Source organism: Toxotes jaculatrix, chromosome 21 (assembly GCF_017976425.1).
Source record: "Toxotes jaculatrix isolate fToxJac2 chromosome 21, fToxJac2.pri, whole genome shotgun sequence".
Classification (NCBI taxonomy): Eukaryota; Metazoa; Chordata; class Actinopteri; family Toxotidae; genus Toxotes; species Toxotes jaculatrix.
In genome coordinates, this window is record NC_054414.1 from 17,444,629 (window position 1) to 17,728,963 (window position 284,335).

The following is a 284,335-nucleotide window of genomic DNA, read 5'->3' on the forward strand; positions in this document are numbered from 1 at the left end:
GAGGACAGTTTCGCCGGACTGTGGATCGTCTGTACTGTTTTTGTATTTGCTATCATTGGCACTTATTTTGCACTTTTGAGCACTGAGCAGTGGAAGCAGCTGCCTTCTCAGTGGTGGATCTTGAGGAGGTGAAACAGAGGAGTATGTCCCGTCTCTGTCCTTCCCCAGACTGGACCTTTGCATCTGGACAGTGTGGATAGCTGCTGAGGAAGATTTGGAACAAAAGAAAGAGGGAAGTCTTGAAAACAAGGAGAGGAAAATCCTTCCTAGACAGTCTCCCACTCACATACCTGTGAGGGCTCCCTCTCTGACAAAAGCACAGCCGAGGAGAGGAGGAACAAAAAAGATAATTAGGAGCTAAGACAAAAAAAGGCTAAAGGGAAGACTTTGGGTCCACGCTCCATACCTCCATTCATCCCTCCATCCCTCCTTCTCCTTTCCCACCTGTGAGGATTAAGTGCACTGGAGCAGCATGGCGCATGCCGCCTCTCAGCTGAAGAAAAAGGCGGATGAGAACCTCAACGCTGCGGAGGAAGAGAAGGAGAAGAAGAAGGCGAGGAAACGTTCCCGTGAAGTGAAGAAAAAGGTAGAGAAAGTGGGGGAGGAGGAGGGAAGGGTGAGGAGTTAGGAAGGCAGCTGGAAGAGAAAAAGTGGGAAAGTAATGGAGGAATGAGAGCATAGAGCTGACACTGGAGAGAGAACGGGTTGAGACGCGTCGGTCTAGAGGAGTCTAGGAGGTTCTCTTTTGTCATGATGCAGCCTCCTCACACACACACACACACACACACACACACACACACACACACACACACACACACACACTTATACATGCACATACACACCCAGCGGGATAAGAGGGGTGGTCCCATTGGGAATACTGAGGGGGGTCGGGTGGGTGAAAAAGACAGAGAAAGATGGATGAGTGGAGAGCACGGATAGGGGACGGTAACAGATAACAGGAATCTTCTATAGAGGCCAGATTAGTGTTTGAGGCAGCTGTGTTGCTGTTAGTGTGCGTGTGTGTGAAAGACAGAGATGTTCACTTGTACTGCTGAACTTAAAAAATGTAGCTTGATCAAGAAAAATTCTCTCACACACTTGTACACAGAAGCTTTTAGTTTGTTTTGTAATAAAACTACATTATTTTTTATAAATGTATATGTGATGCTGGATTATGTGTGTTTGTGTGTCCTCAGTCACCCTGCTACATTTCCCTGTCAACTTTATTTCAAGAAAACATTTTAAACATTTTTTTTCATTATGGCCTCCGTCATGTCATCACACCGTACATCCCGTCTCCACCGTTCCTCCTCCCTCTGCTGGGAATAATGTGCGCGTGCTGTGATGCAACATGGATATTTTGATGTGAAAGGTGTGTGAATTTAGGGGAGCAATGGAGCCAAGCGCGTCAGCAGTCACACCCTGCAGTTAGCTGCGTGTGTGTGTGTGTTTGTACATCAGTGTGCAAGGACAAAGTTAAGACTTGATCACGGGGACACACAATCATCCATAAGGTGATCAATAGGTCTGACTTCAGATCAATAACCGTCCTCACTGCAGTGGCAGCTTAATTTAGCAAAATGTAAACATTTCAGCTGACACTGATGTACGCCTCAGTGTTTGAATAACTTTGTTGACCTGTGTGTGTGTGTGTATAGCTGTCTCACTGTAATTTTGCTTGTGTGTGTGTGTGTTGACCAGCTTGAGGCCATCATTAACCCAGGGTTAGCCACCTGTGACAAAGAGTCAATACCACTGACCTCATTTGCATCAAGGTCAAAACTGATAGAGAGGTGACTTCCTGTGGTTTGGTAGAATAAAACCAAAACACTGTTGTTGTTTTGCTTTTTTTATTTTGATCTGAAAAGTGAAATTTCTCTGTACTGAGTTGTTAGCATTTACACCCAAAGGTGATTTCCCCTCTAAACTTCTCACATGGCTTAATTTAAATAACCGTGCGAAGCCCAAAGAGGTAAAATTATTCTATATCTAAACGCAAAGAATACAAATTTCTATGGTAGAACTCCAAGTGCTTTTCCTCCAAAAAATCCACAAACTTAAACTTCGCAAAAGAACTAATGTCCATCAGTCCATCAGCCATAAAACCCGTGTTCCATCCTGATTTTTGTCGGCCACAAACTACAGCTAATACAAATCAGAATGGTCATCTGTGTTTGTAGAACAGCCCACAGCGTGTGCAAATGCAGCAGTTCATGATCTGTAATAAATCTTCTGCATAATGACGTCCTTTCATCCAACACTGAATTCAAGGCAGATCGCTTTTAAATTTTGACAAGGAGGAGTCTGAATAGCGTGATTGTGGCTAGAAATGGAGGCGGGAGGCTTGACCTTGACAGCACACGCTGAAATTTGAGCCTGTGTGATCACAGATTTATTGTGTTCCTATGGAGGCAACAGGTGAGGGAAACGTGTTGCTGTAGAAATGTGTGTGCAGGGTGACGTCAGCAGTTTCCCGGTGTTTGTAGCGTAACATTGTAGAGGGGATATCAGCTATCCTGGGCTCATTCAAGGTAAATCTATAACACTGTCTGCTCTGGGCCAATTCTTGGCACCGGGGAGCACAAAAAAAAAAAAAAAATCCTCTCCCTCCTCGGATCACGTCACCTCAATTACCTTTCTTTTCTTTTCCTCCCCTCACTTTACCTCACCCCTCTTCTCTCTCTCTGTCTGTCCCTCTGGTTTGGCTTCTTCTTCTCTCCCTCTCAGACAATGTAGATTGAACAGATACTATGCCACACTGGATGTTAGTGTCAGTGCCAAAGTCTCTCACTTTCTCTTTTCTGCGCTCTCATTCTCTTACTCACTCTCTGTTAAAGGAATATCTCGTAATATTTGCTTTCTTTCTGGGAGTTACCAATGGTATTAGAGTCTCATTAGCTTAGCTTAATAAAAGCAATAAAATCTAAAATCACAGTGTTTCAATTCAAAAAATAAACATACAGGTCTATCAACTATATCATGTCATATGTTACATAAGCCAAATGCTATATTTAAGTAGAACTAGAAAATATATTCAGGTTCCAGGTCCCCACAGGTACTCCATCTCTGGGTAAAGGAATTGTTAAACATTTTACCACATATACTTATTCATTTTCTAGCCGAGGGTTAGATCGATACCACTCTGATATCTGAGCATTAGGTCTGGAGCTGGAGCCGAGAGGCACTTAGCTTAGCATGAAGACTGGAGGAAGGAAGAAACAGTGAGACTGGCTCTGTGGTATTAGGACAAGCTTTGTGCTCCCACTGTTTCTTGATTCCTTCACTTGGTCGATGATAATGTCTCTTGCTCTGTCATGCACACTCACTCCTACTGCATTACTTTTTAAAAATGACGCTGCATAAAATATCATTCCTTTCACATGTGCTGTACGTTTTGGATTGATTCAGTAATGGGTCCAGCAGCCGGTGCTGTGTACAGTACATGTGTTCACGGTTCTTACGGGAAGCTGAAAAACGAAAGCCGTGCATTACGAGCACCACTTAGACCAGTACTCAGAGCAGCTGCCTTTAAAGCTTTTAGCTACATCCTCCAAATAAACCTGCTATTGAACGTGCTATGTCGTGCTTTTAAGCCGCTCTGACAAGTCGAACAAGTTGTCTCTTTTGTAGCGCTGCAGTCGGTCATGCTTTGGGTTGGCTGGCTGGTAAACTAACAGACCTGGTACACCAATGTTAGGCTGACTGACTTATTCATTAAGAGGCTGTCTGTCTGATTGTGTGGGTGACTGGCTGGTTGGCTGATTAATTGCTCTGCTAAATTTTTGTCCAGCTGCCCACTTGAAAGGCTGATGATAATCTGACCGGCTAACTGGCACAGTCTTTTATATTCAGTGTATACTGGGGGGGAAATGATCTATATTTGAAGCATCATTCAATTTGAAAACCTGAATATTGATATTTGTGCAAAAAGCCATCTGTGGGGCCGACCTTCCAAGGCAAAGGAGGAGGGTGATGTTGCTTTCAACAGGGACTGAAACTGGCAAATGGGCTTCGAGGCAGAGAAGTGTAATGAAAACACTACTCAGGCAGAATTGTTGGCATCATTTCTCTTCTCCCAATTATTTCCTTTATCATTTTGGACCTCATGCTTTTAGTGATGGTGTGACTCCAGACGGTGGCAGCTTCACCTGACCTCTAGTCTGTCCTCTGCAGTAACAAAAGCACTTTCTTAGGTAAAGATTTGACTTGAGCAAGATATAATGTGTTTATTGACATTTAACCAATACCACAATCTTTCCCTAAGCTTAACTAAAGCCTTACTTAACTGAAGGGCTGAATAATCATGCAGGCTTCCCTCTGAACTGTATCTTGTATCTCGTACAAGAAGGTACAAAGGTTGTATGCAAGGCTGCCTGAGATGTCTATTATTCCAAAGTGAGAGGAGAATTAGCGAGGGGGGATGGAAACGCTGCTTCTTCTGAGGTTTATTTTTGGGAAGGACTCAATTCTGGCATCGTTTCATCTGCAGCCTCCTCTCATCTCCTCTCCTCTCCTCCTGTCTGCTCCCCCCTCCACCCTATCTCTCTTTATCTTTGTCTCCCCCTCCCTTCACATGCCTCCCTCCCTGTGTCTCTGTCAGCTGGCAGAAGGCTGTATTGTTCTGCCACACTTCTGCTTCTGGGACTGGGGGGAGGAAGTTCACACACACACACACACACACACACACACACACACACACACACACACACACACACACACACACACACACACACAGAGGTCCCTTGTGACCAGGCATTGTACCACATTAATCCCCTGACACTTATTTAAGCCAAGATTCATATTTGCAGCCTACCCGTTCTTTCTGCTCTACAGCCAGAGTGTCTTTGTCCTCTGCTCCACCAGACCTGCTGCTAAAATATTCAATTCTTATATTTCTTTTCTTTTCAATGGATCTTCTGAATCAGCAGACTTTACATCTGTATAACATTTAATAAGAGTAATATTGTCATTAAATTAATCCAAAAACTGCCTCAAATCTCAAATATGCAATTTTACAATACACTTAAGATTCTATGTCCTCATTGTACTACAGTTTTTACATTTACTGTATTTACTGGAGAGCTGAAATGATGTGGTGATAACAGTCAAGCAAACAAGACGTCAGATTAGCTTCAGAGAAATTGAAAATGTGAGAACTGAGTCATGGACCCGCGGACATGAAACTTAGCTTCCTTCCTGTACTCTTCAGTCTCTTTCACTCTGTCCGTTGTTGCAGGTTTTTGTCGAGTTGAAATTGTAACATGGTTTGTTTTTCTTACTCATCATACGGTGACAATATTTTACGAAAACTGAGCTTATTTCTGTCACCATCAGAAGAATGCAGAGTCATTGGTAAGATAATGTTGAGTTTTGAAAAGGAAGGAAAAAGCCCAACACAGTGTGAGCAGCCACAAGCTGCAGCACCAGATGCCAACACTGGCAAACCTGACTGCACTCAGCAAAGATGACTAAGTCGGAAACGAGTAAACTAACTGAGGAGAGAGCATTATGAATTATACAATGACTCCATTACAGAGGAGAGGAGAAACGACAGCTGGAGTTTAGAGGAGACAGAGTAAATAGCCAAGATGAGATCTGAGAGGAAAGCAAAGGGATGAAGGAGGGTTTAGAGGAGGAGAGGAGACTGTGGAGACCGAGAGGAGGCGTTGGATAGGCACACTATAGGAAAAGTAACATGTTTTGTGCCACCCTCGCAGCAGCAGGCCACAGTGTTCACTGTAAAAAGGCTGTAGAGGGGGTTGCTGGGCCGGAGTATTGGTGCAGAGCCTGTCAGGCATCGTGATTGGTGGATGGGGAAGACAAGGAGGGGTCGGAGGGGGATGTGGGGGAGAGGTAACACATCTACAACATACTGCAAAAAAGAGATAGGAAAAAACAAATGATATCAAATTAAAATGAAGGGGAATTAGAGGAGGCACACGGAAGGAGGTGGACTTAGATCCAGGAGAGAGATTGATGAAGTGCGAGAGCTGACTACTGGCAGAAAACGAGGAGGAAATTGGAAAGTGAGCAGAAAGAGGGAGAGAACGACAGGGAAGATGAGGATGTTGTTAGTTAGGCTTTTTATCCCCCGCTTCCCCGCAGCTCTCTTCTCTCCTCTGCAGTGGAAGATCGACACGAAAGAACTGGGACAGTCCATTCATTTACACATACGCATTTCATCAGATTTAGCCCATCATTCCTTCTTGTTTCACTGAACACACCACTGCTTTTGTTTTTCAGTTTCTACAGGCAGATTAGTGTCTAGCACAGCAACATCACAATATATTCCTTGTTTGTATATACACTTTTGTTTGCGGCTTTTATGGGCAGAGTTGCTGTCGTTCATTGAAGCTTCACCAGGCTCTTACAATACAGCTCAACCACTCAAGGTTGGGTGGGAGATACAGGTGTGTTGTGCTAGTAGCGACTAGTGTGGCTTCGACCCACTAACCTGTCCAGAGTTTACGCTGCCTTGAGGAGTGTGCAGAGTGTGTTGGTATAGCTCCCGCCCTTCATGACCCTGCACAGGATATGTGAGTTTTGATAGAGGTATAAGTGAATTTGGAAAATGGATGGATGAAGGGATACGTCCGGACTTGTTGATCACTGTTTGTTGGAGGAATATTTGAACATTATGTGTAAAATAAAAGAAACTGAGTGTCGGGGAAACTATCGGGGAAACATTGTCATATCATATTAAAAAGGAGAAAACCGGGGGGCAGGATTATTTGATGTTTCAACCCATGCATACTCTCTGTGGGTGAGGTGTTGATCTGTGGCGCAGGTCCAGCACAGAGTCACGACACAGGCAGGATGTGAGTCTGTGTGTGTTTGTGTAAGAGAGGAAAACGAGAGTTTTCTCCGCTGCCCTCTGCTGTACTCTCAGGGTGAAGCGGACATGTTGAAAGTGAGCAGCAGGGAGGAGACCTGCCTGGATGAGACAGACAGAAATAGACAGACAGGTGGAGGCTTGGACACTCACACACAGTTCACTGGAATATCTTATACATTCATGTGTGTGTGAGAAGAGAGAGGGCAGGCCACTCTTGTCTTAGGCAGACACTTGATACAACCAGATGAAAGAGGGTTTCCGGCTCCTGTGCGGAGACGGCAAGGGCACTGAAAACTAATGGAACTATTAATGGGACCAGCTAAAATCTGCAGTGTTGACCACTCTCATTTCCTGTCCTAATAAAAAAAAAAAAACCACTGGGGAATAATGCTGGGGATTTCCCAGGCGATGATGGCAGCGATGGTGGATTTCATGTTCTCCTGCAGTGCATGAAACAATAAAGACCATTATAACAGCATCCTCCACTCATCTGCATCCGTCCAAGGCAAATGTGACGCTTAAAGCTGTGCAGTATATCATAAAATCCTGTGGGCGTTTCATAACAGCAGTAAGCTTTTCAAAATCCTTCTCACTAAGCTCATTTTTCATAGTGTTTAGTCCGTTTCTTGTCAGTAACTGTTCACTGAGACAATGGCAGGAGAGAAGACGTTCGCTCACTCAAGGCTGAGGTGGCAAGTTACTGCCTCTTCTTATTTAAAAGAATTTAAAAAACGGGACTGCAGCTTCGCCTCGTAACTCTGCGGCCACAGCAGTGACACAGGGGGCGATATGAGGTTGGCGCCCACATGTACCACGGCGTCATGGTCACATCTATTGTGAAGATAATTATTTTTTTGTAGGAGTCATATAAAGCTGCCAAAAAAAAGGCTTAAGTATGATACAATGAACACATACAATGGGGGTGTATGGATGGAATTATGCTTGTGTTGCCACAAGCACTGAAAATTCACATAAAAAAAACTGTCTTTTCAGAAACTGTACCGACAGACCAAGGGGTTGACATTTTAGCAAACTGGCACCATGAGATGTATGCCGAATCAGCTGTTAGCTGTTCCTGCTTGCAACAAACCCATTGATGTTCAGACAACCATCACTGAATTACTCAAACACTGAAGAAAACCTAAAAATGTGATGATTCTCAGGGAATTTCTGCAGAACTCTCAGAATAATTTATTACTGGTTTTCCAGATAGTGTTGTATGTCTGAATCAGTTGGCTGTACAGGATTGCACAGGGCTACTGTATGATTCTGGGGAACTAATGCAGCATTCTGGCTTCATGCTGAGAGGTTGTAAGGGCTGCTCAGTTTAGTCATGCCCCGGCCCACTAACGCTGCGCAGAGATGTGCAGCTACTGAGACCGCTCAGAGTATTTGGTGTGAGCCAAAAACACTGTCCTCATTTTCTCTCTCCCTCTTTCCCTGTGTTTCTTTCTTCTGCTCTCTACACTCCTTTGTCTTTGATTTGTAGCAGTCCATCCAACCCCTCATTAGGCTTTTCTGAGATTAAAGCAGCAATACAATTAAATTAGACTGTAACAACTGCCTTCCAAGTTTTCAAATGGAAATGAGAAAAGAGCTGTCAGCCTGTCCAAAAACTTCTCCAGCTTTCAGTCTGCTCTGTCCTGCTGTTTTTACAGACAGGTTTGAACCAACCACGACCCCTTCACTCTCCGAGCATTTAACCTACAGTGGTCTGGGGCAGTGATAGGCAAACAGTGGGCGTGGGCTAAATGTGGCGCTCTAAAAGTAGTATTTGTTCCCATTGAAAGCTCCAGTTTCTCCTTTCATAATTTCCATCAAAACTCTGAATAGAATAAACAATGGTATTTTAAATGACAGTCCTTATCTTATTAAATATGGAATAAACATGACATACTGTCGGACTTTTTGTCATTGGTGTGGTTACTAATGTCAGTAGTAGTGACCGTGAGGTCTGAGAGTCAGCAAGGAGGGGAAATAGCCATGCTGATGTAGTACATGCAACTAAAGTGCTCTATCGATTTACTGAGCAATTCCTTAATTGCCTTTCGTACTCTGTGAGCTGTAAAAGTAAAGGCAACTGTTCATACAGCGCTTCTCTGCTGCTCATGTTACCTCTGTTTGCTGTAGATTTCATTATTTCCTCATCTGGCCGATTGTTTAATGTGCGACTGGCCATCGAGTGAAAAGCAAATATTTAGTGAAGCAAACAGTAAGCAGAGCTGCAGTATCAGAGTTATTAGAACAACATTAACCACTGAAATGTGCTGTTTCATCAACTCATATTCATTAGATTCTTCCATAGTTTATGGAAATGACTTTGATGGTTAGCTGATGATCAAAATAGTTGTTGATTTATTATCTATCTGTTGATAAACTGCCTTATCATTTCAGCTGAAGTGTTTCTCTGTAGTTCAGGTATTTGTGTACAAATGTTTTTTGATGTTAGGCTGTGGTGTTAAAAAATTAATCTTGGCCTTTACAGCCTGATGGGATTTCTAGCCATGCCAGCGATGCAGCACTGTGTATGGCAGCGTCTGTATGTGGGCCTGTCAGTCCAACACTTTGGTACTGAAACATGAGACAACTTCCAACTATGAGATGGAATTTTCCTTGTTTATGTTTACATGTTTGTTTGTGTCCCTTCTGTTTATAATGAGGGAAAGTAGATGTTGTAAATGTTGTGGAGGAAAGACAGGGCGTTGTGTTGCCAAGTAGAGGCAGATCACACACTGGCTGCACATCCCTGTTGGTGCACCGTGCGGGGGCTTTTGGTCTAGGGCCGATGTTAATTTATTCATGACCAGTGCTATTCCCTGTCAGAAGAGATTAACTGAGCGGTGGTACAGTAGCTGATGCTTTCTGTCTGTCTTACACGTCTTCCTTCTTTTTGGACGTCCTTGTGTTTCTCTTTCATCTTTAGTTTTTGACTCCCTGATCTAAACACATGTACTTGAGACTGAGCCGTCAGGATCAATGTTTGTTTTTAGGTGTTTCTGTCTGATTCCCTGTTTCCTCTCTGGGCGGGCCGGTGCGCCTACCTGCTTATCAGTCACCATACACACACATATCGACGCGTACACAGCCTTACATCAGCACAGTGCCTGTAATCCAGCAGCAGCTGCAACGTCACCCACCGTCATCCAATGAGGAGAGGGTGGAGCAGGTCTGGTAGCCAATCGCAAGGAGATGCAATGAGGGACAGAGCTCGCAGCTGACAATGAAAAAATAGTTGAAGGGAGGGCTTCCTGACGCACACTGCGTGTGTCTGAAGTCTGGAGTTTGAATGTTGGAAAAAGAGACAAAAACGACGTATTATGAAACGTAATAAAAGATCTGGAGTCTCTCACAATCAGCTGTGATGAAATGTGAAGTGAAGGTCAGGAAAACAAAGGAGGTGAAGAGTTTGTGCGTTGTGTTATTATCCTCCTCCATCTGTATCTCAAGTGCTGTGAGAATACTGAGACTGCAGTAGCCGGGCAGCCAATCAGATTGCAGCACTCAACAGCCAGTCGGAGGCAGGACAACACACACACACACACACACACCTTTGCCTTTATCTGCCCATTCTCGGTTGATTTCATAATATAAACAATAACAAATGATGCAGGACTTTCTGGAAGAGGGAGTGCCGCTGTTCTTAAGAAAGGATTCTTGATTCAATATTGTCGAACAGCATTGAAAATGAGTTTTGTGTACTTTTATCACGTTTGTCTATAATGAACTGGGACAGACAGTTTCTACTGTTTACATTTAAAGACAGTGACTACACTGAAAATGCTTTTCTCTCCTGCTGCAGTTGATGCAGTACTACTGAGGCACCACTAGGGACTGATATAGGACTTGGAAATTAATGACCTGGCTGGCAGCAAGTTTAGTGTGTGTGTGTTGTAACACATGTGGGCGTCAGCAAGCTGTCTGTGAGACTGTGGATACTCTAATGGTGTGGTAAAATGGTAATATACTTAAAACTTGCATTACTTGCCAACCAGTTTGTTTGTTTTGTTCATCAGATTGGACTATACTGGACAAAGTTAGAGAATAGTTGAACGTCCCAAATAATAAGACTGTTGGATTTTGGCGTAAGACTTTATTATTCCAGAGCTGAGCTGCTGTGATTATGAAATGTAGTCATTATTTTATTTTGACAAGCTTAGGAAGATTGGTTATCTGTTGAACAGTTTTGTTTATTTAATCTGTTTCCTGTATGATCCAAACCATGACTAACACTCTTCACTTCACCTTGATCATGGTCAAGGTGACGTAAGGAAAAATGAGATGCAATGAAAACAGCAGTTATTCAGAATATAGAGTGACGTCGTCTCTTGTGACCGACAGTCGAGAAAATCTGGTCATACACTCAGTGGCAGATTCCAGTACATGTCAGTGTTGTGCAATTGGTGCCGCGGACATATTTTAGGTGATACCAAAATCATATTGAGGTTTAATACCCAACACAACTGACTGAAATAGCTGCTCAGATTCTTCAGGAATCAGCCGGTTTGTCTCTGATGTCCCTTAGCATCCCCAGACGCAAATGTCATTGATTGTCGTTTCAACACCAGAAGCTTCCGTCCATCCCACAACACTCAGTGAACCAAGTGCATCGCTGCAGATTTAGGAGCTTCAGTTGCCATGGAAACCCACCCCCTCCCCAATTTTCCCCCTCCTCGTATCCTTTCTCGCTCCCTTCATATATGCCATAAAACAACGACGACGGATCATTAAACTGGTGTGTGTGTGTCTGCCTGTGTGTGGGGGAGTGATATGAGTGTGTGTGTTTCACGGTTTACTCTGATGCCATGGAGCGTTTGCCAGCCTCCCTCCGATCTGCAGTGACAAAAGAGACAAATTCCTCTGCCTCTCCTTTACAGCCGAAACAGTCCATCGGTTCGTCGATCAACAAATAAAAAAATCTGCAACCATTTCTGACGAGTCGATAAGTTGTTTTAGTCATTTATTGAGCAGAGCTTTCAAACAGTTTCTCTCAGTTGTGGTGATTTGCTGGTTTTCTCAGTTGTACTCCACTGAAAATATTTGGGCTCTGATCTGTTGGTCAGACAAAACAAGCAGTGTCTCTTTGGGCTCTGAGCTATTTTACACTTCTCATTTAAAAAATAATTGATCGATTATAGAGAAAATAATTGTTAATTGCAGCTAGGGATGACCCCTGAAACCCCTGCAACCAATTCTAAATTGTTAAGAACCCGGATGACTTTTAAGGTCGGTTTGTTTATTTGTTCATGAGAAAACAGAGACAACAGAGAAGCCAAGGAGGAGAAAGTGACACCTGGTTTACGTTAGCTAAGTCAGACTTAATCGAGCTGACGACATCTATGCTTGTTAGTGTGAGTGCAATAAAACCTTTGTGAGTAAAAAGATAATAAGAGCAATTTATTAACACACCTGCTCAACAAGTAATACATGTGCAGATGTCCCGCAGTCTCCAATCCATCACCGGGATGTTTTGGTAAAAAACACTGATACCAGTGGACACACACTAATGAAGCTCTGTGGTCACAGAGGAAAAAGATATATCAAACAATCCTTGGCAGTCGAATCATTTCATTGTTGGTTGTAAGAAAAATGTAGAATATCACCGTCCATATCCTTAAATAACTGTAATATATCTGATAAATACAAAAGAAAACTCTTCTTCGATTTTGCTCATTCTTCTGGTTGTGAAGCACCAGTTAAACAAAGCTGAGCGCGGTGACTCTTGACCCAGTTCCATTTTTATTCAGCAACTGGTCTGATCTTCATTATCATGGTTTTTAGGGAGTACTCGAGCCCTTTGAAACCGTTCCACTGTACACCAGCTGCACGGGGTGATGGTCCCCAGGTGTAGACCCCGTTGGGGTTAGCACCAAAGCAGGCTGCATACCAGAATCCTCCATAGCACAACCTGGCACAGTTTGAACCATGTGTATCTTGATCTCTGTCAGTGGTGGTGAATTTCTGCCCATTGTGAGAACTTAGAGAATCTCCTAAATGAAAAATTCCAGAAAATACTGATCAACACACACTACACAAATGCTAAAAATCTATCTTAAAAGCACTGTTACAAAAGGAACCGTTTACTCAGGTCAAGATTAAAGTACCCGTCCTAACATTTCAAATGTGCTTATTAAAGAGACAGGAAAAGTGTCCCACCTGCTGCTCCCTTCACGAAACTTCCCAGATTTAGCCTGTATCCCTCTGACTCTGGCCCAACAGAGAAGGAAGAGTACTGGGCATAGACCTTCTGGCCCTCGAAGTCTTCCATGTCGACCCTCAGCTCGTAGTTCTTGGCCTGGGTCAGCAGATGCATATTCTCCAAGCCTGAAAGTAAAAGCCATGAGTGATCGTCTGAAATAAACTGGTTCAAACCATGTAAGCAGATGCTGTGGGTTAATGTTAGTGCCTGACAGCCCATTATCTTTTCAGAGGCTCATAACCACTTTTTCAAAGATGTATTATTTTACTCTGTCAGCAAAGAGTTTCTTTCGTACCCAGCCAGTACTCTCCAGCAGCGCTGCCAAATCCAGTTTTGTAGTGATCCCACTTCATGAAGAAGTTCACCGTTCCATCTTGTCTTTTCTGAATGACCTGGTTTTCAGATAGGAGTTCAACAAACAAGGATAAGTGAACTGTGAAGGAAAGACAAATGAAAGCTTCACTTTTTCATATTTTTACATTAACAGTTAGAATTCTGGCCAAATGTCCTTATTAATGCTAACATTTGGTATCTGTTTTGTGGCTGATGTTTTGATAAAGAGGGAAAAGCTAGGTCCTCACCGTCCACTTTTCTGCAGAATTGTCTATGCTGTCTTTGCCCATGTCACAGTAAACCTGCACAGGTGAGGTGGGGCCGGCGGGATAGATGGTGTACACTCCGTCCAGGCCTGAACCGGCTCTGTAGATGTCACTACAGTCTGTGGGCAGAGGGGACTGATAAGCTGCCACTGGCAGCAGCACTGCGAGCACAACTCTGAGCTGTAGCAAAGAGAAAAACAAAACATTTCTGTCTCAGATAAGGTTTGTAAATGCTTTTTACAACACCTCGCACCATTTCACAGTCACCTTTAGCTTAATCCTGCCTCATAGCCAGGTAGCCGTGTGCTGAAATCTCATTTGTTCTTAATGTGGATATCACAGTTGTGAAAGTAGGTTTTTCTGCAGCTGTATTTTGTGAATGTTACACAAAAATCACGGAAAGCAGTAGTGAGTGTGTCTTTGTGTAGCGGCGTGTTTGATAGACACTGTGTGATTAGATGGAGACTCAGCGTCAAGCTCAAGGAAACTTTTAACAGGACAAGTGGCTGTTGCCGGGATTGACCCTGTAATCCAGTGCAGTCATGAGTCAGGCTCTGGCATCACTGTGTTTGATAGTCCACTGTTCATACCTGACTAACAGGTGACGATGAATAGATCTGTCCTTTGTCTATTTTTAGACTTTTGGTAATGAGTGGCCACGTCCTGAGGTAGACTCAGATCTGCTCTCGTACTGGGCTGATATTACTTTACCAATTGGTCCTCTCTCATTTCAAAGATGAGAGTGGCTGAGATGCAGTTTGATGCAATCTGAGTCTTTATCATCTCCATTCTGAGACTGTCTGAGAGCCTTTTTAAATGGTACAATACAGATTTTGCATTTTAATTAAATTTCATTAGGGATTAGAGGCCACAGACTGGTGTGGAAGGAAGAGGAGGGCTAGTTCCTCAGTGAGAAGCTCCTGTTCACGCAGATATTTCAAACATATTCAGACTGTGAAATGGTCCCATCAGAGTGGTTTCTGTGTTATAACTTTACATACCATCATCCTTTAATGAGCTTGATTGTTGTGTGATTTCCCGAGACAAGCCAGTGTGGCTCTCCTGTGAAGAAAGCAAAGACATTTTTAACATTTAACAGTTTCTACAAAGATCGTTAAAATAACAGCAGCATTATAAAGTTTGATGAACCTACCACAAAGGAAAGTGTTCACACCGAGATGTTTTGTAAGTGGTTCCTTTTATATCAGTGCAAATCTGCCTGTTGCAACACAGAGTATTTTCCCCGTGTTTTCCCTCAGTCAATAGGTAACGTAATGTTTATTTTCTCCATGTTTTTTCTGCCTCTCTCTGCTGTTCTCTCTCTCTGTCTCTGAGCAGTCAGTGTTAGTACATCAGATATACAATGAACATTATGGTAGAGTTTCTAAACAGTCCTTCCTTTATTTTGTTATTGTGTCATTTTTAAACAACCTCTGTTCTCGGAAAATCCCACAGAGTTACAATATTGGTTTTTCATTCATTTCATAAGTTTTTCATTCATTTCATCTCTCAGTAATTTTTGTTACAAGTGACTAATCAACAGTTTTGTGTATAAACTGTGTGTTATACCTCCCTCTGCCAAAGGTGATGTCTTTTTTTTTTTTTTGTCCAACTATTGGTCCAGCACCCAAGGAAATTCAGTTTGAGAAGCTAGAAACTGCTCGAGACTGATTTTTATTATTGATTAAAAAGAATTATGTAGTTATGAAAATATCTGATTCATTTTCTGTTGACTGACTAATCAATTAATTGGCTAATTGTTGTTTCAGCTATAGACCCATGACTCATGTGGTTGTGAGTCTAGAGCCTGTGGTTCTGGCACAGTTAAATCTGCAATAATTGATTTTAGCTTAAAACTCTTTTTGATCAGCTTCTCACTGAGTTGGAGCTCTAATTGGTTAGGTACCGACTGGCTAGCACCCTAACAAGTTAACCAATACTGTCTGCCTCTTTAATACCTGAGGAATTGTCCAAATCCTGCTAATCTGTCTGCCAGGCTCTGGGCCCTGAAGCCTCTTTGTGTCTGTCTGAATAACTCTGGCCTGTTGCACCTGCTAGTTGTCTCTCATGTAGAGAGAAACTACAAGTGAACAGATTTTACGTCCATATATATATATATACGTCCATGTGCTGTGTTTACATCAGTGTGTTTAACTGCATTTAACTTTATAGTTTAACAAGTGGCAGTCGGTTGTACACTCACACACACTCAGACATTCAGAGCAGTGCATTGTCCTTTGGTCCCGTGTTGTTCCAGTGAAAGTTGGTTTGAGATTAACACCGGAACTCTTCTGCCTCCCCCCTCCTCCCCCATCCTCCTCCTTCCTCCCCCCTCCTCCATGCTCTGGACTTTCTCACTGCAAGCCAGGTATTTTTAGCTGTGACATAATGCCCCTATCTCTCTCTCTCACTCTCTCTCACTCATAGTCTTTCACTCTCTGTCTTTCCCTCACCCTCTCTCCCTCCCTCTCACACAGACTGTCCCTCCCCCTCTCTCCTCTCCCTCTCCTCTCTTGCCCCCATCCCTCTCTCCCTGGCTTCCAGGCTAGGGCTAGCTGCTACAGTAATTGAGTGCTCAGGTTTCACACTTTCAGCTGCAGGCTGAGAAACATGGCAGTGGAGGAGGCAGCAGACTATTTGGCAGAAGTAAGTCTTTACTGTACTTTACTATGAAGTCACCGGGCTCACGGACTGTGAACAGACTTAACCTCCTCTCTCCTGCTACACTGTATTAATGCTAACAAGATTGGGCAATTTATAGCCATTAGGGTTTAGAGATGTTGCGGCGGATACCGGTCCAGAGATGGGACATTGTCGGATGAGGTGGGAGGTTATAGGCTGGGGAGGGGGGTCGTTGATGGGACGGGTCGCAGTGGCAACTCTGCCGCACCACTCTGCTGCAGTGTGTGTGTGTGTGTGTGTCTGTATGGGTATATATGCCTGTGTGTGTTTACATTCCTAGCTGCTTCTCTGTGATGGTACATTTATAAATTGCAGCTGATTATGAGCATATGAGCCTGTACATACAGTGCTCTCTGGATACACTTTCATGTTGCAGCGATGTGAATGGAAGCACCTGACCTTGGACGGTGGCGCATGCTCTGTATGTTTGTTGAAAAGGGGAATAAAAGAGCGAAAAGAGAGCTTACGAATTAGGAAATAGAGGAAGCAGAGAGAGATTGATGTTAGAAATTGCTTTTTTTAATTAGGTAATTTTCTCAAATCCACTTAGTGAGGTCGAAACAAAGCCCCTCATGAGCCCTTGTAATAAGAAAAAGTCTGCCTTACCCTGGTCATATGTGAGATACCGTATGCAGTATGTGCTTTCGTAGCTCATCATTGGCTTACCATAGAGCCTAAGCAGCGGTTTAATGGTAGATAAAGAAGTATTATCTCAGATATGAGCTGGGAGTTTGCAACATTTGTCTGACCTGCAAAGAAAAGCAGTTAGGTGGAGGATCTAAATCCAATGTGCTGTGTTTGTGTGGGATATTACTTAGCTGGTGTTATGTTTGGCTAATGTTCTCTGGTCCACCCCAGTGGCGTTGCTGGTTGCAGGGGGGGGCAGCTCCCATGTTGGAATGTGTGTAACTGTATGAGTGTGAAGCAGCGTGTTGTGGAAAAAGAGCGACTGGGGCATTCTTTGCATATCTCTCATGGATAAATAAAGTCACACAGGCGTGACACTTGGCGAGCGTTAAGCAAGTCTCCACCATACTAATACTTTAAACTTAAATTACTCTTCAGTTTGAGGTTTCTGATTTCTCGATCATCTGAAAATAAGATCAGAACTTTGGCTCTGGAGTTTTTATAGTACCTGGGTTCATTTTGTCACCAACAAAATAATAAATAAGAAGCTGGAACCAGTGAATGTTTGAAAAATTCACTAGACCTGAAAGATTTATTGATTGTCATTCATCGTTGCTGATTAATTTTCTGTCCGTCGTCTACTTGATTGATTAATTGTTTCAGCTCTAATGTGGGCACAGAAATACTGACAACTGCAGAACTGCCTGCCTCACACCAACCAGTGTGGCACAGCACCAGAGCCTGGAGCTGCCTGAGAGGCAAGATAGTGAATTCAGTGGAAGCTGATGGCAGGAATTGCAGGCATGAGCATTCATTTGAATAGGAAGGCATTTTTATTGATTCTAATTTGGTAGTGGAATGGCCTTCATGGGATCTTATCGCTTACATTCCTGTGCGCACATGTACATACATGCACTGTACTATCTGACTCAACAGCTTCCCTGCTCTCATGCAGTAAGCCATTTGTTTTTCTCTCCTCTGCTGTCTTTATCTCATCATATCATGATTTATTTTTCCTTTCATAGAGGTTTTCTTTTCAGCTGTGGAACCAAACAGGCACTGAATCACCCACACAGGCTTGTGAATATAGTGGCACCACTGTAAAGTGAAGATCCTTTTCTACCTCTGGCTGTAGTTAAGTCCAGTACAAACATATAGGTTTGCAGTTCCCTTCATTTAATTGTTCCTTTCAATCATGGAACGCACTCTAGCTGTATAGTCTGTGTTATATGTCTGTGGAACTTCTTTTAGAACGTCACGCTGTGCATTTGTATTGTAAATGCAGTTAGAAACTTGGTTTAAAGAGGAAAACACCTTCCAAGACTTTTTGAATTATTTATGAACAGTTCAAATAACAAAGTTTTCAAAATATAAAGGCTGTGACACGGTGTGATCCGACATGACTTATTTTCATTGTCATGTCATGTGCGGCCATTAGTGTGAAGGTTACAAAACTGAGAAATACTCTGCGCACTTTGGCCAGAGTACTTTCTAAGAGGGTGATGCTTTGAACTGGAATTCTGATAACGCTCTAAGTTATGAGCAGTGAAGCCTGGTGCCACATCATTTGACTTAAAAGGCTTGGCATTGTGCCTTACAACCCTTCTCAGGGTTTAAAAAAGCCTCCCATCACCCTGCGTCTCAAGTGCTGCTTTATAAAACAGGGGCAGAAACAATTCTCACAAAATGTTTTATTTTGAAACAGGAACTTATTATAATATTTCCTTTTTTCCGCAGCCTGTGTTGCAGCAGACTGGAAAGTTTCTGAACAGCAGCCAAAGAAAATAGTCACTAAGGCTGGATTCATTATCATATGTGAACTGTGAATTTGAATTTGCATGTTGATATTGACGGCTCAAAGAGAGGAGCTAGTTGTGCAATATGTTGTTCACTGGAGGGCCAAAGTTTTACACCTGTGATGGAAAGTTAATGTTCATGTTAATGTTCTTAAAAACAACAGGAAGTCAGTTATTGTGTTTGGACCTTTTATAGGTGCACAGCTCAGGGATTCAGTAAAGGAACTTTAAGGACCTCTCTGTATAACTCCAGAACCAGAGAATCATCATGTTTTTAAGTTTGCTTCAGTATCAAAGTAATCCAGTGATAGTTGTTTGTGCATCCATGGGTACATTGCAAACAGGAAGTGTTAATGGCTGTTAATGGATGTTAAAAAGTTGTTGGCCACTGTTAACTCACTGACTTCTGGTTAGATGCTAAACTGCATTTCGTTACCCTGTCCCTGTACATGTGTAATGACATTAAAGTTGAATCTAATCTAATCTAATCTAATCATGGCAGCCCCCATAGTCTAGCTGCAAGCAGGCAAAAGGACATTTAAGCATAAATCCTTAAAGTACCTTAAAGTAAGGTGTTACCAGTAATAATAGTACTGGTAATGATAATCTGTGTTTGAGTTAAGTTTGTAAAACACTCGCAGTAGCAGTCATTTAATAAACCTCTACACGCCTCAAGTCATGGTACCAGCCTGATGTCCGGTATGCCCCCTAGTCTCTGCCCCACTGAGTGGATGCTGACTCCAAAAACACACCGTGTTGTGTGTGTGTGTGTGTGTGTGTGTGTGGGATGATGAACTCCGATAACATCCATTCACCGAGTGGGAAATGAGCTCAGCGGTCAGCTTTAGCCCACAATCAGTCTGCAATAACAAAGATCACGGTGCAGTGAGCACGATGAGACTGTCTGTAACACAAGACAGTCCTTTAGACAAATGGAAATATTCTGGAAATAGTGAAAAAATGCAAATCATTCTCTGGTTCCAGCTTCTCAAACATGACGATCTGATGCTTTCCTTTCAGTTTTGGACTGTTGTTCAAACAAAACAAGACATTTTGAGATGTTATCACAGGCTCTGGAAAGTTTTGATGGGTATTTTTAGACACTATATAAAGCTGACAATGAAATTCAATTTCAATCAAAAAAAGCTGTTGGTTTGGACACGTGGCTGCACAGCACCAGCATGTAACCCACCACCAACTTTTGCAACTTTTGAGAGAAGTAACTAATTCCTCCTGTTAAAAATTGAAGAAAAGTTGAAGAGCATACTGCCTCGGATATTACACCATCAGCCTGTTACTAACTCTAACTAATGACTTTGTGTGTGTGTGTGTGTGTGTGTGTGTGTGTGTGTGTGTGTGTGTGTGTGTGTGTGTGTGTGTGTGTGTGTGTGTGTGTGTGTGTGTGTGTGTGTGTGTGAGTGTGTGTAAGAGAGAATGCTTTCTAGAGAATATTGTAGGTTAATAGGGGCACTGGCACAGGGTAATTGGAGAGTGTTCATCCTGTGCACTGTGTGGGTTTCTGTTTGAATACATGGGTGTGGCAGACTGTAGCACTGCACTGCAATCATGAAATTGGAGACACACACCGACTATCTGCCTTCCTGCCTGTTTGTCTTTCTCCATGTTTTTCAAACCGTTGCCTCCTCTCCACAGTTCAGTCATTCTGCTGCAACATCCCACTCCTCCACTGATGCACGCTCTCTCTGTTTACACAAACCTCCTGCATTCACCCTCTCCCGTGCTCGACCACACCCCGAAATCCTCACACAGATCTATACATGTGCACGCGCAGCATATTTCTCTGCAGCTCAGCTTAATAACTACAGGTTAACTGCTCAGATGGCTCTGTTTCTGTGGCTGCTGTTCCCCTGAGAAAGACAGTTAGCACTCAGTCATGTAGGCTGGTGCATACAGGAGATGTTAAGACTGGAAGTGTTTGCCTCTCAGAAAAATACACTGCCTGCAAACACTCATTTTGAATGCTGAGGGCCCCCAGAAGTTGTCAGGAGTCAGTCCAGGATCCATTCAGCAGAACAGAGAAACAGTTTTGTATTTATCATTAGGGTAGACATGTTTTTTACCCTTTTCAAATCGTGTTTTTTGCCCCCCCCCCCATGTTTAATATTTCCAGTTGATTTTCTCACTAAAGTCTCATTAATTCTTGTCCTCTTACTCTTCAGTCACCATAGTCCAGATGAGAGAAGTGAGGACGTAATAGAAATCTTTATATTTGTATTACTGTAATGGTTTGATAATTAATCGATTAGAAAATTAATCTACAACAAACAATTGAATATACAGTTGAATCTCTACAAAGGAAACTAAACTTGATTTTAATAGGATTTTTTTAAGAAGGCAAAGGTTAACATAGCTTTTTTTTGTTTAGTATATTGATTTAAATTCAACTAATACAAATTGAAAAAACGCTTAATGCAGAGATCTCATTGTATCTACATTATATAAAAAACACATGTTGGCACCAAACAAACCTTATGAAACCGATATAGTAAATCCCTTGGTTGCAGGCTTGGATTTGGCAGGCTGTTTATTCTTGGCTCTGTGTTTTACTGTTAAACAAGCAGGCATGTGGAAGACAGTGTATTCTCACTTGCTTTTACCCTCAAACCACGTATTTCAGATATTTATTTTCATATTTTTTTACTTTGGCTCTCATCCAGCTTCTGTCAGCTCAAAGGGTTTACCATACAAACTTTACCCTGATTTTTTTTTTAATCTAATAACATAAAAACCTTTATTTATCCCCTTTAGGGATTTATTCAACTTATCTCTCGTTGCAGGGATTCATAAGGATGCTGTGACTCATAAATAATAGCTTCAGACTAATGCTACAATATTGTGTCGTGTCTTCAAAATAATAAACAGCCTGGAAACTCCAAGTTATTAAAGATGCGTAATTTCTGTTTTTAAATAATTCTCTACGCCTAAAGGAGTCCGAAATAGTTAAGCGAATATATTTTGTGTGGCTTTAATTACATTTGGAATTTTTGCTCATATATTCATTAATTTTACAAACTGCCAGCTTTTATTTTCCCTGGTTTTTGTGTACCTGCTTTGACCTTTCTCGTCAGCACGCTGTGTTGCTGAGGTTAAGATGACGAACCATCCTGTTCCTCTCTGTGTCTCCCTGCAGGCGGATGTAAATGCCTGTTATCTGCGAGCAGCTCGTACCGGGAACCTCGAGAAAGCTTTGGACTACCTGAAGAATGGAGTCGACATCAACATTTGCAATCAGGTAAGCTCAGTACATACACTTACATACAGAGTGTACTTCCAATCTGACGCCACCGCTTTTGTGATACTCTACCCAAAATCTACTTTACAAAGAATAATAAAAACACAATAATGCTAGCCTAATATTTAATAATAATAAATAGTAAATTGTTGAATTTGTATGTGAGTGTAAAAAATGTAGACAGGGTGAATAATTTTTTCACAATAGAGAACACACAGTAAGTAAGAAAGGGTACAGTATGCACAGTGTTTAATCGTTCCCCTTCTCATGATCTCTCTCTCTCTTCTCTCTCTGTCCAGAATGGTCTGAACGCTCTCCATCTGGCCTCGAAGGAGGGTCATGTGGAAGTGGTGGCTGAGCTCATCAAACAGGGCGCCCATGTGGACGCAGCTACCAAGGTGTGTGCCACCCAGGAGTCACACAAACACACACACATAATCACTCGCTTGCTGCATGCATGAATCACATACTGGAGTTTGCTGTGTCAGCTCCTTCTCAAAGTCACATTGCTTAAGCAACACTTAAGGAGATAAATGGCTGTGAGTTCACAGAGAGGCTGAGTGAACTGATTTGATGAAAGGAAATAACCTGTCCTGTTATGTGCAGGACTGTGTTTCAAAACATTAATGTGTCTTTACTGGGAAGTATATTTCATTTCAAATGTCAGTGCAAAAAAAAAAAAATGAACAGTAACTGAGGCCTTTGCTCTTGATGGCTTAAACTGGGACCTGAGTACTAATTTCGTGCCATAACATGTAAATGTACTGGTATGACAATAAAAGTTCCTTGATCCTTGAAAAGTTTGAGCACCTTACTAATAATAATAATTCTTATTCTCCTGCAAACCAAGTCTCAGGGCAAGCTCAAGTGAACTGAGTTGCAGCTGCAGTTGAGTATTAGAGGTGAAGCATGAGACGAAAAGGGGATACAGCCGCTCAGATTCAGGAATGAGGGGAGGTGTATATGTGGAGGTTCCAGTGGCAGGAAGGAATGACAACATGGCAACAGCTGCTACTCGCTATAGCTGATGCAAATGCAACAGGTGCATCCACGACAGGCTCCATAAATGTGACTCGCTCTCATACAAACTTCCACCTCACGTTTTCAATGTCCTACATTATCCTTTTCTTTCTCATTAGCCATCGTTTTCTTTCCATACGTCCCCAGAGGTAGATTCAGGTTCCTATAGATTAGACGTCTCCTTGATAAACAATAAAAACTAATGAAAAAAAAAACTAAAGTTAAATTTGAGTCAGGTTAATTCTTTTTTGAACTTTAACTTTCAGACTATTTTATTGACGCTGAGCCGTAAACAGTTTTAAATGTTGTTCATGTTTTTCAAAACAGAAAGGAAACACAGCGCTCCACATCGCGTCCCTTGCCGGACAGGGGGAGGTGGTGAAGGAGCTCGTCACCCAGGGAGCCAACGTCAATGCACAGTCTCAGGTAACACACACACACACACACACACACACGCAAAGCTCTCCAATTGTGAAATTATCTAAGTAGGAAATCCATGTTTGAGTGTGTGCGTTCATGCAGATGAATGCGTATGCAACTATTATACACACACTGTTTATCTGTGCTCATCTGTGTGTGTGTGTGTGCTGTGTCAGCAGCTCTGCAGTGCTGCCTGGCCCACATTCAGTAGTCAATACACACACACACACACACACACACTGGTCTGGTCACCACAGCAACCATAAAAATGTCAATGTCAAAGCCTTGGCCGGAGCCGTGAGAGGAAGAAAATGAAGTTGGTATTGATGAGCTATAACCTTCAGTGCTGAACTGAAACTCACTGAATCTTTTTTTTTTCAGTCATGTACGATCTCAGTTTCATTTTTATTTTTTTAAAGCATAACTCAGAGGAGTACAGTGTGTCCTGTAGCAAAGCAGGTCATTGTTAGTTTATCTTTATGCAGTTTATAATGTTCGGTTTTTGTTGGCGTTGTTGGAAATGAGTAAATTCAGTTATGTGTTTATTACTAGTTAATAGTTAAAGGTAGTTTTGTAGTGGAGTACATTATATTGAGATGTTTCTCTGAAGTTGTTATCCTCCCTGTTTACATAAATGAGGTAGACAGAATATCACAGACTCCTCTGAATATGATGCACTTCAGTAAAACACCACCACTAACCACAGTACTGAAACGTATAATTGAATTAACACCACTAAGACCGTGACTTGCTCTGTGTCCTTGGTGTGTGAACTTTAAATGAAATGTATTGTGAGAGAACGAACCATGAGAGAAAAGCTGCTAGTGCAGTGACACGGGAATGAATACAAAGAAAAGACGAGGAGGAGGAGGATTAGATTTTTTTTGCATGCTGAAGTGATTTTTTTGGATCCCTGTGTTGCTATGGAGATGAGTTTTCTTTGCCACACACATACATAGTCCTCTTCAGTTCCAGCTCCAGATTGGCCTTTATCTATGCTGTTATCAGGTGTGGGGTATGTACTTAGCTGACAGTATGTACTCCATGATGGGTCCGCTGGAATATTACATCCATGGGCAAAAAGCCCTGATTGGATGTCTGTTTTTAGCTGACCCAGTGAATTCAATTCCTGACAAATCAAGACACTTTATCACATTAATGCAAAAATCCTGTAAATCCGATATTGCCATAAAGCAGTCCTGCTTATTGATTTTCATCGCTGCCCACAATGACCTCATGCAAGCAGAGATATTACTGGTATAGATCATCATATCACTCAGCCCTACTCTGAAGTCAGTAGTTTTGTTGTTTCCAACAACATACAATACACACAGGCTCGTAGTTTTTGGAAAGACTTTACGGTACATGTCCCATATTTTTCTTTTTTCCTAATAATCTCCTCTCGTGGTTAAGCCTCCTGCACAGGTTTAACAGCACCTGAATGAACAGAGCAATTTTGAGCAGGTCACATGGTGGTTTCTGCCTGAGCAATCCCAAGGACCTTAGATGCCTGCACAGTCTAGTTGTAGTAATTGTCGTGTTTCTCGTGTTGTTACTCTTAGTGTCTGGAAAAAAAAAACAATGATGGGCAGGATATTTCATCTTTATGTTCATTAATGATTTGAGATAATGTTTTAATACCAAGAGTAAAAATGTGAGCGTGTGATGGTTTGTTTCTGTGAAAACACAGACATGATGATGATGATGATGATGATGATGATGATGATTACAGATCTGATCCAGTGTTTTCTTTTCCAGAATGGCTTCACTCCGCTGTACATGGCAGCACAGGAGAACCACTTGGATGTGGTGCAGTTTTTATTGGACAACGGCTCCAGTCAGAGCATCGCCACTGAGGTAAATAAGCTCACACACACACACACACACACACACACACAGATAATATACTGTACATATACAGTTAATGCCTGTTTGCACACACTCATGACCCCCACACAGCTTCTAATAGCTACCCTTCATCCCAGCCCTCATTTAGCCTCTCTGTAATTACTCTGCAGCATTATGACCATCAGAAATGGTAAATAGGTGCCTGCCACCAGTGGCTCATTCAGGGGACAAAAGCTGAACAGCCCACAGTATGAAGTCATTGTTTACTAAAATAATCAAAGGTTGCTGTTTTTATATGGATAAATCTGTTGAGTAAAGGGTAAAAAGACTGAAGAGACAGAGTGATGAGAGCGAGGGAGGTAGAGAGTCGGCAGCGGCAGCAGTGTGTCGATGTGCTCATTCAGAGTGACCTTGGCTGCCTTCAGCTGCCTACTCAGGGAGGAACCGGTGACGTTACGGGAGCCTGACATCTGTGGTGTGAGCGAGTGCTACGCTGTGAGTGTGTCAGGACGATCCATCATCTGCAGGAGTACCGGCAGACGGCCAACTGCCACCCCTGCAAGACTAAAGACTGACAAACACATCCTCGTTCTGGTCAAACCAGCCTGTCTAAAGCACATTTATGAGCCCAGTGATTGTAAGTTAAAACTCTGTCTGCCTGTCAAAACAACAGTTTAAAAAAATACCACACCATAGTGATACTATTTGTGATAACTTGCCCCCCTTTTTTCATTTAACAAAAGAAGCCAAGCTTCTTAAATACTAAATGTTTAAACACAAGCAGCTGCACATGAATGAGCATTAGTTCATTGTTGGTTTTGGTTGTTTCATGGGATTTGTTGACAGTAAGAAAATTACAGGCTATCACCACACTTATCCTTTTGATTGTATTTAGGGACGCCTCTTTCATCATCTCAGTCTCTTTCAGTCTGTCTCAGCTGCGTGAACATGGAAGAACCTGCCTGTGTTTTCTGAATATACGACTGAAGCTGCATCCATTTCAGGTTTTACAGCAGTGTGGTTTTTACAGACCTCTCTCCTTGTCACTTCACAAACAGCTCTGTGGCAGTGCTTCTGACTTCCCCCTGATTTCACCACCTCGTCTCTTCTCCCCGCTCATCTTTCCTCTCATCTCTCTTTTTCTCCCCCTCTCTCCTTCTCCCCCTCTGTCACTCCTCCTTTTGTCTGCCTTCTCCTCTCACCGTTCTCCTCCTTTCCTCCTCCTCACAGTCTCCTCCAGTGGGAGACACAATGAATTATTCATGTGGGGAAATATATATCCATGTTTGAAGCAACTCCCTGTGTTTAATAATTCATATCTAACCATTTCAGCAGAACATTAGGCAGAACAGATTAGAAAGACCTTTGTTTTCTGTAATCTTACGTCTGCTTTCGGTCTTTTTGGTATTGCATGTATAACTACAGTGGCAGAAACTGAAAGCCATGCTGCAGTAATAACCAGTGTTTGAAACTCTGCATGTTATGGCATCTTAATCGCTGTGTTACAGTGAAGATAACATGTGGTATCATGCAGTTTCATTTGTGCTATTGTTTTGATTAATTTTTAACAGCCCCCTTGTTATTGATGTTTTTAGGTTCTAATTTAGTTTCTGTGAGGAAACATTATGCTGTGTCATTGCACGTCTTCAGGCTCGTAGAATGAGATCAAAAACCCTCTTTCGGTGTCTTTTTGTTTGCTGCTGCTGCTGCTGTTGTCTGTCGAGGTAATTTTAGGACATTAAGCTGACTTTGTGTCTTCTCCCGAATCCCTAATGAAGCAGATGAAACAGGAGGGTAGAGCAGCTTTGGGATGACTTACGACTTTAGAAATTCTTAAAAAGGCTAAATTTATGCATATTAATATGTTTGTGTGTCTGTGGGTGCAGGCATGTGTGTGTGTGTGTGTGTGTGTGTGTGTGTGTGTTAGCATGGGTGTGCTTGTTTGTTTGTTTGTTTGTGTAGATGTTCTCGCTGTTACAGTTCTGTGTGTGAGCTATGCAGGCTCTCCATGGGGAGGCTCTGCTTTGATATGTGGGTGTACCGATGCTGAGTTGGTTTTATCCAGACAGTCGGCGTCCTGTGTAAACACACACACACACACACACACACACACACACACACACAATCTCTGTGTGGTTTTACTTGTAAGAAATCTCTTCTTTTCTTTGATGATTCATAGATTCTGCTGCTAGTAGCCTCTGCTTTGTTTCTCATTTGTCTCTAGATCAGTACTTGTCTTTATTTACGTTGTCCTTAGATGTTCAGTTTTCTCACACGTCCGACACAGAAAAGCATCAAATTCTCACGTTTGAGAAGCTGATGTTCGGAATTTTTGTTCAGAAAATAATATTTGATTATCACAGTATTTGCAGATCAGTTTCCTGCGGACGACTAATCATTTAATAGACTAATTGTTGCAGTCTAATTTAGTCACTCTCATCTATCTGCTTCTTGGTTTGTGCCCATTAGCAGCTATATTTCCTTTCATTTTGTCCTTGAGCGAAACACTTAACTCCTGAAGTATCTTTAGAACATCAGCCAAACTTCCAAATGGCTATTAGATTGGCCTGTGGTTGTTAGTGTGACACTGGAAGCTGATGTCTTTTACTTAAAATCACATCTCTGTGTTGGTGAATGACGCTGGAGAGACGGGTGTGTGTCTGCCTTGGGTATTTACGTGAGTGAGCGGGGCTGTGTGCAAAATACATTGCAGTACTTGTGATGAGAAAGGAATACTAACATTGCTCTGGAGATGCAGCACCGGTGCTGACCCTCCTCTGCTTAATAGGCAGACAGCAAAGGCAGCTGTCTGATTTATCTAATGTAACATTACACAGGGAGTCATATCATAATATGGATCACTATGAAATTTAGCACAAACATTCATGTCCACCTCAGGGTGAACTGTAATCAGGTTAGTGATCCCCTGACTTTTCTTATAGCGCTATCATGAGGTCAGAAATCGTAATTTGTCCATTTTATTTCCAAATACCTGCAAAACCAGTGGTTTTCCCATCAGCCTGACCCGTTTGTACTGTGGCATATCCGTCTACTCCAGTCATACCAGGACAGTCACAGATGTTTGTTACTGTTTCTGCTGGTCCACAGGATGGTTTCACTCCTCTGGCGGTGGCGTTGCAGCAGGGCCATGACCAGGTGGTTTCCCTCCTCCTGGAAAATGACACCAAGGGGAAGGTCCGCCTCCCGGCGCTGCACATCGCGGCACGGAAAGATGACACCAAGGCCGCCGCCCTCCTCCTCCAGAACGACCACAACGCTGACGTGGAGTCCAAGGTACATTCTCCATTCGATGGCCATTTCCCATCATGACCTGCTGGTTAAGATTCCGCCCTCCTTATTTCTAGCCCCATGATACCCTGCATGAATTATGAGCTTGACTTTCAGTTATTCCTTTCACTGAACCAGCATTTGCCACAACATGTTAATTTGAGAGCTTTAGAGGTGCTGGTAGGTGAATGCTGTTACCTTTGAGCAGAGCCGGGGTTTGCTGTTCTTGTAAAATCCTGTCCTCTTGACTTTTATAATTTCACTTAGATTTAGTCACTTAAATCTCTTAAATAAACAGGATCTTATTAAACCCCATTCAGACGGGATTAGCATCACGGGAGGAGGTGGGGGATGAAATATTCCCTCTGGTCCCTGGTAATTTAACTTGTCGTTCCTGATGGGATTTTAAACTTTGCGAAGTTACAGGATGTGGTCTGTGAGAGACCTGTACATTGCTCAGGAAAACTGTGTGACCCTTCATGCTTAGGACTTTTAGTAATGGAGTTTAGCTATTAATGTGTTTCTTAATTACAGCTAACTGATAAAAACTGATAAAAATGATACCCTCATCTGAGTCTCCTTCAGTTATTACAGTACATTCAGAGCAAAGAGCTTAAGCACTGTGGTGAGTAACTTGAATATGCAATTTTGCCCTGGGTTTTGCCTGCAGGCTATATACAATTGAAGTGTTTTGAAAAAAGCATTTAATCTGTTTTTTAATCAGATTTTTCACACTTAAAAATCTCCTAATATATACAAGAACTTAAACATCAGTGGGACAAATATTAGATATGGCAGGAAATTACATTTTACTGAATGAGTAAGGTCTCTAACAACACCAAAACTAGATGTGTTTTTAAGTAAGGATATTGTTATATTAATAACACAGCAAATTATACAGACACCATTATAGATTACCATTAGTTTGGAAGAACATTTGTCTCTTTATGTCGCCCCACACAGAGAAGGTAAAGCACCCGTAGCACACCTGTAACTCTCACAGACGCCGGTTCAGAGAAAGGAAAAACAGAAAGTCATGCTCGTAATTCACAAAAGATATCATATATCACGGGGGAGAAATAACATGAATAGACATTTTCCACCATTCTGTTTTTGTTTGTCTTTGTCTGAAAATAATAATAATGCAGAACAAATAACGGACTGTAAGGGAGAATCTCAGTCCGTCATCCAGTTGTGTGCACCCCTCTGTGGTTGCCTTTTAATTCTTTTCATTATCTCCGGCCACATTCTCACATGCCCATCCTACAGCTTGGTGCAACCATGGTGTTGGTGTTTTTGTTGTTGTTGTGGTGCACTAACCACCCCATTCTCTCCTCCTCCTCCTCTTCCTCCTCCTCCTCTTCCCGCTATTTGTTTCTTTTTCTTACCCTACTGCTGCCCCCCTTTTCCCTTTTCCCTTCTAGATGATGGTGAATAGAACAACAGAGGTACATCTTCTCTTCTCTTCTCTTCTCTTCTCTTCTCTTCTCTTCTCTTCTCTTCTCTTCTCTTCTCTTCTCTTCTCTTCTCCTCTCCTCTCCTCTCCTCTCCTCTCCTCTCCTCTCCTCTCCTCTCCTCTCATTGTTCACTCATGGTCATCATTACAAAGCCAAAGCCTTCTGTCTGCTGGCATGAATGCTAAATGCTGGCATGAATGCTTTTGCTGCTGACAGCGCCTCACCTGTGTGCCTGTTTTTAAGCCTGCATCGCATTTCAGCTTTGCTTTGTGTGTATGCAGTGGCTTGCTGCTTTGGGACAGTAACATAATAACTAGCAGTAGAATTTCAGTTACCTGCAGTATACGTAGAGCTTTTGAAACCATTTGATTTTTAGGCTGACCTAGTTTTGTTTTTGTTTTTTTGTTTTGTTTTTTTGCTTTTTCCAGTAATGTACTGTAAATTCTGATATAAAAGCAGGGGGCCATGGCAACAAACATCGAGGGGGGTGAAACTACATTTCCACAGCACTAAGTCCATCAGAGCAACAACAGGTCTCATGTTACATTCACCACTTTGTAGTTATGGTTTCAGTTTTTAACAGAAATATCTCTTTCATCCACCTATTAATTTAAAAGTAACATCTTCTTAGAGAAGCTCAGCCTCCTAAAAGGAACAGTTCAGTGGGGCAAAATGTAAATGGATCGTGTAGCTCTGTCAAAACCAGTAACAAACTCCGTCAAACGGCACCTCTAAATCTCACTTATTAGCATGTTATATCTTGTTTGTTTAAGCTGTACAAAAACTTCTTATTTAGCGTATAGACATGAGAGTGCCATCAATCTTCTCATCTAATTTTCTGCAAGAAAACAAAGTAGAAGAACGACCATATTGTAAAAATGGATTTTAAATGATAAAAAGTGAGAAGTGTATGTATTTCTCCTGAGTGCCAGATCCTTCAACCATCACCCTCTAGGTTTTTGTCCTCATTTAGTGGAAATGGTTCAGCACATTTATGCATTTCTCTGCATCATGTGTCATTGACCATTGCTGTATTGCCAGTTAACATGTAAAACAGCAAACATGATGCAAGCTGTGCCGGGTTGCAGTAGTATCTCATTCGAAATAAGATTTCATCTGGTAGCTGTCATGTCTTTGGCAGTTGTATCAATGTCTGTAAAAATAAACTGCAAATTTTGACCTCTCTCTCCCTGACTTTCCTTTCTCCACCCACAGTAGCACCACTTTGTAATGTGATCCTCCTCAAGTTATAATAATATTTGTGACATCTCTCAGCAAGAAAAAGTGCTTTTTTGTGATTGTTTGTGGTGTATACAATTGAATTTTGAATTGAATTTGACTTAATGCTAATTACTGTTACTGTGCTCACAAAGCAGTTTCATCAACTCTCGATAGAACAACTGCTTCATTTTATTTTTGATTTCATGATCAGTGGAATGATTTATGATTCTCACACACACACTTTTTCAGAAGATTGTCAGATTCAGGTCGTTTACAGAGCATCATGTGTTTTTAGGTCGGGTCTCTGAACGGACGGCTTCTTCAAAGCAGCCCATTAAATCTGGATTGACTTTAACTGATGCAAATGCATGCTCACCTGCATGTCTGGTTAATAAACGTGTTTCCTGTCAGCTGAAAGCAAATCACCAAGGAGTGAAAAAACGTAACTGGACACCCAGTAACTGAATTTCCCAGATTCATTAACGGTGCATGGTTTTCATTTGACAGGAGCTTTTTTTTTTTATTACCGTGATTTTATCCAATCCAAACCTGAACAGTGTTTTGTTGTGCTGCACTTTCCCCAAGTATTACACAAGAAAAGTGGAGATGTATACTCAGTGGTCACTTTATTTGGTAGACCTGTAAAATCTAATGCAAACCAGTACAACAGCTCAGCCAGTGACTCTGCCCTTACAAAGAAAATAATCTTAGAAAAGTAAATACGAAATATAATGTAGTCGGGTACAACACCACTGGCAACTGTAACACACAGTTAATCTTACACCTCTCTGAACGTTTTAGCTTAAAGTGAATGAAATAAGCTTTGTAAAGGTTGAATATGTGGCAGAGCTGTTGTACTGGGCTGCATCAGATTGTACAGGTGTACTTAATAAAGTGGCCAAGTGGTGCACCTTTATTGTAAAAGTAAAATCCAGCACTCGATTTATTTTGTAAATTTTTCAAAGCATGCTTATCCTATTCTCAGCCCTGGACTGCTGTGCTCTGTTTAGCCTGCTTTTTGCCATCTGCTGCTGTATGTAATGTCCCATCATGCTTTGCTCATGGCTCATTATGAGACCTTCTTTGCCGCTTTTCCTCTCTCTCTCTAACTGACTCTGTTTTTCTTTCTGTCTACCTGTTTGTCTCTCGTCCCCCTCAGAGTGGGTTCACTCCTCTTCACATTGCAGCTCACTACGGCAACATCAACGTAGCAACGCTCCTGCTGAACAGAGGGGCAGCTGTGGACTTCAAGGCGAGGGTAGGTGCTTCTCTTCAAAGACGACAAACACACACACACACACAGACCTTTTGAAGTGAGTGCCCGTGGGATGATATGTAGGAATCTGTGCTTGTGTGTGTGTGAACGTGCAGGAATCCAATACTGACATATGTAATTCTACAGCTGTGCTTGTCACTCTGGTGGAGGAAACATATGTATGTTGTCTATCAGTGACTTGGCAGTGCCTAACAAACAGATAGTGTGAGGATATCCTGTGTTAAATATATTACTGCTCTCAGTGGGTGGTATGTCTCTGAATCTTCTCTGTGGCTGATGCTTTTCTTTCTCCACAGAACGACATAACACCGCTGCACGTAGCATCCAAACGTGGGAACAGCAACATGGTGCGACTGCTGCTGGAGAGAGGAGCCAAGATAGATGCACGGACCAAGGTTTACATGCATACCCCCACAAATTATTTTGACCCCAAATATGCATTTTTGACTGTTGTAGATATTAAAAGAGGTACTGAATTGATTAAGTGCTGAATTTTCATAAAGCTGGGCTCTTCAAAAGACAGACCATGAAGGGTCGTCTGTAGTGAGGGCTTCAGTGTCGGTGACAGTACTGACACATACTGTTTGTCTTCACAGGACGGTCTGACTCCTCTCCACTGTGGAGCCAGGAGTGGACATGAGCAGGTGGTGGAGATGCTGCTGGACAGAGGAGCTCCAATACTGTCAAAAACCAAGGTGCGCTTTCAACCTGTTTCTCACATCCTGTTCTCACGCCTTCATTTTTTTCAGACAGTGTCTGACAAATGACTTTGACCTCTCAGCTGTAGCAGCCATGTTAACTTGTCACCTTAGATTTACAACAACAATTTCCTCTGTTTTCCCTCCAGAACGGTTTGTCTCCCCTCCACATGGCGACGCAAGGCGACCATCTGAACTGCGTCCAGCTGCTGCTGCACCACGAGGTGCCTGTGGACGACGTGACCAACGACTACCTGACGGCGCTGCACGTGGCTGCCCACTGTGGACACTACAAGGTGGCAAAGGTCATTGTGGACAAGAAGGCCAACCCCAACGCCAAGGCACTGGTGAGGATGGGGAGGATGTATGGGCTTAAAGTAGGGTCAGTAAGATGTTTGTAGATGTAAATCAACTTTTGTAAATTTGAAAATAAATCTGCTAGAGACTGTGAATAAAAAAAGAAGCTTTTGTGGACATCTGTGTACAGATACAAATAAAAAAAAATTATGTAAAACTCAACACTCGAACTTAACTGAAAAGTAACTTTATTTAAACATGAAAACAGCATATAAAACATGAGGTGCATGTTCAAAAGCGACTTTAAATGGGCAAAGTATTGCTGAAGTATAAAACAGCTGAATTTCTGCAGAGGCTGGAATTGAAGCTGCAGTGTTGCTCAAAGTTGTGCCTTGGAATGTTTAAGTGGTGCAATCAGGTCTTGATGATTTCATCTCCCAACTAACCAAGCAGCAATTTCTTCCTTCCTTTCAAGTCTCTCATTTCCTCTCTCCCTCCTTTCTTTTGTTGTCCTCCTTACTTCCCTCAGTATCCCTACTTTTTGTTTGTTTACAACAAAAAGAGAAATTATGGACTTTAACGGAGAAGAAAAGGCGCAGCACAGGAGAGAGAACATGAAAGAAACTGATGAAGGAAGCAGACTAGGAGACAAAAAGAGACATTACAACCGCGGCCACCGTCTTTGGCATTAAGACAGCCATCTCTGTTCTGTAATGGGAGAAGTCTGGGTGTGGTTAGAGCACTGGGACTTTATAGCCAGAGAGAATGAGAAGGAAAAAAAAGGACATGGAGAGGAAAATGAAGTCATAGGATTGAGCCAGAAACCTCAAAGTCAGGAGGGAGGGAGGGGACTGAGTGTACGAGTTGGCGAGAGAAGAGTGAGTCGTAAAGAAAAGTATCTATTTCAGTGCAGCATACTTTTTTATTTTTTTTTATTTTATTTTTTTTTTTACAGCTTACAGTCGAGTCAATTATTTCCACACATGCTTGTCTGGTTTGCATGCAGAGGGGTTGAGAGAAAGAGTGAAAAGGGGGAAGAGGAGGGGGGGGAAGAAAAAAAAAAGGTGCCCCTTTGTACTGTATTTTCCATGTGGAGATCCAGAATTTTCTTCCGCCAGTTCCGCGAGACCCACAAACACACACACCGTTGCACAGGACTGTTTTTATACTTTCGAATGTATTTTATTTTTATGTTTTGTGTGTTTTAGAATGGTTTCACTCCCCTGCACATTGCCTGTAAGAAGAACAGAGTCAAGGTGATGGAGCTACTTCTGAAGCATGGAGCATCCATACAGGCAGTCACTGAGGTATGTGTGCAGAGTGTGTGTGCTCTTCAGTTTTTTACAGTGAACTTGTTATTGTACTCTATGAACTTCTGGGAGCATCACAAGTTTTCTGCCTGTCTGGGTTAAGTTTGTTCTCACAGTGGTGGAAACAGGAGCTGTACTTAAGTATTGTTTAATTTTCTGCTATTTTATGCTAAAACCCGACTACATTTCAGAGGGAAATGTTTGATTCCCCTACATCTATTTGACAGTTTGAGTTACTTTGAAGATCCACATTTCAAACGCTGCACAGAGAAAAACTTACCAAGTAATTTTTGTATATCAGTCTTAAAAGTCGTATTTTCTTAAAACAAGTTTTTAAAAATAAAAAGAACCTGCCATTGTGGTGAGGAAGTGGCTCTATTCAATATTAATGTATCGAGTGACAGGGTTTTCTCGTGGTGATGAAGCTGCAGAGATTTATCACCTGGACCTGCTGCTCTCCTTGGTCATGTGCAGTGAGATGATTTCAGCCTTTTTAAATTGAAGTCACCTGGTTTCATGAATTTTCTAGAACAAGGTGACATTTTTATTTTACTCTAGAGGGAAAATCCCATACACAGTCAGTTTGAATGCAGGACTTTTACATGTAATTATATATTTTCTCATTTTTCTTTTCATAAACACACTTGTATGTGAGCAGAGGATCTAATTCTTTCACTCCTGTTCTCACATACAGTTAAAAATAGCCACAGGTCACGAAGACTGTGGACATTCATACTTACACAGTATTCTTGTGGTTCTGATTCTCCAGTCTGGTCTGACTCCGATCCACGTTGCAGCGTTTATGGGACATGAAAACATCGTCCACCAGCTGATCAACCACGGGGCTTCACCAAACACAAGCAATGTGGTGAGTTCAGGAAGTTTCTGATTTCTCTTTCTGTCTTTGTCTTTTTCTTCTTGTTTTATAAAATGAAAAATGGCAGTACTACATTATACACAGGGAGACGTTCTTTAAAAGATATGTAGGTATGCAGAGAAATTTTGTTTCTGATCAGTACAAGTGGAATAGTCCATCCTCTGTACCTGAGAGACAACATGAGACAGCATTTTCACAGTTTCTCTTCAATAATGTGCAGTTGAAAGCAGCAAAGTGAATGGACCTTGACTTGTCATGGAGCATTTTTACATTCTTGTATTAGTACTCTTACAGTCTCATTACTTTGTGACTTATTGCTGCCCTGCATTATGTTGTACAAAACCCGAGAAGCTCCTTCACAAACTATATGTATCTGTATGTCTATCAACCCTCTTGTACAGGAGCTACACACTCTACGTGTGGCCCTGTTAACTCTTAAATCACATTAAAGGTGTAAGAGAAAATAAAGAGGGAGAAAGAGATAGAAGGGAAGAAGAGCTGAAAGAGAGTAAGCAAACAGAGAGGGGGCAGAGTACTGCACAGTCAACTCTTCAACCCCAAGTATTTGGTCGCCCACGCCGTGTCTGTGGCCAGGTTACCGTAGAAACGGAGCATTATGGGACGTCATTATGGTGAGTTGGGCGTGGAGAGTAAGGGGGTCCCCCTCACTCTCTCTCTCTCTCTCTCTGTACATCTTAACAGAAGATTTTCATGAGGAAGGAGGGCAGAGAAAGGGATTTGGAGAAAGACTAAAAACTTTGGAATAGCTATTAATCCCACCCTTTCTTTTGTGTGTCGGTGTGTGTGTGCGTTGCAGAGAGGGGAGACAGCACTCCACATGGCAGCGAGGGCAGGACAGTCAAATGTGGTCCGTTATCTGGTCCAGAATGGAGCTCGGGTCGATGCCAAGGCCAAGGTAGACCACGTGAGACATTTGACTTCAGACAAAACTCAGTCATACTTCTGATCAGAAAATATACTGAACCCATTCAGTGTGTGTATGTGTGTGTGTGTGTGTGTGTTCATGCATGTTTTCTTGAGACGCTACAGTTTAGTTACTAAATGTGAGCCTGGGTGTGTGTGTTTGGATGTGAGAGTGTGGTTTTGTCTTTGCACATGTCTAATTACTGAGTGATTACAGTGCAGAGTCATTCCTCTTGTTTTCAGTTTGGGGGTTTTGTCTTCTTGTTCTCTTTAGTAAGAAAAAAAAAGGTTTTGGTGGGGATGTTGCCACGACATGTGTTGTTTAGATAGACTGCTATTTTCATCCATTTTAATGCAACCACCATCTGCATTTTTCTTTGTTTTTGAATTGACCTGTTCTGTAAAAAAAAAAAAAAAAAAAAAAAAAAGTGTGAAAACAACGTCCATGTGAAAGAGTCTGCAGCTACCTTCAGGTTCTTGAGTGAATATTGGACTTAGATTCATCAGGCGAACACAAACACCACTCCAAATGAATAACACTGTTGCCACATATGTAAATAAACAACTGTTTGCTAACAACTTCAAGATCTCAACTCAGAAGGTGATGATACTGTATGTCAACGTGTGTTCGCAACCGTTGCCCCCTGGTGGCCAAAAAATAAACGGATACTATAATTGTTGTTTATGTTTGTTTGGTTATTGACATCAGGACGACCAGACTCCGCTACACATCTCAAGCCGTCTTGGCAAACAAGACATTGTCCACCAGCTGCTGGCCAATGGAGCGTACCCAGATGCCACAACCAACTCTGGATACACACCCTTACACTTGGCTGCCAGGGAGGGACACCGAGATGTGGCTTCAGCTCTGCTGGACCAGGGAGCTAGTCTGGGCATTACTACTAAGGTAAATATTAAACTCACACACTCAAGAAAATATATGTTTGTGTTACGTACAAACATAGAGTAGGCAAGCCAGGGGATTACTACTATTGCTCTGGAGTGGTGGTAAAGTAGTAAAAAGCACAATATTAACACATTTAATATGTACATACGTACTGTGTACATCTTAATGTATGAATGCTGAATACGTGTTGTAATATTTTGAATATTTGGAACTACTGAAGTCAAAGGCATTGGGAAACACCAGTTACAGTTGACTGTATGCCACTGGAAGAGTTGTGTCATAACAACGTTTTGGCCAAAATAAAGAGTCAAGAGTCTGAAAACGCTGTTACTAGATGAGTTTTTTGTCCAGGTTTGGCTCCGCTTTTTTTTCTGCATTACTCATTTCAAGACATCAGTGAAAACTGCAGTGGAGCGTTTTATGGCCACAGATTTCCTCAGCACTTGGAGGAAAATCCCCAAACCCTAAATACAGCGTTCAGGGTCATTTTTGCATGACTGGATGGCAAAACAAAGGAGGGAAGAGATTCCGGTTTTCTTTGGCCTTTACATTAAATCACTTGAGGTTCTTTTTAGGGTGCTACCAGCCAGGAGCAAAATTAAATCTTTCTCTGCTAGCAGGTATTCTAGCTTGACTGGATGATGTGTTGATCAGAACATGTGTGTAGAATCATTGTAGTGTTTTGTGAACGATTCAGGGTCCTTGAACTAAGAAGGTAGTCTGGATTCTGTCAAGTCCCACAACAACAACATTAGTCTCTTCTCCGTTTGTGTGCATACACAGATGCACACATACAACACATGCATGTGCAAACACACACAGATCCGTGACCATGTCTGCACAGAGCTCATGTTCAGCCATGGTCACGGATCTGTGTTGCCTCATAGCTGAAGAATCTGATGTAACACACACACACATCCACACCCTGGGCCCATGTTGTGTCTCATCATTTTGGAGTAATCAGTTCTCCATGTTGTCATGACGTAACACTGCAGATTATTCACTTTGAAATGATCAAACACACATGGTTCTGTGGAGCTGCCATGTGTAGAAAAGAAGCCATGGGAGAAGTGTAACTAACTATTAATCATCGAGCGACTCAGATAAGATTTCGTGTTAAATTTGGTTTAATGTTCTTCTCTGTTGTTGTGTGTCTCTCCAGAAGGGCTTCACTCCTTTGCATGTTGCGGCAAAGTACGGCAAGATGGAGGTGGCCAGCCTGCTGCTGCAGAAAAACGCTCAGCCCGATGCTGCTGGGAAGGTAATGCATGTTTAAGCAACGGCGTGTGCCTGGGAGAGAAAGGCTGTTTAAGACAGAGAGAGAGAGAGAGAGTGTGTGTGAGCTCCCACATAAATACACAGAGAAATTGTTTATACATTTGTTTTATACGGCCAAAGCTTTCACAGTACTCTCTTTATCACCCCTGCTCATACTGCACTCTACTGTATGTGTATCACCATCTAACAATGCTCGTGTGTGTCTGTGTGTGTGTTCAGAGTGGACTAACTCCACTGCATGTGGCAGCACACTATGATAACCAGAAGGTGGCGCTGCTCCTGCTGAACCAGGGGGCCTCGCCGCTTGCTGCTGCAAAGGTAAGAGTCAGTCTGTGTGTGTGTGTGTGTGTGTGTGTGTGTGTGTGTGTGTGTGTGTGTGTGTGTGTGTGTGTGTGTGTGTGTGTGTGTGTGTGTGTGTGTGTGTGTGTTGAAGGAAGTGAAATTGAATGTTCCTTAATGCACTGATGCACCAAAGTCTCTCTGTTTGGCTCGGGGTGAAAGCAGGCTGACCTAGTTTCAGTCACCCTTATGAAATTACTCTGTGTTCTATAGTGAAGTGATGCATTGTGATCAGCCGGTCCAACAGCATCTATCCTGAAACCAGCAAGGCTCCATTAACTTTTTCTTAATATTTAATTTAATATTTTCAATATTTAATAACCAAGTTCTTTTTTTCCACAGAACAATTTGGGTGTCTTTTTAATCAATTATCTGGACATGAACTGTAAAACCATGAATCTCTTAAGTGCTTAAAATGTTCTACACCCCTTAATGATCCACATTTTAAGAAGACAAAGACAAGCTGAATGAATTGGAGAACAAGTTTCATTTTGTTTAAATTTAAAGTAATTGAAAATTTGATTCAGAACACATCTTCTCTGTTTCTGTGAACCCAGAACGGTTACACGCCGCTCCACATTGCAGCTAAGAAGAATCAGATGGAGATAACCACCACGTTACTGGAGTACGGAGCCTCCACCAACACGGTAACACGCCAGGGAATCACTCCTCTGCACCTCGCAGCACAGGAGGGCAACGTGGACATAGTGACGCTGCTGCTGGCTCGAGACGCTCCTGTTAACATGGGCAACAAGGTACAAGATCCTTGTGTGGAAACTGCCACCTGCAGATGTTTGTCTCTGACGTGGTACTTAGCATGAAAATAATATTTGCTGTGTGTTTGTGTGTGTAATATTTAGAGGGCAGGGCCTTCATTTAACTTTAAACATTTAAATTACAGTGTTTTATTTATCCAAGACCCTGTTATTTTGTCTGTTATTTCTTTTGGCATTCAGTTTTTAATGTTTTCTGTCTCTTGTGATGCGTCACCATAATGCACAAACCTGTCATCTTGCTCTAAACAATCTGCCTTTCTTTCCCTCTCGATTATATTGTCTTCTGTTAAGCACCTTTTTATACCTTTGTCTATTTTTGTATTTGACTGTCTCTCCGTCTTCGTCTGTGTCCTTAGTCTGGTCTGACTCCGCTCCACCTGGCTGCCCAGGAGGATAAAGTCAACGTTGCTGAGGTCTTAGTCAACCATGGAGCTACCGTAGACCCTGAGACCAAGGTAACGATATCAGCATCTTTTTTAGAGCTGAAGCGGTTCATTTAAATCGTTTATCAGGCACAAATCCCAAATATTCATTGGATCCAACTTCTCAAATGTGAGGATTTGCCCCTTTCTCTGTTTTATATTGTTGTAAATGTAGTATCTTTGGGTTTTGTACTGTCGGTCGAACAAACAAGCAATCTGAAGACGCCACCCGGGCGTTGGGTCAGTCCCAATACCCGCGTCGTGAAGTGCCTATTTGTGTGGTGTATTTCTGGTAACTGTCACAGTCCCCAAGTGGGAACATTTATCAGAGCTCACAGCAACACACTTGATCACTCACACAAATACAAATACTGTGCACAGCACAATCCAGCTCAGATGATTTGTTTGAACAAATGAGTCGGATCAAGCACACACAGCTGAGAGGAGTAATGCAATTAATAAAGCAATTAAATCAAGTTATCTAACAGCACATATTGTAGATTTACATGGATGGATGGATCATATTTCTCAGAATCTCTGATAAAAGGATGTGATTTTTAAATATTTAGCTTGACAATGTCAGATATGTGACATTATTCCAGCAAAAAGAGCCATTAATATTACGTGATAACCATCTGTGGAGCTTCTGTGTAGTGTTCTGACATGAATAATTATACCGTGCATTGACAACATAACACCATATCCATTAAATGTGGGTTTAATTACATCGAACATTTGTGTGTCATCAGCTGGGATACACTCCTCTTCATGTGGCCTGCCACTATGGCAACGTGAAGATGGTGAACTTCCTGCTGAAGAATCAGGCAAAGGTCAACGCTAAGACCAAGGTAACATTATAATAACGTGTGAGTGTGTGTGTATATATGTATATATTAATTCCCAGTTTGAGAAACTACATGTTTTCAGACAGTGTATATTCACTCTGTGTCACTGACTGTGAGTCAGCGAGTGTAGCATAAATGTGTATTTGTTGCTTGTTTTCTGTGTAATTGTGTTTTCAGACTCTAACCTTTGTCTCTCAACCTCCTCTGCAGAACGGTTACACCCCTCTCCATCAGGCTGCACAGCAGGGACACACACACATCATCAACTTGCTGCTACATCATGGAGCATCGCCCAACGAACTCACCGCTGTTAGTACACATACGCTGTACTCTGCTCTTTTATTGATTGTAATCTTTTCTCTTTCTCACCCTGAGAAGAAGAAAAGGTTTAATTTCCTGATAGTGTTTAAAAAAAAAAAGACTCACCTTCATTACCTTTTTTTCTTGTCCAGAATGGGAATAGTGCCCTGTCCATTGCCAGGAGGCTCGGCTACATCTCTGTAGTTGACACACTCAAAGTGGTCACAGAGGAAACTCTGACCACTCAGGTGCGTATTTCTTTCCTGAACCACGTCCTGTCCCCTAGTTTATTTACGTATGTGACAAGTCTTAAATACGCTGATACTGAACACATCAGTAAAAGGTTCACAGACCGTCTGTGAAATCTGGTTTTCCAGGTCAGCATCCACTTGTAGTGAGGACAGCATTATTCATCTTTTTTATGGTTTCGTTTGGGTGCTCACAGGACTTTGATAAGGTTGGAGAATGATTGTGGTCTGGTTTAATTCAGACAAAGTTCCCAGTGACATCTGACCCAATGTGTTTATTTACATTTAACCAAAACCACAATCTTTCCCTAACCTTATCAAAAGTGTTTTTACTGCCTGAACCTAACAACAGACTGGACTGTGGATGTGATCCATGGTCTCTGGTGTGACAGTCATGTGCTTTGTAATTCCTGCCATCCAGCCCAACCACCTCCTGGCGTCTGCGCCGCCATTGATAAATGTAGTGCTTCATTCATGAAAAAAAAACCCATTTCTTTACGTAACCAACCCACAGTTACATTTCCTCCAGCTGAATAAATAAATGGCCAAAAGTACCTTCCATAAATTCACATATTTTAAGTGTGAAGACTCTCAGTCAACCAGGTCATGGTCATCCAACAAAAGCTGAACCAAGGGCAGTTGGACTTTGCTGTAGACACCTGAAGACTCTCTTAGGTGAAATGTCTTCTACAACCAGGTCCAAGCAGCCAAGTTGCCCTCGATTCAACTTTTCTTGGTTTATATTTTATTATTACATTAATATATCCCCCCGTTCTCGTCTTAATTTGCCGTTGATGCTGTTTACTGCTAATGGAGCTCAGCACTTCCTCTTTTTCTCTGTAAATGGGTTATATACATGTTATTTGAGCCTCAGCGTCTGATTAACAGCTTGTCTCTGTTCAACAGACTGTGACAGAGAAGCACAAGATGAATGTTCCAGAGACCATGAACGAGGTGCTGGACATGTCCGATGACGAAGGTGAGGCTTCACTTTACAGCTTTATATTACAGGTTATTAATGTGTAAATCTGTATCACTTTATATCCATCAGAACAGATCTCCCTCATATGACCTGACCTCAGTCACAAAATCCTGGAGAAAGAGCCAAAATCAGTAAAATCTCAGGTTGAGTCACATTTGGCGTTTATGCTGATCCCAGTGCTCGACTCCCTGTTGCCAAATTTTCCCTTTGTTGTCAAGGAAACAGCTGTTTTGTTTTTGCTTCTGAGTAATTCAGGTAAAAAAGCCAAAATGTTTTTTTTTCCATCCTTATTTTATTTCATCATTTAATAATTTAGTTCCATCCTTTATTTCCAGAGCCACTGAAAGACTTCCAGTGTAGCAGTAATATAAAGACGTGGTTCTGAGTTAATCTCTTTGACGTTTTCAGTTCTTTCTTTGCCTATGATTTTGTTATAAATATGATTTTCCATCTTTTTTGGTTTCCTTTTTTCTCTGACTCTCTCCTCCATCCCAATCACACAGTCCATAAAGCCAATGTCCCCGAAATGATCACAGAGGACTATTTATCTGATGTGGAAGAAGGTATTTTTCATTTTCCCTTATTGTTTTATTCTTTAAGTCCTCACTCTCTCTGCATGTCGGTCGTTTGTTCTTAACGTTCTCAGTCTCTGGTTTCTCATTCACTTTTCAATTAACCTTATATTAGTGCTGTCACAAGTTATATGTACTTTATTTAACTGAAAGTAGTAAAGCACCATGGGAGCTTTTAAATTGTGGCCTTTTCTCTTCTTCTCTTTCTCTTCTGTATTTGTTCATGGTACATGTACTGTACTGCACATGTACTGTACTGCACATGTGCGACACACCATACTGATCTGCTTTCAGATGCTGCTTCCCCCTTCGACTCTCTCATGCTGTGTTGCTGTAAAGCCTCCAGTATTTTCATGCATCAAAATGCAGGGTATATGCCTTTCTGCTGGTTGCCATGCCAACTGTCTGCATATGGCGTTTGTGGAGTGTGTAACAGATTTCTTTTCACACCATGGAGAGTAGGCTGCACACACACACACACTTGATCCTTTGTCTTCGGAGGCCTGTTGGTGACGCTTCTATTGTAGTTTCACACATTTGGGCCAAAGCAAACATGGTGTCAGCTGCTGGTGTGTGTGTGTGTGTGTGTGTTTTCTCCTAGTCTGGCTGAAAAGTGGCTGAATTTGAACTTTTCACTGACTGTCCGTAATGAGATGCAGACTGTGGAAGGGGAAAACCTAGGAATTGATATATTGAGATTTCCAATCAATAGTTTGTTTCATTTTTACTCGGCTCATCCTGCCCTCCGGTGTTTTTGCTGAACAGTCTGCATTGATGGTAAAGAATGGCAGGCTTTCTTTTTTAGGTTGTCACATGCTTCCTGCTGTCTGCAGTTGCCAGTTTTTGTAGCTGCTAAAGGTCAGCAGCCTGCAGAAATCAGATGTGTGGACAGATATCATAAGATAACCAGGCGTGCCATAATTTCTAATGGTCAGAGCTGCAATTTATATTTAATACAGTATATATGCAATATAATGTAACACCAGTTTCTAAAGAGTAGGTTAGAGACAGGTCGATAATTATTAAAAGACCCTAGATGAAGTTTGGTTTTGTAAATAGCAGTTTAACCACAGCAGTTTTAAAGCTCAAGGGGACGATGCCAGATGTAACTGATAGATTAACATTATATAGGATTGTAGGTCCCACAACTGTCCAGAGTTCTTTGGAAATTTTAGTTGGAATAAGGGGGAAGAGGCAAGTTGAAGGTTTCGAAGCCAACTGCAACTTAGAGCATGATTCCAGAGATATAGTCTCAAAAACTGTTAAAGAGAAGAAAGCACTATCCCACAAGACACAATCAGATCAGACACTACAGTATGCAAACATCAAGCTGCATGATTTCAAAAATATCCCAAAGGGTGAATCCAGACTGCAAATATCATAAAACAGATGGTTGAAGGTGTTTTTCTGCTTTGTTTAAACAGAGATGGATGATGAAAATATCTGCATCATCTATTCGTGTAAGTGAAAAAAAGTGGTGATCTCACTACAACTAACTCAAGTAACTGGTGCTGAAGTGGTGCAGCTGAACTGATGGAACTAAACTCTGTGTGTGTGTGATTTTTTTATTGAAATATATGTATATTCATGTGTTTGTTTGCCCTCACTCTGAAGTTATGTTGTAGAGCTTTAGTAGAGTGTCCATCTTTAATTTCTGATCTAAAAATACTTCACTTGTAACTCTAGGCACACAAACACACACGGTCACACACAAGCTCACATACCAGCTGAGTAACAGCAATGATTAACGTCTCTAATAACACACACACACACACACAGTCCATGATCTAAATCTACACCAGCCACAAACCCTGTGAAGCCTTTTGTAATCTGCTGTGGTCATTCCAAAGAGTTTTTCCAGAGATGTAAAGTTAATTAATTTGTGGTCTGTATGGATATGAAATCTGAATCACGAGATAACTTCAGTATTTATAATGCAATAACATAGTTACTATATGTTGGCTTTCATTTGAGTAAAGTTTTCTGTTTGCTCCAATAATCGGTGTAGTGCTGAATCATCTGTTTCCAGTGTGGCTTTTAGGAGATGATCCAAAATCTGTCTTATGTTTACATCCTTGGCCCTTCATGCTGGTCTTTGGTTTCTGCGTTTCATATTCTAAATATAGAAAAACTGGAAGCAGCACCGTTAGTAAGAAGGCAGATGCCTCATTTGTCAAGCTGGTCAATACACGTTAACTACAATAATCTTACATTGATGGTTTTACGTTTGGACTTAAGTCGAAAATCCAGGAAAACTAAGAAATCGTTACAACAGCAGCTGTGTAAGAGAACACTTTTAATACAGCTTTGGACAGAATATGTTTACATGATGTGTTGTGTTAATCATCAGTATTCAGACCTGAAAAACTCAAATCAATGAATTTCAATTTCCTTACAAGAACTTTAGTCTTAGCTTGATTCTTGAGGCCCAGCTGCAGTTTTAAATAAGAACTCCACTGATTTTACACATTAAAGTCCGTTTACAGTCTTAGAGATCATTGCTGCATGTGTGAAAACGTTGTATAAAGCCTTTTGTGGCTCCAGGAGGAGCTGCACAAACTCTGATAAATGTCCTCGTGATGTCTCTTGAGCCAGTGTATAATGTCAAGATAAAATACTATGAATGCATAGTATATGCATATGTGGAAGACAATAGTGAAAGTTGTAATAGTGATAGTTGTAAGGAGGACGAAGTGATGGGTGTGCGTTTTGACGGCAAAGAATTTGTGCTATTTAGTAGATGAAGAGACAAATGAGCAGACAGACAGGTAGAGCAAGGAGAAGGTAGAAAGAAAAAAGGAAAAAGAAAAAGAGAGAAAATGTATAAACAGCCCAGTGTACAAACCACAAACTGTAAATTTGCAAGATCAAGAAATAAAAGTTAAGGAGAGCAGTGAGGACACATAGTATACTGTGTGTGTGTGTGCTCCTATAGACGCTGCATTGGTTGAGTTTAGATGTTAGACAACTTGCTCTGAGTCACACACCCACTTACTATTTCTGTCCTGCAGCGAGATCTAGGTGTCTGTTCAGAAACACACACACACACACACACACACACTAATCCGAGAGCAGGGTGGTAGGCGGGAGAAAGCTGATCTGTTTGTGTGAGCGCCGGGCTGTGAAAGAGAGATAGACAGTGTGTGCAGGAGAGAGCAACAGAGAGTTGAAGGGAGGTTACAAGTCAAAGAAAAGTTAGTTCAGGGTGAAATCCCTCAAACTGGACGGCCGGCTGGATGAAGTGCTTTAAAGCAGGAGGTGAGTTGTGGCTCGCTCAGGAGGGGGTTCGCTTTTTTTTTTTTTTTTTTTTTGCTGTGAGATGGGATCCCAGAGAATGGGCTGGAATGACGCCAGATGGGGTCGGTAACGCGCGCGTGTGTGTGTGTGAATATGTGTGTGTGAGAGAGAAAGTTTCGGGGGGGAGGGGTGCTGTAGCAGCAGGGGGTAGGGGGACAGGGAGGGTGGAGTGGTGTTAGGGTCTCCGGTGCTTTGTGGCTGCTGGAATGCCTTCCTTTTCTTTCCCTTCGTATCCCCGCCTGCGTGCACTTGCTCCCCTCTCCCTTTTTTTTTTTTTTTTTTTTTTTTAACTCCTCCCTTCTCTCTTTCAACTCTTCGGTCACCGGTTCATCAGTAGGCTAGGATCTACAGTACATCTGAGGGAGAATAACATGCTGCTAACTGTGTTCCTGCTAGGCCTTTGACGTATGTTTCTCTTTAACTCTTTAACTGCTTGTTTTGTGGCTTGAATGATGTGTTTGCTGAGATGACGCTGAGCTCCGCTGTGCTGAAGGTGTTTTTATCCATCTTAACTGGGAACATTGTCCTGTGGTCAGTGAAACCTGCTCAAAAGCTACATTAGCTTTACTGTATTTATATACAAAACTTTTAAACTGCTGTTATTGTGATTAATATAATATCACTAAATTAACCTGACATAGGAATTTATTGACAGCAGCACTGTTTGTTGTTTGCAAGCTTTACTGGATGCAGTTGGCATGTTTTGTCATCGGGGGACGAGGACAAAAAGGGACAGCAAGACTTTTGTTTGTGTGTGTTTGTTGGACCAAAGCTGAACTGGAAAACAGCCTCTGGGCAGTGGCTGCATTGATCTGTCCGTCTAAAAGAGCTGCTCTGTAATGGTCTGCATGGACAACACAAAGAAGAAACACTCACTGGAGTCATTCATAGAATTTACCACTTTTACACGAGGCCTTAAAGCCAGTTTGTCTCTGCTAAGTTTTGAGGATCTCAGGTGAAGCATGATAAGTGTTGCTGCTCAAGCAAATCCGCTCAGTAGTTATTCTCATTCACTCTCTGAACACATGGTTTCCTCAGCTGCAAGTTTTGGTGACAGACCCTGGACTGACAACTCGTACTTTTCTTTCTGTAACATTTCTGCATCCACGTGTGTTTCAAACCCCCAGGTGACGATGCAATGACGGGGGACACAGACAAATACTTGGCCCCCCAGGACCTGCGGGAGCTGGGGGACGACTCGCTCCCTCAGGAGGGCTACATGGGCTTCAGCGTCGGTGCACGGTCACAGAGGTAAGACACCCTATGACACACCACAGTCCATAATCAATGTTATGACTATTTAAAAGTTTGTTAATGTACATAAATTTCAAATTCACATAGTTTAGTGAAGTGTGACCTGCAGATTTGTGCTGCTGACCAAAAGCAAACTGTCATGCCAAAGCCAAAGAGTCTTAAAAAAAAAAAAGCTGTCGTAGCCGTGCTGTACCATCAACTTTTTAGGCCTCTCATTATTCTGTCTTCCAATCAAACACACACACACACACACTTTTCCCTCACCAGTGGTGGGTCATAGGTCTCCCTCTGTAGCTCTTGAACTTTTTGCTCACAAGAAAATATTTACAGTTGTGCAACACGTTGAAGAGGGGAGGGGTCATTGAATATCTGAGCGGTGACACACATGGACATTGAGCCACAGGAAATTAGAAACATGTTCGATTGCATGGCCTTGAGCACTGGGTTGGATCAACACACACTGTTTGAGTGAAATGGCATGTGTGTGTGTGTGGGGGGGGGGGGGGGGGGGGGGGGGGGGGTTTAACGAGTTTCTGGTCCTCTGCAGGAAGTGATTAATCTACAAAACATCACAAACTGACCATCTTTATCCATGTTTTTACTGATCAGTTAGCGAGAAAATAGTAAAGTTTGCTCTTTGTTTTCTCAGTGATTATTTAAAAAAAAAAAGATTCTTTGCATCAGCAATATCCCTGTTAACATTATGAAATACATAGGAGTTGTGTGGTGGGAGGAGCTGCAGGCTGTGGAAAAATGGCAGTTTATGGTTATAAATTGGGCGTACGCTCCAAGTTTCAGTCAGACAGCGAGCTGTGAGGATGTCAGGCAGGACAACAGTCAGTCGGTCAGTTGGTCAGTCGGTCAGTCGGCAGCATCTGCCATCACTCTACCAACCTGCATCTCTGCTTTGGCTTTTCTCCTCTCTGCATCTCTCTGTCCACTCCTGTTTGTTCATGATCTTTTATTCTCTCCTCATGTCCTTTCCTAATGTTAGTCCCAAGGTCAGGTAAGGCTGAAGGCATGAAGAGGCCTCCCTACACCTCCCTACCTACCACCGCCCCACCCCACCCATCTCGCACCCTTCCCTCCCCTTACACCACCTACACCCCCCAGACCCCAGTCGCTATCAATATCATGACTTTGTGGTCCAATGTAATACATATTTAGTGTGTATGTTTGACTACTAACTTTATGATTTTGAGCAGTTTTAATGTTTAACCCTGTTGTATGTTAACATCAGGCACTGTGTTGTGTACTGTGGTTCAGTTGTGTGATCGTTCTCCAGTTTCTTGCTTTCGGTTGAATAAAGCTCAGCTGGGTTCTTTGCTGTTGTGTTTGCTTTTGTGTTTGACTGTATCATTCATGCCTGGGTATTTCTGGGTCTGCCACAAAGGTGGAGCTTTGCATCATTTTGGTTTGTGTGTGGAGTATTTCTTCATCAAGCTTCCAGGGACCTGAACTGATATATCTGTAGGCAATACGGAAGCTATTGCCTTTATCAGTTTAGTGTCACATAGTTTATGACAAAGAATGGACAGAGACAAAGAATCTAGTTAAAAAAAAAGTTGGCCACTGTCCTTTTCAGAGCTTTCTAATCTCTTTTACAGTTCCAAGGTCGCTGTATATGGTGGCCCCTAAGCACAAAGCACATACAAGTGGAATTTTAATGTGTTTATATTGAAATGTGGTGGTATGTCTTTATATATTAGAACCCCAACATCCACTGAAGCTGTGCTGTTGTTAAACTGTCCAATAAAACATGCACTTATCATATATTCAGCTTCACCCTCAGACAAATTGGCAGCAACACAGACTATATTTCAACTCTGAGCAGTAAATAACCAAAGTGCTTGCTCAGAAAAGACTGTTTATCCTGGGGGAACAGATCACACTGACCAGTCAGTCATTTTGGGAGACGATAATTATCTTGAGATCATAAAAAAAAAATTCATGTAGCAACCGCAGCCGCTCTGAGCTTCCATAGATTTGTCATGTCGGAATTGAAGTGTGTTTTTGCCATGTTGCGTTACGCCACATTTCCTCTGAGCACAGACTAATTAGTTCACATCGCTTTACTTGTGTAGAGCAAATAGCACTGTTGTAATTGTGGATGATGTTGCAAGAAAACATTCATCACATGTCACTGCTGGAGAATGCTCTTTATTTGTCTCATAAAAGTCTTTCTGAAGAACCCATCACAAACAACATCACAGCGTACAGACACTGAAAAACACACTGGGACAGAAACAGCTTTTGAACAAATTTTCAGTTTAATATGGATTTTCTGTCAGAGGATGAGATAAAATTACATCAGCTAAGTTTCTGCAAATCATTTCATCATGACAGCCAATACAAGCTTCCTGTCCCAGCACTGTGTCCATTGTCCATCATACAGTAATCTGCTTAACTTTCATAAGCTACTCTGCCTCACTCAGGCTTTTAGGGCATTCAGATTGTGTGCTGGCTTGGTGTGAAAGCCCAGTTGGGAAGACAGGAAACGCTAAAAGAAAGTTGTAATTGTCAGAACAGGTGCAGACACTGTAGTGATTCTTTTGAGCCAGCACTGGTATACAGCTGCATTTGCATCTGGGTTTCTGGAGTTCATCTAGTTCATTGAAATGTTTTTGTTGCCTCAGACATATTAGTAGCCTTTACACACCTTCCATTTCTTTCTGTATTTGGAGTTTGTGTTGAATTCCCTCTTCATGAGGGTTCTTTCTTTTTTTTTCTTTTTTTTGCCTTGTGGTTGTTGTTGTCACTGGTGGCATACAGTCAGGTTCCTGGAAGCTGCATGCATTTAATGTGTTTATGTTTGTTTTTTCTGTTCACTTTCATTCCCCCTCACACCCAAACCCTCCCCACCCCCTTCCCAACTCCTCCTCACCTCCCCTCTCCATCATTGTGACTGTTGTCTTGGTAATCCGTGACTACTACGGCAACCACACCAAGCCTGCGTTCCTTCAGTTCTGATAGGTCCAACACGCTGAACCGGAGCTCGTTCACGCGGGACAGCATGATGATAGAGGAGATTCTGGCACCCAGTAAGGAGATGGTACGTACACTTACTGGAGCTATAGGTAGTTACAGGTGCATGTGCTTTGTCTCTTTTTTCCTCTCTGTGTCTCTGTTTCTCTCTCATTCAGTAATCTGTGGGTCATTAACTTCACAAGAGACACAGTCCAAATGTGCCAGGCTGTCTTGGTGCTGTGCCAAAAGCCAAGCTATTCACCAATCCTCTTACACCTGAGTTGGTGCTGACATAAAGACGACCAATCCCGTTACATTTTACTGAAAGAGGAAATGAGATTAGTGGTTAGTGCTGCTATCTAAAGAGGGATTACTGTGATGGCCCACTTACTTTAAGGATCCAGCAAAATGGCACTTAAGGTAAAGTAGGAAATCAGGTGAAACTTAAACTTGGGAAAATATCCCACAACTCAAAAGACAACATGACTCTTTTACCACTGAGTCTAACTGATCCTTTAATGATTCAACATGAAGGGCGGGACCATGTGGTCTGGTTTGTCCTCCAGACAGGTATAGAAATGTGCCCAGCATCAGAAACACAAGGCAAAATCAACTGTGCATTTAGACGGGGCCGTTGTTGTTTGGAAAATGTCAATATTGTTGCTAATACAGGTCGGGTACTTCAGCCTTTTAACATATCTGAAAAAAGCTTCAGGGTAACATGATTATTTGATTTGTGAATGTAGCAGCTGCTAAATAACGGCTTGTCTCTTGTCTTATGCTGCTCCAGATGCACTGTAAGGAAAAATCTTTCATTCTAGAGCAACACAATAAGGTAGATGTTTAAGTCATCATGCACACCTTCTGCCAGTGCATGTGACAATATGTCATTCAGATCTTATTGTTTCTTATACATAGTATAATATTCTTTTTCTGTTCAGTTGTGCCATCGGTTATGTTCAGTTGTTACCATGGACAGCTTATGTCAGAGCATGTGCTGTATATGTTCATCATTTTTCCTCATCTCTGTGTCCAAGTATGGAACACATTTAATCAATATTTCAATAAAACTTTACTTAAGTAGAGCATTTAAAAATACTTGAAAGTTTTTGGTTTTTAATCTTTTTGGTGTTTACCATTGTTTGATTTCTTGTTGACATATCATTTCTCCAACCTCTTCTTGTGTGCACGCGGGATTCCCCGGAAACACTCTTCCCGTAATCTCACTTGTTATGCTTTGCAGTGACTTTGTCGTCTCCTCCACAGCATTTGGCGGCAGCTAAGGACTTTGACAATGACTCTCTGAGGAGGTACAGCTGGACTGCAGATGCACTGGATAATGTCAACCTAGTCTCCTCACCAATACACTCTGGGTAAGCACGTTTGAAAGGATGAACAGATACAGAAAACTGTATCTATGTGAACCCTGTTTTCAGCTTTTAGAGAAAAGGAGGAGGGAGGAAGGATACGAGACAAGAGCTTGTCTCTGTTTCCTCCTACCTGTTGTGTGTTCACTCTGTCTTCCCTGCCGATTTCTCTCTTTCTCATTTTGTTTCCCCTCGAGAAAACGGCTCCTACCTGCAGCGGTTTCTCTTCCCCCTCTCTGACTGCCTGTGCTTTTCAAATTGTAAAGCTTATCTAGAAGAAGTTAGACGATTGATACCACTCTCATCTCTGTCCAGTAAATAAAATTAAGCTACAGCCACGAGCCGGTTAACTTAGCTTAGCACAAATACTGGAAACAAGGGGAAACTGCTAGCTCACTAATTACCACATTATATTTGTACAAAAACTTGTGTAAAAACAACAATTCCAGCTAACCAGCTGCTGGTTTATTGACAGTGGTATCAATACTCTCATGTAACTCTCTGCCAGAAAGGCAGTAAGCTTCTTTCAAATGGTTTCGTTAAAGGACTCCTTGGTAATCATCTTCTCAGTGGTGTTTTCAGTGACAAAGCTGTGTTGTTGACCTGTCGCTCCTGCGTTGCTTTGTTGTCCATCCTGCAGTTTTTCCTCTCCGCTCCCGCAGTACGACAGCAGGTGATTGACTGTGATTGGTTGCCCTCTTTATCACCACCACTACCTTGTTTCTGGTGACATCCCACCCTCCCCTCTCTGCTCACTCATAACATCAGTGTTTGCTCTCCTCACACATGAACTGTGTTACAGATTTGATAGAAAGTGGATTTATGGTCTTGTGTTTGTTTGAAAATCTTTGTGGGTCTCTAACTTAAAAACAGCCCGGTTCTAGATGAATATATCACAACAGGTCACAATGAGTGTCAGTTTGTGTGTTTTATAGTCTGTGAGTGAATATTTATCTTTGCTCTAGACTTCATCAAACCTTTCAAATGAACAATTTGGACACTACTTATTCAGCAACTACATACAAACTAACATGACCTCTCACTTACCGGATTGCATGGTGTGAATCTGTGTGTGTGAGTTATGTGATTTTCTTCTTTAAGTTAAAATGAGTTACACACAGATTTATATTACCTTCTAATATGAGTCAAATACGGGATACACAGGAGGCTCCTGTGTTGGCATCTTGGCTGTCTAATTTATAAGTTATCCACACAGAATAATAGAGCATTGAATCTAGTTTTCAAGTCATTTTCTGGTAATGGATGTGGCAAAATTGTGACATATACTTGACAATGTTTTTTTTTTCTTACTTACTTACTGGTGCCACCACAGTCATAGCCAACACAGAAAACTCCTTACATACCTGTTCTTCCTCCTGTCTTTCTCTGTCTTCCCTTTTGCTCACACTTACTTTGTGTGTGTTTTGAGGATCACAGCATGGGAGGGGATCACTTCAACTAAAGCTCCTCTCTCTCCATCAATACTGCTGTTAAACTAATAAAACTGTATATTTTACTTTTTATTCCATTCATTTTCTGTAATCTTTCCTCTCTCCCTCTCTGGTTTTCTCGTTTTCTCCCCACATGCTGCTCTTTCTTTCACTGTTTTATCTCCTGTCTTTGCGCCCTCTGCTTCACTGTTTCTCTTGTCTCCTATCGCTCTCTCCTCCTTTTTCTTCCTTTTCGCTCTCCGTCAGGTTCCTGGTCAGTTTCATGGTCGATGCTAGGGGCGGCTCCATGAGAGGAAGTCGTCACAACGGCATGCGCATCATCATCCCACCGAGAAAGTGCACAGCGCCCACCAGGATCACCTGTCGACTTGTCAAGAGGCACAAGCTAGCATCGCCTCCCCCGATGGTGGAAGGAGAAGGCCTGGCCAGCCGACTGGTTGAGGTTGGTCCAGCAGGAGCTCAGTTCCTTGGGTAAGATTTAATTCTTTTTTTTAAACCTCAGGAATGATGTTGTTCCTGTTTGCTTGATTGATTTTTGTGCATTCTAGTTTGGTGACTTGACATCTCCTTCCTTCTGCTTCTTGCCATCGCCATTTCCCACCATCTGCATTTTTATTTCAGAGTGTGAATGTGTGTGTGTGTGTGTGTGTGTGTGTGTGTGTGTGTGTGTGTGTGTGTGTGTGTGTGTGTGTGTGTGTGTGTGTGTGTGTGTGTGTGTGTGTGTTGAGGCATAATACCTGCAGTTTGGTTTGCAGTTTAAGTGTAGTTGCTACAGTGTGGTCACCCTCAAGCAAGTTTTCTAGCTGTGTTTCCCTTTGACAAAGTAAAGGCAACATCACCATCTGTATGGTGTAAACTGTGTACAAATGTAGACTGTGAAAAAGAAAAGGCAAAGTAAACTAGTTAATGATTCATGTGTTCACAGAGACACAAAATACCTGTTCAAGTAGAGTCTGTACGTTTATGATAATAACAGCAAACTAGCACCAGCATCAAAGGTGCTATACTGTGCAATTACTAAAAATATATCCACTCCTGCCAGCCAATCAGAATCAAGCATTTGCAGTTGTCATGGTATGAATATACCTATTTCTACCTCTGTATACCTGTGACTGAGTAGTTGCCATTACTGATGTCACTAAATGCACTGAAATCACTACGAGTCCTGGAAAGAAGTAGCAGGCATCGTCTGATTACTGAAACTAAACTAGAACTCAGTGGTGTGTGCTTTCACTGACCTTGCGAGTGTGTGTTTTGTGTATATGTGTGTTTCACTATCTTGCGGACACAGTAAACTACACCTTCCCAGAAAGCTGCCAGCCCTTAATGAAGGCGAGAGCCTGGTTAGTCCAGTGCTACAGCTGGGACCCAGAGGAACTAGATTTGTTGGGTAGGAACCAAACATAGCAACCCCCTCCCTCCCCGTCGCTCCTTTCCCTCCTGTACCTCCCACCTCCCCCAAGGAAACGACATGACTGAGGCTGATTCATGCTGATGGATATGATTATTTTACCCCATCTCTGTTGACTTTGATTTGTTAGGCTACAACATTGATATTAAATGGTTGCCATGTAGTTTTGGGAAGAAATCAATGACATGGTGATGACTGTAACAAGCTTTCTGATCATTTTGAAGGGAGGACAGTAAGTCAGGAATATGCTTACTTGTATTTAAAGTTAGCCGGAAGATGAGTTCACCACAGCCGAATGGATTTGTTTTAGCCTCAGTAACATTACAGGGAGAGACATGGAATACAGTCTTTGCATTTGTGATGGTGAAATTCTTCCTAAAACTACACGATATAGCTTTAAATCCATTGCAGTTACTTTCCAGCCACTTTCATTAAGAGACCATTGTGTTTTTGTTTCAGAGGCTTTCAGTGGGCTTCTGACATCACTGAAAGTAAAGGTTTTGATTGGCTGTTTGGACTGGACTGCGCTTGTTGGGCATGAGCCTTTTCCTCCTCAAGCCAAGCATCATCCTGCTTGCCATGACTGCTGTTACTTTACTTCACCTTTAAGATCAGTTTTGTGTCATCCCACGGTATTTTTTGTGTAATTAATTTCCAGAGTTTGGTCACATTATACTGATCCACATTACATTAACATGAGCAGAGTAGATCTTTGGGTTTTGATGCAGGTTGGAAAGATGTCCCATAAAATTTCATCAGACCTTTAGGCTTTTCCTCATAAAAATGTAAATTATGAGATTTTAGTTCAGATGTGATTTGTGAAAAGAATGCAGAAAACCAAAACTAAACTTATATTAAAATATTTGTCCGATTTTGTGAATGTTATTCAGTCTTAAAGTACTTGTCTGAAATTGCTCATTATGACACAGGCTTTAGAAAAATAACCTCCACAGTCCACTATATATGAAGTAGCTAATAAAGCCTGATGCTATTACTTACTAGCATATGATTTAATTAGTCAAACCCTGTGGAAAAAATGTGGCGTTTTGGCCAGGAAACATTAGAGAGTAGCATTTTTAGGGATGATCAATGAATATAGTTCCTCTGATACCTCCACAGTTTGTATTTTATTCTGTTCTATTCTACTCTGAGTGACCCTCAAAACAAATGGTCCTCAGGCTAGAGTATGTTCATCCTCCTCTCTTGTGTTGTTATCATGCCTTGTTTATGTAAGGGCTGTGCAGCTTTCTACTCCCACTCCTCAGTCCATTTCATGTGTCTTGTCACGTCATGCCAGGCCCTGACATGCACTCTGAATGTCCCATCAAACTGCCGCACCGCCACAGCTTTCATCATGGAGCCACACTGTCACCAGCAGAACCACAGTCCATTCTTACCTTGTACAAGATGTTTTTGAGACCTGTGTCCTTCAGTGTTCCTGATTCACATTTGTCTTTATTTGTTGAATTTAAGAGCAGAATCAGTGCATTAAGGACACATATATATGTGTTAATCTCCTGAATATGCTTAAAGACCTTCTATTTAATACTTCTGTTATCATTTGTATCTCATCATTTGAATTTCTATCTTAATTTTAATTAGTCTAGCTCTAGTGGGACTATTAATCTTCATTCCCACAATCATTGTTTTGAGGAAAAATCATACTGTCTGTTCTCTAACCTGCTCATTTGACTTTCTAAAGGCAAATGGTAAAGTAGAACTATTTTATTTTGGGTTTCTTGTTGCTAACCGCATCTCTTCAACATGTACCTCACCAGGCCTGTGATAGTGGAGATCCCTCATTTTGGCTCGATGCGGGGCCAGGAGAGAGAGCTGATCCTGCTGCGCAGCGAGAATGGGGAAACCTGGAAGGAGCATCTGTATGACTGTAAGACTGATGACCTCAATCAGCTCCTCAATGGGATGGATGAAGGTAAAAAAATTTCACATTGATAACTGGTGCAGTCTATGTACCGCACTGCCTTTAGCCCTTCATTCTCATTGTACCTGGGTGAGAGCACAGTGATTCAAAGAAGACTTTTCTGAATACTACAAACTGAGCTGTTTCTATAGGTTTAGAAGACCAGTTATTTATAATTTACATCTGTGTGATTTATGCTTTGTAATTTGAGTCAAAGGTATAAGCTTGTTTACATAAAAGTTTAAGGGGAGAAGTTAACTGCATCTCCCAAGGTGCATTTTGGCAAGAAAACATCCACTTACCACACAACAACATAAAATTTAATATATGGCTTAAAGAAAAATCTGTAATAAATGTATTTTCCTCCCCTGAAGAACTGGACAGCCCTGATGAGCTGGAGAGGAAGAGGATCTGCCGAATCATCACCAAGGATTTTCCACAGTACTTTGCGGTAGTGTCTCGGATCAGACAGGAGACCAATCAGATGGGACCCGAGGGCGGGACTCTCTGCAGCCGGAGCGTCCCATTGGTTCAGGCCTCCTTCCCTGAGGGGGCGTTAACCAAGAAGATCAAGGTTGGATTGCAGGTGAGTTGAGAGATATGAATGAATGAATAATTATCTGCTGTTTCAACTGATCTTTTTATCAGACACTAAGGAGTGCAAGCAGTAGTTTCAGTGCAGAAGCAGTAATTGTAATGAAGTGGTAAAGTATTAGCTGTAGTATCACAACTATTTTTAGTCAGTAGTAGCAATTAGCACAAACGCACATCACTCTGACTGATGCTGCTTCTTTACCAGGCCCAGCCGGTACCTGATGAGACTGTGAAGAAAATCCTTGGTAACCGAGCAACCTTCAGCCCCATCGTTACCGTGGAGCCCAGGAGACGGAAGTTCCACAAACCCATCACCATGACAATCCCAGTCCCGCCCCTCTCCGGCGAGGGGCTCACCAACGGCTACAAAGGAGACAGTACTCCCTGTCTCCGCCTTCTCTGTAGCATTACAGGTGTTGAAATTTTTCTTAAATATACCTGATTTCAATACGTGTCAGTCAATCACGTCAGGGGCAGAACAACCCACATTAGCTTTCCTGCAAGTGTCCTCCTTATCTAACGTAGAAACAGTGTTTCTCCTCAATGTTTTAGACGTAGAACAATTGATCATATTGAAAGAAAATCTTCAGGATGTTTAATATTTTCTGTGTGACTGTCTTCCAGGTGGTACGTCCCCAGCTCAGTGGGAAGACATCACAGGCACAACTCCTCTCACCTTTGTCAATGACTGCGTCTCCTTCACCACCAATGTTTCTGCCAGGTGAGACACACGACAAGCAAGTGTTGGTGACGAAGTCTGGTGTGTTTATCTGTGTGTCTGAAATGTTGATCATTTTATTTGTCACTTTTTGCCACAGGTTCTGGTTAGCAGACTGCCACCAGATCCCAGAGACGGTGGGCCTGGCCACGCAGCTGTACAGGGAGCTGATCTGTGTGCCCTACATGGCCAAGTTTGTGGTGTTTGCTAAAATGAATGACCCAGTGGAGTCCAGACTTAGGTGCTTCTGTATGACAGACGACAAGGTGGATAAGACCCTGGAGCAGCAGGAAAACTTTGAGGAGGTGGCCAGGAGCAAAGACATAGAGGTACATATTTATTTGTGGTTTATTATCTGTTCACTATCTATTCTGTTCGTGTCATTGCATTTTGTTGCCAGCTGTGAAAGTTGTTCTTACCCTGCTGATGTGCTCTCTCAGGTTCTGGAGGGCAGGCCCATTTATGTGGACTGCTATGGAAACTTGGCTCCTCTGACTAAAGCTGGTCAGCAGTTAGTTCTTAATTTCTACGCCTTCAAGGAGAACCGTTTGCCCTTCTGTGTCAAGGTACTCCTACATACAGTCTATCATCACCATCGCTTATAGCACCTCCTTCCCAGGCTGGAATGTGGAGTTGGATCTATAGGTCAACATGGGAAAAAAGTTTATCATAACAGAGTACAATCAGGGGACAAGACAAAAGTCTGGACAAAAGCAGCAGCAAGATTAATTTTATAGCTGATATAATGTTATGATTGTTTTATCTCTATTTCCCTTTGCAGCCTTACTCTAGCCAACCCACACTAGCTTTCAGCACAATGATGCCAGTCCACAGAGAATGCCCTAGTTCCCTTCGCCGCTGCTAAATAACCTCATGTCATTGATCGACCCATTAACTTTGTGGGATCCATAATCAATCCTCTTGCATCATTTGGTGCTCGGTTATTGTGAAAACTATTCTTGCTGTGTGTGAACTAGATGAGGCACCACATTATCACAACACAACTAATTAGGACTACAGTAGCAGGGCACCATGTGTTTAACATAACATTACTCATAAGGTTGTTTGATTACTTTTTATTCAGCAAATGCTCAATTAGTAAAATATTTCACTAGATAATATGTCAAAACAAAGTCATAGAAATTTAGTCGTAGCAGGGCCTCCTTACAAAGGAATGACGTACATAAAGAAGCAATGTTCTCTCTCCAGGTGAGAGACCCAAGCCAGGAGCCCTGCGGTCGTCTCACGTTCCTTAAAGAGTGTAAGATCACAAAAGGCCTTCCCCAAACGGCCGTGTGTAACCTGAACATCACACTTCCTGCCGTGAAAAAGGTAAGGTAGCGTAAGCTCACCATTCTCTGTTGTCACCTCCATAACCATACTCATGGTTAGGGTAGTTTCGGCCCCAATAACACTGATAGATGAAAGACAGAGAAAGACTTTGGCCAAACTGCCGCCACTGTGTCTTTTATCTGTTTAAAGCTTCTCTCTATGTATATCGGTTATCTCTGCAGTGGATTCTTGTCATTGGCTGTTTCATTATGTTCCTACCTATCTTTTGATTTGGATGACATGCTTTTGGCTGAGGGCTATTGTGCAAAAGGCTTTTTTTGATTATTAGGCTGGCTTTTTGTGGATTGAGTTCATTTGCTGTTTTTGCTATTGAGTGTTGGCGCTTTATACTTTCCTCTTTATTTTTTGGTGTTTGTTTGGTCTGGTTTTTTTTTTCCCATTTGCTGAATTTGCTAAAGTGGCTTCTCTTCTGAGTTGGAGCTTCTGTCACTCACTCCTTTTCACACCCTGATGTTTCTTTTCCCCCTGCTTTCCATGTTATGTTACTCCCCCCCCCCCTCCTCGTTTCTGCAATGCATCTTGGGAACCAGGAAATGGAGTCAGATGCCGAGGATGAGGTAAACCACACCCTCCCCACCATGTGCCGTCCTCTGCGCTAAATCTATAGCTGCCCTGCTCTGCTCATCATAGCCTTATTTTTTCCGCTTCTACAAGGACAATAAAAGCTTTGTTTTTTCAAAGCTACCTTTAGCTGCTCAGTTTTGCATGATATATTGTAGATATGAAAAGATATCTGTTTTATGTCCAGTCTTTATCCTTTGCGCTCTACAGTATGTGATATAAGTGGCTTTGAAGTTTTTATATACTTACCTTGTCATTCAGTCAAGATTTAACCTTTAACAGCATTACCTTAACATTGATGGTTTGTACTTTTAAGTCCTCATGATTTAGAGTTTCCAGCCTTACCATGACTAACTCAAGCTAATTTGACTAGCTTGGCAACACTTACTGTAAGCAGCACTATCAGTGCTTGTGAAAATTGAAGACTGAAGTGCAGTGAATAATCTTAAACGATAATTTGCTGCCATATTATGCAACTGTTGAAAATGGACTTTGTTCTTATGTTAATACCAACTAATGCGGGCTATTGGGTTTGCTATAATTTGAAAAAGTTCCAAATGTTGCTCATTTGGGAGCTTTATACAATGTAGGGTGACTTAGAACTGATAGGATTTTGTGTTGTTTGCTATTGTTGCAGACTGAAAAGCCAGAGCGACGTCATACCTTTGCATCCCTAGCCTTACGTAAGCGCTACAGCTATCTGGCCGAGCCTGCACTGAGTGAGTTTGACATTTTCACTAACAAACCCTTTGATGAATATAACAATGCCAGTTTACGTGGATAAGTTAGTTTACAGTATTAACAATTTTAATTAACCTGTAAATGCGTGATTAATAAGTAGATAGATGTGACTTAATGTAATCAATGCATATTTCTCATCCTGCATAACTTGCACTGTCCACGTGCTTGTTTACAACATGGTACATATTTTTGCATGGGTCAGTGAGTGGTTTTTAAGTTTTTGTGCTGTGCTTGCCCACGTTGTGAGTTGTACTTCTTCTGGGTTTGTTTCCACTGCTGAGTTTTTGAAGTCAAAATGCAGCAACATCAAAATTTTTCTTTGACTTACTAGCACAATGTGAATAGGCATTTTGGAAGGAGGTCAAAGTAAAATTTTGTGTGTTTTTCATTTGTCCCTTCTGAGTTTAAAGCTCTTTTTGGCTTTGTGATGATGTAGCAGGTTTTGTTTTTGTGGGACAAAATGCATGTTAGGAGGTCTTGAGTTTGGCTTTCTTACAGGTGTGTCTTTTCAGTTTTTCACACTTTCTGCTTGTCACCAATTCTTATCGACTGTGCATGACAAAATGGGCCAAAACTTCAGTCTTGGAAAACACATTTTGTCATATTTTGTTTATGTTAGAAACAGAAAATGGAAACTTCTGCAGCCCTTGGCTCTATTGTATCAGAGTCTCTAAATTGTGTTTGGGGAATCTGTCATTATGTAATTTTTGGACAAAACAGATAAAAGGCACTTCAAAAAGCGGATTGAAATCAGAGCCAGAATCCATACAGTGATTTTAGAACATCTGAAGTCCAAAGAGAGAAGTTGTTTTGTGTTACTCCCAGTGCATTTGTCTTACCATTTTTCTGTTGTCAGTTGTGAGTCTATGCCATTGTCTCTGGTATTTTACTTTGCTGCTGAATGTGCTTCGTTCCGTTTATTCATTATGTTGTTGTTACTGTTGTTGTTCGAGTCATCTTCCAATCCTGAATCACACGGGATCACAACTGTTTCTTTTTATCCATCGTCAGTCGATATTCAAATATCTTAACTCAGCACTTCATAAAACTGCTGTTTTTCCTTCCTTGATACCAGGACTGCGTCACTGACCAACTCTTCCTCCTCTGATCTCTTCTTTCACATTTTTTCTTCCTTTCCCTTCCCTGACATAATTTTCTGTTGTCTTTACTATTCCACATTCTTTTGATTATTTTTTTCCATCCCTTCTTCACCCTTATTTCTACAAATTCATCTGAAGAAACAGCAGCTGAGCGAAGCGCAACAGCAAGAACACTGCCTGCTGGTTACCCTCACAAACCTGTCTTTCCAACCAGACCTTACCCACCATGGTCGACTGCTCCTATTACCGTCCCTGGCCAAACAAGGCCCATCGGAGTGGGGGGTTCCCTCACCTCTACCGATTCACCGGCAGGCTCACCAGCTGCTTCTCCACTAAAATCTATCTGGCCCCTCTCCTCCCCATCACCTGCATGCCCTGCAACTATCAAAACCACCCTAGGAGCTCCACCACCACCAGCTACCCTGTCATCCCCAGTTAAATTAGTTAGTGATATTGTGTCCTCATCCCCCATCAGGTCTTACAGGACTATGCCTTCACCCATTAAAACCGTTGTCCAGCAGGGTCAATACCCTGTCCAGGGATCTGCCAGCCTTGTGTCCTCTGGAAGCCCAAGTAAGCCTGCCACAGATCCATCATCTATCAAGAACCTTGCTTCGGCATATACATCACGGACTTCCCCACTTCACTCAATACCCAATGGTTCTGTGCCAGAGAGGTCATCAGCTCCCATTACTGCTCCAGCATCGCCAAAGACATCTTACAACATGTACAATGCTAATCTGCCTTTTAAAACTGCCATTGGGACCACAGTTGTGACCGATGCAGGGGCACCTAACATCCCTTCTGTTAAAAGCATCTCTAGCCTGTCCTCTTTGAAAACCCCTGTAGATTCAACACTTTCATCCCGAGGAGGGAGATCATCCCTCTCATCTCTCTCCTCAACTGGGCAAACAACCATTGCTTCCTCAGAACTGTCCACGATGAATGGATCCGTTTCGCCTGTTAAATATCCTTCCTCCTCCTCCACGCCATCCTCCCCTTCCTCTCGCCTTCTCTCCGAAAGAAGTTGCAGCCTCCAGGAGAGGATCCAGGCCACCACTCAGGCAGCAACCACTGGTGTCAGTGCAGCCATAAATGAAGCTATAGACTCATACTCTGTCTCGGGATATGGCACTCTTAAATCACTGTCCTCCTCACGTAGATCTGCAACAGCAAGCTCTGCTTACGGTTCTCTGAGATCTGGAGCTGCTTCCTCCAACTCAGCAGTTTCATCTAATACAGTGACCGTACCTGTGTATTCATTAGTCAACGTCATCCCAGAGACCCCTGTCAAACCAGGGCCAGGGTCTCTCAAAATGGCACTGCCTGATTCCTCTCGTGCTTCATCCGCATCGTCTTCCTCTTTGTCTTCCTGTGTTACGGCATCAAAAATAAAGTCCCAATTGAAATCCCCCCCATTTATCACACCGCCTATCATCCACCCAACAGCAGCTTCCAACCAGGAGATACTAAAAGATGTAGCAGACATGAAAGAAGATCTGATCAGAATGTCAGCTATCCTACAGACAGACACACAGACAGCAGCCAAAACTGTTCAGACATCAAATACTGGCACTCCTAAAGAGACCAAGTTAGAGGATGAAGAGCCATTTACTCTAGTGGAGAAAGTGAAAGAAGATTTAGTGAAAGTCAGTGAGTTATTACAGAAAGATATGGGTGAAGGTAAGGCCATTGCAGGTAAAGAGAGAGCCTCAGAGGATGAATGGGAGGAATTTTCCAAAGATGAGATTGAGGAAGCACAAAGAAGTGCCCTCTCAGACTATTACCCTCCCTTTGATGAAAACACGCTCCTTCTCAAGCACCAATCCATGTCGAGCAAAGACTTAGAGTTGGCTAAAGTAGTAGATTTTCTAACAAATGACATAGGCGCTAACTCTCTGTCCAAAATGGCAGAACTGAAGTGTAGGTACGAGGAGGAGGCAAAAAGGGAAGGGGAAGAGAAACAGAAACGTGTTCTCAAACCATCTATGTCAATACAAGAGCACAAACTCAAAATGCCTCCACCGGTCTCAGGCATGCTCAGGTCTCCCTCAGAGAAAGACCTAAGCAAACTTGCTGAGACATATCAAGGGTCAGAGACTATTTTGGAATCACCCGAGGACCTGTCTCATGAGCAGGATAAGAGTCCCCTGTCAGACAGTGGGTTTGAGACCAGGAGTGAAAAGACGCCTTCTGCTCCTCAGAGTGCAGAGAGCACAGGACCTAAGCCTTTATTCACAGATTCACCCATCCCTCCTTGCGTAACTGAGACCAGGACTGAAGTGGTCCACATTACGAGCTATGAGCAGCCTGATGATCTTTGTGAGCCTCTACTTATGGAGGAGGCTTCATCTGCCCCTCCTTCTGTAGAGCCAGATGCAGCGTCAATAAGCTCCACCAAAGCTCTGCAGATGAAAATGCCAGAAGAGGACTCCATGATGAACAAAAGCATGTGTCTTAAGGAGGAAACTCATATTACTACCACCACTAGAATGGTCTATCACAAGCCCCAACTAACTGATGGTGCAGAAATGATAGAGGAAGCTATGTCAGTCAGAGATATCATGAAAGCTTTCCAGTCAGGTAGGGACCCATCTAAAGAACTGGTAGGCCTTTTTGAACATAAGGCTAGCCAGGATTCTGTCAAAGGTGATGAGCTGACTCCTAGATTTCTAGACAGAGACATTAAATCCAAACCCAAAGTTGAAAGGATAATCGAGGTTCATATCGAAAAGGGTCACAGCACAGCAGAGCCAACTGAGGTTATTATCAGGGAAACCAAAAAACACCCTGAGCTTTACGTCTACAAAGGGGACCGTGGAATTAAGGAACTGACTGATTACGATGAGGCCCAACAGGAAGAGGAGGAGCTTACTGCCGAAGAATCCCTGCCCTCCTTCCTGGAAACATCTCGTGTTAACACCCCTCTGTCACAGGAGGAGGACAGTCGCCCAAGCTCTGCTCAACTGATAGCAGACGATTCATATAAAGCCCTGAAACTACTGAGCCAACACTCCATAGAATACTGTGACGATGAGCTGTCAGAGATCCGAGGCGAATCATATAGGTTTGCTGAGAAAATGCTTCTGTCAGAGAAACTTGATGTGTCTCACTCTGACACAGAGGATTCAGCAATGGTGACTGACAAAAACCGCCGCCTAATTTCTGAAGAGAGTGGTAGCCGTAGCACCGAGAGCATGAGTCAGCAGCAAGGAAGTCCCAAAAGAGAGTTTGTTTCTAAGTCATCAAAAGATGGGTCCCCCAAATCTAGTAAATTCTTGCACAGGGATGACCCATCTCAGTTTGATAAAGTGACAGTGCTCCATTATTCCACAGAACAGGGCAGCCCCAAGCATGCTGTTTGGATGCGATTTACAGAGGATAAACATGACAGAAGCAGGGATAAGCTCCTTTATGAGGATAGGGTGGACCAAACTGTAAAGGAAGCTGAAGAAAAACTCAGTGAAGTATCACAGTTCTTCCGTGACAAAACAGAGAAGCTCAATGATGAGCTGCAGTCTCCTGAGAAAAAACCTCTGAGACGAGAGACAAAGGAAACCAGATCCTGGCCTAGCTCAGCTTGCAGTAGCCCTGAGAAAACACAGCAGAAACCTAAGGCCGGAGAAGATGGATTCATTAAAAGCAAACTCAGGGAGCCTACAGTTGGTAAAATGTTTGGGACCACCACAACAACTGAAAAGAAAAGCTCTAGTTTACCAAGCAGCCCCCAGAAAAGTGTGTACTCCCATAGTAGTGATGATAAAATTAAGCAACCAACTAAGACCAGTGAGTCTGAACCCTCTTCTCCCGCTCATGTAAAGTCAACATCCAAAGTCAGTGCTGTGAGGATGAAGTTTGAGTCTGAGGCTCAGAAACAAAGTCAGTCTAGTCCAACCAAAATTCCTCCTCCTGTGCAGCCAAAACCTTCAATAAAGAAATTACAAGAGAGCAAACTTCCCATTTATCAGTTTTTTGCAGGAGGAAAAGCGTCAAAAGTATCTGAAACATCAGAAGATGAAAGCTTGAAAGAAGATGTTGATAAGGCCAAATGTGCTGCCACAGACAGCAGTAAACCTGCTGTGATATCAACAACATCTAAAGCCCCAAAACATACAGGAGACAAACTGCCAAACAAAAACATCCCACAGGCCTCCTTGCAAAGGCAAATTAGTGACAATGAGACTGACGAAGCCACTACTAAAGGGAAAGATATCCATTCCAGTATTACTCAGGAAATTAAAGAAAGCAATAAAGTTCATGACACTGCTAGACTACAAGAGAAAGACAGCAATGGTAAAAAACACCAACAAATCACAAAAACCGAGTCTGTTTCCAAAGAAGTAATAGCTGAGTTGCCTAAAAAGGATGGTGAGGAACCACTAAACAAAAATCTCAGAAAAAAGACAGAATCTCAAATTCCTGTAAGAACAACATCCTCTACTTTAGATATTGACCTCACAAAGAAACCAACAATAACGAAACCCTCACAGATTCCTACACTATCTAAAAGCAAAGTACAGATGAGTCTGGAGACAACCCCAGCAAAAACAGATGGGAATCTAACCTTTGAAATATTAGATAATGCACCCAAAGATTCCAACTCCAATAATCTTTCCAGCCCTAGAGAAATACTGGAGAATGTCATAACCCCTCCAGCTGCTACAACAACCAAAGAGAACTTCAAAGGCATCACAACATTACCTGTTTATGTCAGTGTTCAGGTGGGCAGGCAGGCAGAGAGAGAGGCCAAAGGAGCACTGTACACAGTCAAACAGAAATCAAACTCAGCACTCAGCCCCATAAGCCCAGATGATGACACACTAGAACAGGTGTCTTTCATAGACAGCTCAGGGAAAAGCCCCCTTACACCAGAGACCCCCAGCTCTGAGGAGGTCAGCTACGACCTCACAACCAGGACCACTGATGGCTTTATGGGATTTATACCAGGGAAACCCAGCCCCATCATGGAGGTATCTGAGGAATCAGAGGACGATGACCAAGGAAAAGTTGTTTTCTCTTTTAAAGAATCCCTACCTGAAAGGAAAACTGGTATCCATGACGCCCAAGCAGACCTCGCTAATGCTAATGAGCAAGAAACAGAAATGAATGATAACCAGTGGGAATTAACAAATAGTTTAAACCAGCAAGAAAAAACAACCAATGGCAGGCACGATGATATAACAGGACAGGATCATCAAGAGGTCTCAAAAGACAAAGGCATTGCATATATTGAGTTCCCTCCCCCTCCTCCTCTGGACTCAGCTTCAGAAATTTCAGACCCAGAGAGGAAAGGTTCCTGTGCCTCTTCAGAGACTGAGACAGAAATGATGGAGGTGAACTTACAGGAAGAACATGACAAGCATCTGCTGACTGAGCCAATTATACGAATCCAGCCGCCTTCCCCGGTGCCTCCTGAGACAGATGACAGTCAGTCGAATGGTGAAGAAGCAGAAGAAGACGAGGATGAGTCAATCTTCCAACCAATTCCTTGTAAAAATTTTACTTTCAAAGTTCCTGAGGAGGAGGAGAACAAGAAGGAGAAGGAAAGGATATCTAAATCAAAAAAACATGACAAAAATGGAAACAACAAAGATCTTCAAAGTGGGACCAATGGCTCCAGTGGTTCCAATGGTTCTAAAGGTTCTAATGGCAAAGGAGAGGATGAATATGAACAAAATGGAAATGACCAGTCGATAACAGACTGTTCAATAGCCACAACAGCTGAATTTTCTCATGACACAGATGCAACAGAGATAGACTCCCTAGATGGATATGAGCTTCAGGATGAGGATGATGGCCTGTGCGAGCAGGCAGATTTACGGCTGTTTGGTCTTCCTGACAGCCGGAGAGACATCTGGGCAACAGACACGTTTAGGTCTTCTGACCGCTCTTTTCCTCAAACCAAACTGGAAGTTATTGAAGAGGAGAAAACCCCAGAAGAATGTCCAAAGGACACTTTGAAAAAAGATACCCCCTCAAATGGTGAAAAACCTGATGCTGTCAGTAAAGATGGGGTTAAAAGTCAGGAACAAAAACCCTCAGATAAAGAGGGATTTTCAGACACTTACTTTAGTTATAAATTAGAAGAGGAGTTTAACTCTCCTTTTAAGACTGTTGCCACTAAAGGGCTGGACTTTGACCCCTGGCCCAGTAAAGGTGCAGAAGAAGAAGTCGTTGATATGGGAGGGACACGGGGAAGCAATGGTGAGCCTAAGCCTTTTGGACTAGCGGTGGACGAACAGTCTCAGGTCACAACACCAGACACTACCCCAGCCCTAACACCAACGGACGATAGCACGCCGACGAGCGAGCCAAATCCATTCCCCTTCCATGAAGGGAAGATGTTTGAGATGACACGCAGTGGTGCGATTGACATGAGCAAGAGGGACATGGTGGAGGAGAGGCTCCAGTTTTTTCAGATTGGTGAGCATTACTACTCGGCGGGCAGGTACAGTGTCAGGGACTCAGAGGTAGACGCCTCCTCGCAACACAGGGATCAGTTTAGTACTCAAGATCCCACAGATACCTCAACAGTCCCTCAAGTCTCCATTCAGACCACTACTGTTCAGCTGGAAATATCAAATCCAGGTGGCAGTTACAGCACATGCAGAGACTCCACTTCCAACACCGAGCTTAAATTCTCCACTTTTAGAACAGGATTCAAATTGTCATCTGATAAAACCTCTGATGCGACAGATAGCAGTTCTAAATGTAGAACAAGTTGCACCTTTGATCAATCCAATGAAATAATCTCAGGATCAGCTGTAGATAGTTCTTATTCTGTAACTTCAAACTATATAGATTGTTCTAATTCAAATACACCGTGCATGACAGATTATTACTCAAATCACAGAATTCCTTCAGGTATGTCCAGACAGAGGGACCATTTGGATTGGACTTTAGAAAGTCAGAGCAATTATTACCAAAGCACAGATTATTCTTCTGCACCTTCACAACAGATAAGCAGTCCCCAAACATGGAGCAGCAATACCAGTAGCAGCATCCCTGTCTCCCATTATGTCCATTCAGATGTCATTCAGGCTGGCAATATTGTGTTCAACTTGTTGTCCTCTTCGGGACTTCAGGAGATCAGTAGGATAGAAGCGTCCTTCAACCAGCTAGAGGTGAACAGCAGGGAAGCCAGGGCTTATCCTAATGTAGCAATAACAAACTCAGGAGCCAAAGAGGTCAAAGCCCAGATATGCAAGTCCAGGTTACCAGTGAGGGTGCCCAGCCACCAACTATGCAGCCGAAGTCGTCCAATAGTGAAAGACAAGGCACAAGAAAATTTTGATAAATTCCAAGTCAGGAAACATGCAATGCATAAAGTCAGGGAAAGATTAGACCCTTTTGAGAATGTATTTCCTAAATCTAGAATCCCAGTAATGAAAGCCATTAAATACTCCTCTTGTTCTCGGGAGCAAAAGCAGGTTAGAACCAAATCTGCAGTTAGTCTTAGAAGCATTAAAACTACCAGGGGTAATAAACAGCAGAATAAAAGCAGATCCAGCACCAAACAAAAACACAGTTTAATGAGAACCCCAGGTAGAAATAGCACAAATGAGACAGGGATAAAAAACTGTGTAGTGAACTCAAAAAAAACTGTCAGTAACCAGGTAGTCAACCCTTTGGACCAAACCATTCCCAAGGAGGCTGAGACAAAGTTAGAAGGGAAAACACTGCCCACTGAGGATGAAGAGAGCTGCAGCCTCAGCACTACCAGGAACACTTCCTTGTCAGAAACATCTAGAGCTTCTAGAAGTTCCTGCCCTTCACGCACCTCTACCTCCACCTCCACCACCACATCAACACCATCTGCTAGAGATGTGAGAGCTGAGGTTGAGCAGGCCAGCAGTGAAAGGATGAGGAGGAGCAGAAGAAAGAGTAGGCGGACACTTGGAGGAAAGGAGCAAGAGCAGAAGGAGGAAGGGAGTCAGGTTGATCAACCAGTCACGGCTCCTGTCACGGAAAACGAGACTAGTTTGTAAACTCTTTCTAAGCACTTGTTATACTTTATCTTTCTCTATGAGATGCATGTAGCTGTTGTGGGTGCTTTGTGATGTGACGTTGTAAGTGTAGCTGTCACTTCTTCTTCCTGTCATTCTTGTTATCTGTGTCCTGTGCTGTCTGATTTAGACAAAGACGTGAAGGCTAAAACATGGAGAGTCGATGACTGAATTAGCAATACTCAAAATGTGTCTCTGGATCGAGCACAAGATATTATTTCCCCTTGATTTCCTATTGAAATGGCAGTCTATACATGTGCTACAACGCTGGATTAATTAATAATTATCTTGTAGAAATAATGACCAGCTAAGGCGAGTTTTACAATAGACTTTTGGGTACAGATGAGGGTAAAGGAACAACAACTTCAAAAAAAGTATCTGTGTCAGTTTGCGAGTAAGCACACTTGAGCGACTAAGTTAAGAGTGAGTATACCTTACTTTCTATTACTATGGGTCATCCTCAGTTTCATTTCACACTGCGATTAAGGTAGCCTTGCACCTCACCACATGACACCAAACCACTCACCCCCACTCTAGACATGATTAGGACAAAAATGTAAATGATTGTTTGGGTAAAATATGACCTTGTGTTTGTTTTGGTCTGCTTGCCTGGTTCGTAGCTATCATTTGGTGGTACTTTTGCTCTCTGAAATCACTGCAGAAACAATTCCTCGGCTGAACTTGACAATCGTGAATGTCGGCCGCGCAGGAGGGTGTCACTTGTAACTTGGTGGAACAACCTTGTGCAGCTGAATTACTTTTGATTTCAAGTTGAAGCCATGAATTGCTTTCTTCAGTGGGAGGGAATGTTGCCTGATGGTAGATTGTTTGTTTGTTAGTGATGTGATACAAAAATCTTTAATTCTGAACTCTTACTGTTATTACTAATACTACTTAACATCAAACATTAGTGTGAAAATGTGATTTTCTTTTCTTTTCTGGCCTCACAGATCCTCATGCTTGTGATTGTATTTTGTATCAGCAGCTGTCTCCCTGATGTTGTTGTTCTAGTGTTATCCCAAAAGTAGTTACTGCAACATCTAGACTGATGGTTCATGTTTACCTTTTGTTTATTTAGTTGTCCCTGCTGGCCAGAGTATGAAAGTTAGGCTATTGAAGATGGTATAGAAATCTCCACTGTGACAGTACTTCTTGTGTCCCATCCAGGCGGCATATCTACACTACAAAAAACAGAAAAAAGGTTTCTTTATGGATTCAAAAAAAAGTGATATAATATATTAATTAGTGAGCTTTCTGTGCTCATAGGTGGGATTTTTAGCTTTAAACAGTTTCCAGTTTTCAGTGTTTTCACTAAGCTCTAGTTTCATATTAAACAGACAGAGTGGTAGAGAGTGGTATCCATCTCCTCTTCTAACTCTCAGCAAGAAAACTTATAAGAGTATTTCCAAAATGTTGAATGAGTTTTCTAAAACAAGCATCCATTATCTATAGTGAATCATTGAGGAGAGTCTGGCCAGAAAAGCTTTTTTTTTTCTAAAGGTGAGACATGGGACAGTGAGCTAAAGTTGGTTTTTAATATAACATCAGAAAATGGCAAAAAAGAAAACAAAAAAGATCCAAAAACTGACTAAGAAGGTATTCATTAACTAGGTATTTAGTTGGTCTTTAAACCATATTAATGTCAGCAGTCTGTAACAGACTTCAGTTCACAATCCCAATCTCTTCCTTTCATTAAATGCCATTTCTCCCCTCTGCAGCCATTTTATGAGAACCTCATTTAATTTTGGGATTATTGTCACAATACCACACGTTAATTCTCCGTGTCCTGCCCCTCCCTGCTTCCTCGCACAGGCCCTCAGAGTCCCTGTGAGAGAACAGACCTCCGCATGGCAATAGTAGCTGACCACCTTGGACTCAGCTGGACTGGTGAGTCTGCACACATTAAAGCACAAAAGCCAGAAACAAGCATGAAGCAATGCTAGAATACTGTATTTATTGTCAATGTGACATGGAGAAACAGCTGCAATATTGGAAGTAAATCTGTTTAATCTTTTAATTGTCTAAGACTAAAACTCAGTTTCACTGAGTCCAGCTTTCAAACCACTAGTTTTACAGTGTTTGTTGCCATCTGGTGGACATGTAGTATAAAATATATTGACTTGGCAGCACTGCAGTGGCAGTTAAAGTGACACACATCATCATCAATGCACACACAATACAACATCTAAGCAGAAAAATTACAAAAACCCAAATTGTACTGTACCTTCTCAGTTCCATTAGTGAAATTTAAACATACTCACCTCATGTTGAGACATATCAGGAGTGAATGCTGAAAAATACATAGTGACAAGTGACACATGCATTATTAATTTTAATGGCAAAAAGCTTGTATAGCAATGTCTTCACATTCATCAGTGTCATTAAGCTTTGTGTTTGAGCGGTAGAGGAACAGTGCGATGATATTTTTGTTTATATTCTACTTGAGCAGAGATGAGGGTGTGGCCTCTGCAGTTTAGTCCGAGCCAGTCCACCTGCACTGCAGCACTGCCCCACGCCTGTGTGCATGTGTGTGAGTGGGTGCACTGTCATCCTCCGAAGTGTGTGTGAGTGTGAATAGTTGTACTTGTGTGCCTCTCTGCCCAGTGACTGAGTGAGTGCTCAGTAGAGGAAAGGAGTGTAATCCATATTTAATGTGCGTTCCTGTTGCAGCCCTGCAGTGAACAAGCAGATTTGCTGAACATTTTGTTCTCATGGCTTTAGATTTATAGGATTTTGCTCCTTCATTATCTTTACTGTGTTTGGCTATATATTTTTATATCTAATTATTCTTGATGTTTTCGTGCACTGCTGCACATTAGTATTTCCCCCGTGGCCTTAATTTGTCAGTCAACACCTCTTTATCTGATAAAGCCTCATTGTCATTGCAGACATTTTTAGCCTTGCAATGTTGGTTCCAATGCTTATTCAGTGAACAGCAAGAATGCATAATTCTGGTGAGACAAGGTGAAAAAAAAAAATGTTGTTTGTGGTGTTTGTTGCTGTTGCAGAGCTGGCCAGGGAGCTGGATTTCTCTGTGGAAGAGATCAACTTCATCAGAGTGGAGAACCCCAATTCCCTGACAGCACAGAGCTTCATGCTCCTAAAGAAATGGGTGCACAGGGACGGTAAAAATGCCACAAGTAAGCAGTGTGTGTGTGTCTGTGCTGTACGAATGTGTTTCAGAGAGAAATGCACAGTATACAGCCATCATCGTATTTAATCATATGTATTTCTTTCCCTTGTAGCGGATGCTTTAACTGCGGTGCTGACAAAGATCAATCGGTTGGATATTGTGACTTTGCTGGAAGGGCCCATATTTGACTACGGTAACATTTCAGGCACACGCTGCTTTGCCGATGATAACGCAGTATTCCCGGATCAGTCCGATGGTAAAGTGTAGCCCACCCTAGCTGAACTCTCAGTCTATCTCTCAGTCTATCCCTTCACCCTTCTTCACCTCCTCTCTCAGCCAGACAGTCAGACCTGACTGTGTAAACAAATACCAAACCAATCAGGCTTGACCAAACAGTGGAAGTTAATCAAAACGACTTAATGCTCCAGCACGTTCATTGAGTTCATAGTTAATGGACCATCAGGTAAAAACAGCATTAGATTCGTCTTTATTAAGCATCACCCCAGTCAGCTTGTTAGTTTTCCAACACTGGGCAGTGCAATTAATTTGTAGCACTCAGTCATTGGAACATGAATGGCAAGTGATAGAATTTTGGGTGATTAACAATATATTTGAAAACCTCTAAAATTCGTCCCCGCTTGTTTAAACATGATTGATTTTTATTAAGTGCAGGAAAATCTGTACCATTTTTGGGTGCATGACACTTTTTAGTATGTGTGACTGTTTTTGTAAAATGTCGAAAAGCATGATCCTGAAGCAAATGTAAGCTGCGAATGAACTGGTGTTTCTGCCCCATCTGATGAATGTGTTCATATTCTCTTTGGAAAGATAACGAACAAAGCACATTTTTCAGTTGGGTTAGGGCACCGGTTCGTAATTTGGGTTAACAGTAGTTATGTTGATGTGTATGTTACAAGTTTAAAATTTATTTCCTTTCATCAATTTGTGTCAAGTGCTGTTAAAATACGTGAAAACATAATTATAACCACCAATTTATAATAATGGCATGCTTGCTTTAAGCAGTATGACAAGGCTTTTCATCCCTCTTTCTATATCTCTCTCTTTCTTCTTAATTTAGAATTAAATGTGTCAGTCTCTAGTTTTCTCTAATTTTGATGCAATGAGGGCCTTTTCAGAACTCTTGATTAAAATGTGCCTTTTGTTACAGATAATAGATTATAAAATATACAGTTTATGAAGCTGTCTATACATCCAGGGTATACACTGTAAACAGACAATGCTAATAGCTAATTGGCACACCTTTGGTGGTTCCAGTTTGCCAAAATATAAACAAATATTGGTTGAAGACACTTCAAGACAAAATTCTGGCATGGGCCTCATCGCAGATCCGTTCAATTAGGTTTCCAAAAGTCATCTGAACACAAGGATCAGTGTTACTGTCGCTTTGACCAAAACTGTAGCAAAGATGATCTTTTTGTGAAGATGATTTAAACAACACAATGCATGGCTGTGGCTTTGTGTGAGGGGCTGCCTGTTCTGATCTTGCTGGCTTACAATAATACACTTTTAACACTCTTTAAATGGCTGGAGCCTTTTCAACACATCCACGAGTGTTTATGTGTGGCACACGCTGATCACGATGTGCTCTGGCTGAGATTACACTCCACATGGGTTGAAAATGATACACCTTTTTTCAAAGTGTGCAGTGTATAATTATGCTTTTGTGTCACTGCTGTTAGCTGTACTGTACCTGTCATCTTCATGGGTGCCTCCAAGCCTCCCAGCCTCTCCGCTCCACTGCAGCTTCTCCTGCTTTGAGACCAGCAGACTCCCCGCCGCCTCCTCCTCCTCCTCTTGCTTCTGAGTGACTAACTCCTAAAGCAAACTCCCTTGTCAGCGCTAAGCACCACTAACCAGCTAACCACCAGTGGCTAACTTGCGCTAACTACAACTACGTTTGGATCCAGTTGTAGAACCTGCTCTTACCCTCGCTGCTTAGCTCAGGCTGACTAGAGTAAGACTGGAAACACAACCACTCACTGTCAACACTAACATCTCTCTGCTCAAACTGGATGGCACAACAGCTATTTAGTGAGCTGCACCATTAGTATATCACCAGTTACAAGGGCTTTTACAGGCCCAAGGAGGAGTTTACATTCTACAGTTACACAAAATATGTTTTTTAAAGACTGATCCAGATTTTTTCTTAGAAAAAATTAGAATAAATTATAAAATGTGGTGACAGAACTCCAACTCTGCTTCCCTGAGTTTTTCTATAGGTCCCATCCAGGACTGTCCAGTGTATTGCTGACATACTGTATTATTGCATGTCAGTACAAAATAAATGATACTTAGTACATACTGTATACAGTTAGCATGTAGTATGAAACTGGGACACTTTTCCAAAACTTGGGGGAATTTGTTCTAATCACCCAACATTCCCAGTTCCCATCCTATGTCTTCTTACTTCCTCTATGAAAATGACTTTGCAGCTGAACAAACTTTAGACCGCCTAGATCCCAAAACTTGTCCTGATGCAAGACAAAGCCAGAATCAGAATTTTGCCCCCTTATTTTAACTCCCCTGTTCTTACGCTACTGCTCTTGACTGAGAAGCCTATTCTTGCTTATCAATCGTGATAAGCAATCCCATGACTCTGGTGTGCAGTATCTTCATTGTCTATGCATTAACCAGTTTGATTTTTACATGCTGTGTTTGTCTTTTCATCCAATTCTTGTCTAACAGTTGTTCTGTGTTTTTTCTTTCTGTGTGATAACTGAATTAGCTCCAAAACTCAGATTTCCTACGCCCCCCCTGTGTCCTCAAACACCCCAGCTTGTCACCCCTCTCCATGCTGCTCCTCCCTCCTTTACCTCTGTCTCCTCTTCCTCTCCTCGTTATGTTAGCCATGTCACCACCTTGTCTTTCCCCTCCCCTCCTGCTGTCCCTTCTCCCTCCTCTGTCTTTCAGTTTCCGTCTCCCCCCACAACACCTCCTGTTTACATCCTGCCTGTTGCTCCTGTCCTCCCTCACTTCTTCACTCTGCCTTATTCCCCACCTCTTCCATCCTCCCCTCAAAGTCCTCTTAGTGGCTCCTTGTTCTTCTCTGCCCCTCAGTTTCCTCCCTCTTCCCACTGTCTGCCCCTGTCTTCTCCCTCCTCCTCCATTTCTCCTCTTGTTCTTTGCCCTCCTCCACATTCCCCTTCACCTCCCCCTCTTCCCCCTTCTTGCACCTTCCTCTCCTTATCTGGTCCTTTCTCTCCCTCTTTTCCATCTCCTCTTTCTCTGTCACCTTCTCCTGTTTATGTTCCCCTTTCTCCCCCTTTTCCTTCCCCTCCCACTTCTACTCCCCCCTCCCCCTCTTTAATAAGTGCCTCCTCTCCTCCTCCACTTCCTTCCACTTCTATGCTTCCACTCTTTTCTTCCCAGTCATCCTCCAGTTCCTCTCTCTCTCCCCAAACTCATTATTCCCCTTCTCCTCTTTCACTTCCCACCTCCCCACCACCCTCTCCCCTACCTCCTGGCATCCCTCCTTACTTCAGGCGTGATCGCTCTGTTCCTGAGATCTACATTTAGATGCCCACTGGTTGCTCTTGTCCTGTCTGCCTTTTGTTTAAATCAACATGACTAACCTACCTGGATTCTGCTCAAGCTTTTGCTCATTACCTGCAACAATCACTGAGCCCAAAAGCTAAAATAGAGCTTGTTTTAAAGCGCTGTAATGAAGAACCCCCCTCCTCGCTAATTTCACAACATCAGTAGCTCTGGTTGTGACTGAAGTTAAGTGCACAAAAGTCTTGGCTGACTTAAGTGCCACTTTGAAACAAGACCGGGAACACCAACAGTTCCTGAGGAAGTCCTCAGATGACATTAGTGTGACTAAATGTTCATTTAAATTTTAAATACTGTATATGTGACATTTCCAGCTTACATTTTATATTCTGTCTTTGTTACTTTCATTTCTCTGTTTACATCTCCCTGTGATGTGGTCATGTGTCTACTCTGGTTCAACAGTCACACACAGGTTCCAGTGCGTTTGAGAAATATGTTAGTTGAAGAAGAAAAATCCTTGAAGCAGTACTAACTGATTTGTACTGGCCACCTGGGGGCAGCAGAATAAACTGTAAACAACTCTGACATTTCACTTTATGAAGCTGATATGGTTTACTGGTTAGCAAACGGTTGCCTATTTACACATCCATCAGAGATGAAGTAACATTGGCATTCATTTTATTTATTTGTTTTGTTTTTCCTGCGTTAAATGCATCGCTGTTTTCACCAGCTAGTTGGCTGTTGATGCTGGGAATGTAGCATGCAGAGAGTTTAACAGAGCTTTTTGTGTTGTGTTCACAGCTTGTCTCTGCTGCCCCCAAGTGGACAAAAAAAAAAACAGTTAATGCATCTTTTAAGTGTATGTGGGTTACACCTGTGTGGCTTTTGAACAAATGCTACCCATAGACTTTATAAGTGTTTCTCATTTCATCACCTCCACCAATCTACCCCTCCTTCCCTTCCTCCTTTCCTCCCCTCTTTTTTCTGTCCCTCCCTCTTCAATCCCCTGACCCTCTAATCCTTTACTCCTGCCATTCACCCAGGATACCACAATATAGATCTGGAGCTGCAAACCCCCACAGACCTGAACTACATGCCCCCCAGCCCACTGCGCTCAGATGACTTCTTTAGTGAGGGCGATGCTAGTGTAGATTCCCCTACCAAGACCACGCTTACTAGGCCTAGCGACCTCTCTCTCACTCAGACCACCAGTACCTCCAGCAGTGACCCCCTCACAGTCGTCCCTGGCCCCTGCGCCCTGCAACCACCCATTGTTGGGGCAGAAGATACAACCTTGACCACTGGAGAAAGAGTGGAAGAGAAGATGGAGCTGGTTTCTCATGAGAGTCTGGATAATGACAGAAGAGCAGTAGAGAAATCAGGACAGGGGACAGAAGAACTGAGGGCAGAGCCAGATGTTTCTTTGGAGAGAAACCGAAAAGAAGAAGCTGCCTCAGACATTGGTCAAGGCAACGGAAGGCAGGAAGAGGAGGAAGAAGAAGAGGAGATGACCCAGGAGAGGCTGCAGAGCCTGCTGGAGGATATAAAGCTGGAGGGAGGCTTGGAGGACGTGGAAATGACAGAGGAGAGGGTGAACGCCATCCTCGAACAAGTACGCCAAGCAGAAAAAGTCATGTGTTCAGTTCCAGGTTGGAGAAGCGAGACATCCAACGCGAGCGTAGAGTCATCAGCAGTGCCTGGCACTGAGGAGGGCAGGTAAGATTTGGTTTCTGCTATTTACAGATTTAAACACCAAGGTTTACAGTCAGACCTGCAGGTCAGTATACCTCCGCGCTTACACTTTACTCCCCCAGCCCTGAAAGTCTAGCTGATTCACTGGAGCAGCCCCCGACTCAGACCAACAAACAGAATGGAGGTCAAACTGACGTAGCCAGGGAAGGGAAAGAAAAGGAGGCCAAGAGAAAGGGATCTCAGGAGGACAGCAGCACAGCGGGACCAAGCAGAGGACGGGAGGAGGGAGTTGACAAGTCCCAGCACAAAGTCCAGGTGAGAGTCAGTCTTCCAGACGGAGTATGTTTTACTTTTTTATGTTTTTTTTGTTATATACAGACTTCCAAGGATTAAATATTTTAGTGAGGCTAAAATGTTTCAGGCTCTAAGCACAGCCCAGGAATGTGAACCTGCTCTTCTGTCAGTCTCTTTCAATAATATTAATTTCAGAGGCAAATTTCATCTAATATTTCACTTTAACTTTAACCATTCAGTGCAGCTCACAAAGCATTAAACTTTCACAAACACACTGGGGTCATTAATGTTACACTGCTACTGACCTGCCTTCGTCAGGGGAGAGTTAGAGCTGAAGAGTCCGGCTCTGATGAGGAAACCACTGTTACCACCAGGGTGTACCGCAGACGGGTCATACTCAAGGTGTGTGAGGCCTGGTGTGTGTAGAGCTGGAGGCAGTGTGCAGTGCACCAGCATACGCTCTGTGCAAGTGTGTAAAGAAGAATGAGAAACAGAGATTTACAGAAACACTGAACAAAAGTTACCTGATACGCAAGGGTGTGTTTGACAGCATTTGTGTGTGTTATCGAAGGTATGAGTGTGTGTTTGTGTGCAGCTACAGTGTTTTTAAGAGTAAGACAGTGTAAAAGAAAGAGAATGTATCATAGATTATGTTTACTTGCTTGCAAAGGGGAGTGTTTGTGTGTGAGAGGGAACACCGAGAGTATGTGGATGTTTAGCATTGCTGTAGCATGAAGTGCTAATCACTGCTCGTTGGGTTTGATTAAGTTTGCTGTTGAAAGCTTGAAGCTTTTTTTGTTGATGCAGTAGGTATATTTCCCTCTGGACAGATCCTATTGAAGGTGTTAGATTCAGCCTGGCTTGTGCTTTTTGTTTTGCAAAACCATATTAACCGTCTGTATAACGCACTAGTATCAGCTGGGTTTACCAAGGACCCCAGTGGAAAACCCTGCAGCTGTAGCAGGCAGGCTGACGTCTGCTCAGAAATGTTACTGTATTTCACCTCTCAAAAACTTCCTAACCTGTCCCTTTGCCCCTCCATCCTTCCCACCATCCCTCTATCCGTATTTAAACCCTCGCCCCAGGGAGAGGAGGCCAAAAACATTCCTGGAGAGTCTGTGACGGAGGAGCAGTTCACAGATGAAGACGGGAATCTGGTCACCAGAAAAGTAACCATCCTCATCCTCCACCATTACCTGTCTCCTCTTTAGTCCACATCTTACACACACACATCACTGCTTACCCACACCTATACACACACTCACATGTAACCTCCTCACCCTTCTTTCCATTTATTTCTCCTCACGAAAATGCTTTCCTGCTCCCTCCCTACTCCTCCTCCTCCCCCTGACATGCTTCTGCCCCCTACAGGTGATCAGAAAGGTGGTGCGCCGCGTGGTCAACTCAGAGGAAAGGAGGGAAAGTGAAGGCGAAACTGTTTCAGAAGAAGGAGCTGGTGGTGTTGGTGGTGGTGTAGCAAAAGGTGGAGCAGATGCTGCTTCTTCTGCAGGAGCAGCAGCTGGAGCCGCGGGAGGGAAGGGCAAGAAGAGAGGGAAGCGTTCCCGACAGAAGGCTGAGAAGTCTGGAGAGGAGGCCCAGAGAGGGAAAACTGAGGTTGGCGTTAAAACCAACCATCTAACTTAGTCAGCTGAGCCATCCTGGCTCACTTACATCTGCATGAAGCCATAACTGTTTGTAAATACTCAATCAGTTCACTCAGAGTGATGTGAAAGAATAAGTCATAGCCAAGCCCTCACAGGATTAACACCCAACTCTGCAGATCTGCACAGCCACACACTTGAAGCTCACTGCCTTGGTTTTCCAGCACAAATACTTTGTGCGCCGCTCTCATCGTAGTCCATCAGAGTGCACTCTACCTGCCTGGTATAAAACAGAAATGAAGCAGAGTAAATTAGAGGTTTAACCTGAGCTGTTTGTGGTTGTGCTGCTGTGAATAAATGGACTGCAGTTTGTGAAGTGCTGTGTAATGGAGTAGCAGGATCATTACAGAGGCCTAACTGTCTGATTAGGTGTGTTACGGTTTGCAGTGGTTGTATTGTGCTGTGTGTTTCCTCTGTACTGCAGTGCATCAGAAGTGCTTGGCGATACAACACCAACCAACAGGCTTTGTGCCTTTTTAGCTTGTTGACTGAGATTGAGAACTACTAACATTACAAGTGTTTCCACTAATATAGAAAAGATTAAATAGCTTTTTTCTCTATTTTAACATATGTTGATTCAAGCATGTGTGATTTTGTTTGCAAATGTATGACTGTAGTAATTTTAACATCCTCTTTCCTCTCTTTAAACTTGTTTCTCTTCCAGCATGTTGCCTGTGATCTCCATTTACAACAGTAGCTGAGCGGAACTGTGCTTCCTTAACACATGTTGGTCATATTCATCCCGAGCACAACACTACCAGTTCTTACTTCTTTCTGCTTCTTTGTTTTTCTGTCTCTCGGTGAACCTCGTTGCTTCCTTCAATCGCCACTCTCGCTCTCAAGCCTGGAGACAGCGCCAGCAAGAAACAAGGGAAGAGGAGTCAGTCGTAACAGTGGAGCTCTCGACTCAACCTGAACCAGGTCCACGGACGACGTCCACTTGCGACACCACACACACACCCTGGGAGGAAAAATGGACTGGAGCCCCTGAAAAGGAAGAGGCCTTGTCAATCAGCCAATACGTGTCTGAAGCTTTCACTTAACAACGCATGGTTTTCAGCAAGACGACGCAAAACAAGTTACTTTTCTTTGATTTCGCATGAGCATGTCACCAAACTCACTCACTGTCGGAAACAACCCTGAAGGACACGCATGGACGTGAGCTGGAATTTTCCTTTACCTTCAATGAATTAAAGGCGTCTGTGACCAAAGACGCAAACGGGGGGAAAAAGAGCAAACTGCTGACAGAAAAGGAAAACTTGTTATTCACACTCAGACACTCGCCTTATATGGTCTATTTTTCCCTCCTGGACCCACAGTATTGGGGTGTACCACGTGGTTCTTTTTTTTAAAAAAATAAGAAAAAAAGAAATATAATAGTAAATGGGTGATTTTGTTGTATATAAATGACACTGTATAAAAATCAGAAAAAAAAATCAGTAGCTTCACAGATTGTTTATGCACTGATTTGAGTTGATGAAGCTTTGCAGAGTCGGTGCATTTGTATTGAGAGGTCGGCACTGTTTGAGCAGCCTTGAGTGTGTGACCTGACATGCTCTTCCCAAATGAATATAAAAAGGAACAAAGCAGCTGTATGTCAATGAGAAACGAATGGAGAAAAAAAAAATGCTTGATTTTAAACAAAAGGACGTTTCTTTAAAGCCAACAGCTACTTCCGCTCTGTCTGTGGAACATTGTCTTCAGAGAAATATTTTGCTGCATGTGATGTCACTTTATTTTAAGGCTTTTCTTTTGTTTCTCCTAATTCAAAGCACTGTAATACACTAAGAGAGGGTTTGATGGTACTTCTGTCTGTGTGAGCTCATAATAACCCAACCATCTGTCATCTATTACTGTTTTTTTAATTTTTATTTTTATGAAACACACACTCCACACTGAAGTGGTGAGCAAACAAAGCTTCATTCTTACTCTTCAGGGCAGTACTGTGTCCCTGAATGTAACCGGCAGACTGGCACATTGCCTTATCGCCAACCTCCTAGCAACCCTGTGTGTGTGTGTGTGTGTAACATTTAAAAAAATAAAACCCTGTCTATCTGTGAGCCCATTATGCATACTAGAAGTGTAAGTTTAGGCTTTTAGGTCTGCTGTGGTTTTAAAAAGGGGGACTGATTTTATTTTGACGGTTTGATGATTTTTATCTTTATTTAATTGGCTGTTTTTACATTAGAACGGAGGGTCTCATTTTTAGCCCCATCACTAAAATGTGGTCCTTTTTACTAACAGATACTGAACACTAAAATAAATCACAGAACTGGTCTCACGTTAAAAAAAAAAAAAAAATCAGATTTTCTGTTCTTCATGTGAATCTGTTTTTTTTTTCCATTTGTCTTTTTCATACAAAACCACCTTAAACATCCATTGTTGAGAGATCTGGTACCAACATGTATGACAAACCAACATAGCCTACACTGGATGATCCAAGTAATTATTTAAGCAGAAAAATAAATTGTGTTTAAACTGAACGTGTGTGAGTCAGACTGGTTCCTCCCTGTTGGTTGTTTTGCGGCTTCATGGTTTCAACCAGGACAAATCTCATCTGTGGCAGTTCTAAAGCAGCTAAAGCTGAGAGGTGACTTTTCAAACAGGCACGCCAGGATCCGTATTTATCAAACTTCTATTAAAGACAACTAAAAAACAAAATCCTAAATCACATTTATCCAGAGACTCACACCAGCACAGCGTGAAAGGCGCTGACGACTATGCGCATGCGCAACTGGTTGTGCGTTTCTGTGAGATCTGCCGCAAATTGAGATTTTTATCCAGTTTAAAGCCACTTTTTTATGCTACAGTTTGAGACTCTGGGTGCTCTACCAATCTGTTTTAACAAGGCCAAAAGATTTTAGTCATCTGTTGCTCGGATTTTAAGTTATTAACTTGCTGGTTTACTGCCTGGTCGCAAGCAGACTCGCTGCTAGCATAACCCCTCAATGTTTTTAGCATGTGGGCTAGCTAGCAAACGCAGACTGCAGACTTCGTGGGATTACTCTGCTAACACCCCCAGACCTGTTGGGCCCGTGTCACTACAGAGCTAATCCAGACCGCGAAAACTAGTGAAACCCCGTCTCCTGCCGACCACTCCAGGTGCGACAGGTGAACCGTCGCCGAGCTGCATGGACCAGGGATCAGGGATGATGATCCGCGGTCACAGCAGGTCGAGCTGAGGAGGAGCTGGAGCTGGATTCCACAGTCCCGGCCGAGGACCGCTGGCTGCTCCAGGGAAGGTAAACCCGTCAGTCTCCACCTCCCTGTCAACTCCACCTGAGCAACAGCTACAACAACCTGTTGCTCGACAGTGACAAAGGGACAGATTTCCTGCACTTATTTATGATTTTAAACTTTACTCTGGCACCATTTTATATAAAGTACAATAAAAGCTGTGAAATGAGTAAAACTTGAACTCTGACATGATACAAAGCTGCTTTTTATATTTCGCTTTTATGATAAGAGGAAAAGATGAAAAACACTGCCTTCAAACATATCTGATTTTTTTTTTTACATGTATTTTTGTGTAACACTTCTCCTCAGACAACTGTTCCATAAATTATGTAAATAATCAAACTAAGACACATACATAGACATGACTGGTAATATTTTGATATATGATAAACAGTATATAGATCTTTAAATGCCACATCTAAGTTGAGAAAAAACAATCTGCATTAAAGCTGCAAGCAGCGATGACGGGCCCTCGCACCCCTTGCGACCCGCGGGAGTCGCAGCCGGCACAGCCATGAGTACCAGAGTCCTCCTATGTCCTCTCCTCTTCTCCCCAGTACACTTCATAGTACAAACAGGTTATTTCCTGTTACCAGCAGGGGGCGCCATGAGTAAGGCGGGAGTTTGACATATGGAGGCGTTCAGGGCAGAGCCCTCATCATGCTCATGAAGTTTGAAGATGTTTGGATAAAGTATGTGGATGTGAGAGCCATTCAAAATGTCATGGCAAATTCACCAAACGCCACCAAACTTTGGCGGGCCACAGAGGCCACACCCTGTAACTTAGAGAAAACTCTGTGATAACTTTTGATCATCATGGTCTTGAGGTGAGGTCCACCAGATATGAAGCTGATCGGGTGAAATCCCTAGCACGAGTTCATCCGCATACCAATGGTGGAAAGCACTCAAATTTGGCCGCCAAAAACAAAATGGCCGACTTCCTGCTGGGTTGAGGTCATGGTGGCAAGAGACTTTTTTGTGCGTCTGGAAGTGTTCTTTATGTGTACCGATTTTCATCTTCGTACTCCAAAAAAACCCATATGGAGAGGGGTATTTTAAATTTTCAAGGGGGCGCCGTTGAGCCATTTTGCCCCGCCCAATTATAAAAGCTCCATCAGAGTCTAGGACCAGCCCCCAAGAACGTGTGTATGAATTTTTATGATCATAGGAGGTGGTTAAGGTCATTACAAATCCAAACGTAATTTCACGGCGAGGGATCGTCAGTTGCCGCGCCGCCACACAGATGCCATTGCACCCAGCTTCACGGCCTTTATAATGTAGCTTCACCAAGTAGTTGGGAAGGTTGTAGAGCAGAAACCAAGCCGATGGTGTCAACTATTAAGGAGCAGTATACTTCAGAGTAAAAATAGGTCATTTCCTGTTACCAGCAGGGGACGCCACGAGTAAGGCGGGAGTTTGACATATGGAGGCGTTCAGGGCAGAGCCCTGATCATGCTCATAAAGTTTGAAGATGTTTGGATAAAGTATGTGGACGTGAGAGCCATTCAAAATGTCATGGCAAATTCACCAAACGCCACCAAACTTTGGCGGGCCACAGAGGCCACGCCCTTTAACTTAGAGAAAACTCTGTGATAACTTTTGATCATCATGGTCTTGAGGTGAGGTCCACCAAATATGAAGTGGATCGGGTGAAATCCCTAGCACGAGTTCGTCCGCATACCAATGGTGTAATTCGCCAAAATCGCCAACTTCCGACCACAATGGCGGACTTCCTGTTGGGTTGAGGTCATGGTGTCAAGAGACTTTTTGGTGTGTCTCGGTATGATCAACATGTGTACCAATTTTCATGCACCTATGACAAACTAAGCCCAATGGGAGGGGGGTTTTGAAAATTTCAAGGGGGCGCTGCGGAGCCATTTTGCCCCCCCCATTTACAACGACCACAAAATATCAAATTTTTCACCAGACCTGATGACTGTGCAAAATTTCAGGCGTTTTAGAGCATGGGAAGGGGTTGAAAAATGCAGTTGTTTGGGAGGAATAATAATAATAATAATAATAATTAAAGCTGCAAGCAGCGATGACGGGCCCTCGCACCCCTTGCGACCCGCGGGAGTCGCAGCCGGCACAGCCATGAGTACCAGAGTCCTCCTATGTCCTCTCCTCTTCTCCCCAGTACACTTCATAGTACAAACAGGTTATTTCCTGTTACCAGCAGGGGGCGCCACGAGTAAGGCGGGAGTTTGACATATGGAGGCGTTCAGGGCAGAGCCCTCATCATGCTCATGAAGTTTGAAGATGTTTGGATAAAGTATGTGGATGTGAGAGCCATTCAAAATGTCATGGCAAATTCACCAAACGCCACCAAACTTTGGCGGGCCACAGAGGCCACACCCTGTAACTTAGAGAAAACTCTGTGATAACTTTTGATCATCATGGTCTTGAGGTGAGGTCCACCAGATATGAAGCTGATCGGGTGAAATCCCTAGCACGAGTTCATCCGCATACCAATGGTGGAAAGCACTCAAATTTGGCCGCCAAAAACAAAATGGCTGACTTCCTGCTGGGTTGAGGTCATGGTGTCAAGAGACTTTTTTGTGCGTCCCGAAGTGTTCTTTATGTGTACTGATTTTCATCTTCGCATTCCAAAAAAACCCATATGGAGAGGGGTATTTTAAATCTTCAAGGGGGCGCCGTTGAGCCATTTTGCCCCGCCCAATTACAAAAACCCCATCAGAGTCTAGGGCCAGCCCCCAAGAACGTGTGTATGAATTTTTAGGATCATAGGAGGTGGTTAAGGTCATTACAAATCCAAACGTAATTTCACGGCGAGGGATCGTCAGTTGCCGCGCTGCCACACAGATGCCATTGCACCCAGCTTCACGGCCTTTATAATGTAGCTTCACCAAGTAGTTGGGAAGGTTGTAGAGCAGAAACCAAGCCGATGGTGTCAACTATTAAGGAGCAGTACACTTCAGAGTAAAAATAGGTCATTTCCTGTTACCAGCAGGGGACGCCACGAGTAAGGCGGGAGTTTGACATATGGAGGCGTTCAGGGCAGAGCCCTGATCATGCTCATAAAGTTTGAAGATGTTTGGATAAAGTATGTGGACGTGAGAGCCATTCAAAATGTCATGGCAAATTCACCAAACGCCACCAAACTTTGGCGGGCCACAGAGGCCACGCCCTTTAACTTAGAGAAAACTCTGTGATAACTTTTGATCATCATGGTCTTGAGGTGAGGTCCACCAAATATGAAGTGGATCGGGTGAAATCCCTAGCACGAGTTCGTCCGCATACCAATGGTGTAATTCGCCAAAATGGCCAACTTCCGACCACAATGGCGGACTTCCTGTTGGGTTGAGGTCATGGTGTCAAGAGACTTTTTGGTGTGTCTCGGTATGATCAACATGTGTACCAATTTTCATGCACCTATGACAAACTAAGCCCAATGGGAGGGGGGTTTTGAAAATTTCAAGGGGGCGCTGCAGAGCCATTTTGCCCCCCCCATTTACAACGACCACAAAATATCAAATTTTTCACCAGACCTGATGAGTGTGCAAAATTTCAGGCGTTTTAGAGCATGGGAAGGGGTTGAAAAATGCAGTTGTTTGGGAGGACAAATAATAATAATAATAATAATAATAATTAAAGCTGCAAGCAGCGATGACGGGCCCTCGCACCCCTTGCGACCCGCGGGAGTCGCAGCCGGCGCAGCCAAGAGTACCAGAGTCCTCCTATGCCCTCTCCTCTTCTCCCCAGTACACGTCATAGTACAAACAGGTTATTTCCTGTTACCAGCAGGGGGCGCCACGAGTAAGGCGGGAGTTTGACATATGGAGGCGTTCAGGGCAGAGCCCTCATCATGCTCATGAAGTTTGACGATGTTTGGATAAAGTATGTGGATGTGAGAGCCATTCAAAATGTCATGGCAAATTCACCAAACGCCATCGAACTTTGGCGAGCCACAGAGGCCACGCCCTTTAACTTAGAGAAAAGTCTCTTATAACTTTTGATCATCATGGTCTTGAGGTGAGGTCCACCAGATATGAAGTTGATCGGGTGAAATCCCTAGCACGAGTTCATCCACATACCAATGGTGGAAAGCACTCAAATTTGGCCGCCAAAAACAAAATGGCCGACTTCCTGCTGGGTTGAGGTCATGGTGGCAAGAGACTTTTTTGTGCGTCTGGAAGTGTTCTTTATGTGTACCGATTTTCATCTTCGTACTCCAAAAAAACCCATATGGAGAGGGGTATTTTAAATTTTCAAGGGGGCGCCGTTGAGCCATTTTGCCCCGCCCAATTATAAAAGCTCCATCAGAGTCTAGGACCAGCCCCCAAGAACGTGTGTATGAATTTTTATGATCATAGGAGGTGGTTAAGGTCATTACAAATCCAAACGTAATTTCACGGCGAGGGATCGTCAGTTGCCGCGCCGCCACACAGATGCCATTGCACCCAGCTTCACAGCCTTTATAATGTAGCTTCACCAAGTAGTTGGGAAGGTTGTAGAGCAGAAACCAAGCCGATGGTGTCAACTATTAAGGAGCAGTATACTTCAGAGTAAAAATAGGTCATTTCCTGTTACCAGCAGGGGACGCCACGAGTAAGGCGGGAGTTTGACATATGGAGGCGTTCAGGGCAGAGCCCTCATCACGCTCATAAAGTTTGAAGATGTTTGGATAAAGTATGTGGACGTGAGAGCCATTCAAAATGTCATGGAAAATTCACCAAACGCCATCAAACTTTGGCGGGCCACAGAGGCCACGCCCTTTAACTTAGAGAAAACTCTGTGATAACTTTTGATCATCATGGTCTTGAGGTGAGGTCCACCAAATATGAAGTGGATCAGGTGAAATCCCTAGCACGAGTTCGTCCGCATACCAATGGTGTAATTCGCCAAAATCGCCAACTTCCGACCACAATGGCGGACTTCCTGTTGGGTTGAGGTCATGGTGTCAAGAGACTTTTTGGTGTGTCTCGGTATGATCAACATGTGTACCAATTTTCATGCACCTATGACAAACTAAGCCCAATGGGAGGGGGGTTTTGAAAATTTCAAGGGGGCGCTGCGGAGCCATTTTGCCCCCCCCATTTACAAGGACCACAAAATATCAAATTTTTCACCAGACCTGATGAGTGTGCAAAATTTCAGGCGTTTTAGAGCATGGGAAGGGGTTGAAAAATGCAGTTGTTTGGGAGGAATAATAATAATAATAATAATAATAATAATAATAATAATAATAATAATAATAAACATTACAAAAACAATAGGGCCTTCGCACCACTCGGTGCTCGGGCCCTAATAATAATAATAATAATAAACATTAGAATTACAATAGGGCCTTCGCACCACTCGGTGCTCGGGCCCTAATAATAATAATTAAAGCTGCAAGCAGCGATGACGGGCCCTCGCACCCCTTGCGACCCGCGGGAGTCGCAGCCGGCGCAGCCAAGTACCAGAGTCCCCCTATGTCCTCTCCTCTTCTCCCCAGTACACGTCATAGTACAAACAGGTTATTTCCTGTTACCAGCAGGGGGCGCCACGAGTAAGGCGGGAGTTTGACATATGGAGCTGTTCAGGGCAGAGCCCTCATCATGCTCATAAAGTTTGAAGATGTTTGGATAAAGTATGTGGACGTGAGAGCCATTCAAAATGTCATGGCAAATTCACCAAACGCCACCGAAATTTGGCGAGCCACAGAGGCCACGCCCTTTAACTTAGAGAAAAGTCTGTTATAACTTTTGATCATCATGGTCTTGAGGTGAGGTCCACCAGATATGAAGTTGATCGGGTGAAATCCCTAGCACGAGTTCATCCGCATACCAATGGTGGAAAGCACTCAAATTTGGCCGCCAAAAACAAAATGGCTGACTTCCTGCTGGATTGAGGTCATGGTGTCAAGAGACTTTTTTGTGCGTCCCGAAGTGTTCTTTATGTGTACTGATTTTCATCTTTGTATTCCAAAAAAACCCATATGGAGAGGGGTATTTTAAATCTTCAAGGGGGCGCCGTTGAGCCATTTTGCCCCGCCCAATTACAAAAACCCCATCAGAGTCTAGGACCAGCCCCCAAGAACGTGTGTATGAATTTTTAGGATCATAGGAGGTGGTTAAGGTCATTACAAATCCAAACGTAATTTCACGGCGAGGGATCGTCAGTTGCCGCGCCGCCACACAGATGCCATTGCACCCAGCTTCACGGCCTTTATAATGTAGCTTCACCAAGTAGTTGGGAAGGTTGTAGAGCAGAAACCAAGCCGATGGTGTCAACTATTAAGGAGCAGTACACTTCAGAGTAAAAATAGGTCATTTCCTGTTACCAGCAGGGGACGCCACGAGTAAGGCGGGAGTTTGACATATGGAGGCGTTCAGGGCAGAGCCCTGATCATGCTCATAAAGTTTGAAGATGTTTGGATAAAGTATGTGGACGTGAGAGCCATTCAAAATGTCATGGAAAATTCACCAAACGCCACCAAACTTTGGCGGGCCACAGAGGCCACGCCCTTTAACTTAGAGAAAACTCTGTGATAACTTTTGATCATCATGGTCTTGAGGTGAGGTCCACCAAATATGAAGTGGATCGGGTGAAATCCCTAGCACGAGTTCGTCCGCATACCAATGGTGTAATTCGCCAAAATCGCCAACTTCCGACCACAATGGCGGACTTCCTGTTGGGTTGAGGTCATGGTGTCAAGAGACTTTTTGGTGTGTCTCGGTATGATCAACATGTGTACCAATTTTCATGCACCTATGACAAACTAAGCCCAATGGGAGGGGGGTTTTGAAAATTTCAAGGGGGCGCTGCGGAGCCATTTTGCCCCCCCCATTTACAACGACCACAAAATATCAAATTTTTCACCAGACCTGATGACTGTGCAAAATTTCAGGCGTTTTAGAGCATGGGAAGGGGTTGAAAAATGCAGTTGTTTGGGAGGAATAATAATAATAATAATAATAATAATAATAATAATAATAATAATTAAAGCTGCAAGCAGCGATGACGGGCCCTCGCACCCCTTGCGACCCGCGGGAGTCGCAGCCGGTGCAGCCAAGAGTACCAGAGTCCTCCTATGTCCTCTCCTCTTCTCCCCAGTACACGTCATAGTACAAACAGGTTATTTCCTGTTACCAGCAGGGGGCGCCACGAGTAAGGCGGGAGTTTGACATATGGAGGCGTTCAGGGCAGAGCCCTCATCATGCTCATGAAGTTTGACGATGTTTGGATAAAGTATGTGGATGTGAGAGCCATTCAAAATGTCATGGCAAATTCACCAAACGCCATCGAACTTTGGCGAGCCACAGAGGCCACGCCCTTTAACTTAGAGAAAAGTCTCTTATAACTTTTGATCATCATGGTCTTGAGGTGAGGTCCACCAGATATGAAGTTGATCGGGTGAAATCCCTAGCACGAGTTCATCCGCATACCAGTGGTGGAAAGCAGTGAAATTTGGCCGCCAAAAACAAAATGGTCGACTTCCTGCTGGGTTGAGGTCATGGTGTCAAGAGACTTTTTTGTGCGTCCTGAAGTGTTCTTTATGTGTACTGATTTTCATCTTCGTATTCCAAAAAAACCCATATGGAGAGGGGTATTTTAAATCTTCAAGGGGGCGCCGTTGAGCCATTTTGCCCCGCCCAATTACAAAAACCCCACCAGAGTCTAGGACCAGCCCCCAAGAACGTGTGTATGAATTTTTATGATCATAGGAGGTGGTTAAGGTCATTACAAATCCAAACGTAATTTCACGGCGAGGGATCGTCAGTTGCCGCACCGCCACACAGATGCCATTGCACCCAGCTTCACGGCCTTTATAATGTAGCTTCACCAAGTAGTTGGGAAGGTTGTAGAGCAGAAACCAAGCCGATGGTGTCAACTATTAAGGAGCAGTACACTTCAGAGTAAAAATAGGTCATTTCCTGTTACCAGCAGGGGACGCCACGAGTAAGGCGGGAGTTTGACATACGGAGGCGTTCAGGGCAGAGCCCTGATCATGCTCATAAAGTTTGAAGATGTTTGGATAAAGTATGTGGACGTGAGAGCCATTCAAAATGTCATGGCAAATTCACCAAACGCCACCAAACTTTGGCGAGCCACAGAGGCCACGCCCTTTAACTTAGAGAAAAGTCTGTTATAACTTTTGATCATCATGGTCTTGAGGTGAGGTCCACCAGATATGAAATCGATCGGGTGAAATCCCTAGCACGAGTTCATCCGCATACCAATGGTGGAAAGCACTCAAATTTGGCCGCCAAAAACAAAATGGCTGACTTCCTGCTGGGTTGAGGTCATGGTGTCAAGAGACTTTTTTGTGCGTCCCGAAGTGTTCTTTATGTGTACTGATTTTCATCTTTGTATTCCAAAAAAACCCATATGGAGAGGGGTATTTTAAATCTTCAAGGGGGCGCCGTTGAGCCATTTTGCCCCGCCCAATTACAAAAACCCCATCAGAGTCTAGGACCAGCCCCCAAGAACGTGTGTATGAATTTTTAGGATCATAGGAGGTGGTTAAGGTCATTACAAATCCAAACGTAATTTCACGGCGAGGGATCGTCAGTTGCCGCGCCGCCACACAGATGCCATTGCACCCAGCTTCACGGCCTTTATAATGTAGCTTCACCAAGTAGTTGGGAAGGTTGTAGAGCAGAAACCAAGCCGATGGTGTCAACTATTAAGGAGCAGTACACTTCAGAGTAAAAATAGGTCATTTCCTGTTACCAGCAGGGGACGCCACGAGCAAGGCGGGAGTTTGACATATGGAGGCGTTCAGGGCAGAGCCCTGATCATGCTCATAAAGTTTGAAGATGTTTGGATAAAGTATGTGGACGTGAGAGCCATTCAAAATGTCATGGCAAATTCACCAAACGCCACCAAACTTTGGCGGGCCACAGAGGCCACGCCCTTTAACTTAGAGAAAACTCTGTGATAACTTTTGATCATCATGGTCTTGAGGTGAGGTCCACCAAATATGAAGTGGATCGGGTGAAATCCCTAGCACGAGTTCGTCCGCATACCAATGGTGTAATTCGCCAAAATCGCCAACTTCCGACCACAATGGCGGACTTCCTGTTGGGTTGAGGTCATGGTGTCAAGAGACTTTTTGGTGTGTCTCGGTATGATCAACATGTGTACCAATTTTCATGCACCTATGACAAACTAAGCCCAATGGGAGGGGGGTTTTGAAAATTTCAAGGGGGCGCTGCGGAGCCATTTTGCCCCCCCCATTTACAACGACCACAAAATATCAAATTTTTCACCAGACCTGATGAGTGTGCAAAATTTCAGGCGTTTTAGAGCATGGGAAGGGGTTGAAAAATGCAGTTGTTTGGGAGGAAAAATAATAATAATAATAATAATAATAAACATTAGAATTACAATAGGGCCTTCGCACCACTCGGTGCTCGGGCCCTAATAATAATAATAATAAACATTACAAAAACAATAGGGCCTTCGCACCACTCGGTGCTCGGGCCCTAATAATAATAATAATAATAATAATAAACATTACAAAAACAATAGGGCCTTCGCACCACTCGGTGCTCGGGCCCTAATTATCTTCCTCTGTGATTAATTACTGGCTTTTTATTCAAGAACAGAATTTGAATACTATGAAAAATTTAAGTTTTTGGGTCTGTTTGCATATGGGTGTGACTGCTGTGAACAATAATTATCCATTTATTTATGATGAAATGTATTTACATCATGTGAAATATCAAAAATAATAGATTATCCATTCTCTTTGCAACTTTCTGTTTGCACCAAGTAAATTTAACCCTTACAAGGCCACGATTACAAGGTTTTAAACTGTAAACTGCAGAGGGCATCAAATACAGAATTTAACAAAGCATCTCACATGAGGACGCAGCTAATACCTGAACCAGTGTTCTGCAGAAAAGAGTATTAAAACTGACACCAGAGGCACTTAACAATTCTGACCCTCCAGAGTTCAGCAACTAAGCCAAAAACCTTCAGATGGCACAACGTACACAGACCTGTTCAGGCTGTGTGGTTTGTGTGAGTTAGTAAAAGTCTTTAGGCATGTTTATACTGAATATAGCAGGCCATGTGATTGTAATTTTTTTTTTTTTTTTAAAGAAATTATAGTGTTTCTAAACTTTTTACCAGAACACATCAGACCATGTGTATACAATCAGTACAAATACACATGAAACCAGCCCTGGTTTGAGGTGTAAAATTGTATCATCATCATTTAAAGGAATGGCTCAGCATTTAAGAAAATATATTTATTTGCTTTCTTTCCGACAGTTGTGCAAAAAAAAAAAAAAAAAAAAAAAAAACATGTCTTGAGGTTTAGTTTTGAGCCTTGGACAGATCAGTGCTAACCGTTTCCCCCTGTTTCTGTGAAGGATGGAATAGTGTCCATTTGAATGCAAGTGAGGTTCAGTCTTAAACCATGTCTCACATGTTTCTGTTCACGGCAGTTACATTATGTTGAAGCACAGTATTAACGTTTTCTTTATTTCTTTGGTTAAAATAATTTCCACGAGAGGTAAGAAGTAGTCGGAGGTCTCCAGCAGGGGGAGTGTAGAGCCGCAGAGCTCGGTGAGCGGGTGCATGGTTCCCTCTCTTCAACCACTACACCTGTGAGCAGAGGAAAGAGCGCGTGCCCTTCTTTTTCAGGTATGAATGCTTAATCATAATAATTCACTGATGAATGAATGTGTTCCGTTAATGTGTACCCTTGGCCTTGGCGGTGAAAGCGTTTCGGTGACTGAATGTTAGTGTTTGCCGTTGAGTGGAAGGTTAAAATGTGGTAAAGCGGCTAGCATCGCGGTTAGCATCGATGCTAACCGCGACGTAGCGCGAGGTTTTATGTTACCCAAGTAATTGTATTGCTGTGCTGTTCTGTGCGGAGTTGTGTTGTGTATGCATGGATTTTAACTATTACATTTGTGAGTAGAGGAAACGAGCGTGTTCTCTTAAATATAACCCCTTTTCAGGGCATTTACATTTTCCAGTCTTTATGCTAAGCTAAGCCAAAGATATCCTGACCCTAGCTGCATATTTATGGCTACAACAAACAATTATTTTCATTATCGAGTACCCTGCCAATTAATTTTCTGATGAACCAATTCACTGTTTTGTTTGTAAAATATAAGTATACATAATATTGCTACAAGTAAAGAAATAATTTTTATTTTAATAACCAACTGATGTGCCAGTCGTTTTCTCAACTCAATTGTAGTAAAGTCAACTGAGGCTGACTTTGATCATTAATCAATGATCACAAAAAAAGCAAGATTGACAGAATAACAGTAATAAATATAGCAATAAATACACCACAACTTATGTCAGAAAATAGTGGAAAAGTTGTTTTGTCAGATCAACAGCCAAAAACCCTCAAAATATCTATTTTCTTAAAAAAAAAAAAAAATCGCTGTAACTCCTCACAATGGTGAAGCTGGAGCTCAGTAAAGTTTGGTACTTTGGCTTGAAAAATTGTTTCACCTCTACATGAGACAGAATCCGTCTTTAACTTTCGGAAAGAAAGCAAATGTTGAGCTATTCCTTTGTGACAGGCAGCACCAATCTCAGCGTTAAAGACTTGTCAGTTGTGTGGACTCGTCCCTGTGAGTCTGAACGTGTCTTTTCAGATCCTCTTTTCTTAAGAATCCTTTGCCACAGACTCTGCAGCGGTGCGTCCTCTCCCCTTCGTGGACGCCCATGTGTTTGGTGAGTGAGCTGCTCGCGGTGAAGCTTTTCCCACAAACATTGCACAGATACGGCTTCTCGCCCGTGTGGGACCTCATGTGGATTTTCAGCGCTCCGCTCTTGTAGAACTTTTTGTCACAGATGCTGCATCGGTGCGTGGACTCTCCCGTGTGGATCATCATGTGTGTTTTCAGAGTCCCCCTCTGTCTGAACCCTTTTCCGCAGACGCTGCACAGAAAGGGTTTCTCTCCGGTGTGGATTCTCATGTGAGCCATCATATACTCTTTAAAGCTAAAGCTCTGACCGCACACGCTGCAGACATACGGCCTCTCCCCCGTGTGAACTCTCATGTGTCCCATCAGATTTCCGTTTTGAGCGAAGGCTTTGCCGCAGACGCTGCAGATGTACGGTTTCTCTCCCGTGTGGGTTCTCATGTGCATCTCCAGTTGTTTATGGCCGTCAAAGTGTTTGCCACAAACTTCGCAGTCGTTCGTTCTGATGTAAGTTTGCAGGTGAAGCCTCAAGCTCTCCTCCGTCACAAAACTTTTCCCACAGACGCCACAAAGATCTGTATCCCTCTCGTCTTCTTGAACGTGCTTCAGAAAGGAGGCTCTGTAACAGAAAGACCTGCCGCACACTTTACAGCAGTATTTCAGATTAGATAAATCCTTACATTCCTTGTTCTTTGGTCCCTTAGGTTTGTTTGATGCTTGAGTTTTTGTTTTTGTCTTTCGTAAACCGGGTCTTGTTTTGGTCTCATCTTTATTGCTGTCTCCATCATCACTGTCGGTCCCTTCACTCTCCTTCCAGTCCTCGTCACTGTCACCCACTTTACTGTCAGAGTCTGCCTCGGACTGTCTGTCATCTGTTTGATCCCTGCAGATGTTTTCCTCTGTGTGAGTTTGTAAATGAACCTTTAAGCTCTCGTCAGAGTGCAGGTGTTTTCCACAGACCCCACACAGATCTGCGCTGTGCTCGTGCTTGAGTACGTGTTTCAGAAAAGATCGTTTGTACCGGAAAAACTTCCCACACACTCTGCAACAGCTCTGACCTGTAGCCTGGCGCTTGTCGGTTGCAGCAATTTTGCTTGTATGCTCTTTCATTTTCTTCCCACCGGAACCTTTGTGCAAAGACTTTCCACACATTTTGCAACAACCTGCACCCCGACTTTGTCTCCGTCTCTGAAACAGTTTCTCATTTACGTCTTTTTCACTATCGTTATCTTCACTCCCAGATTCTGAATTTTTTGATGCCAGAACCTCGTGGTCATTAGGTAGAAGCCCACAGTGCTCTCCTCGAGTCTCTGTTTCCATCATGGTTAAGGTGCCCTTTTCTGCTCTTTGGGTTTGGTGAAGATGTGAGGGCTTATCGTGGATAAACTCAGAGTCTGTCTCTGTAGATGCGTCTTTGAACCGTGGTGGACCTGGTGCTTTCTGGACTTGGCTGGGGCTCCTGCTCTGCTCACGTTTCTGCTGCTCACAGGAAATATCTGACCCAGAGAGCTGCAGTCTGTCTGAAGGGAAGATGAAGGGAAAGTTCAGGATGGAAATAGAAACCAGCATCCAAGGCCATAAATTCTTCTAATGCATAACATTTCTCAGCAACCGAGAAATGAAATTATTTTATACATATATATATATAATACTTACTTATAAAAGTCTGAGACTTTTATTCAGTGGATAAACATGCAATAAATAATACAGTTTGAATAAATGAGTGATAAATATCACCTGTTCTTTGTACATTCGTCTCCGTTTTCAACGTGATGTCGAGCAGTTGCCTGTCGGTGTCCTCACGGTAACCTGAGACCTCTGCCTCGTATTCACCCATCATTATCTCCAGGATCTTAAAAATCTCGTCGGCAACAACCGACAGTCGCTTGTGTACAACATCTCTCTGCTGCTCGGGCGACATTTCTGGAGGAAGGAAGGAAAAATAAAAAATTTAAATTATTAACCCTCGTCCAATATTGTTTTGTATTTCTGCACTTATTATTTCTTCCTTTCTAAGGTCAGTTTAAAAAGCCAGTGTAATGGCAGATAAATTCTGAACACTGACATGACTGAATAATAGAAATAAACTTGCAGCCCCATTGAAAACCTTTGCAAAAAGAAATTTAAGACTTAAATTTCCAGACTTTCACACCTTCTGCGGCTCGTGTTTAAGGCCAATGAATTCGAGGCTTTTTAATACTTTTTTACACCTGCAGTTGTATAAAAAGACGTCGGAGGTACGAAGTTGTCTTATTACAACATTTCCCCTCTTTTTCAAAAGTATCTTGTGTTTACAAACCTGCTGTGTGCGGCGTCTTCCTCTCCACAACATTAACTATCTCCTCCGCAGCCGCTGTCAGTCTCTCGGCGACGAGCGCCCGGATCCCATGCGCTTTGGACATGATGCACCGGGGAGGTATCTCCTCCTCAGTCCGGGAGCATCTCACAGCTTCAGCCGCCTCCGCACTTTATTCATTTTAACGCGCACAACAAAACGAACAGCTCGGGCTAAGACGAGTCATTCTGCTTCCGCCGGCCCGTCGTCTTCTTCGCTCCCTGTAAATCTTCCGGTTGACGGTTCTTCAGCGCCACCGTCTGTTCTCAGCCCCGCGAGGCCTCCGACAAGAAACCCCCGTTAGAAAATTTCGTTTTGCAAATCTTATATATATTATATATGATGGTTTGCAGCACTGATTAATTTTTCTTTGGAGCATGAATGTCAGCTCCCAAAGTGTAAAAGTAATTCTCACATGCTACATTTGCATGTACACACAGCACAGAGACAGTCTGCTCCTATGTGATGTTTGGCAAATTTTTGTACATTATTGTCCATAAACTTCACTTTCATATTTTGCATAGTTCTTATTTTCACAAAACCAATAGCAGTTTTCCCTGTTTATCTATTTCCATGTGGCCCCATTTTGCAGACCTGCCTATCTGTCAAAAACTTCAACTATCAAAACTTTTCTGTGTGCAACGTTCCATGAACTGCATTGACACGGGAGGGCTCTGTTAGCGTCAAAGATCATGTTGCTTCACAAAAACATCAAACTTCATAAGCTAACGGCACTGACACACAAACAGTTTGCAAAGCTCAGCGTTCATCAGGGATGTCATGTGTGCATTCTGCAAACAGACAAATATTGAATGTTCAGCTTGCACCGCTGGCCTTATGTGCACTGGCTGACACACAGACAGTCGCATGACGTCAAGATCTATGTCATCGCTGCAAATCAGGCTAAAGGTCAGAGCTTTGATGCTGCATTAATGTTTTATATCTCACGACAGCTTTGCAAAAAATGTTTCGTTATCAGGTATGTGATTCATGTAGGGGTTTATGTGGGTGTATGTTTGTGTGTGTTTGTGTGTGTGCTAAATGAGGGAATAAATGTTGTCTTTCACTCACTGACTAGGACAAAATTCGTTCTTCAGTTTGGTCAAATATTAATGGTCACAGGCCCAGAACCCCACAGGGTTCATTGTCTGAGTCATAAATTCTGAACACACAGGCGTGATACAGATTTTTTGATTGAGCGTTACTCACACTTGATGTCATTACATGCAAATAAATGTCAATAAATGCACTTAGAAATCATAGAAAACAGACACTGCACATGACTTCAGAACTAATTCATCATATTTTTAATTGTAATTTTCAAAAATGTGAGCAAATACAGCTTTTGTTGTCTGATGAGTACTTTTCATACTTTAAGTACATTCTACTGATGATACAGCTGTTCTTTTACCTAAGTAAAATTCTGAGTGCAGGACTTGTAATGAAGTACAGTACTTTTACTTTGAGGATCCTCATCTCAGTGGTTCTTCTACCTTTAGGGAGGTAAATGCTGATTAATGAATGAATCATGTCACAGTCCAGTGTAGCTGTGTGGTGCAGTAAAATATGAGCCAAGACATTTGATACATTTTCAAGATTTTTATTAAAAAATATTCAAAAATACTTTCTATAACATTTAAAAATACATTACTATGACACTTGAAATAACATATCAAAGCTGTACTTGCTAGACTCTTGTGGTCATTGTTTGTCCATTCTCAGGACTCTGAGACAACTGTAATTATTCTATTTTTTAAAATTCAAACTGGGTCTTTGGAAGTGCCGCTGGGCATCCTGGATAGTGCTTTTACTTGGCGTCACACAGTGTTCACAGAGTTCAGTGTCCACATGGCACCAGTGACAGTTTCCCACTCATCCCTTCTGTTTCTCCTGAGGATCAGTTCGATGTATGAATGTAATCAGCACCAGAGGAAAGTTTTTATGATCTGGAAGAGTCTTCGCACTTCCAGTTCACTAGTCTTTACAATCTGAGTTCACGACTCACACTCCCTTTTTGCTCTGCAGGGTCAGAGCTCCGTTCACGCAGTACGGGATGATGCTGACGGTGACCAGAGGCACGGTGGCGCTCTTACAGAAGGACAGCAGGTAGAACAGGGCTGCGGTGTGCGTGGGAGGCTTGAAGGAGTCAAACAGGTGCAGCAGGAGGAGAGAGCTGATGATGCACCCTGCTTTGGCCAACGTGCTGCTGCTCTTCTTGGTCTCGGTGTAGAGAGGTGAGTGCAGGCCCAGACCCAGACCAAACAGGGTGCCCATGTTGCGCAGGAGGCTGGCGAAGGGCGTGGTGTCCAGGTGGACCCACTCAGGCCTGATGCACCACTTCTGGGCTTTCTCCAGGGTCCACAGCAGGTCCACACCCAGAGCTTTGAGCAGGAGGTAGAAGCCGACAGCGAAGGAGGTCAGGAAGAGGGTGGTGTAGAAGTACTTCTTCATGCTGGCGCTGTAGATCCACTGAGTTCTGTTGAAGGCCTCAGCGACGATCATACCTAAGAGCAAAGCACAGTGAAAAACCCAGGTCAATATTATGTCTTATATATTCAGCCAAGGGTGTAATTCCTGGGGATGGTGGGGATATGTGTCTATATTGACGAGAGTGATGCCACAGAATGTTTTTCAACCTCTTCTTTGTCTCTCAGGCTTCCTATAGGCTATTATTCTTTGTGTTTAATGGGTTATTCAGTTGTCAGCATGTCCATACTGACCTGTGATGACACCAGCAATGACCTGGTGGGGAAAGTGGGCGGCAATGAAGACCCTGGAGAGACAGACACACACCTGGACTCCCCAAAACAGTGTCCACAGAACCGCCTTCAGATACCTGTCAAAATACATAAACAAATTACAAATTCTGTTACTGAAACTGCAAACCTCAAAGCAAGACATTGCTAAACTCACGGCAGATGCATATTTTAAATCAGTCCAGCCTTTGCTGTTGACGCCCCACAACATGAAAGTCAATGTTTTAAAGCAATATAACAATTAACACAGTTATTCTTTGCTTATCATGCGAACTTCATCCGGCTGGACGTCAAAACAACCCCTGTATAACCCCCGCTTTCCACCCAATAGTTCTCAGAAGTCAATGATCAACCACAGCAGAGGACAGATAGTGTGTCCACAGTGATAAGCTCTGAGTGGAAGAAAATGGTAAACAACCCTGACATCAGTGGGGACAACAGAGCCAGGCTGTAGTTTTTATAGAGTTGCCTCACCATTCTTTGTCGGTGGATTTCTTGCTTCCGTGCTTCTTCTTGCTGGTTACGATGGCGAGGATGGAGGTCACCAGGGTGTAGTACACACCTGCAGCTCCCATAGCATGTCCAGAGGGGCTTCCTGGATAACACCGACAGAGAAGACAAATATCAGTGGCTAATTCACTCAGGTACAACCTCACAGCAATCTGCATCAATCATTCATTCATTTTACTTAATTTTGTGAATGAATGAACGAAAACCAAACTCTATCTTGTTTTTCTGTTACTGTTATTAGTACATTTTCTCAAGTATTGCACTTAAGTACTTGTGAGGTACTTGTACTTTACTTTTTCCAGCCATATGCATGTAAAATGACATCTCTCACCTGGCCCAGTCTCACAGGTCATGGGGTACTGCTCAATGTGAGGGGGGACAGTGTTTGCATAGTGAGCCGTCTCATGGACCCACCAGTAAGGCCTCTCCCCGAACAGAATCCTGAAGAACACAACAGAAACATGCGCTTGTTATAGTCTAAATAAAATCATTAAGAATATTTGACTTCACACGATTTTGCTCACAAACTCAAATTCAAAGATTTACTTGACCCACCATTTAAACACCAAGTTCAGCCAGTCTCCGATCACTGCCACCCAGATGAGCTTAATGCCCACTGAGGCCCGCAGGTGAAACCAAAGCGGGAAGAAGATGAAGAAAGTGTTCCTGAGGTCTGCCGCCCAGGACACCCAAAGGAACAGGCCCTGGGCATCCTGATAGTTGGTCTGCAGGTAGTGGGTGGTGCTCACCCCAAAACCCTGCACGGCGTCCATGACAGCGTTGAGCATCTTTGCCTCAAGCGGAGAAGAAATCTCAGTCAGGCGAAGAGTGAGTGAGTTAGACCAAAAAAAAAAAGCGACTGTTGCTATCAGTGACACAGTGGGTTGGTTTTATACTAGAGTGACCCACTACCCCAACGCATGCTCACACTGATCTTTGGACCTTGCACATGTGTAATAAAACACTGAGAGTCAGGGGAGTTTGGGAGGTTTGTCACACAAACAAGTGGGAAAGATAGCAGGAAAACAAAACGTCAATCGGTATCTTTCTCTCTGAAGTACTGTACATAACATACAGAGAGGAAGTCAGTTGACCAATGGCTGTGTTTCACAATTGTGACCTAAATTAAACCAGCCATATACGAACCAAGAGTTTATCTTGAATATCAGCTATGTGCCCTTTATTTCTTAAAACATACTCCACAGTTCTCAGGTTTAGACCAAAACTGACTGTAAGGATATTTTTACCACGTGATTTCTTCTTCATCCATGCAGACACTAAGTAATAGTTTCTCAGTTATGTAATTTTTTTTTTTTTTTTTTTATGATTTGGTGAAAACACCTCACTCCTCAGAACGATGGAGTAACCCATTTGTAGGTTACATAAGGAGATCAATGATTAAATGATTGGATTTGTACTGAGGAGAAGCTGAGATAGTGATAAAAGAAAAAGCAAGATTGGCAGGTTGTAGGTCGAAGACAATTTACTGCTGTGTTGTGACAAATATGTCTGGCAGGGACATCCCCGCTGACGAGCTCATGCTGTGTCTCGTTTCAAGGGACATGCTGGCGATAAGAATGCCATGTCATTTCTCACATCAGGGTCCCAAGCACAAGAAGGAGGGAAAACATGTCTAACTGTAACACTATTCATGTGGATAGATTGTGAGCCAAGATCAATGGATTACGCAAGCAACTGGCTTGGAGTGAGAACAGAAGCTACTTAATTTTCATTGAGCAAAGAAAAAAATAAAAGGTTTTCCTAGAAACCTGTGACCTGTCAGAGGGGCGGGCAGCTGATTTCAGTAATGATGGATTTTAGTCTCAGGGGCCTCAGGGGTGTAAAGGTTAAGGAACCTGTCTGTACTGTCCCAAAGGCAAACAAATTTGCTAGCCTTGAGTAAAGTCCAATGGGGATCACACAGTGGCAGAGCAGAGGGGACTGCCTGAGAGAACCTGGCAGCAACCTAACCAACGAAAGAGACAGAACACCCCAGACTCAGTGCACCATCCTCAGGCAGAGGTCTGGGCTGTGTTATCATGGATCTTCTCCACAGCTGGGGGGTTGAGCTGGCGGTCCATCTGCAGACCAGATACCGCAGGTACGAGGGTTTGTTCAGCCTGGCGTCCACAGTGGCTGATTTGCACACCACGTTCTTCTGGTTGTTCCCAATCTGGTTCCACCTGCGGAGGGACACGGGGCTCAGGCTCATCTGGGTGGCTGTCATCGGAGACTGGCTCAACTTGGTCCTGAAATGGTAATCTGTTCAAGTCTGACACTGAAGTCAACCCTAAAACACATAACGAGAGACGTAGTTGTAGTTTGAGTTTCTTGGTTTCTCCATGGCAGGATTCTTTTTGGGGAGAGACCCTACTGGTGGGTTCATGAGACCCAGTTTTATGGAGCAGGTCCGGTCCCTTCTCTGCGGCAGTTCCCCATCACATGCGAGACTGGACCAGGTACAGTTCACAACAGACCTGCAGTGAATCACATGTGATGACTGTCTTTTCTTGAGGAATCGATTGATCTTGACTGTTTGAATAAATCGAATCATCTGGTGCAGTGAACTCTTACCCCGGTTAATTCATGTCCAGATTATATCTAAAGTGTTTAACGTGTGCACATGGCTCCTTTGAATTAATGACTATGATATCAAATGTGATAAATATGTGATAAACTCCTGCACCTTTGACCTTTAGCAGTTTTTGATCTTTTAATCTGCACAGAGAAATTTAAGTTTGAATTGTATGACAGTAGCATGCAGTGTCCTTTTAATGCAGTGTTTTCACAGTGTGGTGTTTGTACCTTTGCTGACATGTGACGTATTTTTGGTTTGTCTAAATAACATGTAGAGAGTATTTGCAGATGGAGACAATGACAGAAACAGATTTTACTGAGCTCTGTTTCAGATAACTTTGTGGGGTTAATATTTACAAATGCATATTGATTTATTGCTTTTTAAAACACATCTATGTAGCTGATAAAACCTGAGAATAAGCTTGTTTGGGTCCGTTTGAGTAAGATTAAGTCTGTTCTTGCAGGAAGTCCTTCAGGTCATGCTATGGGTGCAGCTGGTGTCTGGTATGTGATGGTAACAGCACTACTCTCCCTTGCAACAGAGAAGCAATGCCCGCCTTTGCTATACAAGTGAGTCTGTGGTAATGCAATCATACATTTATTTGAAAAATGGCTCTTTGGTATCAAATAAAACCTTTACTGTTCTCTGATCCTCCGGGACCTTGTGCACTCACGTTCAGTATTCACTCTGTCAGATTCCTGCAGATAGGCCTGTGGGCGCTGATGGGTCTGGTAGAGCTGGTGGTCTGTATGTCCAGGGTCTACATGGCTGCCCACTTCCCACACCAGGTTATTGCTGGAGTCATTACAGGTTAGTCTACCTGAGTAGTTAAAGACAGTTATCTGAATCCTTTTAATACATTTTCATTAAAAAAAAATTTTTTTGGGCCACTTTGGAGCATGGAGGTTGATGGATCGTCTTTTGTGTCAGGTGTACTCGTAGCTGAAGTTGTCTCTAAGCAGAAACAGATCTACAGCACCAGCATGGAGAAGTACATCTTCACCACCCTCTTCTTGACCTCCTTCGCTGTCGGCTTCTACCTCCTGCTCAAAGCTCTGGGTGTGGACCTGCTGTGGACAATGGAGAAAGCCCAGAAGTGGTGCATCAGGCCCGAGTGGGTTCATCTGGACACCGCACCCTTTGCCAGCCTCTTGCGTAACATGGGCAGCCTGTTTGGTCTGGGCCTGGGTCTGCACTCACCGCTCCACACCGAGATCGAGAAGAAGAACACAAGTGCCCCTTTCAAGATGGGATGTATTATTTTCTCTTTGTTCCTGCTTCAGCTTTTGGATGGATGGACATTTGCCGCTGACAACCACATGACTTTCTATGTCTTGTCATTCGGAAAGAGTGCAGTTGCACTTTTAATCCCAACCACTCTTGTGCCTTGGGCTCTCTGCAGGATTTGCAAGGGAAAGAGAGAAGACAAGAACTTGTGATTGAGGTCCAGCCTTTAGTTTATAGTCAATTATTAGCTTAATTTTCTATATTTACTAGGATGGTTCTTCTCATGTTTAAGACACTAGGAGACTCAGATTTCTTGGACAATGTCCCTGAAGTTATTAGTACAATTCTTTAAAGGAATATGAAATGTAGTTCAACAAATTTTCTAAATATACTTGTTCGCTTTCTTGCCAAATGTGAAGCGAAAAGAGTTGTGCTTATTTTAGAAGTTCCTTGCTGCCCTATCGGTTTTCTCTGAAAGTCTCGGACTGATACTGATTAATTCTCTGGCAGGAACAAGTATTAATTATTAACTAGATCATGCTCCCGTCACTCAGTAGTGCCACAGAGTGACACTGACTTTCACCACAGCCATGAGCTTTCAGAAGAGACATGGAGGGTCAAGGGGCAGAAAGTGTTGACGACACTTTAAAAGTAGTACAAAGGAGCTTTGGATGTTTCGTACTGAGATCGCCAGGATTGCATGTTTTAACAGACACACCTCTGCAGCTCTGCTAATTAATTGTAGGTCAGTGAGGTAGTGATGAAATGATGACTGAATTGAATCTGAATTGCACGCTGCACGGTCGACAGGGTCACGGTGAGCAGGAAATGTGAGACTGTTTGATGACATAATAACCGTGGCCAGGTGACGTTTCCCAACAGCAAATCCTGAGTCTCCTTTTTAACCATCCTATCTCTGAGGGTCCCCTTAACAATTTTCCGGTGCTTATCTCACGAAGCTATATCTATATGGTGCTGGTCTGTGTGGGTGTGTAAGACAGACACGGGGGAGGGGTCAGTGGAAACACTGCGTCAAGAACATTGAGCAACACTACGCTGTTTACAGCAGTTTACAGTCAGCTGAAATTGGTTGTTTTTCTCTGGTATGAAGTATAGATTTTATCTTATCACTGCTTTTTCATCAAGAAAAACAAAAAGCCCTGGTTTAAGTATGTCAGACATAGTGCACATTAGTCTTACAGTGTTTACATTTTGAATTTATTCAGGCCGTCCACCTAGATTCATTTATTCTGTATGGACAGGTTTCTGAATGAGTCCAAACAGCCAAACCTGTAGCTGGATTGTGTAAATGTAGTTGCTTGGCAGTTGTGTTGGGTCACATAATATCGCATGATTTTACATATATTGATTAATTACATTAATGAAATTAAATACTACTTGCAAAATTTGAGTTTTTTTGTGTAGAATAAGACAAATGTGCATTTTGCACAGAACTAATTGCATGTATTACAAAGAACTCTATTTAAAAACAATCAGATATATCTGTATGTTGTAGCATCTAAATGTTTTAATTGTGTTTTCCTTCCAGCTGTTAAAAGTCTGCTGATGTACAGAAGTGGTGAGTACAAGCTACAGTGACACCTGCAGGTGCATTTTGATATGTACATAAAAAATCCCACTAACTTTTATCTAACATTCAACACTTTTGCAACCACAAAAATGCCACAATATTCAAAATCTTTATCAAAAAATGTTTTATTCAATAGAATCAATGCCTCAACATAAGAGATGCTTTGATGACTTATGAATTTTCACTGAAAACCAATAAGCCTGTGGACCTAAAACCTGCTTAATGATCAATTGTTACGACTATACTGTGTAATGTACAACATTCGGAGAAAGAAGAAAACAGCTTTTGTGTTGTGTCTCCTATAAACAATCACCCTCCAAAAGATGCAGAAGGAGTCTAATAAATGACTTAAATAAAAAACAAAACAAGAAAAAAAAAACAAGTAACCAACATTTGCTGAAGCAGTGGGCATGAAACAAACCACTCTGCTCTGAATTTTTCTTAAGAGCTATAAATGAAGCAATTTCACAAAGATCTGAGGACAAAATGTTTAATTAAAATTAAAAAATACATAGCGCTTTTTGTTTTCTATAATCTATCTCCCCCTTTTCTGAGAGAATATGTTTTCAAAGGGTTTAAAACAAGAAAAATATTTTACAATTAAAACAAAAACATGTGGGTTGTGTCCATCTATGGGAGCTAGGTTTTTTTTACAGGGCTGTGTTGATTGTACTGAAGTAGGTGAATGTCTAGTTGTGAACCAGGGCCAGGCTACTGTAGCTCAATAGGCATGGCAGGGAGATGGGGGCAGAGATGGGGGGGGGAGATGGGGGCAGAGATGGGGGGGGGAGTGGAGGCTGAGATGGCTGGATGAACATCAGTACAATGCATCAGCATTACTGCTTCGAGGCCTCTTGATCTTCTCAATGTTCTTCAGGATCATGTCATGTAATGTTACCTTCATAAAAAGGACAGAACAATTAGGAGGGAAATTAGAAATTAGAATAGTGCTGGTATAAAACAAAGCTGAATGGATAAAGATGAGGAATAAAAATCGTGACATACATATTGATTTCTGAGCTCCGAAACTATGATCTTCAGACTGATGTATTCCTTCTCATCAATCTCAGTTACTGTGCGCCGATAGTCCTCCTAATTAAAAAAAAAACAAAAAACTCACTAGTCATTTAAGCAACAGAATCATTTAAAATGTTGTCTAGACTTTTTACTACATTCTGTAGTTTTGTATTCTTTTCTTTGTATTTTTCAACTTTGTACTTTCATTATTTTAGACAATATTCACTTACCACATGTGGATATTTTGCTATTTTAGAAACCAGCTTTGCCCTTGTGATGTAGTATCTAGAGGTAAAGAAGAGAGATAAAATTCTGGTTCTTAAACTTGTTAAACTGCTCTGATAAATTACAAACAGAAAAGTAAACAAAAACTGTAGCTGCTCAGGGACCTTATTTGACAACAGTTTCATGCTTCATACTGTATTATGTTCAACACAATAGGACTTTGAACAAACCTTGATATCTGGTCGAGGTAAGATGCTGCCTCCCCTTCAACTGTTCTGAGTTCAGCTACTGTCTCCTCCTGGATTGACACCCCAAAGTTGTTGCCATCCTCTATCCTTGGGATGAGCAGCTGAACCCACATTTTGACCTGTAGAAGAAAAGAAAACTGCTGAGAAAAGGTAGAATTCAGCATCGGGAATGCTATCAGCTAAGTTCAAATGCAGAGTAACTGTCTGGGAATGGGTGCTCAGCGTACAGGATATTTTTCTTGCAGCAATGCTCCACTTCAACTCACATGTTGGAGCTTGAAGCGAGAAAATCTCTTTCAACGTCAGGTAAGCACCTCTTATTTACAATTAAACTGCCTGTATTAAGAAGTGATGATGGATAACACACTGTGGATTAATTTGAATCACCCGACACCTCTTCATTAATCCTACACTTGTTTTACACATTTTCAGCTGTATATGACTTAGCCCTCAATCCTGAAAGCAAGACTATGGTCCTTGGTTAAAGACATTACTTACTGTGTTACACTTCTCTATGAGTGTCCTGATCTCTGGTTTGACCTTTTCGATAAGATCAACAAGGTTTGCGTTGCTCTTCATCATCCCACCAGGCATAACAAAGACCTTGGTGCCGGTCACTGGGAGACAGGGGAAGAGGAGAAAGAAGGGTAAAAAGATGACACTTCAAACATATCAGGAGCAGGGAATGATTATTATAGAGGTTGGATGCAATCTTATCCTGAAGTGTAAGAAAAAGGATCATTCAAATCAATACTGTTGACCTTGGAATTTAATTAGAACTGGGACTGTCTATCCAGGAAAGGTGTCCAGCAACTACGATGCTATCACTTTAAATCTATGTTACCTACTTAACAGTTTTACACTCACCCATGTCCTCCCCAGCTCCATCCTCAAGCTTTCTTTTTTTGGCATTTTGCTGTGAAACAAATAAAACAGGATCAGCCGCCATTTCTCACCTCTGCTCTACACACAGCAGTTATTGTAAGGACTGAGGATTTAATCAAACTGTAAAATGGAGCCTCACCGCTTCTAGACCGTCGTGCAGGTTTGAGAGTAAGATGGGGTCTGGTACCGTCAGGTTTATCTCCGAGTGTATCTCCTTCAGTTCAGTGATGTTTATGATTGGATCCTGAATAACAACAACACAAGCTGTATTAATTTTTTTTTTAATTTTTGCAAAATGACCAGATCAGGGTTGGGTGATATGATGTTATCTACTGTGAGGCTACACAAATCTGTCAACTGCCAGATATTTTGCCAGAACCATTAGCTATTTTCTTAATCTGCCTATTAATAAACCGCACATTTGAAGTGTATAGAAATAGACCTAAACAGCATTTCATACATATCACCCACTCCTAACCAATATGTACACAAATCTAAGACTATGCAGTATGTGTTTAGCTGAGTGAATATGTCACTGACCTTAAGGAAGTGATCAAGTTCCAGTAACTTCTTTGGGAAAAAATTTGCAACTAGATCCTCTGCCTGAAAGAAATACAAACTTTTAATGCAGCATTGCTTCAAAAACAAACCGTTTGATGACAGTATGTCTAACCTTTTTTTTTTTTTTTCAACAGGTTAACAGATACTTACTTCGGCAGTGATACGTTCCCTGAATGCATCAACCTGCAAACACACAAGGCAAGAATCCAAATATCAGACTAGCTGAAACCATGGCTATAGTATTTGGTATTTACCTCCCACCATCCCCACTAAATAATAACAGCAACCATATTATTAGGACAAAGTACAGAAATAATTAACACAATGGTGTTCTACATGTTTTGGATCTTCTTGATTTGTATGTTAATATGCGTTTGTGTGTTGCATGTTTGTGAGTGTCTTATGTGAACAGTTTAAGTGTAACTTGAGCAAGACCTGTAGTTGTATTGTTAATCGATAATTAAACACTGAAGGGAAATAAAGACTTAGAAGATGTAAAATGAGATAGCGGCTGAGTTTGGCTAACTCGTTAGCTGAGGCCTTCTTTAGAGCATGTGCGGTCAACCGAAAGCAGCTGTTACTTATTCAGACGGCGCAGTACCGTTAACTTTTCCTCACTCTCCATGAAGCTTAAAGTGACTGTGACACAGTACTTGTCCGGGAGCCGACAGGTGTACCGTAACAGGCGGGAAACCGGCCGGTTAGAAATCCGTTAGCTGCTAGTAGGCTCACATACTATGCTACAAAATGAGGCTATCATGCTAGCGAGCAAATGGAAACAACAACACGTCGTATAACCTTAACTGGGGTTCCCGAGAGTCAAGCCTTACCTTGGTTTTAATTTCATTGTCCACCTTGAGGAGTGAAGACATCTTATGTGATCAAACAGGCGAAGAGCGATTGTCCCAACAGCATTAAACCCACCTGTAAACGTGTGGCTTGCTATTTGTCAGCCACACTTGTGTGAGCTTAAAGATGACGACAATGACATGCGACATGACGCACTGTTTTCAGTGCGCCTGCGCGAGTTGTCAAGGCGAACTGTCAACACGCCACGGGGCACAGAGAGTGAGCCCTGGTGGTTCAAGATTCAAAGGGTTTATTGTCATTTGCACAGTAAGGAAACAGGTTTCCCTGTACAATGAAATTCTTACTTTGCTCTTCACCCAGAATGCCATACAAAACGTTGTAAGTAAATAAAATAGATAATAGTATTTACAAAATATTAATAAGAGCATAAGTGAAAAAAAAAAAAAAAAAAAACAAAAAAAAAAAAAAAAAGGTTGAGGTGGTGTGTCCGAACAAATTATGAGACCTAGTCCAGATTGGACAGGTCTGATGTGGTCTAGACGGAGGTTTCACAAATATGAGACTTCACCTTTTAATCAAGTCCAGGTTTGATATGTAAATATTTTTAGTTAGACCTGGTCTTTTGTTTTGTTTTTTTACTTTCATGAATCAAAAATGTGTTTTAAGCAGTGTTATGGCTTTAACTGGAATGTCTAACACCGCTTCACAACAATAAGTGGGTGCGAAAAACGCAAAGCATTGATGTGTATTATACTGTGCGTCACAATCGAACTTCCCCTGTACCTGCCGAAGCAGACGCTAGGTGGCGGTAATGCGCCTTTAAGCTGTTTTACCAGCCACCAATAAACTCACAAGAGGAAGGAGCAGAAACGTCACCGTATTTTTCTAGACGCAGCTGACGATGTAAACAAGAGAAGACAGTCGAGGGCAACGGGGATCAAACAGGCCGGTGTCAACGCAAATGATAGCCATTATCCGCTCCTAAACGGCTGACATGGGGCTCCCTGTTACTATCAAAGTCAATTTCCGGGGCAACGTGAAGCGATTTCTGGCTCAGGATTTGGACAAATTGGAGTGGGAATCGGTCGAAGCCTGGGTAAGCTGCTAGCTGAGCGTGTTGGCTAAACGCTGGCGCAGTTTGGCGAAAAGCAGGCCCAGACATGGCCTAGACACGTAAACAGTAGACCACCTGAAGGACAGTCGATAGTATTGCGACAAAATGTGGACATAAGTATTAATTTATAAACCGGCCAGTATGTAGTGTAATTCGCAGGGAAAGGGAAATCTGCTCAGTTTTACTGCTTTTGTTCATCCAGGTGCAGTAGGTAGCTGTAGAGGTATTTCTCAGTCTGCCATTCTTGATGTTTTCCTAACACGTGTGAGGGGAAAAAAGAAGTTCTGGTTTTATAACACGCTGTTTGGTATGTCTGTGCTTTAAAACTGTATTTCAGATCAAAGCATCTTTTGGCATCAATCACTTTCAAGTGAAATACTTTGATGAAGATAATGAAGAGGTGAGACTGTATATGTGTGTGTGTGTGTGTGTGCACGCACTGCTGATCTGTGTTCTGATGTTTTATTTTTCTGGGTGTAAGTTCATGGACTCATTCGCATCTTATTCACTTTTTCAGATTTGCATCAACAGTCAAGGTGAGGTTGTTTTTCTGTGTTTTATGAAAACTGATCGACCCCAAAATAGAATATAAGTTTGAAAAATTGATAGGCAACTGTTTTGATTTTTATAAGTGATTTATTGTTTTCAGTCATTTTTCAAGCAAAACATTTGCTGGGTCCAGCTTTTCTTTGTCTTATGACAGTTAACTGAGTGTCTTTGAGTTTTGAAGAATTGATTGGTCAAAACAACAATTTGGTTTGACCACGTGTAATTTTTTTTTTTTTTTTTGTTTTTTTGAAGATGTCACCTTGGAACTTTTTTTAAGACGTTGTTTTGTTATTTTAGGACATTGACCTAAATTGAGTAAATAATTGTCAGATTAATCAATAATGGAAATAGCCATTACTTGTAGTCCTAATTTTATGATGTCTTTGAATATGATAGCTAAAAAACAACAAACAAATGTGTGAGATAAGCATTTAATATTAGGCTACAACTGTGATTACAGAATATAAAAATGTTAATTGGTTACCGTTTAATTGTCCAAGCAACTTACTGTTAATTTGTTTTATTTCAGATGAATATGAAGAAGCCATCAAGGTACTGGAGCGGTGCTGGGTTTCTGTAGAGAAGTGAAGGGTTGAATTTAACAGCACATAGCAGAGAAGAAAATACTTCTCATTACACGACTGGTATACATGACGACATGACAAAATACGACAGGCGCTCATACATCATGCAGACATGACTGTGTTTAAGACATAAACACATTACAAGTATGCACTTGTACAGTCGTAGTGTCGCAACGTTCACATATCCACCACTGAACAGAATACACACAGGAAGACAAATGGCAAAGATAAATAAATGACAAATATGGCAAACTCAACTACACTGTGTTTATATATTGAATCCGAAACAGCATATTTTTATCAGAAGTCATATGTGAGCAGTATAATAGATTCCTGTATATGTCACATATGTTATTTGCATTCTGCACATTTTCATACCAGTCTCCTGTTTGTGGCTTATTTTCCATTCAGAGTGCAGAGAAGCAGGGGAACCAGTTGCATATGAACGTGTACAAGATGAAAGGGCAGGCCTGCGGGGGCCCACTGAAGACGGAGGTGAAAGAGCTGAAAGGAGACCTCCGGCCTGCTCCTCCTTATCCCTCCAGGGTCAAGACTGTGGACAAGGGCACACAGGTCACCCCGGAGCGAGAAGCTGTAAGGAAGCAAACAATGTCTCCTATTCTTCTCCCTTTCTTCACCTTATAGTCTCACATGGCTTCGATGATTTTGAAATCACATCTCACTTTTTTATTGCCTAAAAATTTAACTGGCAGTGCTTGAAATTTTAGAGGATTTATGTGAGCCACTCCTGCCGAATGCGTTTAGGAAAATTGATTTAAATCAGGGTTAAATATTTTATATACTCTTAACTGATGTGTCATATTTTTCATATAGGTCACAGTTAAAGACAACAAGGGGAACAAACCAGAAGATGAGCCCCCTCCCATGTGGTTTAGATCATACATGGAGAAGGTAAAGCTTCTTTTTCTTATTGACAGAAAACATAAATATCCTCTTTAACACTACAAGTGTGGTGCATGGTTTTGTTTTTTGTTGTCTTTGGACAGAAATTAAATTTGTCTTTTTTTTTTTTTTCACAGTTTAAAGACGAGGTGGTGAAAGAAGTAGTCGAAAGGATGTGCAGTGACTTTTCTGGCCAGTGTTGTACCCACAAATCCTCTGACGGACCCCATGAAGCCAGTGGGGCTATTGGTGGACCTATAGGTCCCAGGCCGGGCCCCTCCACCTCAAATGGGTCCCTTGGCTACACCCCAAACTGCAGCAGCTGCAACAAACTCACCTCTGAGGGGGCCTACAAGTGCAGGTAGGCGTGGAAGATTTTGTGTCACTTACAGTAGAGGGACAATAGAGAGTTAGATTCATCATGGCACACATTTCCCAAATATAGAAATGTATCATCTGGTGAATCAGTAAGTGACAGTGGTGATGCTTTGAACATGTCATTTATTTACTTTCATTGATTCTTTAGACCTTTGTACCTTTATCAGGTAGTTCTTGGTCTATGACATGTTTTTTTCTGGCATGTTCTCTGTTCTTTAAGCAGCTTTTTGAGCGTTCATAATGATGTTTGTGTTTGACTTTTTCCCCTGCCAGTGTGTGCCCGTCCTGCATCTTGTGTGAGATGTGCAGACATAGCCATGACCCCAGCCACAACCTTGTGAGAACCAAGACACCTCTCTCTATCCCTGAGCATGGAATGTCAGGAGAGTTGAGGTAAAACCCCCCCAAAAAGTTATTGTTTTTACTTACAACAGTGTTAAAGCTTTTGCTATCACTTCTTCTACATTAATGGGGGAAAACATAGATCGATGCAAAGCAGGACTGCAAAGTGTCTAGATTACTGTAATTCATGAATTACAAGTGTGTATGTGTTTTGTTTGTTCTTGGAAAATAAACCTTTGATAGTCAACAAATAGGTGTTCCTGATGACATTTCAAACCAGGTTCCCAAGGCGAGGAGACAGGACAGTGCGCAAGGCCGAGCGACAGCGCCTCAAAGCAGAAAGGAGGCAGCTAAGAGCCGAAGTCAAGGAAATCAAGAAGAAACTGAGACTGGAGAAGAGGGGGCTGCAGTGGAGTGGGCCCTCTACCTCAGGCAGAGCCAACTTGACAAACATGGCCTCCGCATCCACCCAGGTCCCAGCCCTGCCCCCCCCTGCTGCCTCAGAAACAGCCTCAGGTCCAGCCCCAGCCCAAGGTCCCATCCCTGCCCCGGTCCCTGATCCCCAGGCCTCCAGTCCAGAGTAAGCGCCACCGCGGAAGGGCGTCCGACAGTGCTGGGTACCTCGAACCCAGCATGGATGCAAAAAAGTCTTTTTTTCCAAGAAAAGAAATCAAAATATGCCATCTTTGTAATCTAGTCTGTATAAGTGTATCGCTGGCTGCTCTGGGGTGGTGGAAAATGTTGGAACTACCTCAATGTGAAAACTGCTGCTGCTGCTTCATAGATTTTCTAAGAAAAATGCTTTTGAGCTGCAAAAAAATCTGGGGTCCTGCTTTTTTGATTCGTAGAGAACAAAAGAGATGGGTATTATAAGAAACCAGGGCTATTTTCAACAATGCTCTGTACACTTGAAACTAGGGGTCCCGGGGTCTCGCACACGTCCTTGGTGCCCACTATGGCTGCCTTGTTTCTGGATGAAAATCTGCCTGACGGCACCCGTCTGGAGCCCGGTACCAAGTTCATCAAATACTGGAAGATGAGGAATTCGGGCACTATCAGCTGGACTTCAGAGACTAAGGTACCCCTCCCACCTACCGAGAGGACAGGCTCCACTCTCTCTTTGCCCCCCTGCTTCACTTCCACTTTGAGCCCCCACTCAGCTCATTGCTTCTTCTTCTTCTTATCCACTAACACCAGCTAAGATTTCTTATCCAGCATTATCACAACTAATGCTCCTTTTGTCTGAGATGTTTATTATTTGAATTAAGTTGAATCTGTGTGGTTTAAGTTTATAAGTCTTTGTCATTGTTTGAATGTGTGTGTGTGCGTGTGTGTGTGTGTGTGTGTGTGTGTTCCTCACTCGACCGTGTACATTTTTTTTTTCCTGTCATGTGACTTTGGTTGCATGCTCTTGTCTTTGTGCCTTTTTCGCATGTGTATTTCTATTTTGTGTTTTGTGTATGTGTATGCGTGCACCCAGCTAGTGTTCATGTGGGGAAACCTCGGCCTGGCGTCAGAGAAGAAGCGGGAGGTGCCGGTCCCCTTGCTGCTGCCAGGACAGGTGGGAGTGGTCAGTGTGGCCTTTGTGGCTCCTGTGATGGAGGGGACGTACACCTCCCACTGGCGGCTGGCGCACTGCGGGTGTCAGTTTGGCCCGCGTGTGTGGTGCAGCATCGTGGTTGACCCCGGCAACAGCCGCAACACGCTCGGACATCAGAGCAAAAGACTGGCAAGTCTGCAAACCGATGACACCCTGTACAGCTACAACTGTTCACATGTGCAACTAGATAATATTCTAATTAGTTCATGTCCATTTAGTTGTTTCTACATGTGGATCTTGTAATTTATGTATTCAGTTAGTTATCTTGATTTATCACCGGAAAACTCATCACCGGTTTTGTATATAATTGATTAATCATCAACATGATTTTTCAGGGAAAAAGCTGAAGCATTTCCTGCCTCCTGTTCTCAAAATGTGACGATTTTCTGCTTTGTTTTTGTATTTTACATCACTTTAACTCCTGGGCTTTAGGGAAATGTGATGGGAATTTTTGTGTTGTTCTCCAGCATTTTATGGACCAAACGATTCACTGTAAATATACTGACAGATTTATCGATATTGAAGCTACAGGCCTAAATTATTTGAAATTTTGTGTCTAGTTTCCAGGGTAACAAAAAATGTAATGTTATTGAAACAACACAGCGGTGTTTGTGACATAAAAACAGACAGGAGTGGAATCTAGGAATGCATGGCTCTCGTTTTACCCTTAAGAATTGTGTATGTGTTTAAACCCTGACCTTCTCACTGTTTGTTATTGCAGTCTGGGCACACATGGGTCATTGTGATTTGGTTTGAAGCCATTTAGAAATAGGAAATCTTGAATGAGACCAGACACTAGAAGCTCTGTGCATGTAAAAAGTGGCAGAACATCTGTATGCTCACAATCATAATAAATATGACCGTTGCTGAATGAACTCTGTCGTGATAATAATGATGCCATTCCTGTTTGTGCTTCAGAAGGAGGAGGTGAGGCCGGTGGAGACGGTGAAGGAGGTAAGGTCTGTAGACCTCAACCATGATGACTACTACTTCCCCTCAGTCGACCTGCTGACTGCACAGGTGCACACTCAGAGCTCTGTCAAACATGTTTTAAAGTTGTTTCAGTCCATACTCCTTTTCACTGCTTGAACTTCACGTTGCTCATTGGCTAAATTTTCTACTAGAAAAATTCTGTGATACTGTGTTTTATATTCATGCTTTATCTGCTCCTTTTTAGGACTTGCTGTCATTTGAGTTGCTGGATATAAATATAGTACAAGAGTTGGAGAAGGTTCCTAATAACACTCCTGTTGGTAAGTCAGATATAATTCTTTAAATACTTAATTGAGCTGTGGGACGATTAAACTGTTTCTTCTGTAACTTCCCAAAAACTATGGTGACACTTCTTCTTTAACATTAACCCACAAGTGTATGAACTGTTGTGTTTTCTCTGGCTAACTTGTAGATCTGACGCCCTGCATATCCCCTCTGCCCCATGATGCACCAGTATTGGAGAAGTCCATAATTTCACAGATAAAGGAAGACACAGAGGTCACAGGGGTCAGAAAACTTTTTGGTAAGAGCTGAGCGTGTTTTTAATACTATGGATGTGGACAAGGAGATGCACCTAAAGAAAAGTAAAACAAAAGTTTGTTGTGATTTGATCAGGAGTGAAGCTGAGGCAGCAGAGGGAGCTTTTGGAGCCTGTGATCCAGGATGAGGAGAGGGAGGAGGAGATCAGTGGAGCCCAGTTCCTCTGTGAGACCGTCATACGCTCTCTCACCTTGGAGGAAGCACCCGACCACAGACCCCTGCGCAGAGTTCATCACAGCAGCCACAAACCACAGGGTGAGGAGCTACTGTGCCGCCCTGAATCACACTGTATTCATTTCATCTAACAAACCTGTGTTCAGAAATCTGTTTTGTGTTTGAAGGCTGCTGTGCTGTACTGTAACTCTGTGATGCTCAGCCTCTGCTTTTTTCCTCTGTAAAATGTTGCAGTCGTTTCCCGGGGTCCAAGCCATTGCTTCGAGAGAGCAGTGGAGGCTGAGAAGGCAGAGAGGGCACAAGAAGGAAATGAGGAGATCTGTGCCTTTAAACTTGAGAGTTCAGCTCTGCCACCCAACACAGATCTCAACCAGATCCCCCAAGAAGAGGAGACAAAGCTAGGTTAGAGAATGACTTCCTGGATTCTATTTATTTCCAACACAGTCACGTCTTTTGGAGGACAGAGCCTCACTCTCAATATTTAGATTCTCATTTTGGTCTTTGTGTTTGTGGTTTTTTTTTTTTTTTAGCTCTCCTTGAACCAGTGAATGAAAACCCGCATAATACTTCACACCATGAAAATGAAGATGAGGAAGTTGTGGTTTTGGATGACGTGCAAAGCATGAAGGATACTCAAGAAGAGGAGGGTGGAAACAAAGGAGAAGACTGGGATGAGGTGGGGATTAAACTTTTGTATACCCACACATACGTGATGATGGATGATGATTTAGATTTGTGGAAGGAAAATGCTACAGAAACCATAACAGTAAATTTCTTCTGTACTCACAGTGTTAGTGTTTGCTGCTGTCAGTTGTTGGTAAACTTAATAAAACCTGAAATCCTTAAAAAAAAACTATGTTGATGCCGAAGCTACAATAACATTTGATTCTGATACAGTGAGATTTAGAGGTGCTAGCGTTGTTGTTTTCGTGGATGAAGTCCATAAATGTCACCATCTTTTCCTCCTCGTTCGCAGGTCAGCAGCCAGACCTCCTCAGTCTCCTCCTGCGACGACTACATCATTGTCCTCCCAGACTGCTTTGACACCAGCCGCCCTCTGGGGGAGTCCATGTACAGCTCCGCCATGTCGCAGCCTGACACCACTGCTGCTGCTGCGACCTCCGCCGATCCAGACGTGCACCAGGAGGAGGAGGATAACTCAAACTCTAAGCCGGGCAGGGCTGCACCGCTGAGAGAGAGGCAGGAGAGGACAGAGGAGGTCGCTGCTGAGGAATCATCAGTGAACACCTGGTCTCCACCTGTCCCTCCCATCCACAGCAGCGTGAATCAGATGCTGTGCGCTTCCCAAACCCTGGACGCTGTGACGCTCACCCCTGAAGTGGTGCCACTGCCGATTATTCCTGACCCCCTGCTGTCTCCACCGGCCCTCTACTCACCCAGGTTAAACAGGGGCTCAGTCAAATCGTCCTGTGCAGTTCAGAAATCTGTTAACATGCAGAAAACAAACTTTTTCAAATGTCTGAACAGAGATATTTGAGATAATACAGATATTTGAATTCTAAATACTGTGTGGGTGGATAGAAATTAAAAGAACAGAATTTGTGTCTTTATCAACCAGTTTTCGACTAGTTGTAACAATTGTGTTTTCACATTTGTAATATTTATAATCGGTGCATATTCATTCCTGGATTTATGTTTTAAATAAAACCCCAAAATGAGCTCTATCCATCTTCATCTTTATCTCGCCGCTGCAGCCTTGTACGGTTTAATTGTAGGTTGTTTACGGTGTGTTCCAGGTCTGAGGCACTGTACCTGGCCGAGGACCCCAGTCCTCCAGCCTGTGAACTATATGAGCCACACCAACCGAGAGTCCACCTTAATGGTGAGTTTTACTATTTCAATATCTGGATTCAAGCACATTGCAGTGTGATAGTACATAGAAAAAAAATTAGATAGTTTAAGCCTCACAGCCTACTGTTAGACGCAGTTTGTTGGTCTGAATTAGCAGTTTTGTTGGCTCTGTTGAGGTGAGAAAGGAAACACATTTCATTGTTTTTAAGACAGGAAGTGAGGATTTGTTGCTTCAGCAGAAGGCTCTCCTGTTATGTGTGTGTGTGTGTGTGTGTAAGTGTGTGCTTTTACTTCCTTGTCTGTTTTGCAGTGTCATCTGGTCTGTCCAGATCAGCAGGCTCAGCATCCAGTGCCTTTGAGACATACAACCCCAGACCCAGCAACGCGCTGCAGCCGAGGTGAAATACAACAAACAGTAAAACTTTATACACTTCGGTCTTGTGAAGAAAATTCCTGCTGTTTAGTTTCAGCATCTTTTTGTGTAACGTCTTGATTTAAAAAAAAAAAAAAAATTAGCAAAGAATTAGTCTGGATGATTGTTGACAGCAACTCAAGCAAAATAACAGCACACACATTTTTTTTTTTGTTTTTTTGTTTTGGACTGCTTGTGTTTTTTGTGACAGTGAGACAAACTGGAACAAATTGTTCCTTGTAATGCTGTTACATAACTCAGTGTGACCACATCTTTGTCTCTGCACCAGGGGCCAAGGAGGCATCACAGAGGGACTTGTCAAAGGGGCCCTTTCTGTGGCAGCGTCCGCTTATAAAGCTCTGTTCACTGGACCAAACTGTTCAATACAGGTACATCACACAGAAACCTTCGTGTCTACATGGTGAAAATGTCGCCAACGTGCACAGGAGCACTTAAAGATTTGGGAGTTGCAAAAGTTAGAGACAAGCTGCTGAACACAGTGGAGCATTTAGCAGCAGACAGCCAGATGTTTCCCGTCAGGAGTTGGTAGAGACCAAACTCAGAGCTAAGAGAGAGTGAGCATTGGACTTAGATTCATCTGGTGAACAGAAACAGAGGAAAATGTGTTTAGGATTTCAGGAATAACATGTTTGTGAGTATTTCTGTCTGTTCAGTTAGGCACAAAGTGCAGTGCACCAGTTTTCCACTGAATTGTTTCAGTAAGGTAATCTTAGTGCTTCCTACCACACCCGTCAGAGCTGCCAAACAAGCTCCATTTACCCAGTGGTTTGCTCTCTGTATATGATTACTATGGTTAAATAAATGTCAGCTTGGAGAAGCTTGTTTAGAGAGATACCTGGTCTTGGTGCCTATGTGCCTGACCAGACAAGTTCTGGGTAAACAAAGTCTTTTGTGGCTTTAAATTAGATCATGTTTATGCAGAAAAGCTCGATTTAAAATTGTTTTTCACACCAGCATTCACTGTCAAGTTTACGCACTTGGTGAATAACACTGACTGTACCTCCATCTCCTCATCTCATCGTGTTTGTCTTGCTCCCCTGCAGCGAGGCATCGACCCGGCCACCAGACAGGACCCTTCCATGATGGCCATGCTGCTGGAGATGGGCTTCAGAGACCAGCGGCTCAACCAGCAGCTGCTGAGGAAGCATGGCTACAGCCTGCTGCACACCGTCAACGAGCTGGTGCAGATGGCTGAGGACAGCCAGAGCGAAGCTGTCAGCACTCAGCACTGAGGGAGGGAAAGCTGTGAGAAACATGATGTAAAGAGAGTGTTTAGATTATGACCTGAGTGTAGCTCACGCTTTCCAGCGTCTGGATTTATTCCGGGTTATTTAAAGAAGAGACAAAGAAAACCTATTTATGATTCATGCAAATGATTAATTTTTCAAAGGGTGGATAGTTTATTTGAACCAATAAGACCAATAAGACAACAGTGTCGCTTTGAAATATTCAAATGAAATGGGAGCATTAATTTCTTCAAGACTTAATTAGAATGAAACGAGCATTCATGAACGGCTTCTCCTGCCTTTGCCTTTAATTTAGCTTCAACATTTTGATGAAATGAACCATATATATACACACACGTGTAAATTATTATTATAGATAGTGGTTAACCTTTGCCATGCCTTGTTTACCTGGGCCATAGAGCTTTATCGTGTTGGTCAAAAGGAGTAGGAGCTGTAGTTTTGACAGGATAAAAGTGTGTAATTCAGCTCTTCATCTTAGTGTTTGTGTGGCTGTTGTAGCTGCTTCCTCTGCGCCGAAAAAATAATTGTCTTTTGTCAGGGCTTGGCTAGATCCTTCTCACAGATAGAGCAGTGAAAGTGAAAATCGTTGAATGTCTTGAAAAGATAGAAACGTTGTGAAAAGCCAGCTCTCGTTTGAGACGATGCTACTGAAGCTACGTGGATATTCTGGGTGTTGAGGGTCAGCAGTGCAGTCGTAGGAACAACAAACAGATATTTATAACTTTTCTCGATTAACGTAGTGAAATCTGCCTAAACAATGCAATCTTTTTCTGTATCAGAGTACTGTTATTTTAGACGTTGACATGTGGAATGTATACAAAACTGTCCGAACGGATCACTGTTCAGACTCAGATGTTTTCTACCGCTTTTTAGAAGACAACCTGCATGACAGGTAGAGGCTTTAGAGATGAGTCGTGTTCTTGTGTCTTAGCACAGTCACAGTGGAAAAAGTCCGCTTTGCGCCGACGTTTTAACACCCCTGCCTGCATTTTCACGTGTCGTCATTGAACCACCAGTTGATACCTAGCGACTGTCATTTAGCACTAATCCAAGCCTAGATGTCTCTATCAACACATTCCATAATCTCTTAGTGGAACCAAGTATATTTTGTTTGATGAAATTGCCTTGATGAAAGAGGACTCTGAGTTTACTGAGATACACGTGGTTGTTTGGCATTTCCCGTGGCGTGCGTGTTTAGGTTTAAGTTAATGTACGTTTCTCTTTGTATGTGCGTGTGTGTGTGGTTGAGGATTTTTGAACCATATTTTCTTATGTTGATGATTTTCCTTGATTTAAAGAATCACGATCTAGAGAACAATTCTGAATATATCTACTATGCTTGTCAAATTATTCTTCTGCCGCAGAGTGTATACATTAAATACCCTTCTACAGTAAATCCGCCAATAAACTATTTGCACACCTCTCTCTCTCTGCCCCACTGTAATGAAAAATGTAAGTCATGCCACCCTGCACATACCGTATGTCCTACATACACTGCATTCTGCACCAGGTTAACTACGTGGTGTCAAAAGCACAAAGGTTACAGTGAACTGATGGTGCTGCATTTTTAACAGAACAAGGTTTAATGTATTTTAACAGCCTTTATGTTCTTCAAGGCTGCGTTAGTGAGCTGGCAACGACCCCGGTGCCCCAGATCCTGTGTGGCACCAAAACGCCCCCGGGTTCAGTTCATGGACAAGATGGTCAGGACCTAACCTAAAGAACTGAATGAATCAGGAGTCATAATTCCTGTGGCCACTAGAGGTCGTGGTTACTTGACATTGTTTATTCATATGTCTTTACTGAATGTTTGAATGGTTAGTTTAAGGTGTCTGCTCAGATAATGCATCCACATGTAAAGCCTGCTGTGATCAGTGTACTTAGGGGGAACTGGGAACGCACAGGGGGCACAGGTGAGGGGTCAACTGGGACCCAGCAGCGAGTTTTTACCTCCATGGCCCCACAGCAGGTTGATCCGGCCATGCTGTGCTTCCAACTGAAAAACGATTCCAGAGTAAAAATCGTTCGTGCTTTACATTTGGATTAATGACTTTATTTAAACAAGTGTAATGTGCCTGACCACGTGTTGCATTTTTATGTATAACGAAACGAAAGTCATGCGGTGATCGGCGGCTCTCAGCGGCCTGTCATCCTAAGAAGAAGGAAGTGTTCCTCCCACTCGATTCTGTGTTGGTTTTTTGGTTTGTTTTTGTTTTTTCCTGTAGAGACAGAATAGTTGACAGCGCCAGTGATCCAGGCGTAAACCCTGAATCTCCCGAACACCAGGCAGCGCAGCGGTTCGTGTCTTCGCACTCTGAGGTGTTTGGACTTTAAGCTGAGGGCCTGTTGGGAGGTAAGTGCGCGGACAGCTGAACGGCTGCGTGACGGTTTCTCCCCCACGGGAATTACAAAAGTGTAATAGGCCATGTTTTAATCTTGTGGACTGCAGCATGAGACAGACAGTCAAGATTTATACTCTGAACAAGCCTGAAATATATCATCGTAAGTCTTCAAAGTCTGCTGTGAGTAGTGGTCTGAGTTGGAACCAGCGTTTCTTAACAATGAAACCTTCTTCAAGACTTTGTTAGAAGGATAAAGGTGGTTTGAAGCTGATTGTAAGGTTTTTACTGTTGTATTAAACAGAGGTGGAGCTAATTTAAATTAGTCTATATACTGGTGAGTAGTTTAATCTCTGTGTCCTAAGATTGTGATGTTTTCAGCAGAGTAACTGGTGAATAACACGTTAAAATAAAGCAAAAACACGGGTGTCCAACAGTGTTTACGAGGCTCTCACTTTCTAGGAAGCAGACTGCACCAGGAATGCTGTTCTCTGGTGTTGGCCTACTGCATGTTTGTAGAGTTACACTACAACACAACACAACTAAACAAACCATTTTAGCTTCCTCATAGAAGAACACACACACACACTCACTCACTTGCTGTTTCCTCAGTTTATGTGTGATTACTGTTGTTACTCTTTGCTTGACCCCTTACTGTGTTTTTCTTTTTGAATTATTCTGTACATACTTAGCTGCTACTTCTTTTACTTTTGTAAGTATCTATTGTTTTTTTCTAGTGATGTGTGAAGGGAGAGTGGCAAAAATGAATATCATTGCACAGTGTGAACAGCTACTTTGTACAGGTGGGAGGAGAGTGCACATTTCCACAGTAACTTTTGAGTCTTAAAGGCCAAAATCCAGAAAATCTAAAAGAATAGTCACTGTGCTTAATATCAGTTAATCACATCTGAGCTGCCAGAACTTTTATTTAAAGCTGCTTACACAATCTAAATGGAGAAAATGACCGCTGCATCACACAGTCATGCCTAATACTTAAGAGTGTTACTGGGTTTGACTCGTTGCAACAGGACTGTAAACTAATGTGTTTTTCTGTCACTCCCACGCTGCTGACTCTGCTCACATCCTGACACATTGGGCGAGAATGAGCTTTTATTGGTCATTTAAAGGTTTGTGAGAGAGGCTGGTATCAAAGGTGACGGCCAGCTCTCTAAAGCTTCTCAGGAAGGACGGGAAAAAAAAAGGGATTAAAGGCGTTTCTGTGGAAGTGCTGCGTTGGGTTTAGTGAGTTTTAGGTGCTTTTTCCAGCCCGTTTTTCTCTCTTCTTTTTCTTCTTTTGACTGTACTTTCTCTTTTGATATAGAATCATGAGTACATCAGGACATAACAGCACAATCACAGAGGGTCCTGATCTGACAAAAGGGATGGAGAAGGTGAGGACGCTGAAGCAGTTTCCTCCATATGGTTCCATGAATGGCAGCTCCTCAGGAGACACCTGCCCCACGTGTCGTGGAACCGGGCGAATTCCCAGAGGTTGGTTTTCTGCTATGAGAAAATTTGTCTGGACCATTTTAACTTCTTTTTGTGCCTTCCTCATTCACAAATGTTTCATTTCATATTCAGCAATAGGGGAACTAAGTCAAACTGAAAGATGTGTCCAGCTGACTTTTGTGTAGCTACTTTCACATCAGTTTTGTGGTTAAAAAAAAAAAAAAAAAAAAAAAAAACAACAACGAGAGTGGGATGCTGCAATTTCCTTCTGTCTCTATGCGTTGGCAGGCCACGAGGACCAGCTGGTGGCCGTGATACCGTGTAACGACGTGAGGCTGAAACCCAGACGCACGTAAGGAATGCATGTGTTTTCTGCGCCTTTGTTTCCATGTCATGCTACTTTTGGTTCTACTTCACTAAAGTTCAGATGGAAATATTGGAATTTTTACTCCACAACGTTAATTCAGCAGCTTTAGCTGCTAATTACTTTACAAATGACGACCTGCATTGATATGTTTATAATCTTTGCACCATGTTCTTCTTTTAACATGAACAGTTTTGCATGTTTGTGTTGCCTTTCAGGAAGCTGTATGTGTGTGTCTCCATGGCTGTGTGTCTCTGTCTCTGCTGCCTGATCCTCTTCTTCCTCTTCCCCCGGAGTGTGACCCTGACGCCTGTGTCTGTGCTGTCAGTCTTGGTCTACTTCACCCCAGATACAGTTGATATGCAGGTCACAGTAAGTAACAGGAATACTCAGAGTGCAGCCGGTTGCGTGTAAATCTGTGTCGCCCCTTCGCTGAAACAAAATGACTTTAGCCTGGAAGTATAAGGATGTGCAGGGATTGATTTGCTGTCATATAATAAATAAACGACCTATAGCACAATATTCAGTCCTACAAAGCCAAACTGATTGGTGCTGATTTTAATTTGCTCCTTTGGGTTTTGTACACATAAAGAAATGAGGTATAACATATTAATTATCGAGCTTTAGAGGTGCTGCTTCGGACTTGACTGTCCTTCATACTTGTACGCAGAGATGAGAGCGAAATCGGCCATCTTGTCTAATGTTCGGCAAGAATTAAGCATATTATTTCCCAAAATGTGACACTTTTCCTTTAAGGAAAAGAAAAGCATTGAGAGCAACATTCAAAAACACAATGATGAGTAAAATAATATTAATTTAAATAGAATAAAATTAATTTAGACAAAATATAATAGTCAAGAAACCGTTTGAAAGTATTTATAGTGCAGTAATAAGTAATCCCAACTCTATATGTTATAATGTGTGCTTTCTGCTGCTGTACATGAACTTACTGAGCCACTGTCTTTTATTATACATGTCAAAACACTGTCCACAAGGAGCCATCTGAACTGCATTCACATGACAGACTGTAGATAGCTGCTGTAGTTACGTGGAGGACAAAGTTCCCTGAGACTTTTTTTTTTTTTTTTATGACAGAAAGGTGTGCTGGTCTCACCTGACCCGCTGTGTGTTTTCTCCTCTAGAATCTCATCAACATCACCAACGAGAACTTCGTCCCAGTTCAGATCGTTGAGTTTGACATTCAGGGTCTGGTCACAGACATAGTTGTGGGTAAGACCAAGATATCTAATATGACCGCCGTCCAGCCCCGATCACAGAAATCGGTGAGTTTGTTGAGAGGATTCTCATCAAAATATATTGTCGCTATATTTTGTCACGCAAAAATATTCTTACATCTCTGTCTTTAACTGTTGCAGTACACCATTCAAATTGACCTGCCTATTACCGATAAAGGCTTAAAGTAAGTTTGAAATGAGCCTTAGAACATTACAGTTTCTAAAAACTAAATATTGTGCAAATGATAAAATCCTGAATCCACCATTACTCTTTACATGTATGATTTCAACACGTGTCCACACATCATCTGTTTTATCTCTTACAGCTCTTACTGCAAGTCGAGCTCTATCAAGATTCACACACTATTTCTGGAGTTGCAGTAAGTGTCAATCTGAAAATGAGACATAGGGGAAACAGTGGACTCTTATGCATATCTCAAACCCACAGGGTGTTAAAGGCATGACTCTGCAGTGCATGGTTATAAACCACAACCACAAAATATATCTTCAAAAAAATTCTCTTACTGCTCAAAGTCAAGGTTTTAAATCTGAAACGTTCTTTGAAGATAAGACATAGGTCTTGGTAACACAGGCCTACGATCTGAACGGGTCACATTTTAACTCAACATCAAAGTAAATGCAAAATGCCAGCAGACTTTCCTCAGGCTAACCAGACTGAACGGCCCAATACAACGACTGAACACAGCATTACATCTACATTAATTTGGCTCTTTTGCAAAACGAATTGCAGCAAGTACCTGTGGTAGAATCAGAAACTGTGAGTAGTCGGCTTGTATTGGCCACACATAGTCAACCAGAGGCCACAATAAACTTCAGTAAACAGGCTATTACTTATTTACATACGGAAACAAACTAGCCACAATATTTCCTGTTTGTAGGTTGCAACCCGCACAGTATTTTTCAAAGTCTAATGTAGTTATATTATGTACAACTTGTATTAACAGTTTATTTCACGTTAGCAGCGATGTTATGATGAATGTGTTAGCAGACAGATATTAACATGATAGCATCAGCATTCGTGATTGGATCCACCTGATGAATGCAGGTCCAGTATTCACTCTCTGTTTTGGTCTCTACCAACTCCTGAGCGTATTATCAGATTTTTTAGCTGCTAAATGCTAATGTTTGGTGCTGGACAGGTAGTGTACAGTGGATTTATCAGGAGGTTCTGGCCTGAAAAACCAAAACAATGAGCTAAAAGATGCTTTAGAGTTGAGGGGAACTGCTGAGTCGGGTTGGTTCATCACCACGAACCACCCCTTTTCATATTTCACCTAGTTATTTCATTTATTTTTAATATAAAAAATGTTGATTAGCGCAGCTTTAAAACCTGAAATCATGGTAAAGCAGATACTGGCTCCCACTGTCTCTCATGCTGGTTTTATTCCCTTTTTTTCTCCCCAGAATGACAATGAATATTTCCTATCTCTCTCACACCGAGCAGCTGTCTCGGAGCACCTTTGAGTATATTGACTGTGGCACCAATTCAACAATCCCACATCCTGTGAGCTGATGAAATCAAAATGAAAAACACCAAAGTGTCACTGCGAGATAATGAATATTCTGGCTGCGTTGTTCCTTTATCTCCTTCCTAAAGGATGTGAATGAGAACTACAGTGAAAATGCATCTTATCTTATTCTGTATGTTGTTTTAGCATACCCTAAGACTTTAACCAATCACTACAAAGTTATAATTTAAAAATATGCATTTTTCAAATAAATTAGACCTGTAGATTTTGTAAAATTTAAATTGTTTTCACAACAGGATGTTCACATGATAATCTTATCTTATTTGCACTTTATTAAACTGTGGCATTTAAGTTTCTGTATGTCGGCATTTTTTTTTTTCCGGTTGGTTTGCTGGCACTTTTTTTAGACACTGCATGATGAATTGGTCCTCGTTGTGTTCGGGTGATACTGAATTAATTCCCAACAATGAATCAGTGCCAGAGGAGGAGCCTTTTTCCACCAAACTGAGAAAGTCAAAACAGTGTGTACACTCTCGACACATCTCCTAATATATACCGTAATCCATGACAACCTCATGAGAGTCAGTACAGTTATGTAACCAGAAATGCCACAGTTTTTGTTTTTTGACATTTTGTTCTTTACTTTCTGTAGCTTTATCTAAATTTTAAAAAATCACTGTGTTCTCTCTCTCACTCCCAGTGGTTACTGTGAAAATAGACCAGTGTTTTGCTGTCTCTCTCGAAGCTCTTGAGAGTGGACACAGGGTGGAGCCAAAGCTTTGTTGGCACCTGGGTGGACGTTGTCAGATTTTGGGGTTGTGTGACAGCCACTGGCACGGACACAATATCAACATATTGTGGATGCAAACGTCTTGCAGTCAGTCAGGCAACATAATAATGACCTAAAGCAGACAATCAAAATCCAGCATGAACGACTACTGTTCATATTTATCCAATAAGGACCATATATTTTATTTGAGATATACAAAAAATCACTTTATGTGACCGGTTAACCTGCAGAAGCATCAGCAGCTGAGTAAAACCGTGTGATCCTGTTTGGTGCTGATGGTTTGTGCGCCGCGACGGACCGACAGGGGGCGTGGTTTACAAATCCAGGTGGCCGTGACGTCACCCTGGCTTTAGGTGCTGTGCGCTGGAGTCTCTCCGGATCTCCTCAGAGCTGCTGGAGCAGAGCAGGAGCGGATGCGACCGCCGGGACAAACATCGTTTGCGGACTATGGACGTGTTTATTTCTTGTGGATGATGCTTTCACCGCGCATTTAGAAGGTATGAATGTTTTTTAATGTGCACGCAGGAGGACAGCTTCATGTTTTCATTCTTATAGGCTACTGTATGTAAACTGCATGCATTTATACTGTTATCAGCACCGTTCGTTTTGTCTGATTATAGTTAATCCCTTAAAGTTAATCTTGTAGACTTTATCGGTAGAATATCTTGAAGTTTTGAAAAAAAAACATACAAATCCAAACTAGATGGGTGCGTTTCGTGCAGGAGAGAAGGAGAACTGAGGTGGCTTATTCCCAACAGAATAATTTCAAATACAAGTAGTAAAATCATCAGTTCAGAGGCATGAAAGCACATTTTGCCTCTGCAAACAATGATACTCTAATAAGATGCGGCACGATAATTTTCAGGACCACAAGTAAATGATATCTTCCTGTACATGCAGTGGCTGTATTCTGTCCAAAGGCAGCTGTTTGATGGGTATCAGGATGTCAACAACAACCGGATTAGTGCCGCTGCAGCAGTCCTCGTAGACAGTTGGCAGAGTGAACCAGTGAATACATATTATCCATCCACTGCACTGAAATCAATCTGCCCCATGCAAGAAAAGCCTTTCGGGTTTAGCAGTCTTAAGAGGATTAGCCTTAGCAAATAAGAAACTAGATAACCTCAGACACCCAATTAACTGTTGTTTGGCTCCGTGATGTAGCACTGACAGCCCAAGATATTTGTTGTTTTATATAATTAAATGACAGTGGGACAGTAAAGTGCTAAATCCCAGCTGTGAACACCACAGCTGAAAATGCATCATGTACTTTGAAATTTGCTTCCACTGATAGTCATCACTATCTATTGTCAATGTCTCCTCTGTATGACACTGTGAAGTAGCACTTGGACTGCAAACACATTCCTTAAGCTCCCATTGTCTTCTCATTAAATGTTAACTCACTGTGTTTGTTTGTGTGTGTGTTTTGATAAGGTCTCCACACCATCTGACCCCTTCTGCCTCTGAGGACAGAGGGCAAATGCCAATCTCCTGAAAAAGGATTAAATCAGGAATCTGTCACCTCACCTCATTTAAGTAGGTGTGAGTCGCTGGCTGGAATCATGGGGAACCAGCTGACTGATATCGCTCCTAACACGTCGTTCCTGCCAAACTTCCAGTCGCTGCACGTGGTGGTGATCGGCCTCGACTCAGCCGGCAAAACCTCTCTGCTGTACAGGCTCAAACTGAAGGAATTTGTGAAAACAATCCCGACCAAGGGCTTCAACACAGAGAAGATCAAGGTGACAGTGGGGGCGTCTCGGGCCATAAATTTCCAAGTGTGGGATGTGGGCGGGCAGGAGAAGCTGCGCCCGCTGTGGAAGTCTTACACCCGGCGGACAGATGGGATGGTGTTTGTGGTGGACTCCACTGAGCTGGAGAGGATGGAGGAGGCCAAAGTGGAGCTCCACAAGATCACCCGCACTTCAGAGAACCAAGGGGTCCCTGTGCTAATTCTGGCCAACAAACAGGACCTGGATTCAGCCTTGTCTGTCAGCGAGGTGGAGAAGCTGCTTTCTGTCCATGAACTGAGCATGTACACGCTGCATCACGTGCAGAGCTGCAGTGCTGTGAATGGTCAGGGACTCCAGCCAGGCCTGGAGAAACTGTACGAGATGATCCTGAAGAGGAAGAAGATGGTGAAGCACAGCAGGAACAGAAAGAGATGAAGTCTTGGTTCACACTGTGGACATTACCTTAAGAGATTTACCCACTGTTGAGACACTTCCAAGCTTAATGATCCCTTTAAATGGGAGAGCGATTGGTGCCAGCAAAACAACAATTACACACGGCCTTAGGGTCAGGACAAATTGATTTGCTCGTAATAATTCCAGAAGTATTGACATATTCTTTGTTCTGCAAGCGTGCAGCTGCCCTTTGAGAGCTTAAGATACAGATTTAAGGGAAACCTTCATAGCAGTTAGTCTCCACTAAGTGTGTTTCTACACTTGTTTAAAAAAAAAAAAAAAGGATTTCTAACAAGACATTTGCCTGTAAAGTGTAGGACTAATATATGAACGCATTAACGTCCGTGTGGCAGGTGAAGAAAAATATAGAATAAAATTTAAAATGTCTTTATATTCTTTCACAAGCTTGCACAGATTATATCCTGCCAAATAGCTGTTTTTGTTCCATGGTGTATGGATACTCTCCAGAATATTTATTCCACATTTTTGTGTTTGTGCTGGGCAGAGGGACTTCTTCAGCGATGATGGAGCACCAAATGATATTAAATTTCATTGCCATGGAACAGTAATCCTAAGTGCATTCCCTTCATGGTCACAGAGGTTAAGTTTCATTTATTATAACAATAGTGTTTATACAAATTGTACATTTTTGTAACACTGAAGACTTAATAAATCAAAGCACTGTACAGAACCACCATTGTTACCTTTCTATCTTGTAGTTAAGTTGGTAGAGACCAAAAACAGCTAAAATCGAGGGAATACTCGACTCAGAAGGACAATGTGGCTCAGTGTCTGTTAGATGTGTAAATAGGCAAATTTTTGCTAACAAATTAATCAGTTTAAAAGTTGATAGCGTGTTACTGTTGGTTTCAAAACTTTTTTTTCCATCAGTGTGGCAAAAGTTAAAGAGTTAATACAGGTTTAAATATTTATATGAGGATTTTAACATGAACTCCCTCCAGATTTTGGAGTTCCATGTTTTGACCCTTTTCCCTATTCATGACTGAATCAGCAAATGAGGCTGTCAAATGGGGGGTGGGGGGCCTCACCCCCCGCTCCTCCCCCCACACTAGCCATTTACTTTGATTCCGGCCCTCCGGTCTGCCGGCTGCTGACAGTGTAATTGCATCAATTAGCGGTGAAGTGGTTCAGAGGTTAGGGGGTTTAGTCCTGTCATGTGATCAGGTTGGACTGAACCACCTGAGGCCTTCGTCAGTCGATGCTCTGCTTTACTGTACCTCTATGTCACTTCCATGTTTTTGGAGAATATTCCATCACAAACACACGTGTGAGGGATGCAGGTAGAGGCTGTTTGTTTTGAATCGACATTGTTTGAGGATCAACAGAGCCCCAGGTTTCTGATGTGTCATGTTATATTTTATCATAAATGCTGAATCATTTCATGACTGAGACATTCATGGCAGTTCTGTAACTGTTCTCCATTACAGGTTTTAATCCTCCGGCTTTTCCACAAATCTCTTAAGTTGTCACTCAAATATGATATTATGCAACAAAAACAAGGCCCAGTCTACAGGTCACACATTGTTAATGGACATACTGTCAGGTTCTGTGTGTCTGTGTGTGTGTGTGTGTGCATGCGTGCGTGCGTGTGCGTGTGTGTTAGTCTTTCCCGACATGATGCGATGATGACTTGTTACCCACTCAGACAGACATGCAAGAACTCACCGGCACGTACATCTTGACTCCTGTGACCTCTCCGTCCCCATTATTCACAACGGTGAGCTCATTAAAAACTTTCAAGGATGTCTTTTGCAGCATCATCTTGACACAGCAGCTGGTCCCTGAATAGATTAGCATCATGATGTGGTGTCCTCAGCAGCTGAGACACACTGTGGGCATGTGGAGGCATCAATCAGCCAGCAACAAACACCCAAACATTCTGCGACTGAGATTCTCTGACCAGAATAAAAGGTGTAAAAGGCACCGTGTTGCAGCTAAGGAAAGGTGCCGCTGTGCCCACAGTAAACTGCATGCTTGAGTGACTTGCCGAATTGGAGCCGTGATCCATCGAGTGGGGGAAAAAAACCAGAGGGAGCGGCATGTGCATTTTTTTTCTCACTCTCTTCACTTTTCTTTTTGCACTTTTCTGTCACACACTGCACAGACTCCCTCTTACTCTCTCTCTTTCTTGCCTCCTGTTTTCCAGGCTGTAATGGTGGCTGACAGGGAACACACAAGAGACGGAAGCCTTGGGGATTATGTGTCAGGGCTTAGACGGGGGAATCGCACACAGACAGGTGTATCCCTGGCATTGTGTGACATAAATCAGAGACAGGCTCACCTCTGGGCTTCAGACACACTCATTTCCATCAGTCAACCAAAGGACACAAACAACCCAAACGTCTCTTTCTATTCTCCTCAAAAAAACACACACAATGGTGCATCGGTTCTAAAAAGTTACCAGAAAAATACAGATAAATTACAGAACCCTGATGCTCTGTTTCATTTTGTAGCCCCCTGTGATGAAAAGCAATGGGGCGCTGGGCACAAATCCAAGCCTTCTCTGGGGCCCTGGACATAATTTTCTGTCGCCATAGCAACCTGAAGTCAGCAGTCGCTAAAGGGTGACCTGTGAGGGCAGCCATGGGGGTCAAATTGCTTTTTGTGGCTGGAGCTCCAATCCAGCTGGGGTTACTGAGGGGGCAGGGAGATTAGAAAAAGAAGCTCAGATCAATACTGGAATCCTGAGATCACCACCTCACTCTATCTGTCGCTGTCTTTCTCCTGCTTTTTCTTTTTTCACTCTCTTTTTCGTCCTTCTCTTCGTCTCTATTTAATCTTTAGTTTTAAAGTTGTTTACAGTCATTGTTTTATTTTTCTCTGTGTCTTTGTTGGCATTGATGTCAATCACTAAGACAATATCTCAAATTTCACACCATTGGGGCCTTTCTAGGAAATCAACCTTGTTGACATTGCTGTGGACACAAAGCCAGTTGGGGGGTGGTGGGGGTTGGTTGTTAGTACTAGACAGAGTGAAGGTCTTTTGAGGGTTCAAAAGGGACAATGTTTGGTGGGAGGGCTGGATTAGTTGCTTTAGCTTTTATTTCCAAAAGGTCGTAAAGCTGCCACTTGGCCTTCATTTAGAGCCGAGCCTGCAGGAGTGAATGGATGGGAAGGGATTGTGCGGGAAACCGAAGCTTGACTTTACCCTGTGGGCTATAAGGCAAGAAAGAACAAACACCTTGATGTGCAGCTTGTGAAGTGATGCATAATGGTTTGCTGTTGTACTTGATTTGTTTAGATGGAATATAGGTGGCGTAATGAAATTACGTTCATCCGGTGATTTCATTTTTTGAGTGCACTAGGATTACCCAGAAACCCATCTGGCGCATGCCAGCTAGCGGGGTGCCCACTAACCACCAGCACTGGTTAATCCCGGCTGTTACTGCTGTTTAAAACCAGACAGGCCTCTCTGAGCGGTAACCCAGACTGCTGTGAGGTGCTCCAGATCAGAGCTGTTTGTTTGTGTCGCCCTGGCAGTGGGTGGATCTGGGAATGTGCTGACTCGGGAGTTATGTGCTTGATTTAATGCGACAGAGGGAGAAATGAATAATTGCCACTGTTAAAGATGGTCCTGGAGATCACAACTGTGACTCAGTGCAACGGCAGACATAGATTAGAAGAATACATACAGGCTACTAAAACAGAACATATTAATTTAAAATGTACTCAATGTACCTCAAAGCTGTACTTCAGTAAAGTACTTGAGTAAATGTACTTAATGGCATTCCATTCCAGCTTTATGGTGTAAACAACTGGATGTTTATTATCTGGGGAATATTGAATGAGAATGAGGGATTTTAGACACAGCTAAAGTCTCCCTGAGCACATATTAAAGGCTCTTTTTGCCTTGTAAATTCAGTGACACAGCTGTGTCTGGAGAAAAGATGACTCAATCCAGTGCAAACACACACTGCAGCTCTGAGGTCTTACTGTCTCACCCCACGTGGCTTTTGTTGACACCACGTCCTGCCTGGAAGATCAGGATCAGAGTTCTGTCGAGTGCGGGACCCCCGTGCCGTGGCTGTCCCCTGGATGCAGGAGGAGCTGTAATGTTAGGGTTGTTTTGTTCAGCCTCATACAGATAAGAAGAGAAGAGCACGTGCGAGTGTGACTACACGTGAGCTGTGGAGCTCATGGCAAGAAAGAAAAAAAACATCTGACCGATTGTGTTGGGAAGTTTTTTTTTTCTCTGCCTGTGTTGGAGTGCAATGAACACTGTCAAAGAGTGGATAGTCACGCATATCTGTCTCTTCCAACTCTCTGGTGTCACCAGGGCTGGCTTAACCTTGTGGTGGGGCCCCGGGGCAAAAAATCTGCTGCTGGGCCCCTACTGACCCTCAGTAATAGTCGACAGCTTCATTATTTCCTCTGGCACCTGGAAACCACCCAGTACTTTAGAGCTAAAATGACAAGTCGATTAATCATTTAGTTGGTTGGCGGAAAATTAATTGGCAAGTTTGATAATTTATTAATTGTTTAATACCTCAGTTGTGAATGCTAGTCCCTGTCATCGTGTGTGTACGGGGGACTGAAATCTTCATTGTGGAGAACAGAACCCAGGAATCTTGACCGAGGCTGTGAGGGGGAACCCATGCGGATCAGATCTGGTATTTGGGACTTGGTCTCCCAAATGAGGCGCCCGCAGTGGCCTTTTTGTTCATCCCAGCCTTGCTCCAGTCTCTCACAAGCCATCACAACATTCCTTTTGTTGTTTTATCACGTTATCCTGTCAAAGATTTCACTGTTCGAGGGTCTGAAGTTGGCCAGGCTCTTCTGCCACCACTCCAAACCAGGGTCGCTGGATAAATACTGTGCTGTGGAGGGGTTTTTTTTTATTGCGAGTCAGCAGTAAAATCCCAGTTCTCCTGTCGCCCTGACTGCACAGGACAACCCAACCATCAGTGCTGATATAACAGCACTAGATGTGGCCATTCACTCAAATCTGTATCAACCAGGAATAAACCGAGTTTCTAATGCACAAAGAGCAGCTGGCTGTAAAATGAGTCGGCACAGTTTCCATTTGCTCATGTTTTGGCCTGAACTGTCCTGGTCTGCACTTTGTCAGCTCATTTGAGAGGCTGGTGCCCTAGTTTGTCTTCCTGGTACTCATACAGTAGACAGACATTTTTAACCCATTGTTTTGGAGGGGGAACTTCTTTATTTTCATTCAGATTGTCGCTTGTGTGTGTTGAGATTAAAACTGAAGACAAATTACAGACACCAGTTACAGAGACCTCATTCAGCCCTCTGCCTTATGTAACTTGCTGTACGTCAGACATCCCCTGTGTCGTAGCTGTTTGTTTAATCATATGTCTGCCGACCCGCTTGTGTCCATAGGTGACACACAGAAGGTCCTCCAGTGTTGCTGTAATCCTGTTAGACAGGCCTAAAACTGGGATCACTGGTGGAATGAGACCGGCAGGTCACAAATAGTCTTAAGTCCCGTCTAGACATTTAGAGCTACTGCATGTGCAGACCCTGCTCTGCCAAATGATTAAAAATTATTTGTGAAAAAGTCAATCAGGAGAAATGTTACAGGTTTATAGGACAGGACCATTTTACGCTCTTAGTAGTTTAAATTAAACCTGTTAGAAAACTGACTTTGTCAGTGGCTGTGCACATAAATATGAAAACATAGCTGTACAATGAGATGTGTCCTCTGAGAATCACATACAATAAAAGTCTGCAGCTGGAATCAAACTGGGGACGCTATAATTACATGCTGTGCTTCTCAGACCACTAGACCACATGGACGCCAACACAGTCAGTGAGCAAAGGACAGAAGATGTTGTCTCGTAGATCCTGAAAACTTGTCATCATCAAACAGTTTCCCCATTTTCTACCCAAGAGACTGTGCAGTGTCCTTTGTTATCCTTTTCTCTTAGTCGACTGAGCGTGCAGTTTATTTATTTATTTTCTAATGACACCAGGGTGCACACTTGAAACCATCATGCAAGGAGAGGAGGGGGGACCAACTATTGTGCTTTCTTTTGTCTGTTGCTTGAGACACCCCCGCTTCCATTACTATAATTGGAGAGGAGAAGGGAGGAAGTAAATGGAAAGCCATTGTGTGAATGTTTTTTGGAATATGTCCCATGGCACACATTTAAATCACCATAAATGGAACATCCAATGATCTGTAACTGTGCAGAGGAGATTGACTTAAACAGCTTCCGCTGGTCCTCTTTCATTAGGAACTTATTAAACCTGAATGGAAACTTGGAGAGTGCGACAGTTAAAAAAAAAAAAAGCGCCTCAGGCATCAGTTGAATGCGACTAAATACCCTGTCATGCTGTCAAGGGCACACAGCAATTTTAGGGAAATGCAGAGGATCTCAGAGTGCAGCGTGGCACTGGCTTTTACACGGATATAGGTCTATTAAGGCGGCAGAGACCACAGTTTTCTGTTCCATTCATTATTCACCAGCTGTGTTTTATCTGTGTTAAAGCACACATACTGGAATATAGAGCGTAGCAGCTGGGTGAAACACAGCAGGAGGTTAGCGGGAAAATACACTGAATATTTGTTAAGAGGAAGGGGAACAGATAGGATTTCTCCACCCAGTTCTAATCGTTTTACTGCTTATTTAGATCAGATTTTCGTTTCCTTGAAGCAGAGAAGCGGCACAGAGCAAAAGCAATACTTTCTCATCGCTGTCAGCCGCAGAGTAAAGCTCACAGCTCAGCAGGTGTCATGGGACAGCGGCTCAGAAGGTGAAGCGGGCGGACAGAGGAAGCGTGTCTCCTGTTACACACTATCGTGTTTGACAGCCTCAGATGCTGCAGTGCAGAAACACAGAGTGTAAGAAAGAGGAGGATACAATTACAGGTGCACGCTGACACCAATAACTCTCACTCTGTGGTGTAAAATGACTATTATTAGACAATCTCACACTGACACGAGTGAATGGATATTAGGCATGCACGAATGGTTCCCAGGTAATTTTCACATGCTGGCAGGAGAGATGCACTTGTTCAGACGATGACAAGTAGATGTATGATGACTACTATAGTATTAAAACCATCACCTTCCTTTTTATTCACATGCAGATCTAGGAACTCGAGGTTGCTCTTAAACTCGTCCTGCAAATTAATTTATTTCCACCTATGGCGGGTCACTCAGTACGAACTCATGCTGTGCAGCCAAACTTCAAGTCCACAGAGCTGTTGTTTAAATTATAGTCAGCATCTCAAAGTTGACAAAAAGATCACTGCCTCCTGGCTGTAGCTTCATATTTAGTGGACAGGTGTGAGAGTGGTAAGAAATAGCATTTCTCATTTTAATGGAAACTTGTCCTTCAGTCCAAATTTGTTTCTGATTGTATGAGCAGTAGATGTTTGACTGCCCTCACTTGAGCCTCAGTATGGCAGCATTTAACACTGATTAACCAAGTTGTTTGACCAAGCCAGTTTAGACTGTTTGATTAGAAACAGATTGTGTTGTTGTAATTAGTCCCCTACAAGGAGCTACTTTAGCTTTTGCCAAAACGAGTCTCCGGTAAAAATCAGACCTGCTTAGCTTTCTTGGAAAACATCGGGCAATCGTGCAATTGCAAAATCAGCAAGCTCTGTTTCAGCATTTGAATGGCTAATTAAACTCTGAAAGGGCAGCAACAATCAGAATGCGTTTCACACCATTAGTAATACAGGATAATAGCAAACAATACAATATAAATGTCCTGTAAGAGGCAGAGGCACTGGGCCATTTCACTCTGATGAATGATAATTGGTGTAAGCACAGTTTAGTTTGGGGCAAATTCATTCATTATTATTTTATGGTCTAATGGTGTAATAGTGACTGAATTTAATATGTTTTTGGCCAATAGGAATGAGTGTGTATCCTGTGAGACTCATGGCTTATAACTTGCCTTCAGGCAGGAGTCAGGGCTGCTCAGGGAACAGGAGTCAGGCTTTCACTCTGCACCAAAGAAACAAACATCAGGCTCATGTTTTTATCCCAGAACTAGGTTGCTTCCTCTAATCTGCCCAGTAACAGTTATTCAGTGTGCATATGTATGTTAGTGTGTGCGTACGGGCTTGGTGGTTGTGTGCAAGCATGCATAAGTGTGCGTGTTTGCATGTGCAGCCAACAGTGAGTGGGCTGAGGGGAACGGAGGAGGAAGAGTGGGAAGAGGAGGAGGAGGAGGAGGCCAGTGGTAAAAGCTTCAGCAAAAGCTAAAGATAGCACAGTGCTTGCAGGCACTCAATGAAGCTTTGCTTTCACTGTCAAGGTTACACACACACACACACACACACACAGAGGGGCAGCAGTAAGGCCCTGAGAGTGCATGAGAAGCCTTTTATCAACAGCTAAAGTAAAACCACTACACAGGTAACTGAGCATTTAAGGGATAATGTGCACTTTTGTCCATAACGCATTCATGTACAGAACTGGCCTGGTCCAATGCAAATGTGCCAGATTAATATTTATGATGATGTTGTGTGAAAAATCGATGGTGTTGTTCACACTGTTGAACATTATGGAAACCACGTGAGTGTGTGAAGCTGCTGCATACAGTCAGATGCTGCTCTGTAATTTAAACAGTGTTAAATTATGAGCTGCAGTTGTTTAAAAAGGAAAAAAGGCCCCAAACAGCCGACGAGCAATTCACCACCACCACCACATGTATTTAAAAGTTTTATCTCCATGTCCACATTTCATGCTGAAGACGGCTGGCCATTTTAGTTAATGTGAAGCACTTTGACAATGGATCTTGAAAGGTGTTATATGAATACACTTTATTTACTAACTTTACCAATCAGAGTTTATTAGATTCTCCGGTCATCCATGTTTTTTTGTTTTTTTTGTCACCTGCTGAGCATCTGATGTGTCATTAATATCTAAGACCATGTAAGCCTCCTTTGATTTATGATGCTGCTGAACAGAAGAACATGGCAGACTGCCTGGTTTCCTATCAGCCCCGTAATGATGGCAATAAATTTCAACTTCACACTAATCTTGACACACGATCCTCAGTCATCCGTGTGCGTAATCTGAGTTTTCCCAGGATTTAGAGCTCCATATTGGATGCAGGGCTCCAGTCGACTGGTCTAGTGACCTGATGCATCCATCACAGGCTGAAGACCCAGAGCCTTGAGACACTTGGTTTTCTGCGAGCCATATTTCCCCGGCCAGCCCCATAGTTTTCCATAAGTGAAGTAGATTCTAATTGATCACACTTGGCACACCAATCCGGCTAAACGTGAGCATTAGGTGGTAAATTAAACATCAATTACATCATCAGCAGCAGTGACCCGCTGATCTACTTCCCTTCAGCCACATGTCAATACGTCTCACTAACTCCATCCAGCTCACTAATGGCAGGAGGCTAAAGATAGAGCTGAACACTGTCCAAAGGACTGCTAATCACAGCCATGAGCTCAGTCACACAGGCCAGTTAAAGCCCCATTTAATCAGTTTGAAGCTTCTGTGTGATACTGGCGGCCATTAGAGGCAGCTTTCATGAGAAATGGGATAAATACTTTGGATCAGGTGATAAACCAACGTGTGCTATGTGTCACAGGTCAAAAAGTAAAGTAGACTGTGGTGGTGAATGGGACAGTCTGGCTTTAATGGCCATGTCCCTTAGCCAAGTCACGGCAAGTATTTATAACTTCATAATGGCTTCATCTAAAACTTTGGCCATTTCAAAAGACGGAACTGTTCAGTGTGTAGTCTGATCCCAGCATAACAGTGAAGATTCACCCAAAGTTTTCTGGCCACGAATTGTCAAGAGCTTGCTTGTTTACCGAAGTGTGGACAAACTAAAAAACTATCTGTGAGAGCTTCTTTCATTTGTGGATTTTTTTTTGTGGCTTGCAGATAATTGTCTGTTGGCTCTAGCTTTATATTTAGAACACAGACAGTGTATCCGTCTTCTCATCTGAGTCTTGGCAATAACACAAAGCCTATTTTTCAAAATGTTGAACTGGTGACACAGCTTTTGTCTCCTGCACAGAGAATTTGAAGGCGACAGACATATATCACATATATATTAGCATTGTCCAGACTGAAAAAAACAAACATGCAACCAACACGTGAGCACCCAGGTAATGTGTATCATGGGTGGCTTTTAAAAACAGGTCAAGCAGTTGTGGATTTATATGTTTCTATGTAACCGGATTATCAGAGGGCTGCTGTGCAATGTGACAACACTTCAGTCATTGTGATATAACATGACTTAGCAAGATTCCATAAGAATTTCCGGATATATAAAAGCTTTGGAGCTTTTCCGATCTTATGTGACATAGAGAAAGAGACTGCTGCATTATATATGAATTTTTATATCACCACATTGGATTCACAGCTCTCTGCTTGGTTTCCTCCAAATCTCCAAGTGATTAGTGACTGAGGCCCTGTCAGCTCAGACAAACAGCTCGCCTTGTCTTCACACCCTCAGGCTCTTTTCCTGAAGGTCATTACTTCAATCCGTCCTCATACAGATGACCGAAGACAACACAGAGTGGCTGTGGTTATCACATTATCACTCTGTGGTTGAAATAACATTAGGCCTGATCAGGGTTTGTCAAAGAGGCCATTGTGAGCAAAACACAAACAGGCTGGCCGTAAATCGCATTTCAGAAAATGTTCGTCTGGTTTGTTTGTGGTGGAAAGCGAGCTCAAGTATTTGATGTGGAAGGAGAATGTTATCGGTTTTCCCAGATGTTAATAGGTTAAGCACTGAGCAGAGCCGTCTAATCACTGTAAGCTCATACAGGGCAGTGTTTAATCGTGGTACAACCTTATTTTAGTGAATTACAGAGCAGTGAAAAGTGGGTTATGAAACTGCAAGTTAGAGGACGAAGAATCCAGTCGTGGTTATAAACTACAAGAAATCTTCAGTCTGTTTTATAGGTTGTCTGCGTAATATGAAGGACCTTACTGAATAATGCATTCATATGCCTTGATTTATAATGTTAATAATTTATGTGATTGGAAGGGAATAAGGCAAGATGGGTAATATGGTTGCTCAGTCATTTTAGAAAAGGGTAAAAATAGAAAACTGTAGAAGAACAGAGAGTGGATGGACAATTAAACAGAGAGAGAGAGAGATAGAGAGGACGGGTAGTTAAATGTCCAGCTGAATGATTTCACCAGTGTCTTTGTGGTTGTGGTAACAGGCAGCTACCCAATAAACACTAACACACTGCAATTTGATGGAGAATTAAGTGGCTGCTTTGTGTGATGAAGTTATAAACCGTTTGGTAATAAAGCTCTTAATGTTTTTAGCCATGCGAGTGACTTGGCTCTATAGCTAGTCAGTGTTGGTTGGTCCACCTCTTTGGTCCAGACTGGAATACCTCAGCAGCTATTGGGCTGATTGCCTTGAAATTTTGTATCGCAGTCAGGATGAAGCCTATTGACTCTGGTGATACCCTGAATTTTCATTAAGTGCTACCTACAAGCTAAGCTCAACAATCTTGATATTCATGGTCCCCAGACAATGTATATTAATCTGTTATCAGACCTACATCAACAATCCTATGACTCCTACAGATATATTCACCTTATACAGCAGAAATGTGCTGGTTTAGAATGTGTTATCTTTGTCTGCTGAGTTGTTAAGTTTATCACTCACTTTTTTATGTTTTATTTTTAACCAATTATACTTATTTTTCCAGTAATCTGAGGAAATACATACAAAGACTGCTCCTAAGCTCTGAATTTACAAGTCACATCAGCGATGAGCAGACTGCCCGGACTGAAAACGACCTCCCCTGAAAGAAAAATACCAGAGGTCAGGACCTCTTCCCTCAGCAGAGAGATTAATGTGGGCACAGAGTGACCACCCAGGAGAGGCACAGAGTGGTCAGAGAGTCACGTTTACACACACATTAAATGCACAAATAAGCACATGTACGCAAACCCTGGAACTCAGCCACAAAGCCGTCCAAGTAATATCACAAATTAAGCTGCACCTTTTTATTCATATCGTTCCTTGATGGTTCTTCTTTTCTCCATACATCAGCTTTCAGATTGCACTCCTCTCCTCAAGTTTAATCAAGGTAGCCAGCCAGGCAGATGGTTATATCAATCACACATCGCAATTGTTGTTTCCCCCCTCCTGTAGAAACCTCTATTGTTAAATATCCTCTGACATAAGACAAATAACCTTTTACTGACTTGCTACAAAAGCTTCTGGCTAAAGCTGGACCGAGCAGTGGTCAACTGTGAATAAAAGGAGCTCAGATTGATTGAGACGCACCGATTCCAGTATGAAAGGAGCTCAGGGCTAAAAGGCACCACGTGCAGATATGCATTACAATAGCGTGAGCATGAAGAGAGGCAGCTCTAAATGATAGAGTACAGCACATGCAGAGACCATCTGGATAATTCAGCAAAAGGGTGCTGCTGGGTAGAAATCTTTCATCAAGGAAGCTTTTCAGGAATTAAGAAAGGGAACTTTATTTTAGATTTTAATGAAGATTCTTTCTTAAAGTAGATACTGGCTCTATAAAATTTGAACATTTTTATGACCCCAGGGTCATAAATATTCCTGTAACTGAACTACAGCCGTGAAACTCACCAGAGTTTCTGTGTTTTATTTTAAAACAGCACAGAAAAAGCAGAGGGTCATGTAGACCTCTGCTGGTGTTTCTTGGACAGTGATCAGTGTAATTTTAAAGGGGAGATACTGTCTTGGGCATAGTATTTTGAGAGTATAAAGATTTTTGAAAAGGAAACCGATCAGTGCATGTTTCACCCACACAGGTTTTGAAGAAGATTGCAGTCTTTGACTTGAAAATGCAAATATATCTGCCCTCTGTGTGTGCACGAGCAAAGGAATATCCCACATAAAAAATGTATATGCATATTAAATGTATTCTCATGTTGACAGTGGGCACATTTATCTGTTTTGCTAGTAAATGTAGATGAGGAAGATGCAACACATAATATTTTTTCAAGCTACAACTGCTTTGAGCCTGTGGGGAAACATTTGACAATAATTAGATCCTGGCTTCTCTTTTGTATAGATTTTTTTTTGTTTTTTTGGTGACAAATGATGAGAAGGAAAAGAAAATTTAGCTCCACACAATTCCTTTCCACCAAAAGGAAAGAAAATAATACACAAGCCTCAAATTATAAACCAGCATTGACAAGCATTATATTCTGTCAGTCACTGCAAAACATCAACAGTATAGGCTAATATCAGATATTAGTCAGAACATGGTCACACTCAAATCAGATTTGGGCGCTGCCTGACACTGATAGCTGATTTGCAGAAGGACTCAGGTGGTGGTCATCCAATTAACTGGTCATGTAGCATCAAGAAGCAGAATGAAGAAGGGGAAACTGCCAATAAAAATGCAACCAAATCAAAGTCTTGACTTTGCTCAGCCAGATGGGACGCATGGTTGCCCCCATCGCAAGCTTCTCCCCATAATTTATCTGTTCTGCATTTTTATGTTACATTACTGCTGCAATGCCTGCTGCTGTCCTTTCTTTCTTTTTTTTTTTTTTAAATGGGGAATAAGGAAGAACTGATTAGGTGGATTCTAATGCAAAACCTCACAGCTGCTGCAAATAAAATTAATTGGGAAATTTGAAAGCATTTGAGGGTGGTGCAAGTGTTCACTAAATGCAATACACAAGTGTAAAACTACATGCCAAGCTTTTTAACATGGCAGATGCAGTTTATGTGATAAGAGGGACAGATTTTATACTTGAAATTCAGAATACGAAAATCAATTTCTTGCACTATTGTTCTTGTGTTTTTAGTTTTGGAAAGGCTCCAAACTTTTTATTCATAGTATTGCTTTTACAGGGCAGGTTATGGTTGCTAATCATCGTTTGGCTAAAGGATTTAGCAAAGGGTCAGTTAAGCTATTGAAATGTATTTTCACAGTAGTTTGGTAGTTGAGATTGAAACATGTTTTGTTCACTCTCCATTCCTTCCTCATCAAAAATGTTAAATACAGGTCTGTATTACAATGGACACACACACACACACACAGGTGTGTGCACAACAGGGAGCTCAAATTTTGTTCCACAAGATCTGTTGTTGCCATGGTATTGTACTGCATCTCCTTACATTGCCATGGAAACACAAAAATGATGACTGGCATGGGGCTTTAAGTGAAGTGGGTCAAGAGCATCCGAGTCAAGTCAAGTCAAACCAAATTTCTTTGCATGGCCCAGTATCACGTCTCAGTGGGATTTACTGGCCAACAGCAAACAACACAAATGGCCCAGTCCAGGCTGTATAAGAAGACAGTAAAAAAATAATTTTGCATGTAATGAAACTAAAGGCTTGCAGGGTCAATTCATGTGTTAATTCATGTGTATTAGAAGTAACATGTAATCTCGTCTTTTGACCCATTTTGAAAAACTTACAATCGCTGGGGGGCAGTTTTTCCTCCATTATTCAGATGCACCAGGCAACTGTGTTTCTAATGGCTTCTGGTTTTCATCATGCAGTTTGCAAAACCATCCAACAGAAGTGCAGACAGTGAGAGCAAATTTCACCTTCTGCTCACAAGTAATTTTGAGTGTATGGGATCAATCTTTTGCGGGCCACTGGCTGAACATGACTGAGTGCACCTGAATTGTTAGGACTCATTAACCTGCTTCATAAACCTTTCATTCAAGTTCGCCACCATGGGGTGACAGAGGAGAACAGCTTTCACCCCCTAAACAACTACTACAACTCCGAATGAGAATTATTCAATAATTATTTTTCACTGTGTGTTTTTATAATTATTGGTTGGTTAAACAGACCCTCGCTGTGAGTCAGTTTCATATGCTGTGTATGCAGTGGTTGCATGTGTATTATGTAGGTTGGTCGAGCACCGTCCGACTGTTTTAGATCAACAGCAACATGTTCCCTACAGTCAATGATTTGTCATGAGTCGACAAATCGTTTGTCCTAAAAATTTTCTGTATGACTGTAAGAAATCAGTCAAGAGTTTCAGCTGTTTTCAGATTTGCAGCGGTTTGATAAGATACATACATTAACCAGAGCTAAAAATAGTGTTTCCATCTCAGTGTACAGGAACATTGCCACCATAAGGCTGAAGAAACTATCTACTAAAGGCTTCTGCTGACATCTAGGGGTGAACAGAGTCAGTGCTTCCAACAAGATGTGTGTGTCGCACATACATTGTTTGTTCTGCACAGTTATTTTCTCTTGCTGTCTACATGTTTAGTTTCTTTCTCATTTCTTTTCTTTCTTTGGTCTCATGATTTACACATATTCGCTTTATGAAGCCGGTAGTGAGTGTTTAGTTTTCATTCTCTTGTCTAAAATGTTAATCTGGCCCAGGAATTAGCACAGATATGGTATAAATCAAATTGAACACAAGGTCAGTTTGATTATTATAAAAATTAAAAGTTTCAAATAAGTCAAATAAATATGTGATGAGTTAAGGCACTGAGGACCAAAATCTGAGTTCTTAAAAGCTGTTTAAAAGTGACCACTTGTTGTGGTCCCTGCACAGAAAACCATTAGGCTCAGTGGATCTACAAACACAGTCATATAGTGAAACTCCACAAATTACCCACCAACAGCTGATCTACAAAGGAAGGACATACTGACGGTTCCTATTTTGTCATAAAACGCCACCAAAAAGCGTCGTGTGCTTAATATCAGGATCTTACGAGCCGCCCTGGAAGGCACCACGCTGTCCTCCCTTGTTGGCGTGTGTCACCACCGTCCCCCCCCCCTCTTTCCTGCTCCTGTCTCCGGAGTGTCTGACTGCCGGTGGGGCGTGTCTGCTGGAGATAGTGGTGTGGGAAAGGGAGCTGCGTCAAGTGAGCCAATAACAGACAGACTAATCCCGGAAGTTGTACCAATTTGTCTCTAAAATAAAAGCAAATAACTTTCATAAATAACTTTTTTTAACATAATTGAGAAAGAAAGAAATTTCAGCGTATGTGGTGAATGAATAAGTTGTGAAGATAAATTATGTGACACAAAATGACAGACGCTAACAGTGGGTTGTAGAGTCTTAACATTAAAATGTCTACCCCTCGCGTTAAGTAGCTTTTATTGTGAAGGTTGTGACCGGAATCACTTGTTGAAACTAATTTAAACTTGACCCTGATGGTAGAAGCTGTACAGCTCCCGCCTCATCAGACACCTTTTCAGACGGGAAGACAGCGCGCGCGCGACACACGTGCGGAAGTAAAATGCAGGTGATTATCCGGACGCGGCTCACGAGTCTGGCGCTGCCGGTCACCGAACATTAGTTTGTTTGTTTGTTTTTGGTTAGAAGAGGAGCCATGAAGAAACACCTGAGTCCCACAAAACAACAACAGCAGCAGCAGCAGCAACCACCGGCTGATGTCCCGGCTCCAGGCAGCGAGGTTACCGTCCAACAACTCAACGAGCTCCTGTCCAACGGAAGCGGCTTTTACAGCCTCCCCACGCAACATTTCAACGAGGTCTTCCCGAGGATATACATCGGCAACGCGTGAGTCATTTATCGTCTTTTCACGTGCCGTGTACCGTGTCTGTCTGTGTGTGTGCATGTGTGTGTCTGTGACAGGTAGGACAGGTTATGTAGGATGCGCCCTCCACATCCACCGACGCCAGACGCGACAATGACAACAGTGTCGCATGTCGGGCAGCACGCACGCACCGCACGCACGCACAACAGGGCGCGCTTGTTATTTTTGGTGTCTCCACTATGGTCGTGGGCCAAGCGACAGCCTGTTGTTGTCAACAAATAAGCGGTTGTCCTCGAAATACCAGCCGGTAGCAGCAGCCAGAGAGGTGCTTATTGTATAACGCTGTGGCAATGATAATAATAATAATAATAATAATAATAATAATGATAATAACAGTATTAGTCTATGTGGCCCTGTAGTGGATAGAGATAAATACCAAACACGCCCGGATTCAGATGTGAAGGACGATACAAAGACCTTCTTTTTTTTTTTTTTTTTTTTTTTTAAATCAATGCACCCCTCCATCATTAGTATCACTGCCGTGTAATCACGTCCTCATCATGCCGCTCCCCTCTCCCCTCAGCCGAGCTGCAGAGCCAACAACAATCACCACACGTAAAGAGGCTTTGTTTTCATTCACAAACAACGGGCGACCTGGCGGAACAAAGAGCAACTGAATTTTGTGTTCGTCAGTAGGAAGATGCTCCGATGGTGGGCAGAAATGTAGTGAACCTGAACCGAACTTTTATATTTGCATGTTGCAGCGGTTTATTTGTCCCATAACACGAGTAAACAAAAATAGGGCTGCAGACAATGATTATATTTGCCATCAGATAGTCTGTTGTGTATTTTCTCGATTAATTTAATAATTGTTTGGTCTGTAAAATATCAGAAAATAGTGAAAATTGCCCATGACGGTATCTTAGAGCCTTAAATGGATGTTCTTGAATTTGCTTGTTTTGTCTCACCAACAATCCAAAACCCACAACACAAACTGAGGGGCTGGACTTAGGTAATGTTTGGCATTTTGCCAGTTAGCACATCGATTAATCGACTTGATCAAGATATGTACTGATTGGAACAATCACAATTTTCAGTGTTTTCTTGAGTGGAAAAACTTTGGGAACACAGAGATGATAAACCTGTTTTAAGGCAAGTATAATCAGATGTTAACTGTAGCTCAAATAAACAAGACACTGTTTTCTTTGTGTATAATCACGTTACTGGACAAATAAATACCTGCTACGTAATTTGATTCAAGGTCTGTTATCTCTGTCAGGCTGTGAGAGGCACTGAGCACACAAACACACACATACAGGCAGTGGATTAGTATACTGTACATGTATATTAAACATGGCAGAGGCCAAATCATAAATCCATGGTTGTTGGTTGACTGGCTCCTATTGGCTTTGTAATGAACATGCTGACTCTTTAGGAATTTACAGCTGTGTGTTCCAGTAAAGCCAGGTCCCGGTACTTCCTGCACAGATATGCACACATTGTGTATGAGATTTAAAATCCGCCTGTATGACAAAGAGATAAAGTTTCTAGATCAAAAATACAGGACAAACTTTACTTTAGTCACTCAGCATTTGTACGTCAGGTTGTACGTCTTCTGCAGTCTTTCAGGTTTTGCGAGCAGTGCAAAGCAAAAACACTCGAAGCCGCTCAAATATCAGAAATCATTATCAGGTTTCAAGTGTCAAATTTATTGGAACACGAAGCGAAGGACAGTTATGGAAAATATAATTTTCACATATATATTTTGCTGAGTTGTAACGTAACAGAAGCTTTTACAGAGCAGCTCTTAATCTCACTTTTATAAATTTGTGGCGGAGAACTGATCCAGGGATGCCCCTGAGAAACTGTCTCTGTGCAGTCCATCATTTGGCTCCGGTCACTGCCAACAGAGCGGTGGAGGAGGGCGAGCAGGACGAAATACAAGCACATTACTGTACCTCAGAGCTACAACAAAATCAATCTGAATATGCCAATCAGCCCCGGCCAAGTCTCCAAACAAAGTGCTGGCAGCCCTGTGCTTCGCTGAAGCTGATCACACAATGCTGTAGGCTTGAAACAGAAACTCTGATGTGCTCTCTGCTTTATGAATTTATTTGAGGAGGAGGTTTTGATGTCTGATGGAGAAATTATGTTCACTGAATACGAGGAGCAGAGTTTTCAGTAATCACTGAAAGAAGCATTTTGCTTTACACTCTCTTATCAAAGTCCAATCGTTATCTATTTTAATATTTCAGTGTATCGTAGAGTGTCCAGACAAGCTGAGAGGGCAGCGTAAAGTAATCTGATATTACAAATGGCTCGGGCGAACTGGTATTGATTGTTGATTAAAGGCTGCGCCTTGTCCACTGTCTCCACCGCTGGGACCCACTAAGCCTTTCTGCTGACGTATCTTATTCGTTGTATCTTGTTACAACTTAAATTGTGTAGTTGGCTGGCAAAATAAGATCACAACAAATGCACTGATCAACACTATACTACAGCAGTGTCTATACGTACGATGCAGCCCAGAGACTTTTATTACACGACTAAAATTAGAAGATCTGTCCTTGAAAATATTCATTAAATTTATAAAATGTCTTAAAATGGGCCTTCTCTCTTCCTCTATTAGGTTTTTTTTGTTGTTGTTTTTTTAATGGGTGTTAAATCAGTTTGTGATGTTGAAACTGTGAAGGCCACAGATATGATTCACGTCCTCCTCAGTCGGTGAACCCTCACGCTCTGCATTTAATGTGTTTGTCCACTGATTTATTTCGTTTTTTTCTTTAATCTGTCACCTGTCTGTACAAGCTGCCTCCAGACAACTGAAAATACAGAATAGACACATAAAGGGGAGGGGAGGAAAACAAATTAGGGCCAATCCAGAGGAACTAGTTCTAGTGCCACTGCAGTAACTCAGTACAAGCTTTAAAATGTATGTTTATTAGTGGATAATTTAAATAAATCAGACTATGACTAGCGCAGCACTTGTGTTAAAGTAAGTAGTCAGTAAAAAGTTTCTCATCCCTAAATGGATCATGATTGTATTTTCCCAACTCCTTACGCTGTTTTCAGATCAGTGGTAGTCAGCACTCTGAAACCACCGTGCGCAGCTCAGGGACAGACTTAAGGTGTGGTTATTTGCTTTGAGGAACACTTTGGCTCTTTGTGAAACTGGTCTTTAATAATGGATGTTCTGGGACTGCAGATCCCAGGGTGAGGAGGCAGGGACAGGCCAGGTAAATAGGAGGAGAGCCGTTTGCTGTGAACTCGTTTGAACCCAGTGTTCCACTGCTCCGAAACTTCTGCACAGTAACGTGTGTCTGTTCCACACATGGATGCACGGGCTTCAGCGTCTCGTCTTGTTGTTTTGTAAGTGCTCACACTGCACATGTAAACATGTCTTCAATCATTTATGTGCACAAACTTACGCTTCAGTCTAAATATACACAAACCTGTTCTGGACATAGGAAACATATATGAACGTGTTGGACGGCTTTGCTTCAACGTCTGAGTCTCTGTCCTGCAGCTGACACCCAAGCAGATGTGTTGCTTCATCTCTCCTGTTACGACTGTAAAGCAAAATGGTGGTAGTTTTTTTTTTTTTTTCTTTTTTTCATTAGTTCTTGCGGAGGTGGGGTGGGTGGAGGGGCTTTGCAGCCACCACCTCCAGGGAGCTGTCCAGGGTCACCTAGCCTCGCCTCACCAGCCTCATATTGACTGTAAGCAGATATAGCAATAAAAGCAGACAGCGCTGTCAGGGCAGAGTGTTTTACGTGAAGATTTATGATTCTTGGGTCTGAATAAAAGTAAAGCAAATATAGATGAGATACTTTTAGCTTTTATAGAATTTAGAGGAGTCTGCTTTTTGCTCATACCATAATTTTGCCTTTATACAGGTAGCTACAGGTTTCATATAACTCCAGTTTTGTGCATATTTAATAAAAAACGGATCTGTCTTCTATTTTTTTTTTTGTTGCGTCTAATAGTGAAAGTGTTGAGTCCTGACACAGGCTGATAAATCAGAAGTCTTTATCACATACAGCATGTAGAGCAAAAATATGGAGCAGTTTTTTCTTTTTTTAAACATAAATAAATTCTGCTGAGTTAATTGACATAAAACTTTAATATAACATACACAGAAAAGAGGCATTTTATTCAAAATCAATGGGCAGAGGCTTTGGCCAGGTTTGATAGTAACAGTGAACACAGGCGTTCAGCCAAACAGACCAGAGGAGCCAAACCCTGTTTTCCTTTGTAATGGTTTGTTAGCCGTATGGGTGTGTTTGCTCTGGATGGTGCAGGCCTAATATGCGCTATTGTGGTTCTTAAAGACAATGTTTATTAGTGTAGGAGGGAAGCAGCAAGAGATTTATTGTTTCCTGGAGGCTGAGAAGATGAAGATGGAGGTGAAGCTGCTGGACTGAGAATAGAGAGATAAAGATAAAGGTCTTTAGATGTTTCTCTCTGTCCGTTTTTTCTGTTCTCTGTTTCTTTGAAATCTGTCTCTTTCACTCTCATTGTTTCTCCTGCTCACACTGTTCCCCACTTCCCCTTCTCTCCTCCCTCTGCTTCCCTTCCCCTTGTTACCTGTCTCGTACATCCTACCTGAGTAGACTGTTGTTACTCTGTTCAGCTCATCGAGCTGTTCTCTGAACACACCTCTTAGAAATAGGACATGTAAACTCAACTCTATGACTCTTCCTCTCTTAAATTCTGGGGTTCGGGGTTCTGTGAAGGCCAGTCCAGTTTTACCACACCAAATTAGGAAAGCCATTTCTTTATGGAGCTGGTGATGTGCACAGGGGCCATTGTCACATTGAAACAGGAAATGGTTTTCACCAAACTGTGGCTACAAACTTTTAAGCGCTTTAATGTCAAAGAAATTGTCTCTCATTGACATTTATCCAGTAAAACAGCCAGATGCTCTCTGGTTGCTCTGTTTTATCAGTTTGAAAGGCGTTGCACTCTCATGGTCCACCTACATGGGTGTTTAAACTTATTTTGCCTCATTAGAGACTGTGTGTGTGTGTGTGTGGGTGTATACAGACTGCGTTTGGTTTTCTGCTCCCTCATGCAACTGTTAAAGCAGGACAACAAACACCTTTATCGCCTTTAAGGCCTTTTTTCACCACAGAAGACACTTTGACATATGACAGGTGTTTATAATAAAATGAAGGAGCTTAGCTTTGCTCAGCTTCAACCTGAGCAGATCAACCAGACCTGTGTGAGCGTGCATAACATGTAAGATGTCACCACTGGGAACTTTACACAGACACTGTTCACGTTTATCAAAACGGTTCGATTAGTCTGTAGCTGTAGCTCTTGTGACTTCAGATAATTACTGATGAGACTTCACAGTTTGAAATACAGTTCTAGGCAACAATATGCTTTTACACCACCCAGCAGATTTATAGTATTTGGCTCTGTGTCAGTAGATGCTGTGATACCTTCAGCACAGTGTTCACTGAAATGAATGCAGAGCTGTCGTGAAAGGTGCAGCCTATGTTCTCAAAATATCACTTTCAGATAAATTGTGCTGACATGCTGCGTTCCTGACAACACAGTGTGTGTCAGGTGTTATGATTATGTGCTGTTATTTGTTGTCGATGTCTTGTTTTTCTGCTCTAAACTCATCATTTTCTGTTGTGAGGGAACAAAAAAGCTTGACCATGATCCTTAATCTCGCCCGCACAGGTTTGTGGCACAGAATGCAATGCGTCTGCAGAAGCTCGGAGTGACGCACGTCCTAAACGTGGCGGAGGGCACCTCCTTCATGCATGTCAACACCAGTGCGGAGTTCTACGCCGGCACGGGCATCACGTACCACGGCATCCAGGCCAATGACACCGAGCAGTTCAACCTCAGTGCCTTCTTCGAGGAGGGAGCTGATTTTATCGACAAGGCCCTAGCACACAATAATGGAAAAGGTGAGTGAAATAACGCTAGGTTATTATAGATAGCATGCTAGTTTGGTGGACAAATTCCTTACACTTTTGCTCTGGTGTTTTGAGCTTTGAAAAGGCTAAAAAAAGAGACACCAGTGTCCAAAATCTTTGATCAAAATCTTTGCTGCTCTTTCTACTCTGTCTAAAGCTCGACAGGCCTGATGTTTCTCCTGATGTGATGCGGTCAGTTAAGTTCATGTGATCTTGACTCCTCTGTGAATTGCACTAGAAAAAGTGTAGTTTTTAGGCGATAACGAAGGAAACGGTGCTGCTTCTGCACCAGCTTCTTTCTTACAGTATGATGGGTAAAAGTAGTATACTCATGATGGTGCTGCAGGAATAATGTCAGTATCAACGCGTCAGAAATGACTGTCGACATGACAGGTTATCGGATATTGGCTGACAATTTAATATCACTTGTTATCGCTGCATCCAAATTCACCTAAACCCACAGAGAGCTGTGAATTTATGTCTCAACTGAACCCCTCAAAGGCTGAGGAGATCAAAGGGGAAGACGGTGTCTGTCTCACTTCAGTAGCTCCCACTTGAAAGTAATTTGTTCCCACTAGTTGAGACATGAAAACAGGCTCCTCTTGTTGCTCGTCGAACAAAGAATACAAGACTTAAGGCGTCTTTTAATGATTCAATCTCAATACGCTTCAAAGATGTGGATCTTAAACTGAGGACAGGAGATGACTGTGACAGCCCTGAGCATCTCCGGCTAAATCTGACACACTCCTGAGCCTTGCTCCATATTCCGTTATCGGATCATGTCCCTGGACGTCAGAGTGTTTCATGCATATCACACCTGTAGCACCAAGATGCTACACCTCCTGTGCTATGACACTTTTGTATCGGTTAATAAAACAAGGAGTCCAATGAAATCAGAAATCACCAGGGAAGCAAGTCTTAAATTAGCCGTTTAATATCTCTAAATATTTTATGGCTAATTATTCAGATTGTGGAAACACTCAGTCCCAGGAGACTTCAGCCCTCTCCCAAAGCTGCATCTAAATTTAGTCCATTTGTCACTGCATGTGAGGGATGTGTTTAATTAGTGTGCTGAACCCTGTATTTTATGCCATGGATTTACTGTCAGCTTTGACACAGAAAAGCATCTTAATTCTCAGGCAGTTTGGCAAAAGGTGCAGCAGCACTGTGGTAAATCAGCAGTGACGAGCGACTGTAACAAGGGAGTGTAGGAGAGAGCAGCAGAGGGGGGAGGACGAGGGACACAGGAGGAGCAGGAACAGGAGAAAGTGTCTCACCCCTGCCTGCTGCCTGGTATTGCTGTAGTTTGACATTGTGCTATGTGCAACATTATCTTTGACATTTTCTGACCCCGCCAGCTGTGAGCTCTGAAAAGGTCACTGATCCGGGATTTTAATGAGGGACTGCATCGGTGCATTGTTCCTATGGGTCTGCTATAATGGCGACGTGAGGCTACGGTATGTAAGTGGTCATGTTTATGAAGAACCGGCAAAATGATCAGCACATTAAATCTGCCCTGATAAAATGCAAATTTGTCAGAGTTGATCAACCTTATTATCAGCAACTTTATTTGAAGTCATATATGTCAGATGTTATGTTCCATGTCATGTGATTCTTGTTTAACAAATGAAATGGGTATATTTAATAGGTATCACAGGAAACTGGGTCAGCTGTAGGTGTGTTTTTGTTGATTTGTTTGTGTGAATTAAGCGAACAGAAGGGTTCAGTGTGCTGTCAAACCCTCCCCCTGGCTGCATAATGCTTCTTTCCATACCACGTTTTTCTTTTCTTCTTCTTCTCCATTTTTTAATTTATTTATTTAGATATTAGATATGTGATTGTAAAACCAGAGACCGACTGGAAACACGGGACGAGAAGACCGATATAACGTGCAACAGTCCTTGCCAAGAAACAAATTAGTGTTGCTGTGATTTCGTGGTTTGCATCTTAGCCTCTAAGCCTGCGTCTCTGGGGGGATAATGGTGAACACTTTCCGTCAGTCCTTCCTCAAAGGCAGTGGTGCTGTGCTGCCCTCGGTTGTACACACAATGAAGAAAGAAAGCTCGAGAGAGAAGTTCAGATCCTGCATGCTACGTATACACACACACTGGGTGCATAAGGCACGAGAAGGAGTGAGTAGCTGAGCAGGTTAATGCAGAGAGCAATGAAAAAATAAAAAAGAAGAGATGAGAGGAAGAGGAGAAAGAAAGGAAAATCTGACAAACAGTGGGCGATGGAGTGAGAAAGCGAGTGGAGTGATGAGCCGTAGATCCTGTGTGTCTAACAAGAGGATACAGTAGAATCAACATTGATCTGTGGCAGGCAGGGTGATTAGGTACTGAGGAGATCATCTCATCGGCAGAGCGCTGTGCTGGGTGGAGTAAAGAGGACGGGAGGATAGAGGGAGGTTGTACGACAGAGGAGAGGAGAGAGATGTTGGGGATAATACGAGGAGAGGGACACAGGGTGGTGTTGGGTTTCAAATAAAGTGCAGAATCTGCAGATCTGACCTGAGCCCGGCACATCAGCTGCTCTGTGAAGGTTGCCAAGTTAAATCCCTCTCGTGGGGTTTTGGCTAGTCTGTAATGAAACTTAAAGTGAGATGGAGACACATCTTAGAAGGGAACGCACAAACAAGACACACACAGGGCTGAAAATACAAACGTAGCCCAGAGAACACACGTGTACTATGAGCACACGCAGAACACACACTCTTTTCTGGATGCAGCATGAGGGATCCCTGTAGCATGTGGATGCAGTGAAGATGATTGACTTTGCCGAGTCTGCAGCAGAGGTCAGGTCTTGTATTTGCATCTCCTGGCACAGAAGATGCTTTGCTAGGCAAGTTTGGTCACAGCATATGTTCCCCCGACCGCTCTTACTCTCTTTTGTTTTCTTTTCCCAATTTGTTTCTTCTTTCTTTCCTCATTTTTCTTCCTCCGCTCTGTTTATGTCCTTCTGCCGCAGTAAAAGAAAAAGATTTCCGCACCATGAAGTAGAAATCTTGTATGTTTTTTCATATCACCTTTGATTTGTAACATCCTCCTTTAAGGACACAGTGAAATAAAACACATATGTGCCAAGTGCTAATCATGATACCACGTGTTAATTGTTCAGTAAATTCACTGTCAACTTGTGTTAGAGTGGCATTTGCTAAAAACCACAGTGCTCAGCTGTTTTAGTGAATTATTTAACTTAATTTCAAAATAAAACTACAGATTTGAGAGCTGTTTTTAAAGATTTAAGTCTTCAGTAGGAATGAATGGCCACAGACGGGGTCGAGAAATCAGACAGAGCTGGACTAACATGTTGGTTTTGGTATTTTTGTGAGATTTGTTGACAGTGAGATGCACAGTAGATACTTCTCCTTTAATCTGACTTATAAGACGACTCAGCATTTCTCTGTGGCATATGTTCTTTTTGTGATTCTGTAAATCCAACCTTGCACCATACAGACTCACTGGTCACACGTGGCGTGGTTGTTGGTGCCAGACTGAGTCTGAGTATTTCAGAAAACTGCTGATCTACTGGGATTTTCCCGCACAACTGTCTCTAGGGTTTACAGAGAGTGGTCCGATCGTGAAGCAGATGTGCTACAGCAGCAGAAGACCACACTGGGCGCCAACTCCTGTCTGCTAAGACCAGGAAACGTCCAAGGTGTACCTAATAAAGTGGCTCTCATTTCATTGTTGTATATCTGTATCCGTTTCCTATAGGGAAGGTGTACGTACACTGCAGAGAAGGCTACAGCCGCTCCCCTACCATGGTTATTGCTTACCTCATGCTGCGCCATAGAATGGACGCCCGGCTGGCGGTGGCCACCGTGAGGCATAAGAGAGAGATTGGTCCTAACGACGGCTTCCTTCGCCAACTGTGCCAACTAAACGAGAAGCTGGCGAAGGAGGGCAAGCTGAACGGGGAGGTGGGAAAACTAAAGACCAAATGATACTAATAGACCCTCTGCCCCGTCTCCTCCCATCATGCCTTTCACAGGCCTCAGCTGCTCTCGGAGACTGACCCCACCCAGACTAAACCAGCACCCATCTGACACACCAGGGGTATTCTGAAACACAAACATACACGCATTGATCTGTGTAGATAATTATCCGTCATGCGTACACACAACCTCACACACATGTACATGCAGTTTTCTTTCCAATCTTTAGTCCACGTCTCTCTGCTGCTCTGTAAGGGGACATCTGTCTGTCCTCTGCCGGCTCCTACAAAGAGTGTGATCTCAAATACTTAACACAAACAAACCCCTCACTCCCCCTTTTTTTTTTTTTTACCTCTACACCACAAAGATGTGCAGACGTCTCACTGCTAGTACCTGAAAGCTCTAAATTGAGCCGAGCTACTTAAAGCATTCCTTCAGTTCCCACAAGTTAAGAAGGTGAAATCTTCACCCATATTTTTAAAATTTCCTTAAATAGTTATATAAGATTATAGCACAATCATTCCATAGTTTTCCACTGCCGGGAATGTCAGTGATGTCTCCGCCAGCAGGAGTGCTCTATAAGTTCCAAATAAACTCCTAAATATTGAAAGTCGGTTGCCTCACATGATGCAACCTGCAGACAAAATAAGTCAGACGTGTTACGTAGAAAGTGACTGAATGGAGGAAAATTCCAAACATTCCAGGAAAACTGAAAAAAAAAAAGCCCCTCAGAGTTTTCTTTTGCCCACTCGATCCTTTAGATCCTCAAATCTCTCTCTTCTTCCTGCAGGGGCAGATATTTAAATGCACAAACACAAAAATTCACACTCAGTTGCAGCGAAATGCAAAGTGTAGCTCTGTGTAGCATCTCAGTTAATTGACTCTCTGGCCTCTAGTTTGACAGCGGTAGCTCAAACGGTTGTCGGCATCAGTGAAGCCGGGACAGACGGCCGCAAAGGTCGAGCTAATCAAAAATAATGAGCTGCGTAGGTTTTTTCATGTAGCTGCGATATTTAGCCACCGATATGACGAATGTTCATTAGAGCAATCAGCCTCCACATAGGAAAGATTGCATTTATTTAAGTATGTAATCCTGGTACAGTAAACAATGGAGTGCATGACAAAATATCAGTAACCTGTAGCCGTTATTTGACTAGTATTCACCCAGGAAGCAAAAAACTAAATTAACACTAGATAAATAAACGTCTACTGTGCCAGTTTACTGCCTTCAAACTAGAGGCCTTTAGTTTAAAACTGTCAAATGCAGACGGATGCCACCCACCTTCACCAGAACGTTCCAGTCATCACGCCCAGAGAGTTGTCCACTGCCAATTCCCTGACACAGCCATTCGGCCAGTATCCAATCCCACTGTTTCATCAACACAGTTTGTCAGAGGTCCATACACAACATATCACGTGTCTCACCCCTAAGTGTGTGTGTGTCATACAGTAATTTATTATGCCTGACTTTATGCACACACAGGGTCGAAGCCTTTTTTTTTTTTTTTGTATGTATTAAAGCATTGCAATATATGTCAATACCCCATCAGATATATAGAATGTAATCACATCTAAATATGACTATTCAGGCTGTAGGTGTCACATATAGGCAACGGTAGTTCAAAAGTACATTTCGAAAGACTCTGTATTTAATACTGAGCATAATCCTGTAAACCAGACCTAGTGCCAGGAGGGACAGTGATGCAGTGTTTTCCTCGAGAGAGAGCAAAAGAGCTGTTGTAGAGACGCGTTGTGAGAAAGTGTGAGAGGGAAAGTCAGAGCTCACCTCACTTTGCACACTGCACTCGGGAAAGAGCGTCTGTAGTCCAGCCACCGTGTCCCACACATTAGATTACACATTTCTCCTGAATAAACGGCCCGGGGGCATCATTGTCTCACCAGAGAGGAAAAATGGAAACTAGGTTGTCTCACCTCATTAATGGCACTATTTATTCCTCCTTTGATATATCTGTATACATATGAATATATACATGTATACTGTATATACATATTTACGTGTTGACATATATGAATGTATGAGCAATGTGTCTATAACGTGTAGGTATCGTCAGTATGTCTTAAGTCCTAATATATCACGTTATATTTGTAAATGACATCACAGCGTAGCTACTCCATTTTTTCTGTTTCACAGTTAATTACATGTACATTGATATTCATATATGATGTGCATGTAAAATGTCCTGTGTAGTTGTGATATTTTATATCACAATAGTGCAAAACTTGCTGAAGATAGCTGGGGTTTTTTTGCAAGCTTAGATGGGATACTGAGGCATGAAATCATCATAGTGTTTGCCAGTGTTTTGTACAGTTTTACGTTGCCATGGTAATCCTGATTTATTCATAATACACAGCAAGATGCAGGTGGCAGCATAAGATGCATATGGATTATCCTGCATATGACCTTTCTGCGTAGGATACACTCATGCTATCATCTCTTCATACGGTGCTTCAAAGCAGTTAGAGCTCTTCCTTCATTCCTTTCCCTCTTGACAGGAGTTGGCTTTCTCCGGTGATTGTCCCGCTACACTTTCCATGTCAATGCAGTGTTTTTAGCTGCAAAACACTCTTCATTGTAACTCGCTTAAAAAAAAAAAAAAAACCAAATATTCACATTTAGCAGGCTGTAGACTCTCCACCAGGAGGAGCTGCTCCATTGACCCGTTAATACAGGTCAACAGGATTTTTTTTTTGGCAAAAATGCCCAAAAAAGGATTGCTGCCACCTTTTTCAGTGTGCAGATTTATTGTTTTTCCCGTCAGACACATTAAATCAAACGTCCTTTAGTTTTGGATGTTTAGTCTGGCAAATTATGAAGCTCATTTTCACTATTTTCTGATGTTTATCGACCAAACAAGTCATCAGATCTGACTGATAATGAAAATTGCAGCTCTACAAACCAGACAAATGTGTATATAACCTGCGTGAAGATTTAGAGAAGAGTCTGCGGGAAAAAGACTATAAATTTGCAGAAATACAGCCAGAATATTTTTAGGCCGTGTGTTTATACAGCGATCAGATCATATAAAATCCAAACCTTTAAGTAACGTCTCAAAACATGCATTGAAATGTCCAGTGTTGCTGTAGGAAAAGCCAGAGGAGGGAACATTATCACAGGGAGTTGGAGTTCAGGGCAAACTTTTCTCAGCGAGAACATGAGCGCCGTCGTGATGTTTCTCGCGGGAGATGTCACACGGCTGCTGTGTTTCTGGCCCCCCTCCCGGTGATCGCCTGGTTCACGGACAGGTTGTTCCCGTTCACTCTGACCCCTGTCATTTTGTCATCTCATCCACTTGGAAATGTTTCAGATCTGTGAAGCTACAGACCCGTGATTTCACACATCTTGCCGCCTCTTGTGGGATTCATAAAATGTCACAAGAGGCGATAAATCAGGTGCAGTGCTTCAAATTTGAGAACATTTTCAAGTAGAACTTCTTGCATGTGTCACACTGTGTTTTCCCTCCACCTCTTCATGAACCCCAAACCACACAGCGATGAAGTTGGCCCTATTAAACAGGCTATATATCCCAGAATATACTGTACTCTGCAGACAGAGAACCACTTACCTCTGTACACTCACACAACTACATTACACACCAAGATTGTGCCAAGTGACCGACCGTATTGTGCAGAAACCATTTATACATGTTTATGATTGGCCTTGCTGTCATATAAATGGACTGGGGTTTAACTCATCTGAGTGTTAGCATCTGCTCTCCAATACTGCCCTCCTTCTGAATACTCAAAAAGCAACAACTATCTCTACACAGAACTTCTCGTTTAGTTTTACATGTTATATATCTTTAAATTTGGGAATTAGCTGGGGTTAAAATTCTTCACATCGGTCCAGGATGAGGGTATGTACTTTATAGCATCGACTGCCTGCACCAACCTGCTTATTGATTAAATCATTGACAGTTTTGGCTTCTGAGACGGGGCCTGACAGACACTCTGTGGTAGCCAGATTAGCCGTGGTAGAAGTTTTCTGTCAAATGACAAAATTATGAAACTGTGGTTGAACAAAAGTCTGCGTGACAAGAAAAAGAAAGTTTCTATGACGGCTACTCTGCTGGCTGAACACTCTCTCTTTTATGCATTGAGTAACAGATAAACACTGCCACCTGCTGTTCAACAAATCTAGTGGTTTGCACAAGTTTCTTTTTTAAATTGCTAATAACATGGTGATTATAACTCATGGCATTATGAATAGTTATAATACAACCTCATGTTTTCTGCCACTGAAATGCCAGTTGTTGTTTCTTTTCTTCTTCAATGTGAAATGTAAAGCAATCCACTTTGTTTTGTTTAACAAGGTACCAGCATCATTTTGTGGGTTATACTCCAGGTACAGAACATTATGTATTATCGAGAATGTCAAATGTGAAATGCCATTGATGTATATTGTTATATATACTGAGTATGTAACACGCACTAAGGCATTTGTGAATTGCTGCATTTTACTGTCATAACAGGCCTATTACAGTATACAGATAGGACGTTGTTTGATATTGAAATTAGTGGGTTGAAATTACAGATGGAACTTTTTTTCCTAATTTCTTTTCTCCTCAAAGTTTAGTTCATTTTTATTTAGATTTGTCCTGTTACAAGGACATAAGTTGATTAAAGGTTTAATTATTTTGCTCTGCTAATAGAGGAAAGGCTAATTTTTGCACGGTTGGAAACTGAAATATCCACGAAAGTGTGATTGTGACCTACTTCTCCAGCAAACTATGTCATTATCCATGTTGTTTTAGGACGAGTCACCTGTAATGGTAGTCAGACCTGGGCCAGACTTTTTAATAATTGTAATTCATTCGTAGTGCTTGTTTGAAACCGTACGAGTTACCAGACTGGAGCGGAGGGTTGTTAAATCATTCAGATGGAGCCAGGTAGGTGTGTTTTTTATTACAGAAAAGTACATTAAATTGACTTGCAAATAACTTCCTGTGATTTTTGGTCAAATTTGCAGTCCCATGTGACGTAACTCAGCCATCTGCTCTGAAGTAGGCAAAAACCTGAGACTCTCAAAACCCTGTGTAACTGACAACTGATGTCTTACATCATGGAAACCCATCTGGCTGAACTTATCTGAATTACCCATGATCCAACAAACTCCATCCATCTGGTACTCCTGAGAGCGTTCAAACAAACACCGGAAATCACTTACAAATTCTGTTTGGCCCAGGTAAGGTGCTGACTCCAGAGCTGTCATCCTCTTCTCGCTCCCATTCTGATAAACGGCTTAAAACAGGAGTTTTAGCACAAATGAGCCCACTGCCCTACTCCTCCTGGAGTCCAGTACACAGTCGACGTCTTGTCTTGTCACGTGGTTTCATTTCTGTTCTTGTACAGATGTCGCAGAGGACATTGCTGTGACGTAGGATTGGCTGTTTATGGGTAGATCCATATATAGTTGATATATTTGTCACCGCCACTGACATCTCAATGAACACATCCCGACCGTAAAGACACAGCACCCCACCCGAAGCCTTACAGTAAAGATTGATTCTTTCGATATGTTTTTGAGTTCGTGTATCTCACTTCACGCAGTAGGAAGGGACGGCTCCCTTACAGAATGAGACATTGTTGAAGTGCACTTGATTTTAAATTGCAATGTTATTTTTCTTACCTTGGAGAAGTCCCTTCTTTCTTATGTTTAAGAAATAAATGGCTGAGGTATTAACATCTTATCATGAGTGGCTTATTATTCTGACAAGTAGAAAACAGACTGAGGAGCTGGAGATCGTGTCGATCCATCAGTTTTGATGAGATGTTACAGTACTGGGCATCAAACAAATACAGTACAGTATTTGTGTTCCTGTAGCTGCTGCACAGCTTCACCACTAGATGGAGGCAAACCCTTGTTCAAACTCTCCGTCTGATACACAGCAACGAGGACAAATGACAAAAATAGAGCACCAGAGAGTGAAGGAGAGAAAGAAAGTCAGAGGGGAAATGACGTGAAGAGTGGGAATGAGATGACAGAGAGAGTGAGAGGAAGTTTTCCAAGTCCAAGTCTCCAAGTGTTGATGCAAATGCTATTTTATGTTTCACAAGACCGGACCAGCACACCTGGGATGGACCAGTCACACAGCCTGACGTCCAGCAGGGTTACTGAGAAGGCCCGAACCAATTGGCATTAGTCCCTCTACCTTCTGCACTGGCCTTTTTTTCTCCACGGTCCCTTGCACAGCAATTATTGCCGACCAGCTGTGTGGTCCCTCAGGGGCCCCCAGTAAACCAGGGACCTCCTCCCTACTCTGAACTGAATTCAAACTGTCCCCACAAGTTGAGAATGTCAGTCGATGCACTAAGAGAGAGGCCATTTCACCAGAGCTGAGGCTGAGATCAGGTGGACATTTTTTAATCAAAATGAAACAATCCCTGCTTTAAAGCCCAGACCTGTTAGCCTACGTCCATAACTCTTTGTCCACGGTGTCTGATGGAGAAATATGCCAGGTACGGCATCCACCAGGGAGAACCGAGGGTCAGGAAGTAGCTCGAGTAAAGTGGAGGGATTATGTGTTGCAGCAGGTTATAGGTCCCTCTCTGCCTCTCATTTGAAGGAGTCCAGGATGCTTGTTTCTGAAATCTCATCAATAACAGCGCAGGGCTCTGTGTGATGAAGTGCCATTTATTTCAGCTATGCGCAGCGTGGAAATGTTTATAGCTGAAGCCGGAATCAACGCAGACGAGTTCCTGTGTTCACTAACGGCACAGTCACATGTACTGGTGACACTTTAGTTAGTGACTCAGGAAGGATACGTTCGAACGCTTCTACTTTTCAAATAGAAGTGAGTTAAAGTGTCTTGCTATAGCTGAAAACTTTTTTAATTTTTTTTTAAGATGAAAGTGTGTGCTGAATCATTGTCTTGTTCATACTCATATGGTCTCAGAGTCACTCATCATGTTTGAATAAAATGGCTGGAAGCTTTTCTTTGATACTTGTTTATAGAGGGAAATGATTCATTGGTGAGAAACATGATTTCCAATCAGTTGCAGATATTTCTGCCTTGATGAACCTGAGTTTTTCTCCCATAATCTCACTAAATAATGTTATCAGTCGTTTTGAAAATTTTATTGTGTGTTGACTCATTTATCCTCTTTCTGTCAGGCTTTATGAAGCCCACTGAATTCATTTTCAAACTCCCAAAGTCCCTTGCATTTTTCTTTCCTTCCCACCATATGTGTGGGCTCATCAAACTTCTTTAAATATGATTAGAGTCCTGAAATACGCTTGCCTGTAATTCTCCACTGTTTTTTTCCCCCCTCATGTGGGTGATTCAGCTTTCAACTTTGTCCTTGCTTTTAATGGCTTTATCAAATAGAAAGCACATGATGCTGTCTTTAAATCATCACCCTAATATACTGCACTCACATTCAGAGGGTGGAGAGGATGGAACTGCAGGAGGGTGAAGAGGGAGAGATGCACATCTGCGGCGCAGCACTAATTATTAGGAAATACTGAGAACAAGAGGGGAAGGGAGAAAGAGAGAATGGGTTTTGGAGCTGAGCGATCCTCAGATCCTCGTCCAAGTGCCTGTGCCCGTGGTGGTGTTGCTTGTTTCATCTCCGTCTCCCAAGAGCTGTTTTACCGCACTTGCTGTGCTCTATGTGGATCCTGCAGTGTCCAGTGTTTATGCACCAAATCCACACCCAGATATGACGATGAAGCTGCCAAGTCAGGCTGAACAAAGGACACTTAACAAGTCCTTTTTAAAAAAAACAGTGACAGGAATCAGCATTTCTCTCTTTCTGAGCACTGTGGACCTGCTTGGTTTGTGGTGAAAAGCAAGTAGAGACATATATATTTAGTAATAATGACGCTTTATAGGAATCACTTGATTCCTGTGGGAGGAACAATGTCCCAAAAACATCCACAAACAGAAACACTGTCACAGAGAGCTGTTGGTTGTGGCTGTAAAGCGACATTTAATAGCTGTGGAAAGTATCCGGGTGACATTGTTGAAGCACAGGCCTCGATTTCAGCTTTGAAACAGATTTTGCAGCCACACTTAATTGCAAAGGACTGTACATTATCAACCCATTGTGACACCAGAGGTACAGTATTTGAGTGCATAAGCACAGCGCTCTGCCTCAATAATGGAATTAAGTTTCCTGTGAACCACTGCATTAAAATATCTGTTTCTTTTAAGCATGCAGATTCAAAAGGCTGTTGTTCCCTTTCTGTTGTGCCTGTCCTGTTTCAGGAATTGTATTTGAGTGATATGTTTTGTTTAATCCGCTCCAGATGGGCTGTACCACTCAATTAGCATCACCTGCTCAAAGTTAACTGCCTCGTACTCATAACACAGTCACTAACCAAGCTTTATACTGTAGCAGTTCATTAATAGGAGCGTTGGTGTTTTTTTTCTGTGAGACAGTGATGGCTTAGGTTTTGAATAAGCTCATCTGAGTCACTGTGAATGTTTTTTCCAGAAAAGCGTGTGTGTGTGTGTGTGTGTGTGTGTGCAGCTTTTTAGTTTTCAGAGGAAGTGAAGTTGCATCCTGTTCATGAGAAAACATAAAGGTGTCACAAACACATGACTTCATTTTTTTTTTTTTAAATAAATGTGCACAACTGCACGATGCACATTACACATTCTTACATCACATTCAGCATTAGCACACTGTGACAGCGCTCTTGTGTGTGGACAGGGATCCACCCTTCCTCATGAAGCAATCAGTCTCCTCAAAGCAAGGCCAATGAATGGTTTGTCGGAGTATCCTTTCAGCTGTACCACGGCTGTAATCATATCTTCAATGCATGCAGCCATTCCGATCACAAATAACCCATGTGTGGTCATACTTTGTGAAGAGATGCAGGAAGGCAACATTTCTGCACGAAACAAAGGCTGGACTTTCTCAGGAAGCTGCTCGCTGGGTGGGCTTGGCACTGACATCAAGCTGCAGCACCTTTACATGACGAGCTGAGGCGCAACCTCCTTTAATACCTCTGCTTATAATTAGCCTTTTATTGCATTAAGTACAAGAGCGGAGGATTATTCACACATGCTTGTTATCTTGTTTTATTAATCTCGTTTAAAAAAAAAAAAAAAAGTAAACTTGCAAGCGATTCTCCAAAACCTGAAAATTACTGTGTCTGAGCACAGAGAGCTGGGCTGAGTTCTCGCCAGCACAGGCAGCTGAGCCTGTTTGTACTTTCATGCTTAATTAGCACACCTTGCAGAAAAAAATGTGCAGCCCTCGCACTGAAGCAGCACCAGATTTTTCATTCACCACCTACATGTATCACAGCGCGCTTCCACTGATATTTTCATAAGCTGAGCTTTGGTGACACCTTTGTTTTTTTTTCAGCTTGCAAAAACCCTTGTCAGTCGCTGTTTGGTACACCTGCTATAAATGTGTATTAAAACTAGCAAACAGTACATTACAGCACACATGAACGAAGACTTTGGGTCTGTTGTTAAAATGAACTAAATCAGACTTTTATCACGTACAATCGAAAGCACTTTTAAAGGAATAGTGTGACATTTTGGGAAACTATTTCACTTTGTGTGTGAGAGTTACAGGAGACGATTGATACCACTCTTCTATCTGGGCATTAAATATAGAGCTTGGAGGCTGTTAGCTTAGCCAAGCAGAAAGACTGAAAGCAGATGGAAACAGGTTCCCTGGCTCTCAGAGTTTAAAAATGCGCCTCCCAACACTTTTAAACTAACTTGTTTCTTAAATCTGTAACATAAAAACAACAGTCGTTTGACTCTGAGCAAGAAAGTGAACCGTTGTATTTCCCCAAACTGTTCTTGTAAAACAGCAGTCGTGAAATTTGGCAGGCTACGAGCTCCTTTGGTTAACTGACACATGATGACACTAAATACACACACACATGTACACAGGCACAGACCATAGTGAGTCTCTTTGTCTAAACACAATAGACATACATATATAGCACCTTACAAATGGCAACTTGACAACTTGTGGTACATAATAAAGTGTACGCAGGGCGTATTTGTGCTTCTGGCTGAGTCTGTAAATTCTTTATTTAACCTCTGACAGCTTCTTTACCTTCAGCCGCTGTAGTCACTGAGAAAAAAGCCTTTAATGACCCTCCTGGATTTAGCCACAGTGTTAATTACCCTCTTTGATTCCATGTCTACTATACAGGTTATACTTAGATATTTTATGGCACCGCTGTTGAATAATATATAGCGTAGATTGAAGGGAAGGTGCAGCATGTGTACAGGAAGACGAGAGGTTGTGAGTGAGAGCCTGACTCAGCAAGAATGTTGCTGCGAAAAGCTTGAGGCGTCATGAGAGAGATGTTAACGGTACAGGCTTGTAAACCAGCAGCTAATGTTTCGCGTTTGTGTGCATGCTGTGTGTCATAAATGTGACTTACCTAATTCATTCTGCAAAGAGGACATTTTCTCCTTGTGTACAAACACAAAGCAGCTGTATGCAGTTACATGGTTAAAGGGGTTTAGGGCAAAATGTCAGAGTGCATACTGTAGTGTTTAAAAGTTAAGGAATTAATCAGAATTTTTTGGGGAGGAAACACACTTCTTTGCTTTCTGGCTTGAGATAAGACAATTGAGGCCTTTCACATGTCTGAACGCTAAATATGCAGCTACAGGTGTGTGTTTTTAAACTTCACACACTAAGCTAAGCTAAAATCCTCCTGGCACTGGCTCCATTATTAGTTTGGTTGGTTTGGTTGTATTATCTTGTATATTATATATATTTATATAAGGCTTAGATATGCAATAATGTCTTTGCTGCTTGGTCAGAAAATGACAGGGACTGTTAGTAGAGACAAAAACAAGCCTGGGCTGTTTAAGGGTCAAGCACAGTCATGACACTGGCAGAGAAGCTCGGACAAAACCAGCAGACACACTGGGCTATTGTGTTCATGTGCGTTAGAGAGGGAGACTCACAAACACAGAGAGAGTTGCTCTACTTTGTGTAGTGAATAATTTGTTGGTTAATTTCTCCCACTGCTAAGAATAGCACCTGCAGCCGTCTGGCAGGCAGCGTGCTGGTGGTGAGCGGTGTGCTCAGAGGCTCGGGGTGGTTAGCAAACAGCTTACTATGGTCTCTGAGGTCTGGCCAGACTGGTTCCCACAGTTCCTACTCCCTGGCTGCGCGGCTGTTTCAATGGGCGTAGTTTCTATTTTGATGATTCTCTGAAAAGCCCAAAGACAAACAATGGAAATGGCTGGAGTCTGATTTATAACAGCCAGTGTTAAATCTCCTGTTTTCCCGTGTAGAAACCACATAAAAGATCAGAGTGGAAGAAGAATCCCACTTTGGACTTTAAGGCTTATCATGTCTCAACCAGCGCTGGCTGGGAGCAGTCAGTCACCTCCCAGTGACCTTCTGCTCTACTGGAGAAACCCATGGTGGCTGCTAGCAGACAAACAGAATGTACCTACAGTTAGGAGGCAAGAAGAGGAAAACAAATTACTGGCAACGTCCTGAGCTATAACCCATTTTATAATCGCCGGTGTCATTCCTTATTCTCTTTCTGCAAGCTCTGCGTGAAATGTTGTTCAGTTAAACACTGATAAATTATTTTCATTATTCGACAATGCACAGAAATTGTTCGGAAAGAACTGTGTGCATATGAACGGCTGATAAATCAATTGTCTGAGCTGCTGGGAAGTGTGGAGAGAAGTAGCTCTGCTGCTCTCCACAGTGGGATATACAGAGTGATGCAGAGCAGAGCCACCGCTCTGTCAATAATGAAACACTTTCAAATACGTCCAGGGTCAGCGCACAGCCATTGATCAACGTTACAGTCCTCTTTGTAGTCGCTGCCGATTTTTAGATTCTTTACACATGTACAAATCATGAGTGCAGCGAAAATGTTAGCACAGGAACGCATTTGTTTCTGATCATTTTAGTCCAGCAACATTTTCACTTTAGCATTTAGCATTAAAACATTTACAGTAAAAGACTAGCACAAGGTTTGGAGAAAAAAAAAAAATCTATCCAGATGTGCGGTCACGTAAAAAACGTGGATATGATACAATCTGAGTTTTAAATGCACAAACACTTGGATACGTGCATAATAATCTGCATGTTCGGACCACAGAGAACACAGATTTTCCAGAATGCCCTTTGTAACTCAGTCTGTGCTCTTTAACTTAGATGTGTCCGGTTAGAAGTGACATGTTCTTGTACTTTTGAAACCCAGTTTGTGAGCAGGAGGTGGTGCAATTTGTTCTTAGATATACAACGTGTGACAGCTTTTCAAACTGAATAACACTCAGGAATCTTTCAAACCACTGAAACATCAGGATGTTTATTGCTGATTCGCATTTGAAGAACACACACCAACAAATTTTCAAAACATGTCTGTGTTTAACAACATGTTTTGCAGAATCGCCTCGTCCTTAAGTTCATAACAAATTTATGAAAGATCCTCTGAAGAAAGCTTAAGCAGCGCCACAGTGCTTTTTCTAATCAAGTTCTCAAATGTCAAATGATGTATTAACACAAAAACAAGCTTGACAAGCACTGTCTAAAAAGTCTGAAGATAAACAAGGTTGTGGGAATGGAAATGTGACCACACATTTAATGCCACCTTTCAAAACTTGACAGTTTTCCATATTTTGTGCTATGGACACATTTCGGTTGCTACCACAAAAGCACTGGAATTCAATACCAAGCCTTACTCGGCCCTAAAGGTATGAATAAATATTTTCTTTTTCAACTGAGCAGCTAAAACACATTATAGTTTACTCAATATGACACGTCACAATGTGAACATGGGGAATTTGACTTTTTAATTCATGGCAGGGTCACAGTTCACTTTATGAAATGTGTCACTGTTTGCTTCAGAAAAAAAATGTAACCTCTACATGTTCACTTAAATTCATTAAGATCTGACATTAAAATCTTTCTCTGGGTTGATGTGTGAAGCCAGAAAGCAGAGACTTGAACTTACTTTGCATAACTGCAGACGACACATTACGAATAATTACCCTCTCGAACTAGGAGTTAAACCTTGCAGTGGTTCAGACACACAACGCTGTAACAAAATCTCTATATTCACTTTCATTGGCCTGTAATTGTGCAGGAAAAAAGGGGAAATTTGTTTCTAACCTGTGTGATCAAGTAGTTAAACTTGTGCCGTGAATCATGCTACCAAACACTGGGCACGAGCAGCTGCAATGGTTTGTTTATGGACTGAAAACAGTTTTTCTCCATTTCCATAAAAATTAGGCTCTGCCATCCTCTGCAGTGCTGGAGGCGTTCTTGCAATCTGGTGAGCATCTGATTGTTATTTGGGCCTCATTGTGCTGTTATCATGACAAAAAACACTGCGCTGGGGCCCAAGGGCTCTATAAAGAAACCCAGAGAGGTCTAAATTGAGACTGTGACTGACATCCGTCGCGATGTCGGCGAGAAGGCTGTAATCAGAGCTGGCTTTGTGTAGACAGTGGGCCCATCCATCGTTCACTAAAAAAATTCTGGCACAACCTCAGAGCTGGAAGGTTACACACAATAGGAGGACATAGCTGTCTATTCTAGTTACTTTAAAACCTCTTGGCTTATGAAATGAGAATCATGCTCAACATCCGAAATGTTACAACAGCCCTATCAATACGTATGATCATGAACAGTTCTTTCCAAAATGGGGCATAAGCATGTCATTACGGAAAAGCTGGACAAGTATTTCCTGGACACACATGATGACCTCAAACATGGCTTCATTACCTGTTAATTCTTAAAACTTAAAATGGTTAAAGCTGCACTGATCAGTGTTTTTACAGCAACAATGGCTCATTCCAAACCATCCATCACATCGCTTGTCAAGTTCCTCGGTTTTTGCGTATGTTGAGCGTTCGCCAAGACCCTGGGACCGATCACTCGTTAACACTGTTAACGTCTCACCAAAGGCTTTCATGCGTCAGCGTCATTCCTGTTTATCCTTGTTGCCAACATCATAAAATACGGCAGAAGAAGAATTAGTGAACAGCCAGTTCTCAGCTTGAGTTCTCGGCACAGGAGAGCTAAAACCGAGCTTTCGTCTTTATCTCTGAGACTTTCTCCAGTCCTCCAGGCTTTACCTGAAACAACTGTCGTTTTGCAATATTTAAACATTCCCTTTTCCAAAATATTACCGAAATTAACACAACACAAAATTACTGTGTGTAAAAAGTTATAGCTCATAGTGACAAACCCACAGAAAATGCACACCCAATTTTCCAGTCCCGCTATAAAGCATTTTGGCTTGTTTTAGCTAATTGTTTTGGGTTTCCGGCCACAAACTCCACTCTCATCAACCTCAACTCCAGCAGCAGCTGTTTGCAGTGAACAAAACGCTGATAAATCCCCAGTATACTACCTGCAGAGCATGAAACAGACAGACAGACTGTAGTCACTGTATTAGCAACTAGCTGCTAAACATAGTAGAGCTTTTAGCAGCTAAAGAAGCAGAACAGAGCTAAAAGCTTTGTTTTTAATCCAGGGAAGGGTTTCTAGTGTTGCCGATCCCACTGAAAGTCAACACCCCACGCAGTCTCTAGCTTCCTGTTTAGTAAATCTGTGGCTAGGTTCAGGCAATTTTCTCTTTGTGAAACATTTTCAAATATTATCTTATACCTGACATCATCACAGATTTGGCTCCAGGAAACAGCTATAGAATAAATTAATTTATAGATTAATCAACAATCCTTTTTTTTTTTTTTTTTTTTTACATGCAGGCAAATTTACACAAGAAAATTCTGTTAAATGTACTTTGACCTGTGTCATTATTGTGGTAGAACTTCAAAAAAGTCATTTAAATTGACACTCGAAATGCCTCCAAGTGAATGTCGATAATGAGACTGTCAGATAGTATGAATGTTCTGTTGTTACTGATTCTTTAGGAGAAAATAATAATCTTGATAAAACAAAGTTATATAAGCCTCATCTTACAATATCATTATTTTAATTTAGTGTTATCCCTGGTTGTGTCCACCATTTTGAATTGTGATGGATGACCAGTTGGCCACATGTACAAACCCTGATTTAAGGCTTGTATAAATCTGGATGGAGCGTGAGGCCTACGTGTATGATTATGGAAGCATCTCTGTGCCCCAAATGAATGGGTACAACATGTGTCAAAGCAGTGATATTGACCAAGATAATCCCCCTCGTATCTCTGGCTTTATTTTCTCATCCTTCGAGCTGCTCTTCTGACTTTCCTCTGCACGCCCGTGCTCACCAAAAGAACTGCGCATTTAAAAAGACCACTTTGATGCTAATGAACCTAATCCCATCATTTCCCTTCAGAAGACTTGTTTATTCTCCCTCAAGAGGGCAGTGTTTGAATGAAAGAGCCTCCATCTGTCAGCACTCATCAGATCACTGGGATATGAGGGATGCCAAAAAACTTGGAGGAGAGTGTACATGAAGTCCTCAGTCTTTTTTATTTTATTTAAACCAGATACAAGGATGTAGATTATTGGATTCTCATGTAAAACATTAGATAAATTCAAATCATGTACACAGCATGTGGTGCTGTGGTGCATCTTGTTGTAGGAGGAAGGAGTTGATAGAGGTCAGTGGAGTTCTCAAAACTGCAAGAAAATAATAAGACCCTGCTGGTGTCTCTAGAAGTGAACAATTCATTAGTTTGAATGTCTCTATTGAGAGGCACAATAATGGGTAATTAATGTGAGATATTAAAGATTAACGTGTGTACAGCCTTGTATCAGACAGGCAGGGTAAAACCTCTGCGGAGGAGTGTGAGGAGCGTGTTGCAGCAGTGGAGCGGCTTCGTTTTCTCTGCTTTCGCCTCCAGACACAGTCCAAGACAAACCACCTCAAAAACGCCTAAATGCTTTTCAGACACGTAATGCTGCGGAAATCGTTAAGAGTGGGAGAAGATGCATTTGTGCGCTTAATTCCAACAACAACACAGATCCGCTGTCTCACTCATCACGCTCGCTCTCAGGCCAAAGTGACTCCTCTGTTCTCTCCTTTTTGTTCTCCTCTCCTCCCTTTTCCCTCTCAGATCATCTCCTCTCACCTTTTCTCTCACCTCCCTTCTTCTCCTCACCTCCTCATGTACCCTTCTCTTAACCTCCCCTTCCCCTGTCTTCCCTCCCCCCTTCCTCTCCTCTCATTCTTTCCCCTCTCTATCTTACCCTCTGCTGTCATTTCCCTTCTCTCACCTCCTTTTCTCTCCCATTTCTCTGCTATAATTTTTTCCTAATCTCTTTTCTCCTTCTTTCCTTCCCCTCTATTCTCTTCATCCCTCCTTTCATTTTCTCTCCTCTCATCTCCCTTTGTTTTCTACTCCTTTTCTATCTCCTCTGCTCTCCCCTTATATTTCTGTCTCTCGCCTCCCACTTTTTCTCTGACTTCTCCCCTCATCTTCTCTCCCATCTCTTCTCCTCCCCTCTCTTCTTGACTCCTTCTCCTCTCCTCACATTTTCCCTCTATCTCTCCATTTTCCACTCCTCTCCTGTCATAAAAAGATTTCCCCTCCTCTATTCTCAATTTTTTCCTCTCCTTTATTTTCTTTATCTTTCCTTCTCATTCTCCTCCTGACCTTTTCCTCTCCTTGCCTTGCACTTTCCACCTCTCCTCCATTTTCTCTCACTCCTCTCTTTTACTTTCTTTACCTCTCCTCACCTCTCTTCCTACTCTCATTCTATTTTGTTCCTCTCTCACCTTTTCCTTGTCTTCTCCCTTTCCCTCTCCTCTCCCTTTAATTTTCCCTCAGTTTTTCCTCTCCTCACCCATTTTTTTCCTCTTCTCACCTCCCCCTTTCCCTCTTATTCTACTCCTGTCTTCTCTCCCACCCCCACCTCACCTACTCTTATCCTCTCCCCTATTTTCTTCTCACCTTTTCCCTCCAGCTTCTCCCTTTCCTCTCATCTCCTCTCACTTTCTGCCTCTCCTCTGTTTTCCTCTTCAGTCCCTTCACTCATCTCCTCTCTTCTATTTTCTTTTCCTCCCCTCTCCTCTCCTCTCCTCTCTTTGCGCACGCATCCAAACCTCTCCCCTCTCAGTTTCTCAATGAATCTTTCGCCCAGGTTCAACCCCTCCCACTTCGTGTAAGCGCTTAATTGTCAGCCTTGACGAAAACTTGCGTAGGCTTAAATACCGTGTGCGCCTCTTGCACTGAGGGTGAAACTGACCAACCTGTCCAAGCGGGCATCTCTTCTGCGTGTGTGCGGTTTTTTTTTATTCGTACTTCTGCGCTTTGGTTTCATTTGTGCCGCCGACCGAGAAGCATGCAGGTGTCTCTGGCCCTCCTCGTCTCCAGCTCGGCGCTCCTGCTGCTCCAGGGATGCTGCACCGCTGTGAAGGGATGGAAGGTACTAAAAAATGATGCTACGGAGATTTTACCGGAGTACAGTGAAAACACTCGGACACCCCAGGAGGCAACGCTACAGGCGAACAACGGCAGCAACAACAGCAACAGCAACACAATGAATAACAGAGCGAAAAACGGTGGAAGAGCTGCAAACACAGTCTCCTACAGTGAGTATTCTCTTAAGTTCAATTAATTAAATCTTTAACCGTTTTAAAGTGTAAAATTTTACAGTTTCGATGTGTTTAGAAACAGTGGGAATTCAAAGCAGCATCTTAATAATTAATTGTGTGTATTTCCGAAATGATTTTAAAAGCTCCGTAATTTTTATTTTTACCTTTATCTGGGGCCTGATGAGTAAACACGGGGACACCAGCATCAGAGCAAGATAAACAGGTATACATACATTTAGACAACGTTTCAGGTCGAGTCAGTAAAACCTTATAACAACGACCACATAATAATCGTAATAATAATATTTAAGTATCAGTAAGCCCAAAGGCAATGTATACTCTTAGACAGTTTATTTTTAAGTTTAGGATGCTTTGTCTTTCTAAAAAGTAAAATGTTCTTTTAACAGATTAAATGGGCTGATTTCAGTATTTACTGGGATTGTGGTTCAGTGGTTGTGCGCACAGGTTGTCCTGCCACAGATGTTTAAGGAACCTTCATTTAATGTCTCATAATTTAAAGAGTTTACCTGTTCTTCAGTTTTGTTCTTTTGATTTTGTCCTAGGTTTCATTATAAGATCGTTTGACCTTTACAGACATTTTAAAAATTGCATCTTGTAACAGAACCACAGGATTTGTGGAACCCAGGCCGTGGATCTGACTTTAAAACGCAGATAAACAACCAGCCTTTTTTATCTCACTTCATTTTCACACTGATTCCCTGATTAAGAGCAGCTCCGCTGTGTGGGAAGGGTGTTTTCTTGCTTAATCCGTTGCCAAAGTTGAGGGTGATGAGAGCGGCGCGCACACACATTCTTGTGGTCTCTTTCCCTACACAATCTGAAGTGGAGCATTCAGAGAGACATCAGGGCGTTTTTTTTTTTTTTCACATTGTCTTCCAGGTTATTTCCTTCTCTCTTTATACTATTAGTCAAGCTCTACTTACGCCATAACTATTTGATTGCAACAACATGTCTCCCAAATAGAAAAACCCTACAGTTTGTTCTTCGGAGGATGTGTTTTAGGGGTTTTGAAAATTGCTTTTTAAATGCAACACTGCCTTTGACAATCATTCCCACCTGTGGCCAGTAAAGGTTGCATGTTCTGATTGAGCAGTGCATGTAGGATAATCTCACGCTTGCTCTCATGGATTCAAGATGGGTGGTGCAATATTCTCACAGCTTTGCCATCGTTTAATCATGGCCACTCAAAATGGGAGATCAGAGAGGAAGATGATTGATTACATTAGAAGAGTAAAAGCTGACAATGGGGGAATTAGCATGTCAGAGTCTGTTAGTGTGACTGATTTTTGCCCGTTGAGGGTATTAACACCTCAGGAGACGGGATGAGAAACCAGTAAAGCAGCAAATCCACATCTTGAGTAACACCATGTTTTACATTACTTTTTATTTATTTTTTTATTAGTGTCCAAAAAAGGGATGGAAAAATGCGTCCTCCTTGTTTTCATATGGATAAGCATCAATATGTGTTGGTTTCACACAGGGAGACAGAAATCTCATGGATTATTTTCTCCGTCCGCCTCTTAGCTGCTCGTCCTGGGACGGCTTCTCATGGTCCCTGTGGGGTCACAGCAGAGGCTTTGACCACTGCCTGGCCTCCCTCCAGTCCTCTCCCAGGGCTTGTCTCTCACTGCCTGTGGAGAAGAACAGCTCACGCAACTGTACAGTAGTCTAGTGTGCGATCCCCCTCTTTTTTTTTTTTTTTCCAGGCCACCCTCATTAGTAATGTTTTCTTCAGGCTGACAGTTTAGAGGGGAACAGGAAATGTGAGGGGAAAGACAGAGCGGATTAAAACACACGACGACGCTCGATGACCAAAACAACCTGACTTCTTGGGATACGGTGAAAATTGGTATAAACCTCTACCCGGTGCGTCCTGTAGACACTGTGTACAACTGCGGTCCCTTCAGCGGCGGCCACAGAATAACACTAGATCAGGTTCTCATGGGGAGGAAAAAAAAAAAGAAGTCACCTCACATAAATCCTTTGTTCAGCCCTTTTTGCAAAGAAAGCCACAGAGGAAAACAGATCCCTCGCTGAGCGTATCATTTCTTAACCGACAGTTCCTTTGCCCCTTTTTTACACACTGCTTGTAAAAAAACATGGGACAATAACTCATGCATACGGCTGTTAAAAAGCTGTGGCTGAAATATAGGATTACAGGCTGAGCGTGTTGTCTCAGATCAGTCTGGCAGATGTCCAGTTTGTTCAGAATTGTACAGTTGCAGCACTGCCTTAAAATAACCAGACAGCTATTTACTCTTCCATCACCACATACATTTCCTGAGGGCCAACGCTGTGTGCCAGCTTTTTCTTCCAGCCCAAACCTCCATTAGGTTTGATTGAGCTGTTTAATGGCCCTCTGGTCTGGATTTGCTATCAGCTGATTGCTGCCAGCTGGATTTCTTTGTCAATCCCCGTCATCAGCTAATGATCAGACCATGAATCAAATTCAGAAACTCTGATTTGATCTCACTGGCTTAAAACTTCACTTAAATGCACAAATTGTTGTATTAAGTTGAATTTATGAAAGAGAATTTTTCGGTTGCACTTTTGTGTTTCACACTGTGTCAAATGAAAATGAAATGTTGCTGCCTGCTCAAGTTTTTTTTCTTTTCTTTTCTTTTCTTTTCTTTTTTTTTTTTTTTGAGTTCAGAAATTTGCACGTACTGGACTAAGACACAGCTGCAGCACTGAAGCGGTTAACCTGTCCACTCCAGTGCGCGGCACTTCAAAGTGTTTATTTTGGGCTGAAGCCATGAGTGTAACTGTGATATCCTGCTCTTCAACCCAGGTGCCTCAGAGCTGAGCTGTAGGGAGCTGCGTTCCACCCGTTACATCACCGACGGATCTTGCCGCAGTGCCAAACCTGTCAGGGAGCTGGTCTGTTCGGGCCAGTGCATGCCAGCGCACCTCATGCCGAACTCCATCGCCCGCGGCAAGTGGTGGAGGAGCAGCGCCTCGGACTATCGCTGCATCCCGGCACACTCCCGGACACGGAGGATCCAGCTGCAGTGTCCTAATGGCAACACTCGGACTTACAAAATCCGCGTGGTCACCTCCTGCAAGTGCAAACGCTTCAGGCCCCACCACAACCAATCAGTGGCCAAGGAGGTGCCAAAGACGCAACGCAACAAGAAGCACAGTCGTTTGTCTCAAGATCGAAAAAAGAACAGCACGCCGCCGATGGGCAACTCGTACTGATGATGCTGTCCAGAATCTAAGGACAGAGACTGAAGCACATTCACACACACACACACACACACACACACACACACACACACACACACACAACACACAAAGCAACAACCCTCCTTTAAACGGGGAGGAGTTGCAAGAGAAATTTCAGAGAGCGAATTCATAAGCTAATTGCTGGGCTGATTTTAAGTCATCCGTCTCTCATTTTTCAGCCACTTGTGAGCATATTTGTGAACTTTGCTTATTTGCATGACAAAACGAGTCAGTGCCAGGGCGTGCCACGACTGTGACTGGTCAGGAGACGTAGTACCGTGACGGACAGTAAGAAACAAGTATCTGATCACCCCAACAGCTCTAAACCGGTCTGGGCTCGGTTCTGTCTTCCACTCAAACAGATTTCATTTAAGCATAATGAGAAGCACTCCCCGAGGCCTCAAGTCCATCTGTATAAACATCCAGCGGATGCAGAGCTACACCGCAACGCAGCCCTGTTTAAAGCTGAGAAGGTGTATCTCAGCTCCAAAGTGGTTGTAATGCATCTCCTTTCGGTTGTGTGCGGAGGAGATGGTGGCAGCTCTGGGGGCTCTGACGGTGGGATGTTGACAGTTTTGGAGAGGCCCTAGCATGTACGGTGGTCCACGCAGCTCCCTGGCAGCCCACTAAAGGCCTCACTCATCATTACAGACCCACAGCACTGCAGCAGCCCCGACCAGGCCTGTCAGTTACAGTAGCGCCTTTCCCACGGCTAGATACAGAGAGTCAGGAGAGACTGGGAGAGAAAGCAGTCTTCTCGGCACTAGCACCACAGGGGGCACTGGGCAATCCTGTGACTCCTCTTAATTACTAAATGAGCCCATTCCTGTGTTAGGACTTGAGTCATAAAAGCCATTTCCTTTAGCCAGTTCCTGTTTGCTGGAATCACATACAAAAAGTGCACATGTGTGTAGGAGGCATCAGAAAATTGTGCGTGGTTGTGTTGTTACCTAGGGGCAGAGCGCTCTCCAACACGCCCACACCGGAATTCCTTTGTAACGGGCCAAATAGAGCAGCGATCAGCCAGCCACAGCCAAAATCCTTCTGTTGTGTTAGCCTGCAAAATCCAAGACACCTCCATTCCTCTCTGCTCCTATTCTGTAAATAGCTCCGACAGGAAAGATAGGATTAAAAATAACCTAATGATAACAATAATTCAGTTTTTATCATTGTATGAACTGCAAAAATCCAACAGGAAGAGGAAGTCCCGATACCCAGTCTGTCAACGCAGACGACACAATCTCCTTCCTCAGCAAGGCCTCAGATGGGACTGAACTTCATGAAGAACATTCACAATGTTTCCACATATTGTCAGTACTCCGTTGTTTTTCCGCTCATATTGCTTCCCGATCTTGGTTGTCTAAACTGTACGGGCAATGTTTGCTTCTTTTTCCGACTTCTATGTTTGAAATAGCAACTGGAAGGGGTTTTTTTTTGTGTGTAAGCCGAGAGCTGTGATGCAAACCTGTGTGGTCTTCTGCAGTGGTGGGTGCCCTCGCGTGACGGGGTGTTGAAGAGGAGCAGGGTTGGAGGGCGGGAGGGCTGTTTTCTACAGACACAAAGAAGGACTCTTATAAAGAATGAACTGCATATTTATTTTTTATTTCCACATTTAAATTATTTATGCAACCTTTTGTAGTAAATGATAGCCATTATTGTCATATAGTATGATAGAGACTTTGGAAATGAAATACTGTACAGTACATGAATAAAGTAAAGGCAGATATATTTGAAAGAACTGGCTTATTTGTTATCATTCACATTGCAAAGTGTTGCCGGTAACATTTTACTTTAACCTCCTATTATAACATTTACAAGCAGTTTACAAACAGCTGTCAAACAGTCATTTTGCCTTTATTTGTACATGCGTGGAAAATCTCCAGATTCAGTGTGTGTGTCTGACGTGTGCACAGAGAAACTCAGGCAATTAGGAAGTTGAGGTTTGCCTCCGTTTGTCTGTGCAGCTTTGCACAAGAGGAGAAATCTTTGGTCTTGAGACCTCCGCTCCGCCACAACACCAACATTTCTTTGTTTGTGAGGGTGGACATGAGCCACAGCCATCATTCCTCTCTGCTTCTCCTCCCTCAAGGCTTCAGGCTTGATGTGCTGCGAGTTTTCAAACGCATCCCTCTTTGCTTCAATAGTGGATGCCTGTCATATCTGGAGCGCACTTGCCAACAGTACTACCAGTGCTCACTGAAATTTAGGACTTGCAGTCAACTGAGAGTTACACAATCCAGGCGCTGAAAATGTACCCAGCTAATTGAGATGTTTATGCAGAACTCTATCTGAGGTTTAGCAAGTGCAAGAGCCCCCTTAAGGAGTCAAATAAACCTATTGTAAACACAAAACAGAAAATTTCTGTAGCAACTGACTGAGAGCTTGTCTTTAGTCGTGCCACTGCAGAACAGTAGATATTAAATTTCACTACATCATCCATAATGTTCAGTCATTATGTCATTTTCAAGCCCTGTTTTCCAAAAAAAAAAAAAAAAGAACAGACGTGCCATGTTTTTACTCAGGCAACTACCATGGAACAAGTTTCCCAAGAAATTCAAGAACACATCCTTAAGAGCGAGTACGTGAGCAGTACCTAAGTAGATTGATGCTGACAAAGCATCTGCCCCGTGTTACCGTGTGCACACACGGCGACCCGCAGGCGACCTTTACGGACCTGGGGAATACTGAGGCGCACCAGAAGTCAGGCGTGATTGATTCCCAACAAATGCAACAAGTCTACGACACTTTGGTGAGGCTGCGATGTAAGTGTCATCGATGAAGTTCTGAATACCAGGTGCAGAAGTCCCTGAGGGCCCCAGCTCTGTTACGAGTGTAAGAAACAGGATTCAATTAGGTACACACAATGCCAAGAGCTCACAAACAATTCCTGGTTGACTCATGGCCTCTATAACGAATATTTATAGAACTGACATACTGACCACAATAAATGATAACTGGCTTCTTATGTCCAAATGTGGGAGAAGAAATGATAGGATTGCACTAAAGGAGAAGATTTATGCTGTGTTCATCCAGTTGAACAGCCTTTCAGTCGGTTCTGTGTTAAGCTTATCATGCAACTGACAATTTCTTAAGATAATCACTGTTTCCCAGCAAAGCACTATCCTGCTCTCAGCGCAGTGTGATAATCAACTCGTCTCCATCTCGCCACGTCTTCAGTTTAACTCTACGTGGATGGAGTAAATGTTAAGACGCTGCTTCCAAATACATGTTTAGGTCCTTTTTCCCTCCTTTGAACTGACATAATGGAATGGTAAAATATCTAATTTCAGCTTTGAGCAGTGCAAGCTTATTGTTTAGCACATCGCCAGAAAGTTGTCTAGAAGGCAGCCACTTGAATGGCCCAGGCGCTGTCAACACAGACTTAACTGATGTTCTGCCAAAAGCAGAAGAGACAGTCAAATAAAACAGATTGTTTATCATCTGCAAATAAAGAGATGCTTGACTGATGCATGTTTTTGCCAGTAGTATCCATCTTCGGAAAGTAAACAAGCCTCCTCTGTTGACTGCAAAAAGCACCAGTGGAAACTGACTTGAGGTGACATTCATATCATGTGAAGCACTTCACTCTCACATGCCAAAAAACTAACCCCTATAAAAGTCTTTGTGTTTCTGGTCAGCTGCCTGTGCAGTTCAGTTGCTTAACAATGTTGCAGGCTGTCCAAGACGTTTCTTGAGATGGAACATATTTACCGAGTCGTAGAGCACATAATATTCAGACTTTTGTTCAGGATCACATGCAGTCACTTCTACACCCCTTCTACAGTGTGACCTCCAGGCCACTTTTTAGTCAAACTTTTCCAGGAGCGGATATTATTTCTCCGGTCAAACACATACAGTATGGACAGTGACGGATGTATTCGGAGACGGATGTTTGTGCTTCACCAACCACTCCCTTATCAGGTCATGAGCACTAATAGCTTAAAACAAATGGAAACCATAAGACATGTCTGGCTGCCTAAAGGAATGAGGAACGTGGACGCGGCACAAGTTCAACTAATTTTGTGTTCTTCTTAAGAGGCAGGCTTTGGAAAGTGGATAGTGTTTCCTGAAAGCTGAGAGTGTAATTCTCAGCAGGGAAGGGAGAAGTCGGGGTCAGGACAGAGGTGAAATGTCCTCCCATGTTAACTTCATAGTCCAGACTGCATCTTAGCAAGCGAATCGCATTGTTATTGGCTGATCTAAGCGTGCCTGTGATGAAACAGACTATCTCTGCATCAGTGAAAGGATTTTGAAGTGGGTGACACTTTTCCAGGGATGGACAGTAGCGTCATATGGGTCAGGGGCTTCTACTGAGGCATGTAAGCCTCAGTCTCTCAGCTGAGGCCAGGCATGGAGAGAGGCGAGCCAACCATATGTGCTCAGGACAACAGGAGGTGCAGAGGATAGGAAGCAGGGTTGTCAACAAACAATTCTAAACAACCACAGCAAGCCCCAAGGTCCTGGAGGCAGAATGCATTTCCTTTCTTAATCATCACCTTATGGATTTCGTATTGTGCGGAAAGATCAACGAAAAAATTAATTCAGTGTTGTTCATTTGTTTTAACAAAAAAGGTTTTTCCGTTCTGCAATAAAAAACATATTGAGCAACATGCATGTTTTGCTTGTAGATATTTATGGCAGAATTACAGAAGTTCAGTGTCAACTCAGAAACTTTTTCAGTCCCTTGATGCCAAGAGATAAAGCTTACATGTATCAGGTGTAACTGCTATACCCTCTGTGCTGTGTGTATGTTATCTTGTGTGTAACTGAGGGGCCATGTAAAGGCCAATCTAACACGTGTAGCATCAAGAGTTTACACAACCTGTCATTCAGTAATTAGCTTGAGGTCGACGGAACTAACAAGGCAAGGGAAAGTTACATGAGCAAGGTCAATTCCTCCACACGCACAAGCAATTAAACTGTCGGTATACGTTCAGTGTGTGGTAAACTGTTTTGTTGTACATGCATAAAAAGCATAAATAAAGCTATGCAGCAAAAATATTCCATCCTCCCAATGCAAAGAGCCGGAGTGAGCCTCGGTCAAAATCCCATAGTCATTTGTGACTATGCTATGCTGGACTATGCTTGTAGTTTGTTCAGTACTTTTGTTTTTTGTGGTCTTTAATGAACACAATGTCCCATAAAGGCTAATTTTCCCAGCTAAGACAGAGAGGACTGAACGCTGTCGTAGAAATTGCAACTAGAAATTAGAAAAAATGACTTTAGAAGAGAGCGTTAGCGAGTTGTATGGCCACGGAAAGTTTTCATGGGTGCAGTAATTTATTCTGTGCTCATAAAGTAAATGTTGTGCAAGGCTTCAGCTTCTAGTCGTAAGAGTAGTAGTGGAAGCCAATTTGTCTGAAAGTACACCTGTGGAACACACTTAATTTTTTCAGAAAAACTGACGAATAAAGGCTGAATGTGCGATTGCATTAAGTAGCAGAATCTCATGGAAGCTAGCCGGGATGTGAAATCAGGACTTTGGCTCTCTGTTACAGAGACTTAGATTAAAAGGATTAAGAAATTGCTAAATTTTCTGAGTGTTTCATTAAATGCTGCAGGGGTACACAATAGTTTAGCTGTCAAGTAGGACAATGAAACTATTTTAGACAATGAAAAGAAATGAGATAATTCATTCAACTCACTTTTGAAGCAGCAATAAGTGATGTTTGGCCATTATGGTGCAGAAAGAAGCCAAAACAATCTGTCAGTGACAGATTCTTGATGCACTTAAAAGCTTTTCAAGTTGTCATGGTTAGCTAAGGGTTGCTGACTGACACATTCAGCAGACGTGGAGCAATATTTTCTCTTTCTTGCCATCTGTTGAACATAAATTCAGTTTTCACTCGGCTTTAACCGTGCTTTCGGTCGCCAACTCCTTCGGAGAAAATCTCAGAGATTGCTAGAAGAAGGAGTTAAATGTTCCCCTCTAGCTAGCTTTCACCAGTCACTCGCTTATTTTGGTCTTCTGTTGCTTCACGCAGGACAGATAGCGTAGCCTCATTGTGTCTTTAATTTGGAGCAGCCACTTATTGTTGTGAAGTGACACCCATGCAGAATGAAATGAAAGAGGTGAGCTAAACATGGCTAAGAGCTGCATAGACCGGAGTGCTGAATCTCAGTGCAACCCTTTAACCATGTAAATGGTTGTAATGTGGTAAACAACGGCTCTGGAGCAAATAACTGACAAATAAAGCATCAAATTAAGGCTGACAGAGGAAAACCACAGACAGCATGTTCGAGAAGTTTCAGCAGTCACGACGAATTCCCATTTTGCAATTTGACGTCCGCAAAATTAATTATTTTGCTTAATGCTCATATGAAACAAGCTGACTCACTTCACTCCTCACTGTCAGCTGGTCATTTTCCAACAACTGTGACCCAGGTCTTTACGAGCCCAGCCCAGCACTCCCTCCCAGGGTGGAGAATAAAATGGCTTTGGAGTACCGTAATTGCTGCTTCTCATCATGTCTAAAATATGTCAGCTTCATTCTGTGGCACTCAGGAGTTTCTATCAGCGACCATGTCATCTCCAGAGGGTGTTTGAGCAAACTGGATTTTATTTATTGAGTAATGGGAGGAGCTGTCTTTCCAATTTCAGCCACGTATTGTACATGCATCCACACTGGCACACTGGCTTAACCTGTAGTGCACAGTATATGCTCACAGAAACACGCACATGCACCACGAATCGCTTGGAAACGTGTATACACACACACACGCACGCACAAAGCTGGTGGTCATCCAAAGCACTAGAGCTGAAGCATGTTTTCAATAAGGCGAGTTAATTCAGCAGGCATTTCTGAAAAATAAACCGAATAGAGGGGTCGTTAAAGCTCGCCTCCTTTAAGAGCACGCAGAAACAATTAAATCTGCTGTGTATGATTTTTAAACAGGAGCAAAGTATTTGTGTGGGTGGTAGACATGGCATGTCGGGGATTATGCAGCCCATGAGAAACAGATTTATGACAGGCAGTAGTCAGTCTCTAACCAAAACCTCCCCTCGCATTTTGAATCCTTACAGAAATAAATACAAAGAGTGAATCGAATCAATTTTCTTAATGTCATAATCGCAAAGCACAATGATGCTGATTGTATTAATGTGGTGGTGCCAACCACATCATGACAAGTGATCCCTCCCTAACTCCCTGTAGCCTCCCTTCCATTATACTCGTAAATTTTTTAGGGCATTACAGCTTATTCTGATCATGACAGAGCTCTTTGGACAGAAGCTAGCCGATGACAACAGCATCTTTGTCCTGCTTCAATTGAATTAATATCTGTGGCATTATATCACCACTCGGCACACTGGCATAAGAGCTCTGCTGGCTCCCTTCAGCTAGTGGCTCTACTTTCCCTTGAGGAGGATATCTAGTGTAGCCTATCTTGAAAAACCACAGACACCATGCTCAGTTCACTGGCACTGCTCAATAGTCTGTGCGGGACTGAGAAGTAAACAGTGGCGTATTCTTCTTCCCAGAACAACAAACTGAAGTTTTTTCCCTAAGGGTTTATGGCTACTTCCACAGACAGGACGGTGCCTTTTTGCTTGTTTGCATGTTTATGTCATAGTTCCTCAGCTGCGGAGGTTGTTTTAGGGCGCTAGCGTTGCATCACGACCCTGAATCTTTTACACCGATCTTGACAATATTCCTCTAATACATAAACAAATATAAACACTCGGTGCGTTCAGATTTTCCCCACATGGAAACTATTTTATTTCCATTTCCAAATAATCAGGTGACAGTTTTTCTTTCTTCTTTTTCTTCTTCTTCTTCTTTTTTTTTTTGCTTTATTCTGACCCCAAATTGGACCAGCTCAATGCAATCAGCTCCAAGTTCAGTGGAAATTGCTTCTCCACTGTGTGGCTGTGGGTGCGTGACAAAGGAGAGGCTAAGGCAGATATCTCCACAATCTCCTCAGCTTAGGAGAGTTTAAGATCAGGATCAATTCAGCTCTCCTGCCCTTATCAGATGTCAAAGAGCCTCTGGAACTGTATGCCTAATTCAGTGTCCTAGTCTTGACCCAGGCTGCAAAAATGGTCCCTGAAAGGATGTTGTTTCTCTGTGGTGAAAAATAATATCCAAGAATCTAGTCTTTTTTTTAAGTGAAATGGATGATTCCAGGAGGATCTGTCAACCCTCATGCCACTAATATTTTCCTTAATATTTTCCTTTTCCGTAATCTTTTCATCAAAAAGATTACAATTTGCGCTTGGCAGCCCAGAATTTGCTCTTTGCTTGACAAACAACAGAATAATCGATAGCTGGACATGACTGTCAAATATTGTATCCACTGTTTCTCATAGAAAAGTTTTTCTCATGGAAATATGTGGTGTGAGAGCATAGTAGTCTGATGCTCGGGCGTAGGCAGGATTATTAGTTATGACAGCTAAAGTTAATTGTTCATAGAACGGTTCTATGAGAAAATGTCTCTTTTAATGACTCACAGTCTGCCATCTGTCTATCTGTGACAACTTTTCCATTTTAAACTTTAAGTGTTTGCATCATCTCCAAATTCTCACAGACTTCAGTAGAAGCCTGGGACCGGACTCAAAAACAAACCCCCGCCTCGCTTTTCTTTGTTCATGACGATACTGTACAGAACTCACAGATTTTAACAACTTCTAAAAGGATGTGCCGTAATCACTTTAAAAAAAAAAACAAAACAAAACAAAAAAAACCCCCAAAACTTTTCTGTTCCCCTGGTTTTGTTCAGCTGAAGTCAGATGCCTGAATCTCGCTGTTGCTCAGAGAGGCCTCGGCTCGTTTCATATCTCTATCACAGTGTGCTGAGGCTGCTCCCTGAGTCAGCATATCTGACCCAGCAGGAAAGAGCACGAGGCAAACAGTATGTTTTCTACCCCCCACTCAAGAAGAATATAGTTAGCACGAGGGGGAGAGTTGATTCACCCAGCAGATGCCTCTGGGCTCTTTTGCGGACAAGCAACGGAGGAGAATATAGATAATTAAATGCATTACAAAACCATCTCAGGCTACTGTGCATGGTGCCTCAATTTACCAAATATCAAAAAAACAGCACTTTAAAAGGAAAAACCATAGCATATCATTGACTTTGGAAGAAAACCTGCATGTATCTGCACTATTTTGCTTACAGAAATCGAGCTTTTTTTTTTTTTTTTTTTATCCGACAAATCTGAATAACATGCCTCAATGCCAAATGAAATTCGACTGCCAGACAGCAAGGCCAAACACCTTCTTGAAAAATAGCTGCATCAATGGGGATGAGGTTTTTATGACATGATCAATCATATTTCGTAGCAACTTGGCACGAACGAAGCACATTCAAAAATATATCCAGTGAATTAAACCTGATTGCTGTTGTGTCAACAGTTAATCACCCAGCACAGACACCGTGTGTTTTCCCTCCAATCTGCGTGATATGAATGATGGGTTCTGCGTCTGGTTTAGACTCGGTCTCAGTCTGGATGGTGATGAAACACTTACTGAAGGATTGAACTGAAACATATAAGCAAGTGCAGTACAGTTTACAATTCCAATCATACTTTTCTGATTAACTTTAAGTGTTTTGTAATCGTATACCCCGCAGTCTTAAAAACAACACTTGTTTTTGTGCGTGAAAGGAATTCCAGAGGTGGAGAGCCACTCGTGCACACTATTGTGTGGTCCTTTAAAGTCCCAAAAATGCAGGCTTGTTGCAGCCAGGACCCTCATCAGGCTCTGTGACCAGACGCCCACCCAGGACCAGCACACCACCCAAACACACAGTATTTAGCCGAAAGTATGTGGACACCGCTCAGTTTTTTAATGTTCCAATTAAAAGAAATCTTAAAGCTTCAGCAAAATTTTAGATAACAATGTGCCTCCAGCTTTATATAAACAGTTTGGAAAAACTGAAACTGCACAGAGCCCTGACCTCAACCCCATTCAGCACCTTTGGGATGAACTGGAACGCCGATTGCGAGCCAGACCTTATCGGACCACATCAGTGGCCGACCTCACTAATGCTCTTGTGGCTGAATGGGAGCAAATTGCTGCAGCCAGAATCTTGAAGGAAGCCTTCCCCATGAAGGTCCTGTCACGGCAAAATCAATTCATTTTAAAGACATCCCCGTGATGAGTTGATTAGCTCAAGGGAGCATAAATAAATCTGTTTGAATTTCCTGGTAAAGTTTGAGACAGAGACTTACACCATCTTGACAGCACTGACCTCCTGATGAAACAGAGAACCAGAGTCCAAAATGGAGAAAGCTATTGTCGCTGTGTTTCAACATCTTTAACTTTTGTCCGACCTTCCCTGTTGGACTATAAACTGCTCCAAAGGAGAAGCATGGTTTGAAGACAGGAGTCAAATATGTCCCTCTAATAACTGAGCTACAGTAGTTGACCAACTGTCCTTGTGAGTTGTTACCATGTCTCTGGGGTTCGAGAATGAAAGATAAATTTCCCTGTGCCACTTTCTGATGTGACCAGACCTGAGGAGTGGAGGCTGTTACAGCAGCACAGGCTGTAAAAGCCCATGTGTTTAGAGTTAGATGTTTCCTATTAACCAAATACCTACTCAGTGCCACTGCAGCGAACACTACAGGTCAGCAGCCCTTCCAGGGCTCTGTGGATTTCCAGCCCGTGGACGATGATTGACATGATTGGAACAGCAGACCAGCTCAGGATTGTTCTGGTGGTCTGCCTCACTTCCACCTCTGGAATGTCCATATTACAAACTGCAATCACTTCCCATCTCCAGAAGAACTGTTACAAGCGTGTAGTTCATTTCAATGTCAGATGTCTTTTTTTTTTTCCCCTCCTTTCCCCCCACCATGTAATGGCATTCACTGCGCCGTGTGTGGACAGACGGGGAGAGCACTTTCTGCTCCCATAAATAAGGCAGAGGTAGGTTCCAGCCTGTTTCATCCATCACTGGGCTGGAGCTGTGTTTGTAGAGCAGGAGGGAGTGAGGGGGCCGGATTCATCCATGTTCCCAGCAGCCATCCCCCTGTGGGAACTTCACACAGCCATTAAACACCTCATGGCAGCCCGTTAGCTATAGGGCCAGCTGAGCCGAAGAGAGAGCTGCGGTCCCACAAGCTCTCGTCTCGTCCCCGTGGACATGTCAACAGGTTTTTCATTTAAAGTTTTAGTGCACATCTCGGGCACATAAGTCTGCTGATATAAGAGAAAAGGAGGCGCATACATCCTCAGTGTTACAGAGTCACACAGGTGCTAATGTGGGACGGGAAACACAGTGAGAGGATCTCCAGCTCTGAAATAGAAAGAATTGTTCACATACAACAAATTTTACATTGTCAGTAAAGACTAATTCCTAAGTGGTAATAATTGCAGCTGAGAATAATAATGATGCTATTTAAGAGAGTTACAGCACAGCTGATATGACTTTGCGGCAGGTGTTCAAAGTGGTCTGAAATCCACTCTGATGGTGTGTTTGAACTTAATTTTACTGAACGAGAATTGACAGCTTTGAACAGTTAAAGATCAATGTGGAACGGCATTGCATTTATCTGGACTGTAATCGCCGGGTCGTTTCAAAGTCCTCAGAATCCATGACGACGGCGATCCTTCGATAAACACAGATGACTTTTGGGCGGGATGTCCGCAGGCCGCTTGGTGAAACCAGCAGTTGGAGTCTGAGGGGATTTGATATCGTCTAACATGCCCTTAAGTCACCCATGGGAATGAAACGAAGTGGTTTTTATGAGGGAGTGGAACGCAGGTGTTGAAATTGACAGACTGCGCCGTAGATTCCCAAGCTTTTTAAATGCATGCATCTGGACTAATAAAGCCTCCCATTTACAAAGAGAGAGTGGGACCTAGATATGCGTGTGTTTGGTTATCATCGTTTATCACTTTATTAAAAATCAAAATGAAAAACATAATCATAAGCAAAGGAAACAAACATTCTCTCCCTGTTCCAAAAAAATTCCCAACAACAAGTAAAATCCCCCAGCTCCAGTGTTTTCCCCACCCAGTCGTGGGAGCGGAGAGGGGAGGGCCGTTTGATCTCACCTCGTCCTGATTAATTAAAGGAGAATGCCACAGACTCTCAGTGTCTCCATGGGTTTCACAAAGCCATCCCAAAGAGTCAAGTTGGATCACTCAGGGAGTTGACTGCATTGTGTTTTTGAGCAAGACTGAAGAGGTGGCTGCTTCCAGCACTCCTTAAAACCACACTCCACATGCCAGGGATTCCTTCTGACCGCACAACTGGGCAGAAGCAGATGCTTGATTAATGAATAGGCTTCATTAAGTGTGTTTTCTCCATCAAACAACTGCTGGGTCTTTGAACTTTATGACACTTAATATCATGGTGATTTCACTCCTCAGCATCAGGCTATGAAGTTGTGGTTTGTAAAAAACTAAGATTTACACTCATAGTGAGTGTGTTTATCTCAAACTCTTTTTACTTCATCTATCTGTCTGTCTGTCTGTCTTTTTGATACTACTTTCTAACAAATCACCCACTGCAGAGTGTATTGAGTTTATATATAGTTTTACATATATAAAAAAGTTGCTAATTACAGTTCATAAATGTTCTCATCTTCTTTTCATCTTTCAGAATCCCTCACTTCAGTGAGGCAGAGGGACAAGAAAACATTTTGCCTGCTCAGTGGGGGAGTGTGCCTGTCTGTGGGATAGACAGCTCGATTATAAAGCATCTCCCTGGGCTCCATCATACAACGTGACAGTAAAGGACACGGCCCTGGACCAGTGACAGCACCCATAAGTCTCCACTGGGGCCCCAGGCAGGCTGTCTGACTCTGTGCAGGTGCCTCCTGTTCCTGCTGGAGTCGCCAGCCACTCAGCCCTTAAATGGCTCTCCTCCTCCGTCTCGACTCATGTCCTCTTTAAGCTGAGAGCCATCACGTCACTCGGTAAGATATTCCACAGCCATGGAGGGGCTTAACGTACGACGCCATGTTTAGTCATTAGTGAGCAGGAGATCTTGTGAGCTGGGCTATGCAATATCAGATGTCACATCTGACAGCAACTACAGAGAGGAGCAACATATGTGTGTGAGTGAAGGGGTTAAGGATCAAAGAGAAATGCATACTTGGTTTAATCTACACTCTGTTGATAGCACAACGTCAAGACCACACTCCTAAAACAGAGATACACTTTGAAAACAGGATGTTGGTGTCTCATAAAATGCATGAGCAACTAATTCAAGGAACAGTCTGACATTTTGGCGAAACCCATTCTCACATCTGTACAGTAACTATGAAGTTACAGCCAGCAGCTGGTTACCTCCGTTTACCATAAAGACTGGAAACAGCTCTGTCCAATGGTTAAAAATAAAGTCCACCTACCAGCATCTCTGAAGTTAATCAGTTAACACATTAAATCTTGTTTGTTAATCTACACAAAAACCCAAAGTGTAAAACAATAGCATACGATTTAGGTGGTTATGTGCTGGAGCAACATTTGACTGGGAGCTTTGGTTTCCTGGAGTCTCTGTTGGTTACCCAAGCTAAGCTAACCTGCTGCAGGATGTGGTTTAATAATTACCATACAGATTTTAGAAGGGTATTGATTTTCACATCTAACACACAAGAAAGCAAATCAGTGTGTTCCCAAAACTCATTGAATACAAAAACCATGATGCTGATACTGTTTTTAGAAACAGGATTACAACGAAGAAAAGAAAAGACCAGTGACTGCGTTAAGATCAAGTTTAAAAGGCAAAATATGAATTCGTCTTTTATTTGTTTTCCCTCTCTCTTTATGTGCGTGGCCTGTGACCCATTCATCATCTCCTCTTCCGTGATTTGATCGGTATTTGACCACCTGGCATGGACAGGCGAAGTGCGGAGGACTTGGTGTACTCTTTCTTTATTGCAGTCAAACAGCTGTCCAAAAAATAAATGATTACTTTTTCACTTGATGCCTCCACAGCTGCGCTTTGTCAAAAACTGGAGGGCTGCAATTAAAAGTAAATGACTCGACAAACAATTAGTTTCAGGGTTTTCCAAACACCAGATATACACTCGTATACACAGAGTTTTTTTTAAGTCACTGGCATGGCATGTGTCTGTAGGGGCCAATTGGGCTCAGGTTGTAAATTTGGTTTGTTAGGAAACAGACCAAACACTCAGCAGACGAGAAGGCAAATGTCCCACTGAGTCTGTAAAGACCTACTCAGGATGTTCACAGCTTTTGTTGTATGTGTTCACAGCTTTCCCAAAAATGCAACAAAATTTAAAAAAAAAAGCTGGTTGGTGGGGGGGATTCTGGGTACTTACAATTGCGCAGCTTTGGAATGAAACAACAACCACAGTTGATTGCTACAACCCATAATGTCCTGACAGCAAATGATTTTGCTGTCAGGACATTAATATAAAAGTCAACAAAAAATATTTTACCAAATATTACTGTATTTTATTGTTGTTGAAATATGTTTCCATTAAAGGTCAAAGAAAGCAGACATTATAAATTAGAGTTTGACTAAAGCTATTGGAAAAACTTACTTGTACAAGACTATCCATTCAGTTACAGCGCCCCTCCAGGCCAGAATAATGTGTTAGCGACACATTAGAAGTCACACAGCGACTTCCGTACATGAGCCTCTGAACTGATGAGCTGCACTCTACTGCAGTTAAGCAAAGCACTTCTGTTTAAGTCTAACATGTTATATAAAACATTGATACCAGTATATGTGCATGTTAATACACATACATGTGTGCATCTATCAATGCATAATCAGAGTTTGTTTACTGTCTGGATTTTGTAGCCTGTTCATAAAAAATTTTGTCAGCCTACACATTTCAGTCACAGCAATAATATCTTTTTAAAGCTGATTTATTATTTTGTGGCTGTATAAACACTTGGGTACAGTTCAGTTTTACTACAATTTATTATAATTTAAAGACCAAAATAAAGATCAGTTAATCAGTCAGTCAAACATATACTTCACATGCTGTGAAATACAACCCCTAAATTATTCTTGAGCTTGGTCTCCATTTGAAATGTGTTTTATTCAGCTCTGTTGGGAGGATGTTTTGCTTTCAAACCAGCTGCAATCCAAATATTTTCTGAGAGATTTCATTGCCCAGAGGCATATTTGTGCTACATCACAAAAAACCCAAAGGACTGAATTAGCACAATTTAACAAATCTTAGCTGTAATTACACATATTTGAATCACGTATTGCTGTACCGAATGGTACAAGACCATGGAGCTAGTTGAAATGATAAGATTGTTCAGCCAAAAGTATCTGACATGTACAGCAAATATTTCACTTCATGTTACAAGTTCAACAAGTGAGGGGGGAAAGGAAAAGGCCGTAGGATTCCACTGATGTTTGCGCCACTAAAAACATGCGTCATCTTGTGAATAACAACAGAACGCCGTCCAAATGGGCTGTTGTATCGAAACTTTAGATCACCTAAGGGAGAAAGAAAAACTTTTTGCAAGTTTATGTCCTCCTTTTGGAACCACTATCGCACAAGTATCTGCATCTTGAGGTATATAGTGGCATCTGACTCCTCTTGTATCTACAGAACCAGCTCAAGGGCACAGCAGGTTGTTGCAATATCCATTGTCAGCAACGGTTCTGTGGACAAATAGAACTCTGTCTTTCTGAGGTGCTGATTGAGCCGGCAGATGGAGTATAAATTATGATGAAAAGGCATCAGCAAGGTTGACCTCCCCCCCTCCATTTATGCTTAATCCGCAGCCAAGGGGAGATTTTATTTTCCTTGCAAGATCAGGGGAAAAAAACGGCCAGGGAATCATTCTGCTAAACCCTCGGTTGGCAGACTCTGTCTCGGAGTGGTTCAGCATCTGTTGCTTTATTTTCCAGTGGAACTCTCAGTTCTTTTTTCACCTAAATGATTTCTTGCACCATGTGAAATTGATTAACCTTTCATAATTGCAGGATTCATCTTAATTTTTTAAAGTGTCCTGCATCTTGAGTCCAGTTATTGAAATATTTTGTGATCAGGCACTGAACAGTCAAAAACCACCTTGAGGTGGTATTAGTCTAATAGAGGTCAGAACATATTAAATGGAATGAGTTTGTTTAAATAAACATGGATAATGGCTGGTTCTGGTCTGGTCTGAAATGCTCTGTTCTTGCCATATTTTTGGTAGTAAAGTTTAGTTTAGTATCATGGCAATTAAACACTGGAGCCATAAAAACAGAAAATGATAAAACCAAGCAATAAAATACCAAATGAAGAGACAACTCTATTGAGGGTATTAATAAATCACAGCTGTCCTCCACATCTGATCTGAAACTAGAGCACATACTGCTACCAAGGCTGTGGAATCCTCCAAATACGTTATTTTAATAATGACAATTTTTTCAAAATATTTCTTTAAAAGAAAAAAAAAAACTATCCTGCAAATAAAAGATAAACAGTCAAAAAAAAAACATAACCCTGCAGGTCAGTGTAACAACACCGGTCAGTAATCACAACTGGGGATGACATAACTCTTTTCACTTCCACAATCTGACTCAGAAGAAAAAAAATAAATAAAAGAACCAAAACCATTTCCAATCTTGCACAGGCAGTTGCAGTGAAGCCTGACTTTGACCTCTTTCCCTGTGGCTCCATCATGCACCTGTGCTGTCGAGGTCCCTGTTCAAACCATGCATGGGGCCTCGGGCCTCCCTGTCGTGCCTGATGTATGTCAGAGTGTCCCGGGGTCCTCTCCCCGTAGGTGAGGGTCTCCCTCCAGAGGCCCGATTAAAACGGCCTGCTCTCTCAGCTGTGTTTGCTGCTTGTCAAACAGTCTGGTTTATGGGCTTCATTAGCGGAGGAGGTGGGTTACATATGGGGAGTGTGTTTTACTGCCACTGGCTGTCTGTAAAGTCCAGAGATCACGACTTGTCTGACACTCAGTAAATCAGCCAAGCTTTTGCACATTTCAGTACAGTTGTGGAAACCGGATGAGAGAGAGAGGAAGAGAAGCTGTTATCAATATAGAGCAGTTACATGAAACGAGAAATGCTTAAACGTATTGCCAATATAAAAGGCAGTAATATAAGATTTTATGATATATAATCAGTGTCCCTCTCTGTTTATGGGAACCGTCTTTTGGGTGTTTTTCACATGCATGACTCAGTAATTAGTTCAATCTGAGTTCTTTCTGTGTAGCTTTGTTGCAGCTAAGTCTTGAGAAAGAAGAGTACAGAGGTGCAGAGGCAGGGAAGTGAATATGTGTGGTTCAGTTTAAGCTTGATGTTGACATCATACTATCACAGGACATTTGCTTTTACAACCAGATTTATTCGACCTTATTGTAAGCTTGCAAATGTTCAGTCATCCAAGGAAAGTAATAATTGCATGCTTGTATGCAGGCAGTTGAGCTGGGGAATCAGTAATGAGTAAAAGTAAGAAAAATCAGCTGCTGCACACAGTCAGCATTTTATTTGTTTATTTATAAACAGCTACGTTTTGGGATAATGACCTTCATCAGGCATTTTCATAAACATTTATCTTGAACGATTTGCAGGGGCTAACTTTTATTACTTTTTCAGAAATCTTAAATAGTTAAAAAAAAAAAAAAAACAGACAAAGAGACAAATGCTGTAGCAACACGGAGGCCTGTTGACATTACTGATGACACGTGCTGACATTTAAAGACAAAGGTCAGTTAAGAGGCTGAGGTGCTGACATTTGCTAAGTTATGGCTGCAAAAAAAATCAAAACAAAAAAAAAAAAACAGTCCAATACAGCCCACATACCTTATTCTTACTGTGTAGTGTAAACTACACAATGTAGTTTCACTCATCAACTTAATAAACTTAATTCAAATGCTTAAGTGCTAAATATTTTGTGGTGTTTAAATTTCAACATCAAATGTAAAACATTTGTATTTGATACAGTTGAAATCATTATGGTAACGATTTTTCGACAAAGATAAAATAATAAAAATACAGATTGCGCCTTTATTCGTGTTTGTTCTGTCATTGGTCGCCGCTACACGTTCTCTGATTGGTTGGAGAAGTGAGGCAGTCAGGCATAGCCGCTGTGATTGGTTGTAGATGAGGAAGAGAAACAGAGAGGGCGGGGAGACGCGCAAGTTGAATTTTAGACGCTATCGGACGTTTTGTGTCGAGTTACAGTCTATGGTTAAATTGTTCGAGGTTAGTTTTTGTTTGTGTGGTAGTCAGGTCTGTTTACCCGCGGCTGTTAGCTGCTAGCCTAACCGGAGTACGGGTGCTAATTTAGCGTACAGGCTGTACGCTAAATTAGCTGTACGGCACAGCTAACATCGGCTAGCGTTAGCTTGTCTCCTGAAGTTAGCTTAAATTAACCGTGGAGGAGCGTGAGTTTGGACCCACCGCTGGCCCGAAGGTCAAGTAGGCCCCACAGTGACCGGGAAGACTGTGCGGGTCCTCCGACGAGGACTTTGGTTGGACTATTTAGACGCTGCTGTCGATTTCCGAGCGACGCCGTGGAGGACAGGACGCCATGACACAAAGTGAGTGAAAGCTAATGAGGAGGCTAACACGAAAAGTTGCTTTTGGTGCCTAAAACTGCAGAAGGCACAAAACTAATGAGAGGAAAATGTTCATTATCCCAAGAAGGAAACCGCATTAGCCGTTAGCTCAGTCCATCTGGTCAGAGCTGTGGATTATTTTACACCGAAACTGCGGGAATAAACTCCAGTTTTAAGGTCAGCCGCTGTTACTGTGTGTTAAAGTTCATGACTATTGTCAGTGCTCTGTGTTTGACATGCTTTTAGAGTTTAAGTTTGAGGTTGAGAAACAGATTGATGGTTTTTGGATTGAAAATGTGTCGAGTTACATTTATAAACAGGTTGTTTTCGTGTGTGTCTGATCACAGGGTTTGTCAGCAGTGAAGCTCGGCCTGTTTACACTGTGATCATCTCTCAATCATCAGTTTTTCATTAATGTTTCACTTGTCATTTATCCAGTATCTGGTTTCTTTAACGAGAACATTGCAGCAGGCAAACAGAAGGACAACCTGACAGGAATATCTATCACATTAGATGCCAGAGATGAAGGGTGTCTATCAAAGGTTGCATGTGGTTTTAAAAAACGAAAAAAAGCTATGCCATACAGACATATGTAAAACCAACCTCCTGCCTCTAAACTGTAATTTCACGGGTGTCCAGCAAGCTGTTTTATTTCTAAGCAGTGAGAATGTCTCTATAAGCTGTTATGACATTGTGGAAATGTGTTTACTTCTCCAGTGCCGTGCACGGATCCTTGATTGTTTGTCAGCTGGAAACGCATCTATTGGATACTGGGAAAGCCTTTGCCTCTGCTGCAGCCTGATACCCTCCACCCTCCGACACTCAGCCAGTTTGTCCAGGACTGATGGAGAAATGTAAGTTTTTTGATTTTTTTTAAAACTTTATGTGAACAGGTTTCCGCTTTCAGCATCAAGCAGCGTTTTTATTTAGTGTGTGGGTATTATTTCCAGTTGCTGTGTCAGTTGCTTAAAGGCCAGAAGGCCAAAATGATCTTGCGTTGTTTCTGTTTGTGGACTGTGATAATTTAACTTTAATTGTTACCGACCCTAAAGCTCATCATTTCAGTCTAATATCATGTTGTGGTGCATATGGTGTTTGGGTGCTGCAGGTTCAGTTTCTGTTATTAAAAATAGACATGAATAAGATTATTTTTTTTCTCTTGAAGAGACTGGACTGCCTCAGTCTCTTCAAATCAAATTATTGGACCTTTACCAAACTGCTTATTACATCAAGTCCCACCGCCACAAATCTAATATTTGCAATTAATTGGACTTACTGCCAAGAATTCTGTGTTCCTACCAAATATATCTCCTAATGCTGTGAGACATAAGAGTACTTAATGCCAGTGAGCGAATACATATGGGAGCACATTTGTTCCATCTCGTAGAGATTTAGTTGGAGGTAACCTTATATTTTCTGAGAATCTTTTGTGGGGAGTTGACTGACTGAGGAGACAGGACTAAGGAGTCATAACAGAAGCCCTCATCTGTCCGGCTTAATGCAGACTGACTATCGGCTGTGACTGTCATTTTAATTCTCGCCCAATCAGGCCACTTTTACTATTGATGTGCTGGAAAATAGTGATGCACACTTTCAGGCCCGTGCCAGACATGGCAGACGTGCTGCTCTGTGGTAGCGAAAGCAGTTATGTTTCCCAAGACGTATTTCAATTTAATGATGCAAGGAAAACGAGGGCTTTCCCTTGAGCTTACTTTTTGACTATTCCTATTTTTCAAGCAATTTCACCTGTCCACAGCTGGTCTCACATCGCAAAATGATGTTGTGTTGAAGCATGACATTAATGTTTTTTAAAGTTTTTAGGCTTTTTTCTGGAAACTGAGAAACAAATGACTTCAGACTCAACTGAGGCATTGAAATACCTGTGTGTGGGTGTGCTGTCACTATGGGGTTTTTAGTACTTTGGCACTGAGCTGACAAACCAGCAAATCTGGCAACGCTTCTTTGGCGGGTTTTCGTCATCCACTTTCCTGGTGGTCTTCAGCCTACCAAGTCAACACATTCAGCCGTCTAAGTGCTCAGAGAAAGACCTGGCAGGGAGGCAAACCTGGCAGAGTGGCTTTTCATGCAGAGAAAAAGGGAGTGTGTGTGGCACATTGCACGCTGGTACGTGAGTGTGTGCGCGGTGGCGGTGGAGGCGAGGCCGTCTAGTGTGGGAGCAGGCAGCTCTGTCATGAATTTAAACAGCTCACAGAGGACGAGGCACTGGCAGCCAAACGTACATCTGAGGTGACGCGTCATATAAAAAAGGCAACAAGCGTTTAATCTCCTGCTTGAAAAAGAGCAGCTCCCTCTTTCTCCAAGTTCCCAAAAAAACACTGCATTCTCCAACAACGCAGATGGGGGTTGAATAATTCATGGCAACACAGGCAAAGTGTCCTCATGCTGCAGTTCTATAAAAATAATCCCATAACATCATCACACTCACCCCATTGCTTGCAGGGCTTATACAAGGCACCTGGGAGAGGTCAACTGGCCTTTAAGCCTCATGACTCAGACTTCATTCACTGGGCCTCCTCTATTCTTTGTGAAGAAAACTTTGCAAGAAAGTGAGGGGGCATTTTTAGAAAGAGTAACACAGATCTGTGGTTATTTTGACGATACTGTACAGCTGTGATAGTGTCTCTGTGAGGGTGTATTAATAAATATTAATGTCACAAACTGCACCTGAGGCTGATGGGAATGTCGGTGGTTGTTGCAAGTTTTCGATTTAAATTAAAATTTTGACTTGATGATGGCACTAGGTGAAAAATCAGGGGATCATCCAGGTCATTAGGATTCATCCTAAATTAGGGTATGAATGTCTGGAAAAAGGTTTTGTGGTAATCCATGCAGTAGGGTGTGTGTTGAGAGTTCAGGTAAAGTTAGGGTTTTGGAATTGAATCCGGTCAGATTCATTGTCAGGAAAACATGAATATTTATAAAATCCATCCAGCAGTTGTTAAGATATTGTAGTCTCAACCGAAGTGGTGGTCTCTAAAAACTAAAAAAATCTTGGAATAAAACTGTGTGAATACAAGGAGAAAAGAAAGATAAATGCTACGTGTCGGTAGACACGAGATGAACTGTGTGTTTTATGAAGTGAATATGTCTGAGCTCAGCTTCCTGGGGGGGCAGCCTACTTACTTTGGCCGATTGTGTCCATCTTTGGCAGAAGCTGCGCTAACAGTTGTCTACCTCTTCTTTGAATGTGCTTCCAAAGACAAGTTGAACAATTTCATTAGAACAGCCCTTTGCCCTCCTGGGAGACGACTGACGGATGGAAAAAAAAGCAGGGACTGATGATAAAGGACGAACAAGCAGCTGGGAGGAGGAAAGGAGGTGAAGACTGTATTGGTCCGATATTTCACAGCCGAGTTGTGTTAAATGCTTTGAGTACAGTTGGATTTGAGTTTGGTGCTCACAGCTCTTTTCTTTGGAGAGGTGTACAGAGAGGTGAAACAATGACAAACTGACGTCTCGTGGCTCGTTGCCAAACCCCCCCCCCCCCCTCCCCTCCCTCCCCAGAGTGATGTGATCTCCCCCACAGAGGATATTAACAGTGACCCCTCATGTTCATAATGCGACCCATGGACAACCTCACTGCTCTATCTGCTCAGTTTGCTCCGACACTGTGCGCTGTAGTCAGTTTATTCAAGGTTTCCCAATGTGGTTATGATAACATGAGTCCCAGAAAGACATTTACATTGTGATATTGTTACAGGCCAACTGCCTGGGAGCAGTGCTATTATATGTCCAGAATGTGCAGTCAAAAGCATTAACATTGGAATCACAGGCTCAAGTCTGTGTTTTATCCTGTTTATTATTGTTTCTATGCACCGTGGAACTATTGGTGTAACGCTCGTGATTCTGAATTAACCTAAAGCATAATAACTTTTCGGTTGATGGCCCCATCACTTTTGATTTTGACAGCAATCTGCATTTTTCATCTGTAAAACAGTCTAAACAAATCACATGACAGTAAAAAGCAGCCATCCTTCATGAAATAAATGATTATTTCTCCAGACGTGCATTCTTGTAAGCGCCACTTGTAATTAAACTCTGCATCAATTGATAAAAATACATCAAAGGCGTTTCTGTTGCCAGTGTTTTCACAACAGGCAGCGCGGTGGTGTGAAAAAGTGGCTTTACAAGCACATAAAAGTGGATACTGTTACAGCGTACTGGCTTGTGGTCAAAATCTCTTAAATGGTTAAAACAACAGTTGGGTTTTGTGGGGTTTTTTAAATCACCCCTTTCTCTCGCTTGAACTCGGGTCAAAAGAAAACCGTGGCACACTATGGTTGAACTTAGTCCATAAAGGGAGTGCAGCTCAAAGCGGTGCAATTTATGCAAAACGGTTGTGGTTGAACATGATATTTTCAATGTCATTAGGGCAGTTTAGTAATGTAAACCTGCGGAGAGGTCCTTTTGGACAACTAAACAACACCCGCAACCATGATACTTAGTCATACTTAAAGTGGACTCTTTAGTTAGTTAATAAAGACCATGTTTATCTTCACCATTGTAATTATTGTTGGGAAAACTAAAGGAGTAATTCTGTATATATGCACAAGTAGAGAGACTGAAGCAATGTTCCATGTTTCAGTGAGGGACTGGGGAGATTTCACATGCATATAAACACACACACATACCCGTGGCCACATGCGTGCGTTCTAGCCCCGTGGGCCAGGGTGAGTCTCTTTCCCTTTGTTCTAGCCGAGTGCTTGATTAGAAACATCAAGCATAATTTCCTAATTGGGCTGTCCTAACCACTTTCATCTGGGGGATGCAAGACGAGCAGGTACAGCCGTAATCTAATAACCATGGACGTGCGGCCCACTCCCACAGACACATGTAACAGAGGATGTTCACCCCGTGACTCAGGCTTTTCCATGGAAGAATTGAGTTATCATCGCCAGCGTCATCCTCCCCCTCCAGCCCTGTATGGCCTGCAGCAGACCCACTTCTCTGAGCAGTACCTGCTACAGGCACCTGCGTTGTTAACCTGTTGTTCTTGTGCAGTTTGCTCTGAAGCCATATTCTGAATATTGTTGGTGCAAACTTAAAAGCTGCGCTAATCAGCATTTATATATGGAAAGGGGATCAAGTGACTAGGTTTAATGGGAAATGTGTCTGTTATAGGGGCGATCCCACAGAGAATTATGACCAGAGCATTTTGGCGTCTTGTTGTTTTCATTTTACGGCTGTAACGTTGTTCTGAGCCACATCAGGTACATTCTATCCAACAAATAACAAACAAGCAGGCAGAGTTTAATAACAGAGTTGAGGGTTTAGCAGCTTAATAGCCAGTTATGTTTTCTCAGGATTTGATGAAGACCAGGTTGAGTATTAATGTAGGTCGTCTCTTAAGCTCAGTTAACACCCTCTCTTTACTTATCCAAAGTTACAGTCTCACTCGATGGTGATGTGTGTTTGTAGAATTGTTAGAGAAACAGAGAAAAATGTATTTTTTCAAATTTACAGGCAGTATTTGAAAATATGTTAATGATTGTGGTAATCTGTAAGCCTTTATTGCAGCGTTCAACAAATAATATTTCTCATTTTAGTATTTTATTCAGCACAAAAAAAAAGTTTCAATATCCTTTTAGATTAATGTTACTGACAAGCCAATATTGTATTTTCTACCAGCCTCTGTGAACGACTCATATAAATGTTGCTTGGCTTAAGTATTTGTTGATGAACTCCCAGGCTTTCAGTTCAAAACCTCCTTTGGGACAAACAAAAATGCTCATGCAAATAAATCAGGCTACATCAAATACTTTGATAAATGAATGTAAACAAATGCAAGTCAGATGTGGGGAAACACATCATAGCCATCCACTGAGGACCCTAACCTCATCACTGCAGTAAAAAGCCGATGTTGGATAGCTTATTCTAAATGGACAGCGACTATAGAATTGTCAGTTTATACTTAAAAAGTGATTGAGTCATCTCGCTTTGGGGCCGTGGCTTCATATGGCACACATGTTATACAGAGGGCCCCATACATCTATCAAATCTGAGATCAGAGTGTGATTGTGCCTGCGAGTGCGTCTGTGTTTGTGCTTGTGTCAAGGTGTCTCTGTGTGTACTGAGATCTGTAGCATACATGTGCAAAACATACGCAACCATATGGAAAAGGGAATAAACCCATCCCGTGGGCATTAGAGGAATGCAGCTGGTGTAGGATGGAGTAGAAAGAAGGGGAGGTATAGAGTAGGGCTGGATATCAGCACTGATCTCACGATGCAATTCGATTTCGATTTGATTCAGTTACCACAGATAAATACCTGTGTTGCGTAAAGCTCTTCTCAGAGTTTATCCTGGGAACTTGAGCAACACTGTTGTTTCGTTGAATATAAAATAGTAGAAAGAGCACATTATAGTTCAAATTTCTAGCACATTTCCGTGTTATAAAACCGGACCAGTGATTTATTTTCTTTGGCAAATTCAAAATGCCTAAAAACACGACGTATATTTTTTAGACTGACGTGCAAAACAGTTAAAGCAAGAATAATAGAAAACCTGCATCAGTTACAGGGTCATTAGGCAAGTAAGTTTTAAAAAGTAAGTGCTGTCCCATACAGCCACACACTGACTGTCAGTGGCAGACGCTTCGTCTAAATACCAACATCCGCTTGAATAATCCCTCTGAGCACAGACAGGACAGAAACTGAAAGTCTACCCACTAATTCATCTGCACTGTTTGTGCTGACGTCAGCCTGATATCAGCAGACAGCTGTTAGCCAGCGTTAGCTCCATGGCAGGGACAGACTGAATAAAGCAGAATCCGCTCATCGGTCACTCGACTTCGGTCACTCGACTTCCTCAACCTCACATCTCGGAGCCCGAGATAACACCGAACCACTTACGACGACTAACCACTGCCTGCATGTAATATTTTGTGCAAATATGCATGATTACTGAGAAAAGGCGCAAGTGTGCTGTAGAGTGTCTGCCCCTTTTTACCCCCCTTGTGGTTGTTATAGATGAAGATAGCGGGAAAAGGCGGAGTCTCAAAGGCCTTATCGCATGGCTCCATCTCTTGGTTTGCAGAGCTGACGTCCCTTGGGGCAGTCTCACGACCTGGGAGAGCCCGGAGGTCGAGGCAGAACCAATAAACCTTCACTATCTGTACCTCCCTCATCCCCCTGTTCCACCATCCACCGTCCCTTCATCCCTCCATCGCCCGGTCTCACACAGTCATCATCCCCTGGCTCTCTAAATAAGGGCATGTTGAGTCTATCAGCACCGGGGAACATGGAGGGGAACCTCCATTAACAAATCAGGGGTGGGTAAAGTTAGGGGTAAAGAAAGTTTTCTCTGCAACTATGTTTTTCTTATCTGATAAGGCAGAGTGTAGCAGAAATTCCTCGGTTGTTTTTAGATTTGGGATCTTTAGCAGACCATGAGATCCTCACTGATTTTGCTGCTCTTGTGTCAGGGAGAGGGTTGTTTTCAAAATTCATAAGCATGTGCAGACGGATGTGGTGCAGATCCATACAGGCAAAATCCTACTTTTTCTAGTCAACCAGTCTTGTGCCCGTGGTGAGATTTTGGCAGACACATCTACTTGTATTCCAGTTACCATCATGCATTGCATCTCTCTATTTATTATTTGTTGAGCTACAACTAGAGCTGCAATGATTAGTTGACATTGATCTAAATCTTATTATTTGTGCTGCCAGCTTTTGATAAACTCGAAGTCACATTTTCTTATTAATATCTGTTAGAGGAACAATAGCACTCATCCATCTCCCAGCATCCCCCAGGACAGTAGCTCAGGGGTGTGTGTGTGTGTGTGTGTGCGGAAAGACACAAGTGGCGGCTTGAGGTTTGAGGTTTTGACAGTTGATTGATGGATGGAGGATAAGATGGAAGAAAAAGAGAAGCAGATAAATTTGGTGGCTAAATTCTCCCCAGATTCCTCAGCTGCCACCTTCTGCTGGCTTAGCAACGTGAGAGTGACCCACAAAGACACAGATGCACACACACTGAGACACAAGCATGTTTTACTGTATACGTGCACAGACGAACCATGGACATTTAGTTGCAGTAGATTTAACAGACATTTAGCCCAAATATTTGGAGGGGCTGTCGCGCTGGTTACTGGCTTTGTACGTACGTACCAGCACACTCTCTGTGTGTTGAGAATTATTCCTTTCTGACAGATGTAGCTTTTAGTTCTCTGTACTTTTGCATAGTGCTCTGGATTAATTCATTCAAGCTGCATTACAAAGCTTTATGGTCCATCCCTTGTGCATACCAGTACACACTCTGTCCTCGTCTATGCATCAGCTAAATGCAGCTCTTTACGTTTCAATGAGAATGATGCTAAGTCCCCTGCTTTTGTGTAGGAGCTTTAGGTTGATTCTCTGTTGTTCTGAGACTTAATGGAGGAAAATGTAGTAAATGCAGGTCCAAATGAAAACCAGGGCCTATTGTCAGTGTCCATTACATGTCAGCCCTCTGCTTCACCTCTCCCAGTGGTCACAGAGAGCCAGTAAACTGCCCAGGGACCAAGGGCCCTTCCTAGAAATGCTGTTGAACCATCACAATCCTCCCAAAGTGTTTGCATTCAAAGTATTACTGGTCAGCCCCCATCAATTACATTCTTGGCAATCGCCGGCAGTGGAGCCAAATTTATTTAAGGGTGGTGCCCATTTGAGATGCTTGCCTGGGCTTTGAGGAGGGCTTTTAAAGATTTCAGGGTACAAGGGATTTTTTTTTCTTTGAACTAGCCCCTTTATCATTTCAGCTTAACATCCATTAGAATGCCACAGACATCAATTGTGATAGATACTCTGCCCAGAGAGGCAGTTCTCTTTTTTGACATCTTAAAATGATTACTGGGGTTAAAGAGGCCCTTTAACATTAGAAGAAGCACTGGTGGGGGTGTGGTGGGGGGTGTGGGGGTTTGCAAAAGGCCTCCCAGGAAAATGGCACATGGCTTCACGCTGTGGGAGTCTGGCACATCAGTTGCCGCTGCTTATGCTTTACATTAATTTTTGTAATCAGGGCAGCAGAAAGCCAGCTTTTACAGATGCAGCTGATGTCATGCCACACAAAACTGCACATAAACAGTATTACTTCACACCCACTGATGTCGAATAAATACCCCAACAATGCCTCTGGTGTGTGCAAAACACTCTCAGAAACTGACTTTTATAGTTCATTGAAGTAGACACCAGCAGCCATTTCTAAGTATCTGCTGACCATGAGCGATAGCCCCGGTGCCTCTTGAACGTTTAAATGCCATTTGATCCTCATCTATTCTGTTTCTTTTCATTCTCCTGGACAACACCCAGGACATGATGTCTGATTTGTGTCTTTCTCACCCACTCATAGAATTAGAAATGTTTCCACAGCAGAGTTCAAATGCCTGTTGCGCTGCACTTTGTATACCTCCACTTCCCACACACCTGAATCACATTTTCCTGTGTTTGAGGCTCTGTTTGTTCTCCTTGACCCACCCCGATGATGAATAAACAGTCTACCGTCTCTGCCCTGGGTTAGGCGTCCTTGCCTGGATGATTTCCTCTGCTTCTTTATCCTTGTGTTTGAGTGTTTACGTTCACCTATGTGTGAACACATGCTCGTATGTGTGCGTGTAAAATCTGTGAGCTTTCTCAGCTCTCCTGCACAAAAGAGAAAGTGTGTGGAACGTGTATTTGCAGGGCGTTGTTATCGGTGTAGTTTAACTTTCCTCTTTGTTTTCCCACTATATTTTACATTCTGGGATGTTTTGGATATATGTCATTAAAAGTCGTCAGATGCACAGACTATGTCGTTTTTCGGTGCCGTTTGGAGGTAGATGTTGTAGGGCAGATAACAATGGAAGATGCGGTTCTGATATCCAGTCTGAATCCAGGGCACAGCTGGGGTGGCACAAGCTGGACCGTTGCCCAGAACACGAACAAACCATTCTGTGGTTTTTTTGCTTTACTCCCCTTTGTGTATTGAGATCTTTTATTTTTCTAAACTCTTGTTTCATTTTAGTCTTGTTAACTGCTGATTCCAATTCTCTCTGAATGGCCTCCTCTCCCAAAGCAGTGGAACCGGACTGTATGTGCACATGCCTATGTGTGCATGTAGATGCAGGAGGTGCTAGTTGCCTGTATAAAGTGTAATGAGAAAAGAGGATTTAGAGATCCCTGTGCTTTTGAATGGAAATTAGCCACGAACATCAGCCAAAACAAACCCATATGCAGGTCACACACTGGAAGTTCTTTTGTCGAGAATCTGCGATCACTTTTTCATCAAGCCAGTGTTTACATTGGTGCAACTCCAGCCTCTAATTGAGTAAATGGTACAATAGTTTTCACCTTACCTTTTCAGTCTTTCACTCGATCCCTGGTGATGTTTCGCCTCATTTCAAATGCTGGATGTGAGCATTACTAAATCTTTATCCCCTTTCCATCTTATACAGAAAGTATTCCACACCTGCAGTTTCACCTTTGGACTGGGCCTCTCAAGTGATTTCCCATGAAATCTGTACGATGGCAAATGCCAAGAAAAAGCTTTTTAATTTGTATGCAAATTATCACAAATCATGGCTGTTTTTTTTTTTTACAAGTAGATTTAATTGATGATCGTGTCACAATTTTTACACACACTGCTGAAATAAGCTCAGGAACAAAATGTCTCTGACACGATGAAATGATTGAATTACAGTTTTTCAAATTGCACCACAGAGGAGTCATTTTTCTCAACATCACAGACGTCTTGGTCTGAGAAGAGAAAGTATCTCATCCCTTTATTTTCTACTGACAGATCTCTATTGGCCCACTGAAGAGGTCATCCAGAGCTTCATGTCTATAAATCTTAATTGATGGCTGCGTCTCTCAGAAGCTCAGCAGTGTCAAGACATTGAGCCCCTGTTAAAGCAAGATTAAAGGATAAAACAAACCCTTCTCCTATTGTGTTTATTAACCAAACAAACCGCATGGCTGAAGTCGGCCTCGCTGTGCTCTCTGATAAATGGCCAAATTAAGGAATTCAGATTATTAATGATTCAACAACACCACAACCCCAGCAGATAATGCTCTTGCCCACGCCTCGAAAGACTTGTAAATATTTTGTTTGCTGAGGAAAAGATGGAATCGCCTTCTGACGTCTTACCAACACTTTCCCTGGGAAAACGAACTTAAAGGGATGAAGCTGGTTCTTCCATTGCTCCCAAAGCGCTATCCCAGCTAAAGGAATGTGATTCTGTTTAATTAGGGACCTCGAGAGGGCTCATAGGAAGCCCCCCAGTTTTAATTTCTGGTCCCCATGGCTCCCTGGGCTGTCTGTGGCTGGTTGGGGGTCAATGCTACAAGGCCCAAGTCATAGTGCCATGCTGCCAGAGGTTACCAAGGCCAGCTGGTTCTCAGACAGGGTGTGTGTGTGTGTGTGTGTGTACTTGTGTATGTGTGTGCCAAGTCCAGTATTCTTCTTACCCTGCCAAGACCCTTTTCAGTGGATGGCATGCTACAGGCCTTTCCAAAACATGCTTTCAAAATATTTGTAAACCTAAACGACTTCAAATATTTGAAGAAGCAGACATGAAAGGTGGACTACCAGATCTGCGGAGACAAAAAGCTGTGCAGGCCCCTGCAAGATTAGTAAAATGAGCAATTCCACATGAATTTCCAAATATTTTCAAATGAATTTTTCTAATATGGTTCAGCTTGTGTATGTTTATGCCACCGCCCAAGTAAACACCAGAAACTATTTGGCCATGTCACAGATTAGAAGTCATTCCTTGGATTCACATGCTAACTTTGATCTAATTTAAGGGAGAGGCTTTGGTTTAGTGCGTTCTGTAATCCAAGAGTTATATGTACATGAATGGCGTATTTTACAAGAGCAGATATAACCACAAACACATATGGAAATGAACTGGCCATTGTGCACGAAAATCCACTGGGCTTTCAGTTAATGTCTCCTGTCTCTGCGCCATGGACTCCACAAATTATTTATAATGATGTTGAAGTGGGAAAATAAAAACAAATTGACCATTTCACTACATGGAGTCCAATCAGAAACATGTTCTATCTACTGTATTTCTACCACTACTCCAGTGCTTTGACAGCAGGGGTAGTGTATTGTACCACAACAACACAAAGCATGATTGTGAGCAGGAAGACACAGGTTAGAATCCATGGGCAAATGGATAAAGTTTAAGTGGTACACGGGAATTTGTATCTGCCTTCCCTGCCTTCGAGCAAGATGCATAAACCCCTTCCAAATGTTTTGCTCAGGGGCAATCATTAGAAACTTGTCTTGGCACTAGAGAAAGCATGGGGAAACAAAATCGGGTCATAATTTGCTGTAGGTTTGTCAATACAAGCGATCTCTTTGGCATGACGTGTAGTAATATGATCCATTGTTAATATAAGTATGTTGGTTGGAGGAGTTTTTATGTGAAGAAAGTCTGAATAACCAGAATAACTAATGGTCAGACTTCTGTAAGATAAACTTTAAACTTGTGTAAATTTGGTCATCACCATTTCAGACTCATGACTTGGAGTGTTTGAGGCCTATTAAGTACAAGTTAGCATGAGTGACAACCGTAGCAGTAGGTTAGTGTGGGAACAGATGATCAGAGGTCAAAGGGTCACAGTGTTCAAACATATTGACGATGCAGATATTTGACCTGACAGTCCACCCATCAATCACCTCACCACCGGTGAACAAGCACAGTGTCAAAGGTATTTAATGACACGGTGACACTTAATGAACCGTCTTTAAATAAAGTTCACATACACTCACAATAGAAGCTTGATTGATTGCAATGTAATGAGGTGCACAAGTCGTTATTACTAGTAAACACTTCATTTTCAACTCAACCCCCCAAAAAATCACTCGTAACACATTGTATTTCAACTTTTCCTGAAAATATTTACTCTCATCCTCCATGAGTGTATAATCTGTTTGTTGGTGACTAGATTAGCGCTGAGATAAGCCCCTGGAGTTTCTGTATTGCAAACAAAAAAAGCTTTCCCACAGGCAGACAGGAAAAACAAAGGGAGTGAAAGAGAAATGAGCAAAAGGATAAAGGTGAAAAGCTGACTACATCCTATGTTTCTGTACAATTTCCTCCCCAGACACATTCTCACACACAGAGACACACACACACACAGGACAACCTGTTCCAAAAGAACCATTGACCTTCTGCGTGAAAGCCTCCAATAACAAAACAAGACATCAATAAGCTGAAAAACGATACTGTGCAAGCGGAAATCACCTCGGCACATGGAATAGCTGCAGAATGGCTGTTTAGAGCACAACTGCCATAATACAGTAAAGGAGGGGATGTGCTCCTGTATTGTGTTGGCCAACAATAGCAGACTGTAAACTCACAGCCACACCACCCTATGGATTTAGCAGCTCTTCACAGGGCAAGCTATTGTCCCGGTCCTGAAAACAGTTCTTTGTGGCTGAGGGCCAATGTGTGTCAGGTAACAGGTGGTGAAAATCAGCAGAGATACAGAGATATGAGAAACAGAAAGAGAGCAACAGAGAATGAAAGAGAGAGTGAGGAGGAGACAGAGGTGTAGACCTGTTTCTTTTTTTTCTTTCTTTTTTAATTTTATTTTGATTGCTCTTCAACTTGGGCGGAGCAGGGTTTAATCTGTTCCACTGGCTCACAAAAGGGCTGTCACAGTGGTATGATACCTCCATACACTGAGCTGCAATGGAGCATTCAGGAGCTCTGGAAACAATCCTCCAACACCCAGAAACAACCCCACACCATGGGCTCAGCACACAGCCACAACAACCTCTGTCTCCCCCCTCTTTAGCTCCCACTACATGGAAAGAGTTTTGCTTTGAATGCCAACTTCTGTTTTAAGTTCTCATTTCACTGAAGAGCTAAATTATTAATACTCTTTTTTAAATTAAAACAGCACTAATAATTTTTATACCAACAATTCTTTATGTTGTCTCAAATTGTTAATTGTTAAAAAGCTATCTGTCTGTCTGGATGAAACTGGCTTTGACCAGAGAGCCTGGTCAGAGCCAGTGCGGTCAGGTCTAGCTTTGACTGGACTGGACTAGAAAGAAGAAGGTGCAGGTACTGTGGTTAATGGTCCTGTCTGCAGGACAATGATGTGCAAAACTCTGATGGATCTGCCCATTCAGATCACACCCTATCATTCACCCCTGAGTGGTTGATCAGCATCCAAGAGGGTATGTCCAGCGGGATGCCCTGGAGGAAATGAGGTCATTGCAACGGACTGAGCGGAGTAAATGAAGTAAACTGTGCCGATCCAGCTCTTTCGCCCCTGCACTTGACCTGTTATTTCTTTCAACTGAAACTCGATTTTTACTGTCAGAGATTACTTCATTGATATACCTCCTGGATATCTTTGAACGCCTACGCCACCACGGACGCACAGCAGCAGAGGTCTCATGCTCAAACAAAATTCCTTCACATATGTCCATTTTAAGACGCTCTAAGGTCCGACGCACGCTCCCATTATCCTCAGTCTGTCCAGCTTCCAGACAACGACCTCGGCAAAGGGGAAAGGCTGGGAGAAGAGAAGAATAAGTGAGGTTTATGTGCTCTTTGTTTTTTTATTACTCAGTATACAGTGGAGGAAAATGATTGAGAAAAAGGTCTTGAGCCAAAGACTAATCTTTTATATCACAAGAAAACGGTTTGCACCTTAGCCTGTTGCTCCTCCAGCACACCCCAAAGTGAGGGAATTTGGAGGAAGGGTAAAAAGAGCTCGTGTCTCCATGCCAAGCATTACGTCTTGCCTTAGTCACCAACTTGAGAGTCTTCAGTCTTGGCTGCATTTTGCCACATGGCTTAAAGGAGGAGAGCCACTTAAACAGATGATTTTTGTTTTCAACACAACCGCAGAAACATAAGAGGAGAAAAAAAATCTTTCAAATGGCATGGGGATGTCAGATTTCAGATCAAAAACTGCTGCAGGAACACACATATACAAGGATTTCCTGTTTCATCAGTTATTTGTATGTTTGTTTTCCAAGTTAGCATCAACAGTATTCTGTCTCTATCTTTGGGCTTTGATGTGTTTGCCAGCTTTTTCAATATGCATTATGATCCCGCGATGAGTAAGACTCAATTACAGTGGCAATGAAAACATTTTGGAAACAGGACATTTTTTCTTTAATTAGAGACGGCAGTGAAGGCGGAGGGTTTATGTTGTCTTAATGAAAGGAAAATGTACAAATGCAGTTTATGGAGGGTCCAGTTATCTTTTGCTGTTAGTGGCTATGCCGCAGAAGCCTTAGAAATTAAAAATGACAGACTTGCAGCAATAAATAGGCTTGATATTTAATTGGCTTATGAATTTCTTATTGCTAGCATGCTAGCAGTTAAATACCTATTCTTAATGACATGATCAGTAGACACAGAAGAACATGGGTGTCCCACTGGACTCCTCTGTCTTACTATGTGATGAATTGGAGTCCAGTAATTGCTGGAAACTGGCTAAAACAGTAAAAAATAAAGAGTGGACTGTTCATTTTCAGTATGATTGGCAATACTAGGAATCAAATCACATTACAGGAACTAATTTGATTAAAAAATATGACTTTTATTGAATACATACATTCAATTAAAATGTCTGAAAATCATGGATGTAGATATAATGCAGATACACTCTTTGACGCTGATAGAATTCCTAAATAGAGTGCGGTTGGAAAAGTATAGCAGCCTGTTCATCACATATGTTTTGCAGAGTCCCTCATTGGCTTTGTAGACGTAACAAAGCAAAATTGCACTTGACATAGATAGGGCCCACTTTGGAATGGGTTCAAAACATGCTGTATCGAACAAACATGTTTTCTTGCAGTATGTGAGTTATGGGAACAGTTGCGCTGAGAAAAGACCAGCAACATGTTTACTGTCATGCGAGGCGGGCTGCATCGAGATCACAAAATGCCCTAATTGACTCTTACCTCAGCATGTAAGGTTTTAGTCTTTTAAAGCATGTGACAAACCAAAGTAATGTGATAATAGCCGGGCACATGTGCAGCTGAAGTACTGTAGCTTCAAGCAAGGACAAGTGTTTAGACACAGTGACTGCTTCAAGTAAAGCGTATATATAGAGTTTCTTTAAAGGGTACTGTGTCTGTAGGAAGTGCATGAAAGAGTATACTTTAGCTCCTTTATATGCACAAGCACAAAGAGAAAGCCATCACTTTGACAAAATATGTCATGAAACGGAAGGTCCCACCCATGCTTTACCTGAGTCGCTTTGAAAGAAAGTGTGCAGAACAGGATATCATTACTATTAAAGAGGAAACAAGGCTTAACCAGTGCCAACAACCTGCTATTAAAAATGTGAATACCTCATTGTGTTGGTGGTCTAAAGACGAATCTTAAAATAACAGGGTTTTACATGGTTCTCACTCCCCTAGGCAGTGAGCTGTACCCATACTTTGAAAGATTTCACTTTCCTTATAGTCGATGCCTTCATTCACATGCTTCCTCACTGAAACTCCTAAAAAAAAAAAAGATATAAAAAGAGGGTTGGCCCCCTCTTACTCCTCGATTAGTATTCTGAGAGGCAGACAAAGAGGGCTGCAGCAGAATTAATAGCCTTTGACATTTTCAACTTCCTTTCCAGAATCCAGTGTGATTGGTGGGGAGGTTTTGTGTGGGTGATGATAAGAACGCCGGAAGGCAGGCTGACATTGCAAGTCCCCAGACAACTGAGTTCATTAGTAATGTCTGGCGAGATAGGTCTTAACCTGAGTCCTCTTCTCTTCAAGTCGCCTTCTTTTTCTCTCTGGGGCAGCTGAGTACAAATTTCGACTTATCACCTTAAAGTAAAAGCCAAGACAAGAAATTGGGAAAAGGGGTTTTGGTAAAGTGGGCCAAACTTGATGAACTGAGCACTTCTTTTTTTTTTAATAACAGGCTGGTTATTTCTCCAGGCTGTCTGAACTATGAATATGATCTTGTCCCTGCGGATGTTGTATGCGACTCGCAGTATTTCATCACGGTCTGGTCTGCGAAATGATCGAGGCTGATCAGTGGTGATGTATGAGAAAGATACACTGGCAAGATGACTTGTTTTACTCCCACTTACTGATAAATAACAGCTGCAGAGAAAACAAATAATGCACATCTGTTGAGGAGTTGTTTCAAGCACTTCTACTTTCTCAAGAAAGTTTGTGGGAATAGTTTGTGGATGCATAAAAACTTACATGGAAGGAACATTTTTCTGTTGCACAAACAATATATTTAAATTTGACTACTTTTACACCAATGCGAGCAACTGAATGTAGCACCACTTTTAAATGTCTGAATTATTTTTAGACATTGAGTATTTGTTGTTCTACTACTTTTATGTAATAATAATAATATAATATAATAATTTTAATGGAAACGTGACTTGTGACTGCTTAGGTGACCTAGCTCCTCTCAGACCTTTCTACTTTCCAGCCTGTTTCACTGTTGTTAAACCTTACACCTCGTCTGCCAACCTGCTATTCTTCACATCATTGTCCCGCTGTCATAGCACACAGACAACCTTTAGCCTTGCAGGCAAACCTCAGGAAGTCACTTTACCTGTCTCCCCTCCTCTCCTTTCCTCCTCTCCTCTCCTGAAGGCTTCTCACACCCTTCCCTCTCCTCTCTGCCAGTTAGCCATTTATAAACGCTCCTCCTGCTCAGCCGACGAACGCAGCCCAAGACAAATCACGGCACATGTAAACAGGAAAGTCAGTGAATAGACTTGACCTCCCTCTGTTTTACATGTCAACCACCATGCCGTCTGTCAGTCAAGAGCTGCTGGCCCATAAAGAGCCCTTCGTATGCGTGTGATGTTTATAGTGTTATATTCCTGTGTTTGATCCTCACTTATCCTGACTTTTAGTTTTAGTTTTTTTTGTTTTTTTTTTCAAGTGAATTTTCTCCTGGTTGCATTAGTGAGGCGAGGAGCATGTGAGAACGACTGTGGGAGACTTTAATAGCGTTTGACAGAGGAATATCTGTCACAAGGGAGTAACAGCTCTGTGGTCAGATTCAAAGTGAGAGGAAAGTTCTCTGTATTAGATGGAAGGATTTGCACGGGTGTTTGGAGTTTCCACCGAAGATGCTGACTTTGAGGGTACACATGCAGCACAGTTTGACTCATCATTTAATTCCAGGCATTATTTGCGCTGCCAAACAAAGTCAGGATTTTGATCAGAATTTCCATACTCCTACCGAAGACACAGCAACGATGGACAGTCTTCAATTCCAGACAGTATTTAAAATGCAAAACAGCACTGCTAATCATTTTCATGGTGTTATGGTGTTCCAAAGGAATGTGCGGCTGTCCTTATGTACGAGGCGGATCCCCTTTATGGTGCATATGAATCTGAGGTAATTTTCACCATGAAGGGTGTGTCCAGACAAATCTTTACCATATCCACAAAATACAATCGTTTGACTGCTTGTTTGCTTATTTTAATTTTCATGTGATTAGTCATATTTTTGTGGTGGCGAGGAAATGGATTATTATTATTTGGCCCAAATATTTAATGTTCCCATTATTTGAGCGAGCGCATAAACAAATGCGTCACCAGCAATTCATTGCACGTACAATAACACAGCGGCTGTTTCCCACAGTTTGACCAGAGCTGGCAGCAGGGCTCGCCTCTGCCTTGGAGCTGCTGGGACGGAGCCAGCTCAGGGTTCAGACGACCACAGCACTGACACACACACACACACACACACACACACACACAGACCACCACTGCAGAGTCATACTACAATGGATATGGACAACACTACATCTGCGGTCACCCAAGGCGCGCATACCACCACTGCTTTGCATCATGGGCACAGGGTGTTGTTACTACAATCCACATTTTAGCTTAACCAACAGAACACTAAAAGAAGAGAACATCTGTAATAATAATACCTTCATGAAATGTTCACAATTAGTAGAACATGATATACGTTAAAACTTCCAAAGGTACCTTTCTATTAGTTTTAGGCATGGGGACCATGATACAAGACTAAGTATAACGTTTTGAGTTTGATGGTCTATTAAATACTTAATTTACCTGATCAGTCTCTAACAATGACTCGTAACAACAACAGTGAAGCACAATTCTCTGAGCTTACTACACACACACACACACACACACACACCACTCTAAAACCCATTACATTATTACAGTAACATCTAAAAGAACATGTAGTGAAGAGGTAATTTAGCCATCAGCAAGACTGCTGTCTCTGCCTCAAAGAGCTGTTAGCATGGCTGTAGACTCTGAATCTCGTTTATTTGTGTAAAAGCCTGAGAGCAAAACTTCTTTCTAGCCTTTCTGTAGTTGAGATAGCACTGGCAACATCTTGAATATGAGATGGACAAGGGTGTTTTGTTCGGGAATAATGTGCAGTGTGAGCAGTGGGCTCTGAAAGTCGGACATCTGCTTATAAGTGAATTTTAAGTCACTGTTATTGATCAACAAACTGCTGTAAGATTGGTAATTGTGCACTATGGGAAGAAATGTTCCCTCTTGTGCTGTTGCCACTAGTTTAAGCTAATTGCATCGTTCTGTCATTGAGTACTTCGCTGACAGAGCTAAAGGTCATGACCAGACGGCTTGGCCTTGGTCATCATTTCAGCTCCAGGGAGTCGTACGGAGGACGGTGATGTCACCATAAGGGCCCTCCTACACATTCCTGGATCAGACCAAAACCCCCAGCTAAACAAAATGACATACGACTGCACTCTCCATGCACGCAGTTGTCACAGGCTACATTTACACACTCAGCATAAACCTGACATGTTACCCACAGGACCCAGGCTGCATTGACACTGTAATACACATCTGTTTTTAAGCATTTTTGTGGCACAAATGCGGTCTCTTAATAACATCCTAAACTAGGGGGGGAAAAAAAGTCATTTTCATGTGGTTTCCCATTTATTTTCTCAGTAAGGAGAAGCTCACAGTCATCTCATATCTTTAGAATTTATTTCAGATAATGATAATAAAATATCTTTCAGCCTGAGTGCATGTCTGATCTACAAAAGCTCATGAAATCTGATGTTTAGCCATTTGGACAACCTAATTTCACAAGTAAAACCACTTGGAATATGACATTTCCTTCTCGGTGCCGCAAAGAGTTAAAAATCTGAAAGTCAGGACCTGTGTAAATAAACCCTAGTTAAGACAACAAATAAAATATCAGATGCATGTCACCTAAATGGAGGGTAAAAAAAAAAGATTTGAGTCAGCAGTGCAGCCACAGCGGAGCCATTGTATCCTGTGTCATCAAGATTAACAGCTACACTGTAGTTTGGATGTAGCCTCTGGGACCGGGGAAGTGTGCTGTGAAGTTATTGTAGTATCTCAGCTCGTTTCGTGGGAGCTTTTCCAGAGTGCCGAGGCTGCAGCGAGACCCCACCGATCACTTCTTCATTCTTATGTTCTGACATGCTTTGCTCTCATAGAGGAAAATTTGTAATCTAAGCAAAACATATTGACCGCAGGGAATACCGAGCGGAGCCACAGCGCTGGTCACCCGGTGTCGAATCTAAATCAAAAGTGTGAATGGGAAACGTCAAGAGAGACGCTGTGATTCTTCCTCAAATGGCCGTAAAGCAATGTGGCAAGAATTTGATGAGGTGTACTTTGTCGCTTGTTAGCATGATCCTAGCAAAGGTGTGGTTGAGTCATCATCTCAGCAACTCCAAGGCAATGCATCTAAAAACTGTGATGTCTGTAACGTGTGTGTGGATGTATGCATGTGGCTGTTTTTGAGTGTGTGTGTGCTCTGGTTTGGGAAGCGGTTAGGGAGAAATGCTTATGTTCTGATTTGATCTGAGATATTTCCTTTAGCTGGGTTGCTATTTACAGAACTGCTGCAATGACTCAGAGAGCAAACGCCAGCAAGCGTGCTGATACCCATCGCCAAAGCCTGGCGCACGGCCAAGTCTGAGTTTTTGACTGGGTGCAGAGACACGCCGCGTGACCTTCTAATAACAGTATTATTGTCTGGATTACTAGGCAGTGGGGAGGAGAAATACTGTAAGAGTTTTTGCAGTTGTTGAAATATTCGTTTGTGTTTTGTACTTTTTGCAGCGTGCAGTACATAGGTAAAATATGTGCCTGTACTGAGCCATGGGGACATGAAGCCGAATATTTAACATGAGAATACGATACGAGTATCTTCTGTATCTTTTCATCGAGCTCACGTCAAGAAAGTTAACAGGTGTATTTCCCAAAAATGTCAAACTATTTCTTTAATGCGAATTAATTTTGTTTGGCACAGTGCAAACAATTCTTTGGACAGTTGGACAGTTGGATACTGTTTTCAAGGAGAGGGTCCTTGAAAACAGTATCCAACTGTCCAACTGTGCTCACACAGAGACGCACACATCACACACACAGACACACACACACGTACACCTTCCTTTACGCTCATCAATCATCCTTTTTCCACAGGAGTGTCCTCCAGAATTGAGACTTAATGTCTGTTATGAAATGTGGACCATGTGTTGTAAACCAATATTAGTTTACAGTCCCTGGGCCTTTCAGCCTAGTTTGGTCCTGTGCCTAAGTACTCCTCAAAATCAAATCCATTTATAATGCAGTGGTGCATGAACATTTGCTTTCCCTTAAAGGCCCAAGCTGGAATTGAAACAGCATCATTAAAATCACCCTGCCTGCTTTGTTATATCATGCGTCATTGTACTGAAGGCATTCTTTGACTGACTGACTGACCCAGACTATGGGTTTAATGTGCATTTTAGAGCTATTTACAAACACAGGGATAAAATATATCTTTATTTTCAGTTACCACTGAAAGCTTAAAGTTCCATAAAAAGGCCACACACACCAAAAAAACCCCAAATAAAACCCCTTCTGGGGCTTTAGTACAAGAAATATTTACATGAAGATGCAATGTCTTTTTCTCACCCCTCCCTTCGTCTTTTTTTTTTTTTTTTTTTTAAACCGCAGTCGAGGGACCAATGGTTCCTTCCCTCAAACCAAAATCCAGAAAATGTGACAGTGATGAGGGAGAAGGTGTGGGGGACTTGAGGGGCCTCTGCTGGGTGTGAAGTTGTGGTTGACTGGTCTGACAAGAGGGAGACTTTTCCCTCAAATTTGCATGATTTAGCTGGAGGTGTGCATCGTTAACACGTGCTCTTGCAGCTTTGTGTATAACATGATTTCTATTTTTTTTTAGGTTCAGTGAGTTAGAGACCATGACAAACTTTATGATACTAAGGCAGAACTGAACAATAGAGAGACAAAGGTTTTTGCGTTCAGGTATGCATATGCAACAATAAGTGTATGCATGGTCTGTGAGTTTGTGAGATTTTTTATTTACCCCACTTTGAGGCCATGTTCACATCCACCCTGTGGGGTTTCCCAGGACAGACCCCTCCCTGACGCCACACCCAGGAGAGAAGACAGGAGAGCAAAGGAGGGTCCCTGCCTGACAGCACCAGGGAATGACTCCCTCCAAATGCTATGCAGGGTGACATCTGCAAACCATAACAACCCCTTAAAACCCCCCGAAAACGTGATACAAAGAACAGGGCCACGGCCTTTTTCTGCTCACATAATGAGGCCACGGGTTAAGCATCTTCACAGAGAGAAAGAGGAGGAGGAAGAGAGAAGAGAGAGGAGAGAGGCTCCTTGAAGTTCAACCTGCATGTCAGCTTTGTTTTTACGCAGCTGAATTAATAAGATGTCACTTTCTTGCTAAACATTTATATTACACCTCAGTGCTGTAATATGTATGACATACACTATAAGCATCATCGTATTGAGCGATTCAGTATGGCGGTCCTGTGTTATCCCGATTGCCACCTTTAACTCGGATGTTATTTATCAAAATTATTTCAAACTGTTGCTCTTTTGCCGAGCTCCACTCCACTTTAGCAAAGACAGGTCATTATTACACTCCACTGCCCACCCCTCACCCTCCTCCTTGCAATTGTTTCAATTGTGTGGGTGCATCGAGTCATGGCAGACTTGGGGCTGGGGCAGTCCTTAAATAGAGGCTGGCTCCTTCAAGGATCAGCTCCATCAGACGCCAAAGCAGCCTGAGGACTTACTGGTTCACAGCCACAGTTGAACATGGAGACCAGTTTCACCCAGTTGTTGTTTACTGTAAAGCAACTGATAAACTCAAATACCTGAATATCTAGAATTATTTCTGTCAAGAAATTTTAGAGGTGTGACCAACATTCAGAGCTGCCTGGACACTCGGTATCATCTCTGTGTCTGACAGAAAGATTATAAAAGTTCTAGAATATCTGATATTAAACGGAACAAAGAGGGCCTCAATCTGTGCAAACTAACCCTGCATATCAAGGCTTATAAAAGCGCACGGGCAGGCATCCCCCTGTCAAAGGCAAGGTGGTATTCAATCTGACTGAACATGGATAAAGTTTGCTCGTCTGACCCAGAGTGGGAGTCAACCAGATGTCTTATCTTTGTTAAGCCAGTTGAGGATCAGTGTCAGAAATGCCTGCACACTCCACCAAAGCCTCCTGGCGATTCCTGATGCAACCCTACCTCAATGGCCGACTTATAGACGGCTGAGGAGAAGCTCCACGGCTCAGACTTCACCTTGGCTTCCTCTCTCATTTCCTCCTCTGTTGCCATTTTTGTTGAACACAAGTAATTGCGGTGTACTTTTCCCCTTTTCCCTCTCTGGTGAACAGGGAAAGCCCTGTGGATTCATAGGCACTGAACCCTAATTGGGCTAATGGCAGTGGTATATCTAAATTACCTCCCTCCATCCATGAGGGTTGCTGTGTTTATGTCTACTGCCTTGGGTAAACCCCCCCCCCCCCCGTCCTGTCATTTATCGGGGCACTTGTTTGTTGTAGAATGCAGCTCCACTGCAGATCTTTATCGACGTGGCCAAGTGACCTGTCTGGCCCATGCAGACAGTACAACGGGGTACTGGTTCTGTTTTTTTTAAACCTGCATTTTGTAACCGCTGTTTAGCTGTGGAGGTCTGTCCCTGACAAGTCATGTTTTGAAAGGTCTGAAATAGCCAATATAATTCAGAATGTACAGCAGTTTAACATTGTTTGTACTGTTACATGTTATATAGTATTGAATTGCACACTCTGGAACAACCTTTGACCATGAAAATACATAACCTGTAAACATAAAAATGGGGAAACGTCTGCTCTGAAGATTTAAAAGGAACAGTTTGACATTTTGGGAAATACACTTGCTTGCTTTCTTTCCAAGAGTTAAATGAGATTTGCTAAAGAGCTCGTCTCGAGCCGTCGGTGGTGTTAGGGAGCAGTCAGCCTAAAGACAGGAAGCAAGGAAAAACAACTGGCTCTTTCCAAATATTTCCGAAATATGACTGTGTTCAATACGTTCATAGACAGAATTATAAAGTTTGCTGTATTTCTAGGGAGGTAACAAGTGGCCAGGAAATGAGCATTTGCCATTTGTCATTTGTCTTGAGGCAAATGTATTAAAACCAAATTTTTAACACCTGGCAAGAATGACTGCAGTTTATGTGATGTGTTATTTCTTTTATGCAGAGCTGCTTTTCCCAAGAGTGATTAGATCATGGTTTTAAACCAAAAGCCAAATGACAAAGATGAAGTAAATGTCAAGAAAAACAAGCAGTGCAGGCAACAGTATCTTCTTTGTCCCTTCGCTGTACATTTGATGACATGTTATTGTTCTCATTCACAGCGAATTAAGCAGAAAAAAAAAATAGAGAAAGGGCAAAAATGTGTCTGCCAGACTCCTAGTTCCTATTAAACAGAAGTCATGTTTATAAACCAGCACTCTGAATACTAACCCAAATAACACTTCCGACCCCGGCGAGAATGAAAACAAAACCAGAAGGAATCACAGCACGGTTCCTCGTCGGCCATCAGGAAACAGCCACCACTGCTTCTCCCTCATACCTTCACTGTTGCATGTAGCTTACTCCTGCCAGTGAGGAGGAATAGTTGCACTGACAGATGGGATGTGTAGGCCCGCATCAGCAGACCTTTGTTAGTCTTTAGAGTCACATCCTCCTGCAGTGCCTGCCAGTGACCTGGGCTGACCCCTGGCTGCCCCTCATCTCCACAGGATCCATGTGAACACGCTGTGCCTCCATGAATCCTGCTGCTGACACCAAGAGTGGGAAGAATGCCTGAGGCTGCAGCCTCTTCCAGCAAATTAAGAAAAGAAGAAAAGACCCTTTTGTTTAATTTTGTCTCAGTTGCGTTCATTGCTTTATTTTCATCGGCAGGAGCTTGCTTCCTCTTTCACTGCTACTTTAGGGAAGACAAAGAAAACATTTCAGTTCTGGCGTCCCTTTTTCTGCCCTTGTCCCGTCTAGCTTGTGAGTCTGGAACTGTCCACATACAACAATACAGACTGAACGTGACAGTGAATGCCACTTAGATAATGCACAAGATTATCTGCAATCCACCACAGTCATGACAGAGTGAAAGCGAACATTTCAGCAGATGATTCAGCATGTCATCATTACCTGAAAGAGACGAGACAAAATGAAACAAGACGAGAGGCGATGAGATGAGACGAGAAGAGACAAAAGGAAAGCAGAGGAGACTAGATGAAAAGAGAGGGAGGGAGAGGAGACAAGAGGAAAGGAGGTGTGAAAAAAGGAGATTACAACAGAGGAGAAGAGACAGGTAGGGATGCCACAAGAATCAGCACTTCGGAACCAAGTTGTTGTCAAAATTGTGAAAACGTGACAGTACTTGTTTTTCCACAGTACTGTAGATACCAAAGGTACTGTGGATATTGTAGGTACTGAAGTTGTGATTCTTCTGATGAGTACAGCCTAATAACCCTAAGAAGAAGAAGGAAGGCAGACACAGTAACAAGAACAGCTGAAAGAACGTTGAAAGGTAGTTCAGCTCCACAAGATAATACAAGACTATGAGAGAGGACAAGAAGGTACAGATGAGACCAGGACTATTGAGGTGTGTGAAAACTAATTTTCATGCTCTTACTCCCCACTTTGCCTTCCTCGCTTCATTCCCCCTCATTTCCTCACTCCCCAGTGCCCGGCCTGGTCCAGGTTGGGGAGTCCTGGAGCGAAGGTCTGCCTCAGAACCTGCAAGGTCTGCAGGAAAAGGTGATTGAAACCATGTGAGATGAAGCAAGCTCTGGAATCAACTTTCCGTATGAGCTAAACCCCGAAACCTTAGCTGACAAAAATCTGGAGAGGATGACGAGGTCCCAGTGCTCCGCCCGAGCATAAATAAAGACACAAACAAAATAAGAAAAACAATAACCCTGTAACCCTGGAGTAAATTTGCTTGTATAGGGAATGCACGTGCCAGTACACAAACTATATACACATACACTCGACACAAATGATAAGTTGATTACAGAGAAATTTGATCAAAGTGACATTACAAACACAACTGTGGTGTCAATTACACAGCCCTGTGTACTGTCACGACAACACACTCTCCGCTTAGCAATTGTGTACCTGCGTTTCCAAAATATGACAGATGCTATATTTGCATCACAGCCAGTGGAAGCAGTGACACATGATGTTGAGTGTCAGGAATGTGATGAACAGGTTTCCATGAGATTCCCAACGAACTAAAACACCACAAGATTTCTGTAAGCCCTGTGTCATCGTTACCTTAGGAGGGAAACCCATCCCTGAGAAGTACGTGTCCTCGCACATAGGGCGTGTGTGTCTGTGTGCGTGCACGCAGTGTGACAAAAAAAAAATTCACATACACGCGCTGCCCAAACCTCCTTTGTTTGTTTGTTTTGGGTGTAACTCTGAAACCATGGTGCTGGGCCACACATTGCCTCAGTTTCAAATGGCAGTCAGACACACCAATCCTGAAAAGTTGTCTTACAGTATCTCCCTCCTCTTTTCTGTTCTTATTTTCTCTCTGGGTCTGTTACTCTTCCCCCACTCCACACACACACACACTCACATATACAAACACACACACACACACACACTGACAGATGAGAATTGGCTTCAGCGGAGCTGGCGAAGCACCACTGCAGCTCAGCTAATCACACTCAGGCACCGTTCTCTGTGAACTCAACTGTTCCAGCAGCGTGGCCAAACTCCCATCTCCATCGCCACTGCTGCCGCCACCTTCTCTCTTCTTACGTGTCATGCAAAAAAAAAAAAAGCCCCAAAGCCCTGCAATCGATACCAAGAGCCAAGGCCAGGCAGGAATGCTAGCAGGGATCATCTTTAGTCAGTTAGATGGACCTTTAAATTTAGTTTCTCGGTGCCCTATGGTTGTTAGTAACACTTCTCATCTGTCACAAAATCCTGGTTACCTGAAGCCATATTCCTCCTTTGTCAGAGGTCAGCCCCTATGCCAAGCTAACTCTTATGTCTTGGACCAGTCTGTCTCCTGAACATACAGATGTGAAATTGTTATCAAACCTCATATCCAGCTCCTGGGAAGACGGCAAACAATCTGACCCCCAACACCCCGAGTGTTGCTGGTAATTGTCACTGTAATGTAAATTTTAAAGTGTAATGACTTACGCTGCTCATTACTTAGTGTAATATACTATAGAGAATACATTGCTTCTTAAAACTGGACCGTTCTAACTGAAGCTGTTAATCTGTGGTCAGTATCGTATTGCTCGGGTTTTCATGTGTCAGATTTCTTGCTCTTCAAGTGCATGTATTTGGCCTTCATTGTCAAGTCTGCCTTTTCTAACAGAGCAAAGTTGTCAGAGACCAACCACTTCCAACAGATACCAAAAGATGCTCAAGTGGCATCTGGTCACTGTGGTCTACCGCCATGTAACCAGCCCAGGTTACGCAGATCATATTTGTGGTGAAGTAATCAATCCACCAGGTTATCCCCTTTCTCTCATCCCCGACCAGAGAATTAGTTCAAGATGGTTTGCATCAATTTTAGGCTCTTTTAAAGTGGTCGACCCTCGGTTAACCGCGACACAACATGTGGTGCAGTCCCCCTACGCTGCGTGGGCCACCGAGGACTGCAGGGCTGAGGCTGTGTGTGTTTTCCTGGGAGAGAGAAGAAAATGAAACGCTGACACGTTGGCTGATGTTTCACAGGGAGTGTGTATACGATGTTTTCTGCAACAAGGTCACAGTAAGCAAGCAACGTTATGCGCTTGTTCACAAGAACAAAAACACATTCCTTCTTATTTTTTTTTTAAAGATAAGGAGTTCCTTTAGGGATGATGTCAAAGAGCAACATTATTTATTCACATATATTCCAGATCCAAAAGTACTGACAATTCTGAATTGCTGTACTAAACACGTGTCTCAAGAACGAGTCTTTAACCACAGACGACAAGGAACTAGTCCAGATTATAACCTCAAAATGATGCTTTTTATGTGAGAAACTTAATGTAGCAAGCCTCCGGCTGATAATGTGTTGGGCACAAAATTTTTCAAATACAGCGCAGAATATAATGAGCTCTCTGCAGGCCCCTTTAATGGCTTCTATAGAAGTCAATAATTTCCCCCCTTGGTCTTGGCATGAACAGAGGGCGTACGGGTGTGTGTCTGTCTGTCTCTATGCGTGTTCATGTATTCCTTTGGGTAATTCTTGTGTGTCAGAGTGGAGGTGGGGCCGTTCTAAGTTCGGAAAGGGAAGTCAGAGAAAACTCACCGCTAAGAAGGAAAAGTCTCCCTATCAGAGGAAAACAAGCGCGATTGGAAGTCAGCAATTACCATGTTGGAGATAACGGAATGGGTGAGATAAGAGTGCCACGATTTAGCTGAATAGGCAAATCCCCTGTTGGTTTCTGTGAATGCAGCTCCACACGCACAGCACACGCAGTCGACAGAAACAGACACGAGTCCTGTCTATAACATTCTTTCACTCAGGGAGGTATCATGCTGAATTGACATATTCCCTCATTAGCATACGTCATTTAGCTGGAGCTCATGCTAACATGACCTCAGACAAAGTAAGCAGTGTGATATCTGACAGGTGATAGCATGGAAAGAGCACATTGTCAGACAGTCTCTCCTGGAAGGTATTCATAGTGTTGACCTCGGTTGTAAATAGGAGAAGTGCGGGTGTGAATGTAGCTGGTGCACATTTTAAGATTGTTCTTGCAAAAAATTGCTCATCAGAGCAAAAATTGTCCTTCTCTCGTTCTGAGGATCTACTTTATGACAACAGGAGCCCAGTACTGATACATCCTTATACATACAGGAAGTGCACACCAAAAAGAACTGGACCAGTACAAACATACAGCAGCAGCTGCCAAAGTACACACACACACACATGCACACACACACACACACACACACACACACACACACACACACACACACACACACACACACTCTCACACACACACACACACACACACACACACACACACACACACACACACACACACTCACACACACACACACACACACACACACACACACACACAGGCTACACTTCACAGTACATCTGGGAAACATAATCATTTTACAAAAATGTTCATTGTGAAATAAAGCGTGGCACGAGTTTGTATTTATTATTATTGTGTCCAAGATTTTTGGATGAAATTAATTTGAAACGATGTGAGCATGTTCATAATTTTGGCACTAATTAAACTCTATAGCATACTCCCACTGACTACAGATTTTTACAAACTGAATGTAATGGGCCTATAATGTGGGCGACAGTGGAGTTATGAAAACGCCATCATAATTGTGCAGTAATGGGTCAGAAAGTTGCTTTTCAGTGAAATCCCATTTTTCTCCCTAATCGTATTTTCTGTACAAATACAGACGAACTCAGGAAGGGCTGTTTATGAGTGTTTCAATAGCAGACTTAATTCTGCTGTGAAATCTGATTTTAATCTTGAGCTTGTTTAAAATGTCTCCTCAATTGTTCAAACATAATTTTTTATATTAATCGCTTCTTAACACAACATTGTTAAGGCTGGTGGAACTACTTCACCAATTGTGCAACACTGTTAGTTTTGAAAATGTGCCATATTAACTTCTCCAAATATTTAGGCTAGCGTATTAAATAGTTTGTATTATGTTGTGTATTATTTAATAAAACATTTTTTTATAAACAAACATGCTCAGTTATCCAATTAGAGAGCAAAGCGTGTGTGTGTGTGTGTGTGTGTGTGTGTGTGTCTGGTTTGTGTATCAGGGGTGTGCCTGTGAATATTATTTGTAGTTGTGTTTCTGTGTGATAGTATTTGTGTGTAGGTGTTAGTGTCTTTCCTTATATTTGTGCATGCTGTTTTTTTTTGGTGTGTGTGTGTGCGTGCGTGTGTGCGTGAACACAGTTGTGCAGAGCTTTGTGTATCTGTGTCACAGACACAGAGTTTCTGTTGGCATCCTGCCTCTGCTGTCTGCCAGAATAACCACACACTTAATCTCTCGCTCTTCTTCTTCTGCTCTCCCTCTCTCCTTTCTTCTTTTTGTCTCTCTGCCTTGAATACCAGCCCCTTCATCAAAGACAAGAATGTCTCCAAGCCCTGTGTAAAAGAAGAATCTTGCTCTTCAAGAGTGCAAGCAAACAAGCAGGAGCTGTTGTCGTTATGTTCTCTTTCCGGCCCGGCCCCAGTGTCACAAAGTTGCCTCTTTGCTAATCCGTGATTTTGTTGTTCCGCTTCATATTTACGTCTTCAGCGAGGTCAGGCTCAAGGTGAAGGTTCCGATCGGCTTTTTATGACGAGCTCTGGCCTTGTGTTTTGGCCAGCGAGTGAGCTAGTGAGGAACGCAGACGAGCTTTGAAGCAATTTGCCATTTTCCTCTTAGCAGTGACATAGCAGACAAGCAAAGCGCATTTCAAAGCACAATAAATCAATGCAGATTTCAATGGGATTACGATAAGAGGAAGAAAAAAAAAAGACTAAAAGCTTTATTCTCAAGCTGGATGAGTTATGGACTGTCTGGTTTCACCAAAAGCAGTGGTCTCTATTCTGAATCTGTATAAATAATCATCGGGAAAATTAGGACTACTTGAGCCTATAAGGCATCGGTCAAGGCTGTGAGAACCATATGTTTTCAAGCAACGCTGAATAGCAGCGTTGTTACGACCCAAGTCAAAATGTAAAGACGTGTTCTTTTGACATGTCGCAGCTGCAGCCGATTCACAAAACAGACAAACACCTGTTAATATCTTCCGCGAGCCAGCAGAGGCTTTTCATTGCACACAAATAGCAATAAAGGGATTCACTACCTCGCAAAATCATGACGCATGTCAACCTGACATCTGAGTATCTGACACATGATTGGGCCGTAATTTCTTTACAGCCAGCAGAGGCTGTTACGATGTTCAGACACCTTCTGCTGCCTCTCTGCAGATCCATGTGGGCTTTGTTACTCCTCCATCACTGAGATGGATCTGAGGTAATCCACACTGATCTGGGCAGCAGAAAGTGTGTGGCACAGCGAGGTACACCTGTCTCACTAAATGATGACTTTTTACAATAAGATTTTAGATGGGGCAACACAAAATTTCGCAGGAGGTGTGTCAATGTGGTGTGTTTCCAGCTGACATGTTTTTTTTTTTCTCTCTGTCCTATCTCTGCCTTTCCATCTATGATCAGGTGGTCATATGAGGCTCTGTTCTCTCCAAACATGGTGAAACCAAAAAGAATTTTGAAATCAGGACTCAGGCGACGTACAAACATCAATAAATAGCAACCCCACTTGTAGATTCTGTTTGGTCACTCCATATACAGTATGACTCCTCTCTTTATTTGCGTGATTACATAAACAGACAACAATTTAAACATACACACACATACACAGGAAATAGAGGGCATCCGTCTGACAACTAATCACCCGTAATTGTGCGCTAATAGTGAAAGCAACGCATGTGGAGGGGAAAGGAGGAGCAAAGCGGGAGGGGAAAAAAGAAAATAAACAACGGCAATAGGAAGGGGAAAAGGGCAATTTCAACCGAAAAAATATTAATGTAATCAAGGCAAATTAGTAGGTTTGGGATAACATTCCTATGGTGTGGTGTGTTTATTTTGCAAGCAAGTAATGGAAAGTAGGTAGAGCAGAGGGAAGGCACGGAGAAGGCGAGGGCAGAACTAGACTCACCTTCCTAACTGTATGAATGCTTTACTGTAATGGCCACTGTTTTCTCAACTTTTACCCTTTTTCTGTTTATTGGAGCTCAGCTGTAAATTACGTAATAATTTCATACGCAAACCGATGCTAAAAAAAATAAAGCTCTCTCCATTGTGACTAAAATTCACGCAGTTGTTGTGTTTCAGTCAGTCAGACCAGGAAGGAGTGTCTGCGAAATTTGTCAAATTCAAGACAAACAGTTGGTACGCTTCATTTACAGTTGTTTAGTTACCCTGACTGCTGTGCCCATTCACATTCAGTGCCGTAGAGGATGGTGATTGCCCCGGCGGGGGGCGCGGGGGGTCATTTATGATCGACTGTGACCACATCCTGTTTTCTTTTTTGTTTTTTTTTTGTGCATATGCTGAACTTTCTGCAAGTTTGTGTATAAAACTGTAAGTGCAGTACAGTCAACAGTGTGAACGGTGTGTGTGTGTGGGTGTGGGTGTCTCAGTCAGTTTTATTTCTCCCCTGTTGGCTGTAGCTGAGTGATGAGCGGCGGGGAAAGGGGGGGGTCGAGACAGCAGCACAGAAACGCTGTGATGCTTAACCAAACAAGATGTGCTTCAGGGCTTGAACCGTGCACCGTCCCTCATCTGACACACAAGTGCACAAAGCTGTCAGACACACACACACATAGCACACACTTTCCACTCCTCAATTACATATGCACTTCTGCGCACATGTGCAAACACACCGGTGACTCCTGTTTATTGAGTCGGATGTGAAATTGTCCTCCAGCGTGGAGCACAGAGGTTCACAAGTGTTGAAACAGACTGTGCCTTGTGTGAAAGATATTCAAAACACACGTCCAAGTTCCCCCTGGAGACGGTCCTGTAAGAGCTTGACCAGGCCACATCACAGTCCTTTTACTAGATCAATTCAAGCTTCCTCTTGTCCAAGAGCTACAACGATCCATCTGTGCACTGCGTGATGTGAAAAAAGGCACTGGCCTGCTGAAGTCCACTATGAAATACAGTGGATTTATATTTGTGCGAAAGTCCAAGAGGTTCCTGTGGAGAAGGTTTGTTTCCCAAATACCAAAAGGTTATTCAGTCTGAGTATTTAACATGGCCGGATTCTGTAAATACACTTAGTTATCTTTGACACACATGGAAACAAGCGATTTATGAGCTGGATTTTAGCGGAAAATATAATTTCTACCTCCCCTCTTTCTGTAGGTAGGAGTGAAGGTGGTTCAGGTTAGATGGCTGAACATGAAGTCGAGTACACAGTCACACAGCTCCCACTTGTGGTGAGACAGCATAATACCCTCCCTGTCCAGATTACAGAGGCCTTCACTCAAGAGATGCTGTAAAAATTCTGTCGCCCCTCTGCGCAACAAACTCCAAAACAAATCTCTGCGATCTAACAAAATCACAGTTGCTATTACTCTTTGTAAATCAGGACAGCCTAACTCAAGAGGGAGCCCATTTTGGGAAATGAGCCTAATAAATGTTTCACAATGTGGCCTTTCCAGTCGGCAGGGGCTCGTTGTCAAACAGCATAAACAAATATGACGTAACTGGACGGGTGTAAAGCACGAAAGTAACTCGTTGTCTCTGAATAATGAGTGGTCATGGTCTCGGTTGGTTTGCCGTCAATTGGAGACAGATGTGGGAGAGAAGGAAGCTCATGGGTGGCGTAATCTGGGTCAACCTCACGTGGGGAGAGGGAAGCAAAGACGGGGGTCCTCTCTGAGCATCGTGTGATCTCGTTCTGGTGGCCGTTGAGTCACGGTTCTTCGCTGTGGCTTCTCCCAATGGCAACGACATGGGTGTCGGAAAGATCACGTGGAGTTCAAGAGTGCGGCTATATTTAGACAGTTTCATGTCAATTATAACTTCAGAAATGTTCACAGGAATACACTGTACCTCAGGTTTATGCAGCTTTTTATGGTGCAAACTTTTAATTTATGATTTATGATTTTTTTATAAGGAATATAATATATATTAGTATATATAGTACATAGAAAATGTAGTATCTGTTCAGATGCTGTATATAATCCCAATACATAAACATGTAATAAAAAAGAAATACAAGTTTAAAAAAGAAAAATAAGATAAGCAGGAAAAATAAATAAATCTGGCAGTACTAAGCATTTTATCCTCCAGCTGACTCCATATCACATGTATGTGTCGTAAAACAGCTTCATATATATCCTCTGGACTTTTTTTTACGGAGAAAAGAAAAGCAGTTGCTGCTCATACTCTCATTTTTTATGATTACGACACCAAACAGTTGCTGTATCACCAAGGCTGGACATCATTCACAAGAGCACATTACTTCAGAGTAGTTTTCTGCAATGAACAACTTGGTAGCTCATTGTTAAAGTGGTTAAACTTATTTTAGCCAAATCTGAATGGAAATATTATATACACAATATACACAGTATTCACTTATTAGAAGAATGGTGTGAATGGTGATCTTAGGACAAGGGATGTGCTGTTGTTTAGCAGTTGGAAGGTGCAGATGCAGTTTTCGTGCTCTTATAGGTCAAAGGTTAAGGGTGGTTATCACTGTGAAAAGACCTTATTTAACAGTTTTGGGCCTTTCAAGTACTTTTAGGTTTACAAGACTATGATTCACTGAACCGTGAATTCATTCAGTCGTATTAATCTATCATTTCTATTGCATCCTGCAGGAAGGTACTGTTTTCTTCCCAAGAAGCTTCAAGTTCCATTCATACTGAAGAGGCATCAAATAGTGATGCGTGATTACCTCTGCCAGTTTCAATCACCGTCAGAACGAGGTTTCAGGGTCCAGCTGCTGAATCAGGGTTGGAGTTCCAAGATAGAGCCGGTTTCGTTTGGCCTGAAAGAATTGTCAGTCGCTTTTCCTTTCTCCTCTTGCTCTCTCCTTTGCTTGAAGTGCTTGTTTGGGAGAATGTTCGCGGGTCACTGTTCTCGGGTCAGTAAAAGGAGCCTTAAATGTTTCTATTGGCATGGACAAGCATGTCAACAGGAGTTTGGCAGAGCAAGGAGACTGCACAAATCAGGCTCAGCCTAGGAATCTACATACCCCAGGCTCCACGGTGCACCTGACCTGCAGGAGTTGGAGCCGGAGGAGGAGAAGGAGTTTGAGGTTTAACTACTCATTCCTTCTCTTTTTGACATCCAGCCATCACTCTCTCTCCCTGCGGGGAGCAGAAGGGTCACAGCGAAGCCTTTATTCTGGCTGAGGTTTAGCAACACACAGCTCTGGCCTCCAGGAGAACTCCTATTCTCTCTGGCATATGTTAAGGCGCTCTATCATATCTCTCTCTCTCTTTTGCTCTCCCATGCTCCCTCTTCCGCCCCCCTCTCTCCTGTCAGATCTGTCTTCACAGGGGCTTGTAAAATTACCTGGCAAGAACAACTGAAAGCACTGGACAGGACCGATGTCCCCAGTGTCCCACAAACTTTTACAAACTTTTTTGTTTCATTAAAATGAAGAGTTCACTGAAAAGCAGTGCACTTCTTTGTGCCAAAGGGTCAATTATTGCTGAATATGCTGCAAAGGTACAAGGTGATTTAATATAAGTTTATCTAATTTCAAACTTTTCTGAACAATGGCAGTTCCCTTTAATTTCCTAAACATGTTGAAGCCATTGTGGCCCAATGGGTGTGCGTTTTTATTTCCTGTTCTTGGACAGGATTTCTGCTTCGCTGCCGATTCTGACAAAAAGGGAATGTTTGCGTAATTGTTTTCACTCCGGTCCCCTGGCAGGACAAACACAAACGGATGGTTGAGTTGTTGTTGTTGCTTCAGGAAAACTGACAGGTCCAGAAATCAGTGTAGTTTAGTTAAACTGATTAAGTTAGGCTCAGAAGAATTTAACCATCGGGTTTATTGTGCTTGTTAATAGAAACATTATTTGCATTTTAAAACCTCAGATCCTAAGAGCCAGGCAGCAGTGTGTTGACTTGTTACAAGACCATATTTTATACTGTAAAACTCACTCAGTTCTGTAAACTGTTCTGAGTGAGAGTGAAACCGAAAATCCTCTCCCACGTGTCACTGAAGCTCCCTCAGCATTAGGCAGAGGGCAGTGTTGTATAAACTCTGGAGACATGACGAGGCACTTGCCTACATGTTTTGGTTTTTCTTCTTCACTGCTCCTTGAGCTGTCGTCAGATCCAGACAGACCTTATGCACGCTTAGATTTATATATAACAGAGTGACTGGGCCTTCACTTGGCTATGGAATCAGCCATTAGAGTCCACTAGATTACTAGTGTCCATAGTTGCTGGTGGAGAAAACCATCTGGAGAAAACAGGTTGGCTACAAAACTAAAGTTACATGAAGACACTTTCTATGTATGTGAAAGCAAACCAAAAAATCTGCAGTGAATGATCTGAAATGTTGGAAATAAAATTAAAGAGGAATGTGAGAGAGAGAGAGAGAGAGAGAGAGAGAGAGCATGTGTGAAGTGTAACCCTGAGAGACTTGTTTAAAAGTTGAATGTGCGCCGCATAGTGATTATAAAATAAGCACAAAGCGTATTTTCAGACATGAAATCAGACCAGAACAAACCAGACATTAAGTTTGATATTAATATTGACTTCCTAAGATCTGTCACTTTTCTCTTCTTCCACTTTACAACATGTTCCCCACCGAAAAAAGTTAAATTCCCGAGGTGGCTTTACTGTTTTCCTCCAAACACAGAAGGGAGTGACCGAGCATGATTATAGCCGAAACTATAAAATCCTTCGCAGACAGAGGACAACAGGATATATCATTATGTTTAATGTCTCTCTTGTTGTATAGACCAACTTAATTTAAAATGTACTTTTGAAAAGGTGAAACAGATTAATTTTATGGCCCTAATTTAACATTTTAATGTCACATTCATTCATCAGTTTGAAACGTCTCAGCATTATCTTCTTGATTTATTATACAGTACACGATAATTCTAGCTCTACTCAGATTTGAGGTTTTATTTCCGAGGCATCGTTCAGATGTCATAAAATATTATATTTACTGTAAAAGCAGAAGTGTTTTAAATTTTTATGTCTTTTACACCTCAAAATTCTCACCTATCCACTCGCAGTGTGAAAACATTTCATTTAATAGACCAACATGATGTTGTTAAGTAACATTTGGAAGGCCATGCTCAGATAATCACAGCTAATGTCTTTGGCAGTCAGTGCTGTAACAAGCCGTGTACGCCGCATCATATTTCCTTGGACTTGTTTGGCGGTTGTCTCTCGTTTCGTGGTTGCAAAACATCTCTGAGAGAGCCCCCGAGGGAGCTGACGGTTGGATTAGATACATGAGAGAGCCACCCAGACTTCATCATCACATTATACAACACTCAGCGAGCAACGTCTGGTTCAGCTCAATTCAAAGTGAAAGTGATGGGGGACCATTTTCTCCCTCCAGGAGGGATGTTGCATGGAGGGGGAGGTTGATTGTGGTTAAAGCACAGCCATGGGAAGAGGAACAGGGAAAAATCTTGGAAATGAAGCGTGCCCATCCACAGAGGTGACAGGCAAACTGAACAGGACTTTGGAGGACAGAATGATGATTCTGGAAACCACATCTTTCATGTATGACACCCGCACACATAGACACACAAATGCAGATTTTTTTTTTTAGTGCAACAAAAGCACACAAACCAAGAAATAAGAGCAGGGAGGCACACATTGTGAGTGGGGGAGGAAGTATACAGATCCTTTACTTCAAGGTAAAAGTAGAAGTAAAAGTCTTTCAAAGCATTAAATAAGAAGAAAATGTAAATTATTTTACTGATTTACTGTAACTGAGCCTGTATATATTGTTTTTTTCTGTCATAAGCTGATGATACCAACATGTTATCATTTCCCAGTTAGTGATTCTGAATGGACCAGAGTTCATTGCATAAACATGCATTTGAATATTTTATTTGTGATTTTCATACATTTGATATTGATATCAGAAAACATCTCTCAGCTCGGATACATTAGCATGTAAGAAGCATTTTCATTTGTTGGAACTTGTGAATTTGGTGGAACAGGACTACCTTATTTACTGCTGAGTAGCTCAATTCTACAACACACAGTGATATTTGTAATGTGCTTCCAACAGTTAAAGGAACATTACTTCCTGTTTCAGCATTGCATGTTTTCAACATTCCACTGGACCTTATCACCCAACATCAGCGTTGGACCTAACTAATACTCGTGTGGGTCATTGGGAGCAAATCCCTGCAACCAGGATCCAGAACCTGGTGGAAAATCTCCTCAGCCTCTGAGGCTGTGATGGACGCAGATGGATTTGGTATGACATATTCAGCCATCCCATCTGTGTACTGCTCAGGTATTCACGTGTGTTTTACAAGCACAGCATATAATTAGGATATAAAAATCTTAATCTTAACTGGAGCTGTCAAACAATTGTAGTTTGCAGAAATTTTAATAGTGGTCTTTTCCAAAATTTCATCATGTTTTCTTCAGTCTTCAGTAGAATCAATTCGTCCAAGTTGTTGCTTATTAATGTAAGAGTGCTCACGCTTGCACTTTAGACTTTGTGGTGTGTGAATGTGTTGATTTGTACCTTACAGTGTTTAGTTTTAGGATCAGGAACAACATTTAGTTTCTCTGTGCATATGTGGAAATAACAGTAAACCTCAACCTTTATACCAATACAACTTCATTCAGTATTTGAGTAAATGTTCTATCTGCTGCTGCATATTATACACTCAAGCACACACGTGCAAGAACACACTTACACACTTATGCAAAGAGGTAGGGACACGCGCAAACATTACACAATACCACAGGATAAGGGCACACGCCTTCGTCTTCTTCCACCGCGTCAAATTAACAGCGTGCTCTGAGGAGAGCGAGGAGCAGCAGTGTCGGGACGATGTCGGGGAGCTTGATTGAAGGGCTTCCGAGAATTCTCTGGCTTTGTTGTGCAGCTCCCTCGGTGCTGCAGCCGGAGGTAATGGCTTTAGCAGGGGCAGGTACACAAAGCTCCAGTGGCCACAAACCGGAGCTGGACAAACTTTACTGTTGACATCTGGAATTTCTTTCCTCCCCTTCCTTTTTATTTTCTTCCTCTTCTTCTTCCTTTTTTTTTTTTTTCTTCTTTTGATTGAGGGCTGACTCACCCGGTACAGTATCCATCTTTGTAAAAGCGTCTGCCAGCTAAATATAGACATTTGTTTCCTTGTGCCTGTTCTGGCGCTGCATATTTTACCACACATGATATCATGCCCTCCTCTGCTGTTGGCTTGACCGCACGCTGAACCCCCTATAGAGTTTCACTGGTATATGTAGACACGGGGTAATTATCATAATGGTGGCTGTCAGTGGCAATTTACCTCACATCATAGATACTTCTATCATGCCCTCGTCTGCTGGCAGGGCAGACATTACCTCCAACGTGACTCTGATTGAAACCCAGAAGTTTTTGTGCTCACATGTTGTCGTTACACAGAGGATAATGCTTTTACAATCTATTACATGTTTTGGCTCGTCTCAGCTGAGTGCGTTGCCCTTGTTATATCCTTTTAATTTTAATTCAGCACTTTAATGCCTCGTACCTCACACCTTTTTGTCATAACTCACAAATAACGCATGTATGCATTTATACCCAGACACAGACACACACGTAACCCAGGGTCACATGTACACGACTGTAAGTGCATTGGTGTACGTAGAAAAACCTGTATTGCACATGCACTTTACCTGCAGCACTGAGCATTTGCACATAGATGCATAGTCACTTTCAGCACTGTACACACACTTTAAAAAGACAAACAGGATGCTGCTTTTCGGACAAAACCATGCCTCTTCCGTCCTCCCTGCATCCCTCCTTTCACAGGAATCGCATTAGGGGAGATTACTGTAAAAAAAAAAAAAGAAGAAGAAGAAGAAAACTTAAACATAAATCACATCTCCTTTACCTCCATCACTGCTGGTAAACCTGCAGGGAAATTATGTGTGTGTACGTGTCGCATCTATTAGGAGGATTTTCCTTCCTTCTTACGTATGAGTGTACGTGTACGAATGTGTGGGTGGAGGTTGGTTCTTTTGTGTGTGCTCTTGCATACATGTATGAGAATGTTCTTTTGCATGCTTGATGTCCATGCGACGTGGCGTGGTTTGTATGTGCTCACGTGTTCTTGCCGTGTTCTTGCCCTTCCTCTCCCTTGCGTGTGAACAGCTTCGTTCCTCTGCATAGCTCAGACTCAGCACAGTGAGCATGAGGGAGTTGCTGCCCCTGTGCCTTGGGAGTGTAAGAGCCCAGAGAGTCCATGTTTGGTGATTGAGGAAATGTTTGGCCCAGTGACTTTGCTCCCTTTTGAGGTGTTTGTTAGCCAAGGCTGATTCTGACAACCCTCCAGGGAGCGCGCTCAGTTGGCCTCTTCAAAGAATCCCAGCTCCCAAAGCAGGAAGTCCAGCCCTGTGCTGCTTGGAAACAAGATGAGGCAGACAGGAAGGAAGGTAATCCATGAACACCCAGCAGCGCTACTGTCCACAGAGCTACACACAAACACACACAGACGTACCGGCATATGCGATCGGTCCCTCCTGACGCCCACAAAAACACGGACCCCACAGTCATTTAGCTTGATTTATCTTGTGTTTTGTGCCGTTAAACAGCCGAGGTGATCGCAGGCAGCTTGGTGTGGATGATTCTGGTTTCCTGTATTCCAGCTGTTTGCATGTGAACGTGTGTGTGTGAACACACTGTAAAGGTCGGAGCAGAGAGCAGTTTTGCTGCAGCAGCAGCAGCCCTGTGTTCAGATTCTTACCTTCTAAAATAACCTGAAATTTGAACGAAATTTGTTATGCACTATTAAATATGATGGATGGGGGGTTACTTTTTGGAGCCAGATTGATTTATCTGTCTCTGGCATAAGCACATCGGCTACACAACATAATAGGAATGTGAATGTATCTCATTGTTCTTCACAGCAATAATGCTGCATCCTGCTGCTAAGCTGCTCCACACGACACCAACCTTTCAGAAAAAGATTGATGGCTAGCATTTTATGGACTTCTTGAATAAGACAAACAACTGGGATTCAAGGTTTAAAGAAGTGCTTCTGTGCTGAATACATGTATATGGAAATTATGAAAGCCACTAATCCAATCACTGTCTGCAATAAAGGAAAATACCGCTGACATTTTGTCCACAAGGAGATGAAGTGACTCCTCAGTGAGTGAATGTTCAGGCTTATTTCAGCTGTTCCAACTTAAAACCACTAGAGAGCACTCTTCAATTGATTTTCCATGTATGTATTAACTCACACTGTGGCCCACAGCTGAGAGGGAATGTGGCTGGAACAAAAATCGGATGCAGTTGCCAATGAAATCAGTAGCCTGGCTTCCACTGTCAGATGCAGCCTGGTCCTGCTCACATTATACAGCGTGTGGTAATACTGTGGCAGCAGGAAAATCAGTTTTTGTGGTGTGGTGTCTGTGAGGTAAAGATTAGCTGTTTTCATTGTTGTAACGTAACCCAACGTGGAAGCTGTAGACCTATAATATGAGACAAGACAACATGTTTGGGGTCAGTTCACCGAGAATTGAGAAATTCCTCTCGCTCACTGCAGAACAAGAGGAGCAATTTATTCTTAAAACCACCGCATTTGTCACTTTGTCAGGGCGAGTTCGCTCTGAATACACGCATTTCACATATTTTTGTTCAAACATAACACTAAAAATATTTTTCTGTTAAGTTAATACCATCCCAGCTACTTCATGGATGATATCAGGAGAAAGATTTAAATGTACGATCTTAATGTAATGGACTATTGATTCACACTTCAACAGTATCTTCCACTCTTCAGATCTTTTGATATAAAATCTGTTTATCACCACCGGAGACAGTGCTTGATATTGTAATTTCACTCAAATAAAAGAGACCATAGTATATGCAATACTTTATTCCCTAAGGCTAAAGTTGAGCACCAGTCAGCCCTCTGTCCGTAACCTGCCCAGCATCAAACGACAGATGGATTGATAAAACATAGATAAACTGAACAGCAGACCAACATTTCCCTTCTTAGACCTCCATTCTCTTGCTTATATTTACTTTTAGGCCCTGAGTTTCAGACATATATGTATAGTGGTCTATTATGGCATGAACCTGTAGGATATTCTCTGAAAATCTAACTGTAGAAATATGGTAAACAACTTCACAATGCAAGATGATGAGCGGCCAAAGCCTCAGAGAGCTCCAATATTCCCTCACAATAGCAAGAAACTGTTGCCAACACCTGATTCCAATCATATGTGATCATATGTGATTATTAGCACCTGTGGGTGCCCCCCCCCCCCCCCCCCCCCTTCCCTTCCTCCCTCCCACACACACACACACACACACACACAGATATATAAATGCTGTAATTCTCTCAGACAATACATTTTCAGGGACAATCAGCAGATAGTTTGCAGATTATCCCTGGTGTTTGTATAATATTGTAATAAAAATAGTTTTCATGATGGATCGGTCAGACAGACAGACATCCAGATATTTTATATCAACATCTGAGCCAAGTCTTTACAACAGATCCATTAGTAAAAATGCTGAGAGCTGTACCGTTGTGGCCAGGCATTATCTAAAATGAGCCATGTCACATGCACAGGTAATTTTTTGCTTTAGAGAACGCTCATTATTTTATGCAGGGCTTTTTTTTTTTTTTTGCACCACAAACCACTAAATTCATTTGTTGCTCTGTGGTGATGTAATGGATCCTATGAACTATAGTTGTTTATTCAAGAGGTGTTCTGATCTGAGGCCAGTGAGGCTTACCGAAGTCCACGCTCACTGTTTCCAGCAGGCCTGCAACTAATGACTCTTTTCATTACTGATTAATCTGAGTTATTCTCTTGATTAACCGTGTGATCTATAAAAAAGTCAAACAGCAGTGAAAAATTTTCCCAGAGTCCAGTTGGCTTCTTCAGAAATCTTTTTATGTCCCAATCAACAGTCCAGAACCCAAAGATTTTCAGTTTACAAAGATATAAAGCAGAGAAAAACAGTAAATCAGTCAGCGCCACTATCACCTGTCTTATTGGAGCATATTTTTCTTAACTGGTTTGTGAAAGCCATCATAGCCATCAGAGAAAATGCAGAGGAACGAACGGCGCTCCAGTTTTATTTTGAGACACTTTCACAGAAACAAACCACTGGCAGCATCCCCGTGTTTTGGCGAAGTATCCGGTCCGTTCGTCAGAACAGCAGTCCATCACTGAGCCAACACAGCTAACGACTTTAAGTAACACTGCTGGCAAACCGAAGAACAGAAAACACACCATCCCTTTCACCCACATCTCTCTTTGCCTGAAGCTACTTACATACTCTATTGTGCATCATAAATTGTTACTGAAACAGGTCGGCCACGAATAACCGTTTCCAGCTATTCCTCCATTTCCCCTTTTCAGAGAAAAAAGAAAGCTTGTGCAGAAAATAAGTTATATGATTCGCTTGCACTTAAAAACATGACGCATTTCACTGTACAATATAATTACACCTTGTACATGATAGCTTTGTATTTATTTAATAATACAATCTGTGGTTCAGTTGCACAAAATACTATTTACTTTGCAGAATAATGCCAAACCTGCAGTGAGCTCATAAAATATTATGTAATGTTTATAAATTAGCCAGAATAAACAGACATGGGACATGATTTGGTAACAGATGGCCGGTGGAAGAGCACAAAAGGAACTGTTTGTCAGAATTTGTGTTTTCATTTGTGATACTTTAGCATTTTACAGCATTTAACGTTGTTTTTTTTTAACCGAGCCAAAATGATCTAGGTTTCATTGCTCTTGTGCTTCTGATGTTTTTGAAATGACTACATGCTGTGATTTGGATCTTGGCTCTCCCACCAGGAGTGAGAGAAACCAGTAGTCTTGTTTATTGGCTCCTATCTGTCTGTCAGCGGGGCGGAGGATAATACCTCAGTGGCACTGACAGTTACACAATCACAGAGTGAATTAACCAGAAATGTGGTTCGAGAGAGCCGGAGTGATTTCACCAATTCTGGGAAATTAACTCATTTTTCCCTTCATCCCTCCTTCTCATCCCCCTCTCGTCCTCAGGACAGTAGCAGAGATGAGGGACTCCCGCAGTCCACTAAGACCCAGGTGAAGGTGGGGGTCACGGGGGGTCAGGCTGTCAGACACAAGAGACTGATGGAGGGTCCTAATCCTGCCAGTGTCACGAAGATGGATCAAATGAAAACACACACACACACACACACACACATACATTCACGCACAAATTTGAAGATTGCAGCTTTGCACACATAACAACATATACATAAACATACATGTGTGCATATAGAAGCTCTCTAACTCTCTTTTCTTTATTTCATACTTTCACTTTTTGTTACTCATGCACAAACACACACACACGCACGCACACACACACACAGACACACACACAGTGCTAGACTGACAGAAACAGGTTGTCGGCAGGGTGAAGGGAGATGTGACTCATGTCCAGCTCATTTATCTGCTGTCGGTGGTGTGTATGACTGAGTCTGAGTTCACATACTCCCGCATTTCTCAAACAAACAGGTTCTCACACATATGTATTACTATACAGTGCCCTGTGAAACATTTAGCAACAAACTGAACTGAACACTAATCTTCAGTGTTTTTATATTTTCTTATTGTCAACATGAAAAGACCAAAATCAATAAAATGTTTAGTCTGAGCCGCTCATCCCCCAAACCCAGCTAAACTACTGAGCGCATAAAGCTTTTTACACTGGTGTTAAATGCAAAGTTTCCTTTTTAAAAAGGTGGTCAGTAGTATTTGTTAGCAGGATCAGTTCATTGTTCATCTTGGTCTTTTCATGGGATTTGTTCAGAAGAAGATTTTGAGAGTATGAAAAAATTAGAACAGCTCAAAAAAAAACTGACATTTCCTGGCTAAATCAGTTTCCTACTTACTTTGCAGAGACCAAGTAAATCTGGAATGGTTCGTTCTTCTCATCAAGCTTAACTTTGAAGAACTCTGACCTGCAAAACTCTGCTATTGACCGATACTAAACCACGCTGACCTTTCAGAGAATGGACGACTGGAGAGTCCTAAATGAAGGAAGCTGGTGTAGCTTATTAGCTGTGCTGCGCTATCAACTCTTATTTAACCTCCTCATTAAAGAGGTTTGTTCATACATTATGAGACAGGATCGATGGTACAATTAAGAAACTGTGTGAACTTCCTGTCCTGTTAGTGGCCGGTCTTTGTTGAATGAAATGATGTGCATAGAACAGAAAACAGAGGAGAGCTATTATCATGTGCCCGGCAGGCTAGCATCTTAGCGGTTATCATGCATGCTACAGTAGTTGACCAACAAGCCCTGCTAACAGTAACTGCATCACCAAACCAAAAGTTTTTGTCAGGATGTGTGTATTAATTTTTCTGAGTCACTTTTTTTGGTATAACCAAACTTTTCTCCATGTCTCTCTCTCACATTCACAACACCCTTTATCTCATTCTCTGAGACACGTGCACACACGGCCTCACTGACGTATATTTTCACAGCACACACACAGACACAGACACACACTGTAATTTATACTGACACACAGATGGCCCCTGCTCTGACCACAAATGTAGTGTAACCCCTGGTCCCTGCGGTGCGGCCAGGGCTCAGACTGCCAGTAAAAGCGAGGGATGCTTCATGGCTCAACAATTCGCTGGGTAAATGGAAAGGGTTTGGTGTGTGACCTCAAACACTCTCCTTTCTGTCTCCCTTTGCTTTCTCTATCTGACTTTCTCTTTTTTTTGTCTCAGTTTGTCCTCTTCTGATTTGGTTGACTTTCTCCTAATCTGATTTTCTTATGGCCTCTTTTTATGTTATGTTTTACTTTTTCCTTTTCTCTTCTCCTAGGGGACAGTGAATATTCACTTTTTATTTATTACACACTCTCTCTTTCTCTCTCTCTGTTTTTTCCTGGTAACTCTTTCATGAAAATATATTTTTTGGTTGATAAGAGTCTTGTCTACTTTGTCTTCAAAAGAGAGTCAGATTATATTGTTGTATATAATGATAAAGGTTCATTTTGGCGACTTTTTTTAGCCTATTTTTGTTTTTCCCTTTCTTTCTGTTTAAGAAATAGTCACCAGCAGAGGTCCAAAACAAGTTCTGCAGTTCTGCCTTTTTTCTGAGGTACAGCTTTTATCTCGGTTATTTCACATTCCCTTTTTTCTCCCTCCTTCCTCTTCTCTCATAGCCTTCATCTCTGAATCTGGCCTTCTCTTTTTTGTCTGTCCTCTCGGTGGAGGTGTGATCCATCTCCCCTCCTGTCTGAGAGGTCAGGAGCAAAGTGAGGACACAGGAGAAGGAAGGCAAACCTCAGCTCACAAATATGACCAGTATGAAGAAAAACTGCATTTCTGTAAAGTGTGGTTCAGTGGGTTTATTGGGTAACGGATATGCTGAAATTTAGTCCAACGTTTGGTTTAGCCAAAATGATTTTAATGGCATTAGAGACATTACTTCATAGGGAAGTGGCTTCTATCATGAGTAGCGTGCAGAGATTAAAAATCAGTGATCAGAAAATTGAATAATTACATCCTTGCTTGATCCAGATGTGGTTCATCTACATGCGATTGCTGTCACACACAATTGCTGCTACTGCTTAATATCTCAGGCGTAATAAGTAAGAAGAGCTCCGCACAGAAACACATACTAAAGAAACAGCACAATCCCTCAGTCAGAGTGTTTGCAAAGAGAAAATATGAGCTTGTATTTTTGAAATATGGCTCTGAAATTTCATATTGTGTTTCTCTAAAGTGAGAAAACCTCAAGAGGTGTGAGCGCCTGCATAACCAATGTTAAATCCAGTCCTCCCATCACCTCAAAGTTAAGGAAAGTCCAGCCAGGTGGATTTGGGTGTGTAGCATTAATGTCCACACACACACACACACACACACACACAAACAGAAAGAACAAAAGACTTTTTAGATTGGACGGGACAGGCAGGGATCGGGGTGCAGAGGGAAAGGGTTGGGGTTAACTTTCCTCTAAAGGGTGTCAAAAAAGGGGACTAAATTAGGTGTCAGAAAGTGCTAAGGAGCTGAAATAAGTTAGAGTCCCCGGCTCCCATGTGGGTGGGTGCTCGCTTTATATTTTACAGACAATGTCCCTTTAAAAAGCCCCACGTCTGGAAAGCCCATTAGATGTGCATATAAAATTTCCCCTGTGATTAATAGTTGATGAAGCAGGGTTGTTTGGAGGGTACTACCAACATGTGGCCGGCAGGGCTCCTCCTCTGCAATCTCACGTTACACTCCATAAACTTGCCACTCTTTCCCACCTATACGTTTAAAAAGGAGGAGGGCTCACTTGTCAAGAATGCCTTAGAAGAGTTGTGAAAACAGCCAGCCCGAGAAGGGGAGTCATGCAGTTGCGGATGCAGCTCTCCCGTCGAGCCACAAACCACTCAGATCAGTCAGGGAGAGAGTGTGTGTGAGTGCAGGACGGGGGGAAAGTGTGTGAGAGTGTGTCAGGACCGGAGGCTCCAAAGGACGTCACACACACTCCCAGAGAGAGAGGGAAACACGCTGTCACAGGAAGGCGTCTATCCTCACGCGTTCTGGACTGTGGAAGAGTCAACAGCCTCTGACAGAAGTGAGTATTCCAGCGGTGGATGCAGTGAAACGATGATGTGCATTTAGTCAGCTGAGCTGGATTTTTCCCAGAAGTGACAAAGACACAGATTTTCAGTCCTTACTTACCTTTAAAGGGTGAGGGGGTTTAAACTTCCTCAGCAAGGAAAGGACTTGTAAAAAAGACCTTATTCAAGAGTGCGTGAAGTGTTTCTGCATCACCATGGATCAGCCAGCCAGCAGCTGTATGCGGAGCACCCACCCCAGCAGTCCCATCTGGAGTTGCATGAGGAACCCTCACTCTGGGGTCCCGGGAGCCAACCTGCAGTCGCCCTACCAGCAGGGCCCTTTCTCCCTTCACCAGAAGCCTGAGTTCCTGGCCTACACAGACTTCTCCAGCTCCTGCCTGGTGCCAACCGTGCCGCACGCAGCCTACCCCCGTGACGACAGACTGTACCAAGAGAGCCAGGGGGGTTACCAGAGAGGTGACTGGCAGTTCAACCCCTGTGAGACACGGGTGAGAGCGCCCGAGGCCTGCCCGCCCGTCGTCACCCCTGCAGCAGGAGGCGGCGGTGGGAGTGGAGGGCCTGAGCTGGACAGTGTAGGGGGAGAGAGGCTGCCCGGCACTGTGCCCGGGTGCCTGGAAGGAGAATACTCACCCCAGAGCGTGGCGTCGGCCGACTCAGACAAGAAGAGCTCCAACAAGAGGAAGAGAGATGTCACAGGTGAGTCAGGGCATGCTGGGATAGATGGGAGTCAGCTGGGGTGTGCTGGTTTATAGGAATAAGAGCATCCAAAAAACACATCACAGGAGGTTTGGAAAAGGAAAACGTACATAAAGAAAATGCACATTTGGGAGCATTAAAAATGATAGTGGACATTCCTCTGTCTCTACTGTACACTGGTGAATAGCGGTGGTGGAAATATAGAGAAAAGATGGGGAGGAAACATGGAAATGTTCCATTGAATCAGCTCAACCCTTCATCCGGCTGATTTCTTAAAGTACTTGGATTAAAAATGAAAAACTGATCCCCGTTATATTATTTGCGGCAGTAAACCAGTATTAAAAAATGCTTTACGACCCTTGTTACTCCATTAAAAAACGTTAACTATGTCAAGGTTAAGGATTTGTTCCGTGCCTTGTGTCACTATGACACAAATTCTGTCTTATTTCCTCACGAAATTGGTCTTAAAGCAGCGCTCTCACCAGATCGCTATGTGAAAGGTGAGTAGGTGACAAGACTTTTGTGTTCGAGACACACACTTTAAGTAGCAGTTGCATCCTCTTATTGTCCGTGGGCTTTCAGAAGGCTGAAATGATTAACGAGGCATGTGAATGTTTCATTGCGCTCCTGTATCCGTTGGAAATAGACCATTGTTTTATAACAGTACGGTCACATTCAAGATGCTGGTAACAAATGACATCAGGGGTTATGGGGGGAAAGTGTTAAAAGACATCACGTGTGCTTAGGACTGTATTTATTATAGACTTATAAATAATTTAAATAAATTAATACATTAAACTGACATAATTAATGATAAAAAAGCAAATTATTGTCAATTTAAGAGCTTTTAACAATTGAAAAAAATGAGATGTTTTTGGTTTACAATGAAATTTATCCCTCCTATCATATTTCACACTTTCTAATAGGAAGCAGAAGTAACTGGTATCTATGACAAATTCCTAAAAGTCTCACCTGCAACATTAACAGCAAGGAACTGTTTATATTTAAACTGAATCCAAAGGTATAAAAATTTAAATACAATGAATTTCACACCGGCAGAATGAAAATAAATCAACGTCCCATGCACCTGTAGCATTCACATTTCATCCCATTTCATCAGAAACCCTTTTCTAAGCAGGAGCATTTCAGCCTCCTTACTTCATCACCCTCACAAAGACGATGATTTAATGGTGTTTTGCAGCTATACACCTACTAAGAAAGAAATCGTTTGCAGTAAATACAATACACGTACTTTAGGGAATATTGTGTAGCCTCTAGTAAAACTTTGTAGAGCTTAAAAACATTTCTTTTGTTTTAAATGAGATTTAATTATGTCACTATTTAATTTTGTCACTAGAGATATAAATTTGTATGACTGGACTTAAAGTTTGTTCAAATGTAGGAAAGCATGTCTGATTATAATATTTGGGAAAAACGACATGACCAGTGTCTACAACAGACACAGTCCTAATTGAAGAGGATGGTGGAGGAGTGCAGCCCCCCCCCCCCCCCTCCGTTCACCTCACCCCCTCCCTTTCTTACCTTATTGTAACCTCCACTCACTACACTGAAAACATGCCAGACCACGTCTGGTAAAATCACTTGCCTGTGAGCCCACTTTTTACATTCTTATCCATTGACATTTTCCTGTCGTTAAGCCGTAACACAATCTCCCACTGAGTGCATGCAACATGTCTGACCACTACATCAGCTCTTGGTTTCAGAAAAGAGCCATTCAGTCTTGCATTGACTAGCTGGTAGAAGAAGCATATATTAGGAAAATGTCCTGGAGGCATTTGCTTTACAGACAGAGCTGCTATACAGCCTGCTCATATCTGTGTGTGTTTATACAGATATGAAAATGTGGTGAGACATTTCCAAAACCCTGCACTTGAACTGGTATCTGATATCGACTTTAATCCGGTTTGACCAGTTCTTTTTTGTTTTTAATAACACAGTAGGATATGTTACAGGGGCAGTCATAAAACATTCTACTGTTAGCAAGTAAACATGCCACAATGAGAAAATCTAACGTTATTATTGCTATTAGTATTATTACTGTTGTTAATATTAATGTTTTTTAACATTGGATCTTCAAATTTAATATATGGAACATAAAAAGTTCTGTTTCATTATAAAACATAAACACTTAATTTCTACACTTCACTTAACGTTTATTAGCTGTTAATAAACTCATTCATTATGTATAATATAGGTTATTAAAAAAGCTGTACCCATTTAGACATCTCAGTAAACACCTATAAATATCCTTGTATCTGCTTACGGCTACATAATAAAGTGTTATAGTGTTTTATAAACCATCCATTGACTGAATACTGCTAACAAATGATAAATAAGGGGCTTTAATAAAGTGTTACCAATAAAAAGATCCTAATCCATTGTGAAATCCTGGCTCCCACTTTTACACTCACAAATTATGTGATCAATCAAACGTAATTTTCGCCTGGGGTTTTTGCTTTAAAACAATCGTTAATTTACAACAGCTTTAATTCTGTCCTGATTAAGACAAACCACTTTTGCACCGTCCACACAAAAAGGCACCAAATGCTGTTTGTCTTTGGAGCCCTGCTGGGAGCAGAAGCCTTCTCCCTGCAGGTTTACGGCCTCTGGCTGTGCAGGATATTTATTGGGGGCCTGTTTAGTGAGAGCCAGTATGTGCCCTGCCAGGTGTTCAGTCTTACTAAAACTGCTCGGCACAGCTCCAGACCAGACCTGACGAGGCCAGGCAGCGCCGGCACGCTCGGGGCAGCCTGTCATTAATGACATTTAAACCACAATAAGAAGGTTTTCCGGCATGACACAGGGGCACTCCAGCACACACATCAGGCGTTTGCACACGTTAAGCAGATATGCACAAGCTTCACACATGTACACACACACACATGTCCTGGTCTGCCCAATCACATCTGGACCAGGTACTGCAGTCCATTTCACATTCTGGCCCGGTGCTCTGGCAAGCACCAAGCAAAACTTCTCACTTTGACAAATTAGAACCATTTTCTGGAGATTACATCAGCTGCTGGTGTCGCTACCAATGCACAATTATTACAGAAAAAACTCGTTCCCTTTAATGCACAGGAGAGATTTTACTGAAGGTTAAATCAGCGCTGCTTTCTTTTCTATTTATCCTGGTAAATGAGGGTTAAAATTCTGCGGTTTCTAAGACGATATGGAGGCAGAGGAATTTATAAACCTCAGCAATAAACTGCACATCCCTCCTCTCATGGATGCTTGGACAATATCGACCCCACTGCCTCATTTGTGGAGATATCTCAAGCTTGTTTTCTAATGTATTTGCTGTCATGTAGAGATGAGTTAATGTGGATCCCCTCCTGAGTGCTCCATTGGGAAATCTCTCACACACACACACACACACACACACGTAGCACTCAGACCTGGACACATCCGTGCCTTTGTTCTTTTGTTAGAGGCTTTAACAATGTTCCGCTGCATTCCTCTCCTAACTCAGTCCCTCTGTGGCTGGTTTGGTGGCCCCTGCCCTGTGCCGTTACGCTCTCACACACACACCGTGAATGAGTGTGCAAATGCACACATTTCCATTAATATGTTCATACACATAAACGGACAAATAAAGGCAGCATGCAGGCAAAAATAGACGCACACATGTACGTGCATACTCGTACGTACACACACGATACAGGTGAACAGCACTCATGAGATCAGGTCAGGGTGGTCTTTTTTTTTTTTAAGTGCTGGTTTTGGTGTTTACTATATGAGGGGCCTCCCACTGAAGAGTCTTTGAGGTTGTGGTTTGTTGGTTGGAAAGGTCCTGAAGGTCTGTTAAACAGTCAACCAGAGGCTGGTCACAAAATTACTGGACGGGTAATTCAAATCAGATTCGCTGTGAATAAAATGAAAATAGAATCTGTGGGTAAAGGGTATTTATTTACTTATTTTTGCTTTTTTTTAGACAAACAGGCAGGAACCTCACACTGTGTGAAAATCGTTTCTCTCTCCAGATATCCAGGAGTCCAGTTTTAAGGTGGACTCCAGCTGCAAGGCCCGGAAAGAGCGCACGGCGTTCACCAAGGAGCAGCTGAGAGAGCTGGAGGCTGAGTTCACCCACCATAACTACCTGACCAGGCTCCGCCGCTACGAGATCGCCGTGAACCTGGACCTCACAGAGAGACAGGTACACCACCTACCCGTCATACATGCTTCCCAGAAAGCCACGATAAAGGAGAATAACTTTAATTTCTCAGTAACTACACATCTATTTGTTTTCAAGCCCCTGTAATATGGAAGGATTAAGTTCTGGTTTCATTATTATTTATTATTTATTACTTTTTTCTCTTCTTAATTTTTTAGCAGCAAAATTCCCAATAAACAGAAAAATAAACGACCAACTTAAACCAAGAGTGAATAAAACAACTGTACGTATAATAATAAGACATAAACATAGATGCATTTAAATCACAATGAGCCATTTTTTCCAGAACACTTTTCATCCTGTGGTTGCAGCAGAATGACACACAGCTTTAATGAGTGGGTGGCAGCTCCAGACCTGATGAAATCGGGCGAACATGTGTCGATGCTGCTGGATAAGACCCCGGTCTGTCTGTCAGGCCCAGTGTCCCAGCTCCTCCTAATGAGGCCATGGTGCCACAGTGACCACACATACTGCCGTCTGCTGCTAAATCTATTTCCCAGACCACTGAAACACACACACACACACTTGTGCGGAGAGGCCGACACACTCACACATGTAGCCTGGTTCCATCTTCACTCAGAGCTCTCACTGCAACTTTCCAACTCATCCTACATGCTTTGGCTTCTTGCCGTCCTTTCAATCAGTCGCGATGAGCAGAAGAAAACACGGAGACGAAGAGGCTGCAGAATGTGGAAACAGATTCATCTGAGCCCCAGAGTCACGGGGGGGTTGATCAGCGGGATGTAGAGTTCACCTAAGACCTCCCTGACCCCAGAAATTCAACTGAAACTGCTCACAGGTTCAGTTGAATCATGAGCTGCTGCGATCGTCTTATAGAGTGAATGAAGACACTTCTGAAAACCATTTTCATTCTGACATCAAATCCCACAGAAAGACCGTCTCTGGTCTTTCTGTGTCTACAACAAGCCTCTGTCTCATACAGCACAAAAACAATTAAAAACACACTGATGTGCTGGGTGACATGTTCCTTTGTTACCATGAATGACCATTTAGTCCTCCTCAAATTTAAAAATACACGGCTCTCACTGGACAGCCAGTATCCAGGATCTATAAAACATTCACGTCACTTCATCTGTTATATCAAGAGGAACAGATTTAATTTGACACTGAGCCTTGTACCAGTACTGAATGACTGACTGGTGTTATAACGAGTTGCATACTTCAGTTCATGCAGCCTGTCACCATATTTAGTGTATAAGATTTTCACTGAGGGTTCGTCATCATAAATTTACCATTGTGTTTTTTTTCTGCCGCCTTTTCCCTGTAATTTCCTTGACTCTCAGGAAGTGTGTGTGTGTGTTTTTGCTGCTGCTCTTGGCCGGACAGTTAAAGCACGATGTTCTCATCTGAGAACATCGGCGCTGTGGTGCAGATGAGTGCTGTTCATGTCGTGAGTGAACGTACATCCTCTGTAAGCTGACATCCTGATAGTTGACTCCTCCGACCTGCTGTCTGTACGATAGTCTCTGCCTGCACTGGCAGAGGTTCTGATCCAGAGCTGAGCGCTTTGCACTGACAATTCATGCAACTTGCAAGGCCAAAGCAAACCGAGCCAATTTCTATACTGCGCTGGGAGATTTGTGGGGGATTATTTGTCTGTTTTTCTGCTGACTGTGTTGTAAATTTTGCTAAAAATTGCAAAACACAGAGGAAAGCTACAGTGATCCTGTTTCAGGTTCAAACATGGAGAAGTAATACATTCAGCTCTGTGTGTGTGGGTGTGTGTGTGTGTCTGGGTGTGTTACTGAAATACTGAGAATTGTTCATCACAAACCAAAGCATAAAGATTTTCAGTTTACTGTCATAGAAGACAAATGTTAGAACCAGTGAATGTTTTTTTTTTCATTTAAGTAACTTTAATTGACAGATCTGAGGCAGATTACCTCAGATTAATGGTACTAATTAAACACAATCTCTTGTTGAAATCAAGCTTAACTTTGGCTCAGTCAGTGTTAGCGGTTGGCTTTATAATCTCTAAGGCAACATTCCCTGTTTCTCTGCTCCAGGTGAAAGTGTGGTTTCAGAACAGGAGGATGAAGTGGAAGAGAGTTAAAGGAGGACAGTCGGCCTCCCCGAACGACCTGGAAAACGACGACATAGACTCCGCTGCCTCGCCCAGCTCTGAATGAACCCGGCGTTATGAAGAGGAGACGCTGATCAGCCTGTGACACAGAGCGACTGGGGTCAGCTGGACACTAATGCAGCGCAATGCAACGTTTGCTCATTTGTTCGGAAAGCTGCAAGAATCAAATCATTCAGACTCTTTTTTTTTTTTTTTTATTCCCGGGAAGAAATCACTGAGCATCTCCTTTGTTGCTGTTTTCTGATGTAAATAGTTGATTTTTGTCCATAATGAACTTTGATCCACTATTGATAAACACCAGATACTGGTTTTAGAGGCCGCCTCTTGTTGCAGACATCATGCTTACGGTCATTGTAAATCACTGACAGCGTCCTACAGTGGCTTTAATGCCAGTGATGACTTATCAGACCGTGATGTGATTGTGTTTGAGTGCATCCCCTGTGGTTCCAGTATCGTAATCATGGCCTTTGACGCTTGACTACAACCACCTGGGAAAACTCAGACTGCACAAGTGTTGCCAAGCCATAAGTGCCTCCAAAATCAGATGGGGTTTTTTTTTTGTGTTTTTTTTTTTTTTTTTGTCAGTTTCTTTTCCTAGAATATAGTAGTTTTTTTTTCCTGTCAGGCATTTTTTACTATTCTTTTTTATACATTTTGAATGTTATTGATAAAACACAGATGTTGCCTGTTTCTGCAAATAGAATAAATCATCTGCAGCAAAATGGGGAAAATATCTTGATAATTTCTTCCACCCGTAACAACTGAGTTATGATTGGACAGTAGGCCGACCAGTTTCCCTGGCTGATGGTTTTATCACGCGTAGGCCGCTCGATCAGATATTATCTGACTACACTTGCTAAGGTCTGAGAACAAAATAACTGAGGGGCAGTTTGGTTCTATTTGCTTTTGATGCAGGCAGCTGATATCAAAGGTGATCAGTCATGTGCGCATGGTTCTGTACTGTATGTATGTATGTGGAGCGTTTTAGTGTCTTTCAGCTGTTTTGGTTTTGCGACCTGCAACTTCAGGGTTTTTCGTAAACCCTGTTTGCAGCAGTAACAGGCTGTTTTCAGTGAAAAAGCTACTCACTGTCCACTACCTGCTTACCACCAAACAGCAAACAGACAGAGAGTAGCTGGTGCGTCCCCAAGGGGCAAAAAAAAAAAATCAGTGAATACTACTTTAAGTTAACTGCTCCAAACAACTGCTACAATCAGCAGCAAGTGACGTTTGTTTTCAGAGATGACTGAAAACAAACATGTCACTTGCTGCTGATTGTTTAGGGACATACAACAACGTGGGCTAACATGAGCATGATGTCAGCCTGAATAATGAAGTGAAACCAAATGGCAACCATTCAGAATCCATTCTGATAATTAGACTAAAAGCATTTGTGCTTATGTGCTGCGCCTCCAAAACAGTTTCACAGGGGGTGGGTGCGACAAATCTTATTAAGAGGAATTATGAAGCCCTGTATAATATGGGTGTTCTGTGAGAGCTCCAGTGACAGAGCAAAACCTTTTCCAATGATGGCATAATTATCTTCATTTATATCTCATACAGGGGTCGGATATCCCCGAGGTCAGATCGGAATCAGCTCTCATCAACGCCCACCTAGATCCTGTCTATAGCACTGTAATCCTTAAGAATGTTTTCATAGTGGCAAATGGTCTCCTGCAGACCCAACGCCGATCACTCTGATTGGTCCGAAGTGACCTGACAAGCGCTAACACAACTATAAGTAGATCTAAGTGTGTGTGTGTGTGTGTGTGCTTGAGGGTTTGAATAGGAACATTCATTTTTGCACACCATCACTGTCATTCCAGCCAGCTCACAAAGGGCCATTAACTTGACAAGGTGGAGTCAAAGTATTTGGCCCCCGCACACTATTTTCAACGGAAGCATCTGGATGGGGCCAATTTGATCTCAACCTGAGTGGAACCTAGACAAACCCACGCACGGGGCCCCCAGGACTAGAGGGAAAAAAAAAAAAAAAAGAAAAAAGCTGGCTGACCACTTGCGTATGATGGAAAAGGGAAATAATAGGTGGGTATGGGTGAAAAGACGGCTTCTCAAGTACAGGATGTTGTTGTAGCAGGTAGCCAGTCATCCAATTTCCTGCTTCCCAAAGAAAACAAGAGCTCGAGCATAGGAGTCCCCAGACTTACAATGGTGGGCCTATGCTCAGACTCCGGCCAACCAAACAAAACCTTCAGAGGTTACTGCCCTTTCTGCTGGTCTGCAGGGACTGGAGTTGGCGGGAGGGTGGGATGCTTGTTCCACGCACACAGACACACACACACACGCAGACTCGGGGTCAAGTGTTACTGTACGTCTGACCCCTCTGGGCCCCTGCTGCAGCTGCTGGGGGTGGAATAACTCCAAGTCGATCCTGTGCCCGTTTTCCACCTCGCTCAGCCTCTATTAGGGTCTATTATTGTATTAGTGGTAATAGTAGTCAAAATAAACCATGTCCAATTGTAATGATAGTATTAATATCAGCAGTGTAAACTAATGAAGCTGGAATGTTGTTCTTTCACCATAGAGGTTCCTTTTAAAGGCACCGGGGTGGCCAAATTTATGGATTACATTTAATTTGGTGGTATTGTGATTGTGGGATGTAGAAGTTTGCCAAAACACCCAAGAAGCCAGAAAATGTAGGTTTCCCTTTCACTTATCTGTAGGAAAGTGGTTCGTCTAAGGAGTTAAACATGCTCGCTTACTTTGCCAGTAGTCTTGTACACCTTGTTCTGTTTTTATTAATTTAGTACAAATTGGCTGGTTGCAGAAGTATCACTCTCCACTGTCGTATCCCTGCTGACAGTTGCACAGAATTTAAGGCTGTGGCATCCACTAAAAATAAGGATGGATACAGTCCCGGCAATGTCTCCTCAGCTGTGATTATAAAAGCAGATTCAGCTGCAGAAAACATTCTTGAAATAACTCCTCGTCTTTGAATACAACCGTCTCTGCGGGAAAAGAGCAATAAGAAAACATTCGTCAGAGTTTGAAGCAGTCGGTGACTTCACCCTCAGCCCTCAACAGGAATATTCTTAAAACAGGCTTTCAGCATACGGAAGGCATTGCCACTAAAAGCACAGATTACCAGAGAATTCAGCCAAACTTTCTCGAGTCGACCACGTCACCAGCACGGAGCTAAAAATGTTGCGTTTGTGGACGAATGCAACTTGCGGTTACGTGAGCAGCTGCACTACAGCGTTTCCATTTTAAAACATTTCCAGTTATGAATCATTCAGATGGATAAAACGGAATTACTGAAAAATGTGGCACGTCTACAGTTAACTTCAAGGCATTCAAAAACACCCTGCTCTATATACAGGTAGTTTCTGATTCATTTCACTATATATAATCTTGCATCTTTCTAATACAGTATCAGCTTTAAATTGTTCATCTCAACATTGCTGCTCAGTTTTCATTTCTATTGTTTACAGGCTTGTGGCATATGAAGGTAAGTATATATTGTTATTTTAATGAAAGTCTACTCAGAAGTTCCATCAACTTGCATGTGCATGATACTAATTCTACATTCTAAAACAGTGATTATGAAAAATTGAAATTGTTTTGTGTCTTTTGGTTGTTTGTCTGCAGGTTTTCAACACACCGCAAACATCTGTAGGTATGTATGATTTTATTTTTTTTCAATCTGTTTGTCTTGTCAATTCAAGCTGTTTCTATTTTAACTGTTTGCAAAGTTAAAGTGTAAAGTTGCTGATCGTGTTGTGCTCACTAAAATGAACATACATCAGTTAGACTCAAAAACTGACTGAAAACTTTTGCTTTAGAATCTTAAGTTTCCTAAACTTCTGTTTGAGTGTTGTAACTGGATAGAAAATGGGATAAAGACGGTGAAGTCAGCTCCACTTCATCCTTTACAGTCTGAAGTTGTGCACCTTCACCTGCTCTACACAGGAAAAGGTTTATTTTGAAAACCCAGCGCTCTGCTTCAGCTCCAGCCGCTCTTGGTGGGAAAGATCTTGATGGATCGCCGGAGGTGTCAAGGTCATCTCTACAAGAGGCGACCGTAGAAATTAAAGCATGCCCTCCTCCTACTGGGCCCTGCGCTCTGCTCCACGAGCTCCATCTGCACACTGTTATTGTGCACTGAGAAGGCCGCTCACCGGTCACATCAAAGACTCAGACAAAATCTGACAGGCTGATAGGGAAGGAGGCTGCTGAGAAAATGTGATAGCAAGAGTTAAGATAACATCATTATGGGATAATATTGTAAAAGTTTGTGTCTGAAGGAGTGAAGGGAGGGTTGTGTGTGTGTGTTTGTGGGATTGTGTTGTGTAAGTAACCAACCTTAGATTCTTCTCGCTGATGTGGTGAATGATTGTTTTTGACAGACTCAAACGACACGGCCTTGGAAAAGCTCAGCAGAGAAGCCAGCAGTCTTTAGACTCTGCCTCTTGTTAATTCTCATCTTTTTAAATCTGACTGTAAGAGTCTGTCCCGGACGTGTCCGTCTCACCTTGCTGAAGGCTGCAAAAGACCATAGCACGCTGGACTTTGTCAAATGAAATGGACCCAGGAGGAACTTAATGTAACAGGACTGTTCTCCTTTCTTCCTGGCCCTCTGCTCTGCCCTCCTCTCTGTGATCCTTCATCCACTTACTTGCAAAGAAGCTGAGAGCACTGGACACACATCCTCTCTTTCTTTCCCTCCTCATTGTTATTTTAGGCCACCTGCAAATCTATTTCTCCGTTTTAGCCTCTCTGTTCAGCACGTCTGTTTTCAGCCTCTCGCACATGCAAGGAAGAAGCCGCCAAACAGCAAGAAAGGGAGGAGAAAATATGCAGCGTCTTCCGCACATCCTCCCAAGACGGCCGTTGTGTTGAAGGAGGCCTACTGTTTAAGGAGTGTGTGTTTGCATGTGTGTGTCATGTCAGGGTGAGCATGTTTGCATGTGTGTGAGTACCTGTGAGCAAGTGAAACAAGCCTCAGTCAGACATAGTCAGCGATGGACACTCATGCAGCCCGCCTCTGCTCATCCCCCCACTCCCTCCCCAAGCCTCTCGTCTCCGGTGATTAGCGGCTCCTGCAGGAGTTATAAATCTTCAATTTCCATTGCACAATAAGTCAGGACGGGCCAAAGTTGAGGAGCTGCACAACATTAAATTATCTGAGACTTCCTGCTAAGGCTCCTTTGGATGTTGCATCTTGAGCGAAGTGGATACCAGAGCCTCAGGCCATGGGACTCTGGTCTATGGCTCCCTCTGGTTGGTACTTCTGACCTGCTGTGTCCTGCCTGATGTGGAGCCAGGAAACCCAGCAGCAGTTTGACTCTGCAAATCATCACACAGAGGACCACTCAATCACACTGTTTGCAGAGCAAAGTGAACATAGAAGGCCTTGTTCGCCGAAAAGCACACAGCGAAAACACACAGCATGAAAGTCGGAGAGAGAGGCCTCAACGTTTGACTCAAAGATATCAACAAATCCAGAGGAAAACAACCCCACATCTCAAACTCCAGGACACTGCAGGACACTCTGAGTCTTTTACTAACTAGTTCTAGTGCTGGACCCACAGCAACTTTATTCCAGCTCCTCATATGATCATTTTCTGATTTTCTGATCTTGCTAACTAACTACAACTAAAGTCTGAACAGTCAATTATTATCTGTTTGGCCACATGACACCCTTAACTGTCTCTCATGCAGGTCTTTTTCGGACACGGAGAGGAAGAGAACAGACAGATGACGGGGAGAGAGAACAGGTCAGTGAAAAGAGAAAGGTTTGCACCTTTCATTAATGGTTTGAACAAATGACCAGTGCTTTCATACCGTATCACTGTCTTTCATCTGGGTACTTAGTCTATTTCTAGAAAAGGTGTCCATCCATCTGAAACGTTACCGAAAGTCAATGGCGTGTGATGTTTATATACTGTACGAGGCATCTAGATTTCCCAGGGCAAACTAGGTTCCCAGAACTTGGACTGTGGAGCAGGACTGCATTTTGTGAGGGTTAAGTTTCAGACCTGCTGCCTGCATCAACCTGACAGAGAAGGATCATAAACCTGATCTCCAATTTAGTCTTATTTATGTCACGGCGTTGCAGCAGAGTCCATACCTGAGTCTACATGTCAGGAAAGCTCACAGAATAACAGCGAAACATCATAAAATGCACACCAGCCCCTAAAGGATACAAGTCCATAGAAAAACATATCAATCAAATTCATCAGCAGTTTCTCGCTGTCTCTGTAAAACAGTGGACTTTGTCTTCATGGTAAACCAATCCCACGTCTACACCCTCTCCCTCTCTGCTGCAACCAGCAAACCTCTCCATCATACACAGAAGCTCATTCAGCCATTGTGACCAGGTCTCCATTCATCCTCCTGCCTCGCAGGTCCCCTGTCCAAACAGCCCCGGCTTGAGGAGCGTTGGGGAAATGGTCCTGGAGGCAATGGCATCGGGCAGCAGAGGCATCATCCATCAACGCGAGGGCTCCCAGAGTGCACTGGGATCAGGCTGCTGTCATAAAGGTGTCATGGCGGCCAGACAGTCGAACCTAAGACAACAAAGGCACCCATGTCTCTCGACTATAAGGATCCAGAGTGAGCCTGGTTTCTGGAGTCTGGTTTCACAGAAGCATCTGAAGATTAAGGCAAGTAGAAAATGCACATGTGTCGTGTGCTCTCTTTTACACTATTATTATGTTACTGTGATGAAATATTTGATTTTTCACATCGTCCCTACATTATGTCAGAAGCAAGACTCGATTTCTCAAGAGCCCTTTGTGTGAGCATGAAAGGGTAGAAGTTTAACACTCACAGGCTGATCGGTAAATAGCAGGGTTACTGAGCATCAGCCGCACGTTTACTGCCCCCAGTAAATTCCAGGGATTTGGGTTTCCATACAAAGTTTTAGACGCAAGATGGCAGAGGTTTTCAAGTACAGGTGCTGTCATAAAAAAGATGACCAAGATCCAATAATGGGGAGCCTGCATGAGGTAAGACTGTCAGCAAGGGCACAGAAGCAGCAACACCAGCAGGTCACAGTTTGTGTTTGAACAAGGTGCCATTCTGAAGTGTTTGCAGTGAAATATTAGGCTGTGCTTCTAAGTTTCCATATATAGTAAACACAGTTTAGTCATGGGAACAATTCTGAGAAAAAAAAAAAGAACCAGTTTCACGGGAACCATTTTCCCATTGTGGCCTGTTTCTTAAATGACAGCTCTGTGAAATTTTAAAAACGTAAATAAAAGCTACAGTGGGATAAAGTCACAGAAAACATCTGTTAGGTTGACCACAGGTTTATGCTTAATTCATTTTCAAATAGTGTAAGATTTCCTGACCATCTGGTACTCAAGCAGAATAAAAACAAAACAAAAAAAAAAATCTACGCAAATATTTGCAAATAGTAATTTATCCCGGTCTGCAGATGATTTCAATAAATTCAGATGCAGCCACACAATCAACCCAGCTCCAGTTGAAAATATACAGACTCCCCAGTTCTGTCCTGTCTGTATTTTAATGATCTGTGGGGGGACTGTGAGCCAAGAGTGTGACTGTGTTCACCTGTGCCAGCACACTCAGCCTGGCCTGCGTCCAAACCCGCTTTGAGCAGAAGCAGAAGTGGGCTCAGCCATCACGAACCAGTGTTCTTTAAATCTCCTCATCCATCCAATCCACCACCACCACCCATCTATCTATCCCGCTACCCATCTCCCCACCCACCCCCTCACTCCAACTCCCGTTGGCCCTCAAGTCTGGTCTGTGTGAGTCTGTAGCGTGACAACGCATGTATGTGTTTGTCTACCTCGAGTGTGTACCTGCATGGATATATGTGTGTGGGTATATGTGTCTGCAGTGCGTGTGTGTGTGTTTCTGTGTGTGTGTATAGAGTACAGTGTCTAGGAGCCTGGCGTTTGTTATTCTCTCTACAGTCACACTGTCTTTCATCAGGGCCCGCTCTGCAGCCCACAGACTCTCAGTATACAGTTTCATAGTCTCGGGCCCCTGTCTGCTGTAGCACGTGGGTGGATGATTTCTAACACATGGGAACCTTGGGAGCCCACGCAACGCTGGAACAATAGAGGACCTGTCAGTATCAGGGCACTGGAAGAGGACGAGACGGCGGGCGGTGATGATGTCAGAATCATTCACACCCACCCACTCTTCATCCGCCCTTCTTGGCTCTCAGGCGAAGGGACGTATGCACGCACACAGAAGCATCCACAACTGCAAAAGATGATTACTTTTCATATGATGGTGCACACACATGAGTATGTATATATAGACACAAAGGCATACGCACCTCATTCTAATTCCCAGTTAAGGGTAAATTATAACTTAATTGGATTGCTTAGGTCTTAGCAGTATGCCTGAGTCCAGGCTGAAATATCTCCACATCTATTGGATGGATGGACACAAAATTTACAGAAAATAAATCCTAATGACTTTGGTCCCCTCATTTTTCATCCAGCGCCTCCATGAGGTTTTGAGTGAAATGTCTTCAACTTGTTGAGCATCTGTGTTGTTTTTACTAATAAACTAATTTCCAAAATTACAAAAAACAACACACACACCTTGTATGGTGCCAGGATTTCACTTTGAATCCCATTGTCTGGACTGTCTGAGTCTGCCACAATGATTTGTGCGTATGTGTGTAAACAGGCCTAAGTGTGTGCACTCATATGTGTGTGGGTATGTGTGTGCACCCTGTATGTACAAAATCCCACTTAAACCCCTGAGGATTAGGCCTCTGAGAGCAGCCGCTCTCCAGCTGCAGACCTCTTGCACGCCCAGCGGATAGCAATCTGACTTCCCGTGACACCTTCGCCTCCCTGAAAGTGAGAACCAGCACTTCAGCGCCATATGGGCAGTAGACAGTCTGCATGTTAGCAAGCTGGCAGAATGAGCTACACCAGGCTGGCAAATGTCCATGGGATTATGTCCTTTTTATCCCGAGCATTATTTGTTAAGTCTTTCTGGGTCTGGATGTGTTTGTGAAGTGCATCTGCAGAAAATGAGGTTTTTGTTGGATAAAGGGCGAGATGATAGCCAGTTTCTGTATACCTCTCTTGTTCCATCCATTCTGCAGCTTTCCTCGTCTCTTGAACAGGAACCAAAGGACAGACGTTGGCTCAGCTTCTCTTTATTGTCTGGACGCAGATTCAGAAGCAACAGCTCCTGTTCATCTGCCAGTGTTGGAAAAAGAACAGGCAATACAATACGGTAGAAAGGGAAGGAGGGAAGGTGGGTAGCTCGGGTAATGAGCGGAGTTGCTGACTGTTTGGAGGTTTTGGAGTCAAGGAGAGGGAAAACAGGGCAGTTCCCAATGGTCGGCTTGAGTCCGGCGAGGCCACAGCACACGCCAAGCAACGAGAGTGAGGAAAGCAATCCATCACTGGAGGTCCACGGGAGGAGGAGAAGGGGGGGGGGGTGCAACACAGGGCCAAACCATAACAATATGTGTGTGTGGCCATTGTTAGCTGGTCAGGGTCATTGTATGTTGCTGGTAGCCTCCACGCCCTCTGAATTCAGTGAGAGTCAATACCTTCAGACACTCCCAAGAGGGGGGCAGCAAAGGGAGGACCTGTGGGAATGTACAGCCGAGGAATCTTTCCATTCACACACACACAAATATGCCACGCAATGGGAATGTCCTATTTAAATCGAAAGGAAAAATAACGTTGCAGCAGCGCTGGTTAGAAGTTCCTATTCTGGAAGTGACTAAATGCTGTTAAGGCTGTGAATAAAACTGATGCCCACAATTTCCTTTCTTTGTTTTTCAGAGCTAACCAGAGCCGCCTCAGTCCCCACTGACAACAAAGCTGTGGTGCAAAAACTGTGTCAGCTTCTGTGTGTAAGTACTATTTTATTTATTAGTTTCCTTCAACTCTCCAAACAGATATAAGAACAGATATGTTTTCTGTTGTTTGTACATTTTGGAGTTCCTCAAGGCAGCATCCTGGGGCCCTGATTGCTTATTTGTACCGGTTGATATATTGTATAGCTAATAATAGCTAACTAATAGCTTCTGCCACATCATGTGACACTAGTCTTGGTAAAGTGACAGGTTGTTATGGCGGTCAGCAGGCTATCTGGGCCTAACCTAAACAAGCCTGGGATTACCTCTGTGTTTGTTTGACTGTTTACTCTGGGCCAGGTTCACTCCCTCCCCACTGACAGCAACACGAGCCATTAGCGCACACCATCTGTGGACACGGGTCAGTGTTGACCTACCGCTCTCCAAACACCATTCCATCTACATCCAGAGGGAATCAGTCAAGTCAGCACAAACACAAATACCGTTGATAGGGAAATGTGGTGCCTGTCTGTACTGTTTAGACTTGAGTACCATCTTAGGCTTGTGGTTCTCCCACGCTGTGTTTGAAAATAACATGGCACAGTCCTGATGCAAAAAAACTGTACTTTAAAAAAAGTGAAATATTGATTGAATTTGAAAGCGTTTGTGTTAGTCTGAGAAATCCTTCTATTGCACAGCTCTCGACTAGAGTTGGTGTCAATACACATCACAGATGTGGGATGCATGGGGCTGTTTTGGGTGGGCGAGTGTTGTTTAATGTGCCGGTGAGATGAAGAAATATGATCCAGGAAGTCTAGGAGTTTATAATACTCTGAAGCAGAGTTTTACCACTGTGGAAAGTTATCACAGCAGCGATCGTTTATCTTTTGTCGCAACGATTTCCAGGTAAACAGTAACAGGGATTTCAGATTACAAAATCACCTACCAGTTTGACTGGGGAATGCAGAGTCTTGCCAAATTATGTGGCTCTAAGTTGCAGCAAACGTTGGGCCAGGTTGATTTTTTTTTTTTTTTTTGCTGGACTACTTTGTGTTTTTAGGTAGATCCTTTCCCAACCACTTTAGTGCATAGGTCCCATTCAAACCAATGAGGGGGCTGCATGTTTTCACACAGTACTGTTGTCTGTCTGAACGCAACCTGTCTGGCTCAGGGGAAAACACAGCTCTTGTAAGGACAGGCCTGCCCTTTGGGTCCTGATTCTTTTTTTTTTTTTTAAGAAACCAGGAAGTACACAATCACAGCTTTGAAGAGGATCTGCTGGAGGTTGTGGGGTACGGTGCAATAAGAAATGTATATGAGGAAGTCTCCGGGAAAGTATGTCAGTTTTGTAGTCACGGCTTGGAATTAATCTCTTTAGGTCTCAACACTTCCTACTGTCAGACTGCCTGATTTTTATGGCTATTTAACACCACATCAAAACGAGTGGCAAATAAACCAAATACACGCAAGAATCTCGGGCACCAGCTGGTGTGAAACCCACAGCCTGTATCCTATTCCTTAATCCCGTCCCATAGAGGACAGGAACTCTCACAGAGACTGTCCACCGCCCTCGCCTTTCAGCACAACACCTGGTGAAGCCAGTGGCCAAAAAATGCCACCTTCCCGCGATACATCATCATCACCAGCTTTCATAACCCCAGAGTCAGTGTTCATCACGCCGTCCTCTTCCATCATCCAGTTTCCACTGCTCGACTCACCGCAGGTCTGCACACACAAACATTCGTGGACAGGAAAGCTACCCTTACACCGATTACATTTAAGTTTTCCTCTGTCTGAAGGGGAAGTCTCTGCATCTACAAGTGTCGGCCGCCTTGGCTGTAAACCAATTCCTGCCAGGCTATCACCTTTCAACCCCCCGGTCCCTGAGTTATTACAGTGCGGCTGTTCACAGCAGCGCTAGCCCAGCGTGGTCTGGTCTGGTCTGGCCCGGCTCGGCACTGAGCTCGGCAGTCACTCACATCACCCCTCGGCCTCCCCCCTCGTCTCCAACCAAACAGTGAGCTGAGGGCTTCCGCTGCAGGTGTCTGAAACTTTCTTGTCCTCCTTCTGTCAGTCCCTCTCTTCTTTGACGAGAGCTTTAATTCCCCGTCCTTTCACTGCTTCTCTCCCTCCCACGCTCCCTCCCACGCTCCCTCTCTCGCTCTCTCTTTCTTTCTGGGTTAGTCGGCTCACGCAGCCAGTCCAGATTGTTCTCATTTAGATCAGGGCTCACTATCTCACTGCAGACCCCAGAGCTTGCCCGCTGTCCGTCTCTCTCCGTTTTACAAGTCTGAGCAGCTGGTTCAGCTACTAAATCTCTGGGGATCTGGGATAGTTAAAAAGATAAAGCCTGAGGAAGGTGACAGAGGGAAGAGTTCATGGCTCCACACCTTGCTTGGTTTTGGAGTGTGTGTGTTGTTTGGAGTTTTGTGGGAAGCTGAGCTGTGACCCTCTCCTCCTTTAACCTTCATCCACCACTTTTTAACAGTGCTTTTTACAGATCCGTCCAGGTGAACTAAAGCTATATTGATATTTAAAATTAGTGCTCAAAGAGAAAGGTAGAGGAGACAAAAGTCAACACTCGGTGCTATTGCAAGTGTAAGGGTGTGGGGGTCAGGGTGGTGGGTGTGTAGCACGTTCACAGACCAACAATCAATGTTCACTTTCTTTTTTACCATGACCGTGATCTTTTCCGAGCCTCACCGTGTGCTTTATTTGCGTAACCTTGACTACTGTAGCGACTATGTGCAGATACTGCAGAAAGGAATCATTTTTTTTTAAATTAAAAGTTAAAAAAAAAATCAGCAAAGGTCAGTCTGAGAGTACATTCCACAGTTGTGTGGTTTGCGGGACATGCCGTACTGCAATGCGAAAGAATAACAGACAGGTCAATAAAATACCTAAAAATGTCAAATCATTTTTATGTGTGTGCAGTTTTATGATAGTTTCTTTTTTATTTCCTAAACACCAGCTGTGCCACTGCAAACGACCATAAACTCACTTAAGCTCTGTGTAATTTCCCTCCGACACAATCGACAGAAAGCGAGAAAGTGAGAAGCTGTCCAACACGGTAGCACCACCTCTCCCTCAGCTGTCCCGCTGAGTGGGAGGCCATGTTGTTTGTGTTGTGTAACTACCACTGGTGAACCATAGCACCAGTGGTAATAAAGCCCAGAAATCACAGCCTCTAGTTGAATATTTACCTTCGACTAATCTGACCATGGTTTATATCATCCAAGCTCTGAGTGTGCGGATGGAAAAAGACATGTCTGCAGAAAAAGAGGGGGGAGGGGGGGGGGGCACACTAAGGCACCTCGTCTTGACCCTTTGCGAAAACCAGTAGACACTTTGGAGGAAACCCGATCAGCTATGAAAACAAGTATGAAGTCAGAACTTTATTTAAGGTAGTCGGCAGGAGCACAGATCTGTGATATCCAGAGGAGAGGAGACAAGAGGAGGGCGAAGGAGGTGTAGGAGGGTGGGGTGCCCCCCCCCACCCCCCTTCCTCTTCCATCCTTCTCTCTTCTGAGTTGTTTTCTGAATTCCTGCCAGGAAAGTTTAATGGCTGTGGAATTTGGACAGGAAAAAAGCGGCGCTGGAAGTTTCAGAGGAAGTGGGGATTTGTGCCTCACGAAGGCAGCACCTCTGTTTGTGTTCTCCCAGCCTGAGAGAGAGAGAGACAGACAGAGGGAATGAAAGACGGAGGAAGAGCGTCAGAGAGCTTTTCCAATGAACAGCACAGGCCTCTTGGGGAGGCAGACCTCAGGCAGACAGGCCGTGATCATTTAACCTCACACATACATGACCACGCATAGAACAATACACAAACAGACTGCCAGACACACACCCAACGCACACATACACAAACCGAGATGCTAAATTTATGCACATTTAAAAAAATATTCCGATGTGCAGACGTTTTGCAAACATGATGCACACACAGCTACAACCACAAACATGCGCGTAACCACGCACATACACACTGCACATGGCCACGTACACCGTCACACACCATTTACATCTTCTCCTGAGCTGCAACAAGATCTTTAGCTCAGCACACACTCACATCTAACCTCAGCCCAGCTGGTTCTCACTGCCACTTCAGGCACTAGTAGACAGATGTTGCACTGGCAGATACTTTCAAGATATTCAGATTTACAAACACACGAGTTAAATATGATACAGTTTGAAAATGTGTGAATGATTAGATTTGAAGCTGAAGGGTTCAGTTCCCACAAATCACACTTGCTCACCCCGGCAGTGGAGAGAAGTTTTTCAGATATGCTCGATGTCCCTGAGATTTCTGCCTCCACCCAAATTCAGTGGACGCAAACCGTGTATTATTTGCCTGCATCGCTTTCTGACTTGTCTCTGGTGGTGTCGAGCCAGTGCAGATAGTTTTTGGTTTTGTGTGTTGTTGTTTTGTGATTGATAGATTTCTGCCTGCAGCCCAACACAATGAAGGAGAACAGAATTTCTCTTGTGGTTCTAAAAACAATGATTCAGCAGGAACATCACTTTCCAGAAGAGATTTCCTCTGGATCATACACAAACATTTTTCACTGGAACTACTTTATACAGGAAAAAAAATTATTTTATTCATTTAAAGTTAAGGTGTCAGCCCTGACTTGAGTTCAGCTTTGCTTTTTGATGACTGCAAAAGTAAAAATACACTAAGATATATGTAATATACATTTAAAATGAGTCTTTTTCTTTTTGAACATTGGTGTTCTCCAGGTCGACTGACTGTGCAGTCCATGGTTCTGCCTTCCCACAGGCTTTCAGACCCAAGACTCTCACCCATGTCACCACTTAATGGCTGTACATCTGCCTGGCTCCCCATCCTTCACCCCACACCTCTCCAAGCCGAGCCCAGAGACAGATGGGTAGACATGGGGACAGACAGGCCAGGCGCCCCCAGCCAGCCATCCAGCCAACCAGCTAGTCAGTCATTTAGTCCTGGAAAGAAGGGCCTGATGCTGGAGACCACTATATCCATTACACACACACAGGCATACATAAAAAAAAACACTCATGGGTTCCTTGATCCCACAGCATGGCATTAGCTACCAGGGGATTCCTTAGCACTCACATGGATGCACAGGTACACATGCAAACACATGCTCACACATGTGCATCCATTATACTCACATCCTCCAAATTCCCCCGAAGCAGCATAAGAACTGGTGGAGACTCATCCACCTCTCACCACCCTCCGTCGTCTTTCCAAAGCCAGGGCACGAAGCTTTTTTATCAGTGGATAAACTGAAGTATATGTCAGTCAGAGAGGAGGTTTAATGGCTGCGATGAAAGGCTCTATATTTTCATCCAATAAAAATGGGTATTTAAAGGGGCTTTCCACCAATTTTACACATGAGGGTCAGTTTACTGATCATGGGGGGGTCCGCTGAGCCTGAGACTGAAGGGAGCTTGGTGAAGCCTGAGAAAAGAGCCCTGATCAGCTCAGTCTCACCACCTTCCTTAAGTCATTTCGCGTGTTATCACTAAGCGTTGTTTGCTTTTTGCGTGTCATTTCATGCCACATAATTTCTGTACTGACCCATAAACCCCCCACCCCCCCCCCCCCCCCACCCTGTGTTAGATGACAGGCGGGGCTAAAGGCCTTTTAACCACACCCGAAAAACAGAAAGAAATCAAGTGAAGTAAACGTTTAGTAAATATTCGGAAAGAGAAGCAGCGCTGCAGTGATGGAATTACACTAATTACAGAACTAAGTGCTGTCAGAAGGTGTGATGAAGTTATTTTTCACACTGCTATCAAACTGCAGCGCGTCTGTGGGGGTGCAGGGTGTCAGGTTCAACACTTCCAAACACAAACACACCCGATAGAGGAAATACCTATCGACAAATGGCACTAGAAGCCAAGTGACCGCTATATAGTGCGCCCCTGTCACGTCATCTGTGAAGAAGTGGACGATGGTGGGCGTTAGAGTTGTTAAATCCAGTTCAGGGTTGTTAGTGGAGAAAGCTCTCCTGCTGGGTCTGGAACATAACATTTGACACCGCAGCCTGACATGAGAAACAAACGTTTGGCACCAGGGTCTGTCCTAAGCAAACCGGGAGCTCTGCTGGACACAAATCTTGATAAGTAATAGAAACAGTACACAAGTCAGGAGAAATTTGTCATGATTGCAGATTATATTTGACACATGGTGTTCCTCGACGTGGAAAGTATTTTGTGTTCCTGTGTTCTTGTGGCTCTGGGAGCAAATACCGCCGAATGAAGCTGTTTTAGATTCCACATGCTGCTGGCAATTATGTTGTTTTCTACCCACAAGTAATGCCTTTGTCGTCTAGGTATCTGTTTTGATTAGCCGTCCTGTCAGAGCACGGGGATCAACAGATCAATCTTGCAAATAGCTGCCAAAAGAAAATCTGTGCGAGAATCTGGTATTACTCATGTTGGATGTATCTGCAAATAAGCAGACAATATTCATCCCCCAAAAATTCATATGGTTTATATAAACCTCCAAAAGAATTTTATGACATTTATAGAATATTTTTAAGAGAAAGCACTGGTTATTTATGGTTATTGCTTATTAGTTGCAATTAGAAAATCCTTTGGTCTGAACAGGAAATAAATTTATGATTGCTTTAAACTTTAAAGCATGTTTATGTAATTGATGAACCTTTTTCTCATATTGAAAACATGATTTGTCATCTTCTCCTAACACGGGACAGCACAGCTTCATTTTATCGTAAACATTCAGTCACCATCGCTACCATCAGATGTCGTTCATCGGTTTTTTAATGATGTACCATGCTCGCAGCAGGTTTCAGGAGCCGCAGTGCTTTCTTGTTGCACGCATTTTAAAAAAAAAAGAACATGTAAGAAAGTAATAAATCTGCACAGCATGTGCTTTTTCAAAAAAAAAAAAAATGAACTGCTTGACCATAAGGAGCCAACGTGTGTGCGTGTGTGCCACACATGTTCAGGGAGAGTGAGGACTGAGAAAGGTTTCGGGATGTTTTTCCTTTCACCCACTGACACCCAGATTGCTTTTTGTGGGATCCCTTGCATCACAATATGTCCAGGCTTTCAGTGGTGCGGGTTCTGCTGAAAAGTTGTGACAGATCTCGTGAGTTGCTACCTGTAGTAAGGGGTTCCCTGTCGACCCACCTCAGGCCCGGGATCGTGGCAGCGGGGTGGAACGGCGGCTGGGCCTGTTTACTCAGCTGTGGGGCTCCCCAGGTCCAGGGGAAAGAGAGGATGTGTTCAGGGCCTCATTAATCATGGCTGCTTCGGAAGAGATAAACAGGCAAGGCCCAGCAGGGATGCTGCAGCTCCTGCCGCTGATGGGGGGAAGGGACAGAGGAGAGATGTGGTGGCCTGGGTGGAAGGAAAGGAGGAGGTGTGGTGGGGTAGGTGGAAGGCCAGGAGGGCTGTGGATGGGGGGGCGAGGAGGGGAGACAGTGGACTCGCACACCAGGGGATACACCATAACACTTGCTCTTTGGTTCCACATCTGCATGGCCGCGCAGGCTTGTAAATCTACATTCCTTGTCTGGCCGGATGCAAACAGAGCGCCCGACGCAAGTGCATGAACCCAAGGCCATTTTTTTTTTTTTTTTACAGTGTTGCATTGTTTGTGTATTTCCTAAGTGATTCCAAGTTTTGTGCTCAGTCTGCTTTTAGACAACAATACAGCTGAGAGACATCTAATAATCTGTATAAATATTCCAGCAGCGATACAGTAAGATCATAAAACACCGAAAGCTCATTCAGAAACTTTAGATTTGGCCCTCGGAACAACCAGAAGGCCTGAGCCAGGTGACCGAAGGGGACTGACAGCTTCGTGTTTTGTAAGCAGTTCAGAGAGGTGCCGAGGAGCAAGGCCATCCAGGGCTTTAGAGACAAGAAGTAAACTTTTCTAATGAACTCCGAAACGAACCAGAAGCCAGTTCAGAGATCTGAGAACAGCTGTGGTGTGATCAAATTTACTCTCTCCTGTAAATTCTCTCTGTCAGAGTTTGTTGAATTATAATTTTTTCTCCTTCTGCCTGTGGCAAGACGCCTCTTACTAAATCAGAGCTGATGCAATACCTGATATTTGGTACCAGTAACAAAATCTCAAAATTCTTTTTTCATTTAATTCGAGGAATTTTTGAGGGCACTTTGCATCAATTTTAAATAAAATGACACTTCCAAGTAAACAGATTGATTTCGTACTAGACATTCAACATCATCTTTCGATGCTACAAACACATTTTGGTAACTAAATATATACTATTTTATATGGAGTTGATCTATTATTGGGAAATTCTGGGCTCCAAAACTCTAAGCACAAATACTGGGCCGATTTGATAAAAAATAAAGCTCCAGTGTTTCCTCTTAATGTGACTGTTGGCTTGAATCCCACCAGATCTTTCCTTGCCCGTATCACTTTCATACTTCTCACTCTCTCATTATAAGAAAAGAAAACTTGAGAGATTTTGATTCAAAAAAAAAAAAAGAAGACAGAGTGAAATAGTGTTTCTGTCAATCTGTCATGTGGATGAGAGACAGGGTCACAGCGCTGGGTTATTCTACACCCACAGGCTCCGAGAAGGGAAAAAGAGGACCTTGGTGAAACCTGCTCCGGCTCAGGTATGTTCCAAAAAGCCTGCCATTATTACCTGCCTCTCCTCTCCTCAGCCTGTGTACTTCCCTGCAGACCTCTCTCTAACAACCTCTGTGTGTCAGAGCAGGCAAGATTTCACTCATCTGCTGCACAGTATTTCATCAGTCGGAGGGAAAAAAAAATGTCTGAGCGAGCAGGAGAGAGACAGACCAATCAGTTTGAGAGACCTGACAAATGCAATAAGCCAAAGGTTTATTTCAGTGCTGCCTCTAAATGGGTTTTAAGATATTGTATTACTCTGTTTATGTAAGTCTATTTCTTAATTATGGTGTGTGTGTGTGCGTGCATGTGTGTGTGTTTATGTGCGTCTGTCTGCGCCCGTGTGCACGTGTCCTTGTGTTGAACACTAATTGGTCTTGATAGGCTCGGAAAAGTGACATCATTACCAGATTGTCTGGATTTCCCCCAGAGGTCAAACAAGTGGGCAAGACTGAAATTCTGCTCCATGATGCGGTGAAGGAAACAGATAGCGTGGACTCCGCGCTGCTACCATGATAACGCCATCACTGGTGAGTGTAACTGATTCAGACACCGTGGAGGACTGGGGGCAATGTTTATGCATTTCAGTTGTTTTAATCTTGGACTTCCACAGGGTTTGATGGAGCGTGTCAGATCTTTTTTTTTTTTTTAAGAAACGTCTTCCTTCAGACTCATTCAGAAGTAGAAATGTTATCTCAAACATCTGAAAGACAAGAAACAGGAAAAGCAAAACCATATAGACGCTACGCAACCTCATCTCAGAGCAGATCTTCTGCTCTGAGCTGAATCTCAGGACATCATCTCACTGTGATATCAAAAAAAAAAACTGAGCTTAATGCTGCAGCAATTTTAGGATTAGGTTGGAGGATGATGATTATTTAAACTTATTATAATCAAAATTCCAAAAATGTCATCATAGAAATTTACTGTCCAGTCTGATACCACACATGAGACACAGAAGAGTGAGTGGATCACGCTGCTCTAGGTCTCAGGTCTTTGCACCGGCTTCCTTTGAGTCAGAGCAGTATTTTAAAATACTGCTGTTGGTTTATGAAGCGCTGAATGATTTAGGGCCGAAACACATTTCTGATCTGCTGCTATGTTATGAATTGTCCACGTCCCAAACTTACTGAAAACTTGAGACATGCATCTGTAGCTGTCCTGTAATTTTTTTATCCTCCTGTTTAATCCGTTTAATATAAATATGTCGACTGTGTCCACGATGTTATTTTCTGTATTACACTGATTTTTTCTGTGATATTTGAATTAACACCTTTTAAATGTGACAGTAAGAGTCTACAGACTTCACACAGTCCTCTCCTGTCCTCTCATCTTCTGTGCTACAGGACTGGTGACTTTGGAGCTGACTTGAAAAACACAATAGTAGTTCACTGACGCCACCTAGTGCTCAGTTACAACACCTGTGCTTCACATGCCTGGATTACCAGCTGGGTCCATGATGCCCTTCTCACTGTCTTGGAGGGTGTCGTATCCGACCTCAGAGGGAAACTGGCAGACGTGGGAGGTTTGTCAGCTGACCTTCCACACATTTCTTTCAGTGCTGATATTGCTGACTTCTACACTCTGTTGTTCACCTTAACCTTAGTTTGACATTTGTTTTAAGTAAATCTCCTGCATTAAGTTATGTTAGTCTAGTACCTTAGGCTGCTCTGAATGAAATGGAACCTGAATTTCAGTTCCTTCAGCCTCTTTTTTTTTTTAGTTCTCAGCAGAGACAGCTACACACCAACAACATGCAAAACACAAGCAGTCACCTTTGTATCAGTGACTCACACTGCTCTGCTGCCCCAAAGCAGCCTGAGTGACAGTTTCACTCCCCACCTATGAGAACATGTCCAGTGCTTTCAAAACCATGAACGAAATCAAACAAATATCTTTTGTCCAGGATTAATTGCGCTGTCAGTTTGGATTAAATTGTATACAAAGTTTTATGCTGTTTCCCTGTGAAGCTGCACAAAAGAAAGATTAGTTCAGATTCATTTTAATTCACAAACAAGTTTCTAAGTGAGATACGGTTCAGTGCTCTGTTACCTGACTGGCCTTTGTTCCAAGTACAACACTGCACAAATATCCATGTGCAGGCCTGTGGAGAACCCGTGCTGTACCAGAAACGTCCTCACGGTGGCATCTGTGACTACAACATGACCAGTGTTTGACTCGATCAGATTTCAGGTCATAAACCCCCCGGTTCCTTTCAAGAGATCGTTACTGGAAACAGTCGGCAAACAATAACCACAATAAAACTTTACAGAGGTGCTGAACACAGAGCATCCCTCTTTGCGCTCCTCAGTCATTTAACAGTGGCACTCAATATGACACAGTAGTCATGCGGTTGCCACTGTCCACCCTCCAAAATATTTATTCAAACCAAACACAGTGCCAGAATTTTATCTCACCCACACTGTGTTGCCTGGGGACGTCACCATAAACCTTATCGTCCTCTCTCAGTTCATCGCCTCTGCCATCTGCTCTCACTCACATTCTGCAGGACCAGCCACTCGCTCAGGTAGATACATGGCCGCAGAGTGGATTTAAGCAATCACAATGTTGTTTTTCCGTTCCTCGTCACACATTATCCTGTGCTGTGACTTGCACTAGAAACTACTGATAAACAAAATGAAAACAAGACTGCACAAATCCACAGGAAGTATTTTATGAAAGAGACTGTGATGTATTTAACAAGACCTGGAGCAAAGAAAAGTTTTATTTGTTGAAAGCATAGTCAGAAACAAGTTGTGAACACAACACCGGCACATCATCACCTTTTAAGATGATATGGGGAACTTGGTAGCAAACAGTTGCTTATCTGCATTATCCAGCAGCAACATTAGTATTCGTTTACAGTCGTGTTTCTGGTTGTCTGGTGAATTTAAGCTCTGCGTTCCATTCAACAATATTCTGCTGCACTGAAAATTTAATCCCTATGCTGTATTTTAAATTACTTTACAAAATAAAGCTCCTTAGATTTATAAAGCTCGCTTTATAAAGAATGTATAAGATGCAGTAAGCTTTCTGTGGCTGTGCTGTCTGTTGTGTATAATACTTTCTGAATCAAGTCAGTCAATCATTCTATCTTTATCACACAATCAATTCCCATGTGAAACTGGATCCCAGGCCAGATCAATCGGCATGACTGTCAAAACAGGTCCTCCAAAGATCTTAAATAACAAGTGCCTGAATGACCCATTTAGAATCGCTTGTGATTATGCAATGGTATGTGTAACAGAATAGCACAGGGAAAATGTTTTCACTGAACTAGACCCGCCTGTATCAGATGTACTTTGTGTCATAATACTGCACTATTAGCTTCAGGGATTTAGCAGGTTTTTCTTCACATGCAGTAGCCTGGTAGGTTGGCCAGAAAGGTCACCTACTAGTTATGTGTAAAGCTATCTGACTGGCCACATGGCTTCGGTTGTTGAGCCTTTTACAGTGAGGAACATGCTTATCTCTGAGTCATATGTCAGTATCTTCATCACTCACATCTGTTGTACCTACCTGGTGATGGCGCTAGAAGAAGAGCTGAGGATCACCAAAGTTTTTACAGTTCACCCTAAGGGCAACATGGGTGCCTGCACCTACTTTCTGGCAATCTATCCAAATGTTTTTTTTAGATATTTCTCTTAAAACTACAAATGTTCAGCTCATGGTGGCACTGGATGAAATGTCAGTGGATTGCCAAAGTCATTTGGATTCATCATCTGGCAACCATGAATGTTTGTACAAAATTTCATGGGAATACATCCAATAGTTGTCGAGAAATGAGACCAACCCCAACAACATTTGTTTTTCACAGGTTTTATCATCCGATTAGATCTACAGTATAACTGAGGCCGTTGTTTTATCTCTCTTTACATCTCAACAACATTTGGAAGAGCAAATAACATAAAGAATACATGATACACCTGCTCTCAGTTCTGGAGAATGCACTTGTACAGTAAGGTAACAAGTATATTGCAGGAATGTGTGGGAAACAAGTAGCAACTGAAGCTGTAAAGAATACCAGCGTGTGGATTACCTGCCAAGAAAGAAACTGGTTTGAAGAAGAAAGCATTATTGATTATTTCCGACGAGCTGATGACATATTACATCTCCTCAGGCGTTTGAAGGGTAAAAGTAAAGGTTCAATTCATGAACATATTCTTTTCTATACTGCAGCTGAGTGTGAGATCCTTTTGCATTCCTTCCCCAGTGTTGCCAGTAAGGTGATTACTGAGTATCATTTCCTCTAGCTGTGAAAAACCCATTTTCTGGGTCAGTGGACCCCACCAAAGGACTGATTGAGTCTTAAAAAGAGGCTCCCTCAAGCATACGTTTGCTCTCCTTGTACGCGAGACAATGGGCCCAGTGCACCAGCAAAGCAACAACACCCTCGCAACATTACTGGGAAATCCTATAACATCAGAGGAACAGGGCACGTCAGCCAACAACACATGCATCTCACACAGGCTCGGTCTGATTTACAATCCAAACGTCTGAAAAGCTATTTACTGTCAGTTTCTCTCTTTTTCAGGCTCAGTTTAGACAGTAAATGTTCAGATTCACCACCGTCCAAGGCGCCTGAGCAAAGGTCCCTCAGAAGGTATGTTTCTTATTTTACTTGCTTATACTTATATACTAAACTTATTTTTGTATGTGATTATTTTTAACATTGATTTCCGCTTCATCTGCTCATCATTTGGCATCGGAATCGGTCACGCATGGCACCAGTGATGGTGAGGACAGGAGTGGAGGAGTGGTGGTGGAGGAGAGAGGAGGAGGAGGAAGAAGGGAGGGATCCGTTGCTCCCTGTGTAACGAGATTCCCAGCTAATCAGTGACTTTCCTGCCTTATCTCTGCCATCAGGACACTCAGGAGGCCGAGTAACCCAGGACGAGCTGATGTCATGCTGAGATGGGTAAAGAGGGGGAGGTGTGTGTGTGCGCTTGTGTGTGTGTGTGTGTGTGTTTGATGTCCTCAGAGATTTACAGATGAGGTTGGACCATGGATGTAACACAGGCAGGACTGGTGAAAAGTGTGTGTGTGTGCGTGCGTGCGTGCATGCGTGCAGTCCTGTTTGTTTTGGGGCACTGGTGTGAATGTCATGTTTTTGTTTGTTGCAGTTGTGTGGTTTTGTGTGTGAGAGAAAAAGACGCAGAACAGGACAGATACAAAGACAGCTTTCCTCTGAATCTGTGCACAGTCAGGAAGAAAAGTGAGCGATCTTCACCGTGAATGTCAGTGTGGCTACAGAATATCGGGATATTTCTTTAAATCCTCAAAGTTTTTCATGAGGAGGCCATTTTGCTCGTCTCTGGCACAAACAAGACTTTCCTCTTCATCCACAGGTGGAGATGAAACACCAAAAAAGGCAGCAATGCCCCAACGAAGGCCGGGAAAGGAGAAGACTAGCAAACATGAGTGTAAGCAATGCAGGTTTCCAAATGTTCAAAAACATTGTCATTGCAAATGTTTAACGAGGAAAGAAATGCATTCAACACGTTTGTTGGCCCTCAAAGATAAAGAGACAGAGAAATTATAGGAAGCAATAGAGAATCAGTCTGAATCTTCAGTTCAAATAATTTTCATAAACTAATTTTTGTGTGTATCTGAGCTGTAATCATCCATTTGTTCCCTTTTTTCAGACCCTGTACTTTGCAGTTCATGCGATATGTGCTTTTAACTTGAATGAGTTTAGGTATTGGGTATGTAAGTGGAAAAAAAATAATTAGAAAAAGAGAAGAAGGAAAAAAAAAGGAAACCATTACCTGCCTCAGTTATGCTCATCATCTGTTTGGAATGAAATGGACTGGATCCACTTTCACAGAGACAGACAGGCAAGTATAAAAGCAGGTGGACAGACAGGTCGATAGACAGGCAAGCAGGGAGACAAGCATCATTTTCCTGATTGCCACATGAGGTGTCCCTTACACTGCCCCACTCTGCACTCAATGGAAAAATGATCTCACTCCCTCAAACACCGCTGACTTCATCGCCTGATGTTAGGCCGAGAGAGGGCTGACATCAGTGCAGCTTTACCTGCGCAGAGCAAATATAGCATGACACGAGGAGGGAGTGGTCACTTAGCGCTGCCCGCAGTACGGGCCCAAGTTTTCTCAATGGAATATTGTTTTTATTATGTCATGCTGCGTGGAGCTATACCCTCAAAACATGGACTGAGGAAGAAGAAAACAAGGTGGCATGTTACATGAGACTGCTCACACCCTGTTCCCACTTCTCTAACATCCAAGCCAGGCGACCTTGTTAAAGGATAATTCTAGTTCATTTCCACTTATGTCTCAGTTTCTGAGTTGTGGCCTTCATTTCTATTGGCTATGATAACAATGTGCTCTCTGAAGCAATTGCTGAGATCCAGGAACACAGCAACACTGGAGAAAACAAGTTCAATGGGGCAAGAAACACAATGATGATCAGGGAACTTGTAAACAAGCAATTTAGCCAAATAAAACCATTTTATTTGGAGGAAGAACGCCAGTAAAAATCAATTGCTGTGCAAGAAAACTGAGTTAAAGCTGAAGCAGGAAGCTGATTTGCAGCGTACGACATTTTCTGTGGAATTTTCATGACAAATTTCACCGTTTGCTTTCGTTTTCTCTTCGTAATGAGTTTGACTAAGCTGTTTTTTTTTTTTTTTACTTTTATATATCAGTTTGACTGTGTAAATGTTAATGCAGAAGGAGGACACTGATTTCCAAGGACAAACTGTTTCACTGTGTTGTATTCAAAAACCCAGTCAACACACAGCAAATGTTTTTTGTTTAGATCAAGTGAGCACAGCTTATTCCCAGTGTTAGGCCACAGTCCCAAAGTCCACCCCCACTTACATACTGTCCTCCCCCTGAGTCCATGAGGGCTCAGGATCGTTTCACAGTGAAACTGATAAGTGCTTGGGGGCTGCATCTTGGAGTTTTTAGGGCCTTTGCGCATGATTCATAGTTTCATTGTGTTTTAAAGTTTAAAACAGGCATGACGGGGAAAGTCCAAAGCTGTGAATAAGACTGTAAGTATTTATTTCTATCAGGAGTTATTTTAAGTTCACACAGTGACGTGATAGTTGTTAGCTTACAGGGCTTGTATTGCTTTTGGTCTTTCAAAGCTATTAAATGCATCACACTACGTTTGTCAAAGTGAAATTCACACTTATCTTTTTGACTCTCACTTTTGTCCAAACTCCTGTTATCAGACTTTCAAAGAACACAAAGCTCCGTACACAGAGCGTGATCGTATAATGTAACCTGCAGTCACCATAAATGTAGTGTTAATATCACGGAGGGGCATCCAGCTTCTGTCAAAGAATACCATTCATTAGGGCCACATCGCACAAAACCCACTGGCATTTCCATCCCCAAGGACACAGCTTATGGTAATAGCCCTTAAACCGTGTCCTCGCTGCTGCTGAACTATCAGTCCCACATATAGTACGTGCACCTCCATCCAGGGTGGTCATGCACATTCCTGTCCTGGTGAAGGCCAGATGGCACAGGATGGCACGGGTGTCAGTCTCACATACTTCTCCCTCTGTTTGCTCACTTCAAAGACAGAGTGGAGTGCCAGGCATTTTGTACATGTAGGGCATTAGCTGGTTCTTACAGGTGCAAAAGGTCACCTTTCATCTCCTGAGTTGCAGCCATCGTGTGTCTGCGTAATGATGATAGGTTCATAAGGTGATAAATGGGGTATGTATGCTGTCTGTGATTTACATTTTGCACTATAATAGGATCTACCTTCTGTTTTAAATCCATTTAAAATAATCTGTATTGGTTTTCATTGTGTGATCATGAACTACAAGTGAGCAGTTTTTTTTGTTTTTGTTTTTAGGGATGTCACCGTCTGACTGGACTGCCACAAGGTTTTCTAGACATTCGTGGTCCCCAGAGGATGAATCCTGAGGGTATTATGATCCTCTGAGCTTTCTCCTCCTCTAGCCAGTTGCCACTTCTAGTTTTGAAAGAAATGTCTTGGCAGTCACTGGCTTGATTACCTCGGAATGGTGTTTAGATATTTAATGTAACCCGATCCTAATGATTTCCCCATGACTTTTCTCTAGGTTAAAAATTTCCAGTAATCCAGTAGAATTTCTTGACATTTAACAGATGCACTGGGACAAAATTAGTTACAGACATTCATGGTTCCTCGATGACAATCCAAAGGATTTTGGTTATCCCCTGTCTTTTCCTCTGGCACCTCCACGTATGGTTCGGACTGAAATGTCTTGGCAGCTGCTGGAGAGACTAAATTGTAGTAAGTTAAGTCTTTTTTTTAATCTAATCAAACATTTCAATGTGTGCAAAACTTTGTTTTATGATCTAATGTCTGCAGAACCCACAGGTGGGCGTGTCTCCAAAAAACATTTCTTCATAAATAACAAATTAACAGCACTTACTACAAGAGATCACATAGAAACCTTCAGAACATTCTGTTAAAGTAAGTGTTTGTAAAACCATCAAATTTTATTTAAAGTCACCATCACCCATGGTGGGACATCTGCGGTCAAGCTGAGTGACCTTGCGTTCCCAGTTCAGGTCTCCCAGTACCGGATAAACCCAAACTAAACACAACCGCCCACTTGTTCAGGCCTCCAAACAGACTTGTGTGTTGTTTTGGTGGAAAGATCTGGAGGCATTGTTTACACCACAGAGTTTACAAGGATTGAGAGTCATTACAAGCAGGAATCCAACAAAATTAGATGGGCTCCCTCGTGAAAACAGTACAATACAGGATTGCAAAACCATGAAACCCCAGCAGAAAATGTGGAGCAGAGCTCTGAAAAGCTAAAATAACTTATTATCAATCCAAGTCAAGTTGTTGTTTGATACTCAACTCAATACTGAGTGTCCCATTATGTTAAATTTATAATAGACATCTTTATCGTCAGTATGCCAAACAATCCCACCATCCGTATGTCCTGCCTTTGATTTGACAGAGGCAGTTTTGATGAAGGGGAGGCCATGCCCCGGGGCCAGCCCCACTGGTTTTCCCCTTGTATGGATAGATAAACCAGCTGCATCACTATAAATGACATAACATAGGATTTTTTTTCTTTTGCCCTCCCAAATTAGCATGGAAATGAAGTGGAAAATGGGATATAAATGGAAATGTGGGTGAAGAGGGGGCTGGAGGCAACAATAGGAGGGTTTACACAAAAACCAGCGCTATGTGGGCAGCAAACGGGCGAGCGAGAGAGGGAGAGAGACATCAACAAGGCTCTTCTGTGTCTCCTTAAAGCCGTCCCGCTTTTAGAACAAAACAGTGTCTCCCACAGCACTCTTTGGTCTCTATGATGTGCCTTTGGTCACTAACAGAGGGCCAGTTTTATGGTGTGAACGTGTGAATACACATGAATGTGAATATGTGTATATTTGCATGTGTCTCAACGGTGTTGCTCCTACTTGGCTAAATAATTTGATGCCATAGAAAGTTTCCCAAACTCCAATAAATGAATGAAAATGATTTAAATAAATATCTCAATCACTTAAAGGACATGTAGGGGTGAGATATGACATTCATACTACTATTTTTGTAAAGCAAATCTCATTATTATTATTATTATTATACACTTTTAACGATTAAATCTTGCATTTTAATAAAAGGTTTTAAAGTCTGTGCTCACACTTTCGGTTACTCACACTTTTTCAAGACGTTTTCACCTGTTGTTGAGTGTTTTGCAGTGTGTACGTTTGTGTGTGTCTGTGTGGGGGTGTGTGTCTGTGTGGGGGAGACTTTAGAGTCAGCTTTGTGTTTTAACTGGCAGCTCAGCTGGGCCGGTGCAGCTGCATGGCAGCCACTTCTCTACAGGGCTGCCAGTCAAAAACACCCCTATAAATGCTATTGTGCTCACCTGATTGATCTTTCACAGGCCCAGGGCAGGCCAGACAGGCTGAGTTTGGAGGGGAATGGCAAGGAATGGTCGGTGAAAAAACAAGCGAGCCAGTGTCTGCTGCGGAGGAGGTTGGGCCGCAGGTGGCTAGGAGGCACGCTTGGGTTGGCGCACTAGCCCTCGTCAGATGCCAACAGTGACATTTCCTGACTATGGCTATACACAAGCAGGCATCCCAGCAACGGTGCAGTGTCCTGGGGGAATGAAGAACAGGCCTTGGGCGGATGTTACAGCACACACAGGCAAAGACGGGGGAGATGTATGGGAGCACACATACGTGGACGCATGCATTAAACATGAAACACACGCGCTCTCATAAACACACTAATAAAGATCTCTTTCTGTCTTGTTCTCTTTCTTCTAGCACACAGACACACACACCTCCACTGAAGCTCATCTGTTGCTGAGGGGGGCTGAACCGAGGCGAGCGAAGCCTGTCTGGGGTGCTGACTGAACATCGGTGCCAGGAATTCCACAGGGGTGGTGCACGGGCGGGAAATCACTCGATCTGTCTCTGTGGTCTAAAACCCGGCAGGCAGTGACAATCCCCTGCACCAGCCTCAGGAGCACAACGCCAGGAGGTGTAAATCAAAATCTTGGAACCATCTCCGAGGTAACAACCCTTCACATCCACAGAGGTGACTCACAAACCAACTCTTTATCTTTTTTTGTACACCCTGGGTGAAATATAGTAGGTCCACCTCTGGGGTGCTCGCTCACTGACGCATGTCTGTTCAGGGCAGCTCTGCTTTAATGCCCTAAACAGTTGGCTCTGTTCAGGAAGGTTACAAGTTCAAATAATCAAGGTTGACCTCATAAGGAAGTATTCTTTGCGTTTTAAAAATCACTTAACAAACATAGCTGGCTATATTTTGTCTGAAGTTATTTCCAGGTATGTATTGTTTGCTGCAGAAATAAACTCCTGGATGTAAATCAGACACCTTGATTTCAGCACAGGCAGGATACGAGGAAGCCCTGGGGGGTCCAGATTTGGCAGAGCTGCATAGTAAGGATGTGAGATAAGTCGGGGAACTTACGAGAAGTTTCTTATTTTTGGTCAGTCTGGAAGAGAAACTGGAAAAGGTCTGTCTCTCGGCACAGACACAATCATGTGAAACAATCGCACAAATACGCACAGACTGCCCTGTGTGTTACACAATGAATGTTTGCATTAGGAATCATTTTCCAGTTGGCATGGCACGTGAGAGAAGCTGCTCTTCCTCTGAAGCTCGTTCCACAGTCCAAACAAACCAGGGCCGCTGACAGCCTCCAGCCTGAGAGTGAGTTTGTTTTCATGGTCCTGTGATGCCCAGCATTCACAATGAGAACCAGTGTCATCCATGTACACCGACCGTGGTTTTAATTGAGTTTTGAGATGTCAAGAAAGTTAAAGTATGAACTTCTGGAAACGTTAGAATGTTGGATGCGTAAATAGACAGTTGTTTGCTAACAGGTTTGCTGTGTAAGTATAAATGTGGATCATATTACCATGTTGTGTTTACAGCTTGTTTCCAGGCTTTGCCCTCCAAGTGGCCTAAAGAAAAGCAGTTATTGCAGGTTTAAATTACTTTCTCAAGAATTAAACTTTTTCAGTCTCAGAATGCCACATTAATGTATGTGAGCAGTTTTCATAGAGTAAACTTTTATTGGTTTAATGTGGCGATAAGACGCATTTTTCAAACACAGCCGATTCTTTCTGGTCTATTCACAGAGTGAACAAAGACAAATAAATAAACATTACATTTTTTTTTTGTGGGGAGGAATTTATAGGTTGGCACACATGGGCTGAACCCATATGGTTTGGTTTTGGTTTTGGCATTGCTTGGCAAAGCACAGCAACGTTTGTTATGGGAATCCATTACATTCTCAGCAGGGCTGCGGCTGCTGCACGCACACTACGGACCGCAGCTAGGTGAAGATGGGCAAGTTTATGAAAGAAACTAAGAGGTGATAAGCATCAGTTCAGTGGCAGCTAAACTCCTATACAAAAAACTGTTTTGATAGAAGAACAAAGATACATTAAATTCACTTCATTCATATCAGAGAGAGCAGGGTCAGGCTGATTGTGACGGCACAATCTTAAAATCTGTCTTTGTTGATTTTGGAGAGAAGAGACGTGAAAGAGATTTCTTTTCCAGTGCTCCCAAAAAAAAGCAAATAAATAAATAAATGGGAATTCATGTGATGTGATCAAAAGCTCCACAACAACTACTAAAGGGACCTTAAAGTGAGGTTGTTTTTTGGTCAGTTGTTCACTTAGTGTTTAGTTCCTTATTATTTTCTGTTCACGTAACATGAATTTGGCTCACAGTGTCCTCAGGTCACATCAGAATGAATCGATCCTGAAATAAAATCTTAGAAAAAATAGGTTAGTATTTTTATGGAGTTAATACTGTGTCAGCCTGGAGGTGAAGAGAAAAAAAAAAAGCTGGGTGTAATTGGATGTTTTGATCGTGGATCATGCTTCCAGTAAGTCCCCGTGTGATGTCCTTGTTTTTATCAAAGATCTTCCTTTGTTTATCGGTCACCATCTGCCTTATCAGGAGCGAGTGAGGAGAGAGGAAGCTCCAGAGAACAGAAAGAGAGGAAAGACGGAGAGGTGTCGTCGACGAGCCTTTCACACCACACCATCCCCCACAGACGCCTCGGCCTCTGGCTCTTTCAGTATTTTCTCTCTCCGTACTCTTTTTCTGTCACTGTGTATTGCCTCTACATTCTGCTATCATTTATTCCTTATTTTCCCTGTTTCATCTCCTTTGCTTTGTTTCTAATTCCTCTCCTGAAAGTATATTTCACCCCGCCTGAATATATTTCTCTTCATCTGCCTCCATTTCAGCACATCTCACTCTGTCTCTCCATAACTAGAACAGCTGAAGCTATAATAACATTTCACCCATCCATCAAGCACAGCCAGCTTTGATCAATAAGCACTTTGACTCCACAGCACTGAACTTAAAATGTCTCCCCTCTGTCTCTGTCAGTACTTATCTCTCTGCTGACAAAGCTATATTAGACTCAGGGGTGGATGACTATTACAATAGATTTCACAATGCATTTCGGCACTGGGTTGTGGTGGGTGTGTGTGTACTGTAAATGAAATACATGGGAGGTGATCTATGGCCACTGTCTATGTTCTTTACTATTTCAATTCATCCACACAGATCTAAAGAAGCTGTAAAACTTGTGTAGGCTGTAACAACATGACTGCGTCAGCACACAGCGTACGTAGGTGTATCACTGCGTAGGTATTTAACACGGCCCGTTTCTGCCCCTTTCATTTAAAGATGTCAACCACATGTGAATTAAAAACACATGTGCCTCTCAAACACGTGCCGCGTTTCAGAAACTCAACCTTTTTTTTTTTTTTTTCGTGTTGGACTCTGGTTGAGATCACATGTGACAGTTCGGATGTGAAAAATTTGACTCTTGGGTGAAAAGTGACAAGTGAGCCAAGGAAGCGGGGGGAGGGTTTTTTTTCCCACTTTCTTTTATTGTCTTGAAGTCATATCAATATTTCTTCACATGTGAGAGGTACATTTTTTTGCACAGAGAAAAGGAGATGATTTGGAAAAACTTCACATGGAAAAGATGAATTTTGTGACTAAAAAAATTGTCACTTGACAGGAATTTGCCAGTACTGTTTGGCAACAAAACAATAATGTTGAGTCATGCTTAATATCTGAGATAAAATTGGGTAGCGGAAATGAAATACAGGGGAATCTAACCATCAGCAAAAGCTCTTTCAGTTGTTCTTCCAATACAAGAAGAGCAAACAACATTGTTCTTGGTTCATGAACCTTCATCACAGGTTCTGCTTTTTGTGTGGAAATTAGTTGTGAGCAACTCAGCTGAAAAGTGATTCGTCTTTTTTTTGACTGTTTCATTTGAGGCCAAGTGTTTCTCCTTTTTTTTCCCCCTCTCTCTTTTTTCACCAGTCCAGTGAGAACACTTATTTTCAACATGGTCACATGATCTGAAAAGACAGAAAATCACATGACAGAATGATGGCTTCAGTAAAATTTGAGATTTGTCAGTCCACTGGTTTCCAGTTTTTGATGTGTGTCCTCTTTTGACCCTGTATTTAGGGTTATGGCCTGATCGTGGAGTTCAGCCAAAGACTGATTTTTCACTTCTCTCAGAGTTTCATCTGAAGGATTTTCAGATATCTAAAGAGGTAAAACTATCCACTATTTTATTTTTAATGTGTGTAACCTTTTTTATTCTCCATCCTTTTCCCTGTAGTCCTCGTGTGACCCCTTTAGATTCACAGTGAGACCCCTGCGGGGGTACCAAACCTAAGTTTGGGGACCACTCTTTCAGCCTATGTGGTTACAGAAGAGTAACTTTAAATTCAATAAAACAACTACTAAACAGCTGTGATGATCTCCTTTTGTAACTTCCTCGATTGAGAAACGGCTCGGCGCTGGCTGAGCAGAGCAGGGCTGATGTAATATTTATAGCCTGTTGTGTACATCTAAATGTGCATCTAAATATCGTTAAGCAGGAAATAACATGTGGAGCATCACCTGTTATGGAGACTGAATGAGATATCAACAGCAGAGAGGGGAGGAAGAGGACGGCACACACGCTCTGAAACTGCTTATTGTCTCCGTCTCTGAATCTCAATCACCACTGAAACCAAACTCAGATCCCATCACAACTGTGCTTCCTGTCTCCTGGCTGCTCACTGGTCTTTAAAAAAACAGTCCCTGTGGCTTTAGTCGGGCAGTTTAATTTCAATAAGCATCAAGCCTTTGGCCATTCTGTTGGTCTTGAGTGCAGAGCTTCGTGGAGAACTTTAAACCCTGCATGTTTCTTGTTTTTTTTTTTTCTGGTGTAGACTTTAAACCACAAGAATGTGAGAATGCGTGTTCCTGAGCAGATCTGCGTCAGCTTTCATGCTGGTTTTGATGTGCAGGGCTCCTGCTGAGATTGTGCCACTTTTTGCTGCCGGGACTGTTTGTCAGAAATGAGGTAAACAAAGGGAGGTTCTTTGAGTTTGTCCGGGCAGGAAAAGAAAAACATGTCGGGACTTTCGTGCCAGGGCAGGTTTTTATGAATGGAAGTTTTTTTTTTTTTTTTTTTCTAACTTTCCCTCTCTCTCTTTTTTGTGAATGAAAAACAACTGGAAAATCCAGTATAAAGGCCCACAGTCTGCCGGGAGGTGATTGGCTGCTGTGGCGCAAGCTCCGCCCGTGGTTGCTAGGATCCCGACTACCAGACTTCTGATTGGCTGACAGGGGGAACCGAGACTTCATTCATAAGTCAGTGTATTCATGTGGACAATGGCGAGAAATTCGAGCCCTTGAAAGAGGAAATCCACCAATCACGAGCCTCCTCTGGCCCCAGCCAGAAAAGCAAGTCTCCCTATTATCCCCAAATCATGTCTGTTACAGAAATGACAGCACAGCTGGCGCCCAAAAGTCACCCCACTTCACTGTAAACTCATTCAAACTCTCTCTAACTGCATGTGTCAGTTATCTTCTGTCGAAGAAGGGTTCGGTTTAGTTGCTGTTGCTTCGACTCGAAGCGCAACATCTGTTTCCCCTCACGGGTTTCAAGCTCTGGACTGT

At 42.6% G+C, this 284,335-nt stretch overlaps 12 protein-coding genes across 18 annotated transcripts; 8 read left to right on the forward strand and 4 right to left on the reverse strand.

Moving 5' to 3' along the window:
• Window positions 1–457: 457 nt before the first annotated feature.
• On the forward strand, window positions 458–82,810 carry LOC121201164 (ankyrin-3-like). Of its 5 annotated transcripts, XM_041066845.1 has the most exons (49): window positions 458–586; window positions 21,887–21,988; window positions 22,288–22,386; window positions 23,336–23,434; window positions 25,187–25,285; window positions 28,385–28,570; window positions 29,989–30,012; window positions 32,402–32,500; window positions 32,815–32,913; window positions 33,115–33,213; window positions 33,366–33,563; window positions 34,722–34,820; window positions 35,593–35,691; window positions 36,518–36,616; window positions 37,334–37,531; window positions 38,694–38,792; window positions 39,029–39,127; window positions 39,706–39,903; window positions 40,281–40,379; window positions 41,096–41,194; window positions 41,402–41,500; window positions 41,644–41,739; window positions 42,646–42,718; window positions 43,225–43,284; window positions 44,718–44,753; window positions 47,718–47,841; window positions 48,839–48,850; window positions 50,809–50,896; window positions 52,078–52,184; window positions 52,819–52,851; window positions 53,876–54,100; window positions 56,819–56,973; window positions 57,336–57,547; window positions 57,761–57,968; window positions 58,180–58,276; window positions 58,374–58,602; window positions 58,714–58,839; window positions 59,483–59,605; window positions 60,157–60,183; window positions 60,825–60,906; window positions 71,847–71,921; window positions 73,043–73,174; window positions 73,280–73,423; window positions 77,724–78,396; window positions 78,495–78,687; window positions 78,985–79,068; window positions 79,752–79,835; window positions 80,038–80,280; window positions 81,171–82,810. In XM_041066845.1, the coding sequence occupies exons 1-49, from the start codon at window positions 473–475 to the stop codon at window positions 81,216–81,218; spliced, it is 6,195 nt and encodes a 2,064-aa protein (XP_040922779.1). In that variant the 5' UTR covers window positions 458–472; the 3' UTR covers window positions 81,219–82,810. The 5 variants fall into 5 exon arrangements, with proteins under 5 accessions (XP_040922779.1, XP_040922780.1, XP_040922783.1 ...); XM_041066846.1 differs by lacking the exon at window positions 44,718–44,753; XM_041066849.1 differs by lacking the exons at window positions 44,718–44,753; window positions 48,839–48,850; window positions 52,819–52,851; window positions 60,157–60,183 and having other exon boundaries at window positions 50,794–50,896.
• On the reverse strand, window positions 11,765–14,822 carry LOC121201165 (microfibril-associated glycoprotein 4-like). Its single transcript, XM_041066851.1, has 6 exons — window positions 14,784–14,822; window positions 14,632–14,692; window positions 13,613–13,810; window positions 13,327–13,423; window positions 12,989–13,156; window positions 11,765–12,822 (listed from the first exon to the last, which is right to left on the reverse strand). The coding sequence occupies exons 2-6, from the start codon at window positions 14,635–14,637 to the stop codon at window positions 12,572–12,574; spliced, it is 720 nt and encodes a 239-aa protein (XP_040922785.1). The 5' UTR covers window positions 14,638–14,692; window positions 14,784–14,822; the 3' UTR covers window positions 11,765–12,571.
• Window positions 82,811–93,617: 10,807 nt separating the features above from the next.
• LOC121200978 (zinc finger protein 2 homolog) lies at window positions 93,618–97,676 on the reverse strand. The gene is made up of 3 exons (XM_041066505.1): window positions 97,491–97,676; window positions 96,929–97,114; window positions 93,618–96,711 (listed from the first exon to the last, which is right to left on the reverse strand). Exons 1-3 carry the CDS (start codon window positions 97,591–97,593, stop codon window positions 95,084–95,086), a joined length of 1,917 nt encoding a protein of 638 aa, XP_040922439.1. The 5' UTR covers window positions 97,594–97,676; the 3' UTR covers window positions 93,618–95,083.
• A 1,436-nt stretch (window positions 97,677–99,112) lies between these two features.
• On the reverse strand, window positions 99,113–101,667 carry g6pc1a.2 (glucose-6-phosphatase catalytic subunit 1a, tandem duplicate 2). The gene is made up of 5 exons (XM_041029621.1): window positions 101,348–101,667; window positions 101,124–101,233; window positions 100,757–100,877; window positions 100,247–100,362; window positions 99,113–100,030 (listed from the first exon to the last, which is right to left on the reverse strand). The coding sequence occupies exons 1-5, from the start codon at window positions 101,578–101,580 to the stop codon at window positions 99,528–99,530; spliced, it is 1,083 nt and encodes a 360-aa protein (XP_040885555.1). The 5' UTR covers window positions 101,581–101,667; the 3' UTR covers window positions 99,113–99,527.
• Window positions 101,668–102,474: 807 nt separating this feature from the next.
• g6pc1a.1 (glucose-6-phosphatase catalytic subunit 1a, tandem duplicate 1) lies at window positions 102,475–106,291 on the forward strand. Its single transcript, XM_041067178.1, has 5 exons — window positions 102,475–103,049; window positions 103,142–103,251; window positions 103,834–103,939; window positions 104,065–104,180; window positions 104,301–106,291. The coding sequence occupies exons 1-5, from the start codon at window positions 102,832–102,834 to the stop codon at window positions 104,807–104,809; spliced, it is 1,059 nt and encodes a 352-aa protein (XP_040923112.1). The 5' UTR covers window positions 102,475–102,831; the 3' UTR covers window positions 104,810–106,291.
• Window positions 106,292–106,664: 373 nt separating this feature from the next.
• psme3 (proteasome activator subunit 3) lies at window positions 106,665–110,093 on the reverse strand. The gene is made up of 10 exons (XM_041067179.1): window positions 109,955–110,093; window positions 109,275–109,307; window positions 109,104–109,166; window positions 108,703–108,807; window positions 108,546–108,594; window positions 108,177–108,295; window positions 107,661–107,797; window positions 107,436–107,490; window positions 107,194–107,280; window positions 106,665–107,086 (listed from the first exon to the last, which is right to left on the reverse strand). Exons 1-10 carry the CDS (start codon window positions 109,994–109,996, stop codon window positions 107,006–107,008), a joined length of 771 nt encoding a protein of 256 aa, XP_040923113.1. The 5' UTR covers window positions 109,997–110,093; the 3' UTR covers window positions 106,665–107,005.
• Window positions 110,094–110,481: 388 nt separating this feature from the next.
• nbr1a (NBR1 autophagy cargo receptor a) lies at window positions 110,482–122,028 on the forward strand. 2 transcript variants are annotated; one of them, XM_041067176.1, is made up of 22 exons: window positions 110,483–111,030; window positions 111,386–111,448; window positions 111,566–111,584; window positions 112,127–112,149; window positions 112,593–112,775; window positions 113,016–113,093; window positions 113,222–113,445; window positions 113,736–113,855; window positions 114,085–114,384; window positions 114,723–114,882; window positions 115,285–115,533; window positions 116,323–116,424; window positions 116,582–116,657; window positions 116,810–116,920; window positions 117,013–117,192; window positions 117,346–117,513; window positions 117,642–117,787; window positions 118,088–118,512; window positions 118,869–118,954; window positions 119,234–119,321; window positions 119,625–119,724; window positions 120,400–122,028. In XM_041067176.1, the coding sequence occupies exons 1-22, from the start codon at window positions 110,929–110,931 to the stop codon at window positions 120,586–120,588; spliced, it is 3,192 nt and encodes a 1,063-aa protein (XP_040923110.1). In that variant the 5' UTR covers window positions 110,483–110,928; the 3' UTR covers window positions 120,589–122,028. The 2 variants fall into 2 exon arrangements, with proteins under 2 accessions (XP_040923111.1, XP_040923110.1); XM_041067177.1 differs by lacking the exon at window positions 111,386–111,448 and having other exon boundaries at window positions 110,482–111,030.
• A 251-nt stretch (window positions 122,029–122,279) lies between these two features.
• On the forward strand, window positions 122,280–127,820 carry tmem106a (transmembrane protein 106A). 2 transcript variants are annotated; one of them, XM_041067180.1, is made up of 8 exons: window positions 122,280–122,956; window positions 124,264–124,433; window positions 124,680–124,743; window positions 124,974–125,127; window positions 125,898–126,038; window positions 126,132–126,175; window positions 126,317–126,370; window positions 127,416–127,817. In XM_041067180.1, the coding sequence occupies exons 2-8, from the start codon at window positions 124,268–124,270 to the stop codon at window positions 127,522–127,524; spliced, it is 732 nt and encodes a 243-aa protein (XP_040923114.1). In that variant the 5' UTR covers window positions 122,280–122,956; window positions 124,264–124,267; the 3' UTR covers window positions 127,525–127,817. The 2 variants fall into 2 exon arrangements, with proteins under 2 accessions (XP_040923114.1, XP_040923115.1); XM_041067181.1 differs by lacking the exon at window positions 122,280–122,956 and adding an exon at window positions 123,186–124,184 and having other exon boundaries at window positions 127,416–127,820.
• A 942-nt stretch (window positions 127,821–128,762) lies between these two features.
• arl4d (ADP-ribosylation factor-like 4D) lies at window positions 128,763–131,141 on the forward strand. Its single transcript, XM_041067182.1, has 2 exons — window positions 128,763–129,343; window positions 129,808–131,141. The coding sequence occupies exons 1-2, from the start codon at window positions 129,165–129,167 to the stop codon at window positions 130,436–130,438; spliced, it is 810 nt and encodes a 269-aa protein (XP_040923116.1). The 5' UTR covers window positions 128,763–129,164; the 3' UTR covers window positions 130,439–131,141.
• Window positions 131,142–146,578: 15,437 nt separating this feature from the next.
• Window positions 146,579–162,449, forward strand: dusp3a (dual specificity phosphatase 3a). The gene is made up of 3 exons (XM_041066537.1): window positions 146,579–146,893; window positions 152,565–152,797; window positions 156,523–162,449. Exons 1-3 carry the CDS (start codon window positions 146,703–146,705, stop codon window positions 156,750–156,752), a joined length of 654 nt encoding a protein of 217 aa, XP_040922471.1. The 5' UTR covers window positions 146,579–146,702; the 3' UTR covers window positions 156,753–162,449.
• Window positions 162,450–173,846: 11,397 nt separating this feature from the next.
• Window positions 173,847–179,196, forward strand: sost (sclerostin). Its single transcript, XM_041066536.1, has 2 exons — window positions 173,847–174,209; window positions 177,025–179,196. Exons 1-2 carry the CDS (start codon window positions 173,960–173,962, stop codon window positions 177,432–177,434), a joined length of 660 nt encoding a protein of 219 aa, XP_040922470.1. The 5' UTR covers window positions 173,847–173,959; the 3' UTR covers window positions 177,435–179,196.
• A 63,889-nt stretch (window positions 179,197–243,085) lies between these two features.
• Window positions 243,086–251,144, forward strand: meox1 (mesenchyme homeobox 1). The gene is made up of 3 exons (XM_041066535.1): window positions 243,086–244,176; window positions 248,178–248,350; window positions 250,396–251,144. The coding sequence occupies exons 1-3, from the start codon at window positions 243,675–243,677 to the stop codon at window positions 250,516–250,518; spliced, it is 798 nt and encodes a 265-aa protein (XP_040922469.1). The 5' UTR covers window positions 243,086–243,674; the 3' UTR covers window positions 250,519–251,144.
• Window positions 251,145–284,335: the final 33,191 nt, after the last annotated feature.

Bases quoted from the DNA above. Each gene is read 5' to 3' on its own strand.
- LOC121201164 (XM_041066845.1), top strand. From the start codon at position 473: ATGGCGCATGCCGCCTCTCAGCTGAAGAAAAAGGCGGATGAGAACCTC. The intron at 28,571-29,988 runs GTACATTCTCCA...TTTCCCTTCTAG, and splicing joins ACGCTGACGTGGAGTCCAAG to ATGATGGTGAATAGAACAAC. The intron at 73,175-73,279 runs GTAAGCAGTGTG...TTTCCCTTGTAG, and splicing joins GGACGGTAAAAATGCCACAA to CGGATGCTTTAACTGCGGTG.
- LOC121201165 (XM_041066851.1), bottom strand. The intron at 13,424-13,612 runs GTGAGGACCTAG...TCTGAAAACCAG, and splicing joins ATTCTGCAGAAAAGTGGACG to GTCATTCAGAAAAGACAAGA. The intron at 12,823-12,988 runs GTGGGACACTTT...TTTTTCATTTAG, and splicing joins TTTCGTGAAGGGAGCAGCAG to GAGATTCTCTAAGTTCTCAC.
- LOC121200978 (XM_041066505.1), bottom strand. From the start codon at position 97,593: ATGTCCAAAGCGCATGGGATCCGGGCGCTCGTCGCCGAGAGACTGACA. The intron at 97,115-97,490 runs GTTTGTAAACAC...TCCTTCCTCCAG, and splicing joins GAAGACGCCGCACACAGCAG to AAATGTCGCCCGAGCAGCAG. The intron at 96,712-96,928 runs GTGATATTTATC...TCTTCCCTTCAG, and splicing joins GACGAATGTACAAAGAACAG to ACAGACTGCAGCTCTCTGGG.
- g6pc1a.2 (XM_041029621.1), bottom strand. From the start codon at position 101,580: ATGCTCAACGCTGTCATGGACGCCGTGCAGGGTTTTGGGGTGAGCACC. The intron at 100,878-101,123 runs GTGAGAGATGTC...GGTGTTATCCAG, and splicing joins GACCTGTGAGACTGGGCCAG to GAAGCCCCTCTGGACATGCT. The intron at 100,363-100,756 runs GTGAGGCAACTC...GTATTTTGACAG, and splicing joins AAATCCACCGACAAAGAATG to GTATCTGAAGGCGGTTCTGT.
- g6pc1a.1 (XM_041067178.1), top strand. From the start codon at position 102,832: ATGGATCTTCTCCACAGCTGGGGGGTTGAGCTGGCGGTCCATCTGCAG. The intron at 103,252-103,833 runs GTACAGTTCACA...CTGTTCTTGCAG, and splicing joins CACATGCGAGACTGGACCAG to GAAGTCCTTCAGGTCATGCT. The intron at 103,940-104,064 runs GTGAGTCTGTGG...TCACTCTGTCAG, and splicing joins TGCCCGCCTTTGCTATACAA to ATTCCTGCAGATAGGCCTGT.
- psme3 (XM_041067179.1), bottom strand. From the start codon at position 109,996: ATGTCTTCACTCCTCAAGGTGGACAATGAAATTAAAACCAAG. The intron at 108,808-109,103 runs GTCAGTGACATA...GTTGTTATTCAG, and splicing joins AACTTGATCACTTCCTTAAG to GATCCAATCATAAACATCAC. The intron at 107,798-108,176 runs GTAAGTAATGTC...TTTCTTCTACAG, and splicing joins TCATAGAGAAGTGTAACACA to GTCAAAATGTGGGTTCAGCT.
- nbr1a (XM_041067176.1), top strand. From the start codon at position 110,929: ATGGGGCTCCCTGTTACTATCAAAGTCAATTTCCGGGGCAACGTGAAG. The intron at 113,856-114,084 runs GTAAAACCCCCC...ATTTCAAACCAG, and splicing joins GGAATGTCAGGAGAGTTGAG to GTTCCCAAGGCGAGGAGACA. The intron at 119,725-120,399 runs GTACATCACACA...GCTCCCCTGCAG, and splicing joins GACCAAACTGTTCAATACAG to CGAGGCATCGACCCGGCCAC.
- tmem106a (XM_041067180.1), top strand. From the start codon at position 124,268: ATGAGTACATCAGGACATAACAGCACAATCACAGAGGGTCCTGATCTG. The intron at 126,039-126,131 runs GTGAGTTTGTTG...TAACTGTTGCAG, and splicing joins AGCCCCGATCACAGAAATCG to TACACCATTCAAATTGACCT. The intron at 126,371-127,415 runs GTAAGTGTCAAT...TTTTCTCCCCAG, and splicing joins ACACTATTTCTGGAGTTGCA to AATGACAATGAATATTTCCT.
- arl4d (XM_041067182.1), top strand. From the start codon at position 129,165: ATGCAGTGGCTGTATTCTGTCCAAAGGCAGCTGTTTGATGGGTATCAG. The intron at 129,344-129,807 runs GTTTAGCAGTCT...ACCTCATTTAAG, and splicing joins ATGCAAGAAAAGCCTTTCGG to TAGGTGTGAGTCGCTGGCTG.
- dusp3a (XM_041066537.1), top strand. From the start codon at position 146,703: ATGAAGAAACACCTGAGTCCCACAAAACAACAACAGCAGCAGCAGCAG. The intron at 146,894-152,564 runs GTGAGTCATTTA...TCGCCCGCACAG, and splicing joins AGGATATACATCGGCAACGC to GTTTGTGGCACAGAATGCAA. The intron at 152,798-156,522 runs GTGAGTGAAATA...CGTTTCCTATAG, and splicing joins AGCACACAATAATGGAAAAG to GGAAGGTGTACGTACACTGC.
- sost (XM_041066536.1), top strand. From the start codon at position 173,960: ATGCAGGTGTCTCTGGCCCTCCTCGTCTCCAGCTCGGCGCTCCTGCTG. The intron at 174,210-177,024 runs GTGAGTATTCTC...TCTTCAACCCAG, and splicing joins TGCAAACACAGTCTCCTACA to GTGCCTCAGAGCTGAGCTGT.
- meox1 (XM_041066535.1), top strand. From the start codon at position 243,675: ATGGATCAGCCAGCCAGCAGCTGTATGCGGAGCACCCACCCCAGCAGT. The intron at 244,177-248,177 runs GTGAGTCAGGGC...TTCTCTCTCCAG, and splicing joins GAGGAAGAGAGATGTCACAG to ATATCCAGGAGTCCAGTTTT. The intron at 248,351-250,395 runs GTACACCACCTA...TCTCTGCTCCAG, and splicing joins TGGACCTCACAGAGAGACAG to GTGAAAGTGTGGTTTCAGAA.